The following is a 288358-nucleotide window of genomic DNA, read 5'->3' as shown; positions in this document are numbered from 1 at the left end:
TTTAGATTATTTTCCATTATAGGTTATCATAAGGTATTAAATGGAGAAGGCAATGGCACCCCACTCCAGTACTCTTGCCTGGAAAATCCCATGGACAGAGAAGCCTGGTAGGCTGCAGTCCATGGGGTCGCTGAGGGTCGGACACGACTGAGCGACTTCACTTTCACTTTTGACTTTCATGCATTGGAGAAGGAAATGGCAACCCACTCCAGTGTTCTTGCCTGGAGAATCCCAGGGACGGGGGAGCCTGGTGGGCTGCCGTCTCTGGGGTCGCACAAAGTCGGACACGACTGAAGTGACTTAGCAGCAGCAGCAAGGTATTAAATATAGTTCCCTGTGTTATGCAGTAAATCCTGGTTGTTTATCTGTTTTATATTTAGTAGTGTATATATGTTAACCTGCTTCTAATTTATCCCTCCTCCCCCTCCCATGCCTGTGAGTCTGTTTCTGTTTTGTGTGTTGATTCATGTGCTACTTTTTAGATTCCGTATATAAGTGATATCATATAATAATTATCTTTCTCTGTATGACTTCTTTTTTTTTTAATTTTATTTTATTTTTAAACTTTACATAATTATATTATTTTTGCCAAATATCAAAATGAATCCATCACAGGTATACATGTGCTCCCCATCCTGAACCCTCCTCCCTCCTGCCTCCCCATACCATCCCTCTGGGTCGTCCCAGTGCACTAGCCCTAAGCAACCAGTATCGTGCATTGAACCTGGACTGGCTTTTACTTAGTATAATAATCTCTAGGTCCATCCATGTTGCTGCAGTTGGCAATATTTCGTTCTTCTTTATGGCTGAGTAATATTCCATTGTGTATATATGTACCACATCTTCTTTAACCTTTCCTCTGTCAATGGACACTTAATTTGCTTCTGTGCCTTGACTATTGGAAATAATATTGCTCTGAACATTGGTGTGCATGTATCTTTTCTAATTAGGGTTTTCCTGTTTTCCAGATATATGCTTAGAAGTGGGATCCTTGGAGCATATGGTAGCTCTATTTTTAGTTTTATAAGGAATCTCCATACTGTTTTCCATGGTGGATGTATCAGTTTATACTCCCACCAACAGTGTAGGAGGGTTCCTTTTTCTCTACACCCTCTCCAGCAATTGTTTGCAGATTTTTGGACAGTAGACATTTTGATCAATGTGAGGTGATACCTCATTCTAGTTATGATTTGCATCTCTCTAATAATTAATGATGTTGAGCATCTTTTCATGTGTCTCTTGGGCATCTGTATATCTTTGGAGAAATATCTATTTATTAATAGGTCTCCTGGCCATTTTTTGATTGGGTTGTTTGGTTTTTTGTTATTCAGTTGTATGTGTTGTTTGTATATTTTGGTAATTAGCTCCTAGTCAGTTGCATCATTTGCAAATACTTTCTCCTAGTCTATAGGTTGGACTTTCATATTGTTTATGGTTTAAGGAACCTCCATACTGTTTTCCATAGTGGCTGCACCAATTTACATTCTCACGAACAGTGTAGGTGGGTTCCCTTTTCTGCACACCTTCTCTAACATTTATTATTTGTAGACTTCTGATGATAGCTACTCTGTGTCCAGCTTTTAAATTTTTTGCCTTAATATTATTTCATTTGCACATGAGCATTATCAGTATCCTCACATATGGCTCAATATTCTCTCTCATTTAATCTTATAAAATGCTTCAGAAAGAGATTACATTATCAGTCAAATACTGTCTTTCTGTAACACATATATATTCCTGACTAAGAGGTAATTTGCCCACTGGAAATGTTAATCGAAGTAAATCATTAGGGAGATAACTGATCAGGAATGTGGTCTGCACAGATGTGGAACCCCCAGATATGGAGGACTGACTGTATTTACTGAAAAAAGCCCTGCATGTAATGGACCTGCACAGTTTAAATCCACACTGTTCAAGGGTCAACTATATATGCTTAAATAGAACAGGTCCATGAAATAAAATGACTTGATTACTTTGGGGCACTCTACTGTGACTTTTAAGTGTTATTTGACTAAATTAACAATTTTTAACATAGATGTTTTTCTATTGCATAGATGCTACCTAATTTGTGTACAGAGGTAAAGCCACAATCTTTTACAATTTGAGAAGTTACATATATAGAGAGAACAGTTCTCCTTCTGCTTTCAGTTGTAGTCAATAATCTTCTTTATTCTCCAGATGGTACAATCTAGCCTTTAGCAGTACAATATTGTTTTGAGTTATTTGCTTGCTGGTTGCCCTGGGGATTAAAATTAGATCATAATTTAAAACAACCTAATCAGATTAATACTAACTTAATTTCAATTGTATACTTTGCTCCATTGTAGCTCCTTTCCCTCTTCCTCTTTCGTGCTGTTATTGTCATACAAATTACACCTTTATTAGGCATTATACTATGCATATATTGTACATTATATTTACTATACCTTATAAACTCATCAATACAATTTTATAATTATAGCTCTATGCTATAGTCTTTTAAACTATATAGGAGAAAAAAAGTTATTAGGAAAAATACAATTATACTGTCTTTTATATTTACTTATATAGTTTCCTTTACTCTTGTGCTCTTTATTTTTGTACTGAGGTATGATTGACATAAACAAAGCTTGCACATATTTAATGTGTACATCTTGATGAGTTTGATAAGTATATACCTGTGAAGCCATCCCTATATATAATACCATAAACTGAACTACCACTTGTAAAATTTTTCTCCTTTTTATTTCTTTATGAGCATAAGTAAAACTATGTACCCTTTAATCAATGTATCACATGGAATTGAGTTACTGTCTAGTGTACTTTCATTTCAACCTGAAGGACTCTCTTTAGTATTTCTTATCAGGTAGGTCTGCTAGTGATGAATTCTCTTAGTTGATGTTTATATGGGAATGTTGTAATTTCTAATTCATTTCTGAAGAATGTGTGAGTTGCTCAGTCGTGTCTAACTTTTTGCAATTGCATGGACTGTAGCCCGTCAGGCTCCCCTGCCCATGAAATTCTCCAGGCAAGAATACTGGAGTGGACAGCCATTCCCTTTTCCAGGGGATCTTCCCAACCTAGGGATCAAACCCAGGTGTCCTGCATCACAGGCAGATTCTTTGCCATCTGAGCCAAAAGGGATGCCCTTCTGAATAGTTTTGCCAAATATAGGACTCTTGGTTGACTGTCTTTCTTTTAGCACTTTGAATATGTAATCCCACTGCCTTGTGGCCTTGATGGTTTCCAGTATTTGGGGCAGTGTTTGACAATAACTCTTTTAAAGAGATAGAGCTGGAACAAAATCACTGGTTTACAGTGGCAAGCTGGTAGACTGCTGGGAAACTCATTCCAAGGGGTGATGCAGCAGTCTGCAGATGTGGCTCATGTCAACTGAAGCCTAACATCAAGTAGAGGTTTGTTCCCTCGGGTGTTCAGCTCTACCTAAACGTGTCAGACAACCTTCCCAAAGGATGAAATATTTTGAAATGAGTTGGCATTCACCAAGGAGACACTTTGTAGGTGAAAGAAAGTCAAAGTGAGGAAGTCACATGTGCAAATCAGACTTCAGAAAGGATGTGGTCTGATTGGGAAGTTCAGCTACAATGCAGGAGGAATGCAGGGCTGGTGAAAATGGTAAAAGGTTGGTAGTGACATTTTAGTGGACCTTTTAGATGACCCCTTGGAAAGTGGACACAATACTGATATGAATGGTGGAAGATAAAATCAGATTTACTTTCCAGATGTTTGTGAAAGGAAGGGAATTAGGGACATCTTTGCAGGTTCAGTTACCAAATACTGTAGACCCAATCCCAAATCAGTCTTAAGGACAGCCTGAGGGAAAGAGTAACAGATTCATACTCAGGCCACTCAAGCACATATTTGCTCAAGAAATCAGACAGGATTAGGCCCCCTTACAGGCCAGCAGCAGAGCAATGAACCTACACAGTGAAGTAGACTTAAGTAGAGAAAAGACTTTGTTTTGTCTGATCATTGCCACTCTACAAGTTACCTGACCAGGGAAACAGAACTAAGTTAAAATTTTAAATGAGGGTCAGAAATCTACAGATTTGAGGAAGATGATCATAAAAGGAAGCTACAGAGTAATATTTCCTCCTGGGAAAGGAAGGAATAAGCTTTGAGGTCATATTGAACTAGTTTTATACCATGATCTAGCCACTTTGTTACTTTGTTAACTTCCTCATAGTTGTGAAGGTTAAATTATTGTTAAAATAGTACTTGTGTAGACCACTTATTGTTGTCTATGACATTATAGACACAATAAATTTTTATTGTTATTATTCTCCAATCATAGAATATCTCTTTGGAATAAGAAATGAAGTAAAAGTTTTGCTCAAACAAATTATTTTTCTCTAGCAATTATTTCTAGAACCTATGAGGGACATTGTGCTGTGTGATTAACAGAAACTCCTGCAGGAATAAAAGTTGGTGAGTCACCACACAATTAAATTCAGAATCATGGTGGGAAAGGAAGTCAAAGGAAAACATAATATAATTATCCAATATACAAATGAAACCCTGACAAAATGCAATAGTAAGTCCAATTTTGAAGATAAAATATAAAAGTCAATAACCCACAGGAAACTAGTGTACTATTTAAAGCTGTGTTATTAAAAATTTGAGATTAATTTTCTTAAAGCAAAAAAATAGCTATTCAAAATAGCTTTCTTGACCTTCACTTCCTTCCATTACTATGTTTGATACCCTAGTTTAGGCTTTTATTACTCTTTTCACATGAACTGTGTCAATAATAACTCAATAGTTCTTTATTTCTTTAGACATCCACTCTACCGCTGCATCTTTCTATCCATCCATTCAAAATTTTTTTCATGTGCTGTTTTTCCAGGTGCTGTGTTCATTACTGAGGATCTATTTAAAAAACAGATCTATTAACAGTAAAAACAAATGCCTCTAGAATTGTCTGTCCTCAATAAATACACAGTCTTGTGTTGTTCAGTAGCTCAGTCATGTCCAACTCTTTGCAACTCGACATACAAAAAACTAAGATCATGGCATCCGGTCCCATCACTTCATGGCATATAGATGGGGAAACAATGGAAACAGTGACAGACTTTATTTTCCTGGGCTCCAAAATCACTACAGATGGTGACTGCAGCCGTAAAATTAAAAGACACTTGCTCCTTGGAAGAAAAGCTATGACCAAACTAGACAGCATATTAAAAAGCAGAGACATTACTTTGCAGACAAAGGCCCATCTAGTCAAAGAAATGGTTTTTCCAGTAGTCATGTATGGATATCAGTTAGACCATAAAGAAATCTGAGTGCTGAAGAATTGATGCTTTTGAACTGTGGTGTTGAAGACTCTTGAGAGTCCCTTGGACTGCAAGGAGATCCAACCAGTCCATCCTAAAGGAAATCAGTCCTGAATATTCATTGGAAGGACTGATGCTGAAGCTGCAACTCCAATACTTTAGCCACCTGTTGCGAAGAACTGACTCATTGGAAAAGACCCTGATGCTAGCAAAGACTGAAGGCGGGAGGAGGGGACGACAGAGGATGAGATGGTTGGATGGCATCACCAACTCGATGGACATGAGTTTGAGTAGGCTTCGGGATTTGGTGATGGACAGGGAAGCCTGGTGTACTGCAGTCCACTGGGTCACAAAGAGTCAGACACAACTGAGCAACTGAACTGAATTTCAAAGAAAATAGTGTTACAGGCACTATAAATTGTATTAAATTTAAGTGTTAGAACATGTAACAGATGTTCAAAAGAGAACATACTTTGTAAATTTGGTAAACATTTTTCTAGAGGCAAGAATACAATCACAAAAATGGAAGACTAGTTCATAAGACAGTGGCCTTTGGAAACTTAAGAGTCAGAAATGCTGGATCTGGCCCTTTTAGGACCAAAATATATCCAGGCAAGCACAGAATTGAACTGGATTGCCTGCAAATTTTTCTAAATAATGATAATAGTATAATAGGATATAGCTATAAGATATAGTGATAATAGGAAGGAGGGGAGGGTTGAGGCAATTGCCCTCATTCATGGATCCAGGGAAGCCAAGCATGGACGGGAAATTTCAATGATATCACATCTCCTTGAGAAACTTTTGCCTCAAGAATAAGGACCAGCTCCTTGGGTATACAGCCTATGCAGTTGCACAGGGCACTTCACTTAGAAGGGACGCTGCCGCTGCTGCTGCTGAGTCACTTCAGCTGTGTCCGACTTTGTGAGACCCCATAGACGGCAGCCTACCAGGCTCCTCTGTCCCTGGGATTCTCCAGGCAAGAATACTGGAGTGGGTTGCCATTTCCTTCTCCAATGCATGAAAGTGAAAAGTGAAAGTGAAGCCACTCAGTCGTGTCCGACTCTTTGAGACCCCATGGACTGTAGCCCACCAGGCTCCTCCATCCATGGGATTTTCCAGGCAAGAGTACTGGAGTGAGGTGCCATTGCCTTCTCCTTAAAAGGGACCTATACTTGGTTTAAATCTCTGTTATCATGCTCTTGGACCTTTTAAATTATTTTTTAATTTTATTTTTGGCTGTACTGGGTCTTCTTTGCTGCACAGGCTTTTCTCTAGTTGTGGTGAGGGGAGGCGACTCTCTAGTTGCAGTGTGCAGGTTTCCAACTGTGGTGGCTTCTCTTGTGGAGCATGGGCTCTACAGTGTGCAGGCTTCAGTAGTTATAGTGCACAGGCTTGGTTGCTTCATGGCATGTGCGATCTTCCCAAATCAGGGATTGAACCCGTGTCTCCTGCATTGGCAGGCGGAGTCTTTACCACTGAGCCCCCAGGGATGCCCTTGAACCCTATTTTAAATAAAACTTTACACTAAATGGAACTTTTGTAAAATATTTTGCCAAGTTTTATGAAAAAATAATTGACATACATTCTAAGTTTAAGGTGTACAGGCTGATGGTTTAATTTATACATATTGTGGAATGATTACCACAATAGGTTCAGCTAATATCTATCCTCTCATATAGACAAAATGAAAAGAAAACAAAATAATTTTTCTCCTTGTGATAAAATTCTTAGGATTTATTCTCTGAACATATATCATATAGCAGTGTTAACTATAGTCATCCTGTTGTACATTACCTCCCTAGTATTTATTTATCATATAACTGGAATTTTGTACCTTTTAACCACCTTCCTCCTATTCCCCTCCTTCCCCCTCCAACCCCCACTCCATGTCTATTAATAAGTCTGATCTCTTTTTCTATGAAGTTTGGTTTTTTGTGTTTTTTTTAGATGCTACATATAAGTTGAGCTCATTCAGCAGTTCTCTTTGATTTATTTCACTTAGGATAATGCCTTTGAAGTCCATCTGTGTTCATGAAAATTGTAGAATTTCCTCATTTTTATGGCTGTATAATATTCCTAGTGTGTATGTCTCTCTCTCTCTATATATATATATACACACACACATATATATATACACACACACACATACACCCCACAACTTCATATCCATTCATCCATTAGTGGACAGTTAGACTGCTTCTGTGTCTTGGCTATTGTAAATAATGCTGGCATGAACATGGGAACATAGAGTACAGATATGCTTTCAAATTAATGTTTTTGTTTGCTTTGCATATAGTCCCAGAAGTGGAATTGCTGTATCATATGGTAGTTCTGTTTTTAATTTTTATCATAGTAGATAATTGAACCTGTGTATTAACCTTTTTGCTTAAGTTAATTCAGGTTGAATTTATGCACATAAAATCAAGGAATCTGATCAATGAATACTGTATCTTCAAAGTTTATAAAAATAAAATAATAAAAAGATTACTCATTAAGATGGGAGAATTTACATTTCTTCATATATTCACTATTTGGAGGAAAGGAAATAAGCTGTTTTCAGTAGAATCCATTATTAAAAAGAGTCCAGATATATCTTAATTGATTCCAGATCTCAGAAACTGAAAACACATTGTTGTAATATGAAGGAATGAATATAAGCTGTAGGCAGATGACATAATTAAACCCTTTCTCTTCTGCTTGTGGATTTGTCTTTGTATTCATTTGAGTAGTAACTATTGCACAAGTGATTATTTCTTTGATAATGTATGCAGATCTTTATCAATCCTTTTTAAAAGTAAATTTCCTTTCCATGAATGGCTTTTCACCTATGAACTAATAGAAACATATGACTTTGATATAGCAGCAGTTTTTGTGTGCTTGATATTAATACAAGAGAGATTTTGGTGTCTTGGGCATTTGATATCCTTAAATTCCTCTCTGTAAATTTCACAGACATTTTCCCTGGCTGGAGTCTAAATCACTGTGTATATCAATAAAGAAAGTCATATTGGATTAGGGGATGAGAAAACCTTGAAGAACTTGCAAAGATATCTCCTTTGGACTATATTTTTTATTTTGTCCCTTTGCTTTCAATTCCAGAGCTTTCAAATTCCTCAGGACTCTTTCCTCATTAACCACCTTCAGTCCAGTTCAAGCTCCAGTGTTAGCTGCTCAGTTGTGTCTGACTATTTGCAACCCCATGGACTGTAGCCCGCCAGGCTCCTCTGTCCATGGAATTACCCAGGCAAGATTACTGGAGTGGGTTGTCATTCCCTTCTCCAGGCCCAGGGAGTTAAGCAAACATTGATAGAGAACCTATTCTTATCAGGGACTGTGATAAGTCTTATATGACTTTCAGCATCTCTCAGGCTCCTCCCACCACCCCTCCCCATTTATGTGGGTCTTTTTGTGACAAACCTTCTATACCTTTTAAAAAATGCCTAATGATGTATTTATCATACTCTTGTATATGAATATCAGCTTGGCTGGTTATATATATCTTGATGAAAGTATCTTTTCCTTCAGTACCTTAAAAACAAATAGGACCTAATTAAACTTGAAAGCTTTTGGACAATGAAGGAAACTATAAGCAAGGTGAAAAGACAGCCTTCAGAATGAGAGAAAATGATAGCAAATGAAGCAATTGACAAAGAATTAACCTAAAAAATATACAAGCAACTCCTGCAGCTCAATTCTAGAAAAATAAATGACCCAATTAAAAAATGGGCCAAATAATTAAACAGACATTTCTCCAAAGAAGACATACAGATGGCTAACAAATACATGAAAAGATGCTCAACATCACTCATTATCAGAGAAATGCAAATCAAAACCACAATAAGGTACCATCTCACTCCAGTCAGAATGGCTGCTATCCAAAAGTCTACAAACAATAAATGCTGGAGAGGGTGTGGAGAAAAGGGAACCCTCTTACACTGTTAGTGGGAATGCAAACCAGTACAGCCACTGTGGAGAAGAGTGTGGAGATTCCTTAAAAAACTGGAAATAGAACTGCCGTATGACCCAGCAATCCCACTGCTGGGCATACATACCGAGGAAACCAGAATTGAAAGAGACACATGTACCCCAATGTTCATCGCAGCACTGTTTACAATAGTCAGGACATGGAAGCAACCTAGATGCCCATCAGCAGACGAATGGATAAGAAAGCTGTGGTACATATACACGATGGAGTATTACTCAGCCATTAAAAAGAATACATTTGAATCAGTTCTAATGAGGTGGATGAAACTGGAGCCTCTTATACAGAGTGAAGTAAGTCAAAGAAAAACACCAGTACAGAATGCTGATGCATATATATGGAATTTAGAAATATGGTCATGATAACCCTATATACAAGACAGCAAAAGAGACACAGATATATAGCACTGTCTTTTGGACTCTGTGGGAGATGGTGAGGGTGGGATGATTTGAGAGAAGAGCATTGAAACATGTATATTATCATATGTGAAACAGATCACCAGTCCAGCTTCAATGCATGAGACAGGGTGCCCAGGGCTGGTGCGCTGGAATGACCCAGAGGGATGGGATGGGAAGGGAGGTGGGAGGGGTGTTCAGGATTGGGAACATATGTATACCCATGGCTGATTCAAGTCAATGTATGTCAAAAACCACTACAGTATTGTAAAGTAATTAGCCTCCAATTAAAATAAATAAATTAAAAAAAAAAAAAACAAACACATCATTCCCCTGTCTTCTTGCATCTGAAGATAACTAAGACATCAATATGGTTCTTGGTTCTTTGAAGTTCATCTGCGCTCTCTTACTAGAATTTCTCTCTTTTTCTTTGGCCTTTTATGTGTCTTTACAATCTAGGTGTAGTATTTGTAATCAGTGAGTGATTTCACTTTTAATTTGGCAATTTCATCTCTATTATTTCCTCAAATCTCTCTCCCTTCCTACCATCCTTCTTGCCACTTTCCTCCTCCTTCTCCGCACCTCCTTTCCTCTCTTTTATTTCTCTCTCTAATAAATTTCCTCTGCTTCTCCTAGTATGTGTTGGTACTATTCTGTATTCTGTATTTTTTAACTTTTATTTTACATATGCTATCTATTCTTTCTTTCTGTTTTCAAGAAAGCAGAAAGGTAATTCTATTTGTTGTTCTACTTCATAAATATACTTATTGTAGTCCTTATTTCATTGATCATAGATTTTATGCCCTGATAATTTTAGTGAATTCATGATTGTTGTTCTTGTTTCATATTGTCAAATATATTTACTTATTTACAAGTAATTTACAAGTGGCCTCTTTCTGTAAGCTTTTAGGATTTTCTCTTTCTCCTGGAATGCTGATCACTCCCAATGATTCAACATGATGTAGGTCCCTTTCATTTATGTTCTAGGTTCTTGGTAAGCCATTTAAATCTGGAGATTTATCATTCAGTTTTTGAAATTTCATTCATTGATAATTTACTTTCATCTGTTTTCTTTATTATCTCTTTATGGTACTGCAATTAGTCAGATGTTAGAATTAGTCAATGGCTTACCTATTTTTTTAGTATCTAATTTTCCATCTCTGTCTTATTGTTCTGTATTTTTGTGCTATTTTTTTGCAACTTTATCTTCCAGCCCCTCAGTTTAATTTTTAATTCTCAATATCTTACTGTTATTATCAGTAACTCTTTGTTATTTTCAAGTTCTCTAATTTTTTCCCTATTTTTAATAGAATTCTAGTTTTATTTTTTGGATGAAATATCTTCTCATATGCTCTGTGGATATTATATATTAAATTTTCTTTTACTGTATATCTTGTCTTTGTGTCTTCCAATTTTCTTTCTTCCCCAATATTGACACTCATCAAATGCCTACTAATTTAGGGCTGATCTTTTAAATTAAGAGTGAGACACTACAAAAGCCTGTCCTTTGGCTGCCTTAACTCTCGGGCTTTCAGATATCAAGTCTAGCTTTTATTTATAGCTCTCCCAAATGTAAGTTTTAGAACTTTTTAAAAAATATATATTTTTTACATTTTATTTTATATTGGAGTATAGTTGATTAACAATGTTGTGTTAGTTTCAGGTGTATAACAGAGTGGTTAAGTTTTATACACACACACACACACACACACACATATACCTGTTCTTTTTCAAATTCTTTTCCTATTTAGATTATTACAGAATGTTGAACAGAGTTCCCTGTCCTTATTGGTTATCTGTTTTAAATATAGCAATGTGTACATGTCAATCCCAAACTCCTAATCTATCCCTCCTTCCCCTCTGGTAACCTAAATTTGTTTTCTAAGTCTGTCAGTTTCTGTTTTGTAAATAAGTTCATTTGTATCATTTTTTTAGATTCTACCTATAAGCGATATCATATGATATTTGTCTTTGTCTGATTTACTTCACTCAGTATGATAATCTCTGGGTCCATCCATGTTGCTAATAATCCAAGTGGCATTATTTCACTCTTTTTAATGCTTGGATAATATTCCATTGTATATATGTACTATACCTTCTTTATCCGTTCATCTGTTGCTGGACATTTCCATTTCTTCCATGTCTTGGCTATTGTAAACAGCAGTGCAGTGAACACTGGGGTGCATGTATCCTTTTGAACCCTGGGTTTCTCCAGATACATGCCCAGGGGTGGTATTGAAGAGTTGTATGGTAGCTCTATATTTAGTTGAAGCAACTTCCATACAGTTCTCCATAGTGGTTATACTAGTTTACATTCCCACCAGCAGTGTAAGAATGTTCCCTTTTTTTCATACCCTCTCCAGCATTTATTGTTAGTAGACTTTTTGATGATGGCCATTGCATGATGGCCATTCTGTGAGGTGATATCACACTGTTGTTTTGATTTGTATTTATACATCTACTTGATCATCTGGATGGCCCAAGAAGAAAGAAACAAACAGAAACCCAGCACTCATGAAACCAAATTACCATGAGCTTAGACAAAACTTCACCAAATACATCTCATTTCTGAATGGGAAACAGCTAACACTTTCATTTTTGTCTAATTTACTTAAAAGCAAGCAAACAACAAAATACAGGACTTTGTTTTAGTTGCCATAATAACTAAAGTGATACTATTACACTCCAAAATTATCATTCTTTACTTTTAGCGAACTTCCAAATTAATCCACGAAAGTTCCCTAGCTCCTTGAAGATAAAACTCTAATGGAATATGATAAGAAGGCAACACATGGAGGATTCCAAATATATCATACTTTATTGAATCTACAGTGCCATCAATTTCACTGATATTTAAAAGGAAAGTAAATATGGCAGTGATAAGATGGTATTTATTGGAAGATAATTTGCTAGTTCTGAAATTTTGCATTGTGGAAAAATGAGCATTTTATAAAATTAGTGAAATACAGAAAGCCCCAGTTGTCACCAAGGAGCACTGTTGTGGTCAGAGCCTTCATAATAGTGTCCCTGCTTCCTTGTCAAGTGCCGTTTAAGTTTCCAATGAAGTAACTCAAATTAAACTCAGTTGATATTCCTGTATGGAGTCATTTTTTATAAAACTACTTGAGCTGCTTTTGACCACTTTGATCTGAACTAAGAGAAACTGGAGTATAAATTTTATGTAATATAATATCAAACATCCACTAAACCATTTGGGATTTATTTACCAACAGGATGTGGATGTGGTTATAGGTGCTATTTAAGAAATACAGATAAAAAGTAAGATTAGTAGTGCTATATATTTGATACTGCCATTAAAGAAAAACCATTTGAAATGTGCCTAATGTTACATAGGAACTATTCATGACTTTGTTGATATTAGTGCATTTAGACAACTCAGAATTAAAATAAAACCCAAGGTGCCATATTTGGAAAAAGCACTGCATGGTAAGAATACAGTGTTTGGTAGGCTGTAGTGTCATAGATGCTTTTAAAATTATTTTTATTTACTTTCTTTGTGTGTGGAATCTTTTTTTGTTTCTTGGTTTCAGTTCAGTCACTCAGTCGTGTCTGACTCTTGTGACCCCATGGACTGCAGTATGCCAGGATTCCCTGTCCATCACCAACTCCCTAAGCTTGCTCAAACTCACGTCCATTGAGTTGGTGATGTCATCCAACCACTTTATCCTTTGTTGTCCCCTTTTCCTCCCACCTTCAATCTTTCCCAGCATCAAATGTTTTCCAACGAGTCAGTTCATCCCATCAGGTGGCCAAAGTATCAGATCTTCAGCTTCAGCATCAGTCCTTCCAATGAATATTCAAGACTGATTTCCTTTAGGATGGACTGGTTTTACTTCCTTGCAGTCCATGGGACTCTCGAGTCTTCTCCAACACCACAGTTCAGAAGCATCAATTCTTTCATGCTCAGCTTTCTTTATGGTCCAACTCTCACATCCATACATGACTCCTGGAAAAAGCATAGCTTTGACAAGATGGACGTTTGTTGGCAAAGTAATGTCTCTGCTTTAAATATGCTGTCTAGGTTTGTCATAGCTTTTCTTCCAAGGAGCAAGTGTCTTTTAATTTCATGACTGCAGTCACCATCTGCAGTGATTTTTGAGCCCCCAAAAATAAAGTCTGTCACTATTTCTATTGTTTCCCCTCTATTTGCCATGAAGTGATGGGACCGGATGCCATGATCTTAGTTTTCTGAATATTGAGTTTTAAGTCAACTTTTTCACTCTCCTTTTTCACTTTCATCAAGAGGCTCTTTAGTTCTTCTTCACTTTCTGCCATAAGGGTGATATCATCTGCATATCTGAGGTTATTGATATTTCTCCCAGCAATCTTGATTCCAAGCTTGTGCTTCATCCAGCCTGGCATTTCCATTGATGTACCCTGCACATAAGTTAAATAAGCAGAGTGACAATATATAGCTTTAACGTATTCCTTTCCCAATTTGGAACCAGTTTGTAGTTCCATGTCCTGTTCTAACTGTTGCTTCTTGACCTACATACAGATTTCTCAGGAGGCAGGTAAGGTGGTCTGGTATTCCCATCTCTTGAAGAATTTTCCACATTTTGTTGTGATCCACACAGTCAAGGCTTTGGTGTAGTCAATAAAGCAGAAGTAGGTATTTTTATGGAATTCTCTTGCTTTTTCAATGATCCAATGGATGTTGACAATTTGATCTCTGGTTCCTCTGCTGTTTCTAAATCCAGCTTGAATATCTGGAAGTTCATAATTCACAAACCGTTGAAGCCTGGCTTGGAGAATTTTGAGTATTACATTGCTAGCATGTGAGATGAGTACAGTTGTGTGGTAGTTTGAACATTCTTTTGCATTTCCTTTCTTTGGGAATGGAATGAAAACTGACCTTTTCCAGTCCTGTGGCCACTGCTGAGTTTTCAATATTTGCTGGCATATTGAGTGCAGCACTTTAACAACATCATCTTTTAGGATTTGAAATAGCTCTAACTTTTGTGGTATAGTATACTAAATTTAACTCCCCCCCCCCCTTTTTTCTTTATTGAGGAAAAATTTACCGATATAATTGTATATATTTAAAGTGTATCAATTCAGTTGCTCAGTCATGTCCAACTCTTTGCAACCCCATGGACTGCAGCACACCAGGCCTCCCTAACCTTCACCAACTCCAAAACTCATGCCCAGTGAGTTGGTGACATCCAACCACCTCATCCTTTGTTGTCCCCTTCTCCTGCCTTCAATCTTTGCCAGCATCAGGGTGTTTTCCAATGAATCAGTTCTTCCCATCAGGTGGCCAAAGTATTGGAGTTGCAGCTTCAGCATCAGTCCTTCCAATGAATATTCAAGACTGATTTCCTTTAGGATGGACTGGTTGGTTCTCTTTGCAGTCCAAAGGACTCTCAAGAGTCTTCTCCAACACCACAGTTCAAAAGCATCAATTCTTCAGCACTCAGTTTTCTTTATAGTCCAACACACATCCACACATGACTACGGGAAAAACCATTTCTTTGACTAGATGGGCCTTTGTCTGCAAAGTAATATCTCTGCTTTTTAATATGCTGTCTAGTTTGGTCATAGCTTTTCTTCCAAGGAGCAAGTGTCTTTTAATTTCATGGCTGCAGTCACCATCTGCAGTGATTTTGGAGCCCAAGAAAATAAAGTCTGTCACTGTTTCCATTGTTTCCCCATCTATTTGCCATGAAGTGATGGGACTGCATGTCATGATCTTAGCTTTTTGAATGTTGAGTTTTAAGCCAGATTTTTCACTCTGTATGTAAGTATTATAGTGTAATGATTTGATAGACATTGTTGAATGGCTGAGGTGATGAATGTATTAATTATCTAGCTTTGCTTTTTTTTAAGTTTTCTAAAAGGTATATATTATATGTATTTATATGTAGCTATACAAAACCTTTTCAACTACACTTGATAAAGGCTTGAGAAAGAACATCAAGAAAAAAAAGAGAAGAGATCGAGAAATTGGAGAACATAAAGTAAATGAATTGGGAGCATTCAATATGAAATAGAAAAATTGAAACAAACTAGATGAAAGTAAAAGATGATCATGTAATCCAGTTGTTTTTAAACATGAGTGCTCATTAGAAACATATCTCGAGCTCTAGAGGAAAAAAGCAATACCTGAGCATTTGTATTTTTCAGACATTTCAATATAATTCTGATATGCATCTGGATTTTAAAAAGTGATTACAGGTTTTTCTATTAGATACCAGTTTTGCTGATATAGAGTTCTATTATTATTCTGTTGACCAATCATGATACAATCATATTAAATGAGTAATAGTTACAGTATCACAATAGCCAGATAAAAAATATAATTAAAATTCCAAACCATAGTAGGAACATGATTAAGTTAACAATATAAAATAATTACATACAATTGGGGGGCAGTGGTCAAGCAGAATGATGTTGTAATTGAAAGTGCATTACATGCACATGTTTTCATCCACCTCCCCTGTCTATATCATATGTCTTTCAGTTGATGCATATAATCCATTTACATTTAAGGTCATTATTGATATGTATGATCCTATTAACATTTTCTTATTTTGGGTTTATTTTCTGTAGATCTTTTTCTTCTCTTATGTTTCCTGTCTAGAGAAGTTCCTTTAGCATTTGTTGTAAAGCTGGTTTGGTGGTGCCAAATTCCCTTAACTTTTGCTTTTCTGGAAAGCTTTTGATTTCTGCATCAGACCTGAAAGAGAGTCTTGCTGGGTAGAATATTCTTGGTTGTGGGTTCTTCCATTTCATCACTTTAAATATATCATGCCATTCCCTTCTAGCTTGTAGAGTTTCTGTCGAGAAATCAGATGATAGCCTAATGGGAGTTGCCTGGTATGTTATTTGTTGTTTTTCCCTTGTTGCTCTTAATATTTTATCTCTGTCTTTAATTTTTGTCAGTTTGATTACTATGTGTCTTGATGTGTTCCTCCTTGGGTTTAACCTTCCTGGGACTCTCTGTGCTTTCTGGACTTACCTGACTATTTCCTTTCTGATGTTCAGGAAGTTTTCAGCTATTATCTCTTCAAATATTTTCTCAGATCCTTTCTCTCTTTCTTTTCCTTCTGCCTGTTTGTTTGTTCTTTAGTTCTCGTAGGTCTTTGGTAAACATTTCATGCATTGTCTCAATCTTTGCCTCCACTCTTTCCCAAATCCTGGATCATCTTCACTCTCATTATTCTGAATTATTTTTCTGGAAGGTTGCCTCTGCTTCATTTAGTTGTTTTTCTGGGATTTTATCTTGTCCCTCCATGTGGGACATAAATTTCTGCTTTTTCATCATGATTAACTTTCTCTATTGGCTGTGTGGATCACAATAAACTCTGGAAAATTCTGAAAGAGATGGGAATACCAGAACACCTGATCTGCCTCTTGAGAAATTTGTATGCAGGTCAGGAAGCAACAGTTAGAACTGGACATGGAACAACAGACTGGTTCCAAATAGGAAAAGGAGTTCGTCAAGGCTGTATATTGTCACCCTGTTTATTTAACTTATATGCAGAGTACATCATGAGAAATGCTGGACTGGAAGAAACACAAGCTGGAATCAAGATTGCCGGGAGAAATATCAAGAACCTCAGATATGCAGATGACACCACCCTTATGGCAGAAAGTGAAGAGGAACTAAAAAGCCTCTTGATGAAAGTGAAAGTGGAGAGTGAAAAAGTTGGCTTAAAGCTCAACATTCAGAAAATGAAGATCATGGCATCGGGTCCCACCACTTCATGGGAAATAGATGGGGAAACAATGGAAACAGTGTCAGACTTTATTTTGGGGGGCTCCAAAATCACTGCAGATGGTGACTGCAGCCATGAAATTAAAAGACGCTTACTCCTTGGAAGGAAAGTTATGACCAACCTAGATAGCATATTGAAAAGCAGAGACATTACTTTGCCAACAAAGGTTCGTCTAGTCAAGGCTATGGTTTTTCCTGTGGTCTTGTATGGATGTGAGAGTTGGACTGTGAAGAAGGCTGAGCACCAAAGAATGGATGCTTTTGAACTGTGGTGTTGGAGAAGACTCTTGAGAGTCCCTTGGACTGCAAGGAGATCCAACCAGTCCATTCTGAAGGAGATCAGCCCTGGGATTTCTTTGGAAGGAATGATGCTAAAGCTGAAACTCCAGTACTTTGGCCACCTCATGCGAAGAGTTGACTCATTGGAAAAGACTCTGATGCTGGGAGGGATTGGGGGCAGGAGGAGAAGGGGACGACAGAGGATGAGATGGCTGGATGGCATCACTGACTCGATGGACGTGAGTCTGAGTGAACTCCGGGAGCTGGTGATGGACAGGGAGGCCTGGCATGCTGCGATTCATGGGGTCGCAAAGAGTCGGACATGACTGAGCGACTGATCTGATCTGATCTGAACTTTCTGTAATATGTTTTTTGTTTTAGCTTCTGTGAGACTGCTGCTTCTTGCTTCTTCTGTCTGCCCTCTGATGGGTGAGGCTAAGAGGCTTGTGTAAGCTTCTTGATGGGAGGCACTGGTGGGAAAAACTGGGTCTTGCTCTGGCCGGCAGGGCCTTGCTCAGTAAAGCTTTAATTTTCTGCTGATGGGTGGTTTTGCACTCCTTCTTTGGTGGTAGTTTGGCCTGAGGCAACTCAGCCCTGGGGTCTATGGCCTCTGTGGTAGGGTTAATGGCAAACTCCAAGAGGATTTAAGCCAAGGGGGACCTTCTAGTGTCTCCATCTCAGTGGTGAGCCCTTTTCGACCCATGCCTCCATAGGCTGCCCTCCAACACTAGCAGCTAGTTTGGGTTCAGTCTCCTGTGGGGGCACTGCTCCTCTCCTCTGGGTCTTGGTACATGCAAAATTTTGTTTGTTTGTTTTTGATCTACAAAAGATACACATGACATAAGTATATCTTATTGGCAGCTAAAGCAAATGAAACATTGAGACATGCTTAAAAGGTTAAATTCTTGATAAAATAATGAAATAAGATTTTTGAAAAGTAAACTGCAACAAAATTATACACATATTCAGTAACAAAATAAAATCTGCTGAGCTGTAATTATTTTAAATTAGTCACATGGAAGATAATTGGTAGCAGTGGAAATCAGAGTTGTTAGATAAAATAAAAATTAAAGGAATCATGATTGTAATATGGGTGACTTCAGATATAGTATTTAAGTTAAGAACTTGAGATATCATATGAAAAATATTTTTTAAAATTTTAAATAGGTTACTCAAATATTTAGGAGAAAGTGGGACTTATTCTTTGCCTAAGATGTAAATAAACGTAACTCTAATTGTATTTTATTGCTTCTGAGATAAATTTCTCTCCGTCTGTTCTTCCTGTTATCCTTAGGTCTTATCCTTCTGATCCCTCATCTATCTTCACTCTTCACTAAGCATTTGTTAAACTCTCTACTGTGATCTTGATTTTTAAAATATTTTTATTTTCTTTTTAGCCGTACTGAGAAATAATTGTACATCACTGTATAAGTTTAAGGTATGCAGCATTATGGTTTGATATACATATATTGTTAAATGATTATCACAACAGGTTTAGTTAATACCCATCATCTCATCCAGATACTATAAAAAGAAAAACAAAATTTTTCCTTTTGATGAAAACTCTCAGGATCTACTCTCTGAACAACTTGCCTATCATACAGCAGTATTAACTATGTTCATCAGGTTGAACGTTACATCCCCAGTACTTCTTTATCTTACAACTACAAATTTGTACTTTTTGACCACCTTCCCCCAACTCCCCCTCCTCCAACCCCCCACCACTGATAACCACAAATCTCATCTCTTTTTCTATAAGAAACAGAGAGTAGAATGGTGGTGGTGGGTGGTTATTTCCAGGGGCTGAGGGTTGGGGGAACTTGGGAAATGTTGATCAAATGGTAGAGACCTGAAACTGGAATATGAATAAGTTCTGAGGATCTAATGTACAGCATGGTGACTGTAGTTAATAGTGTATTGTATACATGAAATTTGCTCAGAGTGGATCCTAAGTGTTGTAATCACACACACAAAAAAGGGAACTGTAAGGTAATATGTGTGCTAATTTGTTTGATTGCAGTAATAATTCACAAAGTCTGTGTTTGTCAAATCTTGTTATATATACTTTATACTATTTTTTGTTAATTATGCCTCAGTAAAACTGGAAAAAATTATTCTGTAGTGCAAATCATTTATTGTGGGGATTTTGTTAGGTTGGTTGGTTGTCATAATTTTTATTTCTCTTTTCCCCTCTTTTTCAAATTATGCTCCTGTATTTATAGTTTTTTAAAAATTTTGTATATTTATCATATTTCATTTCACCTTACCCACAAGTAAAGTAGTGGGAAGTTCATGAATACCATCTATTTGCTCTAGTTTAACGTGTGTAAATGATCTTTGATTCTTTGTCACTATCTCTAAGAGTTACTTGTCTCAGAGTTTCTATATGAGAGCTATATACTAAGTATAATATTGACATTTTTTTTTCTAATCCAATTATCTTTCAGATCTGGTGGTGGCCAGAGAAAGAGGGACAGAAGCTTCCAGGAACTGGTATAGGTCTTGAGTGTATTGTCGTTTTCTAGTTGGCCTTAGCAAGTAGTGTTGGAGGTTGTGGGGAGTTTAATGTTTCAATGCATAACATTTCTGAAGAAACATATCTGATTATATTATTTTCATTATAGGTCCAAGGAATGGTAGACTTGATGTTCTAGGACTTTAATAGATTTTTTCCCCCCTTAACTTTCTTTAACTAAAAACAGAGTATGTTAATTTGTAAAATACCTTAGATGGTAAAGCATCTGCCTGCGATGCCTGGGTTCGATCCCTGGGTTGGGAAGATCCCCTGGAGAAGGAAATGGCAACCCACTCCAGTATTCATGCCTGGAAAATCCCATGGATGGAGGAGCCTGATAGGCTAGAGTCCATGGGGTCTCAAAGAGTCAGACATGACTGAGCGACTTCACTTCACTTTAAGTGTTTTAAGTAGATCAACTGATTGTTAACTCTAAGAAAAAATTATTGTGTGAGGGTATTCCTCACATGCTTTAAATTGTTCATTCAAATCTAGGTGAAGCCTGGGTAACTTTGCTTTAGATGGAGACAGCTACCCTAAGTTCTCATGAAACATGCTTTATCAGCTTCTCTCCTGAAATTATATTAACTCTCTTTTCAACCACTGGAGGTAAACATAGGTGAAATCTGTCAGGAAAATTCTCTGAAATTTGGAAATGGGAAAAAGATAACCCTGGGCTTGCCTTTCTGTTGTCTGGGCTATTTTATAGTTTTGTAGGGCAGAGGTTAACTGGTAGAGATAAAAGTCATTTCTGTCTGTTGTAACAGATAATCCCTAATAGTTTATAGTCCTCTTAGACAGTAAGAAGCTTTCTAACGCAGCATCTAATTCTATCTTTTCTTTGGTAAACTATTTACCTAACTTTTCACATGATTTTATCTTAGTGAAAATTCTACCTGAACCATGTTGGAGGTTTCACTGAGATGCCCCAGCTGATGCACCTGATGGAGACAAGGAAATTAAACCTTGTGGGCTGGTTAGTTCCAGGCCTGTCTTCTCCTGGTTACTGGATTGAATTCCAAATGACAACAGAACTTCCATTTTGCTGACTCTTAGTTTTTACTCAGTTTCTTTTCTTCCACCTTTCTGTTGATTTTGTGTTTTTATATTTGTTTCTGTCTTGGACTCAAGTGATATTACTTTCTCTTGGCAGCATCAGTGATTGGAAATTTGGTCTCACAATCTTACCATTTCATGATATATGTTGGATGAATGATAGAGATAGTGGAGAATATAGTTTGTTGATCTTTTCGGGGTTTTTTTGTTTGTTTGTCTGTTTGCTATTTATGAGCTTAAGTCAGTTAGGAGTTTTATACCAATTAGAATGAAGAAAGTCTCTCTGAGATTTTAACTGGAGGGTTTAGTGTTTAATATTGTCCTGTGGCTGAAATTGTGGAACAGAAGGTATAGGTTCTGTTTGTGTCTGTGTACCTGTACTTAATAAAAGGACTTCATCTTGCCTGATGTCAGTGTGAAATGTTTTCCCACTTTGATGGAGAATTATGTTCTCTGATTATATCCCTTAAACATAAAGGAATGCTATTCTGATTTGTATACAGAGATAAAAGATCCCTTGCTGCTGCTGCTGCTGCTGCTGCTGCTAAGTCGCTTCAGTCGTGTCTGACTCTGTGCGACCCCAGAGACGGCAGCCCACCAGGCTCCCCTGTCCCTGGGATTCTCCAGGCAAGACATTGGAGTGGGTTGCCATTTCCTTCTCCAATGCATGAAAGTGAAAAGTGAAAGTGAAGTCACTCAGTCATGTCCGACCCTCAGCGACCCCATGGACTGCAGCCTTCCAGGCTCCTCTGTCCATGGGATTTTCCAGGCAAGAGTACTGGAGTGGGGTGCCATTGCCTTCTCCAAAAGATCCCTTACAGAAATCTAATATTCTGCTTTAAAAGCATAGGGAAAAAAAAAAAAAAAAAAAACAACCTGACCTAATAATTCTAAATGTAAAATATGTAAAAAAAATATAGAAATTGCTGACTTAAAAACACTTTTAATCTAAGTTTGCATAAGTAAGATGAATCTTTGGACAAATTAAACTAGTAGTTTTGGCTAAAATAATAAGTAGTAACGCTCTCTTTTCCTTGAATCTGTCAGTATGGTTTATAATCCAAGCATTTTGTTTTTGTTTTTTAGTTTTGGGGGTACTTTCTCTTGAAGTCACAAGTTGATCTGAACTTCTAGGCTTTTTATATTAGTTTACTGATGAAATCAGTTAATATGACTCCTAGGAAACATTTACAATTATGAAAGAGATTAGTTTGTTTTGGGCTAAATTGAATCATTATTCTGACACTTTTTTGTATCAACAGTGAATATGTCTTGTAGTGTTTCAGTTTAAATATAATTTACAAATTTGTAGTAATATTAAATTGAGTTATTAGATAGTGAATAGATGCCTAGATAATTTCCAAGTAAAAGTGAATTCTCAAACATTGATTCAGTTCAGTAACTCAGTTGTGCTTGACTCTTTGAGACCCCATGGACTGCAGCATGCCAGCTTCCCTGACCATCACCAACTCCTGGAACTTGCTCAAACTCATGTCCATTGAGTCGGTGATGCCATCCAACCATCTAATCCTCTGTCGTTCCCTCCTCCTCCTGCCTTCAAAGAGTAAGTTCTTTGCATCAGGTGGTCAAAGTATTGCAGCTTCAGCTTCAGCATCAATCTAACATTGATTAGTAAACATAAAATTTTAAGTTTATATGCTTTTACTGATTATTCTTATATGCCTTACAGTGGCTATGTCTTTGGGTGATGTTAATAAACATGTTCACTTAAGCTAATTTGTGAAGGTATAAAAGTGCTGTATGTGGCTGCAGAGAATAAATTTTCTTAGCCTGTTAAAGTATTTGATAGGGAGTTCTCAAATAATAGACCTCTTAGTATTTTTCTGAAATGGTTCATTTTCTTTATTAAAAGTTATAATTATTGTAGTTGGTTGAGAATATATTAGGAGGAACAGTACCAAGGTAAATACACTTAGTATGTATGGTAATAAAATGTGGTTCTGTTTATCAACAGAAAAAGAGGGTCATTTTGTTCTAAAGGTTCCAGTTGTTCCAGGATGTCAAACAGTTTAGTGAGTGACTAAATTTGATATGGAAAATTGTAGAAGGTTTGAAGAAAGGTAGTTTTTACTTAGCTTAGTATGTAATAATTGAGCATGAAAAGAGACAATGAAATATATTAAAATTTTACCAAAGTTCGCTCATTTTAGATGAGGTTATTTATACAAAAAAAAAATAATATTGAAAAAAGAATATTGAAACTTTTACTGCCCAAAATATAAATGCAAGAGTATATTGTGACTTTTTCCTTTGTTAAAATCATTAAGGTATCTTTTAAGAATCTTAACAGGAAGTTATAAAGGTTATTATTTACTTTCTGTAGGTAATCCCCATCTCACAAAAATAGTTGTTTGGCTTTATTATTTTGATTATTTAATTAACAATAAAAACAGCACAGATTCTTCAGTTGTCAAAAAGATAAAGTTCCTTACAACTGTGTTACTTTCTTAAATAATTATTTAACAATATTTTACTGTCACTTTGATTAAATAGGTAACCATATATTGTTTCTCAGGCATCCATCATCCTATCTTAAACAATTGATCAGATCTCTGACAACTTTCATTTTACTTGCCCAAGATAGGATCTAATTTGAGAAAAATAAAAGTTCAAGTCTAACATTCACATTTAAAGAGATCGTATAGAATTTCCAGGAGACCCTTGGAAAATCACAAAGATTTATTATTTATCTTAGAAAAGATGCTCTAAATAGGTTTGGTATCTCCATATTAATTAACATTATTGTAAGAATTGTGTGAACAAAACTGTCAAATCAAAAGAGAGGCTTGGTTTTCCTGAGTTTAAATTTTTATAGTTAAAATATTCAGTTCAGTTCAGTTGCTCAGTCGTGTCCAACTCTTTGCGACCCCACAGACCGCAGCATGCCAGGTCTCTCTGTCCATCACCAACTCCCAGAGTTTACTCAAACTCATGCCCATTGAGTAAGTGATGGCATCTAACCATCTCATCCTCTGTCGCTCCCTTCTCCTCCCACCTTCAATCTTTCCCAGCATCAGGGTCTTTTCAAATGAGTCAGCTCTTCGCATCAGGTGGCCAAAGTATTGGCATTTCAGCTTCAACATCAGTCCTTCCAATGAACACTCAGGATTGATCTCCTTTAGGATGGACTGTTTGGATCTCCTTGCTGTCTAAGGGACTCTCAAGAGTCATCTCCAACACAGCTCAAAAGCATCAATTCTTCAGCACTCAGCTTTCTTTATAGTCCAACTCTCACCTCCATACATGACCACTGGAAAAACCATAGTCTTGACTAGATGGACCTTTGTTGGCAAAGTAATGTCTCTGTTTTTGAATATGCTGCCTAGGTTGGTCATAACTTTCCTTCCAAGGGTAAGCAACTTTTAATTTTATGGCCGGAATCACTATCTGCAGTGATTTTGGAGCCCAAAAAAATAAAGTCTGCCACTGTTTCCCCATCTATTTCCCATGAAGTGATGGGACCAGATGCCATGATCTTCGTTTTCTGAATGTTGAGCTTTAAGCCAACTTTTTCACTCTCCTCTTTCACTTTCATCAAGAGGCTCTTTAGTTCTCCTTCGCTTTCTGCCATAAGGGTGGGTCCATCTGCATATCTGAGGTTATTGATATTTCTTCTGGCATTTTGATTCCAGCTTGTGCTTCACCCAGCCTGGCATTTCGCATGATGAATTCTGCATATGAGTTAAATAAGCAGGGTGACAATATACAACCTTGACGTACTCCTTTTCCTATCCAGTCTGTTGTTCCATGTCCAGTTCTAATTGTTGCTTCTTGACCTACATACAGATTTCACAGGAGACAGGTAAGGTGGTCTGGTATTCCTCTCTCTTTCAGAATTTTCCGAAGTTTATTGTGATCCACACAGTCCGAGTCTTTCACAGAGTCAATAAAGCAGAAATAGATATTTTTCTGAAACTCTCTTGCTTTTTTAATGATCCAGTGTATGTTGGCAATTTGATCTCTGGTTCCTCTGCCTTTTCTAAAACCAGCTTGAATATCTGGAAGTTCACAGTTCACGTATTGTTGAAGCATGGCTTGGAGAATTTTGAGCATTACTTTACTACAGTGTGAGATGAGTGCAACTGTGCGGTAGTTGGAGCATTCTTTGGCATTGCCTTTCTTTGGGATTGGAATGAAAATTGCCCTTTTCCAGTCCTGTGGCCACTGCTGAGTTTTCCAAATTTGCTGGCATATTGAGTGCAGCACTTTCACTGCATCATCTTTTATGATTTGAAATAGCTCAACTGGAATTCCATCACCTCCACTAGCTTTGTTCGTCATGAAGCTTCCTAAGGCCAACCTGACTTTGCATTCCAGGATGTCTGGCTCTAGGTGAGTGATCACACCATCGTGGTTATCTGGGTCATGAAGATCTTTTTTGTACAGTTTTTCTGTGTAGTCTTGCCACTTCTCCTTAATATCTTCTGTTTCTGTTAGGTCCATACCATTTCTGTCCTTTATCGAGCCCATCTTTCCATGAAATGTTCCCTTGGTATCTCTAATTTTCTTGAAGAGATCTCTAGTCTTTCCTATTCTATTGTTTTCCTCTATTTCTTTGCACTGATCACTGAGGAAGGCTTTCTTATCTCTCCTTGCTAATCTTTGGAACTCTACATTCAAGTTGGTATATCTTTCCTTTTATACTTTGCTTTTTGCTTCTCTTCTTTTCATAGCAATTTCTAAGGCCTCCTCAGACAGCCATTTTTCTTTTTTGCATTTCTTTTTCTTGGGGATGGTCTTGATCCCTGTCTCCTGTACAATGTCATGAACCTTTGTCCATAGTTCATCAGGCACTCTGTCTATCAGATCTAGTCCTTTAAATATATTTCTCACTTCCACTGTATAATCATAAGGATTTGTATCAGTGTAAATATTATAGAGATTTTACATTTCATGGGGAGGCTTAGTGATTTGCTAATGCCTGTGCTGCCATAATGCATTCTTATGCCTCAAGAAACTACTGATTAAATCTTTACAAAATAATTATTTACTGTACCCCAGTAGTAAACTGGAGAAGGCAATGGCAACCCACTCTAGTACTCTTGCCTGGAAAATCCCATGGACGGAGGAGCCTGGTAGGCTGCAGTCCATGGGGTCGCTAAGAGTTGGACAGGACTGAACAACTTCACTTTCACTTTTCACTTTCATGCATTGGAGAAGGAAATGGCAACCCACTCCAGCACTCTTGCCTGGAGAATCCCAGGGACGACAGAGCCCGGTGGGCTGTTGTCTATGGGGTTGCACAGAGTCGGACATGACTGAAGCGACTTAGCAGCAGCAGCAGCAGTAGTAAACTATGATACTATTAGCAAAGTGATAAATTAACCATAGCCCCTCTGTCTCATCAACTGATTTTTTGCTTCTAAATATTTGCCTCAACTCTCTGGTATAATCCAGAATCTAACATTTGTGTCTTCAACAAAGAAGGACAGTCATAGAACCTCTTGGAAAGGATTCTAACAGGTACTCTGAAATTAAAGAAATAGAAATTAAAGAATAGTTTATGTCTACAGGCTGCCCAGTCGGCATTGGTTAACAACTTTGAGATTATGGTATGGATTTCTAGTCAGGATTTCTAGAACCCTTCTTAGTGCAGAAGCAAGCATACTTTGCAAAAGCAGATTGCTGAATTGAGACCTGATGAAACAAAATTCATCATTTCGGACTGAGGAAAACAATCTTATTATAATTGTTTAAGACATTACTGGAATTTTTTTAATGTTTGATTTTTAATATTATGTAAGGCAGTCTCATGCATTTTCTTCTTAAGCTATTCCTAACACTTGGCACCCCACTCCAGTGCTCTTGCCTAGAAAGTTCCATGGATGGAGGAGCCTGGTGGGCTGCAGTCCATGGGGCTGCTAAGAGTCAGACACAATTGAGCGACTTCACTTTCACCTTTCACTTTCATGCATTGGAGAAGGAAATGGCAACCCACTCCAGTGTTCTTGCCTGGAGAATCCCAGGGACAGGGGAGCCTAGTGGGCTGCCGTCTATGGGGTCGCACAGAGTCGGACACAACTGAAGCGACTTAGCAGCAGCAGCAGCAGCAACACTTAATTTAGTACAGTATGCTTCTGTAAAAGTAAAATGAAACAATTTAATGCTATTTGTCACTGGCCTCTCATAGTTCTGAAACAAACAGTAGTTTATACTTGAGTGCCCTTACCTTTCATGACAGTGTTATATACTTATTTGCACAGACTCAATAAGAATTTGTCCTCCTTTATTCCCAGATATATAACTCGACAGATTGCTTGTGCAGTCACAGCCATACTTACAGCATCATATTTGCAAGTGATTCTCATCAAATCAGGCATTATAATCTCACTCTTAAAGAAATAGTATTGACGTAATATGTTGACCAAATGACTACAAAGACCTCCTATGAAAACAGACTTGGTATCTGACTTATAAGTTCCCAGTCTCACAGGTAGTAAGAAGGGTCACTTTCGGACAGGCTAGGAACCTTAAAAAAATTTGGGGACCATGCCATTTTCTGGAAAATTCTATCTTTATCCATCCATGACCAGTTTTTCAAGATAATTCCATCATTTTGTATTTTGTAAATATGAGCCATAGTTTCTTGGAACTGCATTAACAGGATTTCCATCAGCCTTTCCTCAAATTGTTTCATTAATTTGGTAGATTTGAGAAATGATCATCAATATTTTATTGACTACTTTTCCTCATTTTTTTTTTTTTTTGAAACACCGTGGGCTGGCATTTACTATTTGATAATTTTTAAAACTACACTATTTAGGAAATTTTTAAAAAGTAGGTTCACTGTATAAATGTTTGTTTTTATGTATAAATCAAAGAATCTTAACTGAAATTAAGAAGGTATATAGTCTGGAGGAAAGGTTTTCAGCATTGAATTTATAACCTTTGCTTGCCTAAATTATGTGTTTCACTAACTTCAGTAGTGGAGTTTGTCAAATCATTGCAGAATAAAGAATTATAATCAGAAAATTAGGAGTTTTCAAAGTCTATAGGCATTTGTTTATAAATTATCTGTGCATTAATAGTTCTGGTTTCATTTTATGCTAGGACAAATGTATTTCTGTGAATTCTTTTTTATGTTTCTTTTTTTGAATTGAAAGATAATTGCTTTACAGAATTCTGTTTTCTGTCAAACCTTAACATGAATCAGCCATAGATATACATATATATCCCCTTCCTCCTGAACATTCCTCCCATCTCCCTCCCAACCTGACCCCCTAGGCTGATGGAGTTTCCTGAGACACACAGAAAATTCCTGTTGGCTATCTATTTTCCAAATGGTAATGTAAGTTTCCATGTCATTCCTTCCATATATCTCACCCCCTTCCCTCCTCTCCCCATGTTCATAAGTCTGTTCTCTATGTCTGTTTCTCCATTGCTGCCCTGTAAATAGATTCTTCAGTACCATTCTTCTAGATTCCATATCTATGTGTTAGAATACGATATTTACCTTTCTATTTCTGACTCTCTTCACTCTGTATAATAGGTTCTAGGTTCATCCACCTCATCAGAACTGACTCAAATGCATTCCTTTTTATGGCTGAGTAATATTGCATTGTGTATATGTCCCACAATTTCTTTATCCATTCATCTGTTGATGGACATCTAGATTGCTTCCATGTTCCAGCTATTGTAAATAGTGCTGCAATGAACAGTGGGATACATGTGTCTTTTTCAATTTTGGTTTCCTCAGGGTATATGCCTAGGAGTGGGATTTCTGGGTTATATGGTAGTTTTATTCCTAGTTTTTTAAGGAATCTCCATACCATCTTCCATAGTGGCTGTATCAATTTACATTCCCACCAACAGTGCAAGAGTGTTCCCTTTTCTCCACACCCTCTCCAGCATTTACTGTTTGTAGACTTTTTGATGATGGCCATTGTGACCAGTGTGAAGTGATATCTCATTGTAGGTTTGATTTGCATTTCTCTAATAATGAATGATGTTGAGCATTTTTTCATGTGTTTGTTAGCCATCTGTATGTCTTCTTTGGAGAAATGTCTGTTTAGGTCTTTTTCCCATTTTTTGATTGGGTTGTTTTTCTGGCATGGGATTATATGAGCTACTTGTATATTTTGGAAATTAATCCTTTATCAGTTGTTTAATTTGCTATTATTTTCTCCAATTCTGAGGGTTGTCTCTTCACCTTGATTATAGTTTCCTTTGCTGTGCAGAAGTTTTTAAGTTTAATCAGGTCCCACTTGTTTACTTTGTTTTTATTTCCATTACTCTAGGGAACATCTATTTCTGCTTTATTGACTATGCCAAAGCCTTTGACTGCATGGATCACAATAAACTGTGGAAAATTCTGAAAGAGATGGGAATACCAGAGCACCTGACCTTCCTCTTGAGAAACCTGATGCAGGTGAGGAAGCAACAGTTAGAACTGGACATGGAACAACAGACTGGTTCCAAATAGGAAAAGGAGTACATCAAGGCTGTATATTGTCACCCTGCACATTTAACTTATATGCAGAGTGCATCATGAGAAATGCTGGGCTGGAGGAAGCACAAGCTGGAATCAAGATTGCCGGGAGAAATATCAATAACCTCAGATATGCAGATGACACCACCCTGATAGCAGAAAGTGAAGAAGAACTAAAGACCTTCTTGATGAAAGTGAAAGAGGACAGTGAAAAAGTTGGCTTAAAGCTCGACATTCAGAAAACAAAGATCATGGCATCCGGTCCCATCACTTCATGGGAAATAGATGGGAAAACAGTGGCTGACATTATTTTTCTGGGCTCCAAAATCACTGCAGATGGTGATTGCAGCCATGAAATTAAAAGACGCTTACTCCTTGGAAGGAAAGTTATGACCAACCTAGGCAGCATATTGAAAAGCAGAGACATTACTTTGCCAACAAAGGTCCATCTAGTCAAGGCTATGGTTTTTCCAGTGGTCATGTATGGATGCGAGAGTTGGACTGTGAAGAAAGATGAGTGCCGAAGAATTGATGCTTTTGAACCATGGTGTTGGAGAAGACTCTTGAGAGTCCCTTGAACTGCAAGGAGATCCAACCAGCCCATCCTAAAGGAGATCAGTCCTGGGTGTTCATTGGAAGGACTGATGTTGAAGCTGAAACTCCAATACTTTGGCCACCTGATGCGAAGAACTGACTCAATTGAAAAGACCCTGATGCTGGAAAAGATTGAGGGCAGGAGGAGAAGGGGACGACAGAGGATGAGATGGTTGGATGGCATCATTGATTCAATGGACATGGGTTTGGGTGGACTCTGCGAGTTGGTGATGGACAGGGAGGCCTGGTGTGCTGCGGTTTATGGGGTCACAAAGAGTTGGACACAACTGAGAGACTGAACTGAACTGAGGGGGTGGGTCATAGAGGATCTTGCTTTGATTTATGTTATTGAGTGTTCTGCCTCTGTTTTCCTCTAAGTTTTATAGTTTCTGGTCTTACATTTAGGTCTTTAATCCATTTTGAGTTTATCTTTGTGCATGGTGTTAGGAAGTGTCCTAATATCATTCTTGTACATGTAGCTGTCCAGTTTTCCCAGCACCATTTATTGAAGAGGCTGTCTTTGCCCCATTGTATTTTCTTCCCTCCTTTGTCAAAGATAAGGTACCCATATTTTTGTTGCATGGGTTTATTTGTGGGCTTTCTATCTTGTTTCATTGGTCTATATTTCTATTTTTGTGCCAGTACCATACTGCCGTGATGACTGTAGCTTTGTAGTATAATCTGAAGTCAGGAAGGTTGATTCCTCCGGCTCCATTCTTCTTTCTCAAGACTGCTTTGGCTATTCGGGGTCTTCTGTGTTTCCATATGAACTGTGACATTTTTTGTTCTTGTTCTGTGAAAAATGCCATTGGTAATTTGATAGGGATCACATTGAATCATAGATTGCATTTGGTAGTATAGTCATTTTCACAATATTGATTTTTCCTACCCAGGAACATGGAATATCTCTCCATCTGTTTATGTCATCTTTGATTTCTTTCATTAGTGTCTTATAATTTTCTGTGTACAGTTCTTTTGTCTCTTTAGGTAAGTTTATTCCTAGATATTTAAATCTTTTTGTTGCAGTGGTGAACGGGATTGATTCCTTAATTGCTGTTTCTGATTTTTCACTGTTAGTATATAGAAATGCAAGTGATTTCTGTGTATTGACTCTGTATCTTGCATCTTTGCTAAATTAACTGGTTAGCTCTAGTAATTTTCTAATACTATCTTTAGGGTTTTCTATGTACAGTATCATGTCAGCTGCAAACAGTGAGAGCTTTCTTTCTTCTTTTCTGATCTGCATTCTATTTATTTCTTTTTCTTCTCTGATTGCTGTAGTTAGGACTTCCAGAACTATGTTGATTAATAGTGGTGACAGTGGACACCCTTGTCTTGCTCCTCATCTTAGGGGGAATGCTTTCAGTTTCTCACCATTGAGAATAATGTTTGCTATAGGCTTATCATATATGGCCTTTACTAGGTTGAGGTAGGTTCCTTCTATGCCCATTTTTGGAAGAATTTTAGTCATAAATGGGTGCTAAATTTTGTCAAAGGCTTTTCCTGCATCTATTAAGATGATCATATGGTTTTTATCTTTCAATTTGTTAATATGGTGTATTACATTGATTGATTGCATATATTGAAGAATCCTTGCATTCCTGGAATAAACCCAGCTTGATCATGGTGTATGAGCTTTTTGATGCGTTGCTGAATTCTGTTTGCTAAAATTTTGTTGAGGATTTTTGAATCTATATTCATCAGTGATATTGGCCTGTAGTTTTCTCTTTTTTGTGTTGTCTTTGTCTGGTTTTTGTATCAGGGTGATGGTGGCCTCGTATAATGAGTTTGGAAGTGTTTCTTCCTCTGAAATTTTTTGAAAGAGTTTTAGAAGGATAGGCATTAGCTCTTCTCTAAATGTTTGATAGAATTCTCCTGTGAAACCATCCGGTCCTGGGCTTTTGTTTTTTGGGAGATGTTTGATCACAGCTTCAATTTCAGTGCTTGTAATGGGTTGTTCATAATTTCTATTTCTTCCTGGTTCAGCCTTTTAGATTGAACTTTTCTAAGAATCTGTCCATTTCTTCCAGGTTATCCATTTTATTGCCATATAGTTGTTCATAATAGTCTCTTTATAATCCTTTGTATTTCTTCATTGTCTGTTGTAACCTCTCCTTTTTCATTTCTAATTTTGTTGATGTGATTCTTCTTTCTTTGTTTCTTGATGAGTTTGGCTAAAGGTTTGTCAATTTTGTTTATCTTCTCGAAGAACCACATTTTAGTTTTATTAGTTTTTACTATTGTTTCTTTCATTTCTTTTTCATTTATTTCTGCTTGGATCTTTATGGTTTCTTTCCTTCTGCTAATTTTGGGGTTTTCTTATTTTTCTTTTTCCAGTTGTTTTAGGTATAAAGTTAGATTGTCTATTCAATGTTTTTCTTGTTTCTTGAGGTAGGATTGTATTGCTATAAACTTCCCTCTTAGGACTGCTTTTGCTGCATCCCATAGGTTTTGAGTGTTTTCATTGTTATTTGTTTCTAGAATTTTTTTTTTAATTTCCCTTTTGATTTCTTTAGTAACCTGTTGATTATTTAGAAACGTGTTGTTTAATCTCCATTATGTTTGTGTTTCTTACACTTTTTTTCTTGTAATTGATATCTAGTTTCATAGTATTGTAGTCAGAGAAGGTGCTTGATGTGATTCCACATTTCTTAAATTTACTGAGGCTTGATTTGTGACCCAAAATGTGGTCTATCTGGGAGAATGTTCCATGTGCACTTGATAAGAAGGTGTATTCTGCATTTGGATGGAATGTCCTGACGATATCAGTGTGATCCATCTCATCTAATGTACCATTTAAGACTTGTGTTTCCTTATTAATTTTCTGTTTTGATGATCTGTCCATTGGTAGGAGTGGGGTGTTAAAGTCTCCTACTATTACTGTGTTACTGTCAGTTTCTCCTTTTATGTCTGTTAGTGTTTGTCTTATGTACTGAGGTGTTCCTATGTTGGGTGCATAGATATTTACAACTGTTATGTCTTCCTCTTGGATTGATCCCTTGATAATTATGTAGTGTCCTTCCTTATCTCTTGTAATCTTCTTTATTTTAAGGTCTATTTTGTCTGATATGAAGATTGCTACTCCAGCTTTCTTTTGCTTCCCATTTGCATGGAATATATTTTTCCATCCTCTCACTTTCAGTCTATATGTGTTTTGAGGCCTAAAGTGGGTTTCTTGTAGACAGCATATATATGGGTCTTGTTATTGTATCCATTCAGCCAGTCTGTGTCTTTTGGTTGGAGCATTTAATCCATTTACATTTAAAGTAATTATTGATATATATGTTCCATTTTCTTAATTTTGGGGGGTTGATTTTGTAGATCTTTTTTATTCTCTTGTATTCTTGACTATATAAGCCCCTTTAACATTTGTTGTAAAGCTGGTTTGGTGGTACTGAATTCTCTTAACTTTTACTTGTCTGAAAAGTTTTTAATTTCTCCATCAATTTTGAATGCAATCCTTGCCAGGTACAGTAATCTTGATTCTAGATTTTTCCCTTTCAGTACTTTAAATATATCCTGCCATTCCCTTCTTGCCTACAGAGTTTCTGCTGAAAAATCAGCTGTTAGGCATTTGGGGTTTCCCTTGTATGTTACTTGTTGCTTCTCCCTTGCTGCTTTTAGTATTCTTTCTTTGTGTTTAGTCTCTGTTGGTTTGATTAGTATGTCTTGGCGTGTTTTTCCTTGGTTTATCCTGTATGGGACTCTTTGTGCCTCTTGGACTTGATTGACTATTTCCTTTTCCATGTTGGGGAAATTTTCAACTATAATCTCTTCAAAAATTTTCTCATACCCTTTTTCTCTTCTTCTGGGGCCCCTATAATTTGAATGTTGGTGCATTTGATATGGTCCCAAAGGTCTCTGAGACTGTCCTTGGTTCTCTTAATTCTTTATAATTTATTCTGCTCTTCAGAAGTTATTTCCACCATTTTATCTTCCAGCTCACTGATTTGTTCTGCTTCTGATATTCTGTTATTGATTCCTTCTAGAGTATTTTTAATTTCAGTAATTGTATTGTTTGTCTCTGTATGTTTATTCTTTAATTCTTCTAGGTCTTTGTTAAATGATTCTTGCATTTTCTCCATTTTGTTTTCAAGGTTTTTGGTCATCTTTACTATCATTATTCTGAATTCTTTTTCAGGTAGTTTGCCTATTTCCTCTTCATTTATTTGGACTTCTATGTTTCTAGTTTGTTCCTTCATTTGTGTAGTATTTTTCTGCCTTTTCATTATTATTTTTTTTAACTTATTGTGTTTGAGGTCCCCTTTCCCAGGCTTCAAGGTTGAAATCTTTCTTCCTTTTGGCTTCTGCCCTCCTAAGGTTGGTCCAGTGGTTTGTGTAAGCTTTGTATAGGGTGAGATATGTGCTGAGTTTTTGTTTGTTTGTTTGTTTTTCCTCTGATGGGCAAGGCTGAGTGAGGTGGTAATCCTGTCTGCTGATGATTGGGTTTGTATTTTTGTTTTGTTTGTTGTTTAGATGAGGCATCCTGCTCAGGTGGGTGGGTGCTGCTGGGTCTTGTATTCAAGTGGTTTCCTTTGTGTGAGTTCTCACTATTTCATATTCCCTATGGTTAGTTCTCTGGTAGTCTAGGGTCTTGGAGTCAGTACTCCCACGCCAAAGGCTCAGGGCTTGATCTCTTAGGTGGGATGGTCACTGGAGGAGGTGGTCCTTCTCAGGTGCTAGTACCATTCTGCTTTCTCAAAAGCATTGTTGCTCACTGACAAAAAGCCATGAATGAAAACTTCCGTGAGTTCTTTTTTAAATAACTCTCATTATTAGTAGGAAAGCATGTTTTGGATTTTTAAAATCTTTATTACCACACAGATTTTTTTTTTAATGTTCCCATTTCTAGAATCAAATAATTTTTAAAGTATAAGCAACAAATTCTTGAATGTATACATTTTCAAACTAGTGAATTCTACTTATATGAAATATTTCAGTCAGTTCCTTTCATTTTGATTCAAATACATTTTCCTACCAAATTATCCTTTTATTAATTGTATTACACTATCTGCCTTCTAATTAAACAGTTTTAAAGTCCAAAGAGAAACTTTTTGTTTCCCCCAAAACAGTCTCATTGACTAAAATACCAGTGAGTTAAGTACTTTGCTACCAAAGAATTGTATCATTCATGCCAACATTTCTCTCAATTACCACATTTTCAAGCAACTAAAATGAATTTCCCAAATGAATTTTCCATTGTTTTGTCTTTTTGAATTAAATCATATTTGTTTCATAAAACTGCAATTTTACAACCCAGAGTTTTATAAGTTTCTAGATATTTATGGAAATCAAAAATTCCCTTTTCCTGAAACCTAATGTAATTTGGAACTGAACTGAACTGAAGATTACTGGGTTTGATCATAAAATGTAACATATCTTCTACTCAAGTAGTTTGTCCCATATTTCATGAGATTTTAGCTGAAATACATTTCAGTATATTTCAATGTTTTGTACCTATATAAAATTGTTGGTTGTAGTGCCACAGTGACTAAGCACCAATATAAATATAGCTTTCAGTAAAAGCTGCATACAGAGAAACATTTCCTGGCTCACTGTGACATTTTGGATTCAGAATTTGAGGTCAGTATATGGTCTGTGGATTTATTGTCTGGATTCAGGTCCCACCTAGGGGGTCAAACCAAAAATCTTTGCTACCACTACTGGTATAGACTAGTGGTGTGATACCAGGTGGCTGATACTCTTTATAGCTCATAGAAGCATTTTGTTTATTAAACTAATACATTCAGAGCATCTGAAACAGTGTCAGGATTATGGTTTGTACAAATGTATTAGTTCTCGATGTTACACTTTTTACCAAAGGAATACTGTTTACTAGAAACATTTAAATCATAAATCACCATTATCAATAATGCATATATTAGTATGATGATGTATATTTTAACCTTTGCCTAACTTATGCATTTAGGAAGATTCATTTATGCTGTGCCTGTTGACTGATGCCACTTTGTCTAACACTAAAAACATCATTCCATGGTCTTTTATAATACTTCTTCCTTTAAATAACATCCAAATAGTGGTTGATTATCAAAACTTCCCTACTGAGATGATCTGTAGATACATAGATACTCTAGTATAAGCACATTTCTCATTATTTTCTCCTTAGGATGGAGTGCTAGAAGTGAAATACATAAGACATACAAGATTCTTTTTTTTCTTACCCACCACTCCCTGATTTTGGCAGCCACCAACCTGTATCTGTGAGTTTGGTGGGGTTTTCCCCTTAAACTCCACACATAAAATTTGTCTATTTCTGTCTAACTTATTTCATTTAAGCATAATCCCTTCACTGCCCATCCGTGTTGTCACAGATGGCAAGTTTCATTCTTTTTTTTATAGCTGAATAATAGTCCATTGTGTGATATAAAACATATTTTTTTTACCCATTCATCCATCAATGGTCAGTCAGATTGTTTCTACACCTTGACTATTATAAATGATACAATGAACATAAGGCTTCAGATATTTATTGGAGTTAGTGTTTTTGTTTTCTTTGGATAAATACCCAGAAGTGCAGAAGCTCTGGGTTTCAAGTTCCCTCTTATTTGTGGGTCACCATGCTGGGGTGGGGTTTATGGTGAAATTGGGTTCCATCATCTCCTACCTACTTTGAGATGTTGTTGTTCTTATCTATCTGGTGTATAGTCATCATTCAGCTAGGCTCTGGGTTTTTTAAGGAGGAAATTGTTTCCTACGTAGCTGTAGAACCAGTTTGCCCATGGGTAGAGGTGAGTTCAGGATCTTCCTACATCATCATCTTGAGCTGGAACCTCATTCTTTATCTGGAAGATAAAAGAATTACTACACATTCATATTCAAATGGTATTAATGAAACTACATCAATATTAAATTTTTCCTGTGGTAACACTTGGAGTAAGGTTAGTGTTGCACTATAATAATCGACTGCAGTATCAACAATTATATTTTGAAATAATGGGTTTTGAGTAAAACAGAATCTAAATGAACCTGTTACTACAGATTTGAATTAGGATGTTGTAAAATAGGTTATTTTTAGAAAGAAGCAACATAAAATAATGAAAGAAAGGAAGTATGGATAGAGAGGGAAAGAAAACTTTGACAGAAATACAGTTGACACTTGAACAACATGATTTTGAACTGCATATGTGTAGATTTTTTGTTATTATTTTTAGTCAGCTCTCTATGTCCCTGCGTTGAATATCCATGGATTCAACTAGCCACAGATCACAAACTTAATACACAATCTGCATTTGTTTGAATCTGTGGATGTGGAACTTTCACATGGAGGGTTGACTATGGTACTTAAACATATGTGGATTTTGGTGTCCACAGTGGGTCATAAAACCAATCCTCTGTGGATAACAGACAACTGTAGTTGTATTATAGATGGCCTTCTGGCTTGACTGCACAAAGTGTATTGTCAAATTCTAAGTGCCATATTTGCCAAGAGACATAAAAACTTGGATTACATTCAAAGGTAAGTGACTCTATATTGTACTCTTGAATTTCTGCCCTAGATTGCCTGAGAACTGTATGTAGATTTAAATCTAGCAGTGTTTTTCAATAGCTGCATTCTTGTGGATGGTGAAAAGTAAAATAATGAAATAATCTCCACACCTAAAATTTGTTTGTGAATTTCAAGAAAAGGTAAATTATCCAATTTGACTTATCAGTTGGCTTTACATTTACATGTGTGTGGCTTTACATTTCCTTTAATTAATATACCTGTCTGTGATAATTACATAAACAATAGCAGCTCAGTGTTCCCCAAGATGTAATCATATGACAGCAAGTGTTCTCACTCTGAGTATTTTGAAACTCTGCAATAAGCGAGCCCCTTCTTATTTACTGTATTATTTCTATGGGCCTTGACACTTTAAGAAGGAGGTGTGGTTTGCAGCGTTTTCTATACTGATATGACAGCGGGACACTTGTTTTCTGGAGAATTTCTTGAAGCTGGTATAGAAAATTGCTTGTCTAGTCCAGTCTTGGGAATTTTTAATTTGTTCCCACTTTTTAATAGTTCAGTAACCCTTGTTTTATGTACACATTTATATTTTGCTAGTATATTCTGTTGTAGTCTAATTCCATCTCATCATGAGTTATTCTGAATTCCTTGAAGTTGAAATTGAAATCCAATTGATTGTTTTAGAATTTAAAACCTGATTTTACCTTGACTTTAAAACATAGCCTCATACCTCATTTTTCCTACCACAGTCACTGCTCTTGGTAAAAGGTAGAATACGTCCAGGATTGGTCAGAGGCGGGGTCAGGGAATCTCAGTCGAGGTCAGTAGTTTATGGAGCAGTACGTACAACCCCTAGTGCCACAAGGTTTCAGCTTATGGCCGACAATCCCTTCATAAGTCATCCCTGTGCCACTATATGTAAACACATAAGAAAGCTTAGACTGGAATATATATAAATGTGGGATGGAAGATATACCTACTGGTTCCCACTGTTCTCCAACTTCACCTCCAAAAATGAGCAGGGACAATACTTCACAGAATATCACTAACCTTGATTGTACCTAAGATGGAAAAGAGGGCCCTGAGTATGGGAGTTCTCGACAGTGAGAGGGTCTCAGCAGGTAGCTGATCAACTCACATACCTGAAAGCTTTTATCATCTCATTAGTTTCCAATTGTCTGCTCCTCAGTGCTCTCACACATCATTTAGCTAAAGCCTCAGCTGGTCTTTGTCAGCTCTCATCAGGAGATCTACATCCCAGTGATATCAAATCAATTTTATATCACAATATAAGTCAGATTGTAAGTTGCTTGCCCAGCATCTATGAACAACTTTGTAATAACTGAAATTAAGCATTTCCAAAATCTGTGTTTTGAAAATGCTGCCAGGTGAAGGCCCATAATGGACTTAGGAAGAAAAATTAATTAGGATTCTGTTTCATCTGTCAGGATTGTTTAGCAATAGCTAAGTTAACAGCCATGTTGCTTCCAGGTGTATTGCTCAATTTCCAAACTTTCTTGTTGGTATTTTTAGAAGAGTTTAAAGCATCTGTCCTCAACCTTGGCTTCACATTAGAATCACCTAGGGGGCTTCTAAATATATCCATCCTCAGGCTCCACCTCAAGAGATACTGATTTAATTTAGGGTGAGCCCCAGAATTAGTATAGTTTAAAATTCTCCCCTGTTGATTCTGGTTTGAAGCCAGCATAGAATACCACGGGTTTAAAATAACAGCAGTCGCTTTTTCTATGCTTCATAATATGCTTCTATGAGGTCAATTTAAAAAAGTGTCCCATCAAGAAAAAAAAAGAAATTAATATTTAATTGAGTGTTTTAGTCTTTTTTTTCTTGACGAGTACATTTCTGTACTGCTTCTAGAAAATCCTTATTTGAATATTCTGTCATTAGCCAGGACTTTTTAATCCTTGAAATAAAAGATTCTTTGTTCACCTCAGAAGTGAAATATCCATTAAACAACTGCTGATTATTTATTGAGTACCTACTATAAGCAGGTTAAATACTGAGAAAAACTCATATATTTAAAACATGTTATAAACCTCAATATTTCTGAAGAAATATTTATCTGGAAATAATGACCCATAATACAAAAATTAAGTGATGCTTGTCCAATTAGAAATAGACACCGGTATTTACTAGCCTAGCTAGGTAACACACTGTTCAAATTCTTTCCCTTAGGCCTTGGAGGTGCACAACCTTCATAGGGATTAAGAGAAGCCCCAAGCGAAACTACTATGATGAAGTGGAAAGAGATGTGAGATGAGAATAAGGCCAAAAATTGGCCTTATTCCAAGACCAGTGATTAGGGTACAGTTACAGAGAGAAGTGCCAGCAGTAGATTGCAACACCAGCCTCAATTATTTCCTCATTTTTTATCTACACAGTGGAATGCTCTTCTCCATTCATGCTTCATTTGACCGTGTGACTTGCCAGCTGTTGGTGTGTCACCACTGAGTCTTCCGTATTTTGACTTTGCTCTTAGGCCTCTGTTGTCGCTCAGGGCACTTGCCCCGGCCAGCCTGATGCAGGATGAGAAATGCGGATGAGAGCAATTGCCCCAGTGAAGAGTCAGCTGATTTCAGATGTGTGACTAAACACAGGTCCATTCAACACTGTCATATGGCCAGCCCCAGTTGACGGCACTTGTGAATGTTACACTCAAAAAGATGAATGATAATCCAACAAGTAGGTTGGAGGAATGTTATGAATAAATACAGGTATCTTTTATCTCTCTGTGTTTCAAAATGTGAAAATTTTCCAGAATAAAATTGCCTTTCTAATCACTACCTACACTGATATTATTGTGCAGTTTTATTTCACAAATAGTTTTAGGAATGCTGAATAGTCTATAGAAATACGTTTACCTTTCATGTTACCTCCCAGAGAATTACCTGAACTTCTTAAAAGAAAAAGCCTTGTTTTCAGACAGACTTTAAGTTTTCCTCATCACCCAGGAAAATGGGAGGGAAGATGAAGTATCTGACTCCTTCTTAGTCTAGTTGTCCTTGGAGTAAAAAGGTAATAATACCTTCTTAAACTTAATTTGCTCTTTCCTCCTCCAAGGTTTTCAAACCATGCTCAATTGCCCTTACAAACAGCTCAAAACATCCAGGTTCATTAGAGTGTTGATACTCTCAGGAATAAATCGACCCACACAGCCAATAGATTTTTGCAGAAATTAGAGGCAAAGTGATACTCAATGAACCTTATGGAATTAATAAAGGGAAAAGTATTAATAAAGAATTTGAGGTACAGAGTTAAGACAACAAACTACTTAATTCGCCCTCAGTGTTCTTTACAGTTTGCAATTGGACCTCCTTCATATTCCTCCTGCCTGTTGCTAATAGCAATGCATATGAGCTTCACACAACAAATGCTCCTCATACCACCTAACTGCAGAGGCACCAGACTAAGGATTGATCTTCATCCTTGATTTCTAACAGTTATTGTTGGCCCAGGTATGACTTTCTTTTATTATTCACTCAGTTAGATATGCATATGTTTGTACTTGTCTATTTTTTAATTTGTCTGTTTTGTAATATAATAAGAACCTGGGAAATCATTGTTCAATGTGAAAAACAGAACCTTGATGAGAATTTAAATATTCATATGTGATCTTATACAAACCATTCTCCTGCCTGCCTCTCACATAATGAAATTGCCATCTGAATCTGTGTTCATCATTTCCTTAGGTTAAATTGCATAGTTTTAAATTATATGTATTCCTAAAAAAGTATATGCAAGGATACATAGAAAGATTTTTATAGATATTTACATGTATGTTATACATATTTATGTTATAGTTTGAGATTTAACTTAAAATTTTTGAGTTTTACATATACTGTCATATCTTGATGTAATTCATTTTAATGCCTGTGCAATATTCCCTTGTGTGAAGGTAAACAGTTCATTCATCTATTTTCCTCTTGATGTATACTGGATTATTTCCAGGTTTTTGCTCTTTAAAATGGTGTCACTATGGATGTTCCTACATGACTCTGGACGTAAGTATATGATTTTCTCTTGGGAGTGGAATTGTTGAGTCATAGATAATGTCCGTGTGTACAATTTTATGCGACAGTGTCATATGTTTTTCAAAGTAGTTGTACCAATCTATACTGTAGTAAGGGTCTATTAAAAATACTGTGCATCTTTAATAGACCCTAAGAAACGAGTTGCCAGTCCAGGTTCGATGCACGATACTGGATGCTTGGGGCTAGTGCACTGGGAAGACCCAGAGGGATGGTATGGGGAGGGAGGAGGGAGGAGGGTTCAGGATGGGGAACACATGTATACCTGTGGCGGATTCATTTTGATATTTGGCAAAACTAATACAATTATGTAAAGTTTAAAAATAAAATAAAATTTTAAAAAAAAGAATTAAAAAAAAAAAAGCACACAGAGAAAGAAAAAAAAAAAATACTGTGCATCTATATTCTGTCCAACATGTGGTATTGCTAGAAATTTTATTTGAATTTACACCAATCTAAATGGAAAAATATTATATATAACTTTGATCTTGATTTGTATTTCACTTATTAGAAAACATATTTTCAAATTTGTTACTGCAAAGTTGTTTATCATTAGTCAAATGCTTCTTTATTTTCCCTCATTTTTCTGTTTCTGGTTTCCTTAGCAATCTGTAGACAATTTTTACATATTCCTAATATTATTGTTTGTCATTCCTAATATTTATTGTTTGTCATTTATGTGAGGACAAATACTTTCCAGTTTATGACCTGACTATTCACTTTCTTTACAGTGTCTCTTGGTGGTTTTTTTCAAAACTAAAGTTAAAAGTAGTGCAGTGGGGGGCTGGTGCACTGGGACAACCCAGAGGGATGGTATGGGGAGGGAGGAGGGAGGAGGGTTCAGGATGGGGAACACATGTATACCTGTGGTGGATTCATGTTGATATATGGTAAAACCAATACAATATTGTAAAGTTAAAAAATAAAAAATAAAAATAAAAAAAGAGTAGTGCAGTGGATGCCAGTTGTTCACCATCGTTCAGTTGCATTCATCAGTTTCTAACTGATGCCACATTTCCTGTTAATATTTGTGTTTATGTGTGTATTATTTTGCCAAATCACTTGAAAGAAAGTCATTGACATCATACTTTATCCTTAACTGCTTCACCATGTATCTCTTAAGAATAGGGACACTGTCCAATACAATTATAATACTGTTATTACTACCTTAAAATAATAAAAATATTTCTGTGATATTATATAATATAGGGGCAATATTATGATATCCCCAGTTGTCCTCAAGATCTTTTTAAATATCCAAAGTTTACTAATTTACTTTTGTTTTTATGTCATTTTTAATCTCAGAAAGTTCTGTCTTTTTGATTTTCTAGTTGCTTACTTTTTCACATTTGTTTCTAATGGTATTACATTTTAAAATAATCTAATCTATTTATCTTTTATAACATCCTCCATTCTGCCTAGTCAATGAATTGTTGACCAGATAGCTCCACTGTAACAATAATAGTTTTCTCTTTGTATTTAATAAATAATCTGTGAGTTGTGCTTCAGTACTAAATAACCCCAGTTCTTTTGGCATCAATCAGTTCTTATAGTTATTACATTAGATGTTGCAAACTGGTGATTTCTTAATTATACTATTCCTTCAAAACTTATTAGCTAGGAACTTGTGTAAAAGAAAAAAAAAAAAAAAACTTCATCCCCAACCACATTTAAAAACATACTTTATTATGAGCTCATTTGTTTTCTTTAAAATCTAATGTGATATGATCAGCTATTCTCATTATTCTTTTTTACAACTTTATGTTTTACAGCAGTTTAAGTTTACAACAAAAATGAGCCCTTTGCCTCACCATGTAAACTTCGGAATCAGTTTGTTGATATCCTTAAATCAACTTAATGCAGTTTTTATTGGAATTACATTGATTCTCTAGCTCAAGTTGGGAAGAACTAACATATTTACCATACTGTTTCTGTCCATGAACATGGAGTATATTTCCACTTATTTAGCTTTTTTTTAATTCATCAGAGTTTCACTGTTTTCTCATACAGATCCTGTGTATAGGTTTTACTTAAGTATTCATTTTTTGGGGTGCTAATGTAAATGGTATTGTTTTTAATTTCAAATTCCTCTTGTTTACTGTTGGTATAGGAATCCAATTGATGGTAAAGGAAAGCAAATAACTTTTATATATTAACCCTGTATTCTGCAACTGTGGTATAATTGCTTGTTAGTTCTAAGAGATTTTTGTTGATTCTTTCAGATTTCTGTATGTAGGCATGTTATTTGCAAAGATGGCTTTATATCTTCCTTACCAATCTTTATACCTTTTATTTTATATTCATGTCTTATTTCTTTAGGAAGTGCTTCCAGTATGATGATGAAAAGAATTGGCAAGAGGGTCCATCCATGCCTTGTACCTCATCTTAGCAGGAAAGTGTCTTATTTCCCACTATTAAGTATGATGTTAGCTGTAGGTGTTTTGTAGATATTCTTTATCAGGTTGAGAGTTTTTGTCATGGATGAATGTTGGAATTGTTTCAGATATTTTTTCTGCATCTATTGATCATGTGATTTTTTTTTTAGTCTGTTAGTATGATGGATTGCATTAATTGATTTTCAAATGTTGAACAAGCCTTGCATACCTAGAATAAATCCCACTTGGTTGTAGTGTATAGTTCTTTTCATATGCTTTTGGATTTGATTTCACTGAGGTTTGTTGCACCTGTGTTCATGAGAGATTGATCTGCAGTATTCTTTTAAGGTCTTTGTCTTATTTTGTTATTTGGGTAATGCTGGCCTCATGGAATGGGTAAGTATTTCCTCGGTTAATCCTCTGAAAGAAATTGTAGACAACTGGAATAGTATGTTCCTTGAATGTTTGGTAGGATTCACCAGTGCACCCATCTGAGCCTGGTTCATTTTGTTTTGAAAAGTTATTATTTATTCAATATCTTTAATAGATATAGGCCTACTCAGATTTAGTTCTTCTTGCATGCATTTTGGCAGACTGTGTCTTTCAAGAAATTGGTCCACTTACTTCATCTAGGTTGTCAAATTTATACCCATAGTAGAGCTGTTATTAGTATTCCTTTATTATAATTTTAATGGCCATGGAATCTTTTGTGATGTTCCCTCCTTCGTTCTGATATTAGTCATTTGTACCTCTGTTTTTTCTTAGCCTGGCTAATGTCTTATTTTTATTGATCTTTTAAAAAAACAGCTTTTTTTGATTGTGTTGATTTTCTGCATTGATTTCCTGTTTTCAATTTCATTGATTTCTGCTCTAATTCTTAGTTATTCTTCTGCTTAGTTTGAATTTAATCTTTCAAATTCAACTCTTTTCTAGTTTCTTAAGGTGGAAACTTAATTATTGATTTTAGATCTTTTCTAATGAATGCATACAGTGCTATAAATTTCTAAGCACTGCTTTCACTGAATCCCACAACTTTTATTTTCATTTATTTGAAATATTTCAAAATTTGAGATTTACTCTTTGACTCATGTTATTTATACATATGTTGCTTAATTTCATGTATTTGGGGATTTTTCCAGCTATCACTTTGTTATTGATTTCTACTTTAATCTGTTGTGGTCCAAGAGCAGACATTGTATATTTTCAGTTCTTTTAAATTTGCTTAGGTTGTTTTCACCTTTCACTTTCATGCATTGGAGAAGGAAATGGCAACCCACTCCAGTGTTCTTGCCTGGAGAATCCCAGGGACGACGGAGCCTGGCGGGCTGCCTTCTATGGGGTCGCACAGAGTCGGACATGACTGAAGTGACTTAGCAGCAGCAGCAGGTTGTTTTATGGCCAACAGTGTTGTCTGTCTTATTGAATGTTCCTAGCTATGTTGAGAAAAATGTGAATTCTGCTTTTGTTGGATCAAATAGTCTATAGATGTCAGTCCTATCCAGTTGATTGATAGTGTTGTTGAGTGCAACTTCTTGCTTACTGGTTTTCTGCCTGCTGGATCTAAGAGAGGGGTATTGAAGTCTCCACTTGTGATCATGGATTCGCCCCTTTCTCCTTACAGTTCTATCAGTTTTTCTTTGTGTAGTTTGATGCTGTTATTAGTTCAGTATATCTTTCAATTTTCAAATTATTCCAAATTTGATTACTAGAAGCTCATCCAAGTCACTCTCTCTCTTTAGACATGAGTCCATTAGACTTTGACCATTTCTTTGTTTTTTACTAAAAAGGAATCTGAGGCTTACCCTTACATTTCTGTGCCAAGACCTATTATCACCCATTTCTCCAAAAAAGATCTGGTTCCTTTTCATGAAGGATGATATTTAGAAACCAAGATTTGGTATTAATTGTTCTCTTTACTACTTGAGGGTGTGTTGCTCATACATTTCTGGACTCTCTTTTTCATTATGTATTCAGTACTGGTACCATGCTCTTTGATGATTTAGGCTTATGTTATGCATTATAGCTATCCCTTGTAATTGTTTTACTTTTGCATAGTTTTAACAATGTACTTTACTTTTAATATAGTCAAGTATCTAGTTAGTATATGAGTGAGTGAGTGAGTGAAGTCGCTCAGTTGTGTCCGACTCTTTGCGACCCCATGGACTGTAGCCTATCAGGCTCCTCCGTCCATGGGATTTTCCAGGCAAGAGTGCTGGAGTGGATTGCCATTTCCTTCTCCAGGGGATCTTCCGACCCAGGAATCAAACCCGGGTCTCCCGCATTGCAGGCAAGTATTTTATAGAAAACTATATTATTTTCATAAATATTTTATGTCCTTCAAGTGAAAGGATTAACATTACGATCTTGGTGAATTTACTCATTGTCATGTGATTTTAGTCACCTGGGTGCAGAAGTGACATTTGTCACTTCAGGAAGAATATTTAAGAGGCAGCATAAAATTAAACTTGTTTTCTTTTCCCTGGCCTTATAATTAAGATGAAACTTTGGTCAGCCTGAGTCTCTGAGTAATGAGCATAGCTCTTTTGCTACACTGGATATATAGTGTACTGTTTAAAGTTTAGCTTACCCTAACTGAAAAATCTTTTATTGTTGTGCATGATTGTACTGTTTAGAAAGAAATCCTTTTCTTTTTCAAGGTCTAATAAATCATTCCCACTATAATTTACTAAGGGCTTTAAGTTTTATTTCGGACATTTAAGTCCTAGATTTATGGGGAGTTTTTTTTTTTTTTTAAACAGTGTATGGTAGGAATGCAATTTTACTTTTTATCATATGTGGATAAATTTTTTGGTCCATCTTTTGAGTAGTCACTCTCTTATAATCTGATCTAGTATAAGACCTCTGACACGTAAGTGAGTTCAGTTTCTGCACTGTTTGACTCCACTGGTGAACATGTCTATTTCCATGCCAGTAATACATTTAATTAATATAGGTTTATAATGACTATTAAGATATTACAGCAAGCTTTTACTTTTTCAGAAATGTCTTTCTATAAATACTATAATCAAGTTATTAAATTCTTAAAATAATTTATTTAAAATTGCTTTTGAGATCTGGTGGGGAATTCCCTTGACTCTAGAGATCAAATTAAAGAACAACTATTTTTATGTATTATTGTCTTCCAACCCATGAATACAGCATATTTCTCCATTTATATAAGTCTAATTTAATGTCACAAACAGTATTTTTATAATTATTTCCTATAAAAGTTTTACACATTTTTAGTCTTTATATATGTGATATTTGTATGATACTAATGTAAGTAATAGCACATATTTTTGAATATGTATTTTTATAAAATATATTTTTAGTTCCTTGTTTTTTATCTATGTGATTGATTTCTGTAAACTAATTTTATCTAAAACTGCTAAACTCACCTATTAATTCTAAGTCATCTGAGTATTTTTTTGAATTATTCTGTGATTAATAATATCACCTCTAAACAGCAGCAACAGTTAAAACTGGACATGGAACAACAGACTGGTTCCAAATTGGGAAAGGACTACATCAAAGCTGTATTCTGTCGCCCTGCTTATTTAACTATACTCAGAGTACATCGTGAGAAACACTGGGCTGGAAGAAGCACAAGCTGGAGTCAAGATTGCCAGGAGAAATATCAATAACCTCAGATATGCAGATGACACCACACTTATGGAAGAAAGTGAAGAACTAAAGAGCCTCTGATGAAAGTGAAAGAGGAGAGTAAAAAAGTTGGCTTAAAACTCAATATTCAGAAATCTGAGATCAAGGCATCTGGTACCATCACTTCATGGCAAATAGATGGGGAAACAATGGAAACAGTGACAGACTTATTTTGGAGGGGGGGGCTCCAAAACTATTGCAGATGGTGATTGAAGCCATGAAATTAAAAGATGCTTGCTCCTTGGAAGAAAAGCTATGATCAACCTAGGCAGCATATTAAAAAGCAGAGACATTACTTTGCCAACAGAAGTCTGTCTAGTCAAAGTTATGGTTTTCCAGTAGTCATGTATGGATGTGAGAGTTGGACTATAAAGAAAGCTGAATGCCAAAGAATTGATGCTTTTGAACTGTGGTGTTGGAGAAGAGTCTTGAGAGTCCCTTGGACTGCAGGGAGATCCAACCAGTCCATCCTAAAGGAGATCAGTCCTGAGTGTTCATTGGAAGGACTGATGCTGAAGCAGAAGCTCCAATACTTTGGCCACCTGATGCGAAGAACTACTCATTTGAAAAGACCCCGATGCTGGGAAGAATTGAAGGTGTGAGGAGAAGAGGATGACAGAGGATGACATGGTTGGATGGCATCACCAACTCAATGGACATGAGTTTGAGTAGGCTTCGGGAGTTGGTGATGGACAGGGAGGCCTGGCGTGCTGCAGTCCATGGGGTTGCAAATAGTCAGACACGACTAAGTGACTGAACTGAACTGGAACAGCAGCAGTTGTATTTCTTCCTAAGACTTTTGTCACTAATATTTCTTGACAGCTGTATTTTACTGACTACAACCTGTGCCACAATACTGAAGTGGTAACTGTGAGCTCCCTTTTCTTGTTTCTAGTTTTAAAAGGAATGTTTGTTCAATTGGCCACTTAAAGTAGCTGTTACCTATTTTGTTAAAAAATATTCTTTAGCAAGTTATAGAAATTTTCTATTCTTAATTTACCAAGTTTTTATTATTTTCCTGCTTCTATTTAAACAGTGATTGTTTTCATTTTCAATCCCTCAATAAATTGGTTGTCCAAAATTAAATGAAAAAGTCTTAATTTTACTTAAGACTGAACAAACTTTTTGGCCAACTCAGTTATATCTGTGATAAAGCCAAGTGGAACACACAGTATGTATATATTTTTATGCACTGTTGGAATTGATTTGTTAATGTATTTTTTAGCATTTTGCAACAGTGAAAAAGGCCTAAAAACTCCTTGTAATACCTTTGGTTTTGGCATGAGGATTATCCTGGTTTTGTAAAATTAGGTAAGTAGTATTATCCTTTTATTCTCAGAGGATTTTGCTTAAGATTGACATGAATTTGTTTTGCTTTATTCCTTTATTTGTTAATCTTATATTGGAGTATAATTGATTAACAGTGATGTGTTAGTTACGGGTAGACAGCAAAGTGATTCAGTTATACCCATACAAATATCTACTCTTTCTCAAATTCTTTTCTCATTTAGGTTTTTACCTAATATTGAGCTGAGTTCCCTGTGCTGTATAACAGATCTTTGTTGGTTATCTATTAAGATTGACATGAACTTGAATGTTTCATAAAATTTTTCCTAAAATACTCTTTTAATTATTATAGAAGTAATGATTTGTGTTAATTTTTCCAGTTTGTCCACATTTGTAATCGTTGACATATTGCAGTGGGAAGAATTCTTTTACTATCACTTCGGTTTCTACATAATCAGTAATTATGTCTTCTTTCTAATTATGTTTGTGTGTGTGTCCTCCCTTAATCAATAATTGTAGAAGTTTTTATTTTTTCTAAAGAACTTCAGGTTTTAAAAAGCTATTTCATTTAATTATTCTCTTATTATCTATAATTACTTGCTTTTGTTTTTGAAGATATTGTTCATCTTCTACCTTCTTTTTATTTATATTTAATTTTTGTACAATTTTTAAAGGATACACTCCATTTACAGTTATTAAAAAATGTTGGCTATATTCCACATATTGTACTATATACATCCTTGTAGCCTGTCTTACACGTAATAGTTTGAACCTCTCACCCTCCAACCCCTATATTGTCCCACTGATAACCACTAGTTTCTTTTAAGTGTCTGAGTCTGCTTCTTTTTTGTTATATTCATTAGTTTGTTGTATTTTTTATATTCCACATATAAGTGATATCATAACATGATATGTCTTTCTCTGACTTAATTCCCTGAGCATAATACCATTTTCTAGTGTCTTAATTTTGGAACTTATTATTTTTGAGCCTGTGCTCTCTTAGGAGTTTTGACATCTTTCAGTTTCCCTCAATACTGCACCTTTCACGCCTTAAGTAGTTTTTCTATATAGTATTTTCATTGATACTTACCTTGAGTTATTTAAAATACCCATTATAATATTAAAATTATTTAGTATTACACTAAAATGACATAAAAGCCCCCAACACTGGAAATTTGTCATTAACTTGTAAATAGTATTGAGATAAAAATGCACAGAAATACAATGCCTAATCTTTGAAATTTGCTGAACTTTTCTTTTCATATCATAAAATCACTAGTTTAGAATATATTCCATGGGTTCTAAATAAAAGGATGTGATTCCTCCTGTTGTTGGATCAAGGATTCTGTATCTGTTCAATAGGTCAAGCTTGTGGTAGCACTTACCCAGATATTTCACTTTATTGCTTTTTTTCCCACTGCCATATCAGAAAAAAAAGTCGTATCATAATCTATAATCTTATTTACAATACCATCAAAAAGAATAAGACATTTAGGAATAAGCTTAACTGAGGAGGTGAAAGGTCTATATATTGCAAACTACGCAATGCTAAGGAAAGAAATTGAAGAAGACACATGTAAACAGAAAGGTAACTTGTGTTCATGTATTGAAAGAATACTGTTAAAATGTTCATACTACCCAAGTCAGTTCAGTTCAGTTGCATAGTCGTGTCCGACTTTGTGACCCCATGGACTGTAGCACATCAGGCCTCCCTGTCCATCGTCAACTCCTGAAGCCTACTCAAACTCATGTCCATTGAGTCGGTGATGCCATCCAACCATGTCATCTTCTGTCATCCCCTTCTCCTCATGCCTTTTATCTTTCCCAGCATCAGGGTCTTTTCAAATGAGTCTGTTCTTCACATCAGATGGCCAAAGTATTGGAGCTTCTGCTTCAGCATCAGTCCTTCCAATGAACACTCAGGATTGATCTCCTTTAGGATGGACTGGTTGGATCTCCTTGCAGTCTAAGGGACTCTCAAGACTCTTCTCCAACACCACAGTTCAAAAGCATCAATTCTTTGGCACTCTTCTTTCTTTATAGTCCAAATCTTACATCCATACATGACTACTGGAAAAACCAGAGCTTTGACTAGATGGACCTTTGTTGGCCAAGTAATGTCTCTGCTTTTTAATATGCTGCCTAGGTTGATCATAGCTTTTCTCTCAAGGAGCAAGCATCTTTTAATTTCATGGCCTCAGTCACCATCTGCAATGATTCTGGAGCCCCAAAAATTAAGTCTGACACTGTTTCCCCATCTATTTGCCATGAAATGATGGTACCAGAAGCCTTGATCTTAGATTTCCGAATGTTGAGTTTTAAGCCAACTTTTTCACTCTCCTCTTTCACTTTCATCAGAGGCTCTTTAGTTCTTCACTTTCTTCCGTAAGTGTGGTGTCATCTGCAAATCTGAGGTTATTGATATTTCTCCTGAAATCTTGATTCCAGCTTGTGCTTTGTCCAACCCAGCATTTCTCATGATGTATTCCACATGTAAGTTAAATAAGCAGGGTGACAATATACAGCCTTGCTGTGCTCCTTTCCTGTCTTGGGACCAGTCAGTTGTTCCATGATCAGTTCTAGCTGTTGCTTCTTGACCTGCATACAGATTTCTTAGGAGGCAGGTAATGTGGTCTGGTTTTCCCATCTCTTTCAGAATTTTCCACATTTTGTTGTGATCTACACAGTCAAACGCTTTGGCGTAGTCAATAAAGCAGAAGTAGATGTTTTTCTGGAACTCTCTTGCTTTTTCAATGATCCAATGGATGTTGGATATCTGAACTCTGGTTCCTCTGCTTTTTCTAAATCCAGCTTGAACATCTGGAAGTTCACAATTCACATACTGTTGAAGCCTGGCTTGCAGAATTTTGAGCATTACTTTGCTGGTGTGTGAGATAAGTACAATTGTGCATAGTTTGAGCATTCTTTTGCATTGCCTTTCTTTGGGATTGGAATGAAAACTGACCTTTTCTAGTCCTGTGGCCACTGCTGAGTTTTCCAGATTTGCTGGCATATTGAGTGCAGAACTTTAACAGCATCATCTTTTAGGATTTGATACAGCTCAACTGGAATTCCATCACTTCCACTAGCTTTGTCCATATTGATGCTTCCTAAGGCCCACTGACTTTGCATTCCAGGGTGTCTGGCTCTAGGTGAGTGATCACAGCATCATGATTATCTTGGTCATGAAGGTCTTTTTTGTACAGTTCTTCTGTGTATTCTTGCCACCTCTTCTTAGTATCTTCTGCTTCTGTTAGGTCCATACCATTTCTATCCTTTATTGTGCCAATCTTTGCATGAAATGTTCCCTTGGTATCTCTAATTTTCTTGAAGAGATCTCTAGTCTTTCCCATTCTATTGTTTTCCTCTATTTCTTTGCATTGATCACTGACGAAGGCTTTCTTATCTCTCCTTGCTATTATTTGGAACTCTGCATTCAAATGGGTATATCTTTCCTTTTCTTCTTTGCCATTCATGTCTTTTATTTTCTCAGCTATTTGTAAGGCCTCCTCAGAGAACCATTTTGCCTTTTTGCATTTCTTTTTCTTGAGGATAGTCTTGATCACTGCTTCCTGTACAATGTCATGAACCTCCGTCCATAGTTCTTCAGGCATTCTATCAAATCTAAACCCTTGAATCTATTTGTCACTTCACTGTATAATTGTAAGGGATTTGATTTAGGTCATGCCTGAGTGGTCTAGTGGTTTTCCCTACTTTCTTCAATTTAAGTCTGAATTTGGCAATAAGGAGTTCATGATCTGAGCCACAGTCAGCTCCCATCTTGTTTTTGCTGACTGTATAGAACTTCTCCATCTTGGCTACAAACAATATAATCAATCTGATTTCGGTATTGATCATCTGGTGATACCCATGTGTAGAATCTTCTCTTGTGTTGTTGGAAGAGGGTGTTTGCTATGACCAGTGAGTTCTCTTACAAAACTCTATTAGCCTTTGCCCTGTTTCATTCTGTACTTCAAGCCCAAATTTGCCTGTTACTCCAGGTGTTTCTTGACATCATACTTTTGCATTCCAGTTACCTATAATGAAAAGAACATCTTTTTTGGGTGTTAGTTCTAGACGGTCTTATAGGTCTTCATAGAACTGTTCAACTTCAGCTTCTTCAGCATTACTGGTTGGGGCATAGACTTGGATTACCATGATATTGAATGGTTTACCTTGGAAATGAATAGAGATCATTCTGCTGTTTTTGAGAATGCATCCAAGTACTGCATTTTGATCTCTTTTGTTGACTATGATGGCTACTCCATTTCTTCTAAGGGATTCTTGCCCGCAGTAGTAGATATAATGGTCATCTGAGTTAAATTCACCCATTCCAGTCCATTTTAGTTCGCTGATTCCTAGAATGTCGATGCTCATTCTTGCCATCTCTTGTTTGATCACTTCCAATTTGCCTTGATTCATGGACCTAACATACCAGGTTCCTATGCAATATTGTTCTTGACAGCATCAGACTTTACTTCCATCACCAGTCACATCCACAACTAGGTGTTGTTGTTGCTTTGGCTCTGTCTCTTCATTCTTTCCAGAGTTATTTCTCCACTGGTCTCCAGTAGCATATTGGGCACCTACCAACCTGGGGAGTTCATCTTTCAGTGTCCTATCTTTTTGCCTTTTCATCCTATTCATGGAGTTCTCAAGGCAAGAATATTGAAGTGATTTGCCATTCTCTTCTCCAGTGGACCACGTTTTCTTAGAACTCTCTACCATGACATGTCCATCTTGGGTGGCCCTACAGGGCATGGCTCATTGTTTCATTGAGTTAAACAAGGCTGTGGTCCATGTGATCAGTTTGGTTCATTTTCTGTGATTGTGATTTTCATTCTGTCTATTCTCTGATGGAGAAAGATAAGAGGCTTATGGAAGCCTGCTGATGGGAGAGACTGACTGAGGGGGAAACTGAGTCTTGTTCTGATTGGTGGGGCCATGCTCAGTAAATATTTAATCCAATTATCTTTGATGGGTGGGGCTGTATTCTGTCCCTGTTTTTTGACCTGAGGCCAAACTATGGTGGAGGTAATGATGATAATGGTGACCTTCAGAAGGTCCCAATCATACACTGCTGTACTCAGTGCCTCCACCCTGCAGCAGGCCACCATAGATGCACCCCTCCACCTGAGACTCTAGGACACTCATGGGCAAGTCTGGGTCAGCCTCTTGTTGGGTCACTGCTCCTTTCTTCAAGGTTTTGTTTGTGCCCTCCAAGAATCTGTTTCCCCAGTCCTGTGTAAGTTCTGGTAGCTCTGTGGTGGGGTTAGTGGTTACCTCCTTCAAGAGAGCTTATGCCATACCCAAGTCTACTGCACCCAGAGCCCCTGCCCCTACAGCAGTCCACTGCTGACCCGTATCTCTGCAGGAGACATTCAAACTGAAATCAATCTACAGAATTAATGTAATTGCTATCAAATCCCAGTGGAATTTTCACAGAAACAGGAAAGAAAATCCTAAAATTTCTGTTGAGCCACACAAGACGACAAGTAGTCAAGTAAATCTTGAGAAAGAAAAACAGTGGTAGGCATCACACTACCTAATAATACTATATTACTCATCTCACACACTAGTAAAGTAATGCTCAAAATTCTCCAAGCCAGGCTTCAGCTATACGTGAACCGTGAACTGCCAGATGCTCAAGCTGGTTTTAGAAAAGGCAGAGGAACCGGAGATCAAATTGCCAACATCCGCTGGATCATCAAAAAAGCAAGAGAGTTCCAGAAAAACATCTATTTCTGCTTTATTGACTATGCCAAAGCCTTTGACTGTGTGGATCACAACAAACTGTGGAAAATTCTGAAAGAGATGGAAATACCAGACCACCTGACCTGCCTCTTGAGAAACCTATATGCAGGTCAGGAAGCAACAGAACGGACTTGGAACAACAGACTGGTTCCAAATAGGAAAAGGGTACATCAAGGCTGTATATTGTCACCCTGCTTATTTAACTTATATGCAGAGTACATCATGAGAAACGCTGGGCTGAAAGAAGCACAAGCTGGAATCAAGATTGCCGGGAGAAGTCTCAATAACCTCAGATATGCAGGTGACACCACCTTTATGGCAGAAAGTGAAGAGGAACTCAACAGCCTCTTGATGAAAGTGAGAGAGGAGAGTGAAAAAGTTGGCTTAAAGGTCAACATTCAGAAAACTAAGATCATGGCATCTGGTCCCATCACTTCATGGCAAATAGATGGGGAAACAGTGTCAGACTTTATTTTTCTGGGCTGCAAAATCACTGCAGATGGTGACTGCAGCCATGAAATTAAAAGACGCTTACTCATTGGAAGGAAAGTTATGACCAACCTAGATAGCATATTCAAAAGCAGAGACATTACTTTGCCAACAAAGGTCCATCTAGTCAAGGCTATGGTTTTTCCTGTGGTCATGTATGGATGTGAGAGTTGGACTGTGAAAAAAGCTGAGCACCAAAGAATTGATGCTTTTGAACTGTGGTGTTGGAGAGGACTCTTGAGAGTCCCTTGGACTGCAAGGAGATCCATCCAGTCCATTCTAAAGGAGATTAGTCCTGGGTGTTCTTTGGAAGGAATGATGCTGAAGCTGAAACTCCAGTACTTTGGCCACCTCATGCGAAGAGTTGACTCATTGGAAAAGACCCTGATGCTGGGAGGGATTGGGGGAAGGAGGAGAAGGGGATGACAGAGGATAAGATGGCTGGATGGCATCACTGACTTGATGGACATGAGTCTGAGTGAACTCCGGGAGTTGGTGATGGACAGGGAGGCCTGACATGCTGCAATTCATGGGGTTGCAGTGAGTTGGACATGACTGAGCGACTGAACTGAACTGAACTGAACAAATGTATAGTAATAAAAACGGTGTGCTACTTGCACAAAAACAGAGACCAATGGAAAAAATCCGGAGAGTTTGACAAGGAAGACAAGAATACTGAATGGGGAAAGTATAGTATCTTCAATAAATGGTGTTCAGAAAACTGGATATCCACATGCAGAATAGAATTAAATCTTTATTTTACAGCACTCACAAAAAATAACTGAAAATGCAGCCCATTTTTCATTGTAGCAGTATTATAATAGTCAAGACATGGAAGCAACCTAAGTGTCCCTCAACCAATGAATGGATAAATAAGATGAGACACACATATAAAATGGAATATTACTCAGCCATAAAATGAATGAAATAATGCCACTTGCAACAGTATAGATGGACCCAGAGATTATTGTCCTAAGGGAAGTAAGTGAGACACAGAAAGACAAATATATATTGCATAAATGTGGGATCCAAAACTAATAGTACAGATCAACTTATTTATAAGACAGAAATAGCCACAGATGGTGGAAACACATTTATGGTTACCAAAAGTGAAAGGCTGGGAGGAATGAATTAGAAGATTAGGATTAACATATGTATGTGTGTGTGTGTGTGTGTGTGTGTGTGTGTATTACTATATATAAAATAGATTACTAATAAGGATCTATTCAGTATTCTGTAATAACTTATATGGGAAAAGAATCTAGAAAATAAATGGATATATGTGTAACTTATTCACTTTGCTGTACAACTGTAATTAACAGTTTGTAATTAACAACACTGTAAATCCAACTACTCCAATTAAAAAAAAATTTTAAAGATGTATCCTACAATGGCGGTGTGTTGGATAATGAGATAATGATTGTACAAACCTCTCTCTCATCTGCCTCCATTCATTGCACTTTTATACCTCTTCCTAGCAATAAACAAAAGCAGATAGTGATGGGAGAATCTGAGCTCAAAATCTCAGAAGAAGCAAAAAAAAAAAAGAGGGAAATTATCTTGAAAAACTAATTTTATAAATCGTTTATAAACTGAAAGGGCTTCTACCCTTTAACTTCTAAAGGAAATACATAGAAATCTTTAATGGAAGCTTATTTAAAACTATTAATTAATCAGTGTGATTACATAGATTTGGGGTTATAAAATCTGTTTATGATAGGAAAATTCAGATTATTATTGATATTAAATTGCTGGAATACTTTATTTAAAATTAACTATCTGAAAAACACTGAGACCATCAAAAAAGGAATAATGAAATGGAGCCAAGTTTCTAAAAGCCCCTCATTTTTACCAATATGGGATGATTATCATTTTTACAGAGTTTATTGAAAATGTTCAAATGATTAGGTGCCAGGTCCTAAATTGTGATATTTACTATTACTCTGGTTTTCTAGATAAAGGGCAGCACAGTCCATGGAAGCTGAATATAAGGTATGGACAAACTGAGATCATTTATTTCACATAGTAATTATCCCTAAAGCAAGAGCTCTACTAGGATATTCCCTTCGCAGCAGAGGGGTCATTTTATCTTAAGGTCATGCCTACCTAAATTTCCCCATTCCCTGACGTTAACATCAATAACCCATGCTGGGATTAATACAGCATACCTTCCTAAAATAACCTTCTATTACAAGGTTGGATAGTTCTCAAAACTGCCTCCAATATCAATCTTATGTAATAATGAAAACACAAGGTTAGAAAGTTTAGGTTTAATATGAATCTCTGAGATTCTTCTTCATAGTAACATAGGATGAATATGACTCAAGGTAATCGGAGAAGCTACAGCTTGCTACTGATTTCTTCAAACTGCAGGTAAAATATAAAACTCACAAACTGGGCAAAGTCTTCATAGACAAATAGCATACAATTCAGCTTAATTACTGTGCTGGGGTATAAGTAAGCTCACCTTAGATACTGTATTTCTTAAAAACTTTTTACAGTGTTGTAGAAATGGTTAACTTTATCCAAACTAGAAAATTATGTTGTGCCCATTTTTGGAAATATATAGTATGATTATTCCTGATATATAATAAAGTAACTGTTACATAAACCATACTAGGATAATAAATACACTGCAAAGAGAATCACATTTGAGATAAACACATTTGGATTCAAATACTGTCAAGACTTTAGAAAAGGTAATTTTTAAAGTAATTATACCCCCATTTAATAACGGGTTAAATGGTATGTCTCTCATAGGATTGATACAAGGGGATTGTGAGATTACTTACATAAATCACCAAGCAGGTAATTGGTGCTCAAATATCTTGTTCTCTTTCAATCTCATCAGTAACACTCTGTGGATTGTTTGAAAGGGTAACTGTGTATATGGCTATTTAAAAACTGAAACAATTTAGAATTTAAGACTATTTTTTGAAATGTAGAGGCAATATAAAAACTTTGAAGTGAAATGTGATTATGATTCTTTCATATGTCAATTAAAGTAAAAGAGAGAATGAGTATAATCTTCTAATTTTGTAGTAAAAATCTATGATTCAGTTATAAAAAGAATTATTACAAAAGTAGAATACATTTTATAAAATGTACTATTTTATATATCACATATACACATTCCATGATGTAGTGTATATAGTATATTCTAGACTAATTTTATATACTAAATATACAGTATTACATATTATATAATATTCATTAATATATATTATCCACTGTATGGTATATAAAATTGTTTGTTATGATATATCATAGTTTGTATCTTCATTATCACTTAGAGGTTAATGTATTAGGTGATATGCTGTATATTTTTACATATTTATAATGTATTATTGTATGTTATATATTATTATATAATAGATATTCTCGTGGGTATGTATAGATAGATATTTGTATGTATGTAAAACAACCACTTATTATATTTACTGCTCTTGTTTTTAAAAGAATTGAATATACACATATACATATATACCCATGAGCAAAGTCAAAACAGTCCAACAAAAATAAAGTACAGTAGACTGACCTAGCAAACAAAGGAAATAAAAAATTATATTTACCACTTAAGAACAAAACTAACTAAAGTACAAACTGGAAAACAAAACTAGAGCGAGGTGCCAAGTGGGGAATAAAGCAATGAAAACAAGTAACAAATATGTTGAGAAGAAAAGAAAGAATAAATATGAAAAGGTACTAGAGATAGATGAAGAAGATTTATATATTTTAAATATTAGCTGCAAGGGGAAAAGAACAGTAGGAAAGGCAAACAAAGGAATAAATGTAGAAAAAAATAATAGGTTTTAAAATTAAAATTAGAGAAAAGAAAAGAAAAAAGTGGAAGAAAGAAAAAAGAAGAAGAAAAAGGAAAACTTCACAGAACTGCAAAAGCCCAACGTAGAGGCAGAGGTTTATAACAATAAAAAGTGTGACTGAATATCAGTTCAGTTCAGTTCAGTTCAGTCACTCAGTCGTGTCCGACTCTTTGCGACCCCATGAACCGCAGCATGCCAGGCCTCCCTGTCCATCACCAACTCCCGGAGTTTACCCAAACTCATGTCCATCGAGTCGGTGATGCCATCCAGCCATCTCATCCTCTGTCGTCCCCTTCTCCTCCTGCCCCCAATCCCTCCCAGCATCAGGATCTTTTCCAATGAGTCAACTCTTCGCATGAGGTGGCCAAAGTATTGGAGTTTCAACTTCAGCATCAGTCTTTGCAATGAACACCCGGGACTGAGCTCCTTTAGGATGGACTGGTTGGATTTCCAGTATACACATATACATATACACACATAAGCAGAATCAAAACAGTCCCCCCAAAATAAAGTACAATAGATTGACCTGGCGAACAACTAAACCAAAAATTGTATCTACCAGAACAAAACTAATTAAAGCACAAACTGGAAAACAAAACTAAAGCAAGGTGCCAACTGGGGAATAAAGCAATGAAAATAAAACTAACAAATATATTGAGAGGAAAGAAAGAATAGATATGCAAAGTTAAACAGAGGTAGATAAAGAAGATTTTTATATGTTAAAGATTAACTGCAAGGAAATCTAACCAGTCCATTCTAAAGGAGATCAGCCCTGGGTGTCCTTTGAAAGGAATGATGCTAAAGCTGAAACTCCAGTACTTTGGCCACCTCATGCAAAGAGTTGACTCATTGGAAAAGACTCTGATGCTGGGAGGGATTGGGGGCAGGAGGAGAAGGGGACGACAGAGGATGAGATGGCTGGATGGTATCACTGACTCGATGGACGTGAGTCTGAGTGAACTCCGGGAGTTGGTGATGGACAGGGAGGCCTGGCATGCTGCGATTCATGGGGTCGCAAAGAGTCGGACACGACTGAGCGACTGAACTGAACTGAACTAGGAAGATGTTTAACAAGTATTTTACAGTCCATCCAAGTTATAAAATTATATGTTGTATGCTTTCCCTTGAATAAGTCATATGTTTAACTACATGTATCTGCATGTATGTGTGTGTGTATGTGTGTAGTATATAAAATCTATAGGGACTATATAGCTGTTACTGTATGTTGGCTTATCTGACTGCATTTTCAACTCCTCTCTCCTGCCTGCCTCTCCTGTAGAGGCTGTAAAAGAAAAATTTTACTTCCCAGTTTCCCTTGCAGCCAAGGTTGAGCATATGAAACAGTTATGGCTAATGATCTATAATCAGAAGTTTACAACTGCTGCTTCTTTCCCTTGTTTTACCCTGCCTAGAATACCTCTGTGGAGTGTGAAGGTGCAGCAGCCATTTGGTGACCATGAGATAGCAAGCATAAAGACTAGAACCAACACAAAACGGAGCACGGGCGGGGGGAGGGTGTGTGTGTGGAGAATAATGTGCTTGAGTCTCTCATGGCGTCGTACAGCAACAGCACCAGTACTAGGCTACCTACCTCTGGGTTTTTTGCTTTTAAAATAATTAAATCCCTGGAGATTTAAGCCACCATATAGAGGGCTTTAGTGGCAGTGGAGGTGGTTATTATTACTTTTTTTTTAAATTAGGTAACCCATCCTTGATACAAACATTAAGTCTTAAGATTCAGATGAGAGGCAGAGGCAGTATTTTTACTTTTTAAAATTTGTATTCTTTTGTGATGTTTGCATTCAGTAGGCAAAGAAATGACACAAACATAAAACAGATTTTAAAATCCAATTAAAGTTGATGAGTGTTACACATAGTTGTTTCAAGCCCTGGCTTAAAAGAGAACTATTTTTTCACAAAATTGTTTCTAGTATTTATACTGAATGGATCATAACAGAAACAATTTAATATGTCATCCCATAACAGAATGGTTGCTAAAAGGACAAATGTAATTACATTAGTGATTATACAACAATATATAAAAGTTTTGGTCCTTTAGCTGAGGCTTTAAGATGCATACGACTCAGCCATTAAAATTCAGGTTCTGCACCTGTAAGTAGAGAATGTGACCTGAGATTTGGCATTCCTCACAAGCTCCCAGGGGACGCTGCTGCCGCAGGGAATAAAGCTCTCGCCAGTCTTCATGGATCAGAGGTGGAGTTCTAGGGCCAGAGGAACAGTAAGCACAAACTGTGGTTTGTTCAAGATAGCACTCTTTGGGGAGCACTTAGCTGACAAACAGTTACTCTTCTAAGGAAGAGGAGGTTATTTCTCTCTTCTTTTTAAAAGATAAGTTAAACATCCCTGTTTATAGAAAAATGATAGTGATAGGTTTTCATAGAGTTGAATGATAATGCCCTTCCTCTTTGTGTTCTTGCTTTTGGATGTTTAGAGAAAGATGAACACAGAACTCAGAAGAAGAAATGAGCTAAACATTTGGAGGATTGTTCTTCATGAAGCTGTTTCCAAAAGCAGTGTTCACAGGATGTGTTCCTATGTAGGAAAGCACTAACTCAGTAGGTCTGAGTTGTTCAAACTCTGTGCCTTCAGAAGAAAAGGCCTGCTTTTAGGATTGGCCAGTGGCCGGCTCCTGGGATCTGAGCTCTTGGAATGTTCTGCCTCTACCATTTGGATCCTATAGTTACTGCTAACAATGTGACTTACTGTAAACACATTTCTGCTCTGAGAGTGTGGAGTCTGAGGGGCTGAAGTCAGATGTCCAGCTCCTACATGCCTATGTCACTGACCCTGGATAAAAACCATGAACACCAAGGCTTCAGATGAACTTCCCTGGATGGCACAACTTTGCATATGTTGTGAAAGTTGGGAGAATTAAGCACATTACATGCAACTTCAACAGGGGGAGGTTAAGTGAGGAGAGACTTGGCAGCTTGCACCTGCTTTCTGCTGGACTTCACATCATGAGCCTTTCCCTTTTGCTGATTAGCATCTGTATTACTTTTGCCAAAGCAAATCATAACGGTGAATACAATAGCTGCTGAGTCCTAATAAAAGCAAAAATAAACAAATGGGACCTAATCAAACCTAAAATCTTTTTCACAGCAAAGGAAACTATAAACAAAACAAAAAACCTACAGAATGGGTGAAAATATTTGCAAACGGTGTAACCACCAAGGGCTCAATTTCCAAAATATACAAACAGCTCAAGATTGGAATCAAGATTGTTGGGAGAAATAGCAATAACCTCAGATATGTAGATGACACCACCCTAGTGGCAGAAAGGGAAGAGGAACTAAAGAGCCTCTTGATGAAACTGAAAGAGGAGAGTGAAAAAGCTGGCTTAAAACTGAACATTCAAAAAACTAAAATCATGGCATCCAGTCCCATCACTTCATGGCAAATAGATGGGGAAACAATAGAAACAATGACAGACTTTATTTCTTGTGCTCCCAAATCACTGTGGACGGTGACTGCAGCCTTAAATTAAAAGATGCTTGCTCCTTGGAATGAAAGCTATGACCAATCTAGATAGCATATTAAAAAGCAGAGACATCACTTTGCTGACAAAGGTCCATATAGTTAAAGCTATGGTTTTTCCAGTAGTATATGTTAGAGTTGGACCATAAAGAAGGCTGAGTGCTGAAGAAATGATGCTTTTGAACTGTAGTTCTGGAGAAGACTCTTGAGAGTCCCTTGGACAGCAAGTAGATCAAACTTGTCAATCCTAAAGGAAATCAACCCTGAATATTCATTGGAAGGACTGATGCTGAAGCTGAAGCTCCAATACTTAGGCCACCTGATGCGAAGAGCCAATTCATTGGAAAAAATACTGATGCTGGAAAAACAGGGCAGGAGGAGAAGTGGGTGAGAGAGGATGAGATGGTTGGATAGCATCATTGACTCAATGGACCTGAGTTTGAGCAAACTCCCGGAGATAGTGAAGGACAAGGGATCGGGGTGTGCTACAGTCCATGGGGTTGCAAAAAGTCTGATATGACTGAGCAACTGAACAACAACAACACAAACAGATAACACAACTCACAAATGACAACAAAGAACAACCCAATCAAAAACTGAGTAGATCTAAATAGACATCTCTCCAAAGAAGATATACAGATGGCCAAGAAGCACATGAAAACATGCTCAACATTACTGATTATTAGAGAAATGCAAATCAAAACTATGAGATACTACCTCATACCAGTCAGAATAGCCATCATTAATAAGTCTACACACAAATGCTGGAGAGGGTGTGGGGACAAGAGAACCGTTGTTCACTGCTGGTGGTAATGGAAATTAGTGCAGCCACTATGGAAACAGTTCGGAGATTCCTCAAAAAACTAAAAATAGAACTACCATATGATCCAGAAATTCTACCTCTTGGTATTTATCTGAAGAAACCGAAAACACAAACTCAAAAATATATCTGTATTCCCAGGTTCATAACAGCATTGTTTACAATAGCCAAGATATGGAAACAACCTAAGTGTCCACTGATATATAAATGGATATACACAATGAGACCAAAGTGACAGACAATTTCATGGGGTAAAACTTTGTGCCTAAATGAAAAAGCTACTTTATAGTAATTTTTCACTGAAAATATTCTGTGAATAAAAAGGCTTAGCTCTCTTTCAATGTTTTATATTAGTGTATAGTTGATTTATAATTTTATATAAGCAACTATAGAAAATGGTATAGACGTTCCTCAAGAAACTAAAAATAAAACTACCATATGAGCCAGATCTCTTTTAATTTTGTAAAATTTTTCCCCTGCTGAGAATCTATCTTTGCTTTCTATTCATAGATTGACACATTTGTGTTAAATATATACATAAACATTATATATCACTTATATGTGGAATCTAAAACATAACACAAATTAATCTATATATATATATAAAGGCTCACTCACATATAAAACAAACTATGGTTACCAAAGGGGAAAGGGAGAGAGAGAGTATATGATTAACAGATACACACTACTATACATAAAATAGAAAAGCAACATGGATTTACTGTATAGAACACGGAACAATATTCAGTATCTTGTAATAACCTTATAACCTATAATCTCTCTGTGTGTGTATATACACACACATACATACACATGGATACAATGGAATATTATTCAGCCTTAAATAGACATTGTGCCATTTATAACAACATAAATGGACCTAGAGGACCTTATGCTAAGTGAGATAAGACACACAGAAAAGGAAAAACTGTATGACCTCACATATGTAGAATCTTAAAAAAGTCAAATGCACAGTAGAGAGTAGAGTGGTTATTACCAGGGGTGAGAATATGGTGGAAATGAGGTAATGTTGATCAAAGGGTAAGATGAATAAGTCTAGAAAGCTAACGTATTGTACTGAACACTGGAATTTTCCTGAGAATAGATTTCAGATGCTCTAATCACAGAAAAACTGGTAACTATGTGAAGAGATGATATGTTAGTTAGCTTGACTCTAGTAATCATTTCACTGTGTATCATGTAAGTATGCTGTACATCTTTAAAAAAAAAACAAAATTTTCATTAAAAAAGTAAATCTTAAAAAGCTTGTTTCCATTTCCAAGAAAACAACCTGTATTAAATGTGCTTTTATTTTATTATTTATTTTCTGGAGTTGTCATCAATTTTCTAGACTAAGTATACCTGCCGAGCTCCTGTGTGGATGCATGAAAATTTATAACATCAACTGTATTCACTTTCTATGGCTGCCATAATAAATTACTACAAATCTTGGTGGCTTAAAACCAGAGAAATTTATTCTTTTGGAGTTCTGGAGACTAGAAGTCTGAAACGACTACCACTCAGAAGAATTCAAGGTGTTGATGGGGTCACACTCTCTCTCTGCAGGCTCTGGGGAGAATCTGCTCCTTACCTCTTCCACCTTCTTGTGGCTGCTAGAGATCTTTGGGCATCTCTGGGCTTGCAGCTCTAGCACTCCAGTCTCCACCTCCTATAGTCAGAATGCTACCTTCTTTTCTGTCTGTATCACATCTCCCTTTGCCTTTCCTTCTAAGGGTATGTTTGATACATTTAGGTTCCGCATGGGTAAACCAGGATACTCTTTCCCAGTGCAACATCCATAACTTAATTTATTCTTCTGGATAAACATCCATAACTTAATCACACATGCAAAACTCCTTTTCCATATTTATAGGTTCCAGAGATTAAGACTTGATGTCTTTTGAGCCATTATTCAGCCTACTACATGAACTAGTGTTAAGTTACAGAACAGCACTCTAACAATGCGATCCATCACACACTTCCATCTCTAATAGGATGCATATGGAGGTTAGAAGCCTTAAAATAGACATGACTTTCATCAGTTTTGGAGTAAAAATGAATTCCATAAATGGAAACACTTCATGGGAAACACCTGATATTGAAGGTCAGATTATTATGAACATAAATACCACAATTATTTCAACTGCTGAATCAGTGCCCACAAGACATTAACTGGAATGTCACTCAGAGCATGAGCTTCTGAGTTGCTATGTTTTGCCAAATTAAGATCAACTTTTATCAGAATGCAGAGGCAGATAGCTTCTTCACTCTTAGAAAGCCAAAAAGACAAAATATGTTAAACAGTGGCTGTTTACATTACCTTTTAGTGAGTCACATAATGATTCACCATAAACTTTCTTTACATTATAAATTCCATTAATTTTATTTTTGGTCATTGTAGTCATGTATTTTCTATGAAAAATTATCAATTTTTTTTTACCAAAACTTGGTGTCTCCTCCCATATTGAAAACATTAAAATTTTTATGTTTAAATTATATTTTTCCTGGGAATCAACTTAGAATTTTAAGATACTTTCCTATAGAATTACTAAAACAGCTATCCATTGTCTTCTAAATATTTTAATATAATGCTTGCATTCAAATGTGTAAATGAAACTAGTCTGCTGCTGCTAAGTCACTTCAGTTGTGTCCGACTCTGTGCGAGCCCATAGATGGCAGCCTACCAGGCTCCCTCGTCCCTGGGATTCTCCAGGCAAGAACATTGGAGTCGGTTGCCATTTCCTTCTCCAATGGATGAAAGTGAAAAGTGAAAGTGAAGTCGCTCAGTTGTGTCCGACTCTTAGCGACCCCATGGACTGCAGCCTACCAGGCTCCTCTGCCCATGGGATTTTCCAGGCAAAAGTACTGGAGTGGGGTGCCACTGCCTTCTCCGGAAACTAGTCTATTATGAGGTTTTGGTACTATTGTATGTGTTTAGTCACTCAGACTTGTCTGACTCTCTGTAACCCATGAACTGTAACCTGCCAGGTTCCTCTGTCCATGGGATTTCCCAGGCAAGAATACTGGAATGGGTTGCTATTTCATCTTCCAGGGGATCTTCCTGACCCAGAGATCAAACCTGTGTCTCTTGTGTCTCCTGATTTGGCAGGTGCTCTTGCAACACCTGAGAAGCCCTGCTATTTTATTAGCTTTGTATATAAAAATTACCCTTCTCATAGCAGAAAATTTCCAACAATACTATGGTCTATAATTTTTAAATGATATCTGGATAATCTATTTTGTCAAAGTGAGTTGTAAACAGATATGATGTCCAGTGTTCTCTCAAATAATATACTTCTAATAAATTTTTCAGAGTCTTCCATGACAATTGCCTTAAGCAATTTTGATGATATTCTGTTAAAAATAATCTACCTTGTTATGACTGTCTAATATGTCAGTTTTATGCAACATTCTTCTATAATTATTTTTCTCTCTCCAGTGTAGCTGATACATTTCCTTTCACACATTTTTTTTTTCTTAATTAGGCTCATGGAGCCTACTGTATGTGGTGAAGATACAAACCAGAATTAATCTTGCTAAAACGGAAGTACCTGGGTAAATACCCCAGGCTTTTAGATGAGATCTCTACCTTCTAGAAGTAACAGCAAAGAAGAGCAACTCTCTCAAAGTATGAAATACAGCCTCAAATAATCTCAGATCCACCAAATCATGGTAATATGCCCATATCTACCTTCTTGCCAGAAGAAAATGAAATCATCCCATTAGGAAGATAACATCATTTAGGATGGCTAGGATCTGCTATACATTCTATCTGACATTTGTTTAAAATTATCAGGCATATATATCCATGCAATGAAATAGTATTCAATGATAAAAAAATTATTTATTAAGCCATTAAAAGATATGGAGAAACTTGAAATACATATTTTTAAGTGGTAGAAGGCAGCCTGCAAGGTTGCCTACTGTGTGATTTCCAACATAAACATTCTGGAAAGAGCAAATCTGTAGAGACAATAAAATTATCACTGTTCACCAGAGGTTCAGTGAGACAGAAGGAAGGATGAATAGGTGGAACACAGGATTTTAAAGGCAGTATTGTATAATGGTGGAAAACTGACATTGTGCATTTGTCAAAACCCATGGACCCATACAACACAAAGAGTAACCCTAATGAAAACTATGGATTTTATCTATTAATAACATTATCAATGTGTGCTTATCAATTTTAACAAATATATCACATCAAAGCAAAACGTTAATAATAGGGGAAACTGTGGCAGGGGAGAAGAAAGGGTACATGAGAACTCTCTATACTTTCTGCTCATTTTTTTCCTGTAAATGTAAAACTGCTTTAAAAAATAATCTATTAATTAAAAAATAATTGCGAGACATGCACACATACACACAACCCAGTATATATGTTTGTAGCCACAAAGGAGAAGTGTGATTAAAATGTGGCAGAAGCAGTATTTAAAGAGTTCTTGGCCAAAAAATGTTTAGACTTACTAAAGACACATCTCAGATTCCAAAATACCTATAAATCCAAAGTAGGAAAAAATACAAATAATACCATACCTATACATCATAGTGTTCTTGCCTGGAGAATCCCAGGGACGAGGGAGTCTGATGGGCTGCCATCTATGGGGTCGCACAGAGTCGGACACAACTGAAGCGACTTAGCAGCAGCAGTGGCAGCGTACATCATAGTGAATCTTAAAGGAAAATACTGAAATAAGAAAAAAAAATCTTTTAGAGGCACATCAAAAAGACTAACAACTTACTTTTTTAGTAGAAGCTGAAAAACAGTAATAAGCTTGAGTAAGCTAAAGTCCTGAAAGAATGTAACAGCTAAACTTAAATTGTATGACCTGTAAAAATTTCCTCCAAAAAGAAAAAAGAATTAAATTTACTTTCAAAGGCAATCTGAGATTTTTAGTGGAGGGAGGCATGGGGTCAGTACCTGTTCATTAAAAGATATACTAAATGGTAATTTTCAGCAGAAGAAAAAATGATTTCACGTGGGAGTACAGTATTGCAGAAGGAATGAAGTGCTTCAGAGAAGATATCTGAATGAACATCAGTGATTTCAAAAACCAGAATTATATTTCTCTATTGTATTTTAAAAGTATACATGGAGTAAGAACTCCAAGGCTATTAGGCAGCCGCATGGACGCAGCTCCCTCCTATCTTTCTGCCCCACTACAATTAACATTTCACAAACTTTAAGATCAATCAATTAGCCCATTCACCACATCTTTGTCCCACCAAGAGAAGGGATTAGAATATACTTATTCAATTAGAAAAAACGTTTTACTTATATTTCATTGACCAGAACATGGCTACATAGACACACATGGCTGCTAAGCACGCTGGAAACTGTAGTCTTTATTCTGGGCAGCCATGTGCCCCACTAAACATCAGAGGTTCTATTATTAAATAAGAAATTAAAGATTGGTTGATTTGGGGAACACCTAAAGTGTTGCAACCCAACTATCCATGAACAAACTTTCTTCACACAGAGTATCAACCTGTTCCCAAGAAAACAAACTCCAGTGTATCACTAAACCTCAAAATCTACACTCTGGGTGATACTTATCTTCTTCAGATTCATATGTGGTAATTATTTTCCAGACATGTTTTATGGCCTCAAGTTATTTAATATTAAATGCTGGAGTATTAATACAACAACCAAAATGAAGCTCCCATTCAAAAATGGGAAAATAGGAAACAATAGTTATTGATTCTTCAGTTCAGTTCAGTTCAGTTCAGTCACTCAGTCGTGTCTGACTCTTTGCAACCCCATGAACCACAGCACGCCAGGCCTCCCTGACCATCACCAACTCCCAGAGTTTACCCAAACTCATACCCATAGAGTCAGTGATGCCATCCAACCATCTCATCCTCTGTCGTCCCCTTCTCCTCCTGCCTTCAATCTTTCGCAGCATCAGGGTCTTTTCAAATGAGTCAGTCCTTCGCATCAGGTGGCCAAAGTATTGGAGTTTCAGCTTCCACATCAGTCCTTCCAATGAACACCCAGGACTGACCTCCTTTAGGATGGACTGGTTGGATCTCCTTGCAGTCCAAGGGACTCTCAAGAGTCTTCTCCAACACCACAGTTCAAAAGCATCAATCCTTCAGTGCTCAGCTTTTTTTATAGCCCAACTCTCAATCCATACATGACCACAGGAAAAACCATAGCCTTGACTAGACGGACCTTTGTTGGCAAAGTAATGTCTCTGCTTTTGAATATGCTGTCTAGGTTGGTCATAACTTTCCTTCCAAGGAGTAAGCGTCTTTTAATTTCATGGCTGCAATCACCATCTGCAGTGATTTTGGAGCCCAGAAAAATAAAGTCAGCCACTGTTTCCACTGTTTCCCCATCTATCTGCCATGAAGTGATGGGACCAGATGCCATGATCTTCGTTTTCTGAATGTCGAGCTTTAAGCCAACTTTTTCACTCTTCCACTTTCATTAAGAGGCTCTTTAGTTCTTCTTCACTTTCTACCATAAGGGTGGTGTCATCTGCATATCTGAGGTTATTGATATTTCTCCCAGCAGTCTTGATTCCAGCTTGTGCTTCCACCAGCCCAGCGTTTCTCATGATGTACTTTGCATATAGTTTAAATAAGCAGGGTGATAATATACAGCCTTGACGTACTCCTTTTCCTATTTGGAACCAGTCTGTTGTTCCATGTCCAGTTCTAACTGTTGCTTCCTGAACTGCATACAGGTTTCTTAAGAGGTAGGTCAGGTGGTCTGGTATCCTCATCTCTTTCAGAATTTTCCACAGTTTATTGTGATCCACACAGTCAAAGTCTTTGGCATAGTCAATAAAGCAGAAATAGATGTTTTTCTGGAACTCTCTTGCTTTTTCTATGATCCAGCAGATGTTGGCAATTTGATCTCTGGTTCCTCTGCCTTTTCTAAAACCAGCTTGAACAGCCATTATCAAAACCTGCAGGGCAGGGGCTGCAAAAGTTCCCTATCAGAACAGTGTAGTGATTTTTTAAAGTCCCTCCAGTTCTGTCTTCTGGGAGGATTTTCTTTTTTATTTTCTTCTGTGGTGCCTGTCTTTACCCTTTGGGAGGCTCTTTTCCATTATTTCCCATAGTCATATTTGAAGTCTAGTGGCAAAATATTTACAACTATCTTCATGCTTATGCAGTTTCAAACCCCTGGGGATTGCTTTATGGGTTAAACAGTTACAGGATTTTGCAGTCTTACCCTGCATTTTATGTTTGTTTGGTTTGGAGGGGTGGTTATGGTAAAATTTAATACTTCAAAAATGTAGTTGATTTCTGGCCTATTTGCTATGAGCTAGTTCCCTATCTAGGTATTTATTTAAGCCTTAAGACTTTCATTTATTGGCCTCAGTTATACTCAACCCCTGTCTCTCGATTTAATAGCAGCTGGCCATCTGAAAGCTTAGACTCTGATGAAAAGGAAATATCCTTAATCCTCACCCTGTAAAGGTTCTCCATGCCCTTTTTTTTTTTAATATCCTGCTAAGCCTGCTAAGCTACCCCTTAGAACTGCCACTTATATAGAAGGTTATTTTTCACATACATAAATTCTGGAAATAAGTAACTTAGGACTTAATAATCTTCAACTTTCCAGCATTTTTCTATCTTCATTGAACTCAATGTGTGGCTTCTGACTCATGGTCTAAAATAACTGCTGAACTCTAGACATCACATCTGCATTCCATCCAGAATAGAGGACTCTACTGGAAATGTAACATTTAAACCTGGAAGCCATTGAGGATTCTCTCACTTTAAGAAAAGAGAGAGAGAGAGAGAGAGAGATCTGTGGGCATTGGAAGGAAAATTAGCAGTCTTTCCCACGGTTATCTTTTATTCTACCTTTTATTTTATTATTTAATAAAATTTCTGCATTTTAGTCCTCCCTTAAAATTGGTAAAACATTGATCAATATTGTGTTTCTATATCTTATTTTTCTAATTTCTTATACATTTTAGTTTCGTAACATGCTTATTCTTTATTTTTGAACATTCTTTAACAATAAAGGCATTTAATGGTGGCATATATGATAGTAGCAATATAACGTACTATACATTACATGAAACTATAATGTTACAAACTAGTGTTATCTCAATATGAAGTAATAAATTGACAAAAACAATTCCTTGTACCAGGTGAGCTATGAGTTCATCTTCATAGTGTACATGAATGAAGAATGTAAACACAGGAAAAAAAAATGCATTTTAACCTGCCTTCCCTTGTTGAAAGCAAAAAGACAGCAGGGCCAGTTGTAACTCTGGACTAAGAATATTCACACATGGCCTGAGAGAATAAATATTACCACCTAATAACTGGTATGATTTTAATATCTATTAAATATTATTCACATTTTTATCAATGGGTAACAATAACATCTATGAATAAATAAATAAATGTATTTAATATGTAAATATAACTTTTGCTATGTTCTATGTATTTTGGTATGAAGTGCTCTGTTTTACACTGTTTTATAGATAATAAGTTCCCTTCTGAGTTACTTTTTGATAAAATAATTATCTAGTAGTATATATGTCTTCACTTCAAAGTTGCTAAGAACTTTGGTAAACTTTTATATAATTATGCCTTTTATTGGTTTATTAAACTGTGTTGAGGTATACCTTGAGGCAAGTAACAAGATACATTTTAAGTGACTCTGAGTAAAACATTTTTTAAAGGAACTGCACATACCTTAATTGACATACGTCAGGCTCTGTGTGTGTGCTTATTCTTATATAAAATTAAGAATTTGATTAAACTATTCCTCCCTCACATGGATCATAGCCTTGTCATGGCAAAGGAGCTTGTTTAGCTCAATGAAGCTATGAGCCATGCTGTGCAGGGCCACCCAACATGGATGGGTCATAGTGAAGAGTTCTGACAAAATGTAGTCCACTGGAGAAGGAAATGGCAACTCACTCCAGTATTCTTGCTGTGAAACCCCCATGAACAACATGAAAAAGCAAAAAGATATGACACCAGAAGATGAGCCCCCAGGTCAGAAGATGTCCAGTATGCTACTGGGGAAGAGTAGAAGGCAATTAAGAATAGCTCCAGAAAGAATGAAGCAATGGGGCCAAAGCAGGAATGATGCTCAGTTGTGGATGTGTCTGGTGGTGAAAGTAAAGTCCAGTGCTGTAAAGAACAATACTGCATAGGAACCTAGAATGTTAGGTCCATGAATCAAAGTAAATTGGACGTAGTCAAGCAAGAGATGGCAAGAGTGAACACCAACATTTTAGGAATCAGTGAACTAAAATGGACAGGAATGGGAGAATTTAATTCAGATGACCGTTTTATCTACTACTGTGGGCAAGAATCTCTTAGAAAAAATGGAGCAGCCCTCAGAGTCACAAGAGAGTTGAAATGCAATACTTGGGTGCAACTTCAAAAACAACAGAATGATCTCAGTTCGTTTCCAAGGCAAACCATTCAACATCTTAGTAATCTAAGTCTATGCCCCCAACTACTGATGCTAAAGAAGCTGAAGTTGACTGGTTCTATGAAGATCTACAACACTTTCTACAACAAACACCAAAAATGATGTCCTTTTCATCAAAGGGCATTGGAATGCAAAAGTAGAAAGTCAAGAGATACTCAGAATAACAGGCAAGTTTGGCTTTGGAGTACAAAATGAAACAAGGCAAAGGCTAACAGAGTTATGTCAAGAGAACACACTGGTCATAGCAAATACCCTTTTCCAACAACACAAGAGATGACTCTACACATGGACATCACCAGATGGTCAATACCAAAATCAGATTGATTATGTTCTTTGTAGCCAAAGATGGAGAAGCTCTACACAGTCAGCAAAAACAAGGCCTAGAGCTGACTGTGGCTCAGATAATGAGCCCCTTATTGCAAAATTCAGGCTTAAATTGAATAAAGTAGGTAAAACCACTGGGCCATTCAGATATGACCTAAATCAAATCCCTTATGATTATACAGTGGAGGTGACAAATAGATTCAAGGGATCAGACTGGGTCAGAATGCCTAAAGAACAATGGACAGAGGTTTGTAATATTGTACAGGAGGCAGTGGCCAAAACCACCCTGAAGAAAAAGAAACGCAAGGAGGCAAAGTGGTTGTCTGAGAAGGCTTGACAAATACCTGAGGAAAGACGCAAAAGCAAGGAAGAAAGGGAAAAATATACTCAGCTGAATGCAGAGTTCCAAAAATTAGCAAGGAGAGAAGGCCTTCTGAAGTGAACAATGCAGAGATAGAGGAAAACAGAATGGGGAATACTAGAGCTCTCTTCAAGAAAACTAGAGATACCAAGGCAACATTTCATGTAAGGATGAGCACAATAAAGGACAAAAATGGTAAGGACCTAACAGAAGCAGAAAAGATTACGAAGAGGTGACAAGAATACACAGAAGTATACAAAAAAAGGTCTTAATGACCCTAATCACCACGATGGTGTGGTCACTCAACTAGAGCTGGACATCCTGGAGTGTGAGGTCAAGTGGGCCTTAGGAAGCATCACTACTAACAAAGCTATTCAAAGTGATGGAATTCCAGCTCTGAGCTATTTCAAGTCCTAAAAGATGATGTGGCATTAAAGTGCTGCACTCAATATGTCATCAAATTTGGAAAATTCAGCAGTGGCCACCAGATGGGAAAAGATCAGTTTTCATTCCAGTCCCAAAGAAGGCAATGCCAAAGTATGTTCAAACTACCACACAACTGCAATCATTTCACATGCTAGCAAGTTTATGCTCAAAATCCTTCAAGCTAGGCTTCAGCAATACATGAACTAAGAACTTTCAGATGTACAAGCTGGATTTAAAAAAGGCAGAGGAACCAGAGATCAAATTGTCAATATCTCTGGCATCATAGAGAAAGCAAGGGAATTCCAGAAAAGCATCTACTTCTGCCTCATTGACTACGTTAAAGCCTTTGACTGTGTGGATCACACCAAACCTTGGAAAATCCTTAAAGAGATGGGAAACCAGACCACCTTACCTGCCTCCTGAGAAACCTGTGAGTCAAGAAGCAACAGTTAGAACTGGACATGGAACAACCAACTGGTTCAAAATTGGGAAAGGAGTGTGACAAGGCTGTGTATTGCAGCCTGTATGCAGAGTTCATCATGCGAAATTCCAGGCTGGATGAATCAAAATCTGGAATCAAGATTTCTGGTAGAAATATCAACAATCTCAGATGTGTAGAAGATACCACTCTAATGGCAGAAAGTGAAGAGGAACTAAAAAACTCTTGATGAGGGTGAAAGAAGAGAGGGGAACAGCCAGATTGAAACTCAACATTCAAAAAACTAAGATCATGGCATCTGATCCCATCACTTCATGGCAAATAGAAGGGGAAAAAGTGGAAACAGTCACAGATTTTATTTTTTTTTTGTGGGGGGGTGGACTCCAAAATCACTGGGGATAGTGACTGCAACCATGACATTAAAAGATGCTTGCACCTTGGAAGACAATCTGTGACCAACCTAGATAATGTATTAAAAAGAAGAGATATCTCTTTGACAACAAAGGTCCGTCTAGTCAAAGCTATGGTTTTTCCAGTAGTCATGTGTGGATGTGAGAGTTGTACCATAAAGAAGGCTGAACACTGAAGAACTGATGCTTTTGAAATGAGCTGGAGAGGACTTTGGAGTGTCCCTTGGACTGCAAAGAGTTCAAACCAGTCAATCCTAAAGGAAATCAGTCCTGAATATTCATTGGAACAAGTGATGCTGATCTGAAGCTCTAATACTTTGGTCACCTGATGTAAAGAGCCAACTCATTGGAGAAGACCCTGATTTGGGGAAACATTGAGGGCAGGATGTGGGGGGGCGACAGAGGATGAGATGGTTAGACAGCATCATCGACTCAATGGACATGAATTTGAGCAAACTCCAGTGGATAGTGGAGGACAGAGGAGCCTGGCATGCTGCAGTCCATGGGGTTGCAAAAAGTTGGTCACGACTTAGTGACTGAACAAAAACAGCAGCAATAATCTATTCCTCAATAGCACAATTTAGCTTGTCCCACAATATCTATCAATTCTCAGAGAACTGTGCTGACATTTGCCATTACAATTATATTTTGCTTTATGTGTTTATTACTAGTGCCATTGTTTCTTACACATTATTTTGCAGATAGGACATCTTTTGGAGATTTGTTTTCTATCTTTTTGTGGAACAAAAAGGTCTTTTCTCTCATGAAGTTTTTTTTAGAATTTTAAAATTATCTCTACAGGACAAAAATTTCATCAGTATAATTCTTTGACTTTTTAAATCTTTTTCATTTAAGATAATTATAGATTCACATTCAGTGGTAAGAAAGATTAACAATATAGTGAGGTCCCCTGCACCAGATTCCACCAATGGTGATAGCTTACAAATCTACAGCACAATATCAGAATTAGAGTACTGACATTGGTACAGTCAAAATTTGAGCATTTCCATCCTCACTAGGGTCCTTCAGGCTTCCCTTTGGCTCTCACACATACTTCCTCCCTGAATCTGCACTCATCCCTACCCTCTGGCAGGAACTAGTCTGTTCTCCACTTCAATAATTCTGTCATTTCAATAATGTTATATAAATTAACTCTTACAGAATGTAACATTGGGATTGACCTTTTTTCGCTAAGCTAATTCAATGGCAATCCATGTAAGTTGTTGCATATATTCATAGTTTGTTCCTTTTAATTACTGAGTGGTTCATGATATAGACTTACCATAATTTGTTCAACCATTCAGTAATTGAAGGATATTTGGATTATTTCAAGTTTTGGGCTATTATGAATACGGCATCTGTGTAGATTTTTGAGTAAATATAAGTTTTCATGTCTCTGGGATAAATGCCAAACAGTGTAATTGCTGATTCCAATGATTGTTGCCTGTTTAATTTTATAGAAAACTACCAAACTATTTTTCAGAGTGACTGTACCATTTTACATTTTTACTAGTTATGTATAAGTGACCCAGTTTCTCTGTATACTCTCCAATATTTGGTGTTATCACTTTATTTTAATCATGTGATAAGTGTGTAGTGAAATCTCATTGTAGTTTTTCATTTGCATTTCCTTAGTGGCTCATAGGAAGATCCCCTGGAGAAGCAAATGGCAAACCACTCCAGTATTCTTGCCTAGGAAATCCCATGGACAGAGGAGCCTGGCGGGCTACAGTCCATGGGATCGCAGAGCCAGACACCACTGAAGCGACTTAGCATGCAGATGGCTCAATGATGCTCAGTGTGCTCAATGGCACAATGACTCATGATGTTGAACAACTTTTTCACCATCTGTATATTGTCTTCCTCTTCAAAGAAATGTCTCTTCAGATCTTCTCAGTGTCTAATCAGCTTTGCTGGACTGGTAAGTTTTCAGAGTTCTTCACGTATTCTAGATACTAGTTCCTTGTCAGCTATGTGGTTTGCAGATATTTTCTTCCCATCTATAGCTGGTGGTTTCAGTCTTTCATAGGGTAAATTTTTAAATTTGGCTAGGCCAAATTTATCAATTTTACTTTTATTGATAGTGCTTTTGGTATCAAATCTGAGAAACTGTTGCCTATTCCAAGATCCAGAAGATTTTATCCTTGATCTAAAAGCTTAATAGTTTTATGTTTTACATTCATGTCTGTGATCCATTTGAGTTAATTTTTATAATATGTGTGGTTGATGTCAAGGTTATTTATTTATTTTGCTGCTGCTGCTGCTGCTAAGTCGCTTCAGTCGGGCAACCCCATAGACGGCAGCCCACCAGGCTTCCCCGTCCCTGGGATTCTCCAAGCAAGAACACTGGAGTGGGTTGCCATTTCCTTCTCCAATGCATGAAAGTGAAAAGTCAAAGTGAAGTAACTCAGATGTCCAATTGTTCCTGCATCATTTGTTGAGAAAGCTATCTTTCCTCCATTAAAATCCCTTTTGCACTTTTGTAAAAAGTCAGCAAGATTTAGTATCAGGTAGAAGGCTCCGTGAGCCACCTTTTGTTACTAGATTGGGGGTTAAGAAATGCTGGGCATGGGTTGCCTTCATATGTTGGGGGGATGGGAATAAGACACCCACCTTGCCAGTCTTGTTCCTGCATTCTCTAATTTTCCTTCCTCTTCCCACCTGTCAGGGTTCTTCTTTGGTTGTCTCTTACATTTTCCCAGTGTTTATAATTATACTTAACAGAAAGAGTAGGGGAACATGAGTCTATGTCATTTTGCTAGGACCAGAAGTTCATCTCTGGTTTTTTAATTAAATTTTTCTGCTTTGTCCTCAGTGGGGATATACTGGAAATCTTTAATTGAGTAGTGTTCAGTATAATATAAGGTACATATGTAATTCTAAATTTTCTAATAGCTGCAATAAAAAACAGAAAGAAGTGAAATGATTTTTAATTATACATTTTATGGAAACTAATATATTCTAAATATTGTTATTTTAGCATGAACTCAATATAAAATTATTAATGAGCTATTTTACTTTTTTTCTTACTAAGTTTTCAAAATTTGGCCTTTCTCTCACCAACAGGTCTCAATGTGAGTGTTTAGTCTTCATCAGAAAGACTTGATCTATATTTAGACTTAATAAAATGTATCCAAGTTGTTCCAAAATAGTTTGGTTCCAATGAAGTTTCCCAGTACCTGAATCAAATACTAGTTTTAAATTTTAACATAAATTTAGTAAAATTGAATAAAATTGAAGCGTTAGTTCACATATGTGATTCATGTGACTTTAGTTTATGGCACAAATTGGACAGCAGCACAAATTTACTGTATCCTCTATCTCAGTTTTTATCTCCTTTTTTCTTCTCCTAGTTGAGGGGATCAATCACTACCAAACCCTCACATTTGTAATGAGGCTTCCAGGAGGATAAATTTCCCAAATTCTCTCTGTCCTCACACTTCACTCTCCTGCCATTATTCTCCATAGACTGAATTAAACTGAAAGCCAGAGAGGCTAGGAAGCAGAGCATTCAAATTAGCTTCTTCAGCCTATGATCAAGACAGAAGAGTAAGGAGTAGCTCTGAAATGTCACAGCTATATCAGTAAAGACAAATGTTTGAGTATACAACACCATTATGTGTGTGCGAAGTCACGTCAGTTATGTCTGACTCTTTGAGACCCTATGGACTGTAGTCCCCTAGGCTCTCTCATCCATGGGATTCTCCAGACAAGAATACAGGGTTGCTGTGCCCTCCTCCAGGGGACCTTTTATTTAAATATACAAATGATTAAATGTATCAGTTGATTATATTTACTGGATATCAGTACACTGTTCACAGATGACATGATACTATATGTAGAAAATCCTAAAGATGCCACCAGAAAACTACTAGAGCTAAATGAATCTGGTAAAGTTACAGGATACAAAATTAATGTACAGAAATCTCTTGTGTTCCTATATCCTAACAATGAAAGATCGTAAGTATAAATTAAGGAAAGAATCCCATTTACCATTGCAACAAAAAAGAATAAAATACCTAGGAATTAACCTACCTAAGGATTCAAAAGACCTGTATTCAGAAAACTATAAAACACTGATGAAACAAAGATGACACAAAAAGTGGAGAGATATAACATGTTCTTAGATTGGAAGAATCGATATTGTGAGATTATACTACCCAAAACAATCTACAGATTCAATGCAATCCCTATCAAATTACTAATGGCATTTTCCACAAAATTAGAACAAAAAATTTCACAATTTGTATGGAAACACAAACGATCCCAAGTAGCCAAAGAAATCTTGAAAAAGAAACGTAGAGCTGGAGGAATCAGGCTCCCTGACTTCAGACTATACTACAAAGCTACAGTCATCAAGGCAGTTTGGTACTGGCACAAAAAAAGAAATAAAGATCAATGGTACAGGACAGAAAGCCCAGAGATGAACTCATGCACCTATGTCTGCCTAATTTATGACAAAGGAGGCAAGAATATACAGTGGATTGAATTATCAAAGGAATCTCAAAAAAAAAAAAAAGAATATACAGTGGAGAAAAGACAGTCTCTTCAATAAGTAGTACTGGGAAAACTGGTCAGCTACATGTAAAAGAATGAAATTAGAACACTACCTTACCATACACAAAAATATAAGACTTGACACTATAAAACTCTTAGAGGAAAACATAGGAAAAATACTCTGACATAAATAACAGCAAGATCTTTTTTGACCTACCTCCTAGTGTAATGAAAAAATAAATTGTACCTGATTAAACTTAAAAACTTCTGCACAGCAAAGGAAACAATAAGCAAGAAGGAAAGACAACCCTCAGAATAGGAGAAAATATTTGCAAATAAAGCAACTGACAAAGGAATAATCTTCAAAATATACAAACAGCTTATGCAGCTCAATATCAAAACAACAAGCAACTCAACCAAAAAATGGGTGGAAGACCTAAATAGACATTTCTCCAAAGAAGACATACAGATGGCCAAGAGACATATGAAAACACATTCAACATCACTAATTATTAGAGAAATGCAAATCAAAACTACAATGATATCATCTCACACCAGTTAGAATGGCCACTCTCAACAAATCTACCAATAATAAATGCTGGAGAGAGTGTACAGAAAAGGGAACCCTCTTGTACTGCTGTTGGGAATGTAAATTGGTACATCCACTATGGAGAAGAGTATGCAGATTCCTTTAAAAACTAAAAGTAGAACTATCATAAGACCCAGAAATCTCACTAGTGGGCATATACCTTGAGAAAAGCATAGTTCAAAAAGACACATGTACCCCAATGTTCACTGCAGTGCTATTTACAGTAGCTGGGACATGAAAGCAACCTAAATGTCCATTGACAGATGAACGGATAAAGAAGATGCGGTACATATATACAATAGGATATTACTCAGTCATAAACAGGAATGAAATTGGGTAATCTGTAGAGATGTGGATGGACCTAGAGTCTGTCGTACAGAGTCAAGTCAGTCAGAAAGAGAAAAACAAATATTCATGCATATATGTGGAATCTAGAAAAATGGTACAGATGAACCTATCTGTAGGGCAGAAAAAGAGATGCAGACCTAGAGAATGGACATGATGACATGGGGGGAGAGGAGAGCAGGATGAATTGGGAGATGAGGATTGACACATATACACTACCGTGTGTAAAATAGATAGCTAGTGGGAACCTGCTATAAAGCACGAGAAGCTCAGCTCAGTGCTCTATGATGGCCTAGATGGGTAGGATGGGAGTGGGGGGAATGGGCGGAAGGCTCAAGAGGGAAAGGAAATATGTATACATACAGCTGATTTACTTTGTTGTACAGCAGAAACTAACACAGCATTGTAAAGTAATTATACTCAAAATACGTATGAGTAAAGCTAAATTCTTTCTCATCTTTAAATAAAAGTAAATATCCTGAGGTTACCTTCCCATATTCCAATGGCTCATTTCATGTTCCCTAGGATATGATCATTCCATTTGAGAGATCACTGTTTTAAGTGATATTTCTGCCACCAGGATATATTTATTTCCTACTTCATTTTTCATATTATTAAGTTACTGCATATATCACTTTGCTTAAAATCTTTAGTTTTCCCTCATTGCCTAAAGGAAAAACCTCAAACTCTTTAATACGATATTAAAGGCCATTTATAACCTGGAATCATCAAATTATTCTCTTCTGCCATCTAGCCTCATCAAATGATTCATCTTTCTCTAATTACGATGTACATCATCATAATCTTACTTTCGCCCCATCATTATTTCTTCCTGGAGTGGTCTTGTTATTGCCTATCGCCCCATCCCATTTTCCTATTCGTCTTTCAAGATCTATTCAAATATTATTACTTTCTCAGTAAAAGTCTTCTTTAGGTACTCTGGGCAATAACAGAAAGTGATTCCCTTTTTCTGTGTGCACCTATAGCATTCTCTACATTATTTTTATGGTTTATTACTTGATACTGAAATTGCTTATTTGTTGTTACTGTTCAGTTGCTCAGTCATGTCTGGCTCTTTGTGACCCCATGAACTGTAGCATGCCAGGCTGTCCTCTACAGTCTCCCAGAGTTTGCTCAAACTCATGTCCATTGAGTTGGTGATGCTATCTAACCATCTTATCCTCTGCCACCCTCTTCTCCTTTTGCCTTCAATCTTTCATTTGTAAATATTCCTAATACACTGAGGGTAAGGTCTTTTCTTAATTTATCTTTCTGTATTCAAAGTATAATTCAATGTTTGATATATATTCATGGCAATACAGAATTAATAATCAATCCATACACTGCTTCAGTCTTCATTTTGAATATGCATCTCTTAATATAACCATATCTGTAAAATGTGGAATAAATTAAACTGCATCATTATTTCCTGAACATTTTTTTCTCAATCAGCAATGGCAAATGACATTAGATTTTTTTCTACCTCTGTTGAATAGCAAGTGTCTCTTTAAGAGTGCTGCTTAAAGGTGCCATATCTTGATGAGGAGAAGGTGAAAAGTGTTTTGTTTAATTAGTGATGAGTGTTATTGGTAGGAGGAGGCTGATCGTTTGATTTGTGCTATCAGTTTGTCATCCCTCACATTATTTGTCTTCCCAAGTTTGTGATAAAACTTTCTGTAATATCATATCTATTTTTTGTGGAAACCAAATGCAAGGGACAGCAGAGAAAGAAGAGGTACTGCTAAGAATTTCTGACCAAAAATATGTTTAAATTGAATTTTCCTAATGTGCAAACTCTGCATATGTTGTAAAAACATGCATAAAATGCACAGTTTACAATCAAATTTTTGCTGTAATTTCTATTCTTATGTGATTGATCTCTTTAACATCACAAAATTCAGAATGACTTTTTACCAAACAATGGTTTGTGAAAACAGAATGGATATAAAATAATTTATCTTCTTACTCCTCAGAAGTAGGAAAAGAAAACCAAGTGAACACCAAGAAACTGACATGAAAAGAAAAAGCATGACATGCCCATAGATTAGTAACTTTTTATAGTCATTTAAATGTCATAAGGGATGAATGGATTATTTAAAAGTACTCAGAATCCCTTATCTGTAGGTTTTTCAGCTGATGCTCCCTTGATTCACTGCCTAAAGAGAGTCTGATAGCAAAAGAGTAAAATCCCTAGATCTGCAGCCATACAATAGTTCACACAGATAAACTGTGCACTCCTTATGGGTAATATGGACATTAATAGAAGTCTCAAAAGACTACCTCTTGCAAGTGCATTTTGATTTCTATTCATTCACTTCACACTCTAAGTTGACAACAAAATGTTATCTCTTCAGGAATATTTAGAATGTGTCCTTACATTTAACATTTGCTTTTCTTTCCTTTAATGTGTAACTGTAGAAAATGGAGAAAACCTTAAAAAGCAAGGATGCTAGTTTTCAAAAGTGAATGGAAGGGCATTTGACAACATTCATGAATCTGAACTAAATATTAAAAAGACATGCCTTCTAAGGGAAGAAACTATTTGTAATAGAAGGGTTAAATGAGTCTTCTACTCTTTCATTTTCCCATGTAAAAAATTAATTTTGAAAGACATTCAGTTCTTAATCATGTAGTTTTTGTTTTATTTTATTTTATTAACCACTGATTAAGCACCAATATTGTTCATAGTACTAATCTAGATACGATGTTTAAAGACACTATAGATATATAAACAATGTAAAAAGTAGCTATATTTATAAGTGGTGCTCACCTCAATATCCTCCATATACCCAGACACCTGAAGGAAACTTACAAATTGAATATGTTTATAATCTGCTGAGCTCAAGATCTCTGTTCAGTCTGAGGTCTTAGGTACTATTCTCTTTGCAATTCAGTTTGATATTCCTAAAAATAAATTCACTATTTCTGCCAAAACAACAATCACAATAATACTCTATTTCATCATATTTAAGTAATACATGATAACATAATAGACTGAGAATATAATTCCTCTTCCATCAATACATAAACCGAATCTCATGGATTATTTTATTGGGCTAGCCAGTTGTCACCTTGGAAATTACAGAAAATGGCCCCAGATCATACTCAAAGCAAATAACTTTTTTTTAGCTGTGTGTGCAGGATCTTTGTTCCCCAACCAGGGATCGAACTCATGGCCCCTGCAATGGAAGTGCAGAGTCCTAACCACTGGACCACCACAGAATTCCCTGTAGACTTTTGATGGTAACAAAGGATGAAGGACAGATTATACCTTTGAAAAGCAACCCAGGTAGGTTACAGAGGTTAGGACTTGCATAGTTCTGTTGTGGAAAATGGATTAGACAAGACAAACACTGCAAAATAAAATTTGCATATGTTTGCAAATTTTCCATATTTGCATACGTTTGCCTTTTTGTCTTCTAGTGGTCCAGAAACCAGTAATCCAGAAAACAAGCACCACACTCAGAGAGTTGGAAAACTCATGTTTATTATGCTGGCGGGCCCAGAGGCGTTAACACTCTAAGCTCTGAGCCCCGAACAAAGAGGTTACAGAGTTTTTATAGACAGACTATAGTGGGCAACACTAGCTGCTAATAGGCTGGTTTAAATTAAGGGGTTTCACATGCGCACAGGAACAGCAGTCAAGATGAGGAGGGGGATGCCTGACCTTTACATGAACAGGCATGATTAAGCAGGTCTGCAGGGATTGGGCAATTGCAAAGAGCAGGACAAGGGTGAGTGAGATAAGTTCCAGTTCCTAGTATTGTGAGGCCCCACTTTCTGAGACCTACGTGATCTAGACTTTGCAAGGAGCAAGCTGAGTTACAGAGGCAGAAGGAGCAGGAGGTTATGTAAAATTATAACTTTTCCTCTTCAATAGTATGCCCTTTCTAGTGACCATGTTAGCACTACAGTTTAGAAATTAGATCTACACTTCATTTACTATCAAACCTCATAGGATTTGACATCTGGGGAAAACATTTCATATTATTCAAACTCTTCCATTTGACACATTGGAAAGCCCTTGTAACATCGCCCCTTCACCACAAAGACCTATCTTAAAGTTGTTATGGACATTCTTTAGCAGATACAAAATATGGAAGATAGAAGCAAAAGACATGAGAAATTCCTAGTATAAATAAACAGCCTTTAAAAATGAATGTTTCTATGACATATTGAGAGCCATCTCATTAAAAGCATTTCTCATTTATTACCAAATAAACATTCTTTGTGATTGAATGTTTACTATATGCACCATGTGCTAAATTCTAGAGATCTCATTTAAGTCAAAGTTTCTTCCATCATTAAGCTCAAAACTTAGAAAAATAAAGTTGTATCCTCTTATGGTTTTTTCAAGTGCTATAAGAATTCAGATGATGTAATGTTTGATTTCTTAAAATATTTTGATACTTTATTTTGCTTTTCATGTGCAAAGATGTTCACATACATAAACTCAGGAAAGTCTCACAACTCTGTGAGGTTAGTACTATTATCGCAAGAATAATAATCATATACAGATGGTCAACATGTTGCAGAAACCAGTACTACAGAAACCAAGCACCACACTCAGAGAGTTAGAGAACTCAGGTTTATTATGCCAGTGGGTCCAGAGGAGTTAATACTCCAAGCTCTGAGCCCCAAACAAAGGGATTACAGAGTTTTAATATACAGACTGTAGTGGGCAACACTAGCTGTTAATAGGCTGGTTTAAAATAAGGGGTTTTGCACATGGGGGAACAGTGGTCAAGATGGAGAGGGGGATGCCTGACCTGGACAGGCATGAGTAAGCAGGTCTTCAGGGGCTGGGTGATTGCAAAGAGCAGTGTTGTAGCCACGCATTCTGGGAAACAAGAAGGACACTCAGAAGGACGTTGTCACTCTGAAGGACAATGCAGATAGTGGAGTGCAGTTTATTACACTAGCGAGCCCAAGGCAGAGTCTCCTCTTAGCCAAGGACTCCAACCAGTTTTTGTGAAAACCTTATATACCCTAAGTGTATATGGTTCCCTGAAACTAGTCTGAAAAAAGGAAAAAGAAAGATACAATCAAAGTCAACCCGTGATTCATATCCCTTAAGCCTAGGTAGTTCAGTCAGTTCAGTTCAGTTGCTCAGTCATGTCCGACTCTACGACCCCATGAATTGCAGCACGCCAGGCTTCCCTGTCCATCACCAGCTCCCGGAGTTCACTCAGACTCATGTCCATTGAGTCAATGATGCCATCCAGCCATCTCATCCTCTGTCGTCCCCTTCTCCTCCTGCCCCCAATCCCTCCCAGCATCAGAGTCTTTTCCAATGAGTCAACTCTTTGCATGAGGTGGCCAAAGTACTGGAGTTTCAGCTTTAGCATCATTCCTTCCAAAGAAATCCCAGGGCTGATCTCCTTCAGAATGGACTGGTTGGATCTCCTTGCAGTCCAAGGGACTCTCAAGAGTCTTCTCCAACACCACAGTTCAAAAGCATCAATTTTTCGGCACTCAGCTTTCTTAGCAGTCCAACTCTCACATCCATACATGACCACTGGAAAAACCATAGCCTTGACTAGACGGACCTTTGTTGGCAAAGTAATGTCTCTGCTTTTGAATATGCTATCTAGGTTGGTCATAACTTTCCTTCCAAGGAGTAAGCGTCTTTTAATTTCATGGCTGCAGTCACCATCTGCAGTGATTTTGGAGCCCAGAAAAATAAAGTCTGACACTGTTTCCACTGTTTCCCCATCTATTTCCCATGAAGTGATGGGACCAGAGCCTAGGTAGTTAACAGTGAACAATTATCAATAGGCTTATGGTCATACCCCAATAAGCATAATAGAATGTATGATTCTATTAGGTTACACAGATAATTAGGGTATTCTTTTAGGCAACAGAGAGCCCTGGGGCTCTTCCTTCCAGGGGCCTGGTTTTCCAGTTGATATGTCGTTTCCATAGATACTGGGCATATAGCTCAAAGTCCACAGTCCGGCCCAAGATGGAGTCCTGCTTTCAAGATAGAACCTGTTCTGTTTCCTCCTTCAGTAGGACAAGGGTGAGTGAGATAAACTCCAGTTCCTAGTACTGCAAGTCCCCACTTTCTGAGACTATGCGACCTACGTGATCTAGACTTTGCAAGGGGCAAGCTGAGTTACAGAGGCAGAAGGAGAAGGAGGTTATGTAAAATTTTAACTTTTCCTCTTCAAACAGGCACGTGAAAAGATGCTCAACATCGCTTATTATTAGAGAAATGCCAATCAGAACCACAAGGAAGTATCATCTCACACTGGTAAGACTGGCCCCATCAAAAAGTCTACAAATAATAAATGCTGGAGAGGGTGTGCAGCAAAGGGAACTGTCCTACACTGTTGGTGGTGTTAGGGGAAGCACACTGATAGAAACTGCCCACCCTGGCCAGGCTCTTTCATAACCATTCACATGTGTTGTTTTATGACAGGAGATCCTGGTAAGGAATACGGAACTAATAAGTCACCACCAACTGGAAGAGTTCGGGAAAGGTCAAAAGGAGAAACTGTATGTCCTTCCACTTCCCAGAATCCCTCTCTCTAGCATCCATCTTGGCTGAGCGATGCGTGAGCCACCAGGAAAGACTCTGAATTAGAATGATTGGCCAAAGACAACCTGGAAACTAATCCTATCACCATAAAACCTGAGACTGCGAGCCTCATGGCAGAGCTGTTCTCCTGGGTTCCCTTACCCAACTGCTCGCCACCCGGGTGCCCTCCCAAGAAAATCTCTTGCTTTGTCAGCACGTGTCTCCTCAGACAATTCTTTTCCAAGTGTTAGACAAGAGCCCACTCTTGGGGCCATGAAGCGGGGGCCTCCCCTTTCCTACAACAGTGGGAATATAAATTGGTGTAGCCCTCTATGGAAAACTGTGGAGGTTCCTTAAAAACCTAAAAACAAAACTACCATATGATCCAACAATCCCACTCCTTGGCAAACATCCAGAAAAGACAAAAATTATAATTTGACAAGATGCATGCACCCCAAAGTTCCTAGCAGCACTATTTATGATAGCTAATACATGGAAACAACCTGGCTTAAGAAGATGTGGATCTTAAGAAGATACACACACACACACATATGAATATATACATTATAAATACATACACCCAGTGAAATATTGTGTGTGCTCAGTCATGTCTGATGCTTTGTGACCCCAATGACTGTGGCCTGCCAGGCTCCTCTGTTCATGGGATTTTCCAGGCAAGAATACTGGAGTGAGTTGCCATTTCCTCCTCCAGGGGATCTTCTCAACCCAGGAATTGAATTTACATCTCCTATGTCTCCTGCATATCAGGCAAATTCTTTACCCAAGGAGCCATCAGGGAAGTTCAAAAGAAAGAAGCTTCAACAATTATCAAGTCATTGTTATTACATTCCAGGAAATGGTCAGAAAATGGAGTTTTAGTTAAAGTGAATTTACCATTTAACTAAAAATGCCCTACCTGTTAAATGGAAGAGTCTAAATAAGAAAAGGAGTAGTCAAGGCTGTATATTGTGACCCTGCTTATTTAACTTCTATGCAGAGTACATCATGAGAAATGCTGGGCTGGAAGAAGCACAAGCTGGAATCAAGATTGCCGGGAGAAATATCAATAACCTCAGATATGCAGATGACACAACCCTTATGGCAGAAAGTGAAGAGGAACTCAAAAGCCTCTTGATGAAAGTGAAAGAGGAGAGTGAAAAAGTTGGCTTAAAGTTCAACATTCAGAAAACAAAGATCATGGCATCTGGTCCCATCACTTCATGGGAAATAGATGGGGAAACAGTGGAAATAGTGTCAGACTTTATTTTTCTGGGCTCCAAAATCACTGCAGATGTTGACTGCAGCCATGAAATTAAAAGACGCTTACTCCTTGGAAGGAAAGTTATGACCAACCTAGATAGCATATTCAAAATCAGAGACATTACTTTGCCAGCAAAGGTCCATCTAGTCAAGGCTATGGTTTTTTCAGTGGTCATGTATGGATGTGAGAGTTGGACTGCTAAGAAAGCTGAGTGCCGAAAAATTGATGCTTTTGAACTGTGGTGTTGGAGAAGACTCTTGAGAGTCCCTTGGACTGGAAGGAGATTCAATCAGTCCATTCTGAAGGAGATCAGCCCTGGGATTTCTTTGGAGGGAATGATGCTGAAGCTGAAACTCCAGTACTTTGGCCACCTCATGCGAAGGGTTGACTTATTGGAAAAGACTCTGATGCTGGGAGGGATTGGGGGCAAGAGGAGAAGGGGACAACAGAGGATGAGATGGCTGGATGGCATCACTGACTCAATGGACGTGAGTCTGAGTGAACTCCGGGAGTTGGTGATGGAGAGGGAGGCCTGGCGTGCTGCAGTTCATGGGGTTGCAAAAAGTCAGACACAACTGAGCAAGTGAATTGAACTGAACTGAACTGAAGGTAAAGACACTAATGCATAAGCTACAGAAACATGTGGCTCCAAAACCTCAAGAGTGGACAATTACAATGCTTGCTCTCTAAGTTATTTCTTTTTAGAAATACAGCACTTACCAGCCACAAATCTTTAATACAGTAAGCATAGCCTCAACCACAAAGTTGAAAGAGAGGTCAGAAATCATAAAGTTTAAGTTATTGCTTCTGGCATCTGAAGAAACTGAGTAACCTGAACAACCCTTTCAACAGAAAAAAAAATTGCTGGATAAAATATTTAAAAATATTTTTAATTGCATCTAAGAGTCAAAAAATGGTAAAGAAACACTCAGAGGCCAATAAAATAAATGTAAGTTGGAACCCAGAGGGAAAATAAGTAAACAGATGGCTTTCAACTTGATAACACTTGACAAAAAAAGTGAACTTGCTCTTTGGTTTTCAGGCCCTCTTAAGACCCAGAGGAGATAGGCAGGAAGTCAGCCAAGTTGGGGCATCTAATAGGAAATACTCCAACATTGACAGCTGGAGTCCTAAGAAGCTATACTTTCAAAATAAGTTACTCAAAGCAAATTTGCTTCCCTCCCTCCTTCCTTCCCTGCCTCCAGAATAATGCAAGGAAAAACATCTAATTGAACTTTAGCACTGAATACAGGGGAAGAAAAAGAAATGTTCCTTGAAAATTTATAGCCAAAACCCAGCCCTTATGTGCATTTACAAACTGAATTCTTACTACACAAGGAGTCTGAAAAATTTCTAGCCAAGAATTTAAAGCATCCTGAGCTGGTAAAACCTCCTGGTACCCTGCAGAAAAAAATGAAAATACTCTCTGGGTAAACTCACCTAAAACACAGGCCTCAAAGGATCCCCAGAGGTAAAGTTTCTAGAATAATGAATTCAGTTCAAAAGTTGTAAAACACAAAATATGGTGTCATATGTGAAAACCAGCAGAATCCTCAGACAGTGGCATCAGACCTGCAGCTCTTCCATATATTTGAATTATTAGAAAACAAACAAAAATAAGTATAATGACAGAGTTTAAAAAAATACAAGATGTGACCAATATGAGAATAAGAAAATAAAGAGCAAACAGATCTTTAAATTATCCAAGATGAGATAGAAGATTTAAAAATATATAATACCAGATATTAAGAGTTCAGTGAGTGAGGAAAACATGTTTGATAAAATTTAACATCATTTTTTTTTAACACAAAGAGATTTCAAAAAGAGTAATATAAGGGAGCTTCCTTCATTTGATAAAAGATAGCTACACAAATCCTACTAAAATTCACAATTATTGGTAAAATATGAAAAATGTTCCCTTTAAGTTCAGGGACACGATGTGACTTCTCAGATCAGATCAGATCAGATCAGTCGCTCAGTCATGTCCGACTCTTTGCAACCCCATGAATCGCAGCACGCCAGGCCTACTTCTACTTAATACTATATCAAAGTTAAAAGAATAATAAAAGAAAAATAAATCAAGTGACTAGAAAGGAAGAAACAAATTTTTCATTTTTCTCAGATAATATTGTTGCAGGAAGGGGGACCCCTGAAACTGGGCTCTTGTCTAACACTCAAAAATGAATTGTCCAAGTAGACACGTGTGCTGACAAAGCAGGAGATTTTATTGGAAAAGGGCACCTGGGTGGAGAGCAGTAGCATAAGGGAACCCAGGAAAACAGCTCTGCCATATGGCTTGCAGTCTCTGGTTTTATGGTGATGGGATTAGTTTCCAGGTTGTCTGTAGCCAATCATTCTGACTCAGAGTCCTTCCTGGTGGTGCACGCCTTGTTAAGCCAAGATGGATGCCAGAGAGAAGGATTCTGGGAGGTGGTCAGACATGTGGTGTCTCCTTTTGACCTTTCTCAAACTCTTCCAGTTGGTGGTGGCTTATTAGTTCCCTGTTCCTTAGCAGGACCTTCTGTCGTAAAACAGCTCATACAAATGGTTACTATGGTGCCTGGCCAGGGTGGGCGGTTTCAGTCGGTGTGCTTCCCCTAACAATATCATTGTGTTTCAAAACTCACTGTCTACAAATCTTACTGTCTACAGATTTATTTATTACACATAAGAAAGGTTTTAAAAAGCTGCTTGATTTTAAAAATCTATATATAAAAATCTGTTGCATTTCTAATCAGTAAATAGCAACAAGCAGATGAAAAGTGCAGCCTTCAATTTTCAAGTTTATATTCAAAGTAAAGCATACAACTAAACAAATATTAATGGAGTGATGAACCATATAACCAACTAGTCACAAGCTAGAATATTGTCAGCACCGCAGCAATCCCCTACATGTTCCTCCTGAAGCATAACCATCTTCTTCCCCTTAGATGTCAATACAATCCTGTTCCGGGAAAAATAATTCCCTTACTTTTACTACTAGTTTTAACATATGTAGGCATGCATAGAAAATATAAATTAATTTGCCTGGCTTTCATCTTTATATAAATACAGTAATACTCAACACATTCTTTCATGTTTTCCCTCTTTTGCCATGATGGCAATGACAAATAATTCTACAAAAAGAAATGATCAATGTACTTGAATAGAGACTTTGCAAAAGAAATCCAAGTAATGAATAAACATATAAATAATCAGAAAATCAATCTCATTACTAATCAAGAAAATACAAATTAAAGCCACAAGATGCCATTTCATTCCCAACCTATTGGAAAAAAAATTTTTTAAATATCAAGAATATATAGAGATGTCAAGTGACTAGAACCATTATATACTGTGGTGAGAATGTGACTTAGCATGACCACTTTGGAAAGCAAATGGAAATGCACATGTTCCATGTTCCAATTACCTGGGTTATTCTCAGGTAAATAACCCAGAGAAATTCTTGCTTAGCTAATCAGCCGTTTATTTATTTATATCAACAGTTCTTATCAGCATTGTTTTTAGAGCAAAATCTGGAAACAGCTCAAATGCACATCAATGGTAAAATAGATAAATGAAATAAATATATATATATATATATAAATCACAGTATTATACTACTAATAATAGACAGTATAATGCTATATAAATGCTATAAAATTGATGAATCCATAGTTACAAATGACAGGTATGAATGCAAAATACTAGCATTTCTGGACCTCAGACTCCTTGTCTAATAAAAATAGAGCTTTTCCCAAAAGAGGAATTTGTATTATCTCTTACAAGTAAGTTGGATGGCAGGGTGGGGGTGGGGGTGGGGGACCTAAGGACAATACTGAAAAAAAAAATCAGATGATTCAATAATGGGTAATCCAGGATGTACTATGCTGAATTTAGGTGAATTTTTTTTTTTTCAGTTAATGAGATCTTTTGTCTGCAGAAGGAGGAAGCAGGCAAAGCTATTAGCCAAGATGGTTAAAAACAAAAAAAAACTAGTCACAAGATTTTACCAAGAAATAATCATCAGGAAAGCAGGGAATACATAAGTCCAAAGCAGAACAGAACAGCAGTGCCCAAAGGAGAGAGGCAGTTGAATAACAACTGAAAAACGCAAACTGCAAACACAGTGTAGGTTTAAAACAAAAACGACTGGAACATGAGGCTCCAAATCTGAGAGTAGGGTCATCCTTCTATTTTTGATACGAGTGTTTCTTTATATTGGCAGAATAACAGTGGACATCTTAAATGGCTCTAAAAAATAAAATGAACCAAATCCATTTGAGAGGTTACGGTGAAGGGGGACGGGGTAGATTTTTCACCAGCATTACAAATTGAAAATTAATTTCCATTTACTTCTCCATTTTTGAGGAATTTATTACATAATCAGTAACAGAAGTGGAGGGGGGGGTCACTAGAACGACACAGCAACATGGAGATTATATTTAAACACCAGAACATGGATCATTGCAGTGAAGTGTCTGCTTTCTCAACCATGACTTGTTCTTAATGAAAAATCATCATGTGGACATTCAGGGCAATTTGATTCTGTCTACCAGGAGACACTAGGGAATCCCAAATTGTGTTTCTCAGCTGCTGGCTGGTGGATTACCAGGCAACATTTTAATTGCTTTGCATATACAAACAACCATCTTTGCCCTCATCATGGTGACAGCAATTCATTTCTCTGCCTCCCTCATTCTCCCTCTCATTCCTGGATCCAGATCAAAGAAGTGGTCTTCAAGCTCACCATTCTGGACCATTTTGTAAATTGATGATGGTTGAATCAAATGATTCCAAATCATTCACCAAACACTGTGATGTATCAGTTCTAATTTACTGTTATTTTATCTTAGTAGGGAAGGCACAGTAATTCAGTATCTTCATCTTTGCAATAAAATACTGGAAGATTAAAGTCAAACGTAAGTAAAAAATAATTTAATATCTACTTTCAGGAGTGAGTGTTGAGTTGGTTTTCCTAAATACAAAGCCTGAGATGGGGGTTCTTGAACAAGTGATTTATTGAGGGAGTACTCTCAGGAGAAAGGAAGTGAAGAAAGCTGACACAGTGGGTGAAAGAAGCCAACCAAGAAAGCGGTCTAACCTGGAGTCTAGATTGAACTGGATGCTACAGGGAGTTCTAGAGCCTGAATTACACCACAGAGTAGGTACTGCCTTTTGTATGCCTACACCAGGAAGTCATTGACGGGGTGGCATAAAGAATGTGTGCCAGGGGAAAGTTATCTCCTAGGCAAGATGAGGCCAGTTCTCTGGAGAGGGGCCAGCTATGTATGTTAGCAGTCAAAACTCAGCAGTGAAAGAATGGGAGCAATATCCAGGTATAAAGGATCTTGGTATGACCCAAGCAGGTCTACTAGAGGCGGAAAGTAATTTTCTAGCAACACTTTCATTGCTTATTATACCATGGAATTTGTATAATAAAAGTTGCGAAGTTTGAAATCTGTACCATATATTGCTTGAAACTTCACAAGCGTATTTCAATTTACTAGAACAAAAGAGACTGGGTTTTTAGAATAATGTCAGCTTAAAATGAGACAGGATCTACACTTTTAGGGCATAGCTACTAATATGATTTCACAGAGAAATAATACTTATAAACTGAGTCACTGATGATTGTCAATTGGAAGAGACTGTACCAACACAAATTGCAGCATTTTGAAATATATGACAGAATAATGAGGATTTGGGGTACTTCAAGACTTCTATATAATCTGTGAAATATTATATTTACAAAATAAAAGTGAATCACCTTTTTCTGACCCCAAAATGGGAAAACTTCATAAAATGAGCTGTTTCCCCAGACAACTCTGAACAGAAACATGCAGCTTTTCATTCTAAAATCAACATTTATCACCCATCCCAGATCAGACATAATTTTTAAAAGAACCACTGCTAATAAGTTGTAAGATCATTTATAAGCAAAAGAGAACACTATTTATTATAATTGGTACCATTGGCCTAAAGCCAGGCAAGATCTTAAGCTGCAAATAAGGCTCCAGATGCTAGCCAGTCTTAATCCAAGGATCTTACCATTTAGCAAGTTTTTCATCCTCCCACTACATGTAAATGAGAGTGACCATCCCTCCATGCCTTCAAATATAGGATCTGGGAGCTCTGTGCTTCGACTTCTGATGAACCACTGCATACTGCTCCATTGCATTGCTCTCACTTCCACTCATTACTGGAAACAGCAGTAATTTCACTGCAAGGGGAAAGTGGAAGGCATCAATATTCATCGAGTATTTTTTTTAGAAAGCTGTAAATTTACATATGTCTTAATGAAGTAAATTTTTACATCCATGATCTTTTAAAATAACCCTATCAAATATTTATTCTCTTTCTACAGCAAAAGAAACTCAAGTTAAAATAAGCTAAATAACTTGAAAGAAGTCTCACAAATAATAAAAGAATGGACAGGTATTTGAACCCGAAGATTGGTCTTTTATAGATTTTGTGCCCTTTTATTATACCAGTTGTTCTCGAAGTATGGTCCCTGGACTGGCAGCACTGACATAATCTCAAAACTTTTCAGAAGTTCAAATTCTTGTACTTGATTACCTAGATACTGCCCGAATTAGGCACAGAAACCTACATTTTACCAAGTCCTTCAAATGTTTGTGAATCATGTTCAACTTTGAGAATCTCTGTCTTATGCTGTATTTCTTTTTCTTTTCCAGAAACAAAGAGATAGAATTTTTGATTTAGCTTTAGCTACTATTCCTCTTAGAAACTGGGTCCTGTGAACCCCAAAGACAGCCTTGAATTTCAAACACTGTTTCTGTTAAGTTTATTCAAAGTTTTATTTACTTTGCTTTTGCTTGAGGCTGGTAAACAGGTCTGTTTTCTGGGCATCATCCCAAATGTCTCCAGCACTACCACACCTTTCACTTAATGTTTGTTTATTCATTCATCCATGCACAGTCATTCATGCAACTACTATTATTTTAAATCCTTTCATGTGTTAGGTACTATGGTAGACTAGGAAGATTAATGGACCTACCAGAGATGTCCACGTCCTAATCTGCAGAAACTTAGAATATGTTTTATTACATGGCAAAGAGAAGTTAAGGTTGCAAATAGAATGAAGATTGTTAATCAGCTTAGCTTAAAATGATGTGATTATCCTGGATTATTATTAGTGAAGTGAAGTCCCTCAGTCTTGTCCGACTCTTCATGACCCCATGGACTGTAGCCTATTATGCTCCTCCGTCCATGGGATTTTCCAGGCGAGAGTACTAGAGTGGGTTGCCATTTCCTTCTCCAGAGGATCTTCCTGACCCAGGGATTGAACCCAGGTCTCCCACACTGTAGGCAGATGCTTTACCCTCTGAGCCACCAGGGAAGTCCACCAGGGAATTATTATCACTACCCCCCAAAATGAAATACTTAGGTGTAAACCTTAAAAATAAACATAAGATCTATATAAGGAGAACTAAAAAATTCTGTCAAACAAAATCAAAAAATAAAGGGAGAGATACCCCATGTTCATAGATAGACTCACAATTGTCAAGATGTCAGTTCTTCCTGATTTGATCTATAGATTCAATGTGTGCATGTGTGCTAATGAAAGGTTGTTGCTGAGCTGTGAAAGACGCCAGGATTCTTGGCCTCTGGAGGAAAGGAATTCAATCTGGGGCCAGTGATGAGGCTTGATCGCTTAGAGCTTTTGTGTAATAAAGTTTTATTAACATATAAAAGACATAGAGAAAGCTTCTGACATTGACATCAGAAGTGGGCACAAAGAGTGCCCATCTGCTAGTCTTTAGCTGGATGTTATATAGCTACTAGCTGTCTACTAATTCGAGAAAGGAAATCTCTCAAAACTCAAAGACTGGCACCAGGCCCCTCACCCACAACATGCATTTTGAGATAACATTGGCACAAGATGAGTTGTCCTGGGTCATAAAATGATTGACAAGAATCTTGAAGAAAGGCAGTTTCCTAGTGAATACAGTCTCATTAGCATAGCTTAAGAGAACATTTGCATGAGTAAAACATACTGGTTTGTCAAGTTGGTTCTGAGTCTTAGGTGGAACCAACTTGAGGACAAGAGTCTAGGGTAAATACATAGTTCATTAACATAGCTTAAGACAAACATTTCCATAAGAAAAATGCATTGGTTAGCTCAAGGTTTGAGAAAAGTTAAGTTCAGGTGGAACCAGGTACCGTTATGGCAACACAGAATTTTAAAAGAAACCTCTTTTTAAATTTGTATGGAGAAGGGGAAAATAATCTTTCCTCCTGCTGCTTAAGAGAGAGAGAAAAAATGTCTGACACTTGCAGCCTATTTCCTCCGTTTGGAGACCCCTGGCCTTCCTGCCTGTTACCATCTCACCAAGTTGTGTCTGACTTTTTACAACCCCATAGACTGTAGCCCATCAGGCTCTCTGTCCATGAGATTTTCCAGGCAAGAATACTGAAGTGGGTTGCCATTTCCTCTTCCAGGGTATCTTCCTGACCCAGGGATCCAACCCACGTCTCTTGTGTCTCCTGCACTGGCAGGTGGATTCTTTACCACTGAGCCAGCTGGGAAGCCCCAATAGATTCAATGCAATGCCAACCAAAATTCCACCAAGTCATTTTATGGATATTGATAAACTGATTCTAAAGTTTATATGGAGAGGCAAAAGAACCCCCCGCCAAAACCAACACAATATTGAAGAAGAACAGAGTTGGAAAACTGATGCTCCCTGACTTTTAAGACTTACTATAAAGCTACAGCAACCCAGACATTGTGGTATTGGTTCAAAGAATGGACAAACAGATCGATGGAACAGAACAGAGAACCCAGAAGTAGACCCACTTAAATATATAGCAAATGAGCAAAGGCAACACAATGAAGCAAAGACAGTCTGTTCAACAAATATTTCTGGAACAATCAGACATGCACAAGCAAAAAATGAATTTAGACATGAACCTTACACACTTCATAATAATTAACCCCCAAACAGATCACAGACTTAAAGTATTAGTCACTCAGTTGTGTCCAGCTCTTTGTGATCCCATGGACTGTAGCCCGCCAGGCTCCTCTGTCCATGGGATTTCCCAGTCAAGAATACTGGAGTGGGTAGCCATTTCTTTCTCCAGGGCATTCCCGACCCAGGGATCAAACCCTGGTCTCTTGAATTACAGGCAGATTCTTTTACTGTGTGAGCCATTGGAGAAGCCCCACAGACTTAAAGGTAACATGTAAAAGTTATTAAACTCCTAGAACATAGGAGAAAACCTAGATGACCTTGGGTATAGTGATACTTTTTGAGATATAACATCAAAGACATACTGCATGAAAAAAGAACTGATAAGCTAGAATTCATTAAAATTTAATTTTTTTGTCCCATTAAAGACAATAACAAGATAATAGGAAAACAAAACACAGACTGGGAGAAAATATTTGCAAAATACACATCTGATAAAGGATCATTATTTTAAATATACAAATTAAAATTTTTAACTTAATAATAAGCAAAAACCCAAGTGAAAAATGGGCCAAAGCTTTTAACAAGATACTTCACCAAAGATATGATAAACAGATGGAAAATAAGCACATGAAAAGATGTTCCACATCATATGTCATGAGGGCAATGAAACATAAAACAATGTAAAATCATTAAGTACCTATTAGAACGGCCAAAATCTGAAACATGGACAATGCCAAATTCTAGCAAGGATTCAGAGTATCAGAGACTCTTGTATATTGCTGGTGGGAATGTCTAATGTTTCAGTCACTTTGGAAGACAGTTTAACAGTTATTCCAAAGTTAAACATCCTCTTACCATATGATCTAGGAATTGCATTCCATGGTATTTATCGAAAGGAGTTAAGAACGTATATCCACACAAAAATTTGCCCATAGACATCAGTAGCAGCTTTATTCACCATTGCCAAAACTTGGAAATAGCCAAGATGTCCTTTAGTATGTGAATGGATAAACAAACTGTGATACACCCAGATAATGGAAAATATTCAGCATTAAAAAGAAATGAGCTGTCCAGCTATGAAAAGACATGGAGGAACATTACATTCATATTACCAAGTGAAAGAAGCCAGTCTGAGAAGACTACGTACTGTATGATTCCAACTATATGTCATTCTGAAAGAGGCAAAGCTAGAAAAAACAGTAAAAATGTCAGTGTTTGCCAGGAGGTGAGGAGCAGATGAAAAAGCAGAGCACAGAGGATTTTCAGGGCAGTGGAAGTACTCTATATAATATTACATGATGGATAAATGTCATTATGCATTCATCCAAACTCACAGAATATACAACACCAAGAGTGAACTCTAAGGCAAATTACAGACTTAGAATGATTATTAATATATGTATAATGATAATGATTATCAATGTATGTCCATCCTTGGTAAAAAATGTACCATTCTGGTAAGTGATGTTGATGATAGTGGAGGTTATACATGTCAGGAGAGTATATGAGAAATCTCTACATTTTTTTTTTTCAATTTTATCATAAACTGAAAACTGCTCTAAAAAATGAAGACTTTTAAAAAGTCAAATGTTTTATTTGAAAAGCAACTTAGATCCCTTAAAAGTCAGTTTCTTCCTTAGCATTTCTTTTGCCAAAGTGAGCGTGTGGGAAGAGATGCTGTTTTACTAAGAGACTTCTATATAATTTTTCTTCTAGCTGCAGATTTTGAAAACCATTTAAAAACAGTTTCACAGTGTACTCTCCTGAATGACATCTTTCCTTTGATGCAGAGGAGTAACTTTTTTAAAAAGCAGTTTTTAAATAGTTGCTCTCCCTAAGGCAAAGGTACCTCATTCTAATGTCTTTTCAGCCTTTTGCCCTTCTTCACCCTCCATTATTTTTCAAGTCTTTTGCACTCCTGATACAATTTCCTAATATTTTATTTAGTGGAATGACCAAATGAAGTATTTAATTCTATGTTGCCATCCATCTTAAAATCATAAAGAAAAATATTCTAGGTAACAGGACTCAACTTTTTTCTGTGTTTAATTTCCAATACATGTTTTAGTTAATTCAACCATTTCAGCCGGATTTTCTTTTCTTTTTAATAAAAGAAACCCAAAAAGCTCAAATCTTCATGGTTGTAAGAAGAGATAAAAAGATTAAAAATGGAATTGCTTTAAGTACTCAGCAATTAAAAATAAAGAAAATAAACAGGGTCTGGAATTTTACTGCAGCACCCACAGTAGCAGAAGAAGGGTGTCATATTCACTATGATATTTTTTTATATTTCACCAAACTGTAAAATATAGTTAGAATTTGCCAGGCCTTCTTAATAATGCATAAACCTCATATTTGTATATAAACTTCCTTTTGGAGAGTTCAAATCTCCTTTATAACATTTCCTCTAACCATGCCAATATTCTACTTGGAAGGCTTATTTTATTCCCAATAACAAACGAGAAAATGAGACCTAAAAACTCAGAATATCTGATGTGCATTTATAAGTCTGAGCAATTGTTGCATCAAAACTACAAAGCCAAAAAAAAAAAAAACACAAAAACTACCAAGCCTCTATTTCTTAAATTCTAATCTATCATTTCAGCTTTAACTCATTCCTAGATTAAAAGTAAATATTTATTCTTTAGGGTAAGAAACTTCTATCCATGACTGGTTTTACCTTTCTGTGTGACACAACTGAAAGCAAGACAAAATATGTATTAAAAACTAAATTAGATGCTACACATCACATATCAGAGGACAATGACCCCTGAGACCAGGAAATCCAATGGGGTGAGCCTGTGATTGCATCAATTTAACTTACTGTCTAGAGAGAGTTTCCAGGCCCCAACAGCGTGATGGAGAACACAGGCTGAACCTAGAGGTCATCCTGAGTTGAGAAGATGGAGCTCAAGTCTGGGTATACCAAAACAGCTCGAGTTTTCAGGCAGTGTACTAGAGAGGAAAGAACTGCACCAAGAGAGAGCTCCAGAGGTCTGCAGAGGGTCCCCATGTCTTTCTCTAAGTACAGATCGATGCATATATATTGACCACACTGTGAGGAAATTACCTGCTATCAGAGAAAGAACCATCCAGAGGCAGTTCTCCATGAGTCTGCAGGGGTTTCATAACAAAATATCACAGACTGGGTGACCTAAGCAACAGATGTTTCTTTTCTCACTGCTCTGGAAGCCCAAGATCAAAGTGCTAGCAGGGTAGGTTTTTTCTGTAGCCTCTCTCTTCACTTACAGACCTTATCACTGTGTCCTCCCATGGTCTTTTCTCTGTGAGTGTCCTTCGTGTTTCTTCCTCTTCACATAAGGAGATGAGTCTTATCAAAATATAGCTCCAAACTTATGACCTCATATAATGTTTATTATCTCTTTAAAGGCCCTATCTCTAAATAAACTTACACTGGGAATTAGGGCCTCAACATACTAATTTGCAGAGGGTTGGGGGGTGTCATAATTCAATCCAAAACAGCGTCTCTTGTTTCTACATGTTTTACAAGCAGATTCACCAACTGTCTTTGTTCTAGTATAGCTTTTCAAGGATGTTTTTGCAGTGAACTCTCTTAGAGGATAGCTATAATGTTCTCCTTGGAAGCAAAGAACAAGCTTGCTTACTGTGCAGGAAAAAAACATCTAAATCCACTAAGCTTAGGGCTTCCTGCCTATAATGCAATCTTCGGCAAGTACAGGAGTCACTTGGTCCTCTTTACAGCATCCTGTGAGAACTGTGACTCACAGAACTGGTGAGCTCTGTCCAGGGTCTTGTGACTTCTGTCAGCGTTCATGGTACTGTGGTAGTTCATGGACAGCATCCTGTGAGAACTGTGACTCACAGAACTGGTGAGCTCTGTCCAGGGTCTTGTGACTTCTGTCAGCGTTCATGGTACTGTGGTAGTTAAGTTGTTACCTTGTAAGTAGACCAAAAGCTCAGATCTTTCATAGATTTTTCACCACCCAAAAGAATTAGAGTAATAATTAGAATAATCACTCCAGGAACACCAATGGTTCATGGTCCCACTAGGCAAAATGGAAAACCCTGTATAGGGTATAGGGGAGAGGGCTCAGAATGACATTGCTATAGTAATGGAGAAAGATTAGCCCTCGATTAATGCTTCACTAGTTTTATCTGGAAAAGCTTAAATGCAACATTTGAAAGGATTAAAGTATTTCCAAGTAACTTACCTGCAACTCAGAAGAAAGTTCAAGAATACACAGAATCTAACAAGGTAATATTTGGCATTTTGGGCATTCATTTCAGAAAAATGACTAGGCTTTTAAAGAAGCAGGAAAATATTACCTATAATAAGGAGAACATTCAGTCCTGTATGTTCATTGGAAGGACTGATGTTGAAGCTGAAACTCCAATACTTTGGCCACCTGATGCAAAGAGCTGACTCATTTGAAAAGACCTTGATGCTGGGAAAGATTGAGGGCAGGAGGAGAAGGGAATGACAGAGGATGAGATGGTTGGATAGCATCACCGACTCAATGGACATGAGTATGAGCAAGCTCTGGGAGTTGGTGATGGACAGGGAAGCCTGGCATGCTACAGTCCATGGGGGTCACAAAGAGTCAAACACCACTGAGTGATTGAACTGAACTGAATAAACACCCAATATCCACGAAGCTCAACAACCCACAAGCATCAGAAAAGGAAGAAAAATACACCATGGCACATCCCATTCAAACTGCTTAAAAGCAGTAATAAAGAGAACACTTTAAAAGGAGCCAGGAACAAAAAGACATTTTATATATATATATAGTGGAACAAAGGTAAGAATTACCTCAGAATTTGCACTGGATTCATTGCAAATGAGAGGACAATGGAGCAGCATCTTTAAAGCAATGCTTGAATTATATACCCAGGGAAAAACAAAAATAAAAAAAGACCTTTTCATGCTTACAAAAGGTGAACTAATTCTTTACCAAGACTGGCATTTCAAAAAATATTAAAAGAATTCTTCAAGTAGGATCAGACTTATACTAGATGAAAATCTGTGTTTTCATAAAGGAATGAAGAGCACCAGAAATGATAAATACAAAGACTTTTAAACTTATTTTTAAGTCTCTTTTAAATGTAATTATCAGTTTAAAGTCAATAGCATATGTAGAAGTAAAATGCTTGATGAAGATAGCACAGCAGCTGAGATGGGAGAAATGGTTCTAAGTTTCTGTTACCATAGTTGACATAGTATTATGTTAACTTAAGGACATTTATTAAGTTAGTAAGTGTCCCATAAACCCTAAAGCAACCATTTAAAAATTATGCCTAATTAGTCAAAAAGGGAAATAAGCCATAAAAAATACTCATTCACCCTGATTACCAAGATCAGCAAAGACACTACAAAAAAAAAAGAAAATTACAGGACAATATCTTTGGTGAATATAAATGCAAAAAATTCTCAATAAAATATTAGCAAACCAAATCCAACAACACATAAAAAGATCATACATCATGACTAAGTGGGATTCATCCCAGGTTCACAAGGATGGTTCAACATACATAAATCAATCATCGTGATATACCACATAAACAAAAGAAAAGACAAAAACCAAATAATCATCTCAATAGATGCAGCAAAAGCATGCATTTGATAAAATTCATCATTCATTCATTATAAAAAACCCTTATGAAAGTGGGTATAACAGGACCATATCTCAACATAATAAAAGCTATTTATGACAAACCCACGGTCAACATAATACTTGACAGTGAAAAGCTGAACGCCTTCCCACTAAAATCTGGGATGAGACAAGGATGCTCACTCTTACCACTTCTAATCAGCATGGTACTGGAAGTCCTAGTCACAGCAATCAGACAAGAAACAGAAAAAGTATTTAAATTTTTAGGGAAGAGGTAAAACTGTCATTTTATGCAGATGACATGGTACTATACAGTAGAAAGTCCTAAAGACTGCACACAAAATCTACTAGAATTGATAAATGAATTCAGCAAGGTAGCAGGATACCAGATTAACGTATAGAAATTGGTTGTGTTTCTTTACACTAACAACGAAACACTGGAAAGAGAAAATAAACAATCTCTTAAAATCATAGCAAAAAATAACAACAACAAGTAGGATTTCTATCAGTATCAGTAACCAGGCATTTTACAGAATTTCATAAATAACTGAATAAAGATCTCACAACTAAATGGGAGTTTTGGTGGGTCCAAAAAAAATTTCTTCCCTGAAAATTTTATCAAACATTTAAAGAAGAGTGTTTAGTTTAAAATTTCTATATTGGTAGGTAGATCTAGAGGGAGATGAGGAAAATCTGTTTCAATGCTAGGCAACAGATGGCAGATAAAAGATATTATCATATACTTTCAACCAGGCAGGATAAATTGTTCAAATATATTTTGGCAGCTGCTAAAGCAAGTAGGAACACAGAAGAGGTAAAGCAAATAAACAAACAAAAGAATTTCAAATGATCCTATGGAGACTAATTAACGAATTGTGCAGTTTTACAGCTATATATTTCTGGAAATTCCAGCCTTGTCTAGGTTCATAATTGGCCTCTTTAAAATTTTAGCACATCTGAGAACTATTATTCTGTGTCCTGGTGCTCTGCCCATCTTAAAGAACTACCAAAAAGTTCACAGGAGTCTCCTGGGGAACGGGAAACTCAAGTTATCTACAGCTACGTCAATTTCTAGCTAGAGAACTGACTGTTCTTAACACTGAAATACATATCCTAATTGACTCATGGAACTCACTCGGCAGGCTGTAAGGTTTGAAGTCACAGCGAATGACAGGGTGATGTGCTAAGACAAGTAATGGTCCAGGAGTGAGGAGACAGCTCTTTGTTATGGTAGTAACAGTTATGGGAGTCTTGATAAGTTACTCAGCACCTCATGGCTCCATTTCCTTATTTATACATACGGGAAATCATTCCTGCCCTGCCGATCTCAGAGGCCTTTTAGATGCCCCAAATTTTATAAATTATATACAACACCTGGTAAGAGTATATAGAACAAAAGAAGAAATGGGCAATAACTAAGGAAAAATTATTCATGAAGTATTCTGCAATTTTTTAAAGTTTCTGTCATAAATTTGAGATATATTTTAACATTGTATTATTTGTGTTATTTTAATCACTTATTTTATTATTGAAACCACCCTGTGAATTATACATGGACAATATTCATAGTTTTCTACAAAAGAGACTGAAAAAGTGGTTGCCCAAGTTAAAAACCTAATTTATAACATAGTCATCAACCTATCTTCTGTGTAAAGACTTTTCTCAACAATTTGAGCTGCCCAGAAAAAGGAGTAATCTGTCTTCTAATGTAATGAGTTCCATTTCTGTAGAAAAGAATTATTCCTGCATTGAAAGGAAGGAGATAAGTGAATATTAAATGAAACCCAGGCTGACAAAAGCGTCCATGTCACAAAAAATGCTAAAGAACCCTAGGGTCTAGTGATTCTCCTGCATAATGGGGCTTGTGATACCTACAGGGATAGGTATCTGTGGGCAACAGAAGGGGCTCTGCATGAACTGTATTTTTCTGTGGGATAGTAAAAAGCAGTGCATTACACCAATCCTCTCGCTGTCATATGTCAACAGTGTCTCTCCCAGTAAAATATTATGGAAAAGCCCAAATGAACTTTTGGGCCAACCCAATATTATCATTATCTCCATTTCAAAATAGGAGCTTGAGATTTAGAGAGATTAAAGTATTAATACTTTCCCAACATCCCAAAAGTGGAGAAGCCTGGATCTGAAACAATTTATTCAGAACCAGATCATAGCTGCATGTGATGACAGTATGGTGGGAACCATGGTTAAGGAATTAGCTTATCATGTTCCATTAAATCCTCATTAATTTAGTACTACTGTGATTCTCTTTCCAGATGGGCAAACTGATATTAGTGAGATCTAGAGTCTCCCAATTAAGACATCCAGATCTGGGATTCTCCCCAGGCAGTCCATCGCCATAGCTTACGTGTTTATTTTGGACATTCTACTGCTTTTGCAAAGTAAAAGAGGTACTTAAACTGACTTGTGCATAGAAATGTTATGATCATCTTATCCTTGATTACAATGCAGGAACATATAAATCTTTCCAGTTCTTCAAACTTTAATCTCCTTTTCATTTGTATGAAGTTACTTTCTTAGGAATGTGGTACACATTAAGAATTTTAAGAACATCTACTCACTTGAGCATCGTGTTGGGTTATGTAGACCTAACTTCTCTCAAAGTGTGAGCACAACACCCTTTAAGATGGAAACCTTTGTGCTGTTAAATATAACCATGGGAAAAAGCTCTCATGTTTAAAGAGAAAAAAATCCAACTACTTACAAACTAAATGACAAGTAAGTTGCAGAAATGCATTTTCACAATATTATTTATCCTTTTATCATTTCTTCAAAAACAAGGAGGGGCCATCACTTGGCATTTCCTGAAAGCCCCAAACAGCAGTGTACCTAGTAATTGCTTCTTCTAAAATGTGTATCATACAAAATCACTTCTGTGGTATTCCTGACAAAAGTGTATAACCTGAAACTAATCATGAAGAAATACCAGACTGACTTAAACAGAGGGGCATTCTATAAAATGACTGCCAGTACTCTTCCAAAATGTCATAGTCATGAAAGGCAAAGAAATTGCAGACAACTTTAAAGTTCTAGATGAAAGAAGATTAAAGACATTTCCTAGCACCATACATAAAAATATAATCAAAATGGTTTAAAGATGTAAATGTAAGGCCAGAAATGATAAAGCTCTTAGAGGAAAACATAGGCAGTACACTCTGACATAAATGACAGCAAGATCCTCTTTGACCCACCTCCTAGAGTAATGGAAATAAAAACAAAAATAAACAAATGGGATCTAATTAAACTTAAAAACTCTTGCACAGCAAAGGAAACAATGGACAAGATTAAAAGACAACCCTCAGAATGGAAGAAAATAATTGCAAACAAAACAACTGACAAAGGATTAATCTCCAAAGTGTATAAGCAGCTCATATAGCTCAATAGCAGAAAAACAAACAGCCCAATTAAAACCGAGCAGAAGACCTAAACCAACATTTCTCCAAAGAAGACATTCAGAAGGCCAATAAACACACGAAAAGATACTCAACATTGCTCATCATTAGAGAAGTGAAAATCAAAACTACAGTGAAGTATCACCTCACACCTGTCAGAATGGACATCCTCAAAAAATCTGCAAACAATGAATGCTGGAGAGGATGTGGAGAAAAGGGAACCCTCTTGGGATGTTGATGGAAATGTAAGTTGATACAGCCCCTATGGAGATTCCTTAAAAAACTAGGAATAAAACTACCATATGACCCAGCAATCCCACTACTGGGCATATACCCTGAGGAAACCATAATTGAAAAAGACACATGTACCCTAATGTTCACTATAGCAGCACTATTTACAATAAACCAGGACATGGAAGCAACCTAGAGATCTAGATGTCCATGGACAGATGAATGGATAAAGATGTGGTACATATATTTGCTGTTGTTCATTCGCTAACTCATGCCCAACTCTTTGTGACCCCACGGACTGCAGCATGCAAGGCTTCCCTGTCCTTCACTATCTCCCAGATTCTGCTCAAATTCAGGTCCATTGAGTGGGTGTTGCTATCTACTCATCTCATCCTCTCCCACCCCCTTCTCCTTTTGCCTTCAATCTTTCCCAGCATTCAGGTCTTTTCCAATGAGTCAGCTCTTTGCATCAGGTGGCTAAACTATTGGAGCTTCAGCTTTAGTATCAGTCCCTCCAATGAATATTCAGGGTTGATTTCCTTTAAGATTTACAATAGACTATCACTCATGCATTAAAAAGAATTAATCTGAGTCAGTTCTAGTGAGGTGGATGAACATAGAACTTGTTGTACAGAGTGAAGTAAGTCAAAAAGATAAAAACAAATATAGTATATTAACGCATATATATGGAATCTAAAACAAATGGTATTGATGAACCTACTTGCAGGGAAGGAATGGAGACGAAGATATAGAGAATGGACTCGTGGACATAGTAGAGGAAGGAAAGAGCGGGATGAATGGAGAAAGTAGCATCAACATATATACACTACCATGTGTAAAACAGATAGCTGATGAGAAGTTGCTATATAATACAGGGAGCCAAACCTGGTGCTCCGTGATGACTGAGGGGGAGGGAGGGGAGGGAGACTCAAGAGGAAGGTGATATGTATACCTTTATGTCTGGTTTACATTGTTGTACAGCAGAAACCAACACAATGTTGTAAAGCAATTTTCCTCCAGTTAAAAAATAACTTGAAAAAAAAGAAGACTAAAAATATATGACAAGTGAACCCATGTGATCCTGGATTGGATAACAGACCAGGGAGAAACGTTTTTTCTGAAAAAGGTATTGTTGGGACAATGGGAAAATTTTGAATCAGACCTGTAAATTAGCTGATAATGTATCAGGGTTAATTTCTTGATTTAAGTAATTGTACTGTGATGATGTATTCTTGCCTGGAGAATCCCATGGACAGAGGAGCCTGGTGGGCTATGGTCCAGAGAGTCACAAAGAGTAGGACATGACAAAAGTGACTTAGCACTGTGATGATGTAAGAGAAGGTCTTTCTTAAAGAACTTACTAGAGGTAAAGAGATACTATTTTTGCAATTCTCAAAAACATCAGAAAAAATGTATCCCAAGCTACTGCTTTTATGAAACCAATTTTGGATGCTTTAACCCTCTATTAAATTATACATGGATTGAATGAATGCGAATTTGTTCACATTTGAAGCACTGGGCATGCATTAGCATTTCAGAAGACATGAATACAATATTGGCAATGGTGTTTCCTATATTCACTTTATGAAAAATCTGGCTTTGATTCATTACCTCTCTATAAGCCATATTTGTAATTGGAAATCGTGTTATAGCCTGTAAGTTGACTTGGCTTTTCCAAGCAACATGAGAAAGGTAGTCTGGGTCTCATGATATTCAGTCAATATAATTTGCCTCTCAGCTATCATCCTTGTCAAGTCTAACTCCCAGCTTCATTGGTCATTTCTTAGCCCTGAGTATCCTGGAAAGTCCATTTGGACTTTGATCCCTAGATGACTTAGACTCTGTCAATATATTAATGTTGATGTGTCTTCTACCTCATTTTAAGTCTGATATTCTTAAAAATCTCCAACTATGACCTCCAAGAAACCTATGATAGACTCTCTTCAGGAATATATGGATCCTCAGATTAAAAGGAACACTCTGCTCTTAACTTTCAAAATCCTCATCTAGTTTTAAACTAAACATTTATAATTCTCACTTTTTCTCTTTGACTTTTAAAATGATAGATTGAGCCCTATGTACTGAGAGTTTCTGACAAACAATTTCTTGAAAGAAATATAGAATATTTGATCAAATTAAACATCGTATATCATAACATAAAATTATTGGTAAAAAGGAGCTTATATACTATCATATGTGGTAAGAACTGCACATGGAACAGACTAGTTCCAAATCAGGAAAGGAGTATGTCAACACTGTATATTGTCAATATGCATGTTTAACTTATATGCAGAGTACATCATGCAAAATGCCGGACTGGATGAAACACAAGCTAGAATCAAGATTGCCGGGAGAAACATCAATAACCTCAGATATGCAGATGACACCACACTTATGGCAGAAAGTGAAGAAGAACTAAAGAGCCTCTTGATGAAAGTGATAGAGGAGAGTGAAAAAGTTGGCTTAAAACTCAATATTCAGAAAATGAAGATCATGGCATCTGGTCCCATCACTTCATGGCAAATAGATGGGGAAACAGTGAAAGACTTATTTTCAGTTCAGTTCAGTTCAGTCGCTCAGTCATGTCCAACTCTATGAAACCCCATGAACCGCAGCACACCAGGCCTCCCTGACCATCACCAACTCCTGGCATCCACCCAAACCCATGTCCATTGAGTCAATGATGACATCGAACCATCTCATCCTCTGTCGTCCCCTTCTCCTCCTGCCCTCAATCTTTCCCAGGATCAGAGTCTTTTCAAATGAGTCAGCTTTTCGCATCAGGTGGCCAAAGTATTGGAGTTTCAGCTTCAGCATCACTCCCTCCAATGAACACCCAGGACTGATCTCCTTTAGGATGGACTAGTTGGATCTCCTTGCAGTCCAAGGGACTCTCAAGAGTCTTCTTCAACACCACAGTTCAAAAGTATCAACTCTTTGGTGCTCAGCTTTCTTTATAGACTTATTTTGGGGAGCTCCAAAGTCACTGCAGATGGTGACTGCAGCCATGAAATTAAAAGATGCTTGCTCCCTGGAAGAAAAGCTATAACAAGCCTAGGCAGCATATTAAAAAGCAGAGACATTACTTTGCCAACAAAGGTCCATCTAGTCAAAGCTATGGTTTTTCAAGTAGTCATGTATGGATGTGAGAGTTAGACTATAAAGAAAGCTGAGTGCCAAAGAATTGATGCTTTAGAACTATGGTGTTGGAGAAGACTCTTGAGAGTCCCTTGGATATCTTGGAGATCCAACCAATAAATCATAAAGGAAATCAGTCCTGAATATTCATTGGAAGGACTGATGCTGAAGCTGAAACTCCAATTCTTTGGCCACCTGATGTGAAGAGCTGACTCATTTGAAAAGACCCTGATGCTGGGAAAGATTGAAGGTGGGAGGAGAAGGGGAAAACAGAGGATGAGATGGTTGGATGGCATCACTGACTCAATGGGCATGAATTTGAGTAAACTCTTGGAGTTGGCGATGGAGAAGGAGGCCTGGCATGCTGCAGTCCATGGGGTCGCAAAGAGTCGGACACGCCTGAGTGACTGAACTGAACCGAATGTGGTAAGAATAAATGGATTTCCACTAATTCCCCCTTGAGGAGGAAAATCTGTTCTCAAAGTGATCCTCATATTTGTTCACTGTGAAATTGATTCCTCAAGTAATGTGAGTATAGATAAAAGAGAATTTTAAATACTTCCACCTTGTTTCTTTGGGGAAATATTCCATTTCACAATGTGCTACAGACTGCAAAACACTTGACTGCACTTATTTTGAAAAGCAGAGATCTGGTTATCTTAACACCTCATTGATAAGGGCCATTAAAATACCACCAACTAAAGCAAACAATAAAAATGCAAGAACAGACAAGTTCTGTTGAAACACTCCAAATATATGGAAATTTCTTATTTAGTATAAATCTTTACTGTTTTTACAAGTTTTTACCAATTCTTTTCTAAAATACAACTCAGGTAGACGTCAAGCCTAGCACCATTTCAGTCTCAACACCAGCACACACTTTTCTTTATTCCATCACAGTTTTTAAACATCTTATATCTTCTATACCTTCATACCTAGTATATCTTGCACACCTTCATACCTAGTATATCTTGCTTACTTTGGTACCTCAGTCTTTAATTCTTTGATCAATTACAACCTCCCTACTCAAGCATCAAGTACTCTATCAGCTTCTAACTCATCACCCTCACACCAAGATAAAATTAAATTTTGTCTTATGGGCAGCCCATAGTATTTTCACATATACAAGCTATGTGATATCTCACATGACTTTTATTAATATTGGTGGGTGTGATGGTTAATTTTATGCATCGAATTGACTAGGCCGTGGTACTTAGATATTTGAGCAAACATTATTCTAAATGTTTCTGTGAGGTAGTTTTGTGCTATATTAACATCTAACCTAGCCAACTTTGAAGAAAGCAGATTATCCACCATAACGTGGGTGGGCCTCATCTAATCAGTTGAAGGCCTTCGTAGAAAAAGCCTGACCTTCCTCTAAGAAGAGGAAATTGTGCCAGCAGACTGCCTTTAGACTTGAAGTGCATCATTAGTTCTTCCTTGGTCTCTTGCATGCTGGCCCAACCTGCAAATTTTGGACTTACCCTCCTTATAGTTGTATGAGCTAATTTCCTTAATTTCTCTCTAGACAGACACAGATAAATATATAAATAGGTGGACATAGATATCGATATATCCAAAGAGATATATAGATTAACATCCTGTTGGGTCTGTTTCTTTGGAGAACCCTGATTAATACAGTGGAGAATACTGGAATGGTTGGTTTTCACCTTGTTTTCTGTTACTTTAAAATTTTCCATAATTAAGATCCCACTAAGGGACTTCCCTAGTGGTCCAGTGGCTGAGACTGCACTCCCAATGCTGGGGGCCCAGCTTCAATCCCTGGTCACAGAACTAGATCCCACATGCTGCAACTAAGGGTTCACATGCCGTAACTAAAAATCTTGCATGCCACAACAAAGATCGAAGATTCTGTGTGCCACAACTAAGACAAAGCACAGCCAAATAAATCAATATTTTTTTAAAAAAGATCCCACTGGAATTTAGATACCAAAAAACCACAAAGAGCTCTTTTGTTAAATTAGATGCACATACACTAAAATGCCTCCCAGGTGGCGCTAGTGGTAAAGAACCAGCCGGCCAATGCAGGAGCCATAAGAGATCTGGGTTCGATCCCTGGGTCGGGAAAATCTGCTGGAAGAGGGCATGGCAACCCACTCCAATATTCTTGTCTGGAGAATCCCATGGACAGAGGGGCCTAGTGGGCTATACAGTCCATGGGGTGGCAAAGAGTCAGACACGACTGAGTGACTTAGCACACACACACACTAACACGCTAACAGTTGTTATCTAAGGGTGACATTTATATTTTTTTCCTTGGTATTAGTCTATATTTTCAAAGTCTTCTATAAAAAATTGTATTACTTATGTTAAACAGAAGGAAAAAAAGCCACATTCTGTGATAAAAGCATCAATACTCCCTTTAAGTTAATAGTAGATTTCATTTACCCCCAGGGCTACTTGCACTTCGATTTTAAAGCAGGTGAATACAATACACCTTGAAGCTGGTCATGCTGGAAGGTCAATAGGAAATGGTAAAAACCATGGTGAATTGGAGAATGTGTACCGCATCTGTAAACGGTGGTGGCTGTGGTTCCAGTAGGCCACAGCTTAAAAGTTTTAAAAAATATATCAGACTTTTGTTTGAAATACAATAATTTTAAAATGATGGCAACTACCTAAAAAACACAAAGAAACAAAAAACCCAATTTGCTTTCCAAACAAACAAATCACTGAGGACTCTGGTTTATGGTGTCGGATGATACCCTTTAAAAATGATTTAACTTCTCAAGAATAAATTGATTTTTAGCACACCCCACTGAAAATATCATATTCAGAGTGGTGCATGCTTCTACAAGTTGCTGACTATGAATTTCAGGGGCAGAATTAGAGAAATGCTAATACCCACTGGTGAATGACAATTTACTTCATTTGAAGCAGAGTCAGTCAGTTCAGTCGCTCAGTCGTGTCCGACTCTTTGCGACCCGTGGACTGTAGCCTACCAGGCTTCTCCGTCCATGGGATTCTCCAGGCAAGAATACTGGAGTGGGTTACCATTTCCTTCAGGGGATCTTCCCGACCCAGGAATCTTACTCGGGTCTCCTGCATTGGAGGCAGACGCTTTAACCTCTGAGCCACCAGGGAAGAATAGCTGTATCCATCTGTATTCACATCTGTCGCAAGTCCAGTGATTCTATGGAGAGGTACAAGCATCTGACTATTTCATTAGGTCTTCTAGGATGGTCGTGCCTCAGTATTTACATACTGAGATACCTTGTTAAAAAAAATAATAAAGTGCTTGGCTTTTATGTCTCCTTTATATTAAAGTTAGAGTATTAGAGTGCTTTTAAAAATTTATGTTTGTCATTAAGTTCTATTATCTATAAATTTTATTTCAGGATATTAAATGATGCGTTAAAATATTTATTATTAAAAGAGATTCTTAGGTTCAACTGAATTGAGAAACATTAACTTAGGATCTATCCTGATGGATGAGCCTAATCCATATTCATGTCCTCAAGCTTAGAAATGCAGCACCGTCATTCCATCTCTGAAATGAAATGTTTCATTTTAGCCAAATTATGAATGAATCACAGGGTGCAGCATCATTTCTTAACTCTTGAAGAAAGCCTTCCTATTAAAAATTCAAGGGCCCAATTTCCCACTTATTTCTTTTATATAATTACTGCACAGAATTCAGGTTCAATGATTCTGCCATTCTTCACTGTTATAACTTGTATTATCTCAAAGAAGAAATAGTTAAAACATGTATAGTATGTTCATTATGTTCACTATAAAATGTGATTTATGTCACACTTTTACTAGAGATCCTCAGTTATTAATGATGTTTTGAAGATTACACCAGTCCATTGCCGAAATCAGAGCTCTGTGATCTATGGTCCCTTCCTCTAATTTTCAGATTGTTTGTTAAACACTCGGTACCCCAAGCTTAAAATGTGAGACTCTCATTGAGATTTAATGAATAATCCCATTTTGGGGGTAATAAAGAAGTCCTTGTTATTACTGACTTCTCATGTGTGCTCACTCATGTCTGACTCTTTTGCAACCCCAGGGACTGCATTCCACCAGGCTCCTCTGTCCATGGGATTCTCCAGGTAAGAATACTGAAGTGGGTTGCCATTTCCTTCTCCAAGGGATCTTCCAAACACAGGGATCGAACTCATGTCTCCTACATTGGCAGGCAGATTCTTTACCACTGAGCCACCTGGGAAATGATTAATGACATACCCTAGCTTAAATTCTCCTTTAAAATGACCTTCAGAAGTTTTTGGAAGTTCTACCTGGAAGTCAGATTCAGGTATATGCTTATCAAAACCACTTAAGGAAGTCATCTTCTTAAATGAAGCATGAAACTTCAGAAAGAAAACAAGATGAGGGGTAAATATAGGAAGGGCCACCCACCTGGCCAGCCAAATGAGCTAAATTAATTCTGGATGAATCAATAGGCTGAAGCAGCTGTATGTAACCCAGTTTCATCTGCTGGAAATATCTTCCCACAATGTCATCCGAATCCACTTAAGCTATTCAAGTCTACCAGAGACATTCTCCTCACTGTGTTGTCATGGACTCTTGAAAACCTAATTAGAATGTGACATAATAACTAACCAACCAACCAGGAAATGAATTAAAAATTTCTCCCTCCAACATTGGCTTTCTCAATACTACTATCACCAATGACCTAGTAACTTTAGAGCAGAGTGTAGTGCTCATTTCTATGCTATCATGTCACATAACACCTACCTCATTACTATTTTCATTTAGTTACTTAAACAAAAAAGCCCTTTCTCATTTCCCCCTTTAAATTTATCCTCTTACAGCTCCAAATAAATCTCACATTGTCTCACTTTTCTGGCACCTACAAAGTCAAAATTTCCAAAACAGACATTAGTGAACAAGTTAGACTCACTAGGTTGACATCCTGAAACAGCTTTATTTAATCCATACTGTTTTTTTCTATAGCATTATTGAAGTTTAAGTCACATACCATAAAATTTATTTAAAGCATGGGTCCCCAACCTCTGGGATCTAATGCCTGATGATTTGAGGTGGAGCTGAGGTAATAATAATACAAATAAATGTAATGTACTTGAATCATCCCCAAACCATCCCCCTCTACCCAGTCCATGGGAAAAATTATATTTCATGAAACTGGTCCCTGGTGCCAAAAAGTTGGGGACCACTGATTTAAAGCATATTATTAAACCCTAAAAGAGACCCTGTACCCATAAGTAGTCAATCCAAATCCTTCTTCAACCCCAGTCCTAAGCAGTACTAATCTACTTACCATCTCTATAAATTTGGCTATTCTGGACATTTAATATAAATGTAATCATAAAATATGTGGTCTTTTGTGGCTGAGTTTTTTACTTAACATAATGTTTTCAATATTCATCCATGTTGTAACATGTATTGATACTTTATTCCTTTTTCTAGATAAATAACATTCTATTGTATGGATATAACACACTGCTTATCCATCAATTAACTGATGGTCTTTGGGTTGTTTCCACTTTTGACTTTTATAGATAATGCTTCTCTGAACATTTATGTACAAGTTTTAATATGGATATAAGTCTTCATTTCTCCTGAGTATATATCTAGGATATGCTGCTGAGTCATAGGGTAACTCTATGTTTAACTAGTTGAGAAACTGCCAAAATTTTTTCCAAATTTTGTGGCACAATTTTACATTTCCACTAGCAATGTACTAGGGTGCTAATTTCTATACATCCATGCCAAGTTACTGTCTTTTTATTACAGTGAGCACATAGGAGTAAAGTGGTATCTCATTGTGGTTTTGACTTTCATTTCCCTAGTGACTAAAGATGTTGAGCATCTTTTCATGTACTTATTGGCCATGTGAACATCTTCTTTAGGGTTTCCCTGGTGGTTCAGCAGTAAAGAATCCACCTGCCAATGCAAGAGACATGGGTTCGATCCCTGATGTGGGAAGATCCACTGGGGAAGTAAATGGCAACCCACTCCAGTATTGTATTTTTGCCTGGAAAATCTCATGGATAGAGGAACCTGGCAGGCTACAGTCCATGGGGTCTCAAAGAGTTGGATACAACTTAGCAACTAAACAACAACACAAATTCTTCTTTGGAAAAAATACCTACTGAAATACTTTTCTCATTTTTTAATTGGGTTATTTGTCTTTATAATGAGTTGTAAGAGTGATTTATAATGTTCCAGACACCAGACCCTTATCAGATAAATAAATTACAAACATTTTCTCCCATTCAGTGGATTTTCTTTTCACTTCCTTTATGATGTCCTTTGAAGCAAAAACTTTTTTTTTTTAATGTAGTCCAATTTATCTTTTTTTCTTTTGTCATTTGTGTTTTGGTATCATAGCTGAGAAAGCATGACTGAACCCAAGTTCATGAATATTTACTCCTATCTTTTCTTCTAAGAGTTTCATAGTTTTATCTTACATTTAGGTCTATTTTGAGCAAATTTTTTGTGTGCTTTATTCTAAAAGTGGTCATACTTACTTGCGGGGAGAAAAAATGTAAGTAAATTTAGCATCCCTTAAAAGTGCTAATAATGGTGTGTCAAATTCAGTGTTTGCCTTAAGTGCCTAATTTCATGGATTCTATTTTTTTAATAAATTTATTTATTTTAATTGGAGGCTAATTACTTTACAATATTGTATTGGTTTTGCCATACATCAACATGAATCTGCCACAGGTATACACATGCTCCTCATCCTGAACCCCCCTCCCACCTCCCTCCCCGTACCATCCCTCTGGGTCATCCCAGTGCACCAGCCCCAAGCATCCTGTATTATGCATCAAACCTGGACTGGCGATACATTCCATATATGATATTATACATGTTTCAAAGCCATTCTCCCAAATCATCCCACCCTCTCCCTCTCCCACAGAGTCCAAAAGACTGTTCTATACATCTGTGTCTCTTTTGCTGTCTCGCATACAGGGTTATCGTTACCATCTTTCTAAATTCCATATATATGTGTTAGTATACTGTATTGGTGTTTTTCTTTCTGGCTTACTTCACTCTGTATAATAGGCTCCAGTTTCATCCACCTCATCAGAACTGATTCAAATGTATTCTTTTTTTTTTTTTTTTATTCTTCCAATTTTATTTTATTTTTAAACTTTACATAATTGTATTAGTTTTGCCAAATATCAAAATGAATCCATAATGGCTGAGTAATACTCCATTGTGTATATGTACCACAGCTTTCATTTTTTTAATGCCAGAGATATTTTTAGGAATCATGATAGTGGCCATAAACTCCACATGGTTATGTGGTACGTTAAGAGGAATCATTAAATATCTATATATTGGGCAAGTCATTCTTTGGATTTAGTAAAATGATCATATAAAATGATGATTTAAAGATGGCTCTTAAAGGGTTATAACAGAAAATAAGTAATAAAATGCATGCCAAATGCTCAGCATAGTACTTGGCACATAGTAACCATATTACTTTGGTTACTATGTGCCATCTCTTTAATAATAACATTCTTATTAGCTGTTTTATGAAAATTATTTTTACTATCTCATTTAATATCTATAACAAACTCTCTTGCAGCCAGGTTGTATCAGTCAGATTCTAGTTAGGAAAACAAGTATTTCAATAGAAGTAATTTCACACAGGGAACTAGGCACAGAGGTATTAGGTGAGATGAGGAACCCAGAGAATAAAAACTATAAAAAGCTCCTGCAACTCTAAAACTGGAGGAATTAAAAGGAGAAATTAGTTTATCTCAGAAAATAGGATTGGCAAGAGAGGTTGGCAGCTGGGTATAGGTGATGTCTGAGAGGTTATACAAGCAAGAACTGGAGACCAGGGGAAGGTGGCTACCACGGAGGGGAGGGTCCAGGGAGAATCAGAAGCAGAAGAAAGAAAATTCCCAGCAGAAGCTGCAACAAGAGAAGATATGGAGGCTCCACTGGAACCAGCACCCTAAGCAGAGGATGCACTTTCTCCCCTAGCCCTGTCATCCAGGGTCTCATCAGTGCTACCCACCTGGCTAAACCTCATCAGAAGCAAGGTTGCCTAGGAGATGTATCCAAACATAGTATGCCCCTGGGAAACAGAGGAAGGAAGGGCTGAGAATAGGTCTGAGGGCAAACGTGCATACAGCTGGCAGAGAGACTGCATATGTAAGAACTGAGTTGCCTATCATTGCAGAGTCAGGATGAAGTTAGCTAATACTCTCTATTATAATTTAAAATTGCTCTAGAATCCTTAAGGCAAAAGGCACTGGAACCCCAGAGAGTAATTAACTTAGTCATTTAGGCAGCACTCTACTTTCTCTTTACTAGAGGCTCGGGTTGTTTTACTAGTTCTCAAATCATACAAATTATGCAACTAACCTGATTATTTTTGTTGTTGCTTAAAAGTTCCAATTATAGTTACAACAACACGTACACAGGGAGAGAAACAAACAGGGAGAGAAACCCGGCATATATTGAGTTGAGCTAATCCTTTCACTCAGTTTCTGGTACATTATTCCACTGGAGTGGATTTGCCATCCCCTTCTCCAGGGGATCTTCCCGACTGAGGGATCAAACTTCCGTCTCCTACATTTCCAGGCAGATTCTTTACCATCCTAGCCACCAGGGAAGCCTCAACATTATCCCACACAAGGACCCAGTTTCATCTTTATTAAGTGAATGCTTGAACAATACCCACTTTTCTGCATACCTTGCTCTCACTTTTCTCCTCTTGCCTTAGGTCTCCATTGAAATTATATTTTTATATATGTTCTTGCAAAATGTACACTGCTTTGTTAGTACACATTTTTAATGCATATAAAAGTAGTACGTTTTATTTTTCTTTCTGTTTATTAATCTTTGTCTCCAACCTCCACTGATGTTTAAGATCTATCAAGTTGTTCTTTGTACATCAAACTGTTGCTTCTAACTATTCACAGTACTCTAAGTTGCGCATCTTCCACATTATACCTCAACCATCTCCCAAGGATAGACATGGAGATTACCTGCATTTCCTAGGCATACAGTCAACACTTCAATAAACATCCTGTACACATACTCTTATGTGCCTTTATGAAAAATTCTGGAATACAAATGCACTTGCAAAACTGTGAAAACTTAGGTATGCATATGTTTAATTTTACTAACTAGTGCAGGTTTCTCTCCTGAATGGCTGCACTGGTCTACAGTTTCAAAAGCAATGGTGAGGATTTCTATGTTCCCAAATCTCTGACTGTACTTGGCATAATCCAGCTTTCCAATTATGGCCAGTATAATAAGTGTACTGGAGAAGGACATGGCAACCCACTCCGGCATTCTTGCCTGGGAAATCCTGGGGACAGAGGAGCCTGGCAGGCTACAGTTTGTTTGGTTGCAAAGAGTCAGACCCGGCTTAGCAACTGAGCACAATAGTTGTACAGTGTACCTATTTCCTATTTATTTCTATTTTTCTAGTTAACAATAATTTAGACAGTCTTATCACATGCTTGTTACTTTGGGGGCCTTCTCTTTAGTAAATGACTTCTTTAAGTTTTGGGTCCATTATTTTCTGTAAGTGGCGTTATCTTTTCCTTCTTCATTTGGAGTTCATTTTATATAAAAGATAAAACCCATTTTGATTTCAGTTATTACAAATGTATTTTCCATTTTGCCGTAGGTGAATTAAATTTGTCAAGTGTTCTCTGAATAGAAATCCTTAATTTTAATATAATCAGATTCATAAAATGTTTGTCTTACTTTTGGGATTTCTGAAGTTTTAAAGTGTCCTTACTTGCCACTGAATTCTACCCATCTACCTTTTCTTCTATTATTGTTTTTACCAATCAAACCTTGGCCTTTATTCCATCAATAGTTATAATCCACCTTTCCATCTGGTAGGAGATCATAATCCAGTTTTATTTTACTCTATACAGTCATCTGCTTGGCCCAACACCATTTACCAAAGAATCTATTTTCCCCATTGATGTATGTGTCACACCTACATCAAGTTTCTGTCTTTGTTTCTGGACACACTTTGGTGCTTCATGTGCTGAGCTTTTCTTGCTTGGACAGCATACTGTATTTCTCTGACTTTATCTCTTAATAGCTACTACGGAAGTCCTCCATTTTTAAAGACTGACCTAGTTATTCCTGGATGTGCATTTATCCATACACTTTTTAGAGTAGAAAGTGAGTTTATCACATTTTCAACCAATATATGGTGATTTTGATTGGAATACTATTAAATTTATGAATAAATTTGGGGAGAATGATTATCTTCCTAATATGTCATCCAGTCAACAGCATGGGACATTTTGGTCCTTTTTTAGTTTTAAAGTTCATTTATAGATCTTATTTGTCTTTTTAAAGCTAATTCCAAGATTTTTAATGGAAAATTATTTTATCATATGTTGTAAGTAACTATTTTTAATAATTTTTATGGAATGATTTTTTTTATCAGTAACACAAAAGCTGAACTTTCTAAAAATTACTAATTCTGACAGTCTGCCTGGAGTCTATTGGTTCTTCTAGTTAAATCATCATTTCATCCACCAAAAAATATCAGTTTTACTGTCCTGTCTTCCAATCCTTACATCTGTTTTTTCTATATTATTCATATTCTCTATATTATTTTTCTGTAATATTAAATTGGCTAGTTCTTCCTGTACTAGAGTAAAATGTAAGCAGTAATAATAGACATCCTTGCCTTGTTCCAAACCATAAAGAAAATGCATTAAAGTTACTTCCATAAGTACAATATTTGCTGTAGAATGTTGGAATACAAATTTACTAAGAAAAGGAAGTTCCTTTATATTCCTGGCTTGATAAGAGTATCAATTTTAAGTTTATGAAGAACTGTATTAAATATTTATTCTGTATTGGTCAAGATAATTGTATGACTCCTCTTTTAATCTACTAATGTGGAAACAATACTGATAAATTTTCTGATGTCCAGACAGTCCTACATTTGTACAATAAACTTACTTGGTAATGTTGTATTATTTTGATAAACTATTAGATTTAATACTTTATTTGGGATATTAGCATCTTTATAAGAAAAAGGGAAACTGTTTTTATCAGATTTTGGAGTCAGGATTGCACTATCATCAGAAAATTACCTGGGCCTAAGCGCTCCAATTTTTGTATTGTGGTCCATGAGACAAGATGAGAAATAACTAATCTTTAAATGGCAGTAGAATTCACAAGTAAAACCATCTGGTCCTGGAGTTTTTCATCAAAGACAAGGGCTAAACAACCATTTCTATTGCTTTGATTCTTACTGACCCATTGAAAATTCTCTATTTCATCTTATACCAATTTGGAGATTTTTCTAAGAAATAATACATTTAAACCATACTTTCAAGTGTATTAGCATATGTGTGTACCTGCAGTTATTTTCTAACCTATTTATTACATATAGATCTTTTTCTCATTATATATTTTGTTTATTTATATCCTCTTTCCCCCTCTTGACTTCTTTGCCAAAGGTCTGCCTACTTTATTCATATTTTCAAAATATAAGTTTTGATTATATTTATCTTCTGTATTGATGTTGTCATTATTTGATTGATTTCTACCCCTTTCCTTCTTTTTTCATTTTAATTTTACATCTTGCTATCAGTAAACTATTTGAAGTTACATTTTCAGTTCATTAGTTAATATTTTAAATTTACCACAAAAAAGTGAAACTATAAAATTCCCTCTGTACACATTTGTAGCTGTATCCTAGTCACTGTGATATGTGCTATTTTATTTTTTGTTTTATTTATTTATTTTTTTTTTGCGGGGCAGGGGGTGGCTGCTATGTGGCATGCAGGGTAGTTCCCTGACCAGGGATCAAAACTGTGACCCCTGCAAGGGAAGCGTGGAGTCTTAACCACTGACATACACTATTTTCACTGTCATTTACTTCTGAGTATTTCTTATACCCTTTTATCATTTCATTTTATTCAAAATATTATGTTTGGAATATGTTTGAGTAATTTCAAAAAATGGTATATTTAAGCTAATCTTTCATTACTAACTTCCACTTTGTTACACTATAATCAGGGAATATGTTATTCATATTGCTCTTTTGGACTTCATAAAGGCTTTCTAGGCTTTGCTCTATTTTTTATAACTTTTCCGATATTTACAAAGAGTTCCATACATATCTAAAAATGAAACTATAGATTCAAGCCTTCAAAAATCTCTGCTGATTTCTTGCTTGCTTGATCTGTTATTTTATTTTATTTTTTTTTTGAGAAGAATGTTACTGATCTTCAGATCCATTTGATTTCATTTTTTAATGAAAAATTTATTTCAGATGCTGTTTGACATATTTTGAAACTGTGGGTAAGGTATAGACATGTTTAGGATGATGTATCTGTTACATTTTTTTTTCCTTTTAGAAGTATAAAATTTCTTAAGTTCTCACAATGTATTTGGCTTAAATTTTATTTTATCCATAATTAGAATCATTACTCAAATTCTTTTGATCTTTTCCCATTTTAAAAAACACGCAAAATTTCCATGACTTTTTATATCTTTCATCAATAGAGTCTGCCTTTGAATCAGTAACTTTGAAATACTTATATTTAGATTGTATATATGAGGATGTATTTATTTGTCGAATTTCATATTTTTTCTTTGAATTTCTTTGTCATTTACTTTTACTCTCTTTCCAGCTTTCAGTTAGCTAGGTCAAGATTTCTATCCTTGGTTTTAAATTTAAGCACTCTATTTTGGAGAGATACATGCACTCCATGTTTACTAAAGTATTATTTGCAATAGCCAAGATATGGAAACAACCTAAATGCCCATCAACAAATAAATAGATTAAAAAGATGTGAGATATATATATACACACACATAATGCAATAATATTCAGCCACAAGAAAGGAGGATATCCTGCCATTTGTGACAATGTAGATGCACCTAGAGCTTATTGCAGTAAGTGACATAAGTCAGACAAGGACAGTGCTGTATGTGATCACTTATATGAAGGATCTCAAAAAAAAAGAGAGAGAGAGAGAATGAGAGAGTTAAATGATGGTCACCAGGGAATGGGAGGCAGGGAACTAAAAATGTTTGCAGGTACAAACCTGCTACAAGTAGTAAATAAGCCATGGTGATCTAGCACACGGTATAATTAATATAAATAACAATACTGAACTATAATTACATGGGATAAATAGTTACAAAGGCAATCATATAAAAATATTTACAATATATCTTTATCAAAGTAACACATTGTATACCTTAAATTTATAGAATGCAAAAAGGCCACATGACTAGAAAAGGTCAGTTTTCATTCCAATCCCAAAGAAAGGCAATGCCAAAGAATGTTCAAACTATTTCACAATTGCACTTATCTCACATGCCAGCAAAATAATACTCAAAATTCTCCAAGCCTGGCTTCAACAGTACAAGAACCATGAACTTCCAGGTGTTCAAGCTGGATTTAGAAAAGGCAGAGGAACCAGAGATCAAATTGCCAACATCAGCTGGATCATAGAGAAAGCAACAGAGTTCTAGAACAACATCTACTTCTGCTTCATTGACTATGCCAAAGTCTTTGACTGTGTGGATCACAACAAACTGTGGAAAATTCTTCAAGAGATGGGGATACCAGACCACCTTACCTGACCCCTGAGAAATCTGTATGCAGGTCAAGAAGCAACAGTTAGAACTGGACATGGAAAAACAGACTGGTTCCAAATCGGGAAAGGAGTATATCAAGGCTGAGTATTGTCACCCTGCTTATTTAACTTCTATGCAGAGTACATCATGAGAAATGCCAGGCTGGATGAAGCACAAGCTGGAATCAAGATTGCTGGGAGAAATATTAATAACCTCAGATATGCAGATAACACCACCCTTATGGCACAAAACAAAGAAGAACTAAAGAGCCTCTTGATCAAAGTGAAAGAGGAACATGAAAAAGTTGGCTTAAAACTCAACATTCAGAAAACTAAAATCATGGCATCCAGTCCCATCACTTCATGGCAAATAGATGGGTAAACAGTGGAAACAGTGAGAGACTTTATTTTGGGGGGCTCCAAAATCACTGCAGATGGTGACTGCAGCCATGAAATTAAAAGACACTTACTCCTTGGAAGAAAAGCTATGACCAACCTAGACAGCATATTAAAAAGCAGATACATTGCTTTACCAACAAAGGTCCGTCTAGTCAAGGCTATGGTTTTTCCAGTGGTCATGTATGGATGTGAGAGTTGGACTATAAAGAAAGCTGAGCAGTGAAGAATTGATGCTTTTGAACTGTGGTGTTGGACAACTCTTGAGAGTTCCTTGGACTGCAAGGAGATCCAACCAGTCCATCCTAAAGGAAATTGGTCCTGAATATTCATTGGAAGGACTGATGCTGAAGCTGAAACTCCAATAGTTTGGCCACCTGATGGGAAGAACTGACTCATTGGAAAAGACCCTGATCCTGGGAAAGATTGAAGGCAGGAGGAGAAGGGATGAGATGCTTAGATGGCATCACCAATGCAATGGACATGAGTTTGAGTAGGCTCCAGGAGTTGGTGATGGACGAGGAAGCCTGGTGTGTTGCAGTCCATGGGGTCACAATGAGTCTGACACAACTGAGCAACTGAACTGCACTGAAGTGAAATGTCAAATGTATTTAATTACATATAGTATATTAATGCATATATGTGGAATGTAGAAAAATGGTACAGATGAACCTACTTGCAAAGCAGAAATGCAGACACAGATGTAGAGAACAAATGTATGGACACCAAGGGGGAAGGGAGGGTGGGATGAATTGGGAAGTTGGGATTGGGATTAACATATACACACTACTTTAAAATAGGTAACTAATGAGAACCTACTCAATAGCAAAGGGAACTCTACTCAATGCTCTGTGGTGACTTAATGGGAAGGAAATCCAAAAAAGAGGGTATATAGGTATATAGCTGATTCACTTTGCTGTACAGCAGAAAGTAAAGTAACGCAACATTGTAAAGCAACTATACTCCAATAAAATTTTGAAAAATATATAAAAATTAAAAGAAAAAATTTTAACATTCTATTTTGTCTTTACATTGCCCTTAAATGAAGATACATCTGTATGGAAGAAGCAGAAGAGATCAAGAGGAGGTGGCAAGAATACACAGAAGAGCTGTACATAAAATGGTCTTAATGACCCGGATCACCATGATGGTGTGGTCATTCATCTAGAGCCAGACATCCTGGAGTGTGAAGTCAAGTGGGCCTTAGGAAGCATTACTCCCAACAAAGCTAGTGGAGATGATGGAATTCAAGCTGAGCTATTTCAAATCCTAAAAGATGATGCTTTAAAAGTGCTGTACTCAACATGCCAGCAAATTTGGAAAACAGCAGTGGCCACAGGATTGGAAAATGCCAGTTTTCATTTCAATTCCAAAGAAAGGCAATACTGAAGAATGTTCAAACTACCACACAATTGTATTCATTTCACATGCTAGCAAGATCATGTTCAAAATCCTTCAGCCTAGACTTCAGTAGTACAAACCAAGAACTTGCAATCCAATGTACAAGTGGGATTTAGAAAAGGCAGAGGAACCAGAGATCAAATTGCCAACATCCATTGGATCATAGAAAAAGCAAGAGAATTCCAGAAAAATATCTACTTCTGCTTCATTGGCTACACCAAAGCCTTTGACTGTGTGGATCACAATAAACTGGAAAATTCTAAAAGAGTTGGGAGTTCCGGAACACCTTACCCACCTCCTGAGAAACCTGTATGCAGGTCAAGAAGCAACAGTTAGAACTGGACATGGAACAACGAACTGGTTCCAAATTGGGAAAGGAGAATGCCAAGGCTGTATATTATCACCCTGTTTACTTAACCTATATGCAGAGTACATCACGTGAAATGTTGTGCTAGATGAAGCACAAGGTGGAAACAAGATTGCCGGCAGAAATATCAATCACCTCAGATATGCAGATGACAACACCTTAGCAAGCAAAGAAGAACTAGAGACTCTTGATGAAGGTGAAAGAGGAGAGTGAAAAAGCTGGCTTAAAACTCGACATACCAAAACTAAGATCATAGCATCCAGTCCTATCACTTCATGGCAAATAGATGGGGAAAAAATGGAAACAGTGACAAATTTTATTTTTTATTTCTTGGGCTCCAAAATCACTGCAGACAGTGACTGCAGCCATGAAATTAAAAGACACTTGCTCCTTGGAAGAAAAGATACGACAAACCTACAGAACATATTCAAAAGCAGAAACATCACTTTGTTGACAGAGGTTCGTCTAGTCAAAGTTATGGTTTTTCCAGTAACATGTTACTGTTGGATCATAAAGAAGGCTGAGCACCAAAGAATCGATGCTTTTGCACTGTGGTGTTGGAGAAGACTTGAAAGTCCCTTGGACAGCAAGGAGATCAAACCAGTCAATCCTAAAGGAAATTAACCCTGAATATTCATTGGAGGGACTGATGCTGAAGCTGAAGCTCCAATACTTTGCCCATCTGATGCGAAGAGCCAACTAATTGGAAAAGACACTGATTCTGGGCAAAATTGAGGTCAAGGGGAGAAGGGGGCAACAGAGGATGAAATGACTGGATGGCATGAGTCTGAGCAAACTCCAGGAGATAGTGAAGGACAGGGAAGCCTGGTGTGCTGCAGCCCGTGGGGTCGCAGAGTCAGACACAACTCAGTGACTGAACAACAATATATTTGTTTTGCTCCATTAATATTTTAAACCATATTGGTATCTCTATTGTTCCCATGAAAGACAAAATATATTAGCACACATTTATTCTCTTTGGTTCCCCACTTAATGTAATAATTACATCTAAAACTTTCTTTTAATTGTTCTAGAATTTTTCTTAGATATCATATTTTTAGGAAATATTGGTTTACCCATGATTAATATATATTTTTCATGTTTTACTGAATTTTCTTCTTTAAACACAACAAAGCATTTAAATACTAACTTGGTCATTTCACTCAATTAACATGGCAGTTTGATCAAAAAGTCCTAAAAGAGAATATCCTTTCAAGCAAAAAATAGTGTAGAAACCAAAATAAGAGAGTACTTTTTGCTTTAATATTTCTTACTGAACAAATGAAGGATGTCTTTTTATATGGTGAATAAAAGGTTAAACTCTCTCTTCCAAAAGCCATAAATTTCAGGCCTTCCTTTTCAAGAGATGAATTCAAGATCCTTTTGCAAAATTAAAAACAAATCCAAAGAATCTTCTACTATGATGGTAGAACTTTTAGCAGAATATGAACTGAAACTTGAACTTCAATATAAAGATATGACATACTCTAGTTTAATTCAGGTTTTGAATTAATGCGGGTAAATTGAAGTAGGAGTCAACTAAGGGTGTAAGCATTACCAATTCAGGATCCTGAAATAATAATGTTGGTCGCAAATAATGAAACTTCTTTTAAAATTCAGAAATGTATCCAGCAAAGTCACAAGAAGTCAACTAATATAATCACATTAAAAAAAAAAATAGTTTAGAACATATATACCACATTTTATCAGTTTCAGAGACAGTTAATAAAATATATTGCAGAAATGTAAGAATTTTTTTTAAAAAATAATAAATCAGTGACTGGTCTTATTATTCTAAATATCCCCACTAAAATTAGAACAATAAGTATCTTTAAAATAATCACATTATCTGCTTTGCAAGAAAAGCGATAGGGAAAAGTAATTTAATAACTCCTTCACTGATCTATACATACAAGAGTACTTTTCCTTAGAACAGGGATTACTATAGTATAAATGAGCCTTCTTTGCTAGGTATGCACAGATTAAGGAAGATATGCTCATTTGTAAGATATTTCCTAATAATAATTATACCAAATTACTCTTGAGGATCCTGAGCAAACTATAATGGTCATAAAAGATATTTGCAATGAACAAAGCACTAATCTGAAAAGACATCTGCACCGGTATATCCACTGTGGCATTGCTTAGCCAGGATATAGAATGACCTAATGCCCATTGACAGATGAATGGATGAAGAAGAAATTGTATGTGTATAGAGTGGAATACTACTCAGCCATAAAAAGATGAAACCTTCCCATTATCACATGGATAGACATTGAGGGCATTGCATTATGTGAAATAAGTCAGAACAACAAAGACAAATATCAATTATGATTTCATTCATATGTAAGACCTAAATAAAGGAACAAACGAAAACCACATAGAGAGAACAGATGGAAGTTGCCAGAGAGAAGGGGTAGGAGAAGGGCAAAATGAGTAGGCAGAGGGTCAGCTGTATGGTGATGGATAGAAACTAAACTTTTGGTGGTGAACGTGCTATAATATATACAGAAGTTGAATTATAATGTTGTATACATGAAACTATGTTACTTCAATTATATGTGTGTGTGTGTGCAATCACTTAAAGGTGCAGGTAAAAAATCTAGTGCAGAAGTATTCAGGATAATTAGGTATTCCAGTATTTATTACTTCTTAAGCAAAAATCTGTTACCTTATTTTCAGATTCAAATTTTCTCAGTATATAACAGCTTTAAATAATCTCTATAACCAAAATCCTGTAGTGTTCACCCAGACCCTGTGAAGTTTAAGCTTATGTGATGATATTTATTTTGGTAGTAAGCCCTTGGACTCATTGCCCATTTATATTTTGCATATTCAATATTTTAAAAGAGACTCATTTTCTAGACCAAAGAAAAATAAGTCATGGATTTATAAATCCTACATCCATGATCTGGGCTCTTTCTGCCATCATATGGGATGTTTTGGTGTCTGAAGTCTTGTTGCCGATTTTTGAACTGGTCACTGTATTTACTTGCAATGTTACCCAGGAAAATGTTATTTAATACTCTGAGCTTCAATTTCCTCTTCTGTTAATAGTAGCTGACACTAAAATTGTTCTTTCTATATGCCAAGAATTCTTATGCATGTATAATTTGACCTTCACAATAAATCCATTCTTAGATTCTATTTTTATTCTTATTTTTTAATAACAGATACTGAAGCTCTGGTTCTAAAATGCCTTGCCCAAGATCACACACTTGGTCAGTGGCCTGCATTGATGCTGAGCCAGTCTGATTTCAGAGTCAACCTATTTTATAGGGTTGCTGTGAAGATTAAATGATATAAACTCTGTAAAACATGCATGCCAGTTACAGGCATTTAATAATCACTGACTAAATGTTAGTCAAGTATAGTAATGTGTATGTGCAAGGAACTTTAGGGTTAGGCTTCAAGTCTAGAGCTGTGATGTAAAACAAAGTACATTCATTCATATAGATATTTATTTTCATCTTTCAATGTGAAGATATTAATTTGTTTTAATTAAGAATTGAAATTATAGTATAGTTTTTCTAATCATTTTTTGCTATTTTATTTTTTAAAATTTCTAAGGTACATTAAAAAATGGAGACCCAGACAATGGAATGTGATTTGGCAATAAAAAGGAATAAAGTACTGATGTACTATGACATGGATGAACCTCAGAAACATTATGCTAAGTGAAAGAAGTCAGACACAAAGGTAACGTATTATATAGTTCCACTTACATGAAAAATCCTTAGAAGTAAAATCTATAGACATAGAAAGTAGATAAGTGGTTGCCTGGGACTGAGGGTAGGAATGGGAATAAATGTAAATGGGCAGAAGGTTTCTTTTGAGGGTGATGGAAATGTTCTAAAATTAGATTATGGTGGTGGTTACATGACTCTGTTAATGCACTGGGTTGGCCAAAATGTTTGTTTGGATTTTTCCATAAGATGTTGCAGAAAAACTCAAATAAACTTTTTGGCCAACCCAATATTAAAATTCATTGAATTGTACAGTTAAAATAGGTGAATTTTATGGTATGTACATTATATTCCAGTACAACTGTTAATGAATATGGAAGTAACCTGTATTTCTCTCTGCCTCTGTAGCACCTATAATTAAATACCGCGGTGCTCAGTTGCATTCGACTCTTTGTGACCCCATAGACTGTAGCCCACTAAGCTCCTCTGTCCCTGGGATTTTCCAAGCAAGAATACTGGAATGGATTGACATTTCCTCCTCCAGGGGATCTTCCCAACCCAGGGATCAAACCTGCATCTCCTACGTCTCTTGCATTGGCAGCCAAATTCTTTACTATTGAGCCATCAGGGAATCCAAATAATTGGATACCTAGAAGGAATTCCCTTCTTCTGTATCCTTATTCTATCTAGCAGACAACATCCTCATCTATCCTTTCTTTCATTTTTTAACAAATTTATTGCAGTGTAATCGATACATTAAAACTGCACATGTTTAACATATACAATTTGATGAGTTTGGATATACACAGTACAGCATTGTTATCTGTAAGCATTATGTTGTAGAGCGGATCCTTAGAACTTACTACTCGTTGAATGCCAACTCCCTAGTTCCTCTCCCCCACAGACCCTGGAAACCACAATTCAACTCTCTGTTTCTATGTTTTACCGTTTTAGATAGCTCATGTAAGTAGAAGCATGACATATTTGTCCTTTCATTTAGCGTAATGTCCTCCAGGTTCATCCATGCTGTCCCATATGGCAGAATTTCCTTCTTTTTAAAGGCTTAGTAATACTCCATTATATGTGTATACCACATTTTCTTTATCCATTCATCATGTCAATTGACATTTACTTCATCTATCTAACAGTCTTAGCCTTGATGACTAAAGCCAAGTCTGTTTTTGTTATGATTATATCTCCATTAAGCATCCCCAAACATCTGTTTAATAAATGAACAAAAGGGATTACTTTTCTTTAAGATACAAATGTAATCCTCTCAATAAGCCCTGAGTTTTGAAAAATGTGAAAAAAAAAAAAATAGGGCCAAGGCAGGTTAGATAAACTGGTGTTGAATCATGTAAATGGTAAATATGGGGTGGTAGGATTTAACCTGAGCATGATCAACTATGTCTAGATCATAAATGAACAATAATCTTCTCTGTATCCTTCTTCCAGCTCAGGATTGATACCCTCTGCAGGAATGTTATACACCCCTTTAGTCTATACTTGTGAATGCTGTGCAATTTGGCTTTAATTTCCCTGACATGGAGAAGCCACTTGTCTACTACAAGCAGTACTATTTCTAAATGTATATTATATAATTCCCTAAGTCTGACAGAGGCTTTATTAATCTATGTCTGATCATGAGCTCAAGGCTAGCATGCTCTAATATACAAACTGAATTGAATAATGATATGAGTTTTCAAAGAGATTTTGAAAATTCTGAAACTTACATGTCCTAAAAATATTGATAATGTGCATTTCTTCAGTGTTTCTCACTTTCAACAAATAGTTTAGTAATTTTTATGGAAATTGTTCTTACAATAAATAAGCAGGAATCCTTTCCAGCTTTGGTTAAGAGATTAAACTTCTGTAGAAGGTTTAGAATAAATGTACAAGGAAATACAGATATTTCTACTCTAGGATATGGATAGTGAGTATTAATATCATTTGGAATCAATTAAGAACAAAAATCATATCTGTAGATATATAACATTGGGTTTTCCAAAGAAGAAAAACTGGAGTTTGGATGTGAAAGAAAGTTAAGATTAATATGCAATTTAGAATTTACCTTTCTATTAGAGACACCTCCAAATACGAGAATCACATTATTTAGAAATTTAACACCATGTGAATTTCTCCACCTCATTGAGTTTATCTCAACTCCCATTTAAATACATTTTAAATCTAGTAGCAAAATAAAGAGATACTGATATCATTAACATAAAATGGCATTTCTAGAATTCCAGATGATCAAGTAATCCAAATAACGTAGTCTAGATAAGAGTAAGAAACATAATTTTCCTGTATTTTACCAATATGAATAAGAAGGGTAGCCTTTACACATTTAATGAATACCCAATTCTTTGCCAAAACACCGAGAATAGAGGTTTATAGAGGTTTGATCTACTACATCAAACCAAATATTTTTATTTTTAATCAAACTCTTCTATGTCTACAAAGAATAAAAGACAGGATGGTTTTAGATAACTCTCTGTAATAAATCTATGGTCAATGTTCCAGAATTGACTGGTATAATATCTTAATGCATAACCAGCCAAGAATGGTATTTTCTTTCTTCACGTTTCTAGAGTACATACCTCCTGTATCACTTATCACATAGTGTTGGCTGCCATTCTTTATATTGCTGTCTAGTTTTTGTATTCGTTCTTGTACAGTGATTTATCATCCATTGTCATGGCTTATGCTCAGTCTAGATTGACACTTCTTATGGAAAAGGACTGGGTATTATATTTCTAAGTGTCCTCTACTGCCTCAAAACCAGGTGCTGCATACATGGCAGGCCATCAGTACTATGTTTTGAATGATTGCAAGGAGGTAGCTTTGCTTAGCATTCCTGTTCAATTGCCTGAGAGAGGAGAAACTGATGCTACGACCTTTCTATAATATATAAAAGATATGCTCCATTTGTAAGTGCATGTGCAATAGAAAAGTACATTCTTCATCATTTGTCCCTTTATTCTGATGCCATTCTTACTGAAAAATAAAATAAATCTACTTTAGATATTTGTTGCTTAAAAAAATATTTCTGACATACTGATCTGAGAATAACTAAAACATTCAAATTCATTTCAAACCAAATTAGAGAACTGACTACTCTGTTTCCTTGAGATCTATTTGTACATTATAATACACATATATTAAAACTCTTTTCCATGTCTATAGTGTGGAAATTATGGAATCAAATGCTCTAACTAGAAAGAAATGTCAATTGCAACAAATTAGAGCCTTAAATTTACAAATTTTTTTTGCTTTTAGAATGTCTAATTTTAAAGTATTAATGAGTGTGAACTCTAGAAATTAATGTTTTTGACAACTGGTACCTTAAAATTTGTTGCTTTCTGGAATTTGAAATGAGTTTTTTTTTTTTTTTTTCCTCATAAACACATACTCATGTAAATTAGTTTAATATGAGTTTATAAATATCTTAGAAATATTTATATTTTAAAACTAATGATATACCTTATCTCCAGTTTATATGAGCATGAAAATCAGTGTATCATCACAAATTTGAATATACCATCAATAAAAAGTAAATGATTTCTACCTCTTAAAATAGATGAACACTTCTTTCCTAAATTCTAATTATAAATTACATGTCAGATAAATATGCAGTTCTTTCAAACCCAAAGTGAAAACAATCTTTAATCTTCGTGTAAATCAGAAAGGCCCTAAGAAGAAACAAAAATTGAAAATGTCAGTTTCTGTATCTCATAGCAGTAAACAACTACATAAAATTTTAGTAACTGACAGTCCAATGGTACTAAAAAACATGAAACTTGGCTTGCTTCCTATGTATTCATATTGGTATTTATTTGTAATTTTGGATTGCATATGAAATTTAAGTACAGACATGTAATACTGATACTGAAATATGATGCTTTTATAACCTTTTTATAATAAATGTGAATTCTTATTTAAATATTATATCATATTATTATGGTATTTAATTTTCTCCTTTGTCTAACTGAATTATAAATCAGTTGAAAGCAGTGTATCTTGTACCTCTCTGTATTTTCTACTTTTTCTTGCAAGAGTAACTGTTCAATATCTGTTCATCTGATTTTGATCACAAATCTCAGAAGAAAAGAAAAAAAATTTTTCTGTATTTTAAAACAAGAAAGAATTAGTAGAAAGTGTGTCATTAAATACTGAAATAGTTTTTTTGTCTTCCCTTTAATTTGCTAAAGTATTCCTCTGAGCATTGTGACAAACTATTGAACAATGTAATTATGAGCTCTCCAATTAGAATGAAGTGAAATTCTGAACTGAATAAACATATTACTCTGAAAGCATTATGCTTAATTCCAGGTGCCATAATATATAAAAGATGGCAGTCAGATTGACAATGAATCTTAATGGCTGTTGTGAAAGCCAAGGAAAACAAAGAAATGAAGAATTCCACATTTTCTGGTGTGATGAAAGGCAGCAATACATCCAAGTATTCAGAACAATCAAAACTTGGCAATGAAAACAGTCCTTTAAACCAAGAGTATTAATACCAGTATTCTTGCTATTCTTCCCTGGGAAATCCCATGGACAGAGGAGCCTGGCGGGCTACAGTCCATGGGGTCAAGAAGAGTCAGACACTACTGAGTGACTAATACAACAACATTAATACCACACTGGATGTGTATTTCTCCCATATCCACACTGCAGGCTTTGACTTTCATCACTAATTGATTATATTTAACAGATGAATTCACAGGTAATAAAGATGACTCTGGAATAATAAGAAACAGATTCATGCAGAGAACCAGGATTAAATCACAAATAGGCAATATAATAACCTTTATGTCTGGAATGCAAATATCACATCGTTAACTTGTAAACATTGCTAATACAACACTTTTAAACTTGTCTTACTGGACACTAGATAAATATTTGTTGAATGAATCAGACATATTAATAGCTTCACTCTTTGCTGTTGGTTTTACATGTGAACAAGGATATATAATTATGCTGTACCATCTCTAACTCATGTGCTTTTCAATGTGTACTGTAAGAAATCCTTTTTTAAATTATAAGATAAATGTCATGTATACATGCATGCCATGTACACACCTTTCCATGATATTTTAGAATAATAAATCAAGTAAATGCAAGAAATAATCAACATTCATGAATACTGGGTGTGAAATCTTGTCCTTTCGTGTGAAAAGAAATCATAAGTCATCCACTTTCTTAACATCCTATATTGAACTCATATACATCATTTGCCAGTTATCCAGTAATTCTGAAGATATTTACTAGATGCATATATTTCATCATGTTCATTGACTTTTAATGGAGAAAATTTCCAGAGAAAAATTACCTCAAAAATATATCTTTAAGTCCATTTCAAATACGTGTGTGTGTGTGTGTACGTGCATGCGCGTGAACACACTCAGTCATGAGCACTGTTAGCCCAGGCTCCTTTGTCCATGGGATTTCCTAGGCCAAGAATAGTGGAGTGGGTTGCATATTCTCCTCCAGGGGATCTTCCCAATTCAGGGATCAAACCCTCATCTCTTGCATCTCCTGCATTGGCAGGCAGAGTCTTTACTACTACACCACCCGGGAAGCCCTTCCATTTCAAGATACCAATCTATTACAGGAAACAGATTTGAGATATAAATATTTTCCCAAGAATGGGGAAGGTTATTTAAATATTTAAATTTTTGTAATATCTAAATTTCTATTCACAGGTCAAAGGGGGAATTCAGCAAGAAATATCAGGTTGTAATAAAAAAAAATCCATACTCATTGATAACAGAACTGATTCTCATTTCCAGCTCATTGTGTGATATTGTTTATATTCAAACTTGTTAGACTTCATTTTCTCACCTGTAAAACAGAGATACTCATAATCTCTATGGCTTTTCCTTTTTCTTAAGTTCTATTTGCTAATTCTGGAAATAGATTAAGCTTTCACAAAATATAAGAAATGAAAAGATGTTGGTCCTTCAAGATAACTTTTCTTCATTTTTGTTACATCTGATGATACATTTTTATCTAGCTTTGCTTTTTTAAAAAAATGTGACATAAATTTAAAAATGTGACATAAAAACTACACAAAATGTACAGCTCAATTGTGTATCATGAAGCAGGCATCCATGAAACCACTCTCCAGTGCAAATTTTGAACATTATCCAGATGCCCCCTCCAAGTCCATGTGTCATTCTACGTTGCTCATAAGTAATCACTCTCCTGATTTTCAGGAAAAGTACTCATTTTCTTTACCCTTTATCAAATAAAAATGTATCCCTAGCATTTTTTATGCTTCAGAGTTTAGATCCATTACACATCATGACATTTTTGTATCTGTGTTCTTTCATTCAATATTATATCTATGTTTCATCTGCAATTCTCCCTTTCATTACTTTGTAGTATTCCACTGAATAAACATGCAAAAATTTGGGTTTTATCCATTCTACTATGGATTACTATTTCTGTTGTTTCCAGTGTTGATATAATGGATAACATATATGAACATTTGTGTTCATGGGTACTGGTAGGCATGTACATATATTTATGCAAGGTATATTTCTAGAGAGGAATTGTTGGGTAATAATGCTAAAATATTTTCCAAAGTGACAAAGACTAGGGTATGAGAATTTCCATTTTTCATCATTTTACTAACATTTTATATAGTCAGCAATTTTAATATTAGCCATTTCAAAATTGCATCAGTATCTCATATTTTAACTTGCATTTTACTGATGATTGAGTTTGAATCCCAGGCTGTATGTTCATTGACCATTTGGAATTAACCTTTCATAACTTTTTTTGCCATTTGTTTTCTAATTAAAATTATTTTCTAATTGTTGCTGTCCAAGGGAGAATACTCCGGGAGATAGTGAAGGACAGGGAAGCCTGGTGTGCTGCAGTCCATGGAGTTGCAGAGAGTCAGACATGACTGAGCGATTGAATGATAACAACAAGGGGGAATAAAAGACACCAAATATTCATGTCTTGGGGCCTTTGTCCTCCACTTCAATCAAGTATTTTGGGTCCTCACAAAGATACCTTTAGTATTTTTGCCCTGTATTAGTTATTTTCAGTTGGCAGATTCATTTTAATTACCTGGTCCACCATTCTAGAAGACTCTTGCTTTACTTGTTATATATAAATAGCTCTATAAAGAGCTATTATAGGAAAATACATACATTCCCATTTTCTAACACTAAACATACCTTCTCAAAGGCCATTCTTGTTTTTCACACTTTGAAGCTCCCTTTTTCTGTACTCAGTATCATGGAGTTTCCAGACTTTGAATTCTTATTCACTGTTTGATACCCTCTAAGAACACTGCTGGCTAGATGGTCAAGAGTCTGCCTGCAATGCAGAAGACCCAGGTTCAATACCGGGTTGGGAAGATATACTGGAGAAGGGAATGGCCACCCACTCTAGTCTTCTTGCCTGGAGAATTCTATGGAGAGAAGAGCCTGGTGGGCTACAGTCCATAGGGTCACAAAGAGTCAGACATGACAGAAGCGACTAAGTACACAGACATACACACACAAGGGCAACTAAAAGGAGAAAAGGAGCTAAAAATAATAAGTGGAGCTCTATTTAAAATGGATAACCAACAAGGACCTAGCATAGGGAACCGTGCTCAATGTTATGTAGCAACCTGGATGGGAGGGGAGATTAGGGCAGAATGAATACATGTTTATGTATAGCTGAATCACTTTGCTGTCCACCTGAAACTATCACAACATTGTTAATAGGCTATACTCCAATACAAAATCAAAAGTTTTAAAAACTTAAAAGTTGACTAGCATCAGACTCCTATCAATATTTCTGTTTTCTGGATCAGTTGTGTTTCTATATGCCTGACTCTTGTTGGAATTTTATTTGTCAAATGATCTCACCCTATGTGCATTTGCATGGGCCCTCAGCTTGGATCCTGTTTTATCCTTCCCTAGGTTACCCGCAAACTCCTTGGAACCATTTTGTCTCTCATTCTTCCTCCCTCCCCTCTTTTCCTTCTTAGCCCTTCTGGGACATTGCCTACTGATCCATGAGGCCAACTCATTCAGTTCACTCCATATGTGACATGACACGAGGGTTTACAGCGTTTAAGTTCCCTAGTCTTTCACCTTTGTTATAACACATGGTCCTAATTTCACCTTACTTTTCAGTTCTGTTTTTCTCTTTTAATTGTGCTTCTTTCATTTCTCACCCCCCCCCCAAATGTTCCCTATATTCCAACTCCTTTGAAAAGTGAAAAGATCATGATTCCATTAATTCTCTTTCTACTTACTACCTAATTCTGCCTCCAAAGTCCAGATTTCTACAAGAATTATGGTTCTCTAATTCTCATTGCCAATGTGTCACAAAATCCAAAACTGTCACCTTAACATCATCTATACTTCTCAATTCAATATTTTGATGGCATCATTCTTGGAATTATTCCTCAAGTTAGTAATCCGAATGCTAATTTTTTTTCCTTAAAATGTCTCTTGTATTTTCCATGTCCATTTCATGGATTAGAGTGTGTAGATTAGGGATTTTTATAGAAGGATTCAAGGGGTTGTGGGGAAATAACAGAGAATCTGTGAACCCACAGACAGTGTGTGTAATTTTGTATTGGGTTGGCCAAAACCTTTTGGGTAACTCAACATATACCTATGTGAATTTATAAAGAAAGGCCATTTGTTTTCATTAGTTTCTTAAAGGATTAAGAATCAATATTGTGGATTCCTACCACCTTATACTAGAATTACTGCAGTAACCTTTAGGATTAATAGTCCTACTCTCTAAATTTGGCTGATCCAGAAGATACATCTTTAAATCAATATTCTCATCCATCCAATATTCATTCATTTAATAAGTATTCACTGAGTGTTTCCTAGATGTCAAGTACTCTTCTAGGTGCTGCGGTCACATTGGTGAGCAAGACAGAAAAAGTTGCTCCTCTCATAGAGTTTACATTTTAGTGGACAAAGAAAAATAATCTATCAATAAACCAAAAAAATCAAAGAACTATCAGTTAGTTATATTTTCTGCTCATCCAATTCAATGAGGAGATTTCAAAGTTACTAGGTGGCTCTTTCCAGAGAAGGTGATGGCACCCCGCTCCAGTACTCTTGCCTGGAAAATCCCATGGACGGAGGAGCCTGCTAGGCTGCAGTCCATGGGGTAGTGAAAAGTCGGACACGACCGAGTGACTTCACTTTCACTTTTCAGTTTAATGCATTGGAGAAGGAAATGGCAACCCACTCCAGTGTTCTTGCCTGGAGAATCCCAGGGACGGGGGAGCCTGGTGGGCTGCCGTCTATGGGGTCGCATAGAGTCGGACACGACTGAAGTGATTTAGCAGCAGCAGCAGCAGCAGCAGCAGCAGCAAGTGGCTCTTTCAGAAGAGATGGTCATGGAAAGTCCCTCTAAAAACACGACAGCTCTAAATGACAAGAAGAAATCAGCCACCTACAAACCAGGGGAAAGCATTCCAAGAGGTACGCATTAATGCAAAAGCTGAATGGTTGTAAGGAGCTTGGTATTTTGTAGGAACAAAAGGAGACAAAAGGCCAGCCCTGCTAAAGCACAGTGAGCAGGAGAGAAAATTGTGGCTGAAGTCAAAGGGTTAAGTAAAGCCAGGTAATTTGGAACTTTAGAAATTAGAACAGAGAGCTTAGATTAAATCTAAGCACAATGGGAACTTAAGCAAAAGAGAAAGAATCTGGTTCATATTGTGTAAAGAATCAATGCATTTTGATAAAAGCTGAGGAGAGGCAACTGAAGCAGTCCAGGCAGGAGGTTATGGAGGTCAAGGTGGTTGTCTCTGCAAAACTTCCACTATCTATATTTTCATCTTATGTCCTCAATGCTGTCATGCTGACCCTACATGTGCTTTCTCTCTCACCTCACTTCTTCCTGTGTTACCTCCTTTATTCTTCACAACTCCACAGTATTAAACCTATTGCATGTGTGTGTGCTAAGTAGCTTCAGTTGTGTCCGATTCTTTGCAAGAAGCAAAGAAGCCTGGAGCCCACCAGGCTCCTCTGTCCATGGGATTCTCCAGGCAAGAATACAGGCATGGGTTGCCACGTCCCCCTCTAGGGGATCTTCCTGACACAGGGATCGAACCTGCTTCTCTTATGGCTTCTGCATTGGCAGGTGGCTTCTTCACCACTAGCGCCACCAGAGAAGCCCTATTAAACCTATTACACAAATACTAAAAATGACACTGAGAATTATGGAGACTTATCTTGAAACAATCAATTTGCAAATTGAAATGGTTATTATTTACAAGATGTATTATTTAAATTATGTGATAGCTTTCATGACCCTGCGATCCAGCCCTGTATCTTATTCATACCCAACAGTGCTACTAAAACATATATTAAGCATATGGCAAAATATAAGGTTTGAATTTTTGAAGCAATTTATTTATAAAAAGTAACATTCAAAATTCTGCTTTATCTTAAAAATGCTAATATAGACATTGTGAAAGGGAAACAATTGTTAAACACTATTAATCAATGTCATTTTAAAAAATGCAATTGTACATCATGAGTCATGGTTATAATTGTATGGAAATTGCCTTTGGCTAATAAATAAGGAGGATTAAAATTAAAATATTTTGAATGTCACCCTGATCTAGTTATGATGACTAATTTGTATTACTTCTCATCCTAACTCATTTCTTTTTTCCCTAATTCCTTTTTTAAATACCATAGCTTCAAATGTCTTCTTTATATTCCTTTTAATTTCAAATAGTGTCCAATCTTGTCTCTATACCTATATTTTAAAAACTATTTTAGCTATCAGCAAAGTTTAAATGTTATATGCCTTTCCAGAACATTAGATACAAAAAAAAAATAATGATGAAAGGAAGCAACATGAAATTCTTATATGCTGATTCTTAGCAGAGGATTGTTATAACATTTGTGACTGGACGAATGGAAGTTAAGTTCATCAAATACAGTTAATTTTCCTTATATCAAACTTCTAGTTAATGTTTTTATAAAGAAAAAGATGATTAAAAGCCCTTGACAAACTTAAGGCTTAGAATGACCTTAAGGTTTTCATCAGGGAGAAAAGTTAGTTTTGTGTCAGTAATATTAACATGGTATCTTGAATGTACAAAAGAAAGGTACTAAAACAAGTCAAAATTACATCAAAATCACAACAAACAAACATTCCTGACTCCCACACTCAAACTCAAACCAACCACCTTAGATTAAATTCAAATCAAGGCACAGTTATACTGAATTTGGGATTATCAGAAATAACCAAGTCCAACCAGTTAAATATCACCTCTCACCTCATTCATTTTCCAACTTCTTAAAAATTAATTGTATCATTCAACAATCCCACTTCAGGGTATTTATCCAAAATAACTGAAGTCAGGATCTCAATGAGGTATTAGCATCCCCATGTTCATTGTGGTACTATTCACAAGAGCCAATTGGGACAGATGAATAAATTTAAAAACATGTGGTATATACATACAGTGGAATATTACTGAGCCTTAAAAAGGAAGAAATTGACACATGATATAAGTGAAACTTGTGAACATTGTGCTAAATGAAACAGATCTGTTACAGAAGGCAAATACTACATGATCCACTTATATGAGGTGTCAAAAATATTCAAATTCATAGACTCAAATTGTGAAATGGTGGTTTCCAGGGGCTGAAGAGTGGGTAAAATGAGGAGTCAGTTATCAATGGGTACAGATTTTAGCAAGATCAATAAACTCTACCGTAGCCCACTGTATAACATATTGATTATAGTCAAAAACACTGTATTGAGGATGTAAAAAAAATTAACAGGGCAGATACTATGTTGTATTCTTATCACAATAAATTAAAAGAAAAAAAATAACTATGTGTAGAAATTGATCATTCCCATAAACCTATTCTATAGCAGATTGGTTTTAGTTCTATTTTTTACTGATTTCACTATAGTTACTAGTTCATATGACCATTTTTCCAATCATATGAAAAGTTTCAGCCATTGCATTTTGTCTCAATCTTCACAACATCCTGTGAAGCAGAAGCAATTGAAATCCAAAACTACAGATTAGGGAAGCCAGGCTACTTTCCTCTAGCTGTTAAGAACAGGGCTGTTACATGAAACAACTCTCTCCAACTCCAGAGTCATGTTGTACTCATCATTCCATACGCCACCTGGTCCTTGTGCTAAGTACTCTTGCCCCAGGAGGAGGGAGGACTTAGTTTTGCTTAAGTAAGTTCCTTAATATTCACAATCAGTGAATCTAGCGGTCATCATTAGGAGCTATTCAAAGTTTCAATAATGGATCAATATTATATTGTTGACAGTGTTTTATACCAGATTCAAGGAAAAAAAGTTAGAAAATTATATGTATGCAATCTCCAGAAACCATGCTTCATCACCTCTTCAATTACTCTCAATTGAAAAATTTGATTTAACTACTTTTCAAGATGCACTTGTGATGAGGATATGACAAATAAATTACAAATAGAAAAGCACCTTCTTGAATGAATAAAGAAATTTAAATTGAACAACAAAAAATTGAATTGTGTCACTTGATAGGCACTTTTCTTCACAAAATCATATCATATATTGAATACAAAGTTTAGGTTTTGAGCAACTTCTTTATAAAGATTAGCCATCAAATTTTTGCCTTAAAAATATCAGTACATTCACATATGTGAATGTAAAACAGCAATGATTTTTAGACAATATTAATCAATGCCATTTGTTTAAATAAAAAGCAATTGGTGCATATCATGAGTCATGATTATAAATCTATGCAAACTGCCTTTGGCTAATAAACAAGGAGAATTAAAACAAAAATGTATGGAGTATCAACTGGATCAATGATAACTAATTTGTGTAGACTTAAATTACATCTATCTACCTCCGGCAATCACTGATTTCTTTAATAACTGTGTTGGAACATACTTTTGAGCAATTAGAACTCAATTGCTATGAAATAGCTTAGGTTTTTAAAATGGCATTTAAAAATTACATGCTTGAACATCTAGAAGAAATTAAAATCCTGTTTATTTCTGATTGCTTATTATATAGGTCACTGAAAATCTTCTGGGTTCAATTTCAATAATGTCATGTGATATTTTCTAACATTCTTCAAATTTCTAGGTTTTAAGGATGAGGGTTAAAATAAAACAAACCTTTGCTGAAAAACCATGTAAGCAGGACTAATTCCTACCAAATAAAGGAGTGACCAGCCTAAGCTCAAATGAAAGAATTGATTTGACCGAGAAAGGTCCAGGTTAATTTTCTTTCTCTAAGTTTCTGGGGAAAATCACAAGAGTATGCCCTAAGCCATGCATAAGGAAAGAGGTCTCCCACTCAAACCATTTATATTCTCTGCTGCAATCAAGTTGGTTTCAGAAAAATCACTTAAATCTGTACTGTTCATATGCCAGTAGACATCAGGACCTAAATGGTTTGAAAAGTTGAGGCTCTAACATGCTATGAAGAATATCTCTCCCTCTCCCTTGGATTCTCTTTCAGTGCCAGTATTTTTATGCCGTAATTTGAGAGGATGATTAATAAAACATGTTCTTCCTTGTAAATCCATGAAGAGAAAACAAAGCCAGCTCTCTGAAACATAACCCCTGACAGTGCCCCACAAATCTGTGGTGAGTGCTAACCATGAAATTGTGTTTGTATTGCAAAGAAGTTCTCATTGAAAATATAATTTAAAAACTAATGCTATGAGAGTTTCACTTCTTGAAATGGCAAGGTAGATTAACAAACACCCATTCTCCCCTAGAAAATAATTTTAAAAGTTTTAAAATAGCTTCTCAAAAACATGAAAAAGACAGCATGATAGTCAAGAGAATAAAGGAAAAAGTGAAAGCCCAGAAAGGTTAACTAAGTTTCCAAAGCTAATTTTGCCTTAATGACATTTTCTAATCTAGGAGAACTATCTGAAAAACTAAGCTGCAGTTTGGTTAATCTCGTAGGGCAACAGGAAAAGATAAAGTCCAAGGCCTTTCTGATGTGAGACCCTGACAATCCATAAAAAAATTAGATGCTTATGTATGCTTATGTGTAAGCAAAATGAATGATGATAATGATTAAAGGGACAGGAGAGAACTAGAATTATTTTGTTATGATAAGATATTTATACTACCCATGAGACTGTATACTGTTACATGAAAAGTGAATCACATTAGATATAAACATATATTGCAAATTCTAGAACAGCAAGTTTAAAAAGCCAAAATAAAATATAACTGATATGCTCTGCTAAGAGAAAAGGGAATCCCATAATATGCTCAGTTAAAACCACAAAAGGCAGAAAAATAATGAAAGACAAAATTAGGAACAAAAAGCAAGCCAAAAAAATAGAAAACAGTAACAAATATGCTGGGAGAAATATCAATAACCTCAGATATGCAGATGACATCACTCTTATGGCAGAAAGTGAAGAGGAACTCAAAAGCCTCTTGATGAAAGTGAAAGTGGAGAGTGAAAAAGTTGGCTTAAAGCTCAACATTCAGAAAATGAAGATCATGGCATCCGGTCCCATCACTTCATGGGAAATAGATGGGGAAACAGTGGAAACAGTGTCAGACTTTATTTTTGGGGGCTCCAAAATCACTGCAGATGGTGACTGCAGCCATGAAATTAAAAGACGCTTACTCCTTGGAAGGAAAGTTATGACCAACCTAGATAGCATATTCAAAATCAGAGACATTACTTTGCCAACAAAGGTCCGTCTAGTCAAGGCTATGGTTTTTCCTGTGGTCATGTATGGATGTGAGAGTTGGACTGTGAAGAAGGCTGAGCACCGAAGAATTGATGCTTTTGAACTGTGGCATTGGAGAAGACTCTTGAGAGTCCCTTGGACTGCAAGGAGATCCAACCAGTCCATTCTGAAGGAGATCAACCCTGGGATTTCTTTGGAAGGAATGATGCTAAAGCTGAAACTCCAGTATTTTGGCCACCTCATGAGAAGAGTTGACTCATTGGAAAAGACTCTGATGCTGGGAGGGATTGGGGGCAGGAGGAGAAGGGGATGACAGAGGATGAGATGGCTGGATGGCATCACTGACTCGATGGACCTGAGTCTGAGTGAACTCCAGGAGTTGGTGATGGACAGGGAGGCCTGGCATGCTGCAATTCATGGGGTCACAAAGAGTCGGACACAACTGAGCGACTGAACTGAGCTGAACAAATATGCTAGGTACTATTCCAAATATATCAATAATCACTTTGGGTATCAGTGGTCTAAATACACCAATTTAAAGAGATTGTCAGAGAGGATAAAAGAAAGAAGATTATGTATTGTGTGTCAGAAACCCACTTTAACTAAAAAGATACATATAGATTAAAAGTAAACAGATGGAGAAAAATATACCATGCTAACACAAATCAATAGAAAGTAGGAGTCAGTATCATAATTTCATAGTATACAGAGTAAGGAAAGAAGGAATATTTTGTAATGATAAAGGGGTCAATGTTCCAACAAGATATAATCTTAACATGTATGCCTCTAACAATATACAATCAAAATAAATGAGGCAAAACTGATAGAACTGCAAGGAGAAATAGATTAAGCCACTGTTCCAGTTAGAGACTTCAACATTCCTCCTTCAGAAATGGGCAGATCCAGGAGGCAACTTTTAATCTATATGTATCTCTAGAATCTGGGCATAGTCTTAACACAGATCTTCTACTGTTTATAAAAACTAAGTCTAAATGTATCACAAACCTAAATATAAAATGTAAAACTATAGAACTCCTAGAAGATAACACAGGAGAACACCTAAATGACACTGAATATGTCAAGGACTTTTTAGATACAGCACTAAAATCATGATCCATGTAAGAAAGAACTGAGAAACTGCACTTTATGATAATTACTAAGTTCTGCTCTCTGGAAGACAATGTCAAGAGAAAGAAATGGCAGTCCACAGACTGGGAGAAAATATTTGCAAAAGACATCTGATGAAGGACCTTTACCCAAAATATACAAAGAATTTTTAAAACTCAACAGTAAAACAAACCACCTGATTTAAAAAATAGGCCAAAAATCTTAACAGATCCCCTTTTTAAAAGAGATACACAAATGGCAAACAAGCATATGAATAGATGTTTCACATCATATGTCACCAGGGAAATGCAAATTAAAATGAGATACCACTACTCATCTATTAGAATGGCCACAGTCTAGAACACTGACAATACCAAATGTTGGCAAGGATGTGGAATAACATGAATTTTCATTCATTGCTGGTGGGAATGCAAACAGCCACTTTGAAAGATAGTTTTGTAGTTTCTTACAAAATTAAACATATTATTACTATACAATTCAGTGATCATGCTCCTTGGTATTTACTCAAATGTATTGAAAACTCATATCCATGTAAAAATCTGCACATGGATATTTACAGCAGCTCTATCCATAAATTCCAAGAACTTAGAAACAACCAAGATGTCCTTCAGTTGGTGAGTAAATCAACAAATTGTGGTCCATCCAGACAATGGAATAAAAGAAATGACCTATGGAAGTCATGAAAAGATATGGAAGAAAACTTAATGGATATTACTAAATGAAAACACATCTGAAAAGGGTACATACTATATTATTCCGACTATAAAACATTCTGGAAAAGGCAAAACTATGGAGACAATAAGATTTGTTTTTGCCAAAGGTTAGGGAGGAGGGAACCAAGAACTTCCAGATGTCCAAATCTGGGTTTAGAAAAGGAAGAGGAACCAGATATCAAACTGCCAACATTTGCTGGATCATGGAGAAAGCCTAGGAATTCCAGAAAAACATCTACCTCTGTTTCATCGACTGTGCTGAAGATTTTGACTATATGGATCATAACAAACTGTGGAAAGCTCTTAAGGAGATGGGAATACCAGACCATCTTATCTGTCTCCTGAGAAACCTATATGCGAATCAAGAAGCAACAATTTAGACCCTGTATGGAACAACTGATAGGTTCAGGACTGAGAAAGGAGTCCAACAGGACTGTCTGCTGTCACCCTGTTTGTTTAACCTATATGCTGAGCACATGGTGAGAAATGCCAGGCTGGATGAGTTGCAAGCTGGAATAAAAATAGGCAGGAGAAACATCAACAACCTCAGATATGTGGATGATACCACTCTAATAGCAGAAAGCAAAGAGGAGCTTAAGAGCCTTTTGATGAGGGTGAAGGAGGAGAGTGAAAGAACTGGCTTAAAACTAAGTATTAAAAAAAAAATCCAGATTCCGCAGCCATTCATGGTGATATTGGCAAGCTTTTAAGATGGCTGTGAGGCACAGGAATTCTCATTCCAAGCAGGTAAGTACCATTTCCTGAAAGGAATAGACACAGGACAGAGAGCTGAGGGGCTGGTATCACCTAGGTCAAAGAGGCTCAGCTGTAGTCATCAGCCTTGAAAGTAAGGATCTAGGTTGGGTAGGGATGAACTTCAGATTTTATATCTTGGATATAAAAAGAGGTCTTCAGATGTGTTTTCTATAGTCCAGATCAAGCCTTTCTTTGGGGAGAACATGTGACATTAGATTCATCACATATACAAAGTCCTGGGAGGCGATTCCAGTGATTTCCTACTGTAATGTAATTGTGCTTGAGAGTGGCTCAGGCTTCAAGTTCAGAACAGGAAGTGCATCAGTTTAAAAGACTCATAGGCTTCTGTCACAAGTTAAGGTCCCACATACCTCATGGCCAAAAAAACAAAAAAGAAAAAAAAGGAGCAATATTGTAACAAATTCAATAAAGACTTTAAAACTGGTCTGCATTAAAAAAAAAAAAAAAGAATAATAAAGTTGGAGTGAAAACAGCAAGGAGAGAGGAAAACTACCCAAAGAACTTTTTTTTTTTTTTTGGACAGGCTGTATGGTAGGTGGGATCTTAGTTTCCAGACCAGGGATAGAACTGTGCCCCTTGCACTGGAAGTGTGGAGTCTTAACTACTGGATGGACTTCCAGGGAAATGCCTTAAAATACTATTTTTATTTTTCCAGAATCCTTCCCAGAGTTGTGCTGTAATCTGTTCTGTCTGACCTTCAAGAAACCCTGAAGACAAGTATATTGCTTGCACTGAGGACCTCCTCTTATGTAAGTACATCTGGAAGGGAAGAAGGATTGAGACCCTAAGTCACTGTTGATATTTCCATGAGCAGTTTCCTGCCACGGTGAGGTGGAGAGGATTTTGTCTGGATTCTGAGACTGTGGAGTTATTCAGCTGGAGTGTGGCCATGAGAATTTCCCTGTTGGGAACTCAGGGAGCACTACTAGAAACTGAGCAAGCTGCATCTTCAGATAAACAGAAGGCAGGTCCCAGCCAAAGGCCACTGGAATCCTTAGGTATTGTCTCACACACATTTAATTACTTAGCAAATACTTAATAAGCACTAAATGATAAGCATAGGTCTAGGCACTGAAGGTGTATCTAAAAAACAAAACAAAACAAAACAAAACATCAAAATTCCTGCCCTCATGAAGCTTCTATTTATCAGAACAAAATTCTGTATCTAGACTCGGCCTTAAGGAAAAAAAAAAAAAAAAAATTCAAGCTCATATTGGAAGCAGCAGTGGATTCCAGGGCTGAGGTTCAAAAATCAGTTTTTAAAAGTAGGTGGAGCTGGGCCATAGCTGCATGGTATAGAAAAACAGGACCATGTTCATTGAGTTTGACTTGAGAAACCTCTAGGATCTCAGAAGCATTAAGTTCTAAGAGACATATTACCAAATAAGAACAAGATCGAAAGCTGAATATGTACACAGTAAAGACACACAAGATGGGATTAGTGAGATCAGGAGGCAAAGCCAGATCAGAGCCTGGGAGAAAACAGAAAACAGAGCAAAATAGTGTTTCATCTAATAGCTGTGGCCTTACCATGAGAAGTGGGTTGCTATAAAGACCACCTAGCTTGTCTACACAAGTGCAATATTTGTGATTGAATTTGTGTTACTACTGAGCAGCTATACAAAAAGAAAATCTGGCTTAGGAACTCATACTTTGAAATGTTCCCAGGACAAGTTCTAGCTTTAACTGCTCACCTTTATTTGTTCTTCTAGTTTAATTGGATGGCTATATTGACAGGAAGGTCTTATACTTTTCCTGTCATAGGACTTACCATTGGTTCCTTTAATTATCAGTTCCCCTCACTGAACTGTAAGTTCTAAAAGAAAAGCTACTTTGATGTCATTATGCTTATATTCATGCCGGGCACATATCGTAGTGTCTGACTTCATGCGAGGTGGGGCCACCTTATACAGTGCAGGTTGTATAGTGCACAACTCTGGGGGCACCGTACTCATAAATATGATGTGAATGGCACCTCTGAAGTCATAGAGTGCACAACCTCACAAGCATTTATGGTGGCCCTGGACCTCATCAATGTTTATTAAATTAATGAAAATATTTTTACTGCTTATGATTTGTTGTCAGATGTCAAATAAATATGCCAACTTGTGACACACATAAGAGTACATGGCAAGGACAATGGCACTGTATAATAAATAAAATGCATTTCTATTTTAATCTTAGACTAAAAGAGATGGCTTTGAAAGTGTGTGTCGATTACTTACTGAAGTGGTACCTGTGGCCAATTCATGTTGATATATGGCAAAAACCATCACAATATTGTAAAGCAATAATTCTCCAATTAAAATTAATTAATTTTAAAAAATAACACCTCATTAAAAAAATTCTAGTCTGAAAATAAGTGGATTCCAGTTTCCTATGAGATGTATGATGTTAAAAACTAGAACTTGTCATATAGTTAAGTTAGCAAACTAGGGATTCATTTACTAGAAGGAACAGAAAGCCAGGGGAACAAAATTTATATTTTAATAGAATTTGATCTCCCTGAAATTTACCTAAAAAGTAATTTTAATTGTTACATATACTTTGACAGTATAGCCACTATGTTTTTCCCACACTATGCAGGCTACGAAGGTAATACAAAATATATTTTCCCCTAATGAATTTCAAGTCCCCTTTAACAGATACAAAACAGAAATGAGGACAAAGTGATGTGTCCATGTGTAATCTTACAAACAATAAACCTAGGTGAAGTGACTGAAAACGTAATCATTTCTATCTTAATCATTTGGTATCTTGTTTTGGCTATGATTTCTTGCTCCTTTGATAAGTTCCAAGGTCATGCTATTAGCATAGATATGGGTATGTCTTTTAAAAAATATTCAGTAGTGTATTAGTTTGTATCCAATAATTATGTCTATAAATGTTTAAATCTTCCCCAAATAAAGCCTCATGATCTTTTATAAAACTGTGAAATGTAATGTAAACCCTTGAAATGAGAATGAACTGAACTGAAGTTATTTTATTCACAAACACAATGCCTGTTAGAACAACTTGACATGGGAAGCTCTTAGAATGCGGTGGCCTCAACTGGTCTATATTTGGTATTGATGGAGAGAAGTAAAAATATGGCTACAACACAGCTGAGTGAAACAGTGAATAAATGATGACTGCTATGATGACTCTAGAATTTTATTTAAAGTATATGTATTTTCAATACAAGTAGAGAAAAATTTAATTACTAAAGCAACAAAGGTAACTGGTCATTAAAAACTGGATCTCAAAGCAAGGATCACTTGGGGTACTGGTTAAAAATTTAGACCTCTGCAGAGCCAACTCATTGGAAAAAACCCTGATGCTGAAAAGAAAGATTGAGGGCAAGAAGAGAAGGGGGCGACAGAGGATGAGATGGTTGGATGGCATTACCGACTTAGTGGACATGAGTTTGAGCAAACTCATGGAAATAGTGAAGGACAGGGAAGCCTAGCAAGCTGCAGTCCAAGAGGTCGCAAAGAGTCGGACACGATTTAGCGACTGAACAACAACAATCACATCCAGAACAAATTATCAGGTGGATGAAGCTATGATAGGAATGTGATTATCAGACAAGTTTTAAGGACATTATGGCACATGCTAAATCTTCAGAACCACTGACTTGGAGAATACTTTTCAAGTTCATTTAATATTTTTATCTAGTTCACATGGTCTTGGAAGTAGGGACATCTGCTTTCTAAACATGAAAATATTAAAGCAGCCACGGGTGCTTAAAATTATACTCATGTTTAGCTTTATTTAACTTGCAGTTAGATATGTTTGCTAAGATGACTGAATTCAGTTTCCAAACTAGGGGTCACAGCTTCAGGTACTAGAAAAGGTCTGAAATTTTCTTCTGCTTGCACAATTTCATGGATGCTGATAGACAGGCAGCTGCTGGGGCAGAGACTGTGAGACGGAGAGTTTATTCTGGATTATCCTGGTAGGCCTGTCCTAATCACAAGGATCCTTTCAATGGGAACAAACTTTCCTGGCTGGGGTCGGAGAAAAGGATGTGAGGACGGAATCAGGGCCAGTGAGATGCTACCTTGCTAGCTTTGAAGATGGAGGAAGGGAACCATAAGCCTGGGAAAGTGTTCAGCCTTTAGACGCTGAGAAAGGCAGGGCGATGAGTTCTTCCCTGGAGTGTTCAGAAGGAACACAGCCCTAACTGACACCTTGATGTTAGCTCAGTCAGATTTCCATTGGTCTTCTGACCTCTAGAACCATAAGGTAATAAATCTGTGCTCCTATAAGTCACTAACTTTGTGGTGATTTTTTAAATAGCAGCAATAGAAAACGAATACAAGCAGTAGCCAGAGTATCAGCATTTTGGTGCCAGTTTTCCCAAGCCCCAGTTCCCAAAGAGCAATGCAGAGAAAGCTAGGGGATACTTGCCCACATGGTGGATTGCCCTACAGTAGGGAAATCGTGAGTTTAGGAAGCCTGAATCATTTGTAATGAGAAGCAAGCATGCCTGTCCTTTGCTTCAGAGAGACACACTATCTGTGTATCTCAGTGTTGTTTGCTTTACAAACATCCTTGAAAAGATTGTCCAAAAAAAGGTAGCTGGTGTCTCACTTGCAAGATACACAGAAACACCAAAGACCCATAGAGAATTGCTCCCCAACACAAGGTACCATCCAAATTCATTACTCAAGTATTGCCGAGATATCATAGTTTTCATAATTCAAACTGAGGGACTTTGTGGTCTTTAGCATGAAAATAAGTAATGAAATTGATCAAGGTTGATACTGCTGTATAAAAAAATGTCTGTTAATGAGATTTAAAAAAAATCAAAGTCATTATTATAAAACCAAACTTAGTATGAGCATATGCTGGGTTCATTATATTTATAATATCAAACACAGTGACACAGACACAAATATACTATCACTACTTATTGCTAGTCTGGAATTTTTTGGACTGTAAACCACTTTTCCATTTGAAACAATTATTTTTATTGTGGAATTTTTTAATAGTGTGAAGTTTTTTTCATACTCTCACTGTCGGAGTATAGCAAAAGCAGACCGTGCTTTTTAGATAAGATTTATTTTTCTATGAAACTTAGAAATAGGCTTTTTATTGGAATTTTGCTGAAATTGATCAAAGTTGCAAAGGGATGAGTATGAATTGCATTTTCCAGTAAAAGCAGCTGAAAATGCCGGTGTACAATAAACTTTCTTGTCCTGCTCAAGTTGATAGGATAAATTAAAACTCATTTAAAAGAACTACTTCACATCTTCTAGCTATTATTAAATGAAACAGTATCTGTAAATGAAGAAATATTTTCAACAGCAGTAGAAAACATACTGGGTCCCACAGTCTGCCTCATAAACATTTTAGTCACCATGGTTACCATGACGATCTCTAAGTCACGAGGCCCTCCATTCTGCTCAGTTAAGCCTATGTTTGTGAAATCCCTTCTATGTCTCCTATCAAAATCCACTCCTTTATCCAGGTCTGCTCCTGGGGATGTCCAGTAAGTGCCATGCCCTCTATGAATTTAGGAGAAAACTTTCATTTGCTACTGAGTCTCTCTGAAGACTAAAAAAATACTCAAGAGGGCAGTTTAAGGAATGACCCTTTGTCCCTTTAGAAAAGATTAAAAGGGCTGTGCTTCTGAAATTTAGTTCAGATAACTGCCCCCCCCACCATCCCCACTGTGCTGGTTAAGCTGCTGGCTCTCAACCTCAAGCCCATCCCTCTGTCCACTGCTCTCCTATGGAGACTGCAGAGCACACTTCTACTGTTCTAGCTGCTTCCTGTTAGACTTTACCAATAACGAGTGCTGTCAGGAGACTGCATGGCTCAAAGGGGAAGGAAGGGAGAAGGTTAGAGGAGGAGGAAGGGCCAGTGCTGTGGGAACCCACCTTAAAGCCTCTAAGTTTTAATATTACAACCTCTTTCTTTTGTTCCCCAGCCATAAGGAAGGTGGCTACTGTCTGTATTTCCTACCTCTCTGATGTCTCAGAGTCCCCTTTTGGCCTTTTCAGCTCTCTAATAAATTTAAAAAAATTATTCTTCAAATTCTTTCTTTTAATCGCTTCTCCATCTTTCAGCTAAGACCAGTGTAAATTTTTTCTTTTAAAATAATTGGTGTACATCTGTGTTCTGACGTGATCCTGACTTATATTGATACAACTTCCTTCATTCACATGAAACATCCCAGAGTTAACCATGGGCAGGAACACAGAAAATCTTGAGTGAAATGGATTTCAGATCACACAGCTCTTCAACAGTTCATAGATTGTCTGATGTTTGATACAATGTTGCTGTACATCTGAAACTAACACTTTAAATCAACTATACTTAAATTTTAAAAAATATGTGTTTTATGGTTGTTGGCTGTAATGTATAAGAAATATCAATTAAGAGAAGCTTGTTGATAGTGTTTGTCACAAATTGGGATATCCAAAAGCAGATACTGAAAGGTTTTCCATGTAAGGTATTTATTAGTTATCAACACCTGTGAACAGGGTTGGAGATGGGTTAAGATTAGGCAAAGGGAGAAATTGGATTGTACTGCAGTCCCAGCAAAGCCTTGGACAATCCCAAAACACTGCCTGGAATGTACATGGCTCATTAGGATTGTCCCCCAGTGGGCTGAAAAGCCTTGATCAGTCATTAGATGCAGAACCGTGCCATAATCAATACTTGGATGAGTTACCCTGAATAATAAGCATTCTCTTGTGGCTCTCTGTAGCTGAGATAAAATCTGAGGGAGCTAACACCTGAGGAAACAAGTTCTTCCTTCAAGGGACACTTGGGTGTTGAATCCTTGTGTCCACCAGTATTGTTTAAATCTGCATCCTTACTGATTTTTTCTTTTACTTGTGTTAAGTTTATTCCATGTGTTTTGAAGCTCTATTATTAGGTATATCTTTGTTGATGAAATGCTCCTTTTACTATTATAAATTGAACCTTTTAATCTTTGATAATGGTTCTTTTCTTGAGATCTATTTTGCAAATAAAACTACATCTTTCTTATACCTGAATATTCTGTGGTATCTTTTTTTCAATTCTTGGATTTCAACCAGGCTCTGTCTTCAAATTTAAAATGTGTTGTTTGAAAACGCACCATGTAGTGTCGTCTTCATTTATTAATCAGTCTGCTAATTGATCTTTTGAGTTTTTAGACCACTGAGAATTAATGAAGTGATTGATACAGTTGAATTTTGAGTCTAGCATTACTATTTGTTTTCTCTGTCATCTCTATTGTTTCTTCCTTTCTTTTTTGATTAACCAAATATGGTCTTAGTGAGCCACATGTCCCCTCTACTGGTATGCATAAATGCTTACTTTAGTAAAAAATTATCTTATCATAGACTATTTTAAATTCAGTTATAAAAAAAACTTACACTAGTACAATTCCATTTATACCCTCTGTAATACGTTGACCTGATCATTTTTTTACTATGCTAGACTTTGTATATGAAAAATTGTAAAGGTCCCCTGGAACTTACTATATTTTTTCAGGAGAGTTATCCATATTTTCAGAGAGGAAGAAAGAGTAAAGGCAGATTACCCTAATCTAATTGAGGCCAAACTTACTGAAACACAGTAAGTTTCTAATTTTCCTGAGGTTCCATCTCTCTCTGATTTTTTTTGGAGTGTTGCCCATTGGGGATCCCAACTTAGAAGCCAGTGGGTTTACTGGGGGAGGGTCCCTTTTTCTGTCTTAAATTCCAATTCTGCCCAGTCAGCACTATGAGACTGATAGAAATTTTGCACTGCTTTTCTTCAGTGAGACATGATGTAGTTTTCAAAGATGACCATACCAATACATCCCATCCCCTTTGTTTTTCTTGCAATTTAGTGCTGACATTAAGAGGTAAAATTCATGTTATTTGAATCTGGATGAGTCTGCTTCTATGGTAGAAGTGATATTGTGTCACTTTCGTAACTAAATCATAAAAGGCAACGTGGCTTCCTTTCACCCAGTCCTTTTGGGATATTCTTCCCTGGGACACAGCTGCCATGTTGTGACGAAGCCAAAAAGTCACATAGAAAGTGTTTGGGTCACAGTTCCCTCAGGGGACCCAGACCAGAGCCAGTATCAACTGCAAGACATGTAAGTGGTGAGGAAGTGAAGTCACATACAATTCCAGCCTCAGGTGACAATGAATAGGAATGAGACAATCTGTCCTTTCCAAGCCTTGCCTAAATAGTAGCATCATGAGTAAATCAATATTGCTATTGTTTTAAGCCTATGCCTTTGGGGGTGCTTTGTTACTCAGAAACAGATCATTTAAACATGCAAACTGGTTTTTAGCTGCTTATAAGGTCTGAACAAATACCTAAATGGAATGCTGTCAAGTGCTGGGGGATCTGCTCCCTTTTCGCCAGGATCTCAGCCCCATAAATCCCAGTTGCTTTGTAAATCCCGAACATCAGTCTTTGTTTCTTAAGCCCTAAGAGGTTGTCAAACTCTTTGTTGGCTTCTCTGCTTCCTTTTGGGGGGTGGGTGGGGAGAGGGGTTGTAACCCAAACTTCAGGATTTTGATTTTTTTCTCAGGTCTATTGAGGCATCATTGACAAATAATGTTGTGTGTGTGTGTGTGTGTGTGTGTGTGTGTGTGTGTATCTCCCTGCTTCTTTATCATAGCCTTCTGACAGAATTCTCAGCCTTTCACCCAGTGCCAAGAAGTGGCACACATCCAATGAGGGATGGGAGCTTATAAAATGTTGGCTTACCTCTTTGCACTTCCCTTCACTAAGTGATTTTAGTGCCTTAATGAGCAACCCACTCCAGTATTCTTGCCTGGGAAATCCCATGGACGAGGAGCCTGGTGAGCTACAGTCCATGGGGTAGCAAAGAGTCAGACATGACTGAGCAACTAACCTTTTCTAATGAATATTTCTTACGAATTTTTCAATTTTTTCTGGTCATTATCAATGGCAACGTTGCCCTCCCATAATTACCCTATCAGAGATAAAAGTGGAAGCTGATACTGCATTTTAAAAGATCTCCCTAGTGTAACTATAGAAAATGGATTTGAAGAAGACCAACCTAGAGTAAGAAGCAATAACTTGGGTGAGAATTGGTGATGAGCAGAGCTATAGTAAAAGCAAAAGGGCTAGAAAAATTCATTAAAATTACTGAATGAATGATTAGAGCTTATAATTTTCAGGGTTTGGTATAAGCAAAATGAAAGTGGGGCCTTGTAGGATTCTTGCAAGGAACACTGAGGTACAGGGTAGGGTCTTTCACTATAGTGAATAATATGGGGTTGACCAGAAAGTTCATCTGGGTTTTTCTGCACCATATTATGGAAATATCAATGAACTTTCTGGCCAACCCAATATTTCACAATCAGGGCTGATATACAGAGTTCCTATGCTAAATGTGGAACTTGGTATGTTTGAACTGTCATTAGAATACCTAGTTGAAGATGGCCAATTAAGAGTGGCTTGAGAATGCAGAAAAGAAACTTTGACTAGAGACAGAAAGATAATTGGGAGACTGTAGAATATCAATATCATTTTAACACACAAAGTGGATTAAAATCACCCAAGATGAGTACCTAGAGAGAAGAAAACAGATAAGCCTTGGATAGAACTAACTTGCTTCAGCACTCTTTGGAAGAAAATAAGATGAAATAAAACCACAAGCATCAATTTCATGGTTTTACTTCTCTTAATTTACTTACATTGCTTTGCTTCTCCAATACAGATTTAGATGAATGTTACCCAAACTGTAGGATACCCTTTTTTAAATGAAAAGAGGAAAAAGAACCTAAAAAGTGATATGAGTCAAAGGAAAAAGGAAGAGTTTCCTGTGGCTCTCAATTTTAAACAATATAAACTGGCTGAAATAACTTGGATAAACCATTACATGCCCATATTACAAGCCATGCTTATACTCTTGATTGACAGGGGAAATTGAACACTCTAGAAAATACACAACCATAATTTCAGTAGATTCAGAAAAGCAAAGCTAAGTTAATAGGAAGTTCATGAAATATAGATGAAGCAACAGAAGCAAATACAGGAAGAATGGGTGATATTATAAAAAAAAAAAACAACGTGTATCAGTTACCAAAAAAATTAAAACTTTTTGAGAAATAACAATACAGAATACATTCTTCGGTGGGGCCCACAGCCTCAGCCATGTGCTTTTACTCGCCTGATGAAAAATACAGTAAATCTATTTTAATTCTATTCATATTGAGAGATAGTTATTCAATATCATAAAGACGAAACTACCATTTCCTTAAAAAAAAGATAGAAGTAGTCAAATTAATACATGATAAATGAAAAGGTATGGAAATACACAGTATACTATGGACATCTTCGTTTGTTAACCGATTATCCATTGCTCCTTCTTTGGACAATATAATCTTCATTTTCCCTTAGACAACTAAATCTGCTCACATACCTCCTTCTGGAATTTGTTGGGCTTACACTGGCTTTAGAGACAAGCAAGTATCTAGGCTGGCCTACATCTTCCCTGTCACAGCTTTTGGTTCAGGAATTCTCATAACCAAAAAAGAGAGTCAATTACATAGTTCGGCTGGAACACCAGGAAAGAATAATTTCCACTGAGGCTACAAAGTGGAAATATGTAAGCGTGGAGTGATTTGTGTTCATTTGTTATGGACCCTAAATGGCAACCCACTCCAGTACTCTTGCCTGAAAAATCCCATGGAGGGAGGAGCCTGGTAGGCTACAGTCCATGGGGTCGCAAAGAGTCAGACACGACTGAGTGACTTCATTCACATCCCAATTACCCAGAACAATCTTGGCTTACAACTGTGATCCCAGTATACTTACTGGTTTGGATAATAAATCACATAGTAACTTCATTCTTTGAAGGAAACATACATAAATTTTTAATGTAAGAAAGCATGCCTGAGAGGTTAAAAAAAAAAAAAAAAGGCAACCAGCAGATTCCTGAGAGCATCATGTTACCATCCTGATCCAGGTATACCCTGAGAATACGTCTACCCTTGGATTTTACTGTTCTGTGTACATAAATAACTCACTCTAAAATCTGGTTTAAATTGAATTTCTGACACTCACATCTGAAACAGGACTGATGATTACTACCTGCTATGTTAAAAGTTTGTTTAATGACAAGAAAAGGTCTACATTTATACAGAGATTTACTTACTGTAAGAGGGTACTCCCCAAGGATAAGAGTCTGACTCTTCCCTATTCTATCAAGAACCTAGAGACATTAACCATTCTTCTGACATAAAAGTCACTACATTCAACTATATGTGCATCATTTATTTTTAGTGATTTTCAGGGATCTTCTGTCTGAAATAGCACTCTGTCTTTCATTGTTAACAACCCATCCTTATCTTTCAAGACTTAGAAAATAAACTTTGTCTTCCCAAAGATGCCTATTTGAACAGCCAGGTGGGAGAGCAGGATTTCCCCTGTGCCTCCACTCAGCAGAGTTCTATGACCTCCATCATAAAATTTAGCATGTTATTTTAAAATTTGCTGTACTGAGATATGATTTACATATATTAAAATTCACCCATTATAAGCATATAGTTCTGACAATACAGTTACAGGTTTGACAAATGCTGACAGTCATGTAACTACCATCACAATAAATATATAGCTCACATCCATCTCCCCCAAATTTTCTCTGGTCCTTTTGCATTCAATTGCCTTCTTCCCCCCTCCTTCACTCCCAGCGCCTGGTAAATGCTGATCTTTCTTCTAGTATGTTTTCCCCTTTCTAGATTTCATATAAGTTGAATGAGAAAATACCTAGGCTTTCGTGTCTGGATTCTTTCACTTAACACCATGCTACTGAATGTCATTCATGTTGTTAAATGGAGCAATGCTTTTTTTCCTCTGAATGATATTCATTTGTATGGATACATTCTAACTTTAATATATTCAGAAAACTAAGATCATGGCATCCGGTTCCATCACTTCATGGCCAATAGATGGAGAAACAATGGAAACAGTGACAGACTATATTTTTAGGTTTCAAAATCACTGCAGATGGTGACTGCAGTCATGAAATTAAAAGACATTTGCTCCTTGGAAGAAAAGTTATGACCATCCTAGACAGTATATTAAAAAGCAGAGACATTACTTTGCCAACAAAGGTCCATCTAAACAAAGCTATGGTTTTTCCAGTAGTCATGTGTGGATGTGAGAGTTGGACTATAAAGAAAGCTGAACACCGAAGAATCGATGCTTTTGAACTGTGGTGTTGGAGAAGACTCTTGAGAGTCCCTTCGATGGCAAGGAGATCCAACCAGTCAATCCTAAAGGAAATCAGTCCTGAATATTTATTGGAAGGACTGATGCTGAAGCTGAAACTCCAATACTTTGGCCACCTGATGCAAAGAATTAACTCATTGGAAAAGACCCTGCTGCTGGGAAAGATTGAAGGCAGGAGAAGGGGATGACAGAGGATGAGATGGCTGGATAGCACCAACTCGATGGGTGTGAGTGTGAGTAAGCTCCGGGAGTTCATGATGGACAGGGAAGCCTGGCATCCTGCAGTCCATGGGTTCACAAAGAGTTGGACACAACTGAGTGACTGAACTAACTAATTTTAATTTGCTTATCTATTTACCTATTGATGGACTGATGGACAATTGGGCTGTTCCCAGTTTGGGTGTGCTTTGCACAAAAGTAGCTTGAACATTTATATATGAGTCTGTATTTGAACTTAATTTTTCATTGATAAACATCTTGCATACGATACAAAAATGTAACATATTACTGAAAGATGTTAATTATAGGGAACACTGGGCAGTGAGGTATATAGGAACTATCTGTATTATATTCATAGCTTTCATGCAAATCTAAAACTATTCTAAAATAGAACATGAATTTTACAAAAAGGGTAAATGATTTAAACAGACACTGAAGAAAATTTTATGTAGGTAATGTATAGTGTGTGTGTGTGTGTATACATATATATATATACACACACACACACACATATATTCATATCAGAAGAATGGTTAGTGTCATTAGATTGATAGATTAATAAATAGCAAGATAGTAGAATTTTCTTTACAAACTGCTAGAATTCATTAGCTACAATTTTGGTAAGGATTTTCACACCTAGATTTATGAGAAATATTAGTTTATATTTTTTTCTTTGTAGTTTCTTTTTCTAATTTAAGTAACGGTGGGATGGTTTCAACCATAGAATCATCATCATATTCTTGAGATGATAAGGATCTCTTTTCACTTAAAAGTCACCATAAAAACACACACACAGCAAACAAATATAAAAAGAATACAATAACCTCCCCACAAAACCAAACTTTGTATAACAAAGTTTGTATAATACCTTACATCAATTTAACCTGAAAGAAAATGTAAAAGTTAGTCACAGTGACCTCACAGGTCATTGACAGAATGTAAGTCCTCTGTAGGAGGACAAAGTAGAGTAAACCAAACAGGATGGTACTAGCACAAAAACAGACACATTGATCAGTGGAACAGTATAGAAAGACCAGAAATAAACTCACACACTTATGGTCAATTATTCTATGACAGCTGGAAAAGACTCTTGAGAGTCCCTTGGTCAGCAAGGAGATCAAACCAGTCAATCCTAAAGGAAATCAACTCTGAGTATCCGTTGGAACAACTGATGCTGAAGCTGAAGCTCCAATACTTAGCCCACCTGATGCAAAGCTGTGACTCACTGGAAAAGACCCTGATTCTGGGAAAAAATTGAGAGCAGGAGGAAAAGGGGACGACAGAGGATGAGGTGGTTGCATGGCATCATTGACTCAATGGATGTGAGTTTATGCAAACTCTACGAGGTAGTGAAGGACAGGGAAGCCTGGCATGCTGTAGTCCATGGGGTCGCAGAGTCAGAGATGACTTAGCAGCTGAACAACCACCACCACATCCTTGCCAACATTTGGTGTTGCCAGTGTTCTAGATGGTAGTCATTCTTATAGGTGTGTAGTGGTATCTCATTTTAATTTGCATTTCCCTGATGACATATTGTGGGAATATCTATTCATATGTTTCTTTGCCACGTGTGTATCTCTTTTAGTGAGGAGGTCTGTTATCACTATAACTTTGCCTAAGAAATGTATATAAGAAAAAGTTGAACAAATTATCCTACAGTTTACAAGTGATTTTATCCTTAAGCTAGTTTGTGCTTTCTGATGCCTCTTTTGGCTTGCTTCTTTAATATCTTTTTAAAAAAAAATCAGTTTTATGGTTAAGTATTCCTAACACTTCTTTGATAATTGCACTGACGTGGGTGAACAATATGCTTGTACTGATGGAACAACTGCACACTGACATTGATCTGCATAAATCAAATAAGTTTTATTAATTACGAAAGGAAATCAGTGTAGTCAGAGTAAATCACCAAGTTACCTGAGCCCCAAAACGTTACAGGGTAGATGTACTAAGGATGGGCATATATAAATGACAGAGGGTCCCTTCAGACATTATGGAAGCCACATTTCTTGTGCACAGTTTTATATGAATACTCTGAATTAAATCTGAATGTTGTTGTGTCTGGATATATAAGGGACATAAATTCATCTAGGTGAGGAGTTCCTCATCAAACTTAGCTGTGTAATATACAACAAGTTCAGAGACCAGTGTAGTACAGAACACTCAGGAATAGACATCTCTGTTACCCCTCAACTCCTGAGAATAATTACAGCCATGTCCAAGAACATGCCTGAATTTCACATGCTATGTAACCAAATCGAGGATCAGTTATTCAGTTATCTCTGGGTATCATAAACCAGACTTAGACCTTATCAAGAGCACACTCTGAAATATGTTATCTCAGATTTTCCCAACATTAACACCTTTGGTTCTTCCTATTTCAATCCTCAGACTTCATGATCTGAAAGCTTTCACTCTCAATAAATGTTTGATAATAATTCACTTTCTCAATTTCATTACAGTAAAATAGAACAGTCACAGTTTCAAGTAAGCTGAGGTAACCAGTTAACATGCAACATACAAAGACTTCCAGGAAATAAAGCAAAGGAATGTGAGGTTTCACTTGTGTACTGAAGCCTCATGAAAACCTTATGAAAATGTTGAGATTTACATTTGGCTTTTCAAACAACTAAGCATAACACAAGGACCACCATTTTTGCATTTAGTTTACCCAGGGATACAAGTATCCAAGATTAGAAACTCATGCATCAGTTAATATAAAGGATTATTTAGGAAAAAAAATTTTAATCATTAAATTTCAAAATGTTCTTAGAGCATTGTCAGTGAGGTAGAAAGTCTGAATGAGTAGATGCTGAAAAGTATATAAATCTGCATAATCAGAGAGCTCTGAATAATTCATTATAGCAGAGCTGGATTACAATAAAATTATTTTTCTTTCTATATAATTCTATCTTCCCGTCTGTCATGATTCAGGTCATAGTGTTGAATGGGAACACATAAAGAAAAAAACACTGCATGAAATATGAATATATAATTAATGTGTGTAAGAAAAAATACATGCAACTTTAACTTATAAATGTCAAAAATTAATACAAGGGTTCACATGAAGCTGTGCTTATCCCAATAGAAGCACAAGAGACATTTTTATGAGCTAGGGTTATCAAATAACAGATTCCACAGCCTGTTGATTAAATTGACATTATCAGGTTGGGACTGTGGAAAAGCAACGGTTGAACCTATTTAAGTCTAATCTGATTACACTGGATAGAATGTTCTGCTCAGTTAAGAATTTTGATTAGAGGAGTTATGAGGTTAGAGTAAGAAATTCATTTTAGAAGCAATGTTTTAACTTAATTAGTGAGGTGAGAAGTCAAGAGGTCAACAAGAAAAGACTTATGCATGATCAAGCCCTTGTCTATCTTGTCTTGAAGATCAAGAAGTGACAAGCACTAGGAACCCTAAGATAGAAAAGGGAGTGCTTTTGGAAGTGTACATAGAAAGTATGGAGAAACTTAAGATATTACCAGTGTTGCCTGGAAACAGACAATACTGAGGCCACAGTATCAATGAAAATGTATAGGAAAAAACATACCTGTTGAAATGTTTAAAATGCTGCCTCAAAGTACCTCAAAGTCATTTTTTAATTTTTGCATCACTCTAAGTATTATGTAGGTCTTGATATTTTTATATCTTGTCATTAGGGTTTGTATATATTTTTATAAATCCTGTAACTCATCTCTTCAGTCAAATGGACATTATATTAGACAAGTTAATTATGAGAGAATAAAATGCTTCTTCCCTGAGACTTGTATTCATTAGTGCTTGTAAATAATTGAAAAGTATGGCTTCAATTCATTTCTTTATAAAAGCTAAAAGCAAAATCAGGTTGCAAAAACCTCAAAAGGAACCTATGGACAAAGAGTGTAAATGACTTGGTCAAATTGAACTCCTATGTTTTCCTGGGACATTGTTAAATTAGTCAAAGGAAAGACTAATTTATGGTAGAAAGCAAAGAACTATAGAGCCTCATGATGAAAGTGAAAGAGAAGAGTGAAAAAGTTGGCTTAAAACTCAACATTCAGAAAACGAAGATCATGGCATCCGGTCCCATCATTTCATGGCAAATAGATGGGGAAACAATGGAAACAGTGAGAAACTCTATTTTCTTGGGCTCCAAAATCACAGCAGATGGTGACTGCAGCCATGAAATTAAAAGATGCTTGCTCCTTGGAAGAAAAGATATGACCAACCTAGATAGCATATTAAAAAGTGGAGACATTACTTTGCCAACAAAGGTCCGTCTAGTCAAAACTATGGCTTTTCCAGTATTCATGTATGGATGTGAGAGTTGGACTATAAACAAAGTTGAGCACCGAAGAACTGATGCTTTTGAAATGTGGTGTTGGAGAAGACTCTTGAGAGTCCCTTGGACTGCAAGGAGATCCAACCAGTCAATCCTAAAGGAAATCAGTCCTGAATATTCATTGGAAGGACTGATGCTGAAGCTGAAACTCCAATACTTTGGCCACCTGATGCGTAGAACTGACTCATTGGACAAGACCCTGAAGATGGGAAAGATTGAAGGTGGGAGGAGAAGGGGATAACAGAGGATGAGATGGTTGGATAGCATCACCAACTAGATGGACACGAGTTTGAGTAAACTCCACAAGTTGGTGATGGACAGGGAAGCCTGGCGTGTTGCTGTCCATGGGATCACAAAGAGTTGGACATGACTGAGTGATTGAACTGAAGGAAAGGACAAAAGTTAAATCCAATTCAATCAGCAAATATTTCTTTAGTGTTTATTATGTATCCGACACTATAATAAGCACTAATAACTTCTATCATGTAGAACATTCAAACAGAAATGAGTTTTAGTAAAGCAATATTCTGCTAAAGAGGCTACTTAACAAGTTTGCTTTTTTGAGCTTCAGATTAATAATCACAACGAGCAAGGTGGGGTCTAAAGGGTCCAGACCCAGAGTGTACGCACCTCCACACCCAGCTAAACTACAACCAGTTCCTTTATGACTTATGCTGCTGGCATATACCATAGCTCACTTCATTAATTTTTACCATGACCAACTAAAAGAAGTATTTTTTCCCAATGTCTTAAAAAATACAAACATTAAGATGAGTGACTTTTAAATAAATTGTCCATGTAATGGATAGTATACCCTTAACCTTAGATGTGAACTCCACATTGTGCTTTGTTACAGTCACTGCTTTTTCCAATATATCATGTTTTATCTTTCTGACTACCCTGAGTGCTTAATAAACATGCCTCCACATCATTAATGAATGAGAAATTACTGAATGTCCCTGAAACAGGTATGCTTAAGATAACTCTGTCTCTTCAGTTCTTCCCAATTATTTTTCTCATTACTTATCTCAGTTCTGTGGTTCCTCTTCTCTAGTTTCAGAAATGCTTTGTAATGGGATATTTATTTATTTTCATGAATATTAAAATATGCAAAACTTATACTTTCTACAAATACAATTTTTCATGTTGACTTGTAAAGTAAAATGATCATCAATTATATTATTAATGAGGCTTTGCTTCTCTCCAATATACTTTGTACAATCCTTCCTCTAGTTCTCCATGACCATGGAATGGATTCACCCTACAAATACTACCATGTAGTTACTATGCTCTGTGTTGAATCCTTATCTGGTTATGTAATATGTTTTGTGTGTTCTAATGAAGATGATTTGATAACATTGTTTTTATCAACACTCAAATTAGGGGGGATAACATTTCAACTGCAGATTGAATCCTGACTAAAAGCAGATGCACTGATGGGCAGAAATGTGAATGTTATGATACTTCTGGGGTACCACAGTGGAATAGTCCCTCTGGCTATCACAGCTTTGGTGTTTTCTATTTTTCCATTTCACTTCCAATACTATGTGAGCCTTGCTATTTGATAAAAAGAACCCACACACCTCTAGGTAAGTATGGCCAAGTATGTGCATTGATCTGTGTTCCCTCCAGAAACGCCACTGTCATTTTAGTGGAATTAAAAGTAGTATAAAGCCGGAAAGGAAGTGAGAATGGGAGGGGAGTTAACAATGGACAACATATGTCATCCAATTCATGAAAGAGGAAAGACAGAAGGAAGTTTTACCTCATTAAGGGACGCTAAAGAAGCTAGAGTGTTACAGAGGGAGACACTGATGAGTAACAAGTATATTTTCAGAATACTGGAGGGCAGAGGACTGAGGTAAGGTTGTCAGGTAACTATCCCAACCACAATACTCTCAGACACTAGAAAAAACTTTTCTGTGGAGAAAACAAACATCAGAGAATCCAGGTTCTTAGAGGATGAGAGAGGCATGTAACCTGTAACCGGGAGATGTCTACAGACTAAATACTGACAGATATAGCTGCTTCTACCAGTGTCTCAACATACCACCCAAATACTATCAGATAGGAAACTAGACTTTTCTTTTCTGGAGAATCTGAATATCCACAGAGAAGATGCAAACCAGTAAGGAAAACATGGTTCCTCACTTAATTACTCCAGAACTCTGCCCAAAAAACCAAAGCTGATCCCCAGCCTGTTTTGTGTAGAAACTTTTATTGGAAGTCAGACATACCCATTCATTTTCAACTGTCAATGGCTCTTCTTGGGCTTCCCTCATGGCTCAGTGTTAAGAATTTGTCTGCCAATTCAGGAGACACAGGTTCGATCCTGGGTTGGGAAGATCCCTTGGAGAAGGAAACAGCAACCCACTCCAGTGTTCTTGTCTGGTAAATCTCATGGACAGAGGAATCTTGTGGGCTACAGTCCATGGGGTCACAAAAGAGGCAGACATGGCTTAATGACTGAACAACAAGAACAACGTGGCTGTTCTTATCCTACAACAGCAGAGTGGCGTGCTTGTAACTGAGAACACATTGCCCATGAGGTCTAAAATATTTCTCTATGGCCATTCTCAGAAAAAGTTTGCCAACTGCTCTACAGGAAACCTTTTCAACAATTCCAATGTATATTGTGATAATGTGCCTTAAATATAAAGAGATCAACAAGGAGCACTATACATTGGAGATAATTTTCTAACACATAAGACTATAAACAAACTACCCATTGAAAACAAAGAAAAATGTGTCGAAAAAAGAAAATATGTAAGAGATACAAAAAGAAAATAGAAATGAAAATGCTATCAATATAAAAATATGCTAAAATGAGTGGTGGCCGTTCATGGGTTAAATAAGAACAGAAGTTGAGCTAAAGGAGTATCAGGAAACAAGAAAATAGCTAGAAATTTCTTTCTGATAGGTAAAGTAAGGCAATAGAATTTGGGGTAGAAATTATTTTCTCTCCAGAAGTCTCTTTATTATATTTTCTCTTTTGCTATTTTGGCTGACATATAGGCAATGCCTCCATGGAAGAAAATTCCTTTGTTCTCATCATCTTGCTCTTATTTCCTGGTCTTCTCTGTCTACCTTTTCCCTTTATCCTATCTACAACACTGATCAAGATCCTTCTATTAAGAACTGTACCCCTTGAGGAAATCAAAACTGAAAAAAACTAAATGTACCCCAATGTTCATTGCAGCACTATTTACAATAGCTGCAATGTAATTGTAAATTACATTGTAAATTGTAAATTACATCTAGGTAATGTACATCAACAGATGAATGAATAAAGAAGCTGTCATACATATACACAACGGAATACTGCTGCTGCTGCTGCTAAGTCGCTTCAGTCATGTCCGACTCTGTGCGACCCCATAGACAGCAGGCCACCAGGCTCCCCCATCCCTGGGATTCTCCAGGCAAGAACACTGGAGTGGGTTGCCATTTCCTTCTCAGAATACTACTTAGCCATAAAAAGGAATGCATTTGAATCTGTTCTAATGAGGTAGACAAAACTAGAGCCTATTACACCAAGTGAAGTAAGTCAGAAAGAGAGATATAAATATTGTATATTGACACATATATATGGAATCTAAAGAGATGGCACTGATGCATTTATTTTCAGGGTAGCAATGGAGAAACAGACATAGAGAACAGACCCATTGACATGGTGGGAGGAGAGGAATGAGAAGGGGAGATATATGGAGAGAGTAACAGAAATTTACAATACCATATGTAAAATAGCCAATGGGAATTTTCTGTATGACTCAGGAAACTCAAACAGGGGCTCTGCTACAGGCTGAAGAGTGGGATGGGGAGCGAGATGGGAGGGAGGTCTGGAAGGGAAGGGACATGGGTGTACTGATGGCTGATTCTTGTTGATGTATGACAGAAAACCACAAAATTCTGTAAAGCAATTATCATTCAATTAAAAAATGTTTTTAAAAAGAATTGTACCCCTAACAATGGTATTGTCACAGAACTAGAATAAAAAAATGAAACAACTGACAAAGGAATTAATCTCCAAAAATATACAAGCAGCTCATGCAGCTGAATACCAGAAAAACAAACAACCCAATCAAAAAGTGAGCAGAAGATCTAAATAGACATTTATCCAAAGAAGATATCCAGGTAGCTAATAAACACATGAAAGGATGCTCAATGTCACTCATTGTTAGAGAAATGCAAATCGAAACTACAATGAGGTTATCAACCCACGCCAATCAGAACGGCCATCACCAAAAAAATCAACAAACAATAAATGCTGGAGAGGGTGTGGAGAAAGTGAATTCTCTTGCACTGCTAGTGGGAATATAAATTGATCCAGCCACTGTGGAGAAAAGTATGGAGATTCCTTAAAAAACTAAGAATAAAACTACCATGAAATGTGAAAATGTTAGTTGCTCAGTTGGGTCCGAGTCATTGTGACCTCATGAACTGTAGGCCACCAAACTCCTCTGTCTATGGAATTTTCCAGGCCAGAATACTAAAGTGGGTTGCCATTTCCTTCTCCAGGGGATCTTCCTGACCCAGAAATCGAATCTGGGTCTCCTGCATTGCAGGCAGATTCTTTATCATCTGAATCACCAGGAAGCCCTAAACTACCATACCACCCAGCAGTCATATTATTGAGCATATCCCCTGAGGAAACCATAACTGAAAAAGACACATGTACCCCAATGTTCATTGCAGCACTATTTACAATAGATAGGACATGGATGCAACCTAGATGTCCATGGACTGATGAATGGATAAAGAAGCTGTGGTACATAAATACAATGTAATATTATTCAGCCATAAAAAGAAATGCATTTGAAGTCAGTTCTAATGAGGTGGATGAACCTAGAGCCTATTATACACAATGAAGTTAGTCAGAAAGAGAGAAACAAATATTGTATATTAACACATATATATGGACTGATGAACCTATTTACAGGTCAGCAATGGAGACACAAAGAACAGACTTGCGGACACAGTGGGGGAAAGAGAGCATGGGATAAATTGAGAGAGTAGCACTAAAACATGCACATTACTATATGTAAAACAGACAGCCAGTGAGAATTTGCTTTTTGAAGCAGGGAGCTCAAACCCTGTGCTCTGTGATAACCTAAAGGGGTGGGATGGGGTGGGAGGTGGGAGGTGAGAGGTGAGAGGTAGGTTCAAGAGGAAGGGGACGTATGGATACCTATGGCTGATTCATGAGGATGCATGACAGAAACCAGTACAATGTGGTAAAGCAATAATCCTCCAAATAAAAATAAAATTTTAAAAATATACCCCCAAACATCGAAAAAAGCATCTACAACTGATGACATCACTGAGCTTGTTTCAGTTATGCACTGCCTAGATTCATATTTCTTGTATCATGAGACAGAAAAGAAAAAAAGAAAAATATTTTTTAAGCTACTGTGTTTTAGGTATTTGCAATAGAATGGAAGAATGAAATCCTAAGTGATAGAAACATGCTAGAAGATAAAGTTAAGTAATCTCCCAAAAATCAAAAGAAAAATATCATGACATGGAAAAGAGGGGGAAAGAAAGCCAAGAAAATCAGAGGATCAATGGAGGCGGTCCAATACCTGCTGAACAGATGTACCATGGAGAAAGAACTGGGAGAAATGCGCTTCCCACCTGAAGGATATGATCTTTCAAACTGAAGAACTCTTTGAGTGTTCAGAACAATAAATGAAAACCTTTCATAATACCAAAAAAAATTTTTTAATAAATAAATAAAAGGAAAGAAAACAAAGAAAAAAATCTTAGAGTACAAAACCAAAGGAATGTGAGTCAGACTGGGACCAGGCTTTTCAACAGCACCTAATAAAGAAATGTCATCAAAATATTGAAAAAAAAAAAAACTTATTTTTAACTGTGAATTTTATACAAATCCAAACATTAAATCTTTTTTATAGTTGACTTAACAAATAATAAGTACCTAGTTATTTATACTAAAGCTGCAAACAGATGATTTTAAAAGCCTACTCTCATAAAGGTTATATTTTAGTGGGCATGCTATAGACAGTAAACAAAATACATAAGAAAATTGTAGAGAATACCATAGGATGACAGGTAATAGAAAGAAAAATCAATCATGGAATTGAGATTGGGTGCTTTGAGGAGTGGGTCTGCAGGATTTCAGTATGTAAATTTGTTGTTCAGGAAAGACATTCTGTGAAGACTTTTAATCTATTTAATCAAGGGTTGGAAGGAAGTGATAGTGAAGTGAACCCTGATGTGGAAAGATGTCAGGAATGCTCCATCAAGTTCAAGGAGGCTAGCATGGCTTAAGTAGTGGAGAGTGTTAGAGGAGATGAGACCTAGAGCAGATCCCTCAGGGCACTTATAGGCCAGAGTAACTCTTACTATGAGTGAGATGGGAAACCACTGAAGACTTCTGAACAGAAAGACATATGGTTTAGGTTTTGAAAGGATGACCTGACTGCTTTCTTTAGAATTAACTGAAACAGAACAAGGACAGAAACAAGTGAAAGCTGATTAGAATAATCAAGGTGAAAGATAATGGTGGCTTGCACCAATGTGCTAACCAGTGGAGATGGCATGAAATGGTCAGATTCTAGATCTCTTTATAAGATCAGTAGGATGTGTTTATGGATGGATTGCATGTGGAGCATTGAGAGAGAGGAGTCCTGGGTGTATGAACAATTAGAAGGATGGAATGGCCTTTTAATGAAGTAGTGGGGAGCAGATTTGGAAAAGGAAAATTAATGATATGGCCAGACATCCAAGGATTAAAGTACTCTACTTGCTGGAATATGTACTTTAGCAAAAGAGGATTAAAGTGAAAAAGAAGGAAACAGGCAATCAATAAAAAGGAGATTCAAGACAATGGTGAAATAATGTCCTAGAATGACAAGGAAAGGAAAGGAAAGTGAAGTCGCTCAGTTGTGTCCAACTCTTTGCGACCCCATGGACTGTAGCCTGCCAGGCTCCTCTGTCCATGGGATTTTCCAGGCAAAAGTACTGGAGTGGATTGCCATTTCCTTCTCCAGCGGATCTTCCCAACACAGGGATGGAACCCAAGTCTCCCGCATTGTAGACAGAAGCTTTACCGTCTGAGCCACCAGGGGATGACAAGGAGCCCAAGCATTTGAGAGTAATAGCTGAACCTGAAGAGAAAGGATGGACAACTGAGGGAGGAAGGAATCTGGGAAAATAAAATATAATTGATCAAAGTATTGAGAACTGTTTGATCTCTTGGAGAAAAAAGAGGAATAGGCTTGTAGAAGATCTGCTGGAGCATTTTGGAGAAGAATACTGACAGATATTCAGAAAAACAAGCAAATGTAATAACAAGGCTATTATGGGTGTCAAGAAAAAAGGAAAGTGATACGAGAAAGGAAGTATGTTGAAATACACAACTTCAATTAAGTTGAAAAGATTTTAATTAATAATATTCAGAAAATATGAAGAGGGAAAACTTGCCATTTCCATCATACCATGATCTGTCATTCTCCTATCATCTGTAGTCCTGGATCTCCCCAACTAGAATGGAAATGTCATGAGAAGACATTATTTTTGCTTCTGTGTTCCCAGAGCCTAGAAAATACTCAGCACCTAATAGGTGCCCAGAAAATATTTGTTGGAAAAAAATGAGTAAAGAAAATGTTGAAGTGACATTAGGAAACCTTAAATGTTAGTAAGCAGTGCTGGAAATGTCTCAGTGTGATAAATTAAGAAACAGCAGTTTAAAAACATTAGTTAGCAATATGGAGGTAAGTTCTAGAGAAAATATGTAAAAGGGATTAAATGTGCGCTTTCTGGGCAATGTGACTGCCATGAAAGGTATGTAAGGAAATGAGAGTGGGAGAAAAATGAGAATGCAGTTTTCATTTTAAAATGCTATATATTTGGTTTGAGTGATATGCATGCATTACCTATGCAAAAACAAAAATGAATTTGGAATTTTTTTCATTTAAAAATTACAAGATTCTAAGGAAGTAATCGGGTCTATAATTATCTATAATATTCCAACATGGAACATTTTCTCCTTTTTTTCCCCCAGGGAAGTTCAATTAAAATAATAACATTAGTAGAATAATCAAAGAATTTTCTCTACTTTATGCCAATACCATCTAATTGTTTCATGCTGCAAAATTCTATGGCTATTCATTTAAGATTACAACATAATTATGAGCAAAAGTGTATAATCATATGCATATATTTTCATATTAGATTGAGTTTCAATCAAATTTATTGGAATTTTTGGTGTCTACAATTATTCCTTGATATAATAATTATGATAGCTCACTTAGAATATTGTGGCTTTAAAGCTGTTTTAAATGTATTATCTAATTGGATTCTTTCCCCAATCATAGGAAGACAGTCTAGCAGTATTTTGTCACATGGATTTTTTACTAAGAAACAAGCCTGGTGTCAAGACTTATAGGCTTTGAACTTTAAGCAACTTAACATTGCTATTCTCATTTGAGATTTATCATGAACATGACAATTATACATGCATCTTCTTCTTGTGGGGATTAGATAAGAAATGTATGAAAGTGCAGTAATGCACAGAAAACCTGTGACAAAAGAAGAAACTTTTTTAAAGGTTGGTAAAGAAGGTAGTCCATACAACTGACACATGAGGAAACTGAAACTCAGAAGTTGTATTTTGTTCATCCCAGTTGTCTCCCACATCTAAAGGGAAGTCATGGTATTTGTACTCTTACTGAACTGTTCCTGTTGTTATAAACCTCTTAGAGAGATTACAATCTCTAAGAAAATAAGTTTTGAGACTTCCAAGAGGTTGAAACTCTGCTGTGTGGGCCAAATAATTCAGTCCACAGATTGCTCAATTTGATTTGTTAGTGTTCGTGTAATTTTTGAAGATCTATTTATTCTCATATTTGCCATAGTCCCGTTATCCACCTAAATGCTGACTTAACTTTTCTATCATCTGTCTGGGCTCTAAAGGCATTTAAAATCACTGCTTACACATTACTAACTTTAAAGCAATGGCCCGCTTTTTTTTACTGTAACTGCAATGTCATTGCTCTTTTTATGCCTGTTTCATGGGATACAGTGGAAAAGCATATTGCTCCCCAGACTTCTTATACCCCATACTGATAGAAATTATTTATGAAATGGGCCAGGCAATAGAAATAAAAGCAAAAACAAACAAGTAAGACCTAATCAAACTTACAAGCTTTTGCATAGCAAAGGAAACCATAAACAACACAAAAAGACAATCTATAGAATGGGAGAAAACCTTTACAAATGAAGCAACTGACAAGAGCTTAATTTTGAAAATAGATAAACAGTTCGTACAGCTCAATAACAATAAAAAAAACAACCCAATCAAAAATGAGCCTACTACACAGAGTGAAGTAAGTCAGAGAAAGACAAATATCGTATACTAACACACACACACACACACACACACACATATATATATATATATGCATATGGAATCTAGAAAGATGGAACTGATGAAATTATTTGCAGAGCAGCAATGGAGACACAGACATTGAGAACAGACTTATGGACATGGCCGCATTGGGGGAAGGAAGGAAAGGGTGGGATGTATGGAGAGAGTAACATGGCAACGTACATTACCATATGTATAACAGATAGTGAATGGGAATTTGCTGTATGGCTCAGAGAATTCAAACCTGGGCTCAGTAACAACCTAGAGGGGTGGAATGGGGAGGGAGATGGGAGGGGTGATCAAGTGGAAGGGGCCGTGGGTAAACTTATGGCTGATTCAAGTTGATGCTTGGTAGAAACCAACACAATACTATAAAGCAACTATCCTTCAATTAAAAAGACATAAATTTAAAAAAATTAGCAGAAGACCTATATATACATTTCTTCATAAGAAGACATACAGGCACATGAGAAGATGCTTTATATTGCTAATTATTAGAGAAATGCAAATCAAAACTATAATGAGGTACCATCTCACAGCAGTCAGAATGCCCATCATTAGAGTCTACAAATAACAAATGCTAGAGAGGGTATAGAGAAAATGGAACCCTCCTACACTGTTGGTGGGAATGCAAATTGGGGCAGCCTCTATGGTGAACAGTATGGAGATTCCTCAAAAAAATTAAACACAGAACTTCCATCAATTCAGTTCAGTTCAGTCGCTCAGTCGTGTCCAAATCTTTGCGACCCCATGGACTGCAGCACGCCAAGCCTCCCTGTCCATCACCAACCCCAGGAGTTTACTCAAACTCATGTCCATTGAGTCAGTGATGCTATCCAACCATCTCATCCTCTGTTGTCCCCTTCTCCTCCCACCTTCCATCTTTCCCAGCATCAGGGTCTTTTCAAATGAGTCAGTTCTTCCCATCAGGTGGCCAAAGTATTGGAGTTTCAGGTTCAGCATCAGTCCTTCTGATGAATATTCAGGACTGACCTCCTTTAGGATGGACTTGTTGGACTTCCCTGCTGTCCAAGGGACTCTCAAGAGTTTTCTCCAACACTACAGTTCAAAAGCACCAATTCTTCAGCACTCAGCTTTCTTTATAGTCCAACTCTCACATCCATACATGACTACTGGAAAAACAGTTTTCCAGAACTTCCATATGATCCTGCAATCCCACAATCCTGGACATATATCCAGAGAAAACTCTAATTTGAAAAGACACACACTCCCCAATGTTTATAGCAGCACTATGTACAACAGCCAAGACATGGAAACAGCCTACATGTCTATCAAGAAATGAATGGATAAAGAAGATGTGGTACATGCATTGAATAGAATACTACTCAGTCATAAAAAAGAATGAAATAATGCCATTTGCAGCAACATGAATGGACTTATTATATAAAGTGAAATAAGTCAGAAAGAGAAAGACAAATACCATATGATATCACTTATATGTGGAATCTAAAACACAGCACAAATGAACTCATCTATAAAACAGAAACAGATTCACAGACAGAGAACAGACTTATGGTTGCCAGTGGGGAGGAAGGGTAGGGGAATGACGGAGTGGGAGGTTGGGATTAGTAGATACAAACTATTATATATTGAATGGATATGCAAAAAGGTCCTACTATGTAACACAGGAAATTATATTCAATACCCTGTGATAAACCATAATGGAAAAGAAAGAAAAGGAATATATAATACATATATATATATATATATATATATATATAACTGAATCATTTTGCTGTATAGCAGAAATTAACCCAACAATGCCAATCAACTATACTGCAATAAGATAAATATATTTTTGAAAGATATGAGCCAGGAATTTTCATCACTTAGATACATCAATAATTTGAATTACCAGTAAGAGAAATTAAGCATGAAGACATTTTTTTTCCAAAATACTGACCTCATGACATTATTTCAGTTACACACTGAGATAATTTGGTGATGGAAGGCAGACGTGCTACATAGCTAAGGAAAGCAGTACACAATTTAGGAAAGCAATACACAGTTCAGCAAAGCCCATATGGTGCTAGTGGTAAAGAACCCGCCTGCCAATGCAGGAGATGTAAGAAACATAGGTTCGATCCCTGGGTCGGGAAGATTCCCTAGAGGAGGGCATGGCAACCCACTCCAGTATTCTTGCCTGGAGAATCTCATGGACAGAGCAGCCTGGTGGGCTACACTCTATAGGGACCCAAAGAGTTAGACACAACTGAAGCGACTTAGCACACACTCTGACCAAATTACCTTCCAATGTTTACATTAGTTGTGAGTGGCACTGCTCGAATTTCCATTGTACTGACAGTATTTATCAAGAATTCAATGCATGTGATAAACATGTTACATAAACCATCTCATTTAATCTTCTCAACAATCTTAAAAGGCATGTACTACTGTTAGCCCCATTTTAGAGATGAGAAATCTGATGTTTACAGAGGCTGGGAAACTTGCATACACTACAGTCAGACAGTGGACAAAAGGCTCAGTCATTTGAATTCCAAGCCTGTTACTTTAACCACTGTCCTAACTTGAAAATATAATAGACACTGTTTGGAGATGTCTATTGTTTCTATTTTCTGTAAGTCTATTTTGACATTTTACTCATTTTAGTTTTCAAATGACAAAAGGTTACTCTATAAAAAAATATATCTAGAGAAAATAATATCCTATGCTATTTAGCTGAAGGATTATCATCTGTCAACAGCTCAAAGGATCAGGGTTACTGCATTGTTGACTTGCCACAGATAAGGAATGGATGTGACAAACAGCTGCAGCTGAAAAGGCAACGTAGCACCTAACACCATTATATGGGAAACAAAACAGCATCCTACTGTTGGGCAGGGTCCTGTTACTCTTGGAACATTTCTTGCTGTGACACCCATATAATAGAACTGAAAATGCTTTCAAATTCCCCAGGCCATTCTGAATTAAAAAAAAAAAAAAAAAAAAAACCCTAAATGAGAATTATAGTATTGCTTTTGAAAAAAAATAAATTAACTTTCTATTTTTAGTGTCCACTCAGAAAAGATATACTTATTAAAGAGTAGAAAAAGATTATAAGGAAAATATTGCCTCTTATTAGCAAAATTTGCCCATCAAAGTTACCTCCAGTGCATTTTTGGTCATATATGTAGACTTAGATCAAATACCTTATGATTATACAGTGGAAGGAACAAATAGAATCAAGGGATTAGTACTTACAGAGTCCCTGAAGAACTATGGATGGAGGTTCGTGACATTGTACAGGAGGCAGTGATCAAGACCATCCTCAAGAAAAAGAAATGCAAAAAGGCTAAATGGTTGTCTGAGGAGGCCTTACAAATAGCCGAGTAAAGAAGAGAAGCTAAAGGCAAAGGAGAAGGAAAGATATACTCATTTGAATACAGAGTTCCAAAGAATAGCAAGGAGAGATAAGAAATACTTCCTTAGTGATCAATCCAAAGAAATAGAGGAAAACAATAGAATGGGAAAGACTAGAGAGCTCTTTAAGAAACTTAGAGATACCCAGGGACCATTTCATGCAAAAATGGGCACAATAAAGGACAGAAATGGTATAGGCCTAACAGAAGTAGAAGATATTAATAAGATGTGGCAAGAATACACAGAAGAACTACACCAAAAAGATCTTCATGACCCAGAAAACCACGATAGTGTGATCACCCACCTAGAGCCAGATATCCTGGAAAGTGAAGTCAAGTGGGCCTCAGGAAGCATCACTACAAACAAAGTTAGTGGAGGTGATGGAATTCCAGGTGAGCTATTTCAAATCTTAAAAGATAATGCTGTGGAAGTGCTACACTCAATATTGCAACAAATCTGGAAAACTCAGCAGTGGCCACCAGACTGGAAAAGATCAGTTTTCATTCCAGTTCCAAAGAAGTGTGATGCGAAAGAATGTTCAAACTACTGCACAATTGCACTCATCTCACATGCCAGCAAAATATTGCTCAAAATTTTCCAAGCCAGGCTTCAACAGTACATGAACTGTGAACTTCCAGATGTTCAAGCTGGTTTTAGAAAAGTCAGAGGAACCAGAGATCAAATTGCCAACATCAGCTGGATCATAGAGAAAGCAACAGAGTTCTAGAACAACATCTACTTCTGCTTCATTGACTATGCCAAAGTCTTTGACTGTGTGGATCACAACAAACTGTGGACAATTCTTCAAGAGACGGGAATACCAGGCTACCTTACTTGGCTCCTGAGAAATCTGTATGCAGGTCAAGAAGCAATAGTTAGAACTGGACATGGAACAACAGACTCGTTCCAAATTGGGAAAGGAGTACATCAAGGCTGTATATTGTCACCCTGCTTACATGTATTTAACTTACATGCAGAATACACCATGCAAAATGTCAGGCTGGATGAAGTGCAAGCTGGAATTAAGATTGCCAGGAGAAATATCAATAACCTCAGATATGCAGGTGACACCACCCTTATGGCAGAAAGCGAAGAACTAAAGAGCCCCTTGATGAAAGTGAAAGAGAAGAGTGAAAAAGTTGGCTTAAAACTCAACAGTCAGAAAACTAAAATCATGGCATCCAGTCCCATCACTTGATGGCAAATAGATGGGGAAACAATGGAAACAGTGAGAAACTTTATTTTCTTAGTCTCCAAAATCACTGCAGATGGTGACTGCAGCCATGAAATTAAAAGATGCTTGCTCCTTGGAAGAAAAGCTATGACCAACCTAGGCAGCATATTAAAAAGCAGAGACGTTACTTTGCTGACAAAATTCCATCTAGTCCAAGCTATGGTTTTTCCAGTAGTCATGTATGGATGTGAGAGTTGGACTATAAAGAAAGCTGAGCACTGAAGAATTGATGCTTTTGAACTGTGGTGTGGGAGAAGTCTCTTGAGAGACCCTTGAACTGCAAGGGGATCAAACCAGTCCATCATAAACGAAATTGGTCCTGAATATTCATTGGAAGTACTGATGCTGAAGCTGAAACTCCAATACTTTGGCCACCTGATGCAAAGAACTGACTCCTTGGAAAAGCCCTTGCTGCTGGGAAAGACTGAAGGCAGGAGGAGAAGGGGATTACAGAGGATGAGATGGTTAGATGGCATCACTGACTCGATGGACATGAGTTTGAGCAAGCTACGGGAGTTGGTGATGGACATGAAGCCTGGTGTGCTGCAGTCCATTGGGTCACAAAGAGTTGGGCACAACTGAGTGACTGAACTGAATGACTGACGTATACTTTATTTAATAAGGAATTCAGAATCCCACATTTTCATGCTAACACTGTCACTAAACAACTGTAGGAGGGCAGACTAGGGTCTTCCTAGACTTCTGTTTTCTCTCTGTTTAATCAAAAGTTGACTTTGATACCTCTTGGATTCAGTCCATCTCTAGAAGTCAAAGATTCTAACTCCTATAAGAGAACAATTGGAACGATCTAGAAGATAAAAGAGTTTGTACTGGAGGTTAGAATAAGGCAGTAAGAACTCTGGAAGGCTGAGAAGGATATCATTAAAATTTGTTTTAATCATTAGTAGTACAAATGTATTAAAATATCAAAGACATTCTCAGGTGTTCGACACCATGCTCTACACTGACTTGTACATCTCTGCATCTTTGGTTGAAGGTTCTTGTACCTGGTTAGGGATTTCTACCTCAAGCACTGGGGTCTTTCTGGCTACTGGAGTATGCCAGGCAGAGGTGATGGAGAGTTAATGCCTTCAGAGGTACAGCGACAGAGTGTGCATTCTTCCCTCATTAGTGGACAATTCTGAAATGTGTTCTACAAGCTCTTAAAGGGTCCTTGGGAAATTTCAGTACTACTTTCCCACAAAAAGTTCTCATTAATACATTCTTCACTGGATTTCTTCCTTTGTTGTCTCCCTTCTCCAAGCTCTCTCTGAATTTCCTAGGATCACATCCCCACTAAGTTATTTCTACCCACAACTTTATCTTGGGATCTATACTGGGGGAAACTTTAAGATCCGTGGTCTGAAGGGCAGCCCTTAAATTTCTTAAAAGTTTGGACATTGTGGGGGAAAAGCAATGTTTCAGCTCCAAGGTATGAATGATTAATAGCACTAAAACTAGTGTGTGAAAGTTTGGTGAGTAACAATGTATTTGCATGATCTCAAACCATCTCCCACAACACATTATTGAATGCAAAGGAGAAAACAGTAACTGTACAGTGAAGACATGGCAAACAACACTTTGAGGTGTTAGGCAAAATAATCCACCCCCACCGAGGATATCCATGCCCTAATATCCAGAACCCCTATCTGTTCCTTACATGAAAAAAAGGGATTTTTGCAGATGTGATTGAAGTTAATGATCTAGAGAAGGGAGACTAGAGCTGATCTTTCAGCAATATGGGTGTTAGGGACACTGAGCCTCTGCCAAGTTTAAAAGTCTAAAAAATTCAAGTATAAGTTTACAGTCAGCCCTTTATATCTGAGGTTCTGCATTTGCAAACTCAATCAACTGTGGATCGTATAGTACTATGAGTGTGTGTTAAGTCACTTCAGTTGTGTCCAACTTTTTGTGACCCTATGGACTGTAGCCCACTTGGCTCCTCTGTCCATGGGATTCTCCATACAAGAACACTAGAGTAGGTTGCCATGCCCTCCTCTATGGGATCTTCCAGACCCAGGGATGGGGCCTGCATCTCTTATGTGTCTTGCATTGGCAGATGTGTTCTTTCCCACTAGCACCACCTGGGAAGTACTATAGAATAGTATAGTAAATATTTATTGAAAAAAAAATCCACATGTAAGTAGACCTGCACAGTTAAAACCCATGTTTTCACGGCTCATCTGTATATTACGTTATCCAGGTATACCTGATGTAATCATACAAATCCTTAAAAGTGAGAATCTTTCCCAACTATGGTCAGAGGAAGATGCAACTACAGAAAAAAGGTCAGAGAGATGCAATGCTACTGGCTTTGAAGATGAAGAATGGGGCCGTGAGCCAAGGAATGTGTGCAGCCTCTAGAAACCAGAAAAGGTAAGGAAACAATTTTCCCCTAGGGCCTCAAGAAGGAAAACAGCTCCACACTTTGATTTTAGCCCAGTGAGACCCATGTCTGATCCCTGACATACAGAGCTGTAATATAACAAATTTGTGTTGTTTTAAGCAACTTGTAATTTTTTTTTTTACAGCAGCAATAAAAAGCAAATACATCCACTAAATGACCAAACTTAACAAAAGTAGTAATGGGGGTAATCAACATCATGTGAATCCAAATATGATAGTATCACGACTATGGTATTCCTACTGTAAAATGAAGAACCTGAGACTAATCAGAATAAAACAGTGACGAATCCAAATTGAGGTACGTTCTATAAAATAGCTGACCTGTACTCATCAAAAAATAAAAAAAAAAAAAGTCAAGGTCATACAAAACAAGGAAAGACTGAAACTCTTTCAAATTAAAGGAGAGAAGGAGACTTTATACCTTTATGCAACACATAATCCAGGGGTTTATTTTTCAATACAGGACATTATAGGGTCAGCTGATGAAATAAGTAAGGTCTTCAGATGAACTAATGCTGTGTGTATGTGTTAGTCGCTCAGTCATGTCCAACTCTTTGTGACCCCATGGACTGTAGCCCACCAGGCTCCTTTGTCCATGGGATTCTCCAAGCAAGAATAATGGAGTGGGTTGCCATTCCCTTCTCCAGGGGAACTTCCTAACCCAGAATCAAACCCAGGTCTCCTGCAATGCAGGCAGATTTTTTACCATCTGAGCCACCAGGAAAGCCTGAACTAACACGTAACAATAGTAATTTCCTTTTTGATAATTATACTATAATTGTCCTTTCAGTTCAGTTCAGTTCAGTTCAGTCACTCAGTCATGTCTGACTCTTTGCGACCCCATGAATTGCAGCACGCCAGGCCTCCCTGTCCATCACCAACTCCCGGAGTTCACTCAAATTCATGTCCATCAAGTTGGTGATGCCATCTAGCCATCTCATCCTCTGTCGTCCCCTTCTCCTCCTGCCCCCAACACCTAAGTATCTCAGTATTAATATGTATTATATGAATAACGAGAGAAAGAGTGCATGACAGTATAGGATGTATAAGAGCTCTGTATTACCCATGCAATTTATTCGAATATCTGAATCTACATCAAAATATTTATTAAAATAAAATTTTAACTATACTAAGTATAAAAATGTGTGATAACATATCATGGAAGGACTTCCCTGGTGGTCCAGTGGCTAAGACTTCATACTACCAATGCAGGTGCCCAGGTTTGATTCCTGGTTGGGGAACTAGATCCCACTTGCTTCAACTAAGAGTTCATATGCATCAAAGAACCAGAGTGCTGCAACTAAGACTCAGTACAGGCAAATAAACAAATAAAATAAATTTTTAAAATATATCTTGGAAATCCAGAGATAAGATATATTCAAACCCTGATGGCTCAGCTGGTAAAGAATCCACCTACAATGAGGGAGACCTGGGTTAGATCCCCAGGTTGGGAAGGTCCCTTAGAGAAGGGAAAGTCTACCCACTCCAGCAATCTGACCTGAGAATTCTGTGGACTGTATAGTCCATGGGATCACAAAGAATCGGACACAACTGAGTGATTTTCATTTTCACATTCAACCCTAAAAGGCAGAGTTTTTAAATTAAGTCCTTCAATACATATTTTTATTCCTTCAATAAATATTTATTTTGCACTTATCATGTGCCACATTCAATTCTGTGTTAGAAACAAACTGAAAAAATATCAAAACCCCCAGTCTTTATGAAACTTACAATTTGTGAGAGCTTAGATCTTATGGACATCCTGGAATGTGAAGTCAAATGGGCTTAAGGAAGCATCACTACAAACAAGGCTAGTGGAGGTGATGGAATTCCGGTTGAGCTATTCCAAATCCTAAAAGATGGTGCTGTGAAAGTGCTGCACTCAATATGCCAGCAAATTAGGAAAACTCAGCAATGGCCACAGGACTGGAAAAGGTCAGTTTCTCAGTCCAGTTCCAAAGAAGGGCAATGCCAAAGAATGTTAAAACTACCACACAATTGCACTCATCTCACACGCTAGCAAAGTAATGCTCAAAATTCTCCAAGCCAGGCTTCAACAGTACGTGAACCATAAACTTCAGATGTTCAACCTAGATTTAGAAAAGGAAGAGGAACCACAGATCAAACTGCCAACATCCACTGCATCATCAAGAAAGCAAGAGAGTTCTAGAAAAATATCTACTTCTGCTTTATTAACTACGCCAAAGCCTTTGACTTGTGGATCACAAGAAACTGTGGACAATTCTTCGAGAAATGGAATGCCAGACCACCTTACTTGCCTCCTGAGAAATCTGTATGCAGGTCAAGAAGCAACAGTTAGAACTGGACATGGAACAACAGACTGGTTCCAAATTGGGACAAGCGTACATCAAGGCTATATATTGTCACTGTACTTGTTTAACTTATATGCAGAGTACATCATATGAAATGCAAGGCTGGATGAAGTACATGTTGGGATCAAGATTGCTGGGAGAAATGTCAGTAACCTCAGATACACAGATGAGCCCACCCTTATGGCAGAAAGCAAAGAGGAACTAAAGAGCCTCTTGATGAAAGTGAAAGAGGAGAGTGAAAAAGTTGGCTTAAAATTCAACATTCAGAAAATTAAAATCATGGCATCCAGTCCCATCACTCCATGGCAAATAGATGAACAAACAATGGAAACAGTGAGAGACTTTATTTTCTTGGGCTCCAAAATCACTGCAGATGGTGATTGCAGCCATGAAATTAAAAGATGCTTGCTCCTTGGAAGAAAAGCAATGACCAACCTAGACAGCATATTAAAAAATAGAGACATTACTTTGCCAACAAAGTTCCATCTAGTCCAAGCTATGGTTTTTCCAGTAGTCATGCATAGCTGTGAGAGTTGGATTATAAAGAAAGCTGAGTGCCAAAGAGTTGTGGTGTTGGAGAAGTCCCTTGAGAGTCCCTTATACTGCAAGGAGATCAAACCAGTCCATCCTAAAGGAAACTGGTCCTGAATATTCATTGGAAGGACTGATACTGAAGCTGAAACTCCAATACTTTGGTCACCTGATGCAAAGAACTGACTCCTTGGAAAAGACCCTGATGCTGGGAAGATTGAAGGCAGGAGGAGAAGGGGATGACAGAGGATGAGATGGTTGGATGGCATCATCGACTAAATGGACATGAGTTTGAGCAAGCTACGGGAGTTGGTGAAGGACAGGGAAGCCTGGCATGCTGCAGTCCATGGGGTTGCAAAGAGTCAGATACAACCGAGTGACTGAACTGATCTGACTGAGATCTTACGGTGTCAGTAAACTGGGCAAGTCATTTATCCAAGAGAGTAAAATCCCAAGTTCTTAGTCACATCTTCAGTAGTGTGAAGTATTCTCCCAATGAAGATAACTGGAACAATTGCATTGACCTGAATATTTATCCTTAACCCAACTCCCACAGTTATGATGTATATTTGAATCGTTCAAAAGATTTTTGGGAAACTAAATTTTGATCATTTTTTAAATGAAAGTTAGAGTATATGTTCTATCGTGGTTTTTTCTGCCTTACATCAGATAGCTAACTCTCAAATGCATTTGTTTCTCATTCTGCAATGCACTTTGTATTTGGAGGATTTTTAAAATTCTCAGTGCTATTATTAGTTTAGTATTATTGTAGTTTCATTATTATTACTACCTTTCATTGTGAAAAAAATCTCTCATTCATCATGTATATCTACTTGTCTAAGAAAAAACGAACTTAATGCAAATATAACTTTTAAAATGTGTTTGGGGGTAAAGTCATTGCTAGGTATGGGGGAAGAGTCTATACCAGTGGTAGACATGGCTCAGAAAAGAAAATGTGAGGGACTTCCCTGGCAGTCCAGTGGTTAAGACTCCGCATGCCCACTGCAGGGGCCATGGGTTTGATCCCTGGTCAGGGAACTAAGATCCTGCATGTTGCCAAAAAATAGAAAAAAGTGTGAAATAAAGGAAATGGTAATAATTGGTTTTTCAAAGGCCAGTTGAAAAGTCAGTTGCATGGAGAACAAAGAACCATGGACAGTGGGCTCTATAGGAAATAAAAAATGCTGTGTGATTCCTACCAGGGTATGCTGAGACTTTAGTGCCTTCTTTGGACAGCAGATGGAGGAGGGGAAGCTACTGCATTTAAACACAGACACAAAGCATCTAATAGCTCCTCTGACAGACTGCTCAGATGTGTGTATTTAGGGCTCACTGTGATGGGGTTCTAATTTCTCTAGAAAGAAACATGCAAATTTCCACTGTGGACATAGAAGTGTATGCCATTTCTCTGTTCACATCAACGTCTCCCACATGACAGAAATCTATCTACACCCTCTAAGTGACAAAGGAATCATCGTCACCACATCGTCACCTTTACCCTCACAATCATTGCCGAGATGTGGGAGAGATTTATGTGAAAGTCACTGTTTTCAGCACTTTACAGGCGGATCTTTCTATTATAAAGCTGACGAGAACACCATCTTCAATGTTAAGCAAAGGACTTGGAGTTGCAGAGAAGTTAAGTAATTTACCCAGTGTCCAACACCTACTAAGTGTCAGAGTCAGGAGCCAAACGTAGGCACCTAAGAGAGGTATAAATGAATATAAGAACGTTTCCTTGTACACTCCACCTCCCTATCAGTCTGTTCTGAGGGTATCACAGGAAGCAAGCCAAGAGAACCTCTGAACCATTGATCTGGAATCCTCGCACCCGAAGTCCTGAGACGACCCTACCTATGAGTTTCACATTACGTGAGATAGAAATTTGCTTGTCTTCCTTTATTTGCATCTGATGCATATGCAGTTGAAGAAAATTACTCTTCCTATATTTCCCTTGTCATACTGTCTTGGATTCCCTCATCTTCTACTTCTTTGTAGAACTGGAAATGTACAAGTGGTTTGGACATCCAGTCATGGTTGCTGAGATTAATTTTGATTCCTTTGTTCCTGTCTCAATTTCCTGGAATATTAATAGTTTATATAAACATTTTATGGCATTGGAGAGTGTTCTTCACTTATGATGGACACCACCTCTGCCACGTCCATTCTCCACATGCATGCTACACTCTCTAAGACCACGTGCACAGTTCCCTTTCAATACAATCATTATTCCTCTCTTATTTTATTCTCTGCAACACTAAGATTTTACAATATTTTATCATTCTACTAGCAAATCTTGAAAAATGAGAAACTCCTTTGAGTAAGAGCATATAAAGTTTTAATGCTTTTTAAATTTTTATTTTATTTTGATTTCTTGGCTGACATTATCTCACTGGGTTTTATTATAGAATTTAGTCTTATTCAGTGATGACACGCATTTCAGTGGAGAGACTTCTCATTGCAGAATCCTAGTTAACACAGAAACTTGCCATTCAGTTAATTAAAGGATTACAAAAATGTGCATGCTTCTTAAGGGTCACTAACTTCTTCAGGTTTCCTTATAAACATATAAAACATTTACAGACAGATCTTTCAAAGAAGGATTCTGATTGTGGGGGAGTTTTTTCCCCTTAACTTTTACAGCATCTTACAAACATATAATTTTCTACACTTGGCAAACAAAGCAGAAATATATGGCTTGTTATGCAAATAGTAGTGTCAAGCCAGACAACTCTGTGACTTTTAAAGCAAACATCACACCACCTACCTACTACTAATACCTTATAAGTTAAAAAAAAGTAACACTTTTTCACATTAAACATTAAAAAAAAACTGAAAATTAATATCAAATTATTTATGAAGAAAAGTATGTATTGATAACTCAAACCCTGAGAAATTAGCACTTCTGAGAAATGCAACCTTCAAACTATTTTCTCATCTCAAAACTTAATTTTGACAAAGATAATGACTGGCTTGATTCTTCTCTCCAAAGTGAATTCTAATAACACAATGGTTATACACTGAGGTTATACCAGCTATTTGAAATGCTAAGCTCAATTTCCAAACACTATTTTAAAGAGTTACATTATACCATGCCTCAACCAAAGGGTATTTACAACTTCTTGCCTGATTTTTAACTGACTGTACCTTTCTGATCTCCCTGTGAGAGTTTCAAACATTTATTATAGAATAAGAGATGGAAAGTCAGTTCTCAGCACAGTATGATTTGAGTCAGTGGTTTTCAAAGTGTGGTCCCCAGACAGCATCATCAGTGTTTTCTGGAAACTGGTTAGAGACAGAAATTCTCTGACCCCATACCTCCGATCTACTGAGTTTGAAACTCTGAAGGATGGAGCCCAACAACTTGTATTTTAACAAGTCTTCCAGGGCATTACAATGCACCTTCAAATTTGAGAACCTCTGATAGTAGACAACTTAATTAGTCCTTGTCTGTTGTTTGAATTCCAAATCTATTTAACTCTGGAAAGCTGTTAGAAATCTGTAGTCTGCATTCAACTTGAGGTTTTGCTGACTAGTTAGATTTTGATTATAGTTTATTGAGTTTTAGAGTTCTCTTAGTAAATGTCATCCCAATCCTTAATTACTGCTATTATTTAACTGCTTTTTATAACTGCCAGCAAGAATCAGCCTCAAAATTTCCTTCTAGAACTTTTAAATTATCCATATGTTACAAAATCACTCCACACAAATGAATTATGTACACAGTAGATCAATCTGCCTTTTCTTCCTATTGCCTATTTATTGAATGCAAGATCATTTGCAATTTTTCTACAAGAAATAGCTCAAAACTGCACTGCATTTTCTTTTGCTGGTCACCATCTTCCTAACAACACAACAGTACAAGGTCTGGAGTGATGCTATCACATTCTGAACCTCTTCCAGGCTACCCACTTGAGCTCTGAACAGTCCATTCTTTTTAGCAAGTTTTGCTCCCTGATTTCACTCTATATTGTGCTACATCCTGAGTCCCACATATTTTCATTGAATTACCAGTTTTAACATTATAGGCATTGATTTTACTTTTCCTGGAATGACTGGATCATAGTAACAATTTATGAGTGTGAAATTGAGGAGAAATCACCATTTCAAGTCACAGATAAATATAGTCATATCTATTGAATTTAGGCATGTTTATTTTCTTAAGAGAGCTCAAAGTCAACTCTGTTAACTAGGTTAATATACTTTACTTCCTATAGCAGACTTCCACCTCCACCAACAGGCACTTAGTAGTAAGGAGTGCCATGTGTTTCAAAACCAGACTCTATTTTCTTTCGTCTCCAAATTCTGAATAAATGAGGAGTCAAAAGAGTACTAGCCTTGGAGTCCAAATATCTGACTGGTCATTCATATTATAATACAGGTGTTAGTGTAAACACACATTTAACTCACTGCTTATGAAAGAATTTAAGAAAAAAATAACAAAAATTGGAATTGACAAGATAATCATGAGGATGCTGATACAGTCTGTAAATATTTTTTTTAAAAGATTTACCTTCAAGGTTATCACACACTTCTTAATTAAATAAGGTGGAGGGATGTTATCAAATAAACTTGCTAGGAGTCATTCAGTTAACTCACACTTGACTCAATTACACCTGTATTATACTGAACACTAAAATGACTTGTGTAACTTTTGGTAATAAAAGACGGGACACTTTTGATTTGAAATGTAATGGAGCTAACTTTTCAAGAGCAGGTAAATACAAAATAAAACATTAAATTTTCAAAAGTGACACACACACAAGAATAACATATATTCATATCGAAAGCCTCAAATTTAGGAGCAAAGGGTCCTTTTATATTATTTCAGTTTTTAAGCACTTTACTTTTCCCAAACATATCCTTACACATTTACTTATCACTTACATGATTCTCTCATCCAGCATTTATTATTGGTCCTTAAAAACTGAATATGAATTCCATGTGTAGTTTTAACTAATCATCACTAATTAAAAATAGAATAAAAACAGGGAAAAAACTCACTTGGGGAAGATTAAACCAATAAAAGCACAAGGAACAACAGTTCAGTAAGATCTTAATAGTGTTACCATGATGCTGTGTTTTTTCTGCCTTTGTTTTAAAATGAGAGAGCATTGGGAGGAGGGTAAATTAAGAGTAGCCTTTCCTGAGGCTCAGTGGTAAAGAATCTGCTTGACAATGCAGGAGACTGGGGTTTGATCCCTGAGTTGGGAAGATCTCCTGGAGGAGGGCATAGCAACCCACTCCAGTATTCTTACCTAGAAAATCTCATGGACAGAGGAGCCTGGCGGGCTACGGTACATGGGGTCACACACGGGGTCAGACACAACTGAGCATCTAAACAGCAACAACAAATTTAGGAGTATGGGATTAATAAATGCATGCTATGAAATAGATTAACAATAAGGACCTATTATACAGTGTGTGTGTATATATATATATATATATATATATATATATATATATATAGTAGCACAGGGATGTATATTATCTTATAATAAATTATAATGAAAAAGATGAAAAAAGAATATTAATATTTGCTTATATATGCATAACTGAATCAATTTGCTGTACATCTGAAATTAACCAAAAAGAAATTAAAAAATTTTTTTGGGGGGGGGTTGACTATTATCTTTTTTTTTTTCTAATTTTATTTTATTTTTAAACTTTACATAATTGTATTAGTTTTGCCAAATATCAAAATGAATCCACCACAGGTATACATGTGTTCCCCATCCTGAACCCTCCTCCCTCCTCCCTCCCCATACCATCCCTCTGGGTCGTCCCAGTGCACTAGCCCCAAGCATCCAGTATCGTGCATTGAACCTGGACTTGCATCTCGTTTCATACATGATATTTTACATGTTTCAATGCCATTCTCCCAAATCTTCCCACCCTCTCCCTCTCCCACAGAGTCCATAAGACTGTTCTATACATCAGTGTCTCTTTTGCTGTCTTGTACACCGGGTTATTGTTACCATCTTTCTAAATTCCATATATATGCGTTAGTTTACTGTATTTATGTTTTTCCTTCTGGCTTACTTCACTCTGTATAATAGGCTCCAGTTTCATCCACCTCATTAGAACTGATTCAAATGTATTCTTTTTAATGGCTGAGTAATACTCCATTGTGTATATGTACCACCGCTTTCTTATCCATTCATCTGCTGATGGGCATCTAGGTTGTTTCCATGTCCTGGCTATTATAAACAGTGCTGTGATGAACATTGGGGTACACGTGTCTCTTTCCCTTCTGGTTTCCTCAGTGTGTATGCCCAGCAGTGGGATTGCTGGATCATAAGGCAGTTCTATTTCCAGTTTTTTAAGGAATCTCCACACTGTTCTCCATAGTGGTTGTACTAGTTTGCATTCCCACCAACAGTGTAAGAGGGTTCCCTTTTCTCCACACCCTCTCCAGCATTTATTATTTGTAGACTTTTGGATCGCAGCCATTCTGACTGGTGTGAAATGGTACCTCATAGTGGTTTTGATTTGCATTTCTCTGATAATGAGTGATGTTGAGCATCTTTTCATGAAAAGAAAAGTAAACCATCCAAAAGAAAACCTATTCCATGTCAAATAGATGATTTTTTTAGATAGGATTTATCACATCCTGAAAGAGTTCTCTAACCTTAATAAATAGATAATGGAAAACACAAAGGCTGAAGTTATGTATTTTTTAACCATGCTTCATTCAATTCAGACAACATTGATCAATTCCCTGATCTCTATGTTATTTTTACATTATCAAGATTTATAAATTTTACATTCTTTTCTGAAACTATAACTCCCACAATTTGGTACTCATAATGTTCTTTATTATATCCACTCCTTTCTAAGAATATTCATTTAAATTTTTTTCAACTGTCTGTATTTCAATAGCATAATGAGATGCAAATTACTTCTTCCCCCTCCCCACCAAATACAAGACAAGAAGATTTTATAGGCTCTCTACTCCTTATTCTTTGATAATTGAAATGGCTGCTTGATACTGCAATGGTTCTTAATGCCTGGCAATACATTTTTCAGCTACATTTTCCTTCAGAAATGTATAGCCATTGGTCTGAATTTTTATTCTTCAAGGCGATTTAAATTTTCTGCCCAGATGACTAAAGAATTATTTTTTATGCTTCCATTTCAATAATTTAACCAGGATATGTGTTTCCCAGTGCTTTTCCCAAACTTGGATTGTTCTTTCATTACAGGGAATTTTTTTTTAATCCTTGTTAATTGGGATTCTCTATTTTGGTATACAAATTAGTTTTATTTTGAATCATTATTGTCTATCCTCTACTAGTTTTTCTCTAATTGATGCAACCTGTTTGTAGTTTTGTCTGCATTGACTGATTTTTTCACCCATCCCTCCTACGTTGGTAATTCCATTTTCAGTTTTATCATTTTTTTTGTGTCATTCCCTCTAAGATACTTACTCTTTTTAAAATAATTTTTTTACTGGAGTAGAGTTAATTTGCACAGTTGTGTTATTTTCAGGTGTACAGCAAAGTGACTCAGTTTTATATATATATTTATTTATATAAATATATATATATTCTTTTTCAGATTTTTTTTCCATTATACATTATTATAAGATAGTGAATATCATTCCCTGTGCTATACAGTAGGTCCTTGTTCATTATCTATTTTATATATAGTAGTGTGTATATGTTAATAGGATTTGTTGTTTTGGTCGCTAAGTCGGGTTCAACTCTTGTGACCCCATGAACTGTAGCCCACCATGTTTCTCTGTCCATGGGATTTTTCAGGCAGTATTACTGGAGTGGGTTGCCAGTTCCTCCTCCAGGGGATCTTCCCAACCCAGGGATTACACCCACATCTCCTGCATTGGCAGGCAGATTCTTTACCACTGAGCCATCTGGGATTTATTCTTAATTTATCTGTTCTAAGTGGTATTGTTTGGTCCTCAAGAAGTTATTTTTTATGATCTGCAATCTCCATTTTAGTCACATATTATTTAATCATCTCATTTCTGAGCTCTAATTTTATTGAAAATAATTTTATTTTCTAGTGCAAAGCACATGTGGAGAATTATCTTCTCTTGCTTGGGTTATGCATTATTCTAAGTTGGATAATTTATCTTTTATATAACCTTTCTTCCTTCCTTTTCCTTCTTTTCCCCTGGTTATCGTACTGTTTCTTTTTGGTGCTTAGAAACCTCTCTGTAGATCTGTTTTATCTGATATTGTATAGATGACTTCTTGACTCGGTTCTTACCATGCCAGAGACATGTCTATTTCATTCTGAGCTGCTGCAGTTTCAAGACATGTTATATCTGGCATTTCCACTCCCCTACCCCTCACTTCTGCTCCCATAACATGAGGTCATAGAAAGGAAAGTTTCTTTCAGGTAGTGATTTGTTTTTCTTAAAATTTCTTAGACCACTTACTCTTGGGACAGTTCGTTAAATGCCTTGTTAGGGTTCACTCCTCCTAGTTGGAGAATGGTGTATAACACTGACATAGAGGAACAAACCTAGCCAAGAGTAAACAAAGCTAAACATCTGTTAGGGCAGTAAAAAGCATTTTATTTATGAACTACTGACAGTGGAGTTAAGAGCTGAGCTCAATTCTGATTTGTGCAGGGGTGACTGGGTATTTTAAAATAGGAGATTGAGGGAGAGGGAAGGGGGGCAAAATGGGAATGGAGGCAGGCTCAAGTCAAGTCAGAGAAGGAGAAAATTACAAAGGGTTGGTTGGTGAAAATAGGCTTAGGCCTCTTTGTTTGCTGGCTGGCACTTATCAAAATTGGGATGCTACCTTCTTACAGAGGCTGAGAGCCAGAGGCCACATCCCTCTGGATGGTTACATTTCAAAGGAACGACTTTCAGGTCACTGAGAAAGACACTTCTGAGTTATAGGAGACACATACACATCTCCAAGGGATAGAGGAAGGATTCATAACCACAAGGCTCTAAGAGAAGTAGGTCAGAGGCCTATCTTTAGGTGTTGGTTTGAACCAACAGTAAATTCTTCTGACAGTCCTGAGACTTCCCAGAGTGAAACTCAAAGGGAGGTTGGGTCATCCCAGAGACCACCTTGGGCTGCTAGAAGCCAAGCTAGGCTTGGCCAGGTCTCTTAGTTTGGGTATTTGGACGGAGTGCTGGGCTTAGAGTTTTGGCAGGTCTCAAACCTCAAAATTCAAACTGCTGTCAGTGGGGTGAGGCCTGGAAAATTTCCTTCCCATTATGATCATCTAGCTCAGTGTTTGTCTTTCTTCTCCTTGGTGAGCCTTCTTCCTAAGTCCATAGTCAGAAGATAGAAACAGTAAGAATACTCACTTTCCTTATTTCCAATTTTGAGTGTTTGGTGAGAATTCTCAGAATAGCTTTCTATTTGCCACTGTATATGCACACACACACATGTAGTTCCTTTGGGATGGAGGGTATGTTTGTGGGGTAAAAAGTCTGTCCCTCAGAACTGAATCACAGTTCTCTTTTTATTTCTTTGGCCAGTACTCCTGGATTATGCCCCAGATAGTAGTGAAATTTACCTGACTTCTGTTCTCCCAGAAAACAATGCTTTAAAAACCCATCCTTCTGGGAACCCCAGAAATGGCTACTTTCAAAGGACCAATAAACTGTTAACATTCCAAGATAAGACCTTCACTTTTCCTTAACAACTCCCCTGTTTCATAAAACATCACGTTTTCTCCCACTTTGTCGAGAAGTTCTACTCTAAGAAATGTTCCCCCACTGCAAAAGGCTAGACACAATTATCTCCTTAATGCATTTTTGCCTTTCATATCCTCACCTTATCTGTGATGCTATCATGTCTTTTTAAGGTTGAGTTTGTTTATTTCCTTAGATATTTCAAGAGAGATTGTGTGTTGAGGTATCTTATCAGATTACACTGGAAACCCAGTTGTAGCATCTGAATTGTTGCACTCTTGCCTAGAAAATCCCATGGATGGAAGAGCCTGATAGGCTACAGTCCATGGGGTCGCAAAGAGTCAGACACGACTGAGCGACTTCACTTTCACTTTCCCATTGGCCAACAACTGAGAATGAGATGCCAGCCAGTTAGGCAGCCCAAACTGTTAGCTTGGACCATGTGCTGTTAATATGTACATAAGTCATGTTAGTGATGAGTCACTCAGGCACCCAGTTGTCAGAAATTAAGAAAAAAAAATACACTGATTATGAGTCTCAAAAACAAAAGGGCAGGAGGACTTGGGGAGAAAGCATTAAAAACCACCTATGATTTTTTCCTTTTCCCTTATGCTTTTCCTTATCCACATTCATCTACTCTCCTCTCCCCCAGCTTAACTTGCTCCTACTACAATGGCTTGCTCGAGGTAAATATTACAAGCACATTTCCATCTCAGATATTTGCCCCATGTTGTTCCCACTCCTAGAATTCTCTTCCTCAGAATATCTACATAGCTTGTGCTCTCTCAATTTCTATACCCCAACTTTACCACTTTAGAAAGATACTTCCTTATACCATATATAAAATAGTGACATTCCCCCCCATCAAAACCTCTTTCTTATTTACCCTGCCTTTTTATCTAATCCACTGTAGACACTAAATGGATGTTTTTTGAATGAGTACATGTTTTGCACTTACCACATGTTTCTTTCATCTCTAATAAACCTCCTGTAAGTCAAATAAAGGATACTGAACTGATTACACATTCAAATTAGAGTAGTATTTCCATATCCTATAAACCCAACTAAAGATAAAACTCTACAAACTAAAATTGACATGTAGTAAGGGTCTATTCTTAATGATGATTTAAAACTTATAGGAAAAATGTAGTTTTAACCAGTGTAACTTTTATAAAATACCAGAAAATCTGGATTTGTAGGAGAGTATTTAGATAGCTATGAGTATGATAGAGGATTCTATTCAGTCTGACTTTCTCTATTCATCATTCCTTCTGAAATTATGGATAGTTTAAGATTAAAAAAACATCAACAAAATGAAAAAGCAACCTACTGAATGGGAGATAGTATTTGCAAGTCATAAAACAGATAAGGGGTTAATATTCTAAATTTGTAAAGAACTCATACAACTCAATAGCAAAAACAAACAAACAAACAAAAACCCAAAAAACCCAAAACCAAACAAAAAATCCAAAAAGTTCAATTTAAAAAATCAGCAAAAGATCTAAATATTTTTCCAAAGAAGACATACAGATGGCCAACTGGTATGTGAAAAGATGCTCGACATCACTACTCATCAGGGAAATGCAAGTCAAAACCACAACAAGATAGGCATGATCTGTGACATCTAGAACACTGGTTGGATTATGTTCGTATACTGAGCACCCACTATGTACCTTGCTACTGTTCAAGCTGCAAGAGATGCAGAAGTAAGTTGCACAGATCAGAAACTTAAAAGGCTCATATGAAAAAGGAATTATAAATATAAAAAGGTTAAATGCTGGATGTTGCTACTGACCAAGAAAGACACTGGGTAAGATAGGCTTCCCCACACCCAATACCCCACACACCTCCTTTCCTCTTTCAGAAATTGAAATTGAGTCTCCTCACCTTAAAGATCTTCAAAACTGTGATTCTGAAGAATTTTACCAGTAACTTCCAATGATTTCAGACTGGTAAGAGGGTAATTCTGGCTACTGACAATGTATTTTTTTTTTTTACAAAGAAAAAAAGTCCTTAAGAAAAAATATTTTTAGATTTCAAATGCTGAAAGATGTAGATCTTAGAAGAGCCACAGGAGTGATCTAGCCCAACCATCACAGATAACTAACAATCTTCAAATCGGTGTGAACCAAAATAAATATTCATTGAACAGCTCACTCCAAAAGAAGAAACACAGTGAGATTTCACCTCAAACCTGTGAGAATGGCTATTATAAAAAAAGACAAGAAATAACAAATGTTGGCAAGGAGGTAGAGAAAGGGAAATCCTCAAGCACTGTTGAGAATGTAAACTGGTATGACCATTATGGAAAATAGTATAGAGTTTCCTCAAAAAATTAAAAACAGAACTACCATATGATCTAGCAGTCCCACTTGTAGATATTTGTCAGAAAAAAATGAAAATACTACCTTGAAAAGATATATGTTCCTACATATACATTACAGTATTATTTACAATACTGTAGTCATGGAAACAACCTGTGTCCCTTGATGGATGAATGAATAAAGAAAATGTAGTATATGTATACATGTGTGTGTAATATATGTGTGTATATATATATATATATGTATGTGTGTATGCACACACAATGAAATATTATTAAGCCATTTTAAAAATGAATGAAATCTTGCCATTTGTGACAACATAGATGAAACTCAAGAACATTATACTCGGTGAAGTAAGTCATACGGAGAAAGATAAACACCATATGACCTCACTTACATATGGAATCTAAAGCCAAACAAAACACTCATATATACAGAGAGAAAATATGGGTGGTTGCCAGAGGCAGGGGGTAGGGAGCAAGAGAAATGAGTGAAAGGGGTCCAAAGGTACAAGCTTCCAGTTATAAAATAAGTCAGGCACGGGAATGTAATGTACAGCATGGTGACTATAATTAATAATACTGTGTTGCATATTTGAAAGTTCTTAACAGAGTAAATCTTAAAAGTTCTCACCACAAGAAAAAAAAATGTTTTGTAACTCTCTAAGGTGATGGAGGGTGATTAAATTAGGTGGAGGGTGATGGTGTGGTGATCATTTCACAACAGATACAAATATTGAATCATTATGTTGAAAACCCAAAACTAAACTAAGACAACATTATATGTCAATTACATCTCAATTTTTCAATAAATGAAGGACAAAAATATTTTAAGCAGTAGGGTTGTTCAACTTGTATGACATTTCAGCTTTCAAATAACATTTGGGGAAAGCTCCTAGTCATAGATACCCTTGATTAACTCAGCAGTAGGCAATGCCAAAGATGGGACACTGTAACATTATTAAAAGGGATGAGGTAAGCTGTACAGAGAACTTAGTTGACATTTACCGAGAACTGACTGTGATAGTTAGGAATAGTGACAGGAGCGGGGGGAATGACTCAGATTCAGCATGTCCTTTGGGATGAGTGTTAACAGAATAGACTAGTACAATTAATGATGCAACCAGGTTCCAGCAAAGGCCCAGGTAAAGCTGTGCATGTCTAGAGATAGGAGGGGAAAATGATATATAGGGAATGTAGGGTAAGGGAGTTAGAGAAGGCGAGGTTCAGAAAAAGAACAAGACCGGCACTTTACAGGAACAGATCACCTTTAATGAGACGAGAAGGGGCAGCAGTTAGATTATTGAGCTGCTGCCCTAACCCAAGAAAAGAGTAAGTATATATAGGCATATATGTGGAAATCTACTGTCTTAAGGGGGCCTGTTTTTCTCCAAGGTTGTTCGGAGTAGTTATCTCTTAAATGGCTGGGGCAAGGAATTCCGGAGATTGGCCAGAGACTGGACCGGCTAGGAGCTGGGCATTATCAACCTTAATGTCCACTTTTTTTTCCTTCAGGTGAGAGAGTTCTTTGTTTTCATAGAATGGTGGGGAGGACCTGGAGGGGAGTTTTAACTCCAGGCTATTTTGAGCCATGTAACTTTCCTTCAGGGAAGATCTATGATGATTTAAAGCTTATAGGGAAAATCTAATTTTAACCATATACAGCCTTTTATAAAATGACGGAAAATTTTTGTAGGAGAGTATCAGATAGCCAGTGGGGCTTTTCAGGTGGTTCAGCAGTAAAGAATCTGCCTGCCAATGCAGAAGATGTGGATTCAATCTCTGAGTTGGAAAGATCCACTGGAGGAGGAAATGGCAACCCACTCTAGTATTCTTGCCTGGGAAATCTCTTGTAAAGAGGAGCTTGGTGGGTTACAGTCCACGGGGTGGCAAAAGAGTTGGACGTGACTTAGCAACTAAATAACAATCAGATAGCCAACAGTGTGATAGAGGATTCCATTCAGTCTGTTTTTCTCTGTTTAACATATTTATCTTCTTTCTGATATTGTTGATACTTTCAGATCAATTTTTTCTAAACATAGACAAAAATCATTGCGAATAAAAACTAATTTTTGAAGAGAAGAAAAAGGAGGTGACATTTTTTTCCTCCAAAGAAAGAGCACCATGGCCACTCATACTAAGCATTTCTAATTGCAGTTTTCCTTCATATGCACATTTTAAGTCTATTTTTAAACTTTAGAGTAAATTTTACATACTTTATGAATAGTATAAATGCATCATTATAAAGTTTCTCTAATGTAACACTTGCTAAACTAAAATCATCATGCAAATCAAAACTATAATGAGGTACCATCTCACAGCAGTCAGAATGCCCATCATTAAACAGTCTACAAATAACAAACGCTAGAGAGGGTATACAGAAAAGGGAACCCTCCTACACTGTTGGTGGGAATGTAAATTGGTGCAGAATGTAAATATGGTGATCAGTATGGAGATTCCTCAAAAAAATTAAACACAGAACTGCCATCAGTTCAGTTCAGTCGCTCAGTCATGTCCAACTCCTTGTGACCCCATGGACTGCAGCATGCCAAGCCTCCCTGTCCATCACTAGCTCCAGAAATTTACTCAAACTCATGTCCATTGAGTCGGTGATGCCATCCAACCATCTCATCCCCTGTCATTCCCTTCTTCTGCCTTTAGTCTTTCCCAGCATCAGGGTCTTTTCAAATGAGTCAGTTCTTCACCTCAGGTAGCCAAAGTGTTGGAGTTTCAGCTTCAGCATCAGTCCTTCCAATGAATATTAAGGACTGATTTCCTTTAGGATGGACTTGTTGGATCTCCATGCAGTCCAAGAGACTTTTAAGAGTCCTCTCCAACACCACAGTTCAAAAGCATCAATCACTTTGATGCTAATGTAACATTTGCCGAAGTAAAATTGTCAAGTGATTTCTTGTAATTTCATTGTTGCTATCAGTATTAACTGAACTCCTGAAATCTAAGAATCAAGCTGTGTGTCTGTTTTAAAGGACATATTTTTTTATTTTTTTTCTCTGAACAAGTCTGTTGTAGGAATTAATGAGAACATTTGTAATGCAATTTGTTCTTCCTCAGAGAAGGTGTTATCTCTTAAAGGAGCAAGAATAAGATGTAACTCTATTCATTAGTTCCAGTTCTCACAAAAGTTGTGAGAACTCTCCAGACAAGGGCTTACAGAAAGAACATTAAATGGATAAAAGATTTTATATCCCAAAGTGATTGAGGATATAATACAGGCTATGATTTTCATCCCTTAATAGGACTTGCCATTCAGGAATATAAATTCTATACAAATATGAACAACTAAAAACCTTCAAACTACTCTGATGAAATCCTAAAGTGTTTTGGCCTTTGTTTATAGCTGTGCAGACTAATGATCTTAAGGTCACAGAAAGATCCATGGCCACTTAATATACAGCTTCCAAAAATGGTCTTCATTATGTTTTAAGAGCTTTAAGGAGTTATAGCTTACATACTATAATATTCATCCATTTAATGTACATGATTCAGTAATTTTAGTAAACTGACAATGCTCTACAACCATCTCCACATCCAATTTTAGAAGTTTGAATCATTCTCAAAGTTTCCTTCATTTCCACTTGCAGGTACTCCCTACTCCCACCCCCAGTGTTAGGTAACTACTGACCTGTTTTCTGTCTGAATAAATTTGTTTCTTAAACATTTTATATGAATTGAATTATACAATATGTAGTGTTCTGCCTTCTTTCACTTAGTGTGCTGTGTCTGAGGCTTATTCATGTTGCATGTACCAGTTCTTCCTTTTCATTGTTGAGTACTATTCCATTACATGAATATACTACACTTTTTTTTTTTTTTTTTTTTGTCCAGTCATTAGTCAACAGATACTTGAATTATTTCCTGGTGTTTCTATTCTGAATAATGCTTTGAGCACCTACTACCATACCTTTGAGCAGACATTTTTCATCTCCCTCGGGCAGATCCTTAGGAGTGCCACTGCTGTGATTATGGCAAATTTAACTTTTTAAGAAACTGCTTTCTAGAAAGTGGAAACCACCCAAGCTTGAGGGCTCATTTCTGTCTGTCCTTGTAAACACTTAGTATTTTTTGGCTTTTGCACTGTGTACATTCTGGAAGGTGTGAAGTGATATTTCGTTGTGCTTTTAATTTTTATTCCCCTAATGAGTAACAATGATAAGCATCTTTTCATCAGCCTCTTTATATGTTTTGGTAAAATGTCTACAGATTTGTTTGCCCATTTAAAAAGTAGGTCTTTGTCTTAGTACTGAGTTGTTGGAGTAGATATCTGGATATAAGTCTTTTATCAGATATATGATTTGCAAATATTTTTTTCCAGCCTTTCATTTATCTTTTCATTTTCTCAATGGTCTCTTTTGAAGCACAAAAGTCCTAAGCTTTACAAAGTCCAGTTTTTGAATTTTCTTCTTTTTTGGATCAAACTTTTTTTTTTTTTTTAACTTACCTAATTCAAGCTCAATTTTTTTTTTTTTTGTTTTCTTCTAGAAGTTTAATAATTTTAGCTCTGAAATTTAGATCTATGTTTCATCTTGCATGAATTTTTATGCCCGGTGTGAAGGTTACGTTCATTTTTGTCATGTGTATATTCCATTTTACCAGCCCCTTTGTTGAAAATATTTTTCTTTCTGCAGTGATTATCTTGATATCTTGTCAAAAAGGGCTTCCCTGGTGGCTCAGATGGTAAAGAATCTGCCTGCAATGCAGGAGACTCAGGTTCAATCCCTGGGTTGGGAAGATCCCCTGGAGAAGGGAATGGCTGGCTACCCACTCCAGTATTCTTGCCTGGAGAATTCCATGGACAGAGGAATCCAGTGGGGTACAGTCCATGGGGTCACAAAGAGTCAGTCACGACTGAGTGACAAACACTTTCATTTCCTTTTTTCTTTGTCAAAAACCAATTGGATATACCAGTAGGCACATTAAAAAATGCTCAACATCACTAATTATTAGAAAAATGCAAATCATAACTACAATAAGGCACCACTTCACAGTGGTCAGAATGGCCTTCATTAACAAGTCTATAACATTCTGGAGAGGGCATAGAGAAAGGGAACCCTCCTACTCTGCTGGTGGGAATGTAAATTGGTATAGCCACTATATAAAGTAGTATGGAAGGTTCTCAGAAAACTAAAAATAGAACTACCATGTGATCTGTTAATAGCAATCCTACTCTTGGGCATATAGCCAGACAAAATGATAATTCAAAAAGATATATGCACCCCCATGTTCACAGCAGCACTGTTCACAATTGCCAAAACATGGAAACAACCTAAATGTCCAATGGCAGAGGGATGGATAAATAAGACGTGGCATATGTATGCAACAGAATACTGCTCAGCCATAAAAAGAATGAAATAATGACATTTGCCACAACGTGAACGCAAGCAGAGATCTTCATCTAAGTGAAATAAGTCAGAAAGAAAAAGACATATACCACATGCTATTTCTTATATGTGCAATCTAACATATGACACCAATTAACCTATCTACAAAACAGAAACAGAGATCAGACTTGTTGCCAAGTGGGAGGGGGAGAGGGAGAGGGAGAAGAGTGGAAGATTGGTAGATGCAAACTATTACATTTAGAATGGATAAACACCAAGGTCCTACTGTACAGCACAGAGAATTATACTCAGTATCCTGGGATAAATCATAATGGAAAAGAATATTTTAAAAAATGTATATATGAGTAAGACTGAGTCACTGTGCTCTATAGCAGAGATCAGTACAACACTGTAAATCAACTATACTTCAATTAAAAAAATAAACTGACCATAATGTAACAGTTTGTTTCTGAATTCTCAGTTACAGATTCCAATAGTCTATCCTTACGCCAGCACCGCAGTTGTGATTACTGTAGCTTTGAAATAAGTTTTGAAATAGAGATGTCTGAGTCCTCCAACTTTGTTCTTCTTCAATATTGCCTTGGCTATTTGAGATCCCTCACATTTCCAGATGAATCTTAGGATCCATTTGTCAAGTTCTATAATGATTCCAGCTAGGATACTCACAAGGATCCCATTGAATTTGCAGATCAATTTGTGGAGAATTACCACCTTTATTGTAGTGAGTATTCTCAGCCTTGAATGTGAACTTTGAATTTATTTGTGTGTGCATGCTCAGTCATGTCTGACTCTTTGTGAACCCATGGACTGTAGCCAGCCAGGGTCCTCTGTCCATGGGATATTCCTGACCCAGGGATTGAACTCATATCTCTGGCATCTACTACACTGGCAGGCAGATTCTTTACCACTGAGCCAATGGGGAAGCCCTTTGATTTATTTAGATATTTTTTAATTCTCTCGGCCATGTTTTATGGTTTTCAGTCTACAAGTCTTGCACTTACTTTGTTAAAATTTATTTCTATGTATTTTATTCATTTTGAGGATACTGTGAATGAATAATTTTCTTAATTTCATTTTTGAGTTGTTTTAGGATATAGAAATACACTTCATGTTTTATTTTACCCTTATATTCTTATTTCTTAGTTCTAAAGTTTTTTATTGATGTTGTTGATTCCTTTGGATTCTCTAGAGAGAATATTTTCTATATAGACTTGTGAATCAACACAGCTTTACAGTTTTAGTTCCTTTCCAATCTGAATTTACTTTGCTGTGTTTTGTTTCACCTTGTTGCATTAGCTAGAACCCCCAGTGCAAAGTTGAACAGAAATGATGAGAGCAAACATCTTTGTTTTGTATCCGATCTTAGGAAGAGGGCATTCCGTCTTTCACAATTAAGTATGATGTTAGCTGTGGGGTTTTCATAGATGCCCTTTATCTCCATTACAGTTGGAAGCTGCCATAACACATAAAATATACATTCTTGTCTGGACTCACTTTTCTCTCTTGTCCTTAAAATCGTCTGTCAATGTCAGCTCAGGCAGTTACCACAACATTTTTTAAAAGATGGGTAGATATTTGATGAGAAGGAAAAAGGATGCTGCCACAAGGCCAATGGAAAAATATTACCACATTCCTCAATTTTAAAATGTATTTGGGTATATGTCACTGTAACAACTTGCTATATTGCAAAATTTGAGTGATTTTGCTAGAAACTTGGGGCTTTTTAGAACACTATCTGTAACACTGTACTCAAGTGCCTCAACTAGCTCTTCAGTGAGTGTTACATATGCTGGGTTTATTTAGCTTTTTTCCAAAATTTAGAGTTAAAAGTACTATATAAATATATTAAAATATTTGTTATTTGTAAATCTGAAAAAAGGCACATGTGTACAGAAATATGCTTCATGTACATTTGTAAAACTAAGACTTTTAATACACATGCATACAGAATATCTGCAGTAATTTTTTGTTATTGTTTACATCTATGCTTTAAATGTATATTTTAAATGGCTTTAAGTGATGACACTTTAAAAAATCAAACATTATATAAGTATATATTGGGAAAAAATAGACAATATTAGTTATTTATAATATTATACTGACTCTCATGCTTTTCTTGTGAAGACAAACTTTTATTCAGGATACTCATGGGCACTTTAAGAATGCATACTTCCCCCGGGGCCTTTGCAGCTAAATGGGGCCTTGTGACTAACCTCCCCTCAATAAGACAAAAACATAAGTTGCTGGGTGGAATTCCAGGAAATTACTTTCCTGATAAAAAGGAAAGAGTTTCAGATAGCAGGCAAATTTGCCCTAAAATTCCCTTTTATTTTTAAAGCCTAGAATGAAAACTGAATTCTTGGAGGTGGATGGAGTAGCCATTTTTGTCATGAAAAAGACTAGATCTACATTTTAAGAGATGCAGAACATCGAGGAAAAAGCATCTCAGTTCCTTGAGCATTGGCTTTTACTTGCCCATTTATTGATCCACTGTTTTGTGGAAAGGAAGAAACAAACCCACACACTTATTTCAGATTTGGCTAGGACATCATACTCAGCTTCTGTTACATTGCTAACTAAAAACTGGCACTTGCCATGTATTTTTAGAAGGATTAAATCATGAGCTGCTGCAGCTGCTGACCTTCAACACTCCCTGAAAGGGGTGAAGAGTGGAAATCAAGAATGAGACCCTCTGTGCTCTGGGAAAAACCAATGAACAGGTCTTCAGATTGTTATTTTCAGAAGATTTTATGAAGCCAATTCTTGCATCTCCTCATATCTAGAAAAGCACTAAAATCATTAATGGAGACATCTGCTCCCTGTGACTAGCAGCAATCTTCTGCCAAAATCTAGGCTCCACTTCAAGTATCCCCCTTCCCTGACACTGACCTCGTCCCCCACTTCTTTGGAGCAGTTTCTCAGAGCTATCTGCAATGCTACCTCACAGGTTATAGCCTTCATTTTGCCCCAAATAAAACTTAGCTCTCACTTGATTCATTTTTTTTTTTTTAGTTGACACATGCTGTTGAAAATTCTCCTTAATTAAGATACCTTCCCTCAACTGGCCCTCAGTGCCCCAGCCTCCCTTCCCAGAAGTCATTGCAATTGCCTGTTATTACTGTATTCTTCCAAAGAAATTTTATGCATTTGATTCCATTTTAAAGAGTTGATAAGAATTTTATTTACATGCTCAAATTCATAATGCATTTTGAGGACACTGGATTACCTCCCAGAAATGTTGAATATAACTTAAATCTTATTCATTTTCTATATATAATTTAAAGTGGAAAGTATACCAAGCAATTATATCTGGATTCAGAATATGATCAATGAGTTTTATAGTATTTTTTTAATCTAGAAGAAAGGCCTAGTGAGCAACTCAATACATAGTTAATAACCCAGAAAAAATTTTTTCAAGACCACAATCTTTGGAAAGAAAAATCTAGTATTAAGGATTTAAAGAAAATATATTAATTTCATAATATTTAGGACTTTTAAATATTCTAGAAACAAATATTTCTCCTACTGGCTATGAAAAATAGCTTATATCAGACTAACCTTCATACAAACTGGACAGGTGAAATAAAATATAGAAAACAATTTTATGAAAATAACAAAAAGTAACCATAAGAGGAATCAAGACCCAGGAAACAGGGACATGAAATGAGACTGGACATGCATTTGCCAACATTTTCCCTCTAAAGACCTTTGGATCTTGAAGTCTTGGGTCTTATCTTCCTTGGGTCTTGAAGCCTAAACAAATACAGTGGCAGTTTGCAGCACTCTCACCAGGATGTAGAGGAAAATATTGGAGTTCAGAGCTATAAGGACCATCAATACTTCAGGTGCCAAAACTCTGGAATTGGGAATATCAAAGAACTCAGATCTACAGGGTTGGTGATATGCACTCAACTTTTCCTTGAGAAATGAATGGAGTGAGATGCCAAAAATAACTAAAATAAGCAGAGGCTAAGAGGTTATGTGGAGAAGGCAACGGCACCCCACTCCAGTACTCTTGCCTGGAAAATCCCATGGACGGAGGAGCCTGGTAGGCTCCAGTCCATGGGGTCACTGAGTCGGGCATGACTGAGCGACTTCACTTTCACTTTTCACTTTCATGCATTAAAGAAGGAAATGGAAACCCACTCCAGTATTCTTGGCTAGAGAATCCCAGGGACAGAGGAGCCTAGTGGGCTGCCGTCTATGGGGTTGCACAGAGTCAGACACGACTGAAGCGACTTAGCAGCAGCAGCAAGAGGTTATGATGCCAAGCAGATATCTGGGCAGTACCACAGTGCTAGGGAGACAAGTATTAGACTCCAGGGTCTCTGAAGTGTCATGTTGTAGGAATAAGGCAAACAAATGTAAATCAGATTTTTCCAAAGCTTAAAACACAGCCTTGAGTCATATCAATTTATGATGAAACTGAGATGATTGCTTTGATTCTAATTGCACAGTGGAAAAAATTTAATTCATTGAGAGGCTGCCATTTCACCGTAAATTATCATTCATTTTAAAAAATAAGACAAAAATTACCAAACGCCAAGAGAAAAAATCGTATACAGGTGAAAGAGATAAAACCAATATTGGTTTTAGCAGAGACAGATTTTAAAATAACTATGATTAATATGGAGAAGGCAATGGCAACCCACTCCAGTGGGTTGGAAAATCCCATGGAAGGAGGAGCCTGGTAGGCTTCAGTTCATGGGATTGCGAAGAGTCAGACATGACAGAGCGACTTCACTTTCACTTTTCCCTTTCATGCATTGGAGAAGGAAATGGCAACCCATTCCAGTGTTCTTGCCTGGAGAATCCCAGGGACAACAGAGCCTGGTGGGCTGCCCTCTATGGGGTCGCACAGAGTCTGACACGACTGAAGTGACTTAGCAACTTAGCAATGATTAACATGTTGGCTTAAAGCTCAATGTTCAGAAAACAAAGATCATGGCATCCGGTCCCATCACTTCATGGGAAATAGATGGAGAAACAGTGGAAACAGTGTCAGACTTTATTTTTTTGGGCTCCAAAATCACTGCAGATGGTGACTGCAGCCATGAAATTAAAAGACGCTTACTCCTTGGAAAGAAAGTTATGGCCAACCTAGATAGCATATTCAAAATCAGAGACATTACTTTGCCAACAAAGGTCCGTCTAGTCAAGGCTATGGTTTTTCCTGTGGTCTTGTATGGATGTGAGAGTTGGACTGTGAAGAAGGCTGAGCACTGAAGAATTGATGCTTTTGAACTGTGGTGTTGGAGAAGACTCTTGAGGGTCCCTTGGACTGCAAGGAGATCCAACCAGTCCATTCTAAAGGAGATCAGCCCTGGGATTTCTTTGGAAGGAATGATACTGAAGCTGAAACTCCACTACTTTGGCCACGTCATGCGAAGAGTTGACTCATTGGAAAAGACTCTGATGCTGGGAGGGATTGGGGGCAGGAGGAGAAGGGGACGACAGAGGATGAGATGGCTGGATGGCATCACTGACTCGATGGACCTGAGTCTGAGTGAACTCCAGGAGTTGGTGATGGACAGGGAGGCCTGGCGTGCTGCGATTCATGGGGTCGCAAAAAGTTGGACACGACTGAGTGACTGAACTGAACTGAACATGTTCCATGCTTAGTCATTCAGTCCTGTCCGACTATTTGCAACCCCATGCACTGTAGCCCACCAGGCTCCTCTGTCCATGGGGATTCTCCAGGCAAGAATACTGGAGTGGGTTGCCATGCCCTCCTCCAGTGGATCTTCCCAACCCAGGGATCAAACCCAGGTCTTCCACATTGCAGGTGGATTTTTTTTACCATCTGAGCCACCAGGGAAGCCCAAGAATACTGGAGTGCATAGCCTATCCCTTCACCAGTGGATCTTCCCTACCCAGGAATCCAACTAGGGTTTTTTGCATTGGAGGCAGATTCTTTACCACTTCGAGATGCTCTAGGGGAAAAGAAAAGCTTATAGACAAAAAGGATATTTGCCCCCTAATCCTCAGTGTTCCATGTCTAATTAGGAGGGGTCTACCGATGTAATTTAGGTTTCTCTGTGAAACAAATCAGTTAAAAGGGAGTCCCAGGGATGAGTGTTTGTTTATGTAGAGAGGTAGTTTGAGTACAGAAACATATTCAAGATTGTCTCTTTTTCAAAAGTTTTCCTGGTTTCCCTGGTGGCTCAGCTGGCAAAGAATCTGCCTGAAATGTGGGAAGCCTAGGTTTGATCCCTAGCTTGGGAAGATCCCCTGGAGAAGGGAATGGCAATCCACTCCAATATTCTTGCCTGGAGAATTCCATGGACAGAGGGGCCTGGCAGGCTACAGTCCATGGGGTCGCAAAGAGTTGGACAGGACTAAGCGCGTTTCACTTTCACTTCACCTGTGTAATTTAGCCCTGACAAACTCTGTTGCCATGGAATATCTTCAATTTGCTTTAATGTGGCTTTTCCCAAGCTTGTCTGAACTCAGATTCACCCTCTTTCATCCCACATACACTTTTTATGGCATAAATCCAGTAAGCAAATATTGTATCATGAAAATTATAGGTTTGTTTTTTCTTTTAATCTATTAATACCTTTAGACTTTTCTTAACCTCTTTCCCAGATTAACTCTGTTACTTTGGAGAAAGAATCTCCCAACTTCTCCAATGAAGATATTTTTATTTTTCCAAATATTATGATATCTTGGCGTATAGAAGAATGGTGGAGAGGAGAGAAGATAATGATATCAACTATAAAAGCTATATAGGCAGAGGTTCATGGTTTTATAACTCTACTGAGAGTCTTGATGGCTGGTAAGGAAAGAAGAGTGAAGATTTTAGAAGTACAGCATCAAATTAGACTAGTGGATTGCAATGAACTTGATGGTCATATTTTTGTCAGTTTTCAAACTGCCTGTTTTAACTCTCCTGCCTGTGTCTCTGTTCCGTACTCAGTCTTCCATTTTGATTTTGCACCACCTTTGCCTCTTTTGTAAAAATACACCTCAGTAAAAGAGACAGTCTTGAATGTTTCTATACTCAAAATGCCTCTCTACATAAACACACACCCAGTCTCGGGATTCTTTTTCAACCAATTTGTTTCACAGAGAAATGACTTATGGTAAAAATTTTGATCAAGAGTCAATTTTTTTAATGAAAAATTTTAAACTATTTTTAACAGTTAAAGTTACCATTTACAAGAAGGACATTTTTTTTAATATAAATTTATTTATTTTAATTGGAGGCTAATTACAATATTGTAGTGGCTTTGCCATACATTGACATGAATCTGCCACGGGTGTACAGGTGTTCCCCATCCTGAACCCCCCTCCTACCTCCCTCCCTTCCCATCCCTCTGGGTCATCCCAGTGCACCAGCCCCAAGCACCCTGTATCATGCATCGAACCTGGACTGGCGATTAGTTTCACATATGATAATATACATGTTTCAATGCCATTCTCCCAAATCATTCCACCCTCACCCTCTCCCACAGAGTTGAAAAGACTGTTCTATACATCTGTGTCTCTTTTGCTGTCTCGCATATAGGGTTATTGTCAACATCTTTCTAAATTCCATATATATGTGTTAGTATACTGTATTGGTGTTTTTCTTTCTGGCTTACTTCACTCTGTATAATAGGCTCCAGTTTCATCCACCTCATTAGAACTGATTCAAATGCATTCTTTTTAATGGCTGAGTAATATTCCATTGTGTATATGTACCACAGCTTTCTTATCCACTCGTCTGCTGATGGACATCTAGGTTGCTTCCATGTCCTGGCTACTATAAACAGTGCTGCAGTGAACATTGGGGTACACATGTCTCTTTTGTATGTCTAGCAGTGGGATTGCTGGGTCATAAGGCAGTTCTATTTTCAGTTTTTTAAGGAATCTCCACACTGTTCTCCATAGTGGCTGTACTAGTTTGCATTCCCACCAATGGTGTAAGAGGGTTCCCTTTTCTCCACACCCTCTTCAGCATTTATTGCTTGTAGACTTTTGGATAGCAGCCATTCTGACTGGCGTGAAATGGTACCTCATTGTGGTTTTGATTTGCATTTCTCTGATAATGAGTGATGTTGAGCATCTTTTCATGTGTTTGTTAGCCATCTGTATGTCTTCTTTGGAGAAGTGTCTGTTTAGTTCTTTGGCCCATTTTTTAATTGGGCCGTTTGTTTTTCTGGAACTGAGCTGCAGGAGTTGCTTGTATATTTTTGAGATAAGTCTTTGTCAGTTGCTTTGTTTGCTATTATTTTCTCCCATTCTGAAGGCTGTCTTTTCACCTTATTTATAGTTTCCTTTGTTATGCAAAAGCTTTTAAGTTTAATTAGGTCCCATTTGTTTATTTTTGCTTTTATTTCCAATATTCTGGGAGGTGGGTAGAGGATCCTGCTGTGATTTATGTCGGAGAGTGTTTTGCCTAAGTTTTCTTCTAGGAGTTTTATAGTTTCTGGTCTTACATTTAGATCTTTATCCATTTTGAGTTTATTTTTGTGTATGGTGTTAGAAAGTGTTCTAGTTTCATTCTTTTACAAGTGGTTGACCAGATTTCCCAGCACCACTTGTTAAAGAGATTGTCTTTTTTCCATTGTATATTCTCTCCTCCTTTGTCGAAGATAAGGTGCCCATAGGTGTGTGGATTTATCTCTGGGCTTTCTATTTTGTTCCATTGATTTATATTTCTGTCTTTGTGCCAGTACCATACTGTCTTGATGACTGTGGCTTTGTAGTAGAGCCTAAAGTCAGGCAGGTTGATTCCTCCAGTTCCATTCTTCTTTCTCAAGATTGCTTTGGCTATTCGAGGTTTTTTGTATTTCCATACAAACTGAAATTATTTACATTTAAAAATTCAATTTTCACAAAATAATCCACAGCTTTGATTGAGAGTCACAAAAGAGCAAGTATGGTCTTGCCAAAATGAGTCCCCAGTAGACGCAAAGGCAAACTGAAGAGGTCTGCATTAAAACCCTTCTAGATAAGAGAAAAAGTTCATATCCAAACTCAGAAAAGGCAGTGTGCCCTCAAACACATTTAAAACAATTTATCAGTCAGAAAAATGTTTAATCCAGAAAACAGCTTCAAATGCACTGTAATCCACAGAAAAAATCATGAGTGGAATCATTCAAATTGACTTCTACCTTTCAACTCAGAAGACAAAATAATTATTAGTGATGAATAGTCTGAGTCACTTCTAAATTAAGCACAATGGCCTACTTAAGGCATACACACACACACACACATATATATACATGTGTGTATATATATATATATATATATACACACACACACACATACACATCTTCTACATACACACACACACACACACACACACACTAGCAGATAGGTTTGAAATTTTGATCTACTATTGATAGCCCTAGTGAGAAAGATAACACAGGATTGACGGTTTGGAAAATTCAATGAACCATGTCATGATTTTTGGTAATGAAACCCCCTTTGCAATTTATTCTTTCAATTTAATTATGTGCACTTGCTCAAGAAATGCTAGTTTATGCAAGTCTAGGAAATAAGCATTTCTCAACCAAATTACAGGGATTCTATACTGAGCTTTCTTTGTATCTCTATTAAATCAAAGCCCTTCAATTATATTTATAAACCGCTATGTTTCAAGCCCCATGCTAACTGTTGGGGAATACAAAGAAAAACAAGACATGGGTGCTGCCAACAGGAAGTCAGGATCTACTGAAATCTAATGAGTTCATCTTAATTGGAACTGAGGTCACACTATACTAGAAACTGTTTCAAGAGGATTTTAAAATATTGATATAAAAGGAAACCTTCACTTTTTGAAAACTTGGGGTTTCATGAACACTGTCACAATTTTTTTTAAACTAAGGTATTCATGGACTTTCCAAGTACAAGTTGGTACAATTATTTAGTATATTTTATAATCTGAATTACAGAGAATACTTAATTTTTACTTTTTTTTCAATCTGTCATGGTAAAAGGCATTTGAAGGTGAATGACTTGCATCATGAATAAACTCAATTGTTCAGCAGACAGCTCCTTAATTATAAATCTTTAAATGTTTGGGAGGACTGTATTTTACATGAGTTCCTTTCACACCATGAGGAACTGTGGAAATACAACTTTTGTGTTCCATAATTAGGAGAAGATATTGCTAAAGAAGGCCAAATGGCAAGTTCTTTTTTTTTTTTACGTGTATATAATGGTACATGTTTATACGTCATCTTTTCTATAACATTTAAAGTCATATTTATGCAGTGAAGATGGCAAAGTGATGATGAAAAAATATATTCTTTCTACAGTACAGAACACTTTTACAAAGTAATGCTGGATATGTTTCAAGTCAGTAACTCTAATGGCATTCTTCAATTTCTCATATTACCAAACCCTCAGAACAAAAGTGCCACTATCAATAGGGTGCAGATTTTCTCACTAACTCATTTAGATTTCCATTGAAACCTTTTCTTCAGACTTTCATGGACTCTTTAAAAAGTCTTCAAGCTTTTTAAATATTGGATGTGAAGACTAAAGCCAGAAGCTATTTATTTGGGAAATGAATTATCCTAATCTCTTGCAGCCATTTCCACACTACAGAAATGCAGAGAAGAAATGAATAACAACAATGAGAGGGATAAATGAGAAGTGAAAACATGAAGCCCAGTTGGAAGGAGAGAGCGTTTTCCATGTCCAAATGAGGATTTAATAATCACATTCAGGAGTGTTCCCACTGGAGAAGGGATGAGCTACCCACTCCAGTATTCTTGGGCTTCCCTAGAGTCTCAGCTGGTAAAGAATTCAGCTGCAATGCAGGAGACCTGGGTTCGATCCCTGGGTTGGGAAGATCCCCTGGAGAAGGGAAAAGCTAGCCACTCTAGTATTCTGGCTTGGAGAATTCCATGGACTGTATAGTCCATGGGGTCGCAAAGAGTCAGACATGACTGAGCAACTTTCACTTTCAATGGGCTTGCCTAGTGAAATTGGCTTAAGAATGTATAATATCAAACTCATAACAATTCAAGCCTATATAGGGGACACATTTCTAATCAAAGTATCGGATGCATCCTTCAAATCCCTCAGTGTATAGTAACATACACATACTAGCGATGTGTTAAGTCAGTGGTTCTCAAATTTCTGTTTGCATCAGAAACCCCTGGAGAGCTTGCTACGACACAGACCCCTGATCTTCAACCCCAGAGTTTCAGTTCCAGAGTGAGCCTGCAAAACTTGCATTTCTAACAAGCTTCCTGGTATACCCATCTATTTGGGTTGCCATTACAAAATACCACTTGACTGAGTGGATTAAACAACAGAAACTTACATCTCACAGTTCTGGAGCCTAAGGAATCCAAATCAAGGTGCCAATAAGGTAGGTTTCATTCTGCAGCCTCTTTTCTTGGCTTGTAGGTGGCCACCATCTCACTATGTGCTCGTATGACTACTACTTTGGGCACATTCAGAGAGAGACCTCTGCTGTTGGTTCCTCTTCTTATAAGGATACCAGTTATATCAGATTAGGGCCCCAACCTTATGACCCAATTTGAGTACCACTCTAATGGTCCTATCTCCAAACAGAGTCAGAATGGGTGTTAGGGCTTCAAGACATGAATTTGGGGGAACACAGTTTAGTTCAAAACCCTACATGATGACACTGCCATGGTTTCAGAAACCACACTTACAGAACTAGTAATGTTAGGCAATGCAATGTATATAAAATAAAATTTACATAGGATACCACCCTCAGTAAATTTCCACCACAGTATTTTTAGGACACAAGTATAACAAATACTAAATATTTAGACAGCATAGTAAGACTATACAAAATAATCTTATGCATGTGTCAAAATATAAAGTGTATATACGAAAACATCAGATCATTAGGTTCTTGAACATCACAGAGTTAATAAAATACTGGATAGCACTGCAGGATTTGGTATGATTTTAAGAAGGATTTTTAGGGCCATAGAGATACTCTTTATGATATTATGATGGAGATATATATATATATATATATATATACATATAAAATTTTACATTTGCCCAAACCCTTTACACATATACAATCAAAACTGAACTCTAAGGTAAACTGTGGATTGTGGGGAATAATGATGTGTCAGTGTAGATTAATCAGTTAAAGCAAGTGTCCCACTCTGGTGGAGGATGTTGATAATAGGGGAGTCTGTGCATATGTTGGGGCAGGGAGTATATGAGAAATCTCTGTACCTTCCTCCTCAATATTGCTGTGATCCAAAAACTCTTTAAAAAAAAAAAGTATTTTAAAAACCCAGGAAAATTCCAAAGAAAGAGTAAGTGGAGGGTATGCAGATTTATACACCCCTGAGCCAAAAAAAGATCTACAATCATCCTCCGTATTACAAATCAGATACTGCCAAATAGCAAAGCTCAAACTAGTTATGGACAGGACTGTTTTCTATTTCTGTATGTATCCTGTACATTTATTCAACACCAAGAAATAATTTTTCAGAATATTGCATAATTTAGAAATATATATATATATATATATACAGCTTAATTTGCATAACTGTTTAATTTTAAGTACATCCAATGCATATAAACATGCTCTTACAGTACCTTATTTCCCCTTCGTCTATTCTTAGTAAGAAAGAACAGATACTATTTTCCTTATGGTATTATTTTTTAATGGAATGAATGATATTTCTGAGTTTATACTTATGCCATATATATTTGGAATCACTTTTTTAGGGTAAGCCCTAAAATGTACTAATATACCTATCAGTCAACTTTATTTTGCAGCCCTTTTTTCTTTGGATTAATTAAAAGCACATATGTCTTAATTCTTTCACTTTATAATTAAAAGAGAAAACACTAGCTCCCAAATGAAATCGAAGAGTTTTATGGGGGAAAACAGAGGATAACCCTTCAACTTGTGTGCTCAGAAAATAATCATTTTAATGGAAACAATTTTACAAGGCATGAAGAATGCTTGTGCTTCTTAGAATTCCTCTTGTAATATATTTTCTAGGGCAGTTAACTTCTGTAAACAGAAGTTTCTACTGAAGATGCTATCATAAACAAAATGCTTGTGAAGGGAGCCACAATGGTAGGAAAATGTATAGATGTTTATTCAACCTGAGAATACAACTGATAAAAGTATTGCATAGGGACTAACATGTTTACCACGAATAAGGACCCAACTTGTTTACTAGTAAGGTGTATTATCATGATATGGTAGTAGCTCAATGAAATAAAACATGAAATGTCTCTTTGCTTTCTGCTGTGAGACTGTTACAATGCCACTGGAATTATCTGTTTCTTAAAGACTGGGAAGAACTTCTCCAGGGATGTCCATTCAGGCACTATTCCATGAAGGTAATTCTTAGAAATTTCAATTTCTTCTGTAATCCAGAATTCTGCATTCTGGGGTCTTCCTCAGTCATTTTTATTTTCCTAGAAAAATTTCATTGCTAGAAAGAAGAATTCACATTCACTGTCATGTAATTGCTTTTTATGTTTACAAACTCCTTTGTATATGTGTTTATATATTTTTCTTACTCATAATCCCATGTGCTTCATCTTTGGTTCTTTGTCCTAGGTCAATATTGGCAGAGTTTTGTCTAATTTATTGTTCTTTTAAGTTCTAAGTTCTCTTAATTTCTCATTTTCTAAATTATTTAACTCTATCATATCACCATCTACTCTTCTCAAAGGATTTTACTATCCTTTTAGTAATGTATATTTTAACCTTCATGTATACCTGTGGCGGATTCATTTTGATATTTGGCAAAACTAACACAATTATGTAAAGTTTAAAAATAAAATAAAATTTAAAAAAATAAAAAATAATAAATAAAAAAAATTTTTTTTGGAATAAATATCTTTTACATGGGTTCAAATATTAAAATTTATATATGGAACAAGTTGTACAGTGAAACATCTTCCTCCTTCCCATCTGGTTCACAATTCACTTCCTCCTTGAGAAGCCACTATTAATAATTATTGTGTATCCTAACACATATTTAAAAGCAAATACTAAGATAAATTATCCCTTTTTCTAGCAAAACAACTTCTTTCCTAAAAAAACAACTTCAATACACTGTTTTTCAGTTTGCTTTTACTTAGGATTTCTTAGAGATCTTACTATATAAATATTTAAAAAGCTTCTCTTTCCTTTTATCCAGGTTTATTTATGGATTTACCATGATTAATTTAATCAGTATTCTATTGATATTCTTTTTTTTAGCACTTATTGTAAACAACGGGTAAATAAAATCTTTTCACATAGTGAGAATATCTGTGGGATAAATTCCAGAAAGACAAATTGCTGATATTGCCAAATTGTCTTCCAAAGAGCTGTATAAATTTCAATCAGAAATGAATGAGACTCTGTATTACCCAATAGCCTTGCCAACACTATGTATTTTATTTTTTTCAAACCAGGAGGTTAAAAATGTTATCTAACTGCATTTTAATTTGTACATCCTTTTAATAATAAAAAAGATATGTTCCTATATATTTAATATCTATTCATATTTCCTTTTCAATGAATTATATGTTTATGCCCATTAACCATTTGAGGAGGAGGGTTAGTATTCATATATCAGGGAGAATATCCTCTTGAGAAAAAAAACACACAGATTTTAAAAATAATATGTTGTCATTTGATTTAATTTCTTTCTATGCAGATTTTTAAAAATGGTATATAATTTAAGTATCAGTGTTTCATGTGTGGTTTCTAAAATTCTAACAAGGTATAAAACATTCCCCAGTGCCAGGCTGTCAAAGAATTCTCCAAAATGTTTGTCAATTTAGTGTGAAATTATATTTTAATCAGTATTCTACTGACATATTAATTTTATTAAGCATTTATTGTAAACAATGGATGAATAGTCTTTTCACATAGTGAGAATATCTGTGGGATAAGTTCTAAAAAGAGAAATCGCTGATGTTGCCAAATTGTCCTTCAGTGAGATGCATACATTTCAATCAGAAATGAGACTGTATTATAGTGCATGTTGTATAGTGTATATTTAAATCTTATTTCTCTTGGAAATTGGTGTGTAGTATGAGCTGGAAAGTTATTTCTTCTCTCCGCAGATTACCCCTTTTTATCAAAGCTTATTTTTCTTTCTTTTATAACAAATCCCTTCTGGCATTTTTGCCCTCTCTCCTCATTTTCAGGCTGTATCTGGCTCCTCTGGTAGTAAGCGGGTAGGGGACAAGAGCAGTGATCTTTGGTTTCACGTGACTAGTACCTGTGTGTCATTGGTTTCCTTTGTCTGTGACAAGTACTTAAGTCTGACTCTAGCAGGCTTTTTTTTTTTTTTTTTTTTGTAATACTCTAACTGTGAAGCTGGTAAATGGTTCTCCACATTTGTCCACTTAATATATTTTCTGTCCTCCTAGGATAGGAGGAAACAGTGACAGACTATTTGGGGGCTCCAAAATCACAGCAGATGGTGACTGCAGCCATGAAATTAAAAGACGCTTACTCCTGGGAAGAAAAGTTATGACCAACCTAGACAGCACATTAAAAAGCAGAGACATTACTTTGCCAACAAAGGTCCGTCTAGCCAAGGCTATGGTTTTTCCAGTAGGCAGGTATGGATGTGAGAACTGGACTATAAAGAAAGCTGAGTGCCGAAGAATTGATGCTTTCGAACTGTGGTGTTGGAGAAGACTTTTCAGAGTCCCTTGGACTGCAAGGGGATCCAACCAGTCCATCCTAAAGGAAATCAGTCCTAAATATTCATTGGAAGGACTGATGCTGAAACTGAAACTCCAATACTTTGGCCACCTGATGTGAAGAACTGACTCATTTGAAAAGACCCTGATGCTGGGAAAGATTGAGGGCAGGAGGAGAAGGGGATGACAGAGGATGAGATAGTTGGATGGCATCACGGACTCTATGGACATGAGTTTGGGTGAACTCCGGGAATTGGTGATGGACAGGGAGGCCTGGTGTGCTGCGGTTCATTGGGTCACAAAGAGTTGGACACAACTGAGTGACTGAACTACTATGACTGATCCTCCTATACTGTATTTCTGCTGAGGTTTTCTTGCCTGTCCAGAAGGCTCTTTAAAGTAAATTCAGAAATTCTCTTCTCCTTATGTCACCCATATCTGTTCCTCTGATAAAGCAGATGGGTTCAAAAAGCAAAACATCAACAATTATCTTTTTAAAAAATAAATATGTGGATGAGAGGCTACAAGTAATACAATTCATTTTTTTCAAGTTTCTTCTATCTAAACATGGTGTGCTCATTTTGGAACTCCTCTTGGGTACAATCCACACTGAGCCTGAATAGCTACGTTTAACATCCATTTAATATTCTGTCATATAAACTATTTATCATATTATTTATTTCCTGCATTTCCTTGTTACATGATCTTTCAAAACTTGTGATATGTTTTAAATATTCTACCATGACTGTGGTTTTCTCCCTTTTATCCTCTATTTCTTCACTAGTCTCCTATGGCTGCTGTAAACAATCACAACAAACTTGGTCACTTAAAACTGTACAGTTTTATTATCTTTAAGGGCTCAACAAACTGCTATTTCATTTATTTTTCTCCTATTCCCAGAAGACCCTTTCCATTTGAAGTTCAGTTCTTTCCTGTCTTGATGAAACTGTTATTTTTTCCTGTCCTTTGATTTGCCTTGTTCTCTCTTTATAGAGTTATTATACATATTGGATTTCCTGGATTTGTCCTCTAGGTCTCTTATCTTTTCACTCATCAACTTCATGTCATTAACTTTTTCCTCTGACTTCTGAGAAAATGTCCCAGGTCAATCTTTTAAATTAATTATATGGACTTCTGCAGTACTGAGTTTGTTGTTTCCTGTCTATTGAATTTTTAAATTTGATCAGCATGTCTACTGAATTGTGGCTGACAGAAGTATATTAAAATCTCTCACTGTGGTTGTGGTTTTGTCAATTTGAAAATAATCATTTTGGATTTCTAATTGATTCCCTTCTGTAGTTAAAAGCACAGTTCATTTTAAGGCTAAAAGTTAGAAATTTTAAAATATTTCTTATTGTTTTTTTTTTTTTTCCTTAGGAAAATATCTGTTTGGAGTCAGGAACATGATAGAATATTTACACTTTTCCTTTCCTTCTTGCTCATTGCTCTTTTTTCTCCTTGCTCATCCTTCAAATTAGAGCTAGATTTTACAAGAAGTTTTAAGTTTCTGTTATTCAAATGTAGAACTGGACAAAAGACAAAGAAGTTTGTGGTTTGTTTTTATTTTGCTAAAGTATGACTTTGAATCTAATCTAACACAGATAGTTTTATTAGCTTGGCATACAGTTAATTTTCAGTATTTCATATGTAGGTAAAATTCCCTAAAACTTCTTGGGATCAAGATTACCTCTTTGCCAACTGTTCCAGGCCAAACTTTTCCTCTTGGCTCAACAAGTCTGAGGTTGGGAGCCCTGTATTTGGCCAGAACTCCAACGTCCTTTAGAAAAGTGGAGGTAGCTATCATGCACAGTCAGTATCTTTTATTTTCCCCTGTGTACGTGTGTGTGTCCACGTGTGTCTGTGCATGTGTGTGTGTGTGCATTGAGCTTTGTTGTGGAAGCCTGACATTTACATTGTCTGGGTAGCTACAAAAGCCCTGAGTAACATGACCATCATCTTCGTTCAGTTCAGTTCAGTCACTCAGGCATGTCCGACTCTTTGCAACCCCATGACCTGCAGCACGCCAGGCCTCCCTGTCCATCATCTTTGAGACAGAAACAAATAACAGCATTCTCTGTATCATGTTTCATTATGGAATCTTATCTACTCTATATATTAGCAACACTTTGCTTATACTGAAATTTTAAATGGTTGCTAACCAAGCAGTATCAACTCTTCAGAAATTACTCAAACATTCTGGCTTTTGAATGGCACCATTTGCTGTTTTCATGTTTCTTGGATAATTTAAATGGAAGTTAAGATGAGAGGAGATGTAACCATAGGCTCAAATATATCTAACTTGTTTCAAAAGTTCAGATGTAGTTCACAAGTGTCCTTTTATGTCATGTCAATAAATATTTATTCTACTAGTTTAATGGTGTACAGAGAATCTAAGTTGTTATTCAAAAGTCCAGACTAATGAGTTGGTCATTTTTTTTTATGAATGTTCAGCAAGCTCAGGAGGACTTGGATAGTTATAAACAATATATCACCTCTCCTCAACAGTGTCAGCAGAATAAAAAAGTGATTCACACTAATTGTTTCCTTCCACAACAAATTTCATTCCCTTTCTATGCAACTGTATCCTTCACTAAAGCTGTGCTAAGAATAAAAGTTGTATTGTTTCTTATTTTTTAAAATGCTGTTCAGATGGAGAAATTCTAAATCACCATCATTAACAGCAACAAACATGTATTGCCCCAACTCTCACAGATGTACCACTAAGGTCAAGGGAATGGATCTGAATGAATCAGCTTGCTAGAAGCAAATATACTGAACACATAAGACATTAGTCTGAACTTTCTTTGACAGCTAAAAAAAATGTGTATATATATATATATATATATATATATGCCAAACAGATCATCTCTCCAAAGCCTTCTAAAATTTAAAAAAGGACAGCAATAGAGGTATTTGGAATAAACAGTGAGCACTGGGATTACAGCATTGTCACTGTTTGAGAAACAGATTTCAGACTGAGTAGAACAGTGCGGCTGAGGCAAGTGACCTGTGTGCAGATACCAGCTCATTATGACAGCTCAGACTGTATTCACATTCTAAAGCAGCAAGTACAAAACAGCTTGGCAAACAGTTGTGTGTTTATGTTGCACATGCATATATGCATACTATAGCCATCACCAGGCCTTAGTTAAAAAGAGGGGATAAAAAAGGGGAGGGTAAAGGAGAAGAGGGAGTAAGAGAAGGGGGAAGGGAAGGGGAAAAAGGAGGAAAGGAAGAAAACTTTATGTCCCTTTTTTACATTAAAAAGCATGTTTTACTATTTTAAATGACTGTATATGTTTCGGACATTGATGGCCAAGTCTATTTTTATTATACTTAAGCATTAGACAAACAACCACCTCCAATCAAAGCAGAGCCTGCATTAGAGAATTTGGAATACGTATTCCGTGGCTCAGTGGGAAAGAATCCGCCTCCCAAGCAGGAGATATTTGATCTCTGGGTCGAGGTAGATCCCCTGGAGAAGGAAACGTCAACTCACTCCAGTATTCTTGCCTGGGTAATCCCACGGACAGGGGAGCCTGGTGGGCTACAGTCCATGGTGTTGCAAGAGTTGGACACAACTTAGTGACTGAATAACAAAAACATTTCTTATAGTAGTTGTATGGTCCAGCTTTCAAGGACTTTCCTTTCTCTAAAATTTGCCTGGTTGCTGGGAAACTCCTCCATGTTTTGTAGCCTCAGCTTTTTCGTCATACCTGAATGATCTGGGAGTGGAACCAGGCCCTAAAGCTAGGGCAACCAGATACTTTCCCATTGGCAATTACAAGAGGGAAAGAAGGTAGGAATTAGGCGAAAGTCAAAGTCGCTCAGTCGTGTCCAACTCTTCATGGCTCCATGGACTGTAACTCGCCAGGCTCCTCTGTCCATGGAATTCTGCAGGCAAGAATACTGGAGTAGGTAGCCATTCCCTTCTCCAGGAGATCTTGCCAATGCAGGGATTGAACCCAGGTCTCCTGCATTGCAGGCAGATTCTTTACCAGCTGATTCCCCAGGGAAGCCCAAGAAAACTTCAGTGGGTAGGCTGTCCCTTTCTCCAGGGGAATTAGGTGAGTTATGCTAATTGAAACACTCATATTGATTAGATGCCTGAACTCTTTCTGCAGGGCTCCACTCTGCTCCATGGTCTTGCTCTAAGCTCTTTCTGCATCCTGTTTATTAATTACCATCTATTGGAGATACTAGCCAGTTACTTTCTGTTACTTTCAACCAAAATATTTAGAATTTGATTGACTATATCACTGATGTTAAGAACATTTGGTGGCAAAACTGTGGACTGTGTACAATTTCAAATTATAAAATGACAAAGTTACCAAATGCTGAGATTCAGTTTAAAGAAATGTCTAAACTCTAGAACACATCACTAAACTGTAAACACTTCTAAGATATCAAACATTTGGCTTTGGTTCTCTTTGAGGACTCAACATCTACATACAACAGAAACCAATGATCACTGAAGAGCCAGTCAAAATGTATTTTAAATGTTATCACTAAATTTTTTTTTAAGACAAAAGTTCATCTAGTTAGTAACCTTTGTTACTTAGTAATCGTAATACATTTTTGTACTACTTCTTACTTTCAAAAGCCTTAACCATAACTTACAAGTTAATCCTTTCCATGCTGGTTAATATAGTCTCACATAAATAATTGCACAAAGGGAGATAAGCACAGAGAAATGTTCTTAACCCAGGTTTTTAATCAAGATTGTTACTGAGTCAAGAAAACTCTACAGCTTGCAACTTCTTGACCTGTGAAATTTCATCTGAATTTCAATGACTGCCTTCAGTTCAGTTCAGTTCAGTTGCTCAGTCATGTCCGACTCTTTGCGACCCCATGAATCGCAGAACGCCAGGCCTCCCTGTCCATCACCAACTCCCAGAGTTCACTCAGACTCACGTCCATTGAGTGAGTGATGCCATCCAGCCATCTCATCCTCTGTCATCCCCTTCTCCTCCTGCCCCCAATCCCTTCCAGCATCAGAGTCTTTTCCAATGAGTCAACTCTTCGCATGAGGTGGCCAAAGTACTGGAGTTTCAGCTTTAGAGTCATTCCTTCCAAAGAACACCCAGGGCTGATCTCCTTCAGAATGGACTGGTTGGATCTCCTTGCAGTCCAAGGGACTCTCAAGAGTCTTCTCCAACACCACAGTTCAAAAGCATCAATTCTTAGGTGCTCAGCCTTCTTCACAGTCCAACTCTCACATCCATACATGACCACAGGAAAAACCATAGCCTTGACTAGATGGACCTTTGTTGGCAAAGTAATGTCTCTGCTTTTGAATATGCTATCTAGGTTGGTCATAACTTTCCTTCCAAAGAGTAAGCGTCTTTTAATTTCATGGCTACAGTCACCATCTGCAGTGATTTTGGAGCCCAAAAAAATCACTGCCTTAAGAACTTGACAAACACCCTCAGCTAAAATCAAGGGCATATAGTATCATGGGAGTTACATGTCCAAATGTGCATGTCCAACATTCAAGATGCTCTCTGAAAAACATGGGGGTTGTGAGTCAACAGCAGGTACAGGGACTTCCCTGGTGGTCCAGTGGTTAAGAAACTGCCTTGCAATGCAGGGAACATGGATTTGATTCCTGGTTGGGGAACTAGGATCCCACATGCTGTGGAGCAACTAAACCTGCACACCGCAACTACTGAGCCTGCCCGACGTGAGAGAATCCATGTGCCGCAATGAAGATCCCAAGTGTCGCAACTAAAACCCAATGCAGCCAAATCAATAATTAGTTTTGAAAAGAGCAGATACAGCATATAAGAATTTCAGGCCCTACTTTATCTCCAGCACCAACTTGTTCTCACATGGAGAAACATACTCAGAGACTCTGTCCACGTACATCCACCATTATATTCTAGGAGTTACCAGAGAGTTCTCTCCAAGCGTTTGTTTCCTTTGTGATTTACTTTTATGGGTTTGAAACCAGATAAATGATTGATAGATAGACATACCGAGATATCTAGATATTTTATTAAATGCTCGGACATAGTCAAATAGCAAGGTCGCTGTCCTACCTCTTACCACTCATAACTACTTCCACTTTACTCAGCTTATGAAGAAAACATCACTAATGTGACAAATCCAAGTTCTAATTCTTATCTTCTTAAGTACTTGTTGGTTTGACTGCGGAAATCCCAAGACTGCCCTTAGACTGACAGCCCTCAATCTCCTCACATTCTATAAAAGCTTTTATTATGATAATTCTCTAATATTCAACTCAAAAATTTCATTGGTTCATTGTATTTATAATAAAATATTCTCACACAGGGCTAGGTATAATAGGGCAGACAGAAACCATCAGTGCCTCTTAAAACTTGTCTTCAGGACTGCCTTCACTTAAAACTGGCAGGTTGTCATTCCCCTCCACATTCCACTGGTCCACTGGTCAAAGAAAATGATATGGTGAACTCATCATCAAATGGGCAGTGAAGTACACTCCTCCTGTGATGGGGTGATCAAGATGAGTGAAGATTTTCTAAGCAAGAATGCAATCCAGTACATATTTTCTGCCCAAGACACTCCAGAAAATTAGTATCCTGCTGAATTTTCAGGTGAAAACTGGAACCACAGACAATTGACAAATGTGAAATGATACTTTAACAAAGGAAAATGGTAAGAAAATTTGGGGAGCTGTGCGAATTTTGATGAGAATATGAAATGTTAAAAGTCAAAATGCTCAGTGCATGTGCAAATGACTAAACCCTAGTCTCACTCTGGTATCCTGATCTATTATCTACATTCGTTTAATGTTTATTTCCTTCAGCAGATATCAATGGTATTTATCTAATGTATCCTGAGGAATAACCCAGAAATAATATTTTGAAACTTGAAATTTGGTCTTCTATGAAATTAACACTGGGATTCATTTCCTTGTTCCAGGTATCTTCCTCAGAAGTGTGTCAATTGTTAGGATGTGAATACAGAGTTGAAGTTTAGTATAATGTTTATTGCCATTTTTATTTTTTTCCTGCTTTAATTAAAGCTTTCACTGATGGTGAAATTATTGGTCCTGGAATGATCCTTGACAATGTCTGAAAAGAACACTTAAAACTCATTGTTATATAGTGCTTTTGCACTAGCTAGCAAGAAAAGAATAGCTATTACATTGCACACAACAACTAAATTTTTATTTGGTAACGGCCTCAAGGAATTTAACTCAGAAGACACTAAAATGTCTTTAGAATCATAGTTTGCCGACAATTTATCTTTCCCTTTGTGTGTGTGGGATACTACACTTATCATTTTATTTTTTACATCTATGGAAAAGAAAAAAGAGCATGCATTATCTCTATTTTGTTAGTAGAATTTTTAAATACAGTTCTTTTCACTTCAACAACAAGTCAGTGCTATCAAATTTTACCTTTTGTCAGCATGCAGTGTTTTAGTTTTCAATAACAGATTTTTTGTGTGTATTAGTTTGACTGGCTGGGTTTTTTTTTTTTTTTTTTTTGGAATGGGGTGCTGTTATAGCCACGCCACATCAAGGTGCTACTTTTTCCTTTAGTGAGCTTGAAAGATATTTTCTGGCTCAGATTTAAATTCTAAACTCGATTCATCTTCCAATTCCAAGTATATTACTATTAAATATTTCAGTGGATTTCTCTGAACTCTACATATTGTCTCTTGAGAATGGAACATTCAAAGCAAAGTTAGAGTTTGCTTTTGGATTTGTAGTAGAGCAAAGCAGAAAGGCTGGGGTTTAAAAAGATACATGGAACACCACCAAATTAAAAATGTGAAGCTGCCAACCTCCTGCTCTCCTTTTCAGAAACATGTGCGGCAGGATTAGATAAGCTACCATCACCTGAGTGGTTTCTTCTAATTAAGGCCTAGGTCCCCAAAGGCCACGTATGGCCACTTCTGTTAGGAAAACAAGAAAAGCAAAGCTTTGTCATGGCTTCAGGATGCCGAGTTCCTTTGTGTTCCATTGAGTTTATCTGGAGCCCCAGTGTTGGAGCCCAGCATGACCAGATAGCTTTCCTGACAAACCTACCCCTTGCTCAGACTTGCCTTGGCTGGTTTTCTTAACATATCTTTAGTCAAAAAGAAAGGCAAGAACTGTAAAGTAGAAAGTAAGGGGTTTGGGCTGAGATCCTGACATTTCCGCTTTACATATCCTTTTTTAGAAAACAAGTTGGGGCACAGCTCACAGCTGCAGAATCCAAATGTCTGCCTCAAACGGCTGTTTAACGTATGGAGTATAGAAAGTAGATTCGAAGTTTGACTCTGAACTCTGCCAAGGTGTGATCTTAATCATATTATTTATCTGTGCCTCAAGAGTGTCTGTTAATAGAAGCAATGTATTAATAGTATCCACTTTAGAGAGCTGTGATGCTGATTCAATGAACTGTTAGAAAGAACTTCACCTAAGAATTCAAGTCTTACTAAGTAATCAATTAGACGCTAACTTAGAAAGATTAAGTGAAATTATAACCCATCCAGGAACGCAGTAAACAACAAAACTGTTTGTCTCTAGGTTATATATTTCACTTAATGAGAATCAAGTTGGTCAGGGTAAAGGGAGACAAATGATAGTCTTGGTTGACCATCCTTTCTCCTTTTAGTATGCTGTTCATAACAGCATGAGTGAACTTTTGGGAAAGGATTGCAGCTGGCAGGCACTTTTATTCTGAAAAAGAGTGGAAGGACTAGAGCCCTGTTGTTCAAAAGAAATATAGTGTGAGCCATACAGGTGCAGGCTAAATTTTAAATATTTTAGTAGCCACATTTAAAAAGGTAAAAATGAACAGGTAAAGTTTATTCTATTCAGTCTAATATATCTAAAACAGCATAATCCTATATAACTCATAAAAATTGTCAAGGTATTTTATTGATACATTTTCCCTCTTTGAAATCCGATCTATATTTGCCATTTCTAGCCTATGTCAATTTTGCCCAGCCAGCCAAGTGTGCCATCGTCACATATGGATGATGGTCACCATCCATACGGTGGAGAAGGAGTGGAGGATGAGGAAGATGAGTTTGGTATTCATGTCATTTTGTGACCAAATACTTGTTTGCAGGCTAGTCGACTGATAACAGAGAATCATTTTCAGGGTTGGCTGTAAACCACATGAGCCAAAGATGTAGTTATGTCACCTAAGAAAACTTGACCATCTTTCTAAGACATTGATTGATCATAAGGAAAAGCTGAGACTGTCTTTTGCTGCCTACCTAATAAAATAAGTCATAAGAGGTATAACAGCTTGAAATTGCTCACTTTTACAATGAAGGGTCTAATTAAAAAGGAAAATAGTTCCTTCAACACAATTTATTATAACTCTACCGAGTTCTCTTCTAGCCTCATCTTAGCATTCTATTCAAAATGTACCACTGAATAGTTTTGTAACTGAGCCTATGTACAGGGTGCTGCATATAGGAATATTGATCAGTTTTATCTTAGTCTCTTAGGAATTGACCATTTTATTGTACTAATGCTTCTTACAGTAACTACTGTATTAAATCAGAACTTTAACATTATGATTCATAAATAGCACGAAACTTGTCAGCCATAAATCACAGCACTAAATTGGAAATTTAAACATAAGATTTATAAACTAACATACTAAATCACAACTTTAAAATTTAGGATTCATTAATAACAACTTTTATATGCATGATGTATAAATCAAAGCTCTGTACCTGATTCTTGGAAGTTAATGCATGTAAATCAGAATTCTGAAAGTTAATATTAATAAATCAAGGAAATGCATTTTCCTTGGTAAATTTCTTTTTTAATGGAATAGTTCCTACATTACATAATGGACACTATCATCTGAAAAATATGAATCACAAAACTTCCCTTGAGAGCCATTTCCAGAACATCTTTCTTATTTAAATCCATTTCTGTGTGGGCATTGGAATATCCAACATGCATCTTGTTCATACAAATTCTCATATTCTAGAAATTGTAATTAAGTCACACTACAAATTTTCCACTTATAGGCTAAAAATACCCACAAAACTTAGCTTTACTCCATAGGAGTTATTTTCTGCACGTTTGATCATTTTTAACACATGTCTGCAAGTTCTTTTGAAGGTGATATGAGCAAACCTGGACAAAGTGTTCTTACATGGGTCCTATTAACACAGAGTGTGGTGGATGAATTACTTCCGGACTCTCATATGTCATGCCTGTTTGTAACAGTCCATTTATATCTCACAGTCAAAACAACAGGAGCATGTGTTATCGTGGGCTCAGAGGAAGTACTGCTTCACTCTCCTCATGCTTAGATTCCCTGGGCTTCTGATGAACCCAAAGCAAATTGGATTCTATCCTTTTCACTCTATTATAACAGCTCTTATTAAAGTTACTAAAGACTTCCACGCTACCAAAGACCAAAAACCATGTTGAGTTATCTTACATGAATATTCATCAACAGTTGGCACTGTTATTCCCAACATCATTTCCTACCTTTTCAGCAACTCATTCTAATCTTTTCTATGGCTCCTCCTATCCTAAGATCTCTTAACTTAACATGTTAGTGTTTCACATTACTCTCTCCTTAAGTACCTCATTTTCTCAGTCTATTCATCTTCTCATCTTTTCCCATAGAATCAACCCCCACTTCAATGTTGTTTACTTGTGGAGTGCTTTTCCAAGATCTAGAAATATTCACTAGGTACTTCTTCCTTGATATACTACTAGCTCCTCTAAATCTATCAATATATACACAAAATGGGATTCCTTATTTCACCAAAGCAACTTCATTTTTTTCAATCTCAGCACCAACCTCGAAGTCTCATCAGCTCAGACTTTTGTTAGATTGCTTCCAACCATTTCAGTCCTATAGGCACTGTTCTAGTGTAGAGTCCCTTATTAATTCTTCCTTGGAGTGTTCTATAGTTATCTAACTGCTACTCTGAATTCCAGAATGAAAATCTGATCACAAAACTCCTTGTGTAGACATTTCCACTTCCATCCCCTATTTCTTCAATAGACATGGCTCTAATGACAAGCTGAATACTGAAGAATTGATGCTTTTGAACTGTGGTGTTGGAGGAGGCTCTTGAGTCCCTTGGACTGCAAGGAGATCAAACCAGTCAATCCTAAAAGAAATCAGTCCTGAATATTCATTGGAAGGACTGATGCTAAAGCTGAAGCTCCAATACTTTGGCCACCTGATGCAAAGAGCTGCCTCACTGGAAAAGACCCTGATGCTGGCAAAGACTGAAGGCAGGAGGAGAAGGGGACGACAGAGGACGAGATGGTTGGATGGCATCACTGACTCAATGAACATGAGTTTGAGCAAGCTCTGGGAGTTGGTGATGGACAGGGAAGCCTGGCGTGCTGCAGTCCATGGGTCACAAAGAGTTGGACACAACTGAGTGACTGAACTGAACTAAATGACCCAGCTGCTTCCTACCATATTCTACACTTTAAATGAATGGTTTTCAAGCTGGGGAATTTTTCTCCCCAGGAACATTCAGCAATATCCAAAGGCATTTTTGACTGTGACAACTGAGGTGGTGTGCTGCGGCATCTAGCAGATACAGATCCTTCAGTATACAAGACACAACAAATCATTATCCAGTCCCAAATGTCAACAGTACAGAGACTCAGAAATCCTGAGCCTTACCAAGAGGATGGAACTACTGTGTAGATCTGAGTCTTTGAGTATATCATGTATCTATGCTATGTCCCTTGCCTGAAATACCCTTGCACTCAGGCCCAGTAATCTTCATGCTACAAGCCCCATTTCAGTGTTTCCTCCTCTGTGAAGGGGTTTCCTCATCCTTCCAAGCATCAGTGAACTAACAACATCGTTTTGTGGAAACAATATGCATGGGATTCAGAGTTAGAATGACATTAGCTTGAAATATGAGCCCACCTTACTATTGTGTTTTCCTGGGCAAACTAACCTCTCTGAATCCCGGTTCATTCTGTGAACTCTGATTAGAAAATACCAAACCAACAAGTTTATCCTTAGGAGTTAATCAGATATTGATGAAAAAGAAATCTGGCTTCACAGAATCTAAGTTTACAGGTAATAAACTACACATTAAGTGAAGAAAAAGGATCATCTTACCTAAAGATGCATATTCTTCAATAAAGGGAATACAAGTAACTGGATTCCCCAACTAGACTCTGAAAAGATGCCTTTAAGATCTATTGGCCAGTGAATATAAGGTAATTAAGAGTAAAATGTGTCTAATACCTGTCATGGGCTGCACATGGATAATTGGATTGTTCAGCAAATGGAATATATGGCACCTGATACACCTCCTTTTAAAAATATGCTAGTTTATCTGGATTATATAATGAAGTATAAGAATTTGCTGTTTACTTGAAAACAGAGGACTACAATTCTCAACTAAGGAGAAAATAGAACACTATAAATTTATAATCAGCTAGCAAAATGATGGCACAGAAAAGTACTCTACAATTTCCCATACATTTTTCCCATATATTTTTTAAGGTTAAAAGTAGTACTTACAACTAGTTTATGAAATGGAAGATACTGCAGTTGTCATTATGTGAGTGTATGTCCCTGTGTGTATTTCTACTCTCTTTTCTTTCCTCTCTAGATTTTTTTCAGCTAATTTTGTAGGGTGAAAGATGCAATATGCACACTCTAGAGCATTCTATGGTCAAGAGTTACAAATATAAATTAATCAGAGTGATGCAGAACTATAAGGAAGACATGTAGCAATATATTTGAAATAATTCTCAAAAATGTGATCACGATTAATTATTCCACTAAAGCTCTCACAACAAATGTTTACTTGAAAATTTTTGAAGCTATTTTTTTAAACTTGTGATGAATTCAACATTACAGTAAGCAGAGCCATCCTGTCTGCAGTAATGCTCTTGCATCATCTGAGCTATTCCCAGAGGAAATAATGGGTGAAAGGAAAACCAAGTAAAAAATAACTTTTATCAGATCTACTGTAAAAGGTTTTTCTGACATCAAGGGCATATGCAGATTTCCTTGATAGCCTGGCTCCACGTGATTTAGTTTAGTAATTTTCTTTCTTCCCACTTATTTTCTCTAAGTAATTTGAGATCTGAATATATACTTTTATGCATAAAATTACACATAGCATGAGGAAATACAGCATTCATCCCATTTTGAACATATCAAAACATATGCCTCTTGAGAGTTTAATAACATATTTGTGATTCCAAGAGAATCATGTTATAAAATTTTGAAAAGGATCAGTTCTCATATTTACCTACTTGTTACTTTATATCAATTAAGTTAGGAAACTTTCAAACATGTATAATAGTGCTATCTGAAGTTATCTCAATTTTAATCTTTAATAGGTATTTCTTATTACCAAATGAGAACACATTTAAAAAAGTTTCCCCCAGAGATTAACATAACTTAACAGAATCATATAATCTACAAAGAATCTCAAAATATAAAGTGAAAGTCTTAAATAAAAATTTACAAAAAGCCTATATGCTATAGGTATTATTTTTTATATGCTGTATGTATTATTTTTAAATGAAAGGTGAATTATAACCCTAGGAGAAAAAAAATGAACATTAAGACAGACAAAGGGTTATTCATTTATAATACAAATGCTTTGATAAAAATGGAGAAAAATTACATTTGTAGAAATATAGTAAGGGGATATGAATAGGTAATCCAGAAAGAAAGTAAATACAGATGGCTAGTAATGTAAAAACAGTCTTAAGTTTACCAGTTATTGAGTAAATTTCAACTGAAGCACTAAGGTCATTTATGTATCTTCCATATGGTTAATTTTTTTAATGCAATGTTACTACCCAATATTGATGTGGATGTGAATAAAAGTGAATGGTAATTTTATATATTAATACTTCTGGTAAGCATAAAAAGTACAACTTTCTAGGGAGAAATTTTTCTTTAAAAATGGTAACATCTTTTGACATAGAAAGTTCCTAGAAATTTATCCTAAGAAAATAACTATAACCACAAGATGTGTATCCCATTACTTAGTATCTATAATCACAATCTAGATATCAAAGAAAAGGGGATTACTTGAATAAAATATGCTATACCCATGAGAAGAACTACTATGCATCCAGGAAAAATAAGATATTCTAGAAATACAGTAACATCCATGGACAGAGGAGCCTGGCAGGCTGCAGTCAATGGGGTCTCAAAGAGTTGGACACAACTAAGCGACTTTCATTTTCACTCAATAAGATTTTAATAATTCAAGGTTATATAAAAAGAAGCTTCAAAAATTCACACTATGATCTTGTGTTAGAATCTTTTAGCCATAAGAAATGCTTAAATTTATGTATGTAATAAAATGGTATTATGATATGTGCCTGATGAAATGAAGAGCCACAGAAAACCTTTCTCAACAGCTTCCTTTCAGGACTCAGGCATTAATAAGACAATAGTCCTTCACAACTCTGGGCAAGAAACCAAACCAGCTTTGAGGAATCAGTTAGTACATCATTCCACAAGAAGTAGGCATTTATTCTTTTCTGTAATGATTCTAACTTTCTTGCCTTCTCTTTTTTAATGAACATATTCACTTTTATGTATAAGTTATAAATACCACAATTTATTCAAATCTAGTTTCTTATTTTTTATATTTCACATATAAGTGATATCATACAAAATTTGTCTGATTCATTTCACTTAGTATAATATCCTCCAGGTTCACCCATGTTGTTGCAAAATTCATTCTTTTTTACGGTTGAATAATATTCTACTGTATATATGCACCACATATTCTTTACCCATTCATCTGTCTTTGAACACTTATATTGCTTCCACTCTTCTCTCTCATTTCTATATCATTGTTTCATTTTATATATCCTTTAAATCTGATATTATTGCTTTTGTTTGTGTATCCCTGACTGTGTCACATACAAAACTCCCTAAGGGAAAGGATTCTACTGAGCCTAGCAGTTAACATCCAGTATAGCATACCCACACTGTGTAGAGTTCTTATGGTAGGCTACCTATTTAGCTCCTGGTCCACTCTTTAGCTGGTTATCCTGATTCAACCAGTTCTGTCTATGACAATAAAGTCACATGACACAAAGCATGGTGGTTTGTGCAGAAGAAGCTACTTTTTCTTGCTTTCCCCAAAAGGGAGTTATAGACTCAGAGGACACTCAGAATTTTTTTTTTCTGTGTTGAAATTATAGAATCTATAATATAAAATCTGTAACATACATCAACTTATTTTGTTTTCATTAATGGCTCACTTTTTATATTAAACATTTCATTATCTGCCTATACAGGAAAAGAAATCTATATTTTAAACCACTCAATATTGTCTCCTGCCTAAATGCTATTATATAACCACCAGTGATTACTCATCAACATGAACTTCTTCAGAAACATACACTGTCTCTCATGCATCATTCCACCAGCCATTTTCCCTCCCCTCCCATCCTGATTCCTGTAAGAACCTTGTAATTAATGCTTAGTAATGTCAGAAACTTCCAAATCCTAAACCATTGCCTTTATCCACTCACATCATGTTTTATTGCACCTTTCTCTAAAAAAAGTAGGTGAATATAGAAGCTGAATAATTACTTAGGTTGTATGAAGAATCTTCTAAAACTCAATACAGGACTTTGTGTTTTCAAAACTTTGTGGTGCTTTTCTGAATGGCTCATTCATTCTCAAAGCCTTGGTCCTTCTAATTTTAAGCCTTGGATTCAGAAATAAGTCTCTAAAAATTCCCTTATCTGTAAATAATGTCTTATTTAATATCATCCTAGCCTATTTTCATTCCTTAAGCTTGATGTTACAGCTCATTTTCTTCTGCTCTAGCATACCAGTAGTTGCTATTTTTTTTAACCTTTCTATTATCAATTTTATGCTGATCTTTAAAAACTTTACATAATTCAAGTCATGTATATTAGTATCCACTCTTATGTAAAAACATGGCTTTGTACTAGAAACTCAGGCATACAGGTCCTAGTTCCTTCTCATTAGAAGAGGGAAGGAATGTATTTAATCATAATATGGGGAAAGGGTACAAAGAAAAGCACAGATAACAAACTATACTAGAAATACCAAGAGAAAGTGAAAGAATTAGTGAGGGAGGCAGCATAGGAAGAATCTGAGTATAAAAATTATTGATAAAGAGTACTCAGTTCAGTTCAGTCGCTCAGTCGTGTCCGACTCTTCGCGACCCCATGAATCGTACCACGCCAAGGCTCCCTGTCCATCACCAACTCCCGGAGTTCACTCAGACTCACATCCGTCAAGTCAGTGATGCCATCCAGCCATCTCATCCTCTGTCATCCCCTTTTCCTCCTGCCTCCAATCCCTCCCAGCATCAGAGTCTTTTCCAATGAGTCAACTCTTTGCATGAGGTGGCCAAAGTATTGGAGTTTCAGCTTTAGCATCATTCCTTCCAAAGAAATCCCAGGGCTGATCTCCTTCAGAATGGACTGGTTGGATCTCCTTGCAGTCCAAGGGACTCTCAAGAGTCTTCTCCAACACCACAGTTCAAAGGCATCAATTCTTCGGCGCTCAGCTTTCTTCACAGATAAAGAGTACTATTGTTTAATTGCTAAGTCATGTCTGACTTTTTGCAACCCCATGGACTGTAGCCCACCAGGATCTGTCCATAGGAATTTCCAGGCAAAAACACTGGAGTGGGCTGCCATTTCCTCCTCCAGGGGATCTTCCCTACCCAGGGATCAAACCCGTGACTCCTGCTTGGCAGGCAGATTCTTAAACCACTGAGCCACCTGGGAAGCCCAAGGAGCACTATATTTTTATTTATATCTCATACACATAATAAAAGAAGTATTAAAAGTCATTTTGAATTAAAGTTTAGTGAATCAGAAAAATGTGACATCAGGATGTCAGTATGGGGAGAGGGTGTCGAAAACAGCTTAGGATCAAATGAGTCATGGTCAAATGCAGTAGAATGAAGACTACATAAGGAAAACTCCTCAGAGAAGCCATGAGGAACAAAATTCAGGAATTCGCATTCAGTGGAATACGTATTAGTCGCCTAGTAGTGTCTGAGTCTTTACGACTCTCTGGACTGTAGCCTGCTGGGGTCTATCCATGGAATTCTCCAGGCAAGAATACTGGAGTGGGTAGCCATTCCCTTCTTCAGAGGATCTTCCAAACCCAGGGATTGAACCTGGGTTTCCTGCACTTCAAGCAGACTCTTTCCTGTTTGAGTCACCAGAGATTTGGTGTAATGGAAATATACAAATGCCATGTTGTAAAACGAGTGTTGAAAGAATTGTTCTCCAAGCATTTGAGCATTTTGGTAGTGAAAATAGACAAGAAACATAAAGGAACGAGTAGATAAATGGCAAGAGAATGCTCTAAGAATGATGAAAAGCAGGTACCAGCATCTCTAAGAACAGTGTTGGACAGCTCAAAGTACAAACTGAAATTTTTTTGAAAAATCCTATCAATACCAAAAACTTTATTTATAAGCATATTTGAAATACGTATGTAAACTAAAAATAATAAAGAAAAGGGAGGATATCTTAAGAACTTTACATTTATTGTAAAATAAAAATCTTCACCCTGGTGAAAGGACAATCTTTCAAGCATATGTTGTTGCAAAAACTGGACTCCGATGTGCAAAAGAATGAAGTAGGATCTTACACCATAAAAATTAAGTGAAACGGATCAAAGGCTTAAATTTAAGAGCTAAAATTCAATCTCTTAGAAGCAATGATAGGCGAAAATTTTCATGACGGTATGTTTGGCAATGATTTCTTGGATACAATGTCAATAGCACAGGCAACAAAATTACATAGAGATAAACTGGACTATACAAACATTAAAACCTTTTATATTTCAAAGGACATAATCAGCAGAGTGAAAAGGACACTCAAGAAATGGAAGGAAATATTTGCAATCATGTATCTGGTAAGGAATTAATATCCAAAGTATATAAAGAACCCCTATAAAAACAATTAAAAATAAGCAAATGACTTTAACAGACGTTTCTCCAGAGAAGACAAATCAATGGCCAATAAGCACATGTAAAGAAGTTCAACATTATTAATCATCAGAGAAATGCAAATGAAAAGCACAATGAAAACCACGTCACATTCATTAAGATGACTATTGTCAAGCAAAGAGGAAAAAAATGTTGTTTAGGCTGTGGAGAAATTGGAACCCTTTTGCACTATAGGTAGAAATATACAATGATGCAAACAGCATAGAAAACAGTACAGCAATTCTTAAAACAATTTAACATAAAACTAGCATATGATCCAGTAATTCCACTTTTGATTATATATACAAAATAATTATAGGAGGGTCTCAAATATTTCTACATCCATGTTCACAGCAGCATTACTCACAATAGCCAAGATGTGAAAGCAAACCAAGTGTCTCTCCACTGATGAATGGATAAGCAAACAATTTATACAATTTTATACAATTTAATACAATTCCACCTTAAAAAGGAAGGAACTTTTTACACATCTTATAACACAGATGAACTTAGAGGACATTATGCTAAGTGAAATAAGCCAAATCACAAAAGGACCAATATTGTGTGATTCCACATACTAGATAATCATCATCAAGGTATGTAGTCAAGTTCAGAGAAACAGAAAGTAAAATGATGGTTGCCAGGGGCTGGAGGAAGGGAACACTGGAGAGTTGATTTCATGGTTATAGAGTTTCAGTTGGGGAAGATGAAAAAGTTCTGGAGATCGGTTGCACAACACTGTATGTATTTAACACTACTGAACTGTATACCTAAAATTTACTATCATAACCACTTTTATGTTGTATGTATTTTACCACAATAAAAATCTAAAAATATATTTAACAAGATCAAGATGGTCAATTGCATGTTATGTATACTTCATAACAGTTAAAGAAACAAAAAACATAGCTCACCGTATCTTGGAATTGGACAACTTTTTGACCCTCCCTAAACCACTCCTTTTTGTGTGCAGACATCACTCTTCTTTTTCCAGTAGTCATGTATGGATGTGAGAGTTGGAGTATAAAGAAAGCTGAGTGCCAAAGAATTGATGCTTTTGAACTGTGGTGTTGGAGAAGACTCTTGAGGGTCCCATGGACTACAAGGAGATCCAACCAGTCCATCCTAAAGGAGATCAGCTCTTGGTGTTCATTGGAAGGACTGATGTTGAAGCTGAAACTCCAATACTTTGGCCATCTGATGTGAAGAGCTGACTCATTTGAAAAGACCCTGATGCTGGGAAAGATTGAAGGCAGGAGGAGAAGGGGATGACAGAGGTTGAGATGGCTGGATGGCATCACTGACTCAATGGATATGAGTTTGGGTGAACTCTGGGAATTGGTGATGGACAGGGAGGCCTGGCGTGCTGCAGTTCATGGGGTTGCAAAGAGTCAGACATGACTGAGCGACTGAACTGGTTGCTTTTCTTCTCTTGGTCTGCAACCCTCTTCCCCTCAGTCCATCTCCTGTTAAAGCTTGCAGGTCATGTTACTTTTCTCAGGGAGAAAAAAAAGCAACTTTTCTTGACCATCTCAATCAATAGTATACTCCCTTGTTTTGACATTTTATCATACTTTCCCCTACAATAATTTTAAGTACACATTTTGGGATGGTCATTTCTTACAGCCTGTCTTCCCCAATAGACTATAATTTCCTTGAGGACAGGTACCATAGCTTATTCAATACACAGCTGTATCCTCAACAGTTGGGAACTTGCCTGGCACAGAGTCTTCAGGAAATTTCTGTTTAATGAGTAAGGTGAGTTAGTTGATAATAAAACATATTGCATATTTAGGTTAATATAGTTAAACCATTTATTGTCAAGGCTCATCAAATCCTAGGAAAGTGTTAGTAGATTTGAAGAAAAATGACAATAAAACAATTAAGAACAAAAGTGAGGACAAAACAGTTAATCGGTAGCTGTCATTTATTTGCATTCCCTTCTATATACCTTCATATACAATGTAGAAAACTAAAATTACATTCTTATATTCTCTGCAGTCTAGGTCTCTGAATGGTAATTAGTTTCCATCAGTGAGAACCACTCTTAGGATCAAATGGCTTGGAAGCCATCTTCCTCCTGTGACTACTTATCACTGCTTGCAAAGCATTCATAAAGATATGTCTGTCTGTGGCCTGACTCAGGGTCCTGGTGATAAGCATTAGCTCATGGATAGAAGAGGCAGATGTGACTCAGCAGATGGTGCCAATAGCATCTTCCTTATCTTTGAATCTCAGCTATGGTGAGCCCAGTGACAGGCTGCTAACTTTGTTCCTCCATTTTAAACACCTAAGTCCCAATATTAAATCCCTTCTGCTTAAAATACTTAGAATGGTCAGTTTCACACATCAAACCTAGAAAGATACACATCAACTTTTGAGAAAACCAGAACTGGCAAAATGGTAAGCTTTCAAATCACTGACTCATAGCTTCAAACTCAAGACAGAGCAAAAGTCTAGAATAATAAATGAAGTTGTGATCATTTAAAATAGAACAAAACTGATCAGGCAAGGTTCACATGGGATTACTAAATGAGTATCATGGCAAGCTAACTTTGTTTCTTGGTGGAGACCTTCCATTAGACAATTAGTATAATCCCAAACTTACAGTGTACTTGCATCTCAGAGAGCATTTAACAAAAATCCCTCATGTAACCTCCTGCCCTGAATCCCTCCAGTAAACTTGATCACTGTCCTCTAGGCTCCTTTATCATTTTGTTTATTCTTATATGATAATTACTATCACATTAGTTTGTGGTTACAGTTTCACATATCTGTCCCTCATCTCCCAACATCTGGAGCTTCTGAATATCAACGAACATTATTTTCCATATAACACCAAGACCTAGTACTATGCTTGGCATCCTGTAGGTATGCTCAAAAAGATCTGAGTATTTGATACTGAATTATGACATACTAGGTAAACTCATAAGTAATTGAAAAATATTAATCTCACATGCACTGATGAATCGATCTATATAAACTAGAGAGAAGTCTCAGTTAGAATCACCCCAGGCATTTTCACTCTAATTGAGTAAATTTTTAATCTTGGAAAGAAGTGTTGCCTTATCTTCTGCCAGTGTGTCATAATGTATTAAATTGGTACAGTGTCATTTTTTATTCTGATTTGCAACTGAGCTCATCATTTTGTTTGCATGGTACTCAGCCTCATCAACTGGATTTAATAACATTTCTTAAAGGTTCAGGCTCTATCTACCTCCTCTCTCCTCACACCATTAATGTCACTGTTATACCCTCAGTGAGTATGCAGTGGGCCCTTTTGCGGTGACCCTTTGGTTTTTGTGGGTTCCCTCCCTCTTAGCCGATTCTTCTGCTGGCCTCCAAGCCTCTATGGCAGGTCTTTTCTCAATTTGAGAATTAGTAGGGGATCAACAGAAGCTATTGTTTGTTGCTTCTCATTTCATCCATTAGAATAAACTGACTTTTTTTCTTGGACAACACCCATATACTTAAGACACCCACATATTTGAAGTAAATCACTGTAAATAGGCGATCAGCAGAAAACAACAGCCTGTAGAACACATTACCAAGGAGCAGCAGGCAGCCAAGTTTTTCATAACTGGGCTACTAGCCCACCAATTTAAAGCTTTCATCCGAACACACTTTCAGCACACAGAAGTCTGTTTTTCTGCACAACATAAATGGAACGGGACAACACACTACTGCTCTAAGTTATATTAAATTGATATTTTAAAACACAATTCTGGCTTTGAGTTGGTAAACATGCTTGGGAAAAATGCATATCACCCCTCCCCCATAAATTAATGATGCTAACAATAAGAGAATATATGTAAATACACATGAAAAGGGATCTTTTTTATAAATAGCTTCCACTACCATCATCATCCCCACCCCCTCACCTCTTAGCATAAGGTTAACTTACAACTAATTGGCTCTGGAGGTATCAGAATTCATCCTTACATAATACCATTGTATGTTTCCTCTTGGTTAGTCTCTACTAACACTCTCTGCCGAAAAAAGGGCAAACAACTACATTTAGCTTCATTTGAATGCTGGAAAGAGCCATTTTAAATTTTGATATTTTCAGTTCCAAACTGAAACTAAGCATTTTCCAAAGAAAGTGAAGTTGCTCAGTCTTGTCCGACTCTTTGCGACCCCATGGACTGTAGCCCACCAGGCTCCCCCGTCCCTGGGAGTCTCCAGGCAAGAACACTGGAGTGGGTTACCATTTCCTTCTCCAATGCATGAAAGTGAAAAATGAAAGTGAAGTTGCTCAGTCGTGTCCAACTCTTTGCGACCCCATGGACTGTAGCCTACCAGGCTCCTCCCTCCATGGGATTTTCCAGGCAAGAGTACTGGAGTGGGTTGCCATTGCCTTCTCCTAAATTAATGCAAAGACCTACTTTGTGGGCGAGCAGAAAGAGTAACATCATAAATTGCAACTTACCATGATGGTCAGGGAGTGAGGTGGCCCTGGCCTTGGTCCCAAGATACTTGCTTTTTGTCTTGTTTCCAGTCCCTTGATCCACAGAAAAGAGGCAACTGTAGCTCCAGGAGACTTGTAAAAACACCAAGACCTGAAAAAGCACCAGGAGTTACTTTACCTAAAGAAGGGCTTTGAAGATTTCAGAGCGAATCGGAAACCTCTTTCAGCCTCATTGAGACCAGGTAATCCCTTCTTCACTTCTCTAGGCCCTTGCTCCTTAAAATGATTCCAGCATTATGAACATCACCTATAAACTTATTAGAACTGGCCCAACCTCTGACCTCTAAAACAGAAACTGCACTTTAACGAGATCCCCAGGTGGTCCATATTCACATTAAAGTTGGAGCAGCCCTAGTCTCAAACTGCCTTCAGCTTCTGACTACATAATTTGGCAAAATGGTCCTTAAACCAGAAGATATTTGAAGAAGTTCTCAGCTCTGAGATATGTGGGCTGTATACATTCAAGCCTTGTGCTGTGCTCAGTCACTCATGTCTGACTTTTTGCTACCCCATGGACTGTAGCCCACCAGGCCCCCCTGTCCATGGGATTTCCCAGGTAAGAATACTAGAATGAGTTTCCATTTCCTTGACCAGGGGATCTTCCCAACTCAGGTATTGAACTCACGTCTCTGTGGCTCCTGCATTGGCAGGCAGATTCTTTAACACTGTGCTACCTGGGAACATTGTGGCAAAGCTCCATGATGCTTAACAGACTTTTGGTTTTTCAATTCTAGACAGAGATTTTTATTTTCCTTTTCTTTTTTACTTTTTTTTCCTTTTGACAAAATGTCCCTTTTATTGCTTATAAAGATTTTAGTCAGTGAAGTTGAGGTGTGTGGGCCAAATGGGCTTGTTAACTCTCCCTGGCCGTGCTTCTAACTCCCTTCTCTTCAATTCTGACTTTTGGACAGTAGCTTTAAAAAAAATTTTCAGAGCAGACACACCAAAGAACACAGTCTCACATGAGGGAAGGAAACAAGACAGAATACCCAGTGTTCATGGGTGTCTAACCAATTATTTTCATCTATTTAAAAAAACATGGAGTAAAAGTTAGATTTTCAACCAGTGGGGAGAATTGGGTGTGGGCCGTGAGATTGGAGTGTTACCCTGGGAAAGTCCTTCCAATTGAGCTTCCTGATGTCTTTTTGAATATCTTCCAACTTAAAAAAAAAAAAATCATTTGTAAATCTGTATTTTTGAATGTACAAAATTCCAGTTGCTGCCAGAACCTATTAAGCACTGTAAAATCATTCTTACTTAGAAATGTGTTAGGCTCACACACACACACACTCCTAAGTTTCATGGAGTTTAAATCATCTCTAAAAAGGACAAAATGCATATTTTTATAACTAAATAGGTAATTAATAAATGTTTCTTGAACTACTGTAACAAAAGAGGAACTTAAAAGATGTTAGTATATCCTTGTATAGAGGTTTAGGATACGGGTTACAGATTGTGTTGGGAAGGTCTTAAGAATGAAGTTCGAACACTAGGAATCACTATGATTTCTAAACATCTATTGATAAGTTGGGCCTTTATCTTGTGAATCAAAATAATGATGGATTGGGGGTGCAGACATTTTAATTCCTGTACCGCCTTTGTGTCTCACTGACTGACCTCATCATGTCAGCTGTTTTCCCATCTATATCTAAAGAAGGTCAACTAGCTTAAAAGACCTTTCACATCCCAACCAGATTTAAAATTCTGTTTCCAGGGCTTCCCTTGTGGTTCAGAAGTGAAGAATCTACCTGCCAATGCAGAAGATGCAGGTTCGCTCCCTGAGCCAGAAGATCCCATATGTCATGGAGCAACTAAGCCCGTGCGCCATAACTAATGAGCTGTGCTCAAGAGCCTGGGAACTACAAGTATGGAGCCCACATGCTGCAGCTGCTGAAGCTCAAGCACCATAGAGCCCATGCAGCACTGCAATAGAAGCCTCCACAATGAGAAGCCTATGCCTCAGAACTAGAGAGCAGCCTCCTATCACCACAGCTAGAGAAAGCCTGAGCAGCAATGAAGACCACAGCCAAAAATAAAATATATGTATATATATATATTTTTTTTAAAACATTCTTTTTCCACTGGCTTAGAAGTCATAAATACTATTAGCTGTGTTATACATAAAAGAGTGATTATTCTGATTAGTAAGTTCCTTTTGGTTACCTCGTTAATTTGCTCTGAATTTTTGAGAACTGGAAACTGCCACAAAGCTAGCATTATAGAAGGAAACATTTAGATGAGGGCTTCATCTTATGAAAAATTCCATGGAAGTTTTAAAAAATTACCCAAGAACTTTTCATTAAGATTGCAATAAGTGCTACGTGTTTTTTTTTTTTTAAGTGGATTCCACTGTAAATAAGTTAGGAAACAGTGGGTTAAAGAAGTGAAAAAGAGCTATCTTTATGCAATGCTAATTAGGGGTTTAGCATGTTAATGAGAACTGAGAATCTACAAGAACCGAGGTTTGATACAGTTGCAAAATTGCTCAAATTTATTTGGCCATGGAATAATTTTGGGGTGAAATATTCCAATGTTCCACTAGTGTTCTAAGAGAAGTGCTGAACTCAAAGTGGCAATTGGACCCTTAAATACACACACATACACACAGACACACACACACATACAAATAGTGTTTTTTTGGGTGGGAACCTAATAAAAAAAATGAGGAAAAGCTATCATAATTTAAATCCACTTATGCCTGGAGAAGATTTCTTAACCATGTCAGAAAAACTGACCTTTCAGTACAGGAAGAAAAGGATTACCATGGGGAATTTCTTACCTACATAAAGGGACATACTGCAGAGGATTTATCCCTAGTGGCTAAACCAACACTGTCCCAATACATAACAAGGATGACCTGCGGATTTGAGACCATAACAGTGGAGATATTTTTAGATATAATTCAATACTTGAATTAAACGCAAAACATAGCTGACTATATAGAAGTGTTGAAAGCTCAGCATTTATACTCAAGAAAGCAAATTGCAGCATTCTGCACCAGCATCAAATTCTAAACGCTTTTCACCTAGATATCCTTCTGCAGTTCAGCTTAAAATGGTATCAAATTAAACGTTACATCTTCCCAAATAAAGGTGAACACATACAAAGACAAGAATGCTAAAGAGATTATCAGAAATCCATGATGACCCTAGGCCAAATATACCCAAATGTTTATATCTCATACATACATTTAGATAAACAAATATTTATGTCCTCCTAAACATTTATGTACTCTTTTACAAAGTGAAGGATGTGTTTACAAGAAAACCTTCTGAAGTGGAATCGTATGTTTTGATCCTTGCAGGGTAAAGAAAATAAAATTTTTTAAATTAAAATGTTGCCTTAAGGCCCTAAAGACAGCCATATGCTTTTGCATACATTTTCACAACTCAGCAGCTGCTCACTGAACCTCTTCCATTTCAAGTTTTTCCTGTTGACCACTCTTTTCTGCTAGGCTTCTGTGACTGCCGGATGGAAATATTTATGAAAACACTGGGGCAGCCAGGATCGTCCAAGTGTTTTCAAAATGTTTGCTTGGCAAAGAGTTGCTGGCAGGCAAAATGTGCTCCTACAAGGGTTTCAGTAAGTGTTTATGCCTCCTCAGTGTATTCCATTTGTAAATGTGGGCAGAGACCTAAACTGTGATCTCTATAAGCTTTAAATGAAGAAGCTGAAATTCACTTTGCCTTAGAGAGCCTTCACACCTGCCAATCCTACCCCTTGCAAATCATTTTAATTGATTCACAGGCAGGCTCCTTTTTAAACCACTTCTATAATCACAGACACAAACTGAGAAACTTGAGGCTCCCCATGATCCCCCGAAAAAATTCTGTGACTTTGTTTCAAAAGACTCATTTCTTGAATGCTTGACTTAAAACTTTTAAGAATTTGTGCTAAGAACGACAATGAGATGGTTGGGGAGGTGTGGGAATTTTCAAACAAGAGGAAAAGACAGAGAAGAACTAGAGAGGATGATGCATTCAAGGAACTGTAGTAATATGGTGAACACTGGTTATCAGATAGGCAAGGCAGGGGATTAGTCTGGAGAAGGAGCCAAGACTCACATCATAAATAACTTCCTAAATCATATTCAGGAATTTTCAGAATCACTGAAGTCATTTAAGTAGCTCTATGGTATGATTTGATTTTTATGTTTAAAAGGCCATTTGCTTCAAAATGAAAACTGAAGCAACTTTGAACTAGAATCTAATAGGAAGGGATTAGAAAGCTGAAGCAAAGAGTGATGATGTTATACAAATAGGATCACACAGCATGCAACTTTTGAAACTAGCCTTTTACTTAGCTTAGTGATTGTCAGATTCACCTAAGTTGTTTCTACCAGTCGTTCAATCCTTTTTCTTACAGAGTAGTATTCACTGTATGGATGTACCATAATTTGCTTCTGAATTTACCCACAAAAGGGCATTTGGGTTGCCTCCAGTTTTTTGACATTATGGATAGAGCTGCTTTCAACATTCATGCACAGATGGGACTATTTTGTTTTCTGATTATGGTGGTGGTTACACAAATCTATATATAGTTTAAAATTTGTAGAACTATAGATCATAAGTGTCTGTGTTAATTTACATATAAAATTGTCAAAATTTTTTTAAAAAAGGATAATGAACTGAACTAAGAAAGTGGGAGTAAGTGAGCTTCACCCATTCATTCATCATTTGCTTTTTGGATTTGACAAGATCTTAAGAAAAACAACACTAAATCACAAACAAATGAAAACTAAGCCAGACAGAAAAAACAGGCCCTTCATTAAGGAGTGCTAGGAAAGCTGGACAGCTATTTCTATACAAAAATAAACTCAAAAATGGTTTAAAGACCTAAATATAAGACATGACCCATTCCAGTCCATTTTAGTTCACTGATTCCTAGAATGTCAACGTTCACTCTTGCCATCTCCTGTTTGACCACTTCCAATTTACTTTGATTCATGGACCTAACATTCTAGGTTCCTATGCAATATTGCTCTTTACAGCATCGGACCTTGCTTCTATCACCAGTCACATCCACAACTGGGTATTGTTTTTGATTTGGCTCCACCTCTTCATTCTTTCTGGAGTTATCACTCCACTGATCTCCAGTAGCATATTGGGCACCTACCGACCTGGGGAGTTCCTCTTTCAGGATCCTATTATTTTACCTTTTCATACTGTTCATGGGGTTCTCAAGGCAAGAATACTGAAGTGGTTTGCCATTCCCTTCTCCAGTGGACCACATTCTGTCAGAATTGGTCTACTATATCTGGTCCATTATATCTACTACTGTGGGCAGGAATACTTTAGATGAAATGGAGTAGCCATCATGGTCAAAGAGTCTGAAATGCAGTACTTGGATGCAATCTCAAAAACGACAGAATGATCTCTGTTCGTTTCCAAGGCAAACCATTCAATATCTCGGTAATCCAGTCTATGCCCCAACCAGTAACGCTGAAGAAGCTGAAGTTGAATGGTTCTATGAAGACCTACAAGACCTTTTAGAACTAACACCCAAAAAAGACGTCCTTTTCATTATGGGGCAATGGAATGCAAAAGTAAGAAGTCAAGAAACACCTGGAATAACAGGCAAATTTGGCCTTGGAATATGGAATGAAGCAGGGCAAAGGCTAATAGAGTTTTGCCAAGAGAACGAATTGGTCATAGTGAACACACTCTTCCAACAACACAAGAGAAGACTCTACACATGGACATCACCAGATGGTCAACACCAAAATCAGATTGATTATATTCTTTGCAGCCAAAGACAGAGAAGCTCTATACTGTCAGCAAAAACAAGACTGGGAGCTGACCGTGGCTCAGATCATGAACACCTTATTGCCAAATTCAGACTTAAATTGAAGAAAGTAGGAAAAACCACTAGACCATTCAGGTATGACCTAAATCAAATCCCTTGTGGTTATACAGTGGAAGTGATAAATAGATTAACAGACTAGATCTGATAGATAGAGTGCCTGATGAACTATGGAATGAGGTTTGTGACATTGTACAGGAGACAGGGATCAAGACCATCCCCATGGAAAAGAAATGCAAAAAAGCAAAATGGCTGTCTGGAGAGGCCTTACAAATAGCTGTGAAAAGAAGAGAAGTGAAAAGCAAAGGAGAAAAGGAAAGATATAAGCATCTGAATGCAGAGTTCCAAAGAATAGCAAGAAGAGATAAGAAAGCCTTCTTCAGCGATCAATGCAAAGAAATAGAGGAAAACAAAAGAATGAGAAAGACTACAGATCTCTTCAAGAAAATTAGACATAACAAGGGAACATTTCATGCAAAGATGGGCTCGATAATGGACAGAAATGGTATGGACCTAACAGAAGCAAAAGATATTAAGAAGAGGTGGCAAAAATACTCAGAAGAACTGTACAAAAAAGATCTTCATGACCGAGATAATCATGATGGTGTGATCACTGACCTAGAGCCAGACATCCTGGAATGTTAAGTCAAGTGGGCCTTAGAAAGCATCACTATGAACAAAGCTAGTGGAGATGATGGAATTCCAGTTGAGCTATTTTAAATCCTGAAAGATGATGTTGTGAAAGTGCTGCACTCAATATGCCACAAAATTTGGAAAACTTAGCAATGGCCCAGGACTGGAAAAGGTCAGTTTTCATTCCAATCCCAAAGAAAGGCAATGCCAAAGAATGCTCAAACTACCACACAATTGCACTCATCTCACACGCTAGTAAAGTAATGCTCAAAATTCTCCAAGCCAGGCTACAGCAATACGTGAACCATGAACTTCTATATGTTCAAGCTGGTTTTAGAAAAGGCAGAGGAACCAGAGATCAAATTGCCAACATCTGCTGGATCATCGAAAAAGAAAGAGAATTCCAGAAAAACTTCTATTTCTGCTTTATTGACTATGCTAAAGCCTTTGACTGTGTGGATCACAATAAACTGTGGAAAATTCTGAAAATACTAGACCACCTGACTTGCCTCTTGAGAAACCTATATGCAGGTCAGGAAGCAACAGTTAGAACTGGACATGGAACAACAGACTGGTTCCAAATAGGAAAGGAGTACGTCAAGGCTGTATATTGTCATCCTGTTTATTTAACTTATATGCAGAGTACATCATGAGAAATGCTGGGCTGGAAGAAGCACAAGCTGGAATCAAGATTGCCGGGAGAAATATCAATAACCTCAGATATGCAGATGACACCACCCTTATGGCAGAAAATGAAGAGGAACTAAAAAGCCTCTTGATGAAAGTGAAAGAGGAGAATGAAAAAGTTGGCTTAAAGTTCAACATTCAGAAAATGAAGATCATGGCATCTGGTCCCATCACTTCATGGGAAATAGATGGGGAAACAGTGGAAACAGTGTCAGACTTTATTTTGGAGGGCTCCAAAATCACTGCAGATGGTGACTGCAGCCATGAAATTAAAAGATACTTACTCCTTGGAAGGAAAGTTATGACCAACCTAGATAGCATATTGAAAAGCAGAGACATTATTTTGCCAACAAAGGTCTGCCTAGTCAAGGCTATGGTTTTTCTAGTAGTCATGTATGGATGTGAGAGTTGGACTGTGAAAAAAGCTGAGCACCAAAGAAATGATGCTTTTGAACTGTGGTTTTGGAGAAGACCCTTGAGAGACTCTTGGAATGCAAAGAGATCCAACCAGTCCATTCTAAAGGAGATCAGTCCTGGGTGTTCTTTGGAAGGAATGATGCTATAGCTGAAACTCCAGGACTTTGGCCACCTCATGGGAAGAGTTGACTCATTGGAAAAGACTCTGATGCTGGGAGGGATTGGGGGCAGGAGGACAAGGGGACAACAGAGGATGAGATGGCTGGATGGCATCACTGACTCTATGGATGTGAGTTTGAGTGAACTCCAGGAGTTGGTGATGGACAGGGAGGCCTGGCGTGCTGCGATTCATGGGCTCGCAAAGAGTCGGACATGACTGAGTGACCAAACTGAACTGAACTGATAAGATATGACACCATAAAAGTCCTAGAAGAAAACATAGGCAGCACATTCACTGATATAAATCATAAGAACTCTTTCTTAGATCAATCTCCCGAGACAAAAGAAAAAAAAGCAAAAATAAACAAGTGGGGCCCTAATCAAACTTATAAGCTTTTGTGCAGCAAAGGAAACCTTATTCAAAATGAAAAGACAACCTAAGGAATGTGAGAAAATATCTGCAAATGATGTGACTGACAAGGGTTTTATTTCCAAAATACACAAACAGCTTGTATAGGTCAATATAAAAATAATCAAAAAATGGGCAGAAGACCCAAACAGATATTTCTCCAAAGAAGACATCCAGATGGCCAACAGGAACAGTAAAAGACATTCCACGTTGCTAATATTAGAGAAATCCGAACCAAGTCTAAAATAAGGTATCATTTTGTGCAGGTCAGAATGGTCATCATTAAAAACTCTACAAACAAATAAATGCTGGAAATGGTGTGAAAAAAAGAGGACCTTCCTACACTGTTGGTAGGTAGGAGTATATATTGGTGCAGCCACTATGGAAAACTATGCATTTTCTTAAGGTACAAAAATTAGAGCTACCATATGACTCAGCAATCCCACTCTTGGGCATATAACTGGAAAAGACAAAAATTCTAATTTGAAAGGATACATGCACCCCACTGTTCATAGCAGCACTATTTACAATAGCTGAGACTTGGAAATAACCCAGACTTGGAAATAACCCAGTTCAGTTCAGTTCAGTCGCTCAGTCGTGTCCGACTCCTTGTGACCCCATAAATTGCAGCACGCCAGGCCTCCCTGTCCATCACCAACTCCTGGAGTTCACTCAAACTCATGTCCATTGAGTCAGTGATGCCATCCAGCCATCTCATCCTCTGTCGTCCCCTTCTCCTCCTGCCCCCAATCCCTCCCAGCATCAGAGTCTTTTCCAATGAGTCAACTCTTCGCATGAGGTGGCCAAAGTCCTGGAGTTTCAGCTTTAGCATCATTCCTTCCAAAGAACACCCAGGGCTGATCTCCTTTAGGATGGACTGGTTGGATCTCCTTGCAGTCCAAGGGACTCTCAAGGGTCTTTTCCAACACCACAGGGAAATAGATGGGGAAACAGTGGAATCAGTGGCAGACTTTATTTTGGGGGGCTCCAAAATCACTGCAGACGGTGATTGCAGCCATGAAATTAAAAGATGCTTACTCCTTGGAAGGAAAGTTATGACCAGCCTAGATAGCATATTCAAAAGCAGAGATATTACTTTGCCAACAAAGGTCCGTCTAGTCAATGCTATGGTTTTTCCAGTAGTCATGTATGGATGTGAGAGTTGGGACTGTGAAGAAAGCTGAGCACCGAAGAATTGATGCTTTTGAAACCCAAGTGCCCATCAATAGACGACTGGCTTAAGAATATGTGAGATATATATATATATATGCACACACACACACACACACACATATACAATGAAATATTACTCAGCCATTAAAAAGATTGAAATATTGCCATTTATATCAACATGGATGAACCTAGAGAATATTAGTGAATTACGTCAAAGACAAATATTGTATATCAATAGTATTGCTTATACATGGAATCAAAAAATAATACAAATGAATATAAATATACAACAGAAACATTCTCATAGACATAGAGAACATACTTAAGGCTACCAAAGGGGAAAGGGAGGGGGGAGGGATAAATTAGGAGTTTGAGATTAACAGATATACACTACACACAAAACAGACAAGCAACAAGTATTTACTGTATAGTGCAGGGAACTATATTCAACACCTTGTGATAAGCCATAATTGAAATAATCTGAAAATATATAACTGAATCACTTTGCTATACACCTGAAACCAACACAATACTGTAAGTCAACTGTGTATGTGCGTGCTCAGACACTCAATTGTGTCCAACTATTTGCCTGGACTATAGCCCACCAGGCTCCTCTGTCCATGGAATTTTCCAGGCAAGAATAGTGGAGTGGGTAGCCATTTCCTTCTCCAGGGGATCTTCCCGACCCAGGGACTAAACCCACATCTCACGTTTCCTGCATTGGCTGCTGCTGCTGCTAAGTCTCTTCAATCTTGTATGACTCTGTGCAACCCCATAGACAGCAGCCCACCAGGCTCCCCCGTCCCTGGGATTGTCCAGGCAAGAACACTGGAGTGGGTTGCCATTTCCTTCTCCAATGCATGAAAGTGAAAAGTGAAAGTGAAGTCGCTCAGTCGTGTCCGAATCTTAGCGACCCCATGGACTGCAGCTTACCAGGCTCCTCCATCCATGGGATTTTCCAGGCAAGAATATTGGAGTGGGTTACCATTGCCTTCCTGCATTGCCAGCTGGATTCTTTACCAGTGAGCCACCTGGGAAGCCCTGTAAGTCAACTACACTTCAGTTAAAAAATGCATAACCCAGATGGCTCTTGGGGAGTTGGTGGTGTTGTCAAGACTTCCTGGGAGGAATATCTTCACAGTTGATCAAGTCACAACTGCCACATAAAGCCATTTGGACTTTGGAACCTACATGACACAAACTCAATAACTTCTTTTACTCTAATATGCATCTACATATGTAGCTACACCATTATTTCTTCAAAAAATATAACACCTGGCTAAAGAAATGGAAAGATCTTATGTAGAAAAAGTAGCATGCAACATATGGTTTTTTTAGTCCTCAGCTGAGCCGTGTTAGAAAGAGTTCAAAAAAGTCTTGAAATAACACTTCATTAGTAATTCCACAAGGATGACACTTGCTGAACCTGGAATCACATATTGAAAAAGCTATTTTACAAAAACAGACATTTGCCATTAAAAGATTAATATAGGGGGTGCAAATTTCACTTGATAAATAGCTATGAATGCCATTAAGTGAATTAGTTGATCAGATCTTTTGAAAACTAACAGGCAACAGTAGGTTATCAGAAGTTCCTTGGCATGTGAACATTATGCAGAAAGAGGAAATTATGAGATGGTTAAAGTAATGGCCAAATGCAGGACTTGGAAACCAGGTAAAAACCAAGATACATGTTTTTCCAAGAGAGGCTATGTAGTACACTGATTGTAAAAATATCTCAAATTCTTCACCTCTCTCTGTATCTCCACCCCCTTAAAATATGACTCTTAAACTTCTCCCATTAAGAAGTGAAACCTATTTCACTAGCCACTAAATTCTGGGCTAGCCCTGTGATGTGCCTTGGCCAAGAGAATGTAGTATATATGCATGCTGGGTTATTCAATAGTGTCTGACCCTTTGCAACTTCGTGGACTGTAGCCTGCCAGGTTCCTCTGTCCATGGGATTCTCCAGGCAAGAATATTGGAGTGAGTAGCCATCCCCTTCTCCAGGGGATCTTCCCGACCCAGGGATTGAACCCACATCTCCTACGTCTCTTGCACTGACAGGTGGATTTTTTTACCACTGCACCACCTGATGCTATGTCAATTCTGAGCCTAAGCCTCAAGAAGTCAAACATCCTTCCTTGTTCTCTCTCTTGGAAAAGCTTCAGCCAGCTCTTCTTAGGAGCATGTTGAACAGAGATCAAACTTCCCTCTCCAGCTAAGGCCTCCCTAGACCAGCCAACAAACAGCAGATCTGGCCATTGACCTGAGATGCATGAGTAAGCCCATCTGTGATCAGCCAATCCCAGGCCAGATCAGCAGAACACTACAGCTGATCCAACACTTGGGAGGTTAATTTTAATTCACTGTGTTAATTTTAAGTCACTGATTTAAAGCAGTTTATGACATAACACTAGCTAACAGATGCAGAATACAAATGACTTTATACCTGTATTAGTTTCTTGTTGCTACTCTAACAGACCACAAATTTGGTCATTTAAAACAACACTGTATTCTCTGACAGTTCTGTAGGGCTGAAGTCTGAGGTCAGTTTCACTGAACTAAAGTCAAGGTTTGGCAGGGCTGGTCTCTTCTAGAGGCCCTAGGGGAGAATCTATTTTTGCCTTTTACAGTTTCTACTGGCCCCCTGTATTCATTGGCTTCTGGCCCCTTCCTCTACCTTCAAAGCACATCACTCCAATCTCTGCTTCCATCATCACATTACTGTATCCTCAAAATCTGTCTCCTCCAGTGCCCCTCTGATAAGTACTCCTGTGAGTATATCAGGCTCATCTGGATTCTCCAGGATAATCCCCCACCCCTCTGATAGGTACTCCTGTGAGTATTTCAGTCTCATCTGGATTCTCCAGGATAATCCCCCATCTCAACGTTCTGAACTTAGTCAGATTTGCAAAGTCCCTTTGGCCATATAAGGTGACATAGTCAGAGTCTGGAGATGAGGATGTGGACACATTGAGGATCACTCTTCAAGCTTCATATTACCTTATCCTTAAAGTTACTATAGCCATATCCATTCCTTTTTAAAATGGGTTGTGGAAAGTTCACATATGGGAAGAAATGTGAATACCAAGTTCACTGGAAAAGACCCTGATGCTGGGAAAGTTTGAGGGCAGGAGGAGAAGAGGGCAACAGAGGATAAGATGGTTGGATGGCATCACTGACTCAATGGACATGAGTTTGAGCAAACTCCGGGAGATAGTGATGGACAGGGAAGCCTGGTGTGCTGCAGTCCATGAAGTTGCAAAAGATTTGGATATGACTTAGTGAGTGAACAACAACAAAGTTAAACTATAGCAAGATGGGGGGATAGAGGATTATAATATCAGATTTAGTTGGAAGGAAAGTAAACTTAATAATAATAACTACTAAAAAATAACAACTACTACTTATTAACCTCTAACCACAGTTAGAAACTGTGCTACGCATTTTAAACTTAGTTTTCATAATCATTAAAGTCTTTCAAAGTAGTTCCTTGCCTACCTGAGGCCAAGGGCAAGAAATTTAAATAGCTTTCTGTAGCTTTTAAGTGGTTGAGTTGCGATGTGACCCTAGATCTTTTTTGTCTCCAATGTACATTATGCACATTACTTAAAGTCTCTCTTACTCCTCGATACCAGTCCTTCAACTTGCAAATCTAATAGTCCACAGGTAAGATTTATAGGCTCGAGGCAAGGGTGAAAAATATTCTCTAGTTCTAAGTGATAGAAGGTTCTACTATAGCTTACTTTAACTAGAAGTCAAATGCTTCTTAAGTCAATTTTTAATGTTTCTGGATTTTAGCCTAATAATCTGTCAGTAACTGAAAGCTCTTCTGGTGTTTTTGAACAAACTTTCAAATTTTGACCCATGGAAGAACTTGTTTTAATTGTCTTATGAATCATATTTATTATTATTATAAAATTGCACTCAGCTTAATCTATTTTCACATTGGCCTAATTTTTATGCAGGCAACAAATTTCTAAGTTTGGGTTACTTTATAATTTCTCTGAGATTTTTACTTTGAGAAGTAAATTTGAAGAGTCTTTTTGTTAATGAGGAAAAACTGCTGCTTCACTGAAAAGCATTTCATTTGTAAAAAGTTAAGAGCTTCGAACCTGGACTGGCGACTCATACTGGATGCTTGGGGCTGGTGCACTGGGACGACCCAGAGGGATGGTACGAGGAGGGAGGAGGGAAGAGGGTTCAGGATGGGGAGCATGTGTATACCTGTGGCGGATTCATGTTGATATATGGCAAAACCAATACAATATTGTAAAGTTAAAAAATAAAATAAAAAGTTAAGAGCTTTTCTGACTGGATATTTGTCACTGGCAAGGAACAGGAAGGGCAAATGTATGGTAAATGAAAACAATTTAAATATGTACATACTAATGCACCCTTATTTGAAATATTTGTTAATAAAATATTCATGCTCTCTTGTTACCAAATACTTGACTTCAATATATTCTTAAGACTTCAAGCTATTTTGGAACTTCACAAGATCATTATAAGGGATGAGGGTACCTTTTGTTACATTGCAAACTAAATCCCACTGATTTATTTTGTGGAAAGGTCAAGTTTCTTTTTCACATCTCTTGATGTACTGGTATGCTACAGCTACCATAACAAAGTACCACCAGCTGGGTGACTTAAACACCAAACATCTATCGTCTCTCAGTACTGGAGGCTAAAAGTCTAAGATCAAGGTGTTGGCAGAGTTGGTTCTTTCTGAGATTTATGAGGGAGAATCTTTTCTATGCCTCTGTCCAGCCTCCAGTGGTTTGCTGTCAATTCTTTGGCACTCTGTGGCTTATAGACATATCACTCCAATTTCTGTTTTTATATTCATATGATAATTTCCTATGTGCACATCTATGTTCCAATTTCCCCCTCTTATAAGGATATCAGTCAGATTAGGGGCTCACCCTACTTCAGTGTGACCTCATCTTAACAAATTACATCTCTATCTGAAACCAAGTCCCCCTAAAATCAAGTTCCTCTGCCAAATTTACATTAACTTCTTTATCCAAAACTTTATTCCCTTTCTTGTCTCATAGCTGTTCCCCTCAAGATTCAGAGGTATCCAAGGAAAGGGGGGATTGTCATCCTTAAGAACTCTCTCCGGCCTTCCCAGGACAGACCCCCAGGTCCTCGGCCTGCCTCTTCTTTATAGAAAAGCTTTAGAGTCTTGGGCTTCCCCTGAGTTGCAAAAATTGACCCAAGAATTAATTATTGAAAGAATGTGAAAGTGTAGCAACAAAAAAATAACAGTTGGGCCAGGAGAACTGGTAACAATTTAACAATGGATCAGTCCTATAGCAGTCATAGAATCTTTAGTTCCTCCCTGAAGGACATGGATAACAGTGTCTGGTGTGCATTTTTGAGTTGTTTTATAGGTTCTAACGGAGAAGGCAATGGCACCCCTGGAAAATTGGGTGGAAATTTGGCCTGGAAAATCCCATGGATGGAGGAGCATTTTTGAGTTGTTTTATAGGTTCTAACGGAGAAGGCAATGGCACCCCTGGAAAATTGGGTGAAAATTGGCCTGGAAAATCCCATGGATGGAGGAGCCTGGTAGGCTGCAGTCCATAGAGTCACTAAGAGTCGGACATGACTGAGCAACTTCCCTTTCACTTTTCACTTTCATGCATTGGAGAAGGAAATGGCAACCCACTCCAGTGTTTTTGCCTGGAGAATCCCAGGGACGGGGGAGCCTGGTGGGCTGCCATCTATGGGGTTGCACAGAGTCGGACACGACTGAAGCAACTTAGCAGTAGCAGATAGGTTCTAAAACCCCCACCAAATGGAAGAGGTTGACTGTATGATGACCAGAAGCATGTAGCCCCCAGATCAGCTGGAAGCCTGAAGATTGATAATGTTAACCCCCTGACATCACCCTGTTATTTCACCATCAATCAATCAGAGAATTGTGCACCAGTTGATCACATACCCGGGATTCTTTCCTTCACCTTGCTCTAAAAATGCTTCCCTGAAATCCATCAGGGAGTTTGGGTCTTTTATGCTCTTGTTGCCCAGACTCCTTGCTTGGCCTCACAATAAACCCTGCATTTTCCTTCACTACAACTTGGTATCAATAGAATGGTTTTACTGCGCATGACTGAGTGGACCCAAATTTGGTTCAGTAACACATCTACCCTATAGCCAAATAAGATCACATTTTAAGGTACTGGGACTTCAACATATGAATTCTTGAGGGAGATAAAATTTAACCTAGGGCACGTAGTGGTACATAAGTTTTAAAGCTGAAGCTTCAGTGTAGCTTTAAAAAGCAGCCAGAAATAAATATAGACTGACCATAATGATGAGATAAAGCCCTACTGTTGTTGAGAAAGGAAGGGGCATATCAGAAACAAAAGGCTTTAATTTGGGCATAGAAAGAATCAAAGAATTTTGAAACTAGAATTCCAAAATATTTTATGACATAGCAGGGATATAAATTCATAAATTTGGTGGCCCTAGGTTTCACATAGGCTAGATAGTATATCCATCTAAACAAAGAGGAGAATTCATAATAAGGAAGAGCACAGTGGCAGACATAAAGTAATATTAGAATGATTGGCTCATCTATTTATACTCTCTAGCCTTCAAATTCTATTTCCTCAAAAATCTATAGCTACCTGTCTATTTTAATCATTAACAAATCTCCCACCAATTCACAGTACTAAAATGCAATATAGCAAAGCTTCAAGATGTGGGAGCTTCATAGAAAAGAAGAATCTTCAATTTGAAAGAGACATGAAAAGCTATCTAGTTCAAACTTCCTCCACTTGCCAAAATCTTAGAACGCCTGTGACAGAGTCAGCTACCACTGCTAAAGTTCTTCCAAAGCTGATTACTGCCAAAGACAAGCCATTTTATGTGTGACAGTTCATATTCTACTTAGCAAAAATCTACATCTTTATAAATGTACCCACTGGAACATCTACCGTACTTCAGAACAAGTTAAATTAATTCATGTTCTACACAGCAATGCACAAAACATTTGAAGACAATGGGCATATCTATAAGGTTTCTCTTCTGGAGGTCAGCATCCTCACTCCCCGCTGCCCCATACACTGATTCATTTGATAATGTTCAAGGAACATCTCCCCAACATAGCATATAATAGGGCTGTCACTACCATTGACTGTTTGCTTTTCACCAGTGCACACCAAGATTGATATAGGTATTGCATACATTAGATTAAATTCTTGGCTTAACATACTATATACTAGAGAAAAGAAATGTCAACTTAAAGAATGATTACAATTTAAGCTGGGAGCTAGTCTAAAATTGGGAGAAAGGCAGTTTAGTCTTCTGGTCTTTTCTTTGTAAGATTATCTTCATAAGGCTTTTGGAGAAGATTCATTTAGAAGTTGGAAAATATAACAAAAGGAAAACAAAATTGCTCTGCATAACCAAGTAGCTGGAATTTGGAACTAGTTCTTTGGCAGTTCAAGAGGAGGATCATTAAGCCCATTATGGAAAGATAACAACTAAAAGTAAGCAAAAACAAAATCAAAAACAAAACTCTAAAACCACCTGGGGATGCTGGCTATAACAACAAAAAAGTTGTTGCATAGCTCATTTCATGAGAAACAAAGAGTAATCTTCCATCCAAGTTTTCAGAAATAAAGATGGAAATGAAGTGCTACTAATTGTTTCATGTATTATTACTACTGCTACTTTGAGAAAAGGTGATTGGGTAAAAAACCAAGGTCTTAGGCTGTTATGTCACATAAGAAAAGAAATGCAGAACTTCTATGAGACTGGAAGTTGGAAGTGAGGCCCCAGAAAATATCCACAATTCTGCGTCCTCTGCTAAAGTGAGTACCAGAAAAAAAAAAAAAAAAGAAAATCACTAACCAGCAAGGGAATTTTAACTGTCTACTGTGTGTTACAAAAAAATCTGCTCTGAAAAGTTAAAACCTGTTCCTTGGGGAAATACAGATTTGGGAGAATAAAAATAAAACAGATTTAAAATTTTTCTATATCCAAAATATGGTCACAATTAAGTGCACATTTTGTTCAAAAGCAAATTAGACTCAGCTGAATAGATAAGTAGTGATCTGGATGATGGGTGTGAGGAATAATTGCTCAAGATACTATATAGAGGAAAAAAGGGATGGAAAATAGAAAAATAAAATTTAAGAGCAAATGGGGATGAAATGTAAGTTTAATATATTTTTAGTATATGTTCCTGAAGGAGAAAAGAGTAGAGAGATTATCCATTAGGCGTTATTAGAAGGGATGATGACTGAGATATATTTTAGTACACACAGAAGATGTTGATACTTAGAAATAAAAGCATAAGTGCTGAGCAGAATAAATAAAAATTGTTCCACACTTTTATGAACAATATGAAATCCCAGGCCACTAATGAAAAATCTACATTATCAGTACTTTGAGGATGACACTAAAAAACAACCGAAGGCACATTTATAAAATTAAACACATAGACTAGAAAAGGAAAATCAAATACGCAGCAACCAAGTCGAGATTTTGAAAAAAAAAAGGGGGGGGGAGTATGAAAAAATTAAATCAAAAACAAAAGCAAAGCAAAGCAAATATAATAAGCATTAATGAAAGAAAAAAACAATAGAAAAAATTAACAAAAACAGAAGTAGGCTATCTAAATAGACTAACTATAAAAAGCTATGAAAAGGTTGGTCAATTTATGAAGGAAGAGTGTGTGTGTGTGTGTCTCAGTGTATGTGAGTAAGAGAGAAAGATGGGATATACCCAATATTAAAAGTGAAAAAGAATACATGACTGCAGTAGTTATGGCAAAATTTGTTGCCTATTATAGTATACCATGAACACAATAAACAGAGTGAAGAGGCAACCTATGAAACTGGAAAAATACTTGCAAATCATATATCTGATAAGGGGTTAATATATAGAATATTAGAAAAACTCTTACAGTTCAACAACAAAAATAAACCCAGTTAAAAAATGGGCAAAGAACTTCATAGAACATCTACAAAAATGATTATAAAAATGGCCAACAAGCATAGAAAATATGCTCCATATCACTAATCATTAGGGATGGCTACTATCCAAACAAATAAAAACAGAAAATAAGTACTGGCTAAGATGTGAAGAAAATGGAATCCTTGTGCACTGTTGGTAGGAATATATTATAAAATGATGTGGCTTTTATGGAAAACTGAATGGCAGTTTTTCAAAATAGTAAAAATAGAATTACCATGATCCAGATATCCCACCTCTGGATATATACCCAAAAGTTTTGAAAGCAGAATCTCAGGGATGTTTGCACACCCAAGTTCATAGCAGCACTATTCACAATAACCAAGAGTTGGAAGCAACCCAAGTGTTCCTCAATGAATAAATGAATAAACAAAAATACACAGTGGAATATATTAAACCTTGTTAAGGAAAGAAACTCTGACACAAGCTACAAGACAGATGAACCTTGAAGACATTATGCTAAGTAAAATAAGTCAATTACAAAAAGACAAACATTGGCTGGTTCTACTTACATGAATTATCTAGAGTAGTCAATTTCACAGAAACAGAAAGTAGAATGGTGGTTGCCAGGGGCTAGGAGGTGGGGAAAATGGGTAGTTGTTTTTTCATGAGTATAAAGTTTTACTTTTGCAAGATGGAACAGTTCTAGAGTTGTTTGCACAATATAAATATACTTAACACTACTGTTCTATATACTTCAAACAGTTATAATGGTAAGTTTTATAGTATGTATTTTTATAGCAATAAAATTGATCATCAAAAAAGGGAATACCTATTTACAATGGCCAAGATATGGAAGTAAACTAAATCTCCATTGACAGATGAATGGATAAAGATTTGGTGCACACATACAATGGACTACTATTCAGCCATAGGAAGAATGAAATAATGCTACTTGCAGCAACATGGATGGACCCATGAAGTATGTGGATCTAATTTTAAGAAATGATACAAATGAACTTATTTACAAAAGAAACAGGTTTTAAGGTATGCTTTACAAACTTATGGTTACCAAAGGGGAAATGTGGTGGGCAAGGATAAATCAAGAGCTTGGAATTAGCATACACACACTACTATATATAAGATAGATAGCCAACAAGGACCTACTGTATAGCACAGGGAACTCTACTTAATATTCTGGGATAACCTATATGAGAAAAGAATCTAAAAAAGAATGAATATATGTATATGTATATATATATATATATATATATATATGTTTAACTGAATTACTTTGTTACACACCTAAAACTAACAGAAACTTGAAAATCAACTCTACTCCAATAAAATTAAAATTAAAAAGAGTATACCATGTACATCTTTATATCAACTAAGTAAAAAAATGTGATAAAATGGAAAATTTCCTGGAAAAAAGTATAAAAATCAATTCAATAAGAAATTTTTAAAAGTCTAAATAGATCTATAACTTGTAAAGAAATTAAATCACCAGCTAACCTAGTAGATGGTGGGTGAAATCAGCTTGAAGTTTCCACATGACGGTTTAATAAATCTTTGGAGACTAGGTCATTCTTATTTTAGGCAAGCAGTTCCAAAGAATGGAAGAGAGAGAAATGACACAAATCATTTTATTAAATGAGTATAACCTTCATGCCAAAATCAGCCATGGCAATATGAGAAAGAAAAATTAAGACAAATCCTGTTTGTAAAAAAAAGACCCCCAAAATTAGAAAATCAAATTTAGCTATATGTTTTTAATAACTCCAAAGTAGAAAATCTGATTATAATTCACATTCTTGATATAATTTTCTAAACTGTTAAATGCAGAATTACAAAGTCTATTTTTTTATAGGCACTTACATTAGTAGTAAAAGTACAAAAAGGTGTTTGGATAGAATATATAATTACTTCAAGGCAGTGGTAACTTTTGGATAGGAAGGGGATGGGAATAGAATGGTTTGACAATTTAGTTGTATTTATTATAATTTATATTTCTTTCTTTTATATTTATATTATATTCATATATATATCTTTATATATTATTTTATATATTATATTATATGTAATATATTTTAAATATACATGTAATATATGTGTGATATATTTTAAATATATATAATATATATGTAATATATTTTAAATAAATATAATATATATTTCTTTCTTTATAAAAGTAAAAGTGTTAGTTGCTCAGTCATGTCTGACTCGTTGCGACCCCATGAACTATAGCCCGCCAGGCTCCTCTGTCCATGGCATTCTCCAGGCAAAAATACTGGAGTGGCCATTTCCTTCTCCAGAAGATCTTAAAATGGAGATCTAAAATATTAAAGTAAAATAAAGTAAAAAAAGAAAATACCTCTTTTTTTAAATAGGTTACATACATGTCTACATGTACGTCCAGTACTCATATCTGGATGTGAGAGTGGGACCATAATAATGGCTGAGTGCTAAAGAATTGATGCTTTCAAATTGTGGTGCTGGAGAAGACTCTTGAGCGTCCCTTGGACAGCAAGGAGATCAAACCAGTCAATCCTAAAGGAAATCAACTCTGAATATTCATTGGAAAGACTGATGCTAAAGCTGAAGTTCCAAAACTTTGGCCACCTGATGCGAAGAGCTGACTCACTGGAAAGGACCCTGATGCAGGAAAATATTGAAGGCAAAGGAGAAGGGACAGGCAGAGGATGAGATGGTGAGATAGCATCACCAGCTTAAAGGACATGAACTTTAGTGGACTCCAGAAGATGGTGAAGGACAGGGAAGCCTGGTATGCTGCAGTCCATGGGGTTGCAAAGAGTTGCACACAACTTAGCGACTAAGCAACAACATGACAATGCATGTCTACTATAGAAAAAAAATATATTTAAATGGAAAACTATACATCTTATATAGTACACGCTTCCGAGTTATCGGAGTCTAGCTCTGTTCATTGTCTTTGAGCTATTTTGCACCTTTTATAACCTGGAGGTAGATTCTGCCAGGTGGCTCAGTTGGTAAGTGTACCTGCAATGCGAGAGACCCAGGTTTGATCCCTGAGTTGGGAAGATCCCCTGGAGAAAGGAACAGCTATCCACACCAATATTCTTGCCCGGAGAATTCCATGGACAGAGGAGCCTGGTAGGCTACAGTCCATGAGGTCACAAAGTGTAGGACACCACTGAGTGACAAACACTTTAAGTTAAAACTTTCATAATCTGGAGGTAACTGACAGACACAGGGCTCAAATAAAGTTCAACAATGTCACATTAAATTTCTGTAGCCTATTAAACTGGCCTGGCTGATAAAGATTTAATTGACTTCCTCTCCCACAGCCCAAAATGAAAACGACAGTTTGCTTCCATTTACCGTTAATCTCAACATTACTTTACTCCCTATAAATGTGTTATTTTTAAAGTAATCAATAGTTTTTTTTTAATTTTATTTTATTTTTAAACTTTACAATATTGTATTAGTTTTGCCAAATATTGAAATGAATCCACCACAGGTTTTTTAATTTTGATTCCTAACTCAAAACTCTTCCTGCTATACTGCACTAGCCATAATTTTTATATGTTCAGTTTTGATTTTCTATTTTTATCAAAGTAACATATAAACATAGTTTTGGAAATCAAATAATGTTCAAATATATTTATTATTATAAATAATAAAAATCAAAAATTCTTTCCCCCTCCTCAACCCACTCAATGTGTGCTATTTTGATTTTTCCTCTTTTGACCACTTTATTGGGGTATGATTGACATACAAGAAGCTGTACAAATTTAATGTATAAATCATGATGAAGAGTTTGGAAACTAGATACACCCATGAAATCACTGACACAATATGTGCCATAAAATTACACTTTGCACTGATTCTAACATCTGCCTTGTTCCCTCATAGCATGTGAATAAAATAAATTATTTAACAAGTGTTCACTTTTATATCTGCATGAGTCATGATCTTACCTTTCCTGAAAATTGTCTTTTCACACTATGTTCTGTGTGTTTGTAATATTTCACAATTTTTAGCAATTAAGTGATAAAAGTTTTGAAAGACTTAATATCTGGAAGCAGAAGAGGGAGGAACCAGAGTTATCCTAATGGGAAGAAGTAGAAGCATTACCAGTGAAGGGTGTTCCTGAGTGGGATCATGGACAAACTATGGGGTGAAGATTTTAATGTACATTTTTAATTTGTACATTTGCACTCCCTTTTCTATGTTCTGTTTTACTGTCTCTCCATTTTTCCAAGCCATTAGCAAATATTTTACTCAAAGAGCCTTGTAGTAATGCTTTTAGGAAAAAAAGGGGCAAAACTAGTAAGGGAGACCTGCAAACACTACCCAAACCCTCCTGAAGGCCCATTGGTTATTTCCCCAAGGTGACTTCCAAATTTTCAGCTACTTGTAGTAATGATCACTTCCTTTTTGTCCATGGGATGATTAAAGGACAAGTAAAGTATTTTGAGCCAAAAACTGAAAGCAATTTCATTCCTATTTTAGTGAATATGTCATAATACTTAAAATATTTGTTGGGTTATTACAGAATCTTATTAATCTTTTTCTGATAAATGTCATGGTCCATGTTAGTAAAGGGTTTTTACCTAAGAGTTTTTACTCTTGCTCCTGAAATAAAGTGTCACTTTATTGGATCTTAACATTTGTGTAAGACAGAATGCACTGGACAATTAAGGAAGTGATTTTATTCAGAGCATGTTATATCAATGAAGATCATCTCAAAGAAAAGGAAGGAGATTTGGTATTTTATAGAGGGAGTTGAACAAGGGAGACGTTGGTGAGTTTTAGCACAGTCACAGGAAGGATGGAAGCTGATCTTAGATCTGAGTTGTAGAGGAATAGTGGAGATGAGTCTTATCTCAGGATATGGGAGAGCAGGAAGGTCTTTTATGGTTAGCCCCCATCCTCACAACACATAAGGATGGGAGATTTTTTAAACATCACTGCTTCCCAGGGGCATAGGGCTCAGATAAATTTCAACAATATTAGCCCCCTCATTGGTTCATAATGAATAAGTATCATTGCTGTTAAACAATTCAGATGTATTCATAAACCATCTGAGTGGGAAAAAGCAGTGTTTAAGAATTAGTCCCTCAAGGATTCTTGTTGGCATTGTTCCTATAAAGCCAGTTGAACAATCTCTTGAGAGTTAGTGGCAAAGGTCAGTTGTTTTAGAGTTCTAGGGATAAGGCATCTTTTTAATTATTTTATTTTTATTTTTTAATTAATTTATTTTTTATTGAAGGATAATTGCTTTACAGAATTTTGATGTTTTCTGTCAAACCTCGACATGAATCAGCCATAGGTATACATATATCCCCTCCCTTTTGAACCTCCCTCCCATCTCCCACCCCATCCCACCCCTCTAGATTGATATAGAGCCCCTGTTTGAGTTTCCTGAGCCATACACCAAATTCCCGTTGGCTATTTTACATACGGTAATGTAAGTTTCCATGTTACTCCTTCCATACATCTCACCCTCTCCTTCCCTCTCCCCATGTCCATAAGTTTATTCTCTACGTCTGTTTCTCTGTTGCTGCCCTGTAAATAAATTCTTCGGTACCATTTTTCTAGATTTTGTATATATGCATTAGAATATGATATTTATCTTTCTCTTTCTGAGTCACCCTACTCTATATAATAGGTTCTAGATTCATCCGCCTCATCAGAACTGACTCAAATGCATTCCTTTTTATGACTGAGTAATATTCTATTGTGTATATGTACCACCACTTCTTTATCCATTAGTCTGTTGATGGACATCTAGGTTGCTTCCATGTTCTAGCTATTGTAAATAGTGCTGCAATGAACAGTGGGATACATGTGTCTTTTTCAATTTTGGTTTCCTCAGGGTATATGCCTAGGAGTGGGATTTCTGGGTCATATGGTGGTTTTATTCCTAGTTTTTCAAGGAATCTCCATACCATCATCCACAGTGGCTGTATCAATTTACATTCCCACTAACAGTGCAAAAGTGTTCCTTTTCTCCACACCCTCTCCAGAATTTATAGTTTGTAGACTTTTTGATGATGGCTGTTCTGACCGGTGTGAGGTGATATCTCATTGTAGATTTGATTTGCATTTCTCTAATAATGAGCAATTTTTTAAAATTTAAATATATTTATTTTAATTTGAGGCTAATTAATTTACAATATTGTATTGGTTTTGCCATATATGAACATGAATCTGCCATGGGTGTACACGTGTTCAGCATCTTTTCATGTGTTTGTTAGCCATCTGTATGTCTTATTTGAAGAAATGTTTAAGTCTTTTTCCCACTTATTAATTGGGTTATTTGTTTCTCTGGCATTGAGTTGTATAAGCTGCTTGTATATTTTGGAAATTAATCCTTTGTCAGTTGTTTCATTTGCTATTATTTTCTCCCATTCTGAGGGTTGTCTTTTCACCTTGCTTATAGTTTCCTTTCCTGTGCAAAAGCTTTTAAGTTTAATCAGGTCCCACTTGTTTACTTTTGCTCCTATTTCCATTACTCTAGGAGGTGGGTCATAGAGGATCTTGCTTTGATTTATGTCATCGAGTATTCTGCTTATGTTTTGCTCTAAGAGTTTTATAGTTCCTGGTCTTACATTTAGGTCTTTAATCCATTTTGAATTTATCATTGTGTATGGTGTTAGGAATTGTTCTAGTTTCATTCTTGTACATGTTCAGTTCAGTCGCTCAGTCATGTCCGACTCTTCGCAACCCCAAGAATCGCAGCACGCCAGGCCTCCCTGTCCATCACCAACTCCCGGAGTTCACTCAAATTCACATCCATCAAGTCAGTGATGCCATCCAGCCATCTCATCCTCGGCCATCCCCTTCTCCTCCTGTCCCCAATCCCTCCCAGCATCAGAGTCTTTTCCAATGAGTCAACTCTTCACATGAGGTGGCCAAAGTACTGGAGTTTCAGCTTTAGCATCATTCCTTCCAAAGAAATCCCAGGGCTGATCTCCTTCAGAATGGACTGGTTAGATCTCCTTGCAGTCCAAGGGACTCTCAAGAGTCTTCTCCAACACCACAGTTCAATTGGAATTTTTTTTATATAATTTATAGTTTTTTATATTTATTTTTTAAATTTTATTTTATTTTTAAACTTTACATAATTGTATTAATTTTGCCAAATATCAAAATGAATCCATCACAGGTATACATGTGCTCCCCATCCTGAACCCTTCTCCCTCCTCCCTCCCCATACCATCCCTCTGGGTCGTCCCAGTGCACTAGCCCCAAGCATCCAGTATCGTGCATTGAACCTGGACTTGCATCTCGTTTCATACATGATATTTTACATGTCTCAATGCCATTCTCCCAAATCTTCCCACCCTCTCCCTCTCCCACAGAGTCCATAAGACTGTTCCATACATCAGCGTCACTTTTGCTGTCTCATACACAGGGTTATTGTTATCATCTTTCTAACAGTTCAAAAGCGTCAATTCCTCGGCGCTCAACCTTCTTCACAGTCCAACTCTCACATCCATACATGACCACAGGAAAAACCATAGCCTTGACTAGATGGTGTCCAGTTTTCCCAGAACCATTTATTGAAGAGGGTGTCTTTGTCCCATTGTATATTCTTGCCTCCTTTGTCAAAAATAAGGTACCCATTAGGTGCATGGGTTAATTTCTGGGCTTTCTACCTTGTTCCATTGGTCTATATTTCTGTTTTTGTGCCAGTACCATACTGTCTTGATGATTGTAGCTTTGTAGTATAATCTGAAGTCAGGAAGGTTGGTTCCTCCAGCTCCATTCTTCTTTCTTAGGACTTCTTTGGCTATTCAGGGTCTTCTGTGTTTCCACATGAATTGTGAAAATTTTTGTTCTAGTTCTGTGAAAAATGCCATTGGTAATTTGAGGGGGATTGCACTGAATCTGTAGATTGCACTTGGTAGTATAGTCATTTTCACAATGTTGATTCTTCCAACCCAGGAAAAAGGAATATCTCTCCATCTGTTTATGTCATCTTTGATTTCTTTCATTAGTGTCTTGTAATTTTCTGTGTACAGTTCTTTTGTCTCCTTAGGTAAGTTTACTCCTAGGTATTTAAATCTTTTTGTTCCAATGGTGAATGGGATTGATTCCTTAATTTCCCTTTCTGATTTTTCATTGTTAGTATATAGAAATGCAAGTTATTTTTGTGTACTGATTTTGTATCCTGCAACTTTGCTAAATTCACTGATTAGCTCTAGTAATTTTCTGATGGGATAAGGCATCCTGAAAGAAGATTGTCTAAATGAAAAAGGAGAAATATATAAATGCCTGCAATAAAGAGCTAGAAATTGAACTTTGAGAGAGACTAGACTAGTGGATTCCAAGAGGTTGTTAGAGTAAAATTTTTCAGTTATGCAGCACCACTTATTGAGTTAACTAGGTCCATCTAGTCAAGGCTATGGTTTTTCCAGTGGTCATGTATGGATGTGAGAGTTGGACTGTGAAGAAAGCTGAACGCTGAAGAATTGATGCTTTTGAACTGTGGTGTTGGAGAAGACTCTTGACAGTCCCTTGGACTGCAAGGAGATCCAACCAGTCCATTCTGAAGGAGATCAGCCCTGGGATTTCTTTGGAAGGAATGATGCTAAAGCTGAAACTCCAGTACTTTGGCCACCTCATGCGAAGAGTTGACTCATTAGAAAAGACTCTGATGCTGGGAAGGATTGGGGGCAGGAGGAGAAGGGGACGGCCGAGGATGAGATGGCTGGATGGCATCACTGACTTGATGGATGTGAATTTGAGTGATCTCCGGGAGTTGGTGATGGACAGGGAGGCCTGGCGTGCTGCGATTCATGGGGTCGCAATGAGTCGGACATGACTGAGTGACTGATCTGGTCTGAGGATGTCAATGTTCTTCGTAATGTTGTTGACAGTTCTGGCTACATTTCATATAAGGACGTGCATGACCCAAACATTTGGCCAGACTTCCATAGTAGTACCAACAGCATTTTTCTCAAGAAGATTTATATCCCATACATAGTCTTGCTGTGGTGAGGAATTCCTGGAAGTTTACACAATGTCAATGAACTTCAGCTAGCAAGTCTTCTTTCAGATCTTGGAGCACAGGGTCAGCTACAAGGTAACCCAGAGTTCCAATAAGGGAATGGGTAGTGAGGTTTTAGTTTTTAGTGACTCCAAGTCAGGCGGCAGGGAGAAAAATTAGAAATCTTAGTTTAGAAGATTATAATCAGATATTGATAGAAACATGAAGAACTGAAAATTTGGTAAGTTTTGACAATTTGGGCAAGGTAACAGAATACAGTCAAATTTGCAGCTAGAAACCCAAACTGAGTTTTTCCATGTTAGGAGAAGTCAATACAATCTCTACCAGGCAAGACACTTAAGTATCTATTAGTTACCACGATTTACAAAAAGGAGCAAAACAGATCAAAGACAATGCATATGACTGAAATCGGTTGACTCAGAAGGATTTGATAGAGATAATACATAGTTTCCCATTGAAACACAAAGTTTCTCTCTATAATCTCCACTTTTTTTCATCAAAAGTAACCTCAAAGAAAGCTTACTCTTCTTTTTTTTTGTTTTTGTTTGTTTTGGCTGCACCACACACCTTGTGAAACCCTAGATCCCCGACCAGGGATCAAACCCAGGTCCTTGGCAGTGAAAGTGTGGAGTTCTAACCACTGGATCACCAGAGAATTCCCAAAGAAAGATTATTCTTTTTTTAAAATTTTATTTTTGGAGGTGCTGGGTCTTTGTTGCTGATTGGGCTCTTCTCTAGTTATGGAGGACGGGAGCTGCTCTTTAGTCGTGGCACATGGGTTTCTCACTGCAGCGGCTTCTCTTGTTGTGGAGCATGGACTCTAGGGCACTCAAGCTTCAGTGTCTCATTGGCTGAGTTGTTGCGTGGCATGTGGGGATCTTCCCAGATCAGGGATCAAAACTGTGTCCCCTGCACTGGCAGGCAGATACTTTACCACTGAGACACCAGGGAAGCCCAGAAAGAGTATTCTTAACCACAAAGTAAGATTGGTCTCATTAGATTTGGCCTAATTGCTTACATAGGTGAAGCAAGAATGTTCATTTACCCTATTGGTTTTTTAAAGGTTTTTTTTTTTTTTCTGGAAATATTCATAATTTATTTTGATTGGATTTTACTGAAGCTCGGATTGGATTTTTCTCCCCCGTGTTACTGAGAAATTGACATATATCACAGTATAAGATGAAGGTGTACAGCATGATGATTTGATTTACGTGTATTGTGAAATGATTACCATAGAAGGCTCAGCTAACATACATATTCTTGTAATGATACAATAAAAATAAAAGGAAAAAAAGGGAAAAAATTTTCCTTTTGATGGGAACTCAGGATTACTCTCTTAATAACTTTTCTTTATATGATACAGCAGTGGTAGCTATAGTCACCATGTTGTACATTACAGCTCTAGTGCTCATTTGTCTTATAACTGAAAGTTTATACCTTTTACCACGTTCCTCCAGTTCTCCCTCCCCCACCCTACACTCCTGTTAACCACAAGACTGATCTCTTTTTCTGTGAGTTCACTTTTTTTAAGTGGGTTTGTTTGTTTGTTTCTAAATTCTACATGTAACTGAGATCAAACAGTATTTACCTTTCTTTGACTTATTTTATTTAGCATAATAACTTCAAGGTCCATCTATATTATTACAAACGGTAGGATTTCCTCATTCTTATGACTGAATGATATTCCAGTGTGTGTGTGTTTGTGTGTGTGTGTGTGTGTGTGTGTGTGTGTGTGTGTGTATATATATATATATGCCAGATATCACAACTTTTTTTTATTGGATTGTATTTTTTCAAAGCCCCTTGAGACAGAGAAGCCAAGACAAGAACTCACAATAAGGATCCACCTGTAGTAATATAGATTTGGGCAAATTCTTCCCTTCTGTTTCCTGGGCCTGCCAGGAAGTGACCCTCCTTCTTTACCTGTAAACTTAAAAACCCTGTAAGCCAGGCATCAGACTAGTTTCTCAGGAGGGCTTTGTAAGTATTGGTTCCATAAAGTCAATGTTATTTCATCACAAGTGTCTAGTCATATTTTATGTAAGTATCACTCTTGACCATGACATTCCAGGCAAGACCTTGGTTGTATAACCAATGTTTCCAATTATATACTATTTCTGTGTAATATCAAAACAAGCAGTATTAAGACCTTGATAAGTAGAAATGTTCTATGGACAGGTAGGGTGTTGACAATTTTATAGAATTCTCTAGGAACTTTCCATACTGCATAGCCTTGCTGAAATATTATTAATAGTTTACCGATACATATTTAATATAGAGAAGGCTAAGCATCTCTTCTGATTTGACAATGCTTCCTGTGCAACTCATCAATCAAATAAATCAATAGTTAGCTATCAAACCTCATAAACCTAATTATATTGAGCACCTTTCCAGGGTGAAAGAGCAAATCCGTTTTGATTTTCTAGGAGCCCACAGAAAGGCAATGAATAGTATGTGTGAAAAACATCAATTAAGATTCCATTTTGGGAAGGCAAAAGTAACAAAAGGTATTAAGATAGGATCATATGTTACCAAGAAAAAATACTTAGATATCTGTTTAAACCAAAGTGATGAATATTTTTAAAAATAAACATAGGAGGTAAAGAACCTTTGGAGAAGGCAATGGCACCCCACTCCAGTACTCTTGCCTGGAAAATCCCATGGACGGAGGAGCCTGGTAGGCTGCAGTCCATGGGGTCGCTGAGTCAGACACGACTGAGCGACTTCACTTTCACTTTTCACTTTCATGCATTGGAGAAGGAAATGGCAACCCACTCCAGTGTTCTTGCCTGGAGAATCCCAGGGATGGCGGAGCCTGGTGGGCTGCAGTCTGTGGGGTCGCACAAAGTCAGACACGACTGAAGTGACTTAGCAGCAAAGAACCTTAGCTCTTTCCTAAGTGAGAAACCTTCGTTTTCTTAAATAACCAAGAATTTAATAAAACCAACACAAACAATAAAAGATTATCCTGTTAAGACACAGAATCTTTGCTGTCTTGACAGACTACATAAAAGATAAAGAATAATATCTTACACCAAGCTCACAAAGAACAGATTGGCAGTTGCCAGAAGCAAGGATTGGGAGTCAGAGAAATGGATGAAGGGGGTCAGAATATACAAACTTTCAGTTATAAAATAATTAAATGATAGGCATGTAGTGTATAGCATGGTGACTATAGTTAATACTGTATTGCACATTTGAAAGTTGCTAGGAGAGTAGATTTTAAGAGTCTTCATCGCAAGAAAAAAAGGTTTTGTAATGATGTATGGTGATGGGTGTTAGCTAGACTTCTTGTGATCATTTCACAATACATACAAATGTCAAATCATTATGCTGTATACCTAAAACTAACATAAAGTTATGTGTAAATTATGTCACAATAAAAAATAACTATTTTAAAAGAATATTTTACAACCTCTTATTAAGAGCAGACTAATGATCCAAGACAATTTTATCATCTTAACAGAAAGAAAATCAAATTCCAATCTTGTATCAGTATAATATTTTATGCTAAAGCTCTTTTTGAATATATTCTTTTAAAAACCCATCATATCTTGGCTAGCTTTAACCACAACAGATAAAATTCCTTTTCTGAAAATCTCCTGCAATTGTCTATATACATAAATTTCCCTTACACACTATCTTTTCAAAGTGGCAGTGATGAATCTGTTCATTAGTAGATTCAAATATCTATAATCTCAGTATAGCATATACAAATAAGAGAAAAGTATATAAATTAAATTATGTTAACTAATCATCTTCTCAGTATTTCATTTTACTCAAAAATTATCTAGATATCTAATGAACATCTATTAATTAGTTCAATTTAGTATCAGTACAAGATTTTAAATTACCTAAATCTTGGAAATTATGTTGAAGTTAAAATAATAAAAAACAAAATTGCTATTGAAATACAGTGTGTAAAAATAATGATATGATTTGGGTAAACACAATTTACTTCTCTCATAATCTTAAACATTTGATACAAGTAATTCTACCTTCATAAAATAAATAAGCCACACAGGTTTTCTGTATAGCACAGGGAATTATAGTCAATATTTTTAATAACCTATAATAGAATATGATCTGAAAAAATAACTGAATCATTTTCTTGTATATCTGAAAGTAACATAATATTGTAATCAAATATACTTCAACTAAGAAAAAGAAGTAATACTAGCTTATCTGATCAGTAAGCTTGTATAATTTCAGGAAGATCAAACCCAAGTAGAATAACAATACATAGGTATATTATACTTAACACTGACAAATCAGAGAAGATATAATTTTTTGTTAAACCAAAAATGTAAAGCTAGTCTCATTTGCCAAAGATTTACCTAAATTATGTAAATTTGAATTCTTAATGCATTTCTGAGTTCATTTCTATAAGGAAATTTTACCTTTTTAAAATTTTTAATATATATATTTTATTGATGTATAGTTGACTTAAAATGTTTCAGGTGCACACAGCAAGGTGATTCAGTTTTATTTATATAAATATATATACGTATATAATTTTTCATATTATTTTCCATTATAATTCATTAGAAGATATTGACTATAGTTCTTGTGCTATACAGTAAACTTTTGTTGCTTATTGTGTATCATTTTTTTTAATTAGAAATCTAGCTTTCTATTCATACTATGTCAAACAGGCAGAATCAAAATGTTACAAAGTTTTTAGCTAGGCAAAAATTCATAAGCTTTGTATAATATATACATACTATTCATATATATGCATACAAAAGCTTTTATACTATGCTTGATAAAGGCTTGAGAAAGAACATTAAAATAAAGAAGAGATAGAGAAATTGGAAAACATAAACTAAATGAAATGGCAGCACTGAAAAAGTGAAACTAGATGAAAGTTAAAGATCATCATATAGTCCAACTGTTTTTAAACATGACTGCTCACTAGAAACATATATGGAGTTTTGGAGAAAGAAAGCAGTACCTGGACATTTGTAGTTTTCAAAACTTTCCAAGATAATTCTGATATGCATCTGGATTTTAAAAAGTGATTACAGGCTTTTCTATTAAATGGCAGTTTTAGTGATATACAATTCTATTATTTTCTGTTGACCAATCATGATACAGTGGTATTAAGTGAATAATAGCCACATAATCACAAAGAAAGTTATGATCAACCTAGATAGCATATTGAAAAGCAGAAACATTACTTTGTCAACAAAGGTCCATCTAGTCAAGGCTATGGTTTTTCCAGTGGTCATGTATGGATGTGAGAGTTGGACTGTGAAGAAGGCTGAGTGCCGAAGAATTGATGCTTTTGAACTGTGGTGTTGGAGAAGACTCTTGAGAGTCCCTTGGACTGCAAGGAGATCCAACCAGTCCATTCTGAAGGAGATCAGCCCTGGGATTTCCTTGGAAGGAATGATACTAAAGCTGAAACTCCAGTACTTTGGCCACCTCATACGAAGAGTTGACTCATTGGAAAAGACTCTGATGCTGGGAGGGATTGCGGGCAGGAGGACAAGGGGACGACAGAGGATGTGATGGCTGGATGGCATCACTGACTCAATGGACGTGAGTCTGTGTGAACTCCGGGAGTTGGTGATGGACAGGGAGGGGAGTTGGTGATGGACAGGGAGGCCTGGCATGCTGCAGTTCATGGGGTCGCAAAGAGTCAGACATGACTGAGCGACTGAACTGAACTGAACTGAAATCACAATAGTAAAAGATGTTGATCGGTTTTCACAATTAACAGCCAGACAAAAAATAAAAGATAATTGCAATTGCAAGTCATAATGGAAAAGTGATTAACCTAACAATAAAAAATAATTACAAACAATTGAGGGGGGGGTTCAGTAGAGTGATGTGGTAAGTGGAAGTGCATACATACACATGTTTTCATCCACCCAGCTAGTCTGTCTTTTGGTTGGTGCATTTAATCAATTTACATTTAAGGTAATTATCTATATGTATGATCCTATTATCATTTTCTTAATTGTTTTGGGTTTATTTTCTTTAGTTATGGCTTTTCTTTTTCTTATGCTTCCTGCCTACAGAAGTTCCTTCAGCATTTGTTGTAAAGCTGTTTTGGTGGTGCTGAATTCTCTTAACTTTTGCTTGTCTGGAAAGCTTTTGGTTTTTCCATCAAATCTGAACAAGAGTCTTTCTGGGTAGAATATTCTTGGTTATAGGTTCTTCTCTTTCATCACTTCAAATATGTTGTGCCATTTTTCTATAAGGAAACCAGTTTTATTTATTTATTTATTATTGATACTATCTAGAGGTAGGAATATATTATACACACAATAAGGGGTAAATTATATGAGTTACAGACACACAAACATGTAGACAAACACAAAGAAAGCATATAGCTTCAAATCTAAAATTCCAGCCAAAGATCAAGCATTAATACAGGAACATAAACCTTATCAGTTTAGGTATCCACTTTCTGGTGGACATGAAATTCTTCATTGACTTGGACTCAGCACAGTCAAAAAGACAAATAGAAAACACTAACAAACCAGATTTATATCACCTTTCACCCAACAGAGGCAAAATCTCTATAAATTAGTAATTCATTTACATAGATCTCAAAAGGTCAGAGCATGAATCCAAATGAAGCCACCACCAGAAATCAAACCACTAATCAAAAATAATCAAAATCAAATCTTCACAGTAGACAAGAAAGCAGAGCACAGGAAAAGGAATCAGACTCATCCTGTGTCTCAAATTGCCACTACTCAGGAACGGATTATCAAGGGGTCTAAGAAGCCTTTATATTTGGGTGGAGTAAATGAGGATGCAAGGTCTAATTTCATTTGGTCTTGGTACCAAACTTTGAAAGACAAAATGAACTAGACAGTTAAGGGGATTATTTTATTCAGGCTATTGTAATAGGGAGCACATTCATTAATGAGGCACATCTCAAAGAAATAGAAGGAAATCTAGGTTTATGGAGGCAGGAAAACAAGGAAGTCATCAGTAGATCTTATGGGAGCTATCAAGAAGGATGGAGATAGGTCTCATATGAGTCATTAAGGAAGAGAAGGAGTAAATGTTATCTCAGATATTCAGGTGCAGTGTGGTCCTTTAAAGGTATATGAGAAAACAAAATGGTGGGGAGATTTCTCAACCATTTCTGCTTTGGGGAAACACAAAGTAAATTTCAGCATTGTCACTTTAAATCTCTGCAGCTTATTAAAATTAAATCATATAAATATGGATTACTTAGACTTACAATTTGATTTGTAATTATCATTGGATGTCTAAATCTATTTGTAATTATCATTGAATGTCCATATCTCTATCAGACTGGGAAGTGCTACCTAGTGTTAAACCACAAATCCCTTAATATCATGTCATGTACATAGTATAAGTTTAAGAAATACTATAAGCTTACCCATGGGCTAAACTCTTCAGTTTCTTCTGACGTCTTTAATTAGAAGTTGTGATCAATTTTGACCACTTTTCAGATTTTCAATTCCATAAATTGGCTGATAGTTTATTTTATTGTTAATAGAAACTACACTTTAATACATGTATATAGATATAGATATAATGCTAGAAAACCCCTATTTTGGTTTTATGGCAAAGAAAAACCAAAGTTATTGTCTCATAGTAGGAAATCATTCTATGGAAACTTAAAATATAAGTTGGCAGGTCAGAGATGTATATATAGTTTCTTCCTCCTTGAAATTACTAATATTGTGCTAAATTACTAGCAAGTATCTTTTCCAGCCAATTACTTTATAATTTGCCTGCTACCCAAGAAGAGAGTGTTTGTCCCCACTCCATAAACTTTAACAAATCATCTAAGATGAAATGCTGCCCTAAGAGGAGATCTCAGTCTTTTCAAAACTGGCAATTTACTCTGGTTCCTAATTACAGGACACCATTAAGTCCAGGAAAAGAAAAATGCTGAAGGGCATTTTTTCTACCTATATATATATCATTAAAATTAGTTGAATTAATTTTATTTTTAAAATAGTTTATTTGACAAATTTTCTTTATGTGTAAGAATAAAGGATGATGAAAAGTAAGAAAGTAGAAGGTCAAAGAAATGCAGAATGTAAGCTGCCAGTCCTTGAAGAAATAAGGATCCACATAACCAAAACTCTTCAATTATTTTCCAGCTCTTCAAATAGTAATTATCTTTGTGAAAATCTGTTTTATTATCAGTCCTCCAATTGACTCTACATGAATTAATTAATTCAATTTCTGATTTGTTTGATTGCAGAAAAATTAGTTTAATAACAATTTATTATTTTTAAAGTTCCCCAAGATGTTTTCAAGATAGATGAATTAGGAATTTACATTATATTATCTTAAATATAAATATATTTTATAAGCTTCAGTTGAATATAAAGATTTATAATAAAGCTCCATAGCATGAATATTTTATGTTAAAAATCTTTTCAAGATTTTAAATGATAAATTAAATGTAAGACTCATGTGTGGATACTGTTTTTTTAATGCATATGTACAATACATATTTTATACCTAGATTAGAATTTATCTTTTAGTAAGAAAATATACAATAGAGTGGTATTTTACTTCATTTTCTTTTTACTTATATGAGAAAATGTTCCCTAGGAATCTTCTTAGAGATGCTAGCCAATCTTAATGTGTTCTTTCAGGACATAATGGACAGCTTAAGGTAAGTCACAAAACTCCCAAGAACTTATCTTTTTCATGACTGTGATTTATGCCTTTGCATGAATAAACTTTGCCTTTGAAATTTCTGAGTGCATAGAGAGTTTTACCCCTCCCAACTAACCTAATGAGTTAATTTAAAATTTTCTCACCTCTTTGGCATAGTGGCCAGGATCCATAAATTTTGTGGTGATGTGATTTAATCCAATTAAAAGGTCCCTTCTTTCCTACTGTGAGGTAAGCTGCACCTCTTTTTTGTTCCAATTTTCTGGTATTCTTCCCAAAGGGTGCCAGCCCTAGATTAATTAACAACTTTGTAAGGCCTTCCTACACCAAAGTGACTTCAGGACAACATGCTGAGTCTTTCTAAGGTCAAAGGACTAAGATTTTCAATCTATTTTTTTGCCATATTGAAATGTTAACGTTTTATGTGGGTTTTTTTGCCTTGGCCATTAGACATAGGTTTGTACATGAAGATTATTAAAATGTGTCATGGAATACCTTTCCTAATATGCCACTAAACTTATTTAATAATATTGTGAGCCAATTTTGGTTTATAATGATGAAAGAGGGTCTTACCAGCAAGTTATAGGGCAGGATTTTATCTACACTAAGTTGTAGCTTTGATGATAAAAGTCTTTTAGCATTTGACAATTCAAGAATGTGGTTGTTAACAGTGATCAATTCATTCTAACTGAATGGAAGATACAGCTCTACAAAGCACAAGATTTAAACAGTTGCTAAGTCTCTGTTTCTTAGAAATGTATCACTTCAGTCATGTCCGACTCTGTGCGACCCCATAGACGGCAGCCCACCAGGCTCCCCCATCCCTGGGATTCTCCAGGCAAGAACACTGGAGTGGGTTGCTATTTCCTTCTCCAATGCATGAAAGTGAAAAGTGAAAGTGAAGTCGCTCAGTCGTGTCCGACTCCTAGCGACCCCATGGACTGCAGCCTACCAGGCTCCTCCATCCATGGGATTTTCCAGGCAAGAATACTGGAGTGGGTTGCCATTGCCTTCTCCGAGAAACGTATCATCTTCCCTAAAGTGATAGTCCTTAGACAAGGTTGAGGACTTCTTCAAGTCTTGTCAAGGGTGAGTGAGTGAGTGTGTGTGTGTGTGCTCAGTCGCTAAGTTGTGTCTGACTCTTTTGTGACCCCATGGACTGTCACCTGGCAGGCTCCTCAGTCCATGGGATTTCCCAGGCAAGAATACTAGAGTGGGTTGACGTTTCCGTCTCCAGGGGGTCATCCTGACCCAGGGATGGAACCCATGTCTCCTGCATTGGCAGGTGGATTCTTTACCACTGCACCACCTGAGAAGCCCTGTCAAGGCAAGGGTGAGAGTGCTGTATATAATTATCCACTACTCATAATGTTAAAGTTAATGGTTTATGTTTGTTTGATAATATTAAAAGATAATGTTCAGAAAAAGGTAAAATCACAACTCTGATATGGATATTAAAATGACCACATGGTAAAGATTTTCTCATGCGAGGGAATCAGACAGATGTTATAACTAGCTCAAAAGAAAAGCCAAAAAGCACAAATTTATATAGGGCAGTGATCCCCAACCTTTTTGGCACCAGGGACCGATTTCGTGGAAGACAATTTTTCCACTGACTGGGGGTGAGGATGTGGTTTTGGGATGATTCAAGGGCATTACATTTACTATGCACTTTATTTCTAATCTAATCCACTGCTAATCTGACAGGAGGTACTGGTCCTTGGCACAGAGGTTGGGGACCCTTGGTGTAGAGGAATTGAATTGCAAGTGAAGGCAAAACTAGTTTTTCCAGGGCTGAGGGTATGGATATGTGTGGTGAGGATGAGGATGTGATTTAAATCTCCATCACAGAGGCTAAAATGTATACATACATTAGTATCTATAGCTTAAAATCCTGTAAAATGGCTGAAAGGTAAGGAATAAAGCTAGAATCCAATAACCTAGAAGTATCTATAGTTTGCCACGGAAAGATAACTTTTCCTACAGTAACTTCCTGATCATATTTTCCTTTGATAATTTTCTTACTGGATTTATATATCATGCTCCATTTATTGGAGTTGGGCGTGAAAAGCAAGAATTACATATTCAATACTGGGCTCTAATCCCCTATGTTACATATTAAACCTATCCAAAAAAAGGAGAGCTATTTCCAGTGATTATGAAAATTCCTCAACAAATCTTTTTAAAAAGGATTAATATTATTAAGATATTATTGAGCAAAAGAAACATGACATAAAAGAACATATTCAACATGATTTCATTTTTACAGTTCTAAAAACAGGTGGAACTATTTTGTTTATGAATGTAATCCTATGAAATTTAATACAAAGACAGCTAAGGATATCAGTATCATAAAACCCACACATAAGAAAAGTCTATTTTTTTGAGAAGTTCTTATTTGAAAAAAATTTTTCTGAAGGTAAATTATTTTTTTTAAATAGTACATCAAACTGGAGTGGCATATTAACCCATATCCAGGTGCCATGGTTTAATTTCATGTTTTTATATTATTTTAGATCCCGTGCATGCCTGATGCTTCCTTGTTTATTTGTAGGGATAGAAGAGATGTTTTTTACCCAGTCAAGAAGTATTCTAATAGCTTCTTCTTTCCTCACACATTACATGCTACCATTGTAACAGAAATCATATAGTAACAGATGCACTCAAGCCTGGCCCTAAAGCTCTGTGCTATAGAGTTTTACTCCACAAAAAGCAGAGGCTTAGATTCAACTATAAAGATAAGAGTATTATCATGCACATTAAGAGAAGACCAGCTGCACTCTAGCTTTAAAACTCCCTGGATTCTGCGGAAGAATTGAGCCCAGTAGGTTAGCAACAACCTGACTTACTTAGAATTTCTCAATGGGGATGCTATTGGCATGTTTTGAGCAGGACAGTTCTTTAATATGAATCATCTGTGTTCTAAATATTGCATGATATTTAGCATCCTTGCCAGTTGGGCACAAAGTGCCAGTAACACCCAAGTCACTGTGACATCCAAAAACCTCCCACATGTTTCCAGTTGCCCTTGAGGGATGTGCTACCTCTGGTTGAAAATACTACCATCTATATAGCAGTTTTATTCACGATAGTCAAAAGGTGGAAGCAACCCAAATGTCCATCAGCAGATGAACAGATAAACAAAAAAGGCCACATACATACAATGGAATGTTATTCAGTTTTAAAATCAAAGGAAATTCTGATACAGACTTGGGATGAATCTTGAGGACATTACACTAAGTGAAATAAGCCAGTCACAAAAAGACAAATATAGTATGATGCCACTTATATGAGTTATCTAGAATACAGGCATGCCTCATTTTATTGCACTTCAAAAATATTGGGTTTTTTTCTTGGTTACAAATTGAAGGTTTGCAGCAACCTTGTATTGTCAGATGATGTTCAGCTTTTTTTAGTAATAAAGTGTTTTTAATTAAGGTATGTACACTGTTTTAGATGTAATGCTATTGAACACTCCAAAGACTACAATAGAGTGTAAACATAATTTTTATAGGCACTGGGAAACCAAAAACTGTGTGACTTGCTTTATTGCAACATTTACTTTATTGCAGTGGTGTAGAACCAAACCTACAATATCTCCAAGATAGCCTTGTGGTCAAACTCACAGCCACAGAAAAGTAGAATGGTGGTTGTTAGGGGCTAGCAGAGGGGGAAATGAGGAGTTGTTTAATGATAAAGAGTTCCTGTTTAGCAAGATGATAAGGTTCCTGAGATTGGTTGCATGACAAAGTGAAGATAATTAACACTACTGAATTGTATACTTCAACTTCATTTAGATGATAAAATTTATGTTATGTGTGTTTTATCACAATTTAAAAAATACTACCACCAATCTGAAATTTTAAGGAAAACATTTTTGATACATATGATATTATATAGCATCATGTAATACATCACCAAAATAGTGAGTTTTTATGAATAAATTATAACTTTAAAATCTGCAAAGGAAAATGATTTTTCATACTTTTCAATATTTGAGAAAAACTCTTTTAAATATATTCTTTACAGTAACAGTTCTCCACTTTCTGGAGTAGCCTGGAAAAATATTTCATAAAGCCCTAGGAGTTTTTGATACATAGAACTTTGGCCACCTGAATGCATCCATGGCTAGATCTGGACAAAAATGTGAAGTCATATTAAAATACATGTTAAAATACTATGCAGTCCATGGAATTATCCAAGCCAGAATGCTGGCCTGGGTAGCCGTTCCCTTCTCCATGAATCTTCCCAACCCAGGTATTGAACCCAGGCCTCCTGCATTACAGGCATATTCTTTAACAGCTAAGCCACCAGGGAAGTCCAAGAATACTGGAGTGGGTAGCCTATCCCTTCTCCAGCGGATCTTCCCAACCTATGAATTGAATCAGGGCGTCCTGCATTGCAGGTGGCTTCTTTACCAGCTGAGCTACCAGGGAAGCCCCAAATTAAAATCTATTAATAGAATTTTCAGAATTTAAAAGAATTATTAACAAGGTTTTACACACCAGAGAGCCTTGGATAATTTTTTTCATGCTTCAGGTCTTATCACAAGTTGTTCTATGTTCTTACAAGCCAGCTCTGCATGTGTCATATTGCTTGTATAGAAACATGCTGTGCTCAGTCGCTTCAGTTGTGTCTGACTCTTTGCCACCCTGTAGACTGTAGGCCGCCAGGCTCCTCTGTCCATGGGAATCTCCTGGCAAGAATACTGGAGTGGGTTCCCACGCCCACCTCCAGGGGATCTTCCCCACCCAGGGACTGAACCTGCATCCCCTAAGTTTCCTGCATTGCAGGCAGATTCTTTACCCCCTGAGCCATCAGGGAAGCCCAGAAACTTACTAAGGAGTGATCTTTCATTAGAATGGAACTTATTCCTCAATTCACGGTCAGGTCTCCCATATAGTATTTCATTTAACCAAATAATGTCAAATCTTGAGTTGTCTAGATGTCAGATTAAGAGGAAAACAGAGCATATTTAAAAAATAATATACCTGCCTCAAGGGATTCAAGTTTACTTCAGTGACATTAGCTTGTGTGCTCAGTCACTTCAGTTGTGTCTGACTCTCTTTGACCCCATGTACTGCAGCCCACCAGGCTCCTCTGTCCATGGGATTTTTCGGGAAAGAATACCACAGTGGGCTGCGATTTCCTCCTCCTGGGGATCTTCCCAACCCATGAATCAAACCCATGTCTCCTGTGTCTCCTGCATTGCAGATGGATTCTTTACCTGCTGAGCCATCAGGGAAACCCAAGATTAGGTTAACATTTAGGCTAAAAGCAAATTAAAAGCTCACCTAAGATGTCAGTGTCTGAGAAAGACCCAAGATAACCTCATAGTGTCCAATTTTGATATATGAACTTGGCCCTGTGCTGTGCCATGCCAAGTCGTGTCTGAGTCTGCAACCCTATGGACTGTAGCCTGCCAGGTTCCTCTGAATTTGGCGCTAACACAGTACTAAAATGTATACTAGGTTTTCTGAGGGAAAATTTTTATTTGATATATCTGGTTCCTATCCTCCACTGATGCCTAGACTATTCTTCTTCATATCTACCCTGATTCTTTGCTTTGCTATATTCCAATCTTTAAGGAAAATCCTTCCCTGGTGGCTCAGAAGGTAAAGCATCTGCCTACAATATGGGAGACACAGGTTCAATCCCTGGGTCAGGAAGATGCCCTGGAGAAGGAAACAGCAACCCACTCAGGTACTCTTGCCTGGAAAATCCAATGTATGGACAAGCCTGGTAGGCTACAGTCCACGGGGTCACAAAGAGTCAGACACGACTGAACGACTTCACTCACTTATCTTCAAGGAGTGGTGCAAAAATGCAGATGTAGGGGAAAGAGGGTTACGATCATAAATGTCGTTATTTATTTATAGGAAATCATTGAGTTAAAAACAGATAGCCAGTGCAGTGTCAAATTAAAAAACAAAACAAAACAAATGTGAACTTAGGTAAGGAGAGACTCTATTTGAAAAAGACTTGCAATAAGAGGAGGGCAACTATTGCAATAGGGAAAATATTGACCAAATGATCTGTAAGTATCTCAAATGGGAGGCACATGGCTTTTCTTTTATAGGGAGGAATAAACAAGTCTAGAAAGAACTGGGTATGGGGATATGGAATAAGCAGGAGGAACAATGATGTAGTTAAGCAGGAAACGTTTTTCTGGAGGTCAGCTGATTCCCTGAAAGGGACCATGAAGTGGAATGGGTTACACATTCAATGCTTGCTTAAGTTCAAAGGTGGGCCAAAGTTCAGGGGCCTCTGGAAGAAGGAGAGAGGCTTAACTAGAGTTTGGTTATGTCAAGTTAGTAGGTACTTGTCCATTTGTCAGTGGGGACAAACAGTTCAGCTGACCATTTATGAGACAAAGAGTGGGAAATTGGAGGGCCTGTGGCTGGTCCTGCTATGGGTAAACAAAGGGGGCATTTGGGGTCTTATCTAAGTCTTATGGAGAACAGTGGTTCTGTGTAGTAATTCTTTCTCAGAATTACTTAACTGTCACTGTTTTCCAAGAGCAGAGGGTTCAGGGAAAGCTCAATACTGTCAGTAACATAGAGGAATACACACAGATTGTTAAGCAAATCATTGGATTGAAGTCTTAGTTCTCCTACCAACTGGGAAATTTTCTAATAGTCTTTATGGGCTTAACTGTAGCAGATGTCACCCGTGGATTAAGTATTAATGTTCATTCCCTTAAAACGTGCTTTACCTTCACTTAAGGTGCTTGCTAGCCTCTGATTTTTGGTCCAATCTACTCTTGTAACTCTTTATCACATAGGCAAAGGTCTTTTCCTCATTCACAATTACACTCCTGAAATGTCAGCTGACAGTTCCTGCTGCTGCTGCTAAGTCGCTTCAGTCGTGTCCAACTCCATGCGACCCCATAGACGGCAGCCCACCAGGCTCCTCTGTTCCTGGGATTCTCCAGGCAAGAATACTGGAATGGGTTGCCATTTCCTTCTCCAACGCATGCATGCATGCTAAGTCGCCTCAGTCATGCCCGACTCTGTGCAACCCTATGGACAGCAGCCCACCAGGCTCCTCGATCCACAGGATTTTTCAGGCAAGAATACTGGAGTGGGCACAGTTCCTGCTAACTGGGCCTTATGGCAGAAAGTGAAGAATAACTAAAGAGCCTCTTGATGAAAGTGAAAAAGGAGAGTGAAAAAGTTGGCTTAAAGCTCAACATTCAGAAAACGAAGATCGTGGCATCTGGTCCCATCATTTCATGGCAAATAGATGGGGAAACAGTGGAAACAGTGTCAGACTTTATTTTTCTGGGCTCCAAAATCACTGCAGATGGTGACTGCAGCCATGAAATTAAAAGACGCTTACTCCTTGGAAGGTAAGTTATGACCAACCTAGACAGCATATTAAAAAGCAGAGATATTACTTTGCCAACAAGGGTCCATTTAGTCAAGGCTATGGTTTTTCCAGTGGTCATGTATGGATGTGAGAGTTGGACTGTAAAGAAAGCTGAGCACTGAAGAATTGATGCTTTCGAACTGTGGTATGGGAAAAGACTCTTGAGAGTCCCCTGGACTGCAAGGAGATCCAACCAGTCCATCCTAAAGGAGATCAGTCCTGAGTGTTCATTGGAAGGACTGATGTTGAAGCTGAAACTCCAATATTTTGGCCACCTGATGCAAAGAACTGACTCATTGGAAAAGACCCTGATGCTGGGAAAGATTGAGGGTAGGAGGACAAGGGGACGACAGAGGATGAGATGGTTGAATGGCATCACTGACTTAACGGACATGGGTTTGGGTGGACTCCGGGAGTTGGTGATGGACAGGGAGGCCTGACGTACTGCAGTTCATGGGGTCGCAAAGAGTCGGACACGGCTGAGCGACTGAACTGAACTGAACTGGTGTTGTTTATAACAATATAAATTGCATCCCAGATAATATAAATTGCATACTATAAATTGCAGCTGAAATAGATCAACCTCAGAAACATCAGTGTCGTGCTCAGGTGAATCTCCATCATTGTTACCTAACTTCCTCTTCCTTTTATTTCATATACTCTGGATGGATGGATCCTGCCTAATCTACCTATCTCTGGGCCTAATTGTCACTAAAGATAATAATACCTGCTCAGCTTAATTCCACAATTGTTGCAAGGATCAAATGAAAAGAACAGGAGATGCATTTTGATGGGCTAAATGTAGTTGCTACTCAGGCCTTTTATGGTATAATCTTCCTGGTTATCCTTTACACCTGAAAAAATCAACTCTCACATGTTCAAATTCTAAACTGCTGCTATGAAACCCAATCCAGATATCATTATTATAGATTATCAGTGTTTTGGCTTATAATTCTCACTTGTTTACTGTGCAGTGAAACTCTTAGAGGGCTGTAAACACCGATAGGACTGATTTTTTTTAATATTCATCCATTTATTCAATTATCATACTTTCACTGATTCTGAAGAGAAAAGCTCCTAGACACACAGGAGAGAATTGAGCTCAGTATGTCATTGGTTAGGGAAGAAACTGCAGTATTAGAGGTTTAATAATGAGACTTCACCATGTCCTCACCCACATGATGAGTTATGTAAAAATTTTTACATAGTATTTACATTACAGCACATAAAAGGAAGCACTGTAATGATTTTAGAGATGAAAATATCTAAGGCCATAATATATGTTATCATATGATACTTTTCAAACTTTAAAGTAAAAATTAGTTTGTTTTCTCTGCAGAACTGACAAAATTTCACTAATCAATATGTTGAGAACTTACTTCAGTGCTATAAATGCTCATAGTCCAGTATATCTTGGGTCACTGGGGCCCTTCCTTTTCTTTCCTATCAATAAGCACCAATATAGTTCTTAAACTTATTATTGGCAGGCACTACATTTTATGGAAGCCTGGTAATGAAGGGTAGCTGAATATGCCTACCCAAAGTATGTCACTTTGCCATATTATTATTTTGAAACAAAGACATTTGAGGAAAAGCAGATATAAGAAAAGCTCTCTGCCCTCCTTTTATTTGCCTAAAGCAAGACATAAATTTGTGAAGATGTCCTTTCTCCCTTCACTGCCAGGAAATACACAAGTTAATGACCAGAGACAACTCTAGACCTTTGTCAGCCCAGAGATAACATCAGAGGAATGCTTATAACAAACTTTGCTAAAACTAGCCCTTCTCTACCATTAGTTTTCCCATATATTTGCCTTCCAACAATTTGCCACCCTTAGAAGCTCAAAGTCCTTTTACTTTGTCTTGTCACATCTCTACAAAATTATTTTTCTTTGATAAGATGCTAAAGAAGCTCAAGTTCTAATGATCCAGTTGAGTTACTCATCACAGTGTATTACCACGTGTACATGTCTTGCATTCTTTTAAAAATTTCTGTGTGTTTTCCTTTGTTCATCTTTTTCAGGGCTCTAATTTTCAGGGCTCCAGCCAATGATCCTAAGATGAATAGAGGAAAAATACATTTTTTTCCTCCTCTATGGCAGAAAGAGAGCTCAGAAAAAAATGAAAAAAAAATTACCTATCATGTGATCATGACATACTGGAGCACTTCTAGCTTTCACTACTGAATCAGCCACTCCAGGAAAATTCTTCTTTAGACTTCCCTAGATCTTGAATCATCAGCTCTTCCCAGAGGGCTTAGTCTCCCTCTTATTCCTACGAATCATGCATAGAACCTAGTGCTGGCTTCTCCCTATTCAACTCCATTCCAAGAAATGAGAAGGCATTTTGTTCTAAATTTTAATATGACCTTTTCTGTACTGTGACCAGGATGAAATAAAATTACACCTTCAAAAAGAGTAAAGGGAAAAGCAAATCCACTCCAAATGTCTCTCCTTACCCAGCATGGTTTCTATGGTTCATTATTACAATTGCTCCTTAAAAAAATGCTACCAACTCCCTTGGACTCTCTCACTGTCTTAATTACTCACTTGGCAGAGTGATCTCTAATCTTTGACTATTTTCACCCAAGCAGCTTAAAATTTCCAGGAAAAAAATAAAATCCACACAACTTTGCTGACCATTCCTATATTAAATGTATAACAGCAATTCAAGAAAGCCTAATACACTGAAGCTTAATAGATTTTTCTAGGGAGTTTATTTTCCCACTTTCCAAAATGGCCAGTTTACAGCTCCTTCATTCTCTTCAAATCTCCTACTCTCACCACCCACCACATTCTTGGCTGCTGAGTCTGCCTCCTACTTCATGAGTGAAAGGGAAGCAATCAGACGGTTATCTTTTTCATCCTCCACACTGATGGAACGTCTCAGTGTCTTCACTCTTTTTACAAGGCAACAGCACCTCTGCTCCCATCCAAAGCCATCACTTCCAGTTGAGCTCTGAGTGCCATCCTTTCTGCCTTCTCAAGATCAATTCCTCCAAGGTCAATCACATCAACATAAAAACACTTTCACATCTCCCTATTTATAAAATGGAAGAATTTTCTCTCTTATATCCTCCTCCAACGACTGAGCGACTTCACTTTCATTTTTCACTTTCCTGCATTGGAGAAGGAATTGGCAACCCACTCCAGTGGTCTTGCCTGGAGAATCCCAGGGACGGGAGAGCCTGGTGGGCTGCCGTCTATGGGGTCACATAGAGTCGGACACGACTGAAGTGACTTAGCAGCAGCAGCAACCAACACTCATTTCCTCTGCTCTTCTTCACATAAAGACTTTTCAAACACATTGTGATTTTGGATGCCTCCACTTTCTCACCGCCCATCCCGCCATCTCATCAAGACTACATTGGTCAAGGCTAACAGCTTCCATATTACTTTATCCAAAGGTTGTCATCTTATTCAACTTCTTCAAATTTCTTAACTCTACTGACCTTCAATCCTTCTTAAAAAACTTTCCTCTCTGGAATCCAGACTATTAACTTTGTATCATTGTTTAATATGTCATGTTTGTTTGCTTCTCACGCCTTTTCTGTTCTTACCCATTCTTTCAGTTCAGTTCAGTTCAGTCACTCAGTCGTGTCCGACTCTTTGCGACCCCATGAATCACAGCATACCAGGCCTCCCTGTCCATCACCAACTCCCAGAGTTCACTCAGACTCACGTCCATTGAGTCAGTGATGCCATCCAGCCATCTCATCCTCTGTCATCCCCTTCTCCTCCTGCCCCCAATCCCTCCCAGAATCAGAGTCTTTTCCAATAAGTCAACTCTTCTCATGAGGTGGCCAAAGTACTGGAGTTTCAGCTTTAGCATCATTCCTTCCAAAGAAATCCCAAGGCTGATCTCCTTCAGAATGGACTGGTTGGATCTCCTTGCAGTCCAAGGGACTCTCAAGAGTCTTCTCCAACACCACAGTTCAAAGGCATCAATTCTTCGGCGCTCAGCTTTCTTCACAATCCAACTCTCACATCCATACATGACCACAGGAAAAACCATAGCCTTGACTAGATGGACCTTTGTTGGCAAAGTAATGTCTCTGCTTTTCAATATGCTATCTAGGTTGGTCATAACTTTTCTTCCAAGGATTAAGTGTCTTTTAATTTCATGGCTGCAGTCACCATCTGCAGTGATTTTGGAGCCCAAAAAAATAAAGTCTGACACTGTTTCCCCATATATTTCCCATGAAGTGATGGGACTGGATGCCATGATCTTCGTTTTCTGAATGTTGAGTTTTAAGCCAACTTTTTCACTCTCCTTTTTCACCTTCATCAAGAGGCTTTTTAGTTCCTCTTCACTTTTTGCCAAAAGGGTGGTGTCATCTGCATATCTGGTTATTGATATTTCTCCCAGCAATCTTGATTCCAGCTTGCCTCCACATAATGGAGTGCTCCAGAGCACAGCCTATCTACTCTCTCCTTCTAGAGCAGTGTTTCTCAAGCCTGGCTGCTCCTTCAAATAACTTCAAGAGATTTTAAAAATATGGTACAGGGACTATCTCCACAGAGTCTAATTTAGTTGGCTTGAGACAAAGCATGGGTTTTTTTTTTTTCTCTATATTTGTTTATTTTTTATATAAATTTATTTATTTTAATTGAAGGTTAATTACTTTACAATATTGTATTGGTTTTGCCATACATCAACATGAATCCGCCACAGGTATGGAACACGTGGGTTCTATATTTTTAAATATCTTCTTGATGCAGGATACAGGATGCTTGGGGCTGGTGCACTGGGATGACCCAGAGGGAAGGTATGGGGAGGGAGGTGGAAGGGGGGTTCAGGATTGGGAATACGTGTACACCTGTGGCGTATTCATGTTGATGTATGGCAAAACCAATACAATATTGTAAAGTAATTAGCCTCTAATTAAAATAAATAAATTTAAAAAAAGAAATATAAAAAAAAATCTTCCTAGATGAGTCAATAGCACAATCGGGATTGAGGAACACTATCCTAGAAAATATTGGGGCTCATAGCTTTAAACATCAATTATATGCTGATGATTCCAAATAGACACCACCAGCTCAGACCTTTCCCTTGAGCTTTAGACTCCAGCTACCTATTTGATATTTCCACTTAGACATATCCACAAGCATCTTCAAAGAAGCACATTCAAAATGGAATTTGATGTCTTACTTATCTTCAATCCTGCTGCTGCTGCTAAGTCGCTTCAGTCGTGCCCGACTCTGTGCAACCTGAGATGGCAGCCCACCAGGCTCCCCCATCCCTGGGATTCTCCAGGCAAGAACACTGGAGTGGGTTGCTGTTTCCTTCAATGGATGAAAGTGAAAAGTGAAAGTGAAGTCCCTCAGTCGTGTCCGACTCGTAGCGACCCCATGGACTGCAGCCTACCAGTCTTCAATCCTACACAGCTAATAAATCGAGTATTACTGACCTCCTACCCAAAAGATATCTTGAATGTATCCTTTCCTTTCCATTTCCACTACCATTTCCCTACTTTAAGGTGCCCTGACTTCATGCCTTGACTACCACCACAGACTTTCAACTGGCCTAGCTCCCATATCCCACTTCTCTCCATTCTCCATACAGCAAGTAGACTCTATTAATGTCAATCAAATCAGGTATCTCTTTTGTTTTAATGTCCTCTAATTGCTTTGTATTGCTCTGACAATGAAATACAAAGTTCTTAACTATGGTTTAACAAGGCCCTATATGATATACTCCAAGGTGATTCCCAAAGCAACTTTTATATACCATTTTTAGTTACTCACTACAATCCAACTCTACTACCTTCTGTTCTCCAAGCATATCATGAGTTTTCTTGTCTGAAGACCTTTGTACTTGCTGTTATCTCTGATCTCTAATTTGCCCCTTCCTTTGAACCTCATCTGTCTACAGTGAGGTAACATGTCATTTCCTCAAAAATAACAATGATTGATAACACTGTTTCTGCATCAAACTACATAGGCTAAAATCTCATCTTCATACTTTCTTAATAGTGTAGCTTCAAAGAGTGAAGTAAACAATGTGTCTCAGGATCTGCATATTTAAAATTATGATGATAACAGTACCTGTACCATTAGCTTGTGAAATAGCCTCATCTGTGTGATGGTCACCAGAGAAGTATTTGGTACATGATAAGTATTCAATAAATGTTAAGTACTATAATTTATATCTTATATAAAGTGTAATACCTAGTATATAAGGTATCTATTCTATTCCCGTTTTCTTCACTTCAAAAAACTTTTCATCTCCATTTTCTTAATTAATTCTTTAAGTAATTTTATGTTTATAAGTTTTTCTTTTCTATCTTCCCAAACCACACCTACCACTAACTCAGGCCCTGCTAGATCTTAAGTTCCATGAAGGCAGGAATCTTATCTGATTACACAGAACATACAACAAGAACCAGCACTAACTATGCACAACATAGATAACAACTTGGCACAGAGTATGCACTTAGTAAATATTTATTAAATGAATGGTTGGTATAAATAGAGCATATTTTTAATTCATGTTCTTTTTAAGGGAGGGTTGTATAGGAATACAAATCTGTAAACATCAGTAAATATATTCTAAAGACAAATAACTAGTTTGTTGAGTATAAATCTGACTGCCTACCTATTTCTAAGGCAAGACTTTCAATTACTCAGAAGTGGCATATGACATATTACCACCACAGGAAAAAAATCAGTTTTTCAAGAACTTGTTATACATTTTCCACAAACATGGTAAAACCAATTGTACTTTATTTAAAGGCCACTGTGTTAAAATAAATTTAATTTTTGGTAGTCAAAAGGAAATATTATAAAGTAATATTTTTATATAAAAGTTGTGAGGTCAATTCATTTTGGAAACAAATATGTTCATGCAATCCACAATAATTTCATTGGAAGAGAATGACCTATAGCTTTTGTTGTTTACAATATCAAGACAAATACATTCTTTAAATTTCTTCATAAGTCATTTTTTAAAAATAATGTCAATTTATCTTGATTACTACTTCACCATAGAAACCATATTTTCTGCTTAGAAAGGATATGAACAGTATAAGGCAAGTTCAAAGACTCTCAAATGAATAGAGAATCAGTAACATTGAAGGAGGTGCACATTTCAAAATGAGTTTTCAAGAAATGCCATATTCTTCACTGTATTCTCACCAGTTTGAGTGGATTCTGAAAAATCACATGGGAATTTCAAAAACAAACGTCCCTTTTATTACCTAGTAAAAACCCCATAGGTTCATTCCAAAACATCATTCTATATTTTTATTGAACTTGAAAAAGTGAAATGAAAGAATACAAATTTCTTTGTTGCTGTGCTATTATTTCAGACCTAGGTTTATAAATTGTCACCACACCTCAGCAGTAGGACTAATGAATCTCTGCTCTCCTCAGTTCACTCTCTGTGAAATCAGGTTGAATGGAGAAGTAGTCTGAATTGCTCATTTATTTGAATCACGATAGCTGCCTAAGAAAATCCTAAGTAAAGGTAGGTTGATGCATAGGTTTTCTGTTCCCATACTGTTTTCTTAGACACCCAGTGCTACAGTAATTTCTGCCAAGAGGAAAGTGCAAAAAGAGTTTGAATCATATTGTAGATTTAATTTCATTTCAAGGACTTGGATCTCACCGAAAACCATACAGTCTTACCTTACCATTAGTTTTCTATTTCTAATGATTTGTGAAAGATGAATTACCCACTTTGTACACATATGAAATGATTCTCTTTATGAAAATTGTTTTTAAAAGCTT

The sequence above is a fragment of the Bos taurus genome, chromosome X (assembly GCF_002263795.3).
Source record: "Bos taurus isolate L1 Dominette 01449 registration number 42190680 breed Hereford chromosome X, ARS-UCD2.0, whole genome shotgun sequence".
In the NCBI taxonomy this organism is placed as follows: Eukaryota; Metazoa; Chordata; class Mammalia; order Artiodactyla; family Bovidae; genus Bos; species Bos taurus.
Note: the sequence above shows the minus strand (reverse complement) of the source record.